We start from the raw sequence: 265,201 nt of genomic DNA on the forward strand, positions 1-265,201 counted from the left end.
GGAATCTGGTGGGACTGGTCTTTAGATAGTTGGATGTTTTTATGAATAGATTTTATTATCTCAATCCTTGCATCTCCTCCCATCTAGAGAAGCGCTAAATATTTCCCTTCCTGGTGACATCAGATCCTCATGACTAACAAAAAACCTTTTGTGAAATGAGTGCTTCATGGTATTGGACTCCCCCCTTCGCCAAAACCTTATATATTGACTTTCCCCCACTGCCACTTTGGAGCAGTTTCTCAGAGCTGAGATGCTGCCTCCTGGGCTGCAGTCCTCATTTTGATCCAAATAAAACTTAACTCACAGCTCTTAAGTTGTACATGGTTTGTTTGTTTTTTTTTAAGTCAACAGACTGCATCCCTGCTTCCCTGTCCATCACCAACTCCCAGAGTTTACTCAAACTCATGTCCATTGAGTTGGTGATGCCATCCAACCATCTCATCCTCCGTCGTCTCCTTCTCCAACCACCTTCAATCTTTCCCAGCATTAGGGTCTTTTCCGATGAGTCAGTCCATCGCATCAGGTGGCCAAAGTATTGGAATTTCAGCTTCAGATGAATATTCAGGACTGATTTCCTTTAGGATGGACTGGTTGGATCTCTTTGCAGTCCAAGGAACTCTCAAGAGTCTTCTCCAAAACCACAGTTCAAAAGCATCAATTCGGCGCTCAGCTTTCTTTGTAGTCCAACTCTCACATCCATACATGACTACTGGAAAAACCATAGCTTTGACTAAATGGACCTTTGTTGGCAAAGTAATGTCTCTGCTTTTTAATATCCTGTCTAGTTTGGTCATAACTTCTTCCAAGGACTAAGTGTCTTAATTTCATGGCTGCAGTCACCATCTGCAGTGATTTTGGAGTCCAAAAAAATAGTCTGCCACTGAAATAAAGTCTGTGACTGTTTCCCCATCTGTTTGCCATGAAGAGATGGGACCGGATGCTATGATCTTACTTTGAGTAACTGTTGAGCTTTAAGCCAACTTTTTCACTGTCCTCTTTGACTTTCATCAAGAGGCTCTTTAGTTCTTCACTTTCTGCCATAAGGGCAGTGTTATCTGCATATCTGAGGTTATTGATATTTCTCCCAGCAATCTTGATTCCAGCTTGTGCTTCCTCCAGCCCAGCGTTTCTCATGATGTACTCCATATAAGTTAAACAAGCAGGGTGTCAATAGACAGCCATGACGTACTGCTTTTCCTATTTGGAACCAGTCTGTTGTTCCATGTCCAGTTCTAACTGTTGCTTCCTGACCTGCATACAGATTTCTCAAGAGGCAGGTCAGGTGGTCTGGTATTCCCATCTCTTTCAGACTTTTCCACAGTTTGTTGTGCTCCACACAGTCAAAGGCTTTGGCATAGTCAATAAAGCAGAAGTAGATGTTTTTCTGGAACTCTCTTGCTTTTTCAATGATTCAGCAGATGTTAGCAATCTGATCTCCAGTTCCTCTACATTTTCTAAATCCAGCTTGAACATCTGGAAGTTCATGGTTCACATATTGTTGAAGCCTGGCTTGGAGAATTTTGAACATTACTTTACTAGGGTGTGAGATGAGTGCAATTGTGCAGTAGTTTGAGCATTCTTTGGAGAAGGGAAAGGCAACCGACTCCAGTATTCTGGCCTGCAGAATTCCATGGACTGTATAGTCGGGGTTGCAAAGAGTCGGACACGACCGAGCAACTTTCACTCACTCACTCACTTGAGCATTCTTTGGCATTACCTTTCTTTGGGAATGGAATGAAAACTGACCTTTTCCAGTCCTGTGGCCACTGCTGAGTTTTCCAAATTTGCTGGCATATTAAGTGCAGCACTTTCACAGCATCATCTTTCAGGATTTGAAACAGCTCAACTGGAGTTCCATCACCTCCACTAGCTTTGTTCATAGTGAAGCCTCCTAAGGCCCACTTGACTTCACATTCCAGGATGTCTGGCTCTGGATCACACCATCATGATTATCTGGGTCATGAAGATCTTTTTTGTGTAGTAGTTCTGTGTATTCTTGCCACCTCTTCTTAATGTTTTCTGCTACTGTTAGGTCCATAGCATTTCTGTCCTTTATTGAGCCCATCTTTGCATGAAATGTTCCCTTGGTATCTCTAATTTTCTTGAAGAAATCTCTAGTCTTTCCCATTCTATTGTTTTCCTCTACTTCTTTGCACTGGTCACTGAGGAAGGCTTTCTTTTTTCACCTTGCTGTTCTTTGGAACTCTGCATGCAAATGGGTATATCTATCCTTTTCTCCTTTACTTTTTGCTTCTCTTCTTTTCACAGATATTTTTAAGGCCTCCTCAGACAGCCATTTTGCTATTTTGCATTTCTTTTTCTTGGGGATGGTCTTGATCCCTCTCTCCTGTACAATGTCACGAACCTCCGTCCATAGTTCATCAGGCACTCTATCAGATCTAGTCCCTTAAATCTACTTCTCACTTCCACTGTAAAATCATAAGGGATTTGATTTAGGTCATACCTGCATTGTCTAGTGGTTTTCCCCAGTTTCTTCATTTTAAGTCTGAATTTGACAATAAGGAGTTGATGATCTGAGCCACAGTCAGCTCCTGGTCTTGTTAACATAGGAACCTGGAATGTTAGGTCCATGAATCATGCAAATTGGAAGTGCTCAAATGAGATGGCAAGAGTGAACGTTGACATTTTAGGAAGCAGCGAACTAAAATGCACTGGAATGGGTGAATTTAACTCAGATGACCATTAGATCTACTACTGTGGGCAAGAATCCCTTAGAAGAAATGGAGTAGCCATCATAGTCAATTGAAGATTCCAAAATGCAGTACTTGGATGCAATCTCAAAAATGACAGAATGCTCTGTTTCCAAGGAAAACCATTCAATATCACAGTAATCCAAGTCTATGCCCTGACCAATAATGCTGAAGAAGCTGAAGTTGAACAGTTCTATGAAGATCTACAAGACCTTTTAGAACTAACACCCCCAAAAGATGTCCTTTTCATTATTGGGGTCTGGAATGCAAAAGTAGGAAGTCAAGAAACACCTGGAGTAACAGGCAAATTTGGCTTTGGAGTACAGAAAGAAGCAGGGCAAAGGCTAATAAAGTTTTGCCAAAAGAACGCACTGGTCATAACAAACACCCTCTTCCAACAACACAAGGGAAGGCTCCACACATGGACATCACTAGATGGTCAACACTGAAATCAGATTGATTATATTCTTTGCAGCCAAAAATGGAGAATGATGATCCAGACCACATTTTAAAAATGTCTAGAGCCATTTTACCTCCATCCAGGGATGGGCTCTAGGGCTGCTGTGAATATCATGCAGTGAACAACGGCATCTGGTGCTTTCTGGATGGGCTGATGCAGGAGGGATCTGGGGGTCTGCCCAGCACTGGGGGTGGACAGGCACGTGTGCAGGGAAGCTGCTGACATGCTCTGGCAGAACTGGGCTAGGAAGGCAGGGCTGGAGCAAACATGAAGCAGGGAAACGTGGGCCCACACAGAGGGGCGCTGAGACCCGGGGGCCTGCCAGTGGGGTCAGGCCTGCACACCGGACCTGGGGGGCTGACCAGACGTCTGCGCTGAGACCTCTTCCCTGAAGCTCTCCAGGCCCGAAGAGTGCAGGATGAGGTGGCTCAGCTCCGGCCGGCCCAATGGCCGTGGCAAGGTGGGATAGGAAAAGGGATAGTTTGACCCATGGACTTCACAACTGTGTGAGGGGGCCCTGAATCTTTCCAGCTTCCTTCCTAATTGACCCAGGGGTCCAGGAATCCTCAGGCTCTTTCCAAGTCCGCCACTTCCCCATACCCCATCAAAGCCCACCAAGGTCACAGTGCAGTGAGGGAGGGGCAGGACTGCGCCTGAACTCAGCCCATGGCTCCTGCTTGGCCAGGTGCCCTGCCCCGGGCAGCAGGGGACGCTGGGACGGAGTCCCGAGGCCTGGGCTCCCAGCTCTTAGAGCTTCTCCTCCCCTACCCCAACCACACCCCACAGAGGGGTCTGTCCAATCAGGTATGCAAGGGGCCACCTAAACACTCCCTCTAGAAGGCAAGGCTGCCCTGAGACCTGCCTGGGCGGAGGCGACTGGCTCCCCGCGGTCTGCCCCTTTCCCCAGATTGCCAACTAGGCAGAGATAAGGCCTAGGGGTTCAAAGGCCAGAGTGAGAGCCCGCAGGGAGGGGCAGGGCTGGGAGCCACACTTCTCCCCACCCCCAAGCCCCTTCCCAGGTGGAGTGACCAGTGCTCAGGGCAGAAGCCTGGCTCCTGCTCCCTTCTGTTTATGTGGCACTTTGGCCATTTCCCGGGGATTTTCCCTGGAGGCCGGAGAGGGAGTATGACTCAGCACCTCATCTCAGTTCCCCCTGATTCTGTTGTGGAATCCGGAGTCAAAAACACACCTCGGAGGACACTCAAGACAGTGGAGTACAGTTTATTACGCCAGCGGGTCCAACGGGGATCTGTTCCCAACAAGGACTGTGATGTTTCTGAGAGGCCCCGTTTCATATCCCCCACTACGCGACTGGTTACATGTTAGCAACCTCTATGTTGCGTATGATTGAGTTTCACAACAAGTAGGTGCTAGGAGAACAAACAATTAAGACTAAAGGGGGGAACAATGATTATATATCAAGGGGGGATGTCTCCATGGTTAACCTAACAGGCAGCCTGGCCTCAACTACAATCTCCGTTTGTCACTTGTACGGAAGCAGTGAAGTGAAGTCGCTCAGTCCTGTCTTTGCAACCCCAGGGACTGTAGCCTACCAGGCTCCTCTCTCCATGGGATTCTCCAGGCAAGAGTACTGGAGTGGGTTGCCGTTTCCTTCTCCAGGGGATCTTCCTGACCCAGGGATCGAACCCGGGCCTCCCAGACGCTTTAACCTCTGAGCCACCAGGGAAGCCTCCAGGAAACCTGGTTTTCACTAGCAACGGTTTCCTCACTCTCGGGCAGGGCTCAGGCCCAGGTCACATCCTCTCTTTAAAATGGATGACAGGCTTCAGGATGCAGTCTCTCCTGCTTTCCGCACATGGGCCCCAGCAAGTCCACACTGAGAATTTCAACACAGCTCAGGACCCACACCCCACCCCCAGGTAGGGCTCTGCGCGGTGTCTGAGCTGCCTTGAGGGGCAAGATGCTGCGGCGGTGGGGGGGGTGGGGGTGGGGAGGGGGGCCGAGCTGCGCTGGAGCTCTCCGGTGGGGTGGGGGACAGCCCCGGTGGCCTCCTGGAACCTGTGCCCCAGATGCCCTTGGCTTGGAGGCAGCCCCTAGCGAGAGGGCCACAGGAAGCCAACCCGGACAGAAACCGAGGCCCCGTAAAAGCAAGTTCCTCTGCCAAGTCTACGCTTAACCTCTGTACACAAAATGTCATTCCTTTTTTGTCCAACACTTGTTCTCAAGATTGAGAAGTTAAAAAGGGGGCCGGGGCACGGAGATGGAAAATGAACTGCACCCTGTAGGGCCCTTCCCAGTAAAATCCTTTCCAGGTCCTCCATTTCTCCTTGTAGGAAACAGGCTTCCTTCAGTCCCCTAAGACCTCTCCTGAATTCCAAAGGTCAGGTTCAAATAGTTGCTAATCTGGGAAGGGCGGGACACAGAAACCAAGGAGGGGCAGTTGAGAAACTACAGCTTTGGGGCAGGGTCTCTTGAGCTTTTCTGCCAGGACTAAGGTCCCAGCCTAGCAAGGGAGCCCAGGGCACCACCGCTACCTCTCCACCAACCAATTATGAGAAAGCCCTCTTCCCAAATTCTGCCTATTGCAGACTCCCCCCAAAGCCATCCAGAGATTTAAGGGATTTTGAACATGAGTCACCTGTTCTTGCTCGGCACCACAATAAACCTTTCTCTGCTGCAAGCTTCAACCTCACCGTGTGTCGTGCACACAGACTTGCGTTCAGTAACAAGACCTTTGAAGAAGCAGAGGGGTGAGCCAAGCCCATCCACACAGGGACCCCGGCCTCACCCTGGGGCAGCAGCACCGGACTCAGGGAGGACTCCCACTGGAATGGTTAACCTGCGGCAACGCCTTGGCAGCCAATCACAGGGCCCCGCAGGAAATACCTGGAGAGCCTCGCCGGGCGGGCCATCCCGGCCCAACCCCAGTCTAGCATCAGGCAGCCCCTGTGGCCCGCAGCCACACAGGAGAGCACGGCCTACCCTGAGCTCAAGGCACTGGGCTGCTGCAGCATGGCGCTCCTGGGCCGGCCCGGACTGGGGCCATTGCTGGTTGTGCTGGCCGCGCTGGCAGCGTCGGGGATGACGAACCCCCCTGCTCGTCTGTTGACCCTGCTGTCCTCAGGCCAGGGCGCTCTGGACCGCGTGGGGCTGGGCGGCCTGTTAAATACACTGGCGGCCCGTGTGCACTGTGCCGACGGGCCGTGTGGAAAGGTAACACCCCCAACCGACGGGTCCTCCGGCCCGGCCCCAGCCCAAGCCCGCCGCTCCACCCCGAGGCCGAGGCCGGCTGCAAAGGGCCCCGGGCAAACTCCAGAAGGCGGGCCGCGCAGTGGCCTGATGCCGGGCCCTGCCCGCAGGCCCAAGCCCACTCTCCTCTGCTCCCTTTCAGAGCCCTCTGAGCTCCCTGGGGGTGGGGGGGTACAGCTCTAGGATCCTACGGCTGCCCTCCCACCCCTTCAGCAGCCCCCTCTCCCCACCCCCAAATTTAAAATGGTTCCACGCAGAAACCTCCCTGGGATGGGGGACCCTCCGTGGGTGTGCCTGACTGTCACGGGGGAGGGCAGGGGTCTGTGAACGAGCCAACGGTGGAGGGCACCAGCGTGAGGGACAGGAGGGTGGCAGCCCTCATGTATGGCCCCCACCCACCCGTCTGTGCCAACAGTGCCTGTCTGTGGACGACGCCCTGGCTCTGGGCAGGCCTGAGCAGCCCGAGGCCCCCTTGGGCCCGGCCCTGGAGCCTAGGCACATCGCCCGCCTCAGTGCCGCCGCCGCCCTTTACCTCAGCGACCCGGTGGGCACCTGCGCCGAGGTCCGGGCTGGCCGCTGGGCTGCCCGCGCCGACCAGCTCCTGGTCCTGCTCAAGAGCCCTCAGGCCCTGAGCCCGGCCCTGACCAGGCTGCTGCAGCGGATCCAAGCCCGCGCCGCTGGCCAGCCCGCTTCTCAGCAGGTGGGCGCCTGGGCCAGCTGCCCAGGGGCACTAGGGGAAGAGGGTCCGAGAGGGACTGAGAGAAGGGGGACCACTTGGGTGGCGCTGGGCTCAGCACCTTTCTGAGTGCTCAGGGAAGCCTGGGCTGGGGGGTCACAAGTGGACACTCACCGCTGAGCCGGGCAGGGCTGCCGGCATCCCGAGACGGGGCTGAGAAAGCTCCCGGGGCTCCAAGGAAGAGCCCGGACAAGGCGGGGCCGGGAAGGGGACAGCTGCGGTGCCTGGGGTTCAGCGGAGTCCGGGGGCACCGGGGCACTGCGGAGCGAGAGGCCAGTGTGGCCGCGCTGCTTGAGACACTGAGGCCGGCTCCTCCCCAGGCCTGTGTGGACCTGCCTCAGCTGCTGGGGGAGGCGGCGGGGGTGGGGGCTCCCGGCAGCCCCGGCCCGGTGCTGGCTGCCCTGCTGGACCATGTCAGGAGCGGCGCCTGCTTCCATGCCCTGCCGACCCCCCAGTATTTCGTGGACTTCGTGTTCCGGCAGCACAGCAGCGAGAACCCCAACATCACCCTGGACGGTGAGGCCTGAGCTGGGCTACAGGGCAGGGAGTGCCCTGAACCCCAGCATCCGCCCCCCTGGGGAGTGCAAGGCTGGAACGGATTTTCACCCTCTGCCAGAGCTGGCGGCCTTGATGGAGCGCCTGGGGCTGGGCGGAGCGGCAGAGCCCCACGACGGCCACAGTGATGACAGTCCTCTGGGAAAGGGTCAGGGCCCCGTGCCCCTTGCCACCACCAACAGCAGCGCCAGCGCGTGGGACACGGTGAGCCGTCCATGTGCCCGAGTCCTGGAAAGAGGTGGGGGCCCATGGACCGCTCAGGGCCCTGAACACCAGATCTGTCACCCCCACCCCAGCTGTGCCTGAGTGCTCAAGACATCATGGCTGTGTACGGAATGTCTGAGCAGGCTGGGGTGACGCCGGACGACTGGGCCCGACTGAGCCCGGCTCTGCTCCAGCAGCAACTGAGCGGGGCCTGCAGCCCCCAGCCCACGCTCCCCACCCAGGATCAGCTCAGCCAGGCTGAGAGTGAGTCTCCACCCTACTCCCTAGAAGCGCCAGCCCGGCAGTGCCCAAGGGGCTGGCACCAAGGAGATGGAACCAAACAGGGAGGAGAAAGTAGCCGCTGGGCTGCGGAGAGCCGGGGCCAGGGCTGGCAGACCGGGCAGCAGGGTGGAGAGGCAACAGGGAAGGGGGTGCTGCGAGGGAAGAGGATGGGGGCTTGAGGCCAGGGGCCAGCAGGAAGCCGAGGCCAGGACTGCACCCAACTGCCTGCAACCTTGGGGGGCTCCTGCTCTTCCCAGACTTGGTCTGGACGCCCTTCCCGGGAAAGCAAGGGGCCATGGCTGGGAGGGAGGCGCTCACTGTCCTCCCTGCCCAGGGTACCTGTACGGCTCCCTGGCCACGCTGCTGATCTGCCTGTGCTCCGTCCTCGGGCTCCTGCTCCTCGTCTGTGCCAGCTGTAGGATCACCTCCCACTACGTCATCCAGGCCTTCCTGAGCATGGCTGTGGGCGCGCTCACCGGCGACGCCCTCCTGCACTTGATGCCTAAGGTTGCCCCAGCCTGCCACAGCCCTTCCTGACCCCTAACCTCTATCTGCCTGTCTGGGAGAAGGAGGTCCCAAGGCACCGGGTCCAGTGTCCTCTGCCCACCCCCCCACCAGGTACTGGGGCTGCACGCCCATGACGGGGAGGACCCTGGGTTCCAGACCACCTGGCACCTCCTAGCTGTGCTGGGCGGGCTGTATGCCTTCTTCCTGTTCGAGAGCCTCTTCAACCTCTTGCTGCCCCTGGACCCCGAGGTCAGGTGCTTGGGGGCTAGGCGTGGTGTGGGCAGGGGTGGCGGAGGTACGGTGGATCCTGAGCCTCCGTCCCCGCAGGACCCAAAGGATGGGGCCTGCAGCCACGGCCACAGTCACGGCGGCCACAGCCATGGCGTGTCCCTGCAGCTGGCGCCCAGCGACCGCCGGCAGCCCAAGCAGCTCCATGAGGGCTCTCGCGCAGACCTGGTGAGCCCGCCCTGCCCGGCGTCACCCGCCCTGGCGGAGCCCTGTCTGCGCTCCCAGTCACCCATCCAGGGCTTCAGCCCTGGCCTGATCTGGGAACTTGGCTCCGCATGCCTCCTCACCTTCCTGCCCTGAGCCTAATCTACACGGCCCGCCCACCAACCCCGTCTCCCCTCCAGGTGGCGGAGGAGGGCCCCGAGCTGCTGAGCCCGGAGCCCCGGAGGCTGAGCCCAGGTGAGCCCTGAGGGAGGCCCCGGAGCGTTGGGGGTCAGGGTCTCGGTGCGCGGCGCAGGTACGGGGATGGGGAGGGGGACGGAGGAACGGGCCGGGGCAAACGCGCACCCACGCCCGCCGCGCCCGCAGAGCTGAGACTGCTGCCCTGGGTGATCACGCTGGGTGACGCCGTGCACAACTTCGCCGACGGGTTGGCCGTGGGAGCCGCCTTTCTGTCCTCCTGGAAGACGGGGCTGGCCACCTCGCTGGCCGTGTTCTGCCACGAGGTGCCGCACGAGCTGGGTGAGCCTTGAGGGGTTCCCGCCGGCCGTGGGCGGGGTGCTGGGGGGGGGGGGGGGTCTGCCCGCAGCGGGGGGTCTGGGTGTGGCTGGTCGGCCGCGCTGTTGGGCGGGACTGTCCGGGAGTGGGCGCGGCCCTCGACCTGACCCCAGCCCCACCGGCGACTCATGGCTCAGATAGTGAAGAATCCGCCTGCAGTGCAGGAGACCCGGGTTCGATCCCTGGGTCGGGAAGATCCCCTGGAGAAGGGAATGGCAACCCACTCCAGTACTCTTGCTTGGAGAATCCCACGGACAGAGCGGCCTGGGGGGCTACGATCCATGGGGTCTCAAGAATCGGACACGACGGAGCGACTTAACCACCCCCACCTCCCGCTCCAGGGGACTTCGCGGCCCTGCTGCACGCGGGGCTGTCGGTGCGCCGCGCGCTGCTCCTGAACTTGGCCTCGGGGCTCACGGCCTTCATCGGCCTCTATGTTGCGCTCGCGGCCGGCGTAGGCGAAGACGGCGAGACGTGGATCCTGGCGGTGGCCGCCGGCCTCTTCCTCTACGTGGCGCTCTGCGACATGGTCAGAGCCGGGCGGGCGGGGGCTGCCCCGGGCGGGGGCTGCCCCGGGCGGGCACTGGGCGGGCGCTCTGAGCCGGTCCTGACTCAGGCCCCGTCCTCAGCTCCCGGCCATGCTGAACGTCCGCGACCGGCGGCCCTGGCTCCTCTTCCTGCTCCACAACGTTGGCCTGCTGGGCGGCTGGACCGTCCTGCTGCTGCTGTCGCTGTATGAGGATAACATCGCCTTCTGAGAGCTTCTGCCCCCGCCCCCGCCCTCCTCCCCTTGGCTCTGGCTCCTGACCCTGGGCTCTCGCAGCCCTTCAGACGCACCGTCTCCGGAGCGCCCAGCCCTTCCCCCGCGCCCTGCTTCCCAGCTTCAATAAATGCTCTTGTCCTTGGAGCCCAGCCTGCTCGCCTCATCTCGCCTCCCCAGGAGAGGACGTTTCCCACCGAGAAACGTCGACAGGTGGGGCATCCTCTCCCCACAGCAGTGCCTGGTGCCTGATGGGGAGTCAGGACAGTTGAACTCAGGGCCCTCCAAGAAACCAGCCTCAGACCCGCGTCTGTGATGCATGTGAAGCGAAGCCCAGAGAAGTGGGTCTGGGGCTCGGGCAGCGGTAGGACCTGGTGTCCAATCAGGACTGCAACCTCCCGCCCCTGCCCTCCTCCCGCGCTTCCTGCCGGCCTTCTGCGGCTCTTCCCAGGGCGGAGCTGCTTCAGTGCCTCTGGCTCTCTCCAGGCTGGGCCCCTTTGTCCCGCAGACACATCGCACAGTAAGGGCGTGTACCACGTGCCAGGCTTGAGTCTGAGGGTTCTGTGGTCACTGAGCTGTTTAGCCGTCACAGTTGCCCTGTGATGTGAGTGCTGTGACTGCCCGTCTGACTCAGACGGGGAGGGCCCGTGGCCTGGCCACGGCCCCTGCTTTGCCCACTCCCTCCTCTAGCACGTCCTCCGGGTGGCTCTGGCTAGTTGATTTGGGTTTTTTACGATTTTCCTTAGTTTTGCTGCGCTGGGTCTTCGCTGCTGCTCAGGCTTGCTCTAGTTGTGGGGCTCGTGGGTCACACCCCAGTTGCAGTGTGTGGGCTTCTCATTGTGGTGGATTCTCTTGTTGAGAAGTATGGGCTCTAGGACACTTGAGCTTCAGTATTTGCAGCACGTGGGCTCAGCCTTTGCGGCTCCCAGGCTCTAGAGCACAGGCTTAATAGTTGTGGCGCACGGGCTTAGTAGCTCTGCAGCATGTGGGATCTTCCTGGATTGGGGATCCAGCCCATGTCTCCTGCGTTGGCAGGCAGATTCTTTGCCACTGAGCCACCAGGGAAGCCCTGTCTCCAGTTCTTTTTTGTTTTTTGAATGACTTTTTCTTCATGCTCTCAGAACTTTATAAGTGGAGTTTGGGCAAAGGAGAGAGAAAAGCTCTGAGACAGTCGCCCACCTGGTTCAGCACAAGTAGAACAGAGAAACCTTTGGTTGGAGATGTGCTCTCACTGGGATGAAAATATCTCTGATTTTTAAACGGAGAGATGACTGGCTGAATATCTCTGGACACAAATTCAGATTATTTTAAATATTTAACAAATATTTTAAAACTTTTCCACCAAGAAAAGGCAAGTCTCTTAGGACAAGACCGGACCAGAAGCAGGAGCCCCAGCTCCATATGGAGACAAACCAGCGCCACTTTTATGTTGGGTGAGAGGCAGGGGGTATACCTCTGCTACTCCCAGATCAAGATTTGGAGGGAGGAGTGTTGTAGCCAGGCGTTCCGGGAAACAAACTCACTCAGAAGGACAATGCTGATAGTGGAGGGCAGTTTATTACACCGGCGGCCCCACGGCAGAGTCTCCTCTTAGCCAAGGACCCCGACCAGCATTTGTGAAAATCTTTTATGCCCCATGTGTACGTGTCTGAACCCACCACTCCAAATTCCTTGAGACTTACATAAACCAAGGAAAATACAATCCCAATAAGCCCATCATTCACGTGCTATGTGCTCATGTGCTCAAACAGTCAAACAATTAGCCAATAATCAATAAACCCGAGGTTACCCTCCGATTGATACAGAAAAATTTATGGCCTGTCTGGAGGAAGGGGTGATTAGTGTATGTTTTCTCTTAGGCGATGAGTAACCTAGATACGATCTTCAAGGTTGCCCTGTCTGGAGGGGGTCGCATCCTTCTGTTGTTGTTTTCATAGGCACTAAACTCGGAGTTCAGAGTCCATTCGAAAGGTGGCTGAGCGTGATCAGCATGAACAGGCCTAAGATGGAGTCCAGGCCCGATGAATCCCTTCTTCATTCCCCCCTCTTGATGCTCTCAACTCATATTATGAGCTTCATTCATAGGGATATATTGCACCCTGGCTCTCCGACTGCCAATTTGGGACAATGACATCAACCTTCGGGTTACAGAGTTCATAATACATTGTAAAATTCAGGGTCCACAAAGCAGAACTATCAAGACAACTACAACAGTGGTAAATACAGTTTTCCACCAATCGCTCTTCACCCAAGATAGGACCGAAGTCCAGAAAGGAACGTTTTCATTTAACATTGCTTTTACCTGGTTTTTCACGTCATCTAAAGCAGTCGATACATTGCCAGATAAGTCAGGAATGTGTGCAGAACGTTCAACCTTAATTATAGCACAGGTCCCTCCTTGAGCAGCTGTGAGTATGTCCAAAGCCATTCTATTATGAATTCCCACTTTTCTCATTTGGATTTGCTCTTCATTTAAGGCTTGGATGGCTTTTGTTCTATCTAGGAGGGACTGTTGTGTGAAATTAGTCAAGGCCTCTACTTTAATCGTGATATCTGTTGTCCCTGTAGAGGATACGAATAAGGCAGCAATATACTCATACCGTACTCACACGGATCTTGTCCGCCTAGCATGTACGTAAGGTAGATTTACCGGGGCTCCCGGGGTAGATTTCCAACAAGTAGGTTTGGCTTTTGTTACACTGGCATTTATATCAAATGTAACCCCATGCCCCGAGTCTATTGACTGTAGGTCTTACAACAAGAGAGCAAGGAGAGGTTATGATTGGCAAGAGAGAGGAAGGTCTCTTTTTGTCATCCCAGAAAAGAGCAGAGTGGTTTAAAATCTCCTTGGCAAAAAAAAAATAAAATAAAATAAAAAATAAAAAAAATAAAAATAAAAATAAATAAAATCTCCTTGGCAGAGTGGTGACACCCACCAAGGAAGTCCATCCGACAGAGGCACAGCCCTGCATACCCAGCAGCTGGAAGTGCTGTGGAAGTCTGCGTAGGAAGGGGCCCATGAGATGAAAACATTGTCCTGAGTTGAAACGGAAGTTAAATTCAAAATCACGTTGATGAGGGCAAGCAGCAGGAGTTGATTGTGCGGCTTCATCCTGAAGGGGCTCGTCCAGGACCTTCTTTTCCTCCTTCTTAAGGATGGTCTTAGTCTCTCAAGGGTCAGCGGGGTCCCTCTGTGCAGTCCACTCAGCTTTTTTTGGGTCTGCGTGGTATGTTCTCTTCACTCTCCTATGATGGATCCAAGGGGCAATATCTGCCACTTTAACTGCAGTGGGGTAGTTAGAATAACATAAGGGCCCTTTCACCAAGGGGCTAGCAAGTCAAGTTTCCAATCTTTGACCCATACTTGGTCACCAAGTGTAATCTCATGAATCTGTTCCTCAAGGGAGAATGGCACCCTTTTCTTGTACAAACGTAGTTACCCGATTTATTACCTTACCCAGTTCCATCTGCTGTGAAACCCTATCCCCTCTTACCTGAGGCAAATTTGTTGACACCTGTTTTATTATGGGAGGGGGCCTCCCATACACAGTTTCCTATGGAGAATAGTCTTGGGACTGTGGGGTCATCCTGAGTCTGAGCAGAGCCGTCGGAAGCAAGTCCACCCAGGAGAAGTCAGTCTCTATGATCCTCTTGGAGAGTCTCTTTAAGTATCCAGTTGGTTCATTCCACCATCTCAGAACTCTGGGCCTATATGCAGCGTGAAGTTTTCATTTGATGTTTAAAGTTTTGCTTACTTGTTGTACTAAATCAGCAACAAAAGCCGGGTCATTGTCTGAACCAATGCTGGTAGGAAGTCCACATCTGGGAACTACTTTCCTGAGCAGGCACCGGGCTACTTCTGATGCTCTTTCAGTCCAGGTAGGAAAAGCTTCTACCCATCCCAAGAACGTACATACCATGACCAGCAGGTAATGGTAGTGTCAGTGAAGTTTCATTTCAGTGAAGTCCACTCCCAGGTGTTCAAAGAGCAGCGTGCCTTTCAGCTGAGTACCCGGAGGTTTTTGTCTAAATACCCGAGACGCAGCATTAACCTGTGAGCAGGCAGCATGGCCTAGGTGGGTCGTTTGGTGTGTTTGGCTTACCAGAGTGTGTGCCAGCTCCTCCGGTACCAATAATTTGCCACTTGGAAATTCCCACCACCCCTTTTCAGTCTTGATGACCCCTTCCGCTTTGGCTAACCTGACAGCCGTCGTCCTTGTTTTATCAGGCTAGTGCCATCAGTATATAGGACCCAACTAGGGTCTGGAACCTTGTGTCCTTCTTTAAAACAAACCCCAGATACCTTACCTCCTCCTTGCAGATCTGTGCCTTCTTCTTCGACACCCAGCAACCTGCTTCCATCAGCAGCTGGAGCAGTGCTTTTGTCCCTTCCCAGCATTTTTCCTTGGTCTCGGCAGCCAGCAGCAGGTCATCCCCATATTGTAGGAGCCAACATCCATACTCTTCCAGATGGAATGAGTCCCAGTCAGAAGCCAAGGCTTCCCCCAAAGATGGCTGGGGAGTTCTTAAACCCTTGTGGGGGAGTCCAGGTGAGCTGTTGCTTGGTGCCCCCGACTGGATCTTCCCATTCAAAGGCAAAGGTGGGCTGTGACGCTGGGGTGAGGCGTACGCAGAAGACGGCACCCTTGAGATCTAGGTGAGTATAAACTTTAGTCCTCGGTGGGAGGAGGCTAAGTGAGGTATAGGGGTTTGGAACAGTGGGGTGTAAAGTCACAGTAGCCTGGCTGACTAGCCTGAGATCCTGTACAGGCCTATGGTCCTGTCCTCCTTCCTTTTTGACTGGCAGGATCGGCATATTCCAAGCCGACTGGCACTCTACTAGAATGCCCGCTTGTTTAAATCTATTGATGTGGGGCAGTATGCCGGCCCAGGCCTCTATTGGTAGCAGGTACTGGTGCTTTCTAACCAGGATGGTGCCTGGTTTGAGTTCTATTATCACTGGGGCTTGATGTTTAGCCAACCTGGGGGGAGAGGGGGTTGTCTATTGCCCAGACCTCAGGGAATAATTGAGTTAGCTCTCTCTCATGCTCTTCCGGCCCATTCGGTTCTTCCTTGGGCGGCTCATGCAACCTCCCCTCATCTTGGGGTGGTATTGAGAGAGAGAGCAAATAAGTCATAGTGCCCATCTGGAAGGTGGGCCTCTCCTCAGGGGAGGAAGTCACTTGTGCTCCTAGTTTGGAGAGCAAGTCTCTTCCCAACAGGGGTACTGGGCACTCAGGAATGTAGAGGAATTCATGAATCACTTGGTGCCCCCCCATCTGACATTTTCTGGGCTGGCAAAATGATTTAATCATGCCTTCTCCCGATACCTCAGTTACAGCAGTAGTCTTTTTGGACAGTGGTGCCACAGGTTTTGTTACTACTGACAGTTCTGCTCCTGTATCCACCATGAAGTCAATGATTTGGTCCCCCACTTCTAAGGTTACCATGGGCTCTCAGGGACCTGATATCTCTGAGCCCTGGCAGCCCTATTTAATTTCCAAGTCAGCAAGCCCCACAACTGTGGGAGCTTCCTCTTCCTTCCTTGGCTTAGGGCATTCATTCTTCTAGTGGCCAAAAGCTCAGCACCTGGCACATTGGTTTGGCTGTAACGGGGCCTGGGGCCTCCATTGAGACTGGTTGAAGGACTGTCCTTCCAGAGGGCCCAAGATAGACTTTCCCAGAGCAGCAGCTAGCATTGCAAATCTCTTGTCTGTTCTCTTTCGTTCCCTCCTGCTCTCTGGCAGAGCACAGTTTCTGCTTAATCCCAACCTCTCCCTCCCCTTCTTGTCAGTACTCACCGGAGAGGCGGATATAGCTTGGGCGGTTCACTGGAGCCGGATCCTGGAAGTGTTGGCCAAAGGCTTCTGTCACCGGGATCGAAGCCTGCCGAGGTGGCGGCTCTACGACCTCAGGAAGAGCTGGCAGAGGAGCAGCGGCTGCTGCAGGACTTCACCTGGCCCTGGATCGGGCATTAAGGCGGCCTCGAGTCCTGGTGGAGCACTGAGGCAGGCGTGTCATTATCCTGTATGGGGGAGGGGTCAGGTCATCCCCGTCCAAATCCTGTAGAATTTCCTTTTTTATCATCAGTCAATTTTTGTGCCATTAATATTTTTCCCTTTCCCTTCTGGATGCAGAAGTAGGAGGGTCTTGAGCTAACCCAGCCATAAGTCAATATGCGGATATTGATCCAGGTGTCCCGGCTCTCCTACTGTATAGACTGCTTCCACTCTTTTTAGGTTCATGGTGTTCTCTGGTGGCCATCCTACTCCCACAGGGGACCATTCAACCTCACAGAGTATGTGGAGGTGGTGAGACTTCATCTTCACCCCATAGTCTCCTCCAAATCCCTTCTTTAAACTTTTAATCATGCACTCCAATACAGTTGCCTTAGATTAACTTCCTTCCATCTTGCTTACCTTCTTGGACCTTCTTCTACTTTTCCTTTTCGTTCTGTCTACGAAGTTCTCAGTACCCTATGTACTTCAGATATTTCCACTCAGTGAAACACTTAAATTGCCATTCTGCCTCCTTCCTAATTGGGGTGAGAAGAGCCTTACCTGCCAGATCCTAGAGGGAGAAGGGGGATCGGCATGCCTTCACCTGAAGGTCAGCACAGCCGAACCTGAAACCACGTGGTCCAAGACTGTTTCTCCCTTAAAGTCCGTTCTGCCTTGGTGGGCTTGATCAGGTGCAGATGAAAACACAGATGGGTTAAATATACCATGTCTCAGGCCATCTCTGGGAAAGCCAATTCATACTCACTTATGTATCTCCTTCCTTCTAGCCTGACAATTCCGAGGGGGTCAAGAATTTCACAGCAGACGGGACACCTCCTGGGGGAGGGCAGAATACGAGCATACAAGGACCAGTTTCCTAACCTAAAAATGTCCTGGCAATCGCTGGTAATAATTTTCCCTGAGATGGCGTGGACACACCTCCTAAATGACCTTCACAAATTTCCTTCCTAAGCCCTAACACACTCATTGACCTGTGTGCCAAGCAATCGCTGCCGCCTGCCTATTCCAGGCCCCTGTGGGTCCGTGCCCCTTCTAGTTCCTCCCAGGGGTGTGATCAGGCCCCCTCTTTCACCCTGCCATGTGGGTTCCTCCTCACCTGAGCGCTCAGTTCCCTTGCTGCCATTCACTACCTGCCAAAGCAAAGAAACCGGGCATTGAAAGGCTGAAGTCTTCCAGAGGGGCGAGGCGCCTTCCCCCTGCTAGGAGATTCAAGCCACAAAGCCTCGGGGTGGCCTTAAATGAGACCTGTCTCCTCAAAGTGAGGAGTTTCCCTGCCAATGCACCAAATGTTGTAGCCACCCGTTCCGGGAAACAAACTCACTCAGAAGGACAATGCTGATAGTGGAGGGCAGTTTATTACACTGGAGGGGCCCAAGGCAGAGTCTCCTCTTAGCCAAGGACCCCGACCAGCATTTGTGAAAATCTGTTATACCCCATGTGTGTGTGTCTGAACCCACCACTCCAAATTCCTTGAGACTTACATAAACCAAGGAAAATACAATGCCAATAACCCCCTCATTCACGTGCTATGTGCTCATGTGCTCAAACAATTAGCCAATAATCAATAAACCCGAGGTTACCCTCCGATTGATACAGAAAAATTTATGGCCTGTCTGGAGGAAGGGGTGATTAGTGTATGTTTTCTCTTAGGCGATGAGTAACCTAGATAGGATCTTCAAGGCTGCCCTGTCTGGAGGGGGTAGCATCCTTCTGTTGTTGTTTTCATAGGCACTAAGCATGGAGTTCAGAGTCCATTGGAAAGGTGGCCGAGCGTGATCAGCCTGAACAAGCCTAAGATGGAGTCCAGGCCCCATGAATTCCTTCTTCAGGAGAATATGACGAATGACAAAAGGACCAGTTTCTCAAAAAGAGAGGGATAATGACACAGGGATGAAACTCAGATGCTGCTTTTGCAAGGAAGCAAGATAAGTGAAGAGGAACTAAAAAGCCTCTTGATGAAACTGAAAGAGGAGAGTGAAAAAGTTGGCTTCAGGCTCAACATTCAGAAAACTAAGATCATGGCATCTGGTCCCATCACTTCATGGGAAACAGTGAAAACAGTGTCAGACTTTATTTTTGGGGGGGCTCCAAAATCACTGAAGATGGTGACTGCAGCCATGAAATTAAGAGACGCTTAGTCCTTGGAAGGAAAGTTATGACCAACCTAGACAGCATATTCAAAAGCAGAGACATTACTTTGCCAACAAAGGTCTGTCTAGTCAAGGCTATGGTTTTCCCAGTGGTCATGTATGGATGTGAGAGTTGGACTGTGAAGAAAGCTGAGCGCGGAAGAATCGATGCTTTTGAACTGTGGTGTTGGAGAAGACTCTTGAGAGTCCCTTGGACTGCAAGGAGATCCAACCAGTCCATCCTAAAGCAGATCAGTCCTGGGTGTTCACTGGAAGGACTGATGCTGAAGCTGAAACTCCAATACTTTGGTTTGGCCACCTCATGCGAAGAGTTAACTCATTGGAAAAGACCTTGATGCTGGGAGGGATTGGGGGCAGGAGGAGAAGGGGACGACAGAGGATGAGACGGCTGGATGGCATCACCGACTTGATGAACATGAGTTTGGGTAAACTCTGGGAGGTGGTGATGGACAGGGAGACCTGGTGTGCTGCGATTCATGGGGTCGCAAAGAGTCAGACACGACTGAGTGACTGAACTGAACTGAACTGACTGAAGATAAGTAGTGACTCTTCACTGCTGTCTGACCCCAATACCCAAACTACTTTAAAGCAGCCTCTTCAGACATAGCCCTCCAGGGTGCCATGTAGGGCTGAGGGGGAGGGGGGCTTATTTTGCTACAAGAGAAGGGGGTTGAGTGGGGAGAGTAGCAGCTACTCCTCACTCCCCCATGACTTCTGTCACAAAAAAACACGTGTAAATGCAGGACATACAATAGTGAGTCTGGGAGGCAGGCTCCCCACGGAGGGCCTGCTGACATGTGGACACAGTTACAGGCCTCAGTAATTCTAGGAAGGGCTGCTTGTGTTCTCCCAGGCCCATGAGAAGCTCTGCCCCAGTCCACCCCTCTCTTCAGGGTTCAATTCTGTTATGACTTTTAAAGGCGCTGGTGTGGTTCAGGGGTCACACACCTGCCCAGGCACCCAAGTGACCCCTTGGTCCACAGCTCAAGTCTTGTCACTGACATGACTAAGTGGGCAGCTCTGGATGCAACAAACACATACTTTGCTACTTCTTGGCTTTGCCTATATTTTCTTACTTGTTTTATTTCTTAAGATTCCATTTCTTGGAATTCCCTGACAGTCCAGTGGTTAGGGCTCCGAGCTTCCCCTCTGCACTGCAGAGGGCACAGATTCCATCCCTTCATTCAGTTCAGTCGCTCAGTCATGTCTGACTCTTTGCGGCCCCATGGACTGCAGTACGCCCGGCTTCCCTGCCCAAGGAGCTTGCTCAAACTCATGTCCTTCATGTTGGTGACGCCATTCAACCATCTCATCCTCTGTTGGCCCCTTTTCCCGCCTTCAGTCCTTCCCAGCATCAGGGTCTTTTCAAACGAGTCTGTTCTTCGCATCAGGTGGCCAAAGGATTGGAGTTTCAGCTTCAGCATCAGTCCTTCCAATGAATATTCAGGACTGATTTCCTTTAGGATAGGTTGGTTTGATCTTGCAGTCCAAGGGACTCTCAAGAATCTTCTCCAACACCACTGTTCAAAAGCATCAATTCTTCCGCGCTCAGCTTTCTCTATTCGATCCCTAGGCAGGGAAATAAGATCCCGCAAGTCACAGGGTGGCCTGCCGAGCCGAGCCGAGCCGAGCCCAGTGAAGAGAGGTCTGCCTAGCTGCCCGTGGTGGTCCTGGCTCATGGGCCCTTGAAGCGGACAACTACCAGGCCTGGGGAGAGAGCAGTGGGCAAAACGGGCGAAAAGGTGTCCTCAGGGGAGGGGCTCGTAGAGGGGCACTCCAGGGCCCCGCGTCGTGAGCTCGTCTTCTGGTGCTGGTGTCGGGGGTCGTCCTGCGGGGGCAACGCTGACCAGGGACAGGACAAGACGCCTCCAGGAAGCTCTCCTGACCCCTGTGCTAGTCGGGCTCCGCCACGCTTGCGGCAGCCCCCGGGGCCTAATTCGGCACGTGTTTGCGCCCGGGGGGGGTCTCTGCTCCCCCGGCCTCCACACTGCTGCCAGCATCCAGCAGGGCGCCTGAGACCTCGCCTCTTCCTGCGGGAAAGACCCTCTGCAGTGACCCCATTCTGGGATCCGGGGGGCGCGCAGGTCCTGACCAGCCAGCCTTGAGCCGCCCAGCCACCGTCTGGCTTCCAGCCGGCTCTGCATCCTCCGCAGTGAGACCCTGGATCTCCCGCGAGCTGGGTTTTCGGGGCGCTGGATGCGGAACCCGGGAGCGGAGCCGCGAGGCTGCCCCTGGCCGCCAGGGGCCGCTGCGTCCCCCGCGGCCGCCGCGCCTCTGCAGCGCTGCGCAGGCGCAGTACCCGGAACCGTGGCGCGCGGCTTCCGCGTCCGGGCGGGCGGTGTTCGGCGCCGTACAGGTCCCCCATCAGCCGGCTCCAACTGCCAGGTGGGCGGCGGGTGGGCGCGAGCGGGCCCGGGGTCGCGCGTGGGCTTTCCTGCTCACCCTGTCGCCTTCCTGTGCAGCCCGAGCGCAGCGCCATGTACGCCGTGTACAAGCAGGCGCATCCGCCCACCGGCCTGGAGTTCTCCATGTACTGCAACTTCTTTAACAACAGCGAGCGCAACCTCGTGGTAGCCGGGACCTCGCAGCTCTATGTATACCGCCTCAACCGGGACTCCGAGGTAGGCAGGCCCGCTGGGGCCGCTGCGCCCCGCGGCGAGGGGTGCCCGGGACCGAGGCGGAGCGGGCCGACGGCGCCGCGCTTGGTCGTGCCCAGGAACCACGTTCCTCGACCTAGTCACTCTCTGTTGGGCTCGGCGGCCCACCCTGGGCGTCTCATTTGCTCTTTAGTTTTTTTCAACAAATCGCATGAACATGTACCGTGTGCTCGGTTTTAGCGATACGGTAGAGAACAAAACCTGCACACACCTGGAGCAGGAGGACACCTACTGACTAAATACACGCGTGAGAACACACACCTGTGGACACCCTGCAGGAACAGCGAAGGAAATAGATGAGGGCTGAGGGATCAGAGGAGCCTCCTTTAGACAGACTAGGCATTCGTTGGGGGAAGAACATTCATGGCAAAGGGAACAAGGCTGGGTGTAGGGTGGGTTGGAGGTCAGTAAAGTGTGATGAATCCCTCGGTGGGGGAAACACCGGGGGTGCTCTGATTACCCGAGGTGTGAGGGTTTTGGTGGTGAGGGATGGCTTCTTGCAAGAAGCATCTTCACATCTGTTCTTGAAAGGGGAGTAAGAGCCAGATGCAAGGATGGGGAGGGGTGGGTTCCAGGCAGATGCAAGGCCAGTGTGCCGGCCAGAAGCATCTGAGGGCCGGCAGGGTTGGACTGGGGTGCAGAGTGGAAGTGGGGCTGGAAGGGTTGTCCTCCGCAGGGCAGGGTTCTGAGTAAGGGATGGGGCAGCAGGGAGGAGGCCCCCTTCCCGAGCACTTACTTCAGGACACTAGTGTTTGTTTTGTGTTAAATGTGTGTACTGCTGTACTGATCCACACGTGGTGAAGCAAGCAAGATACAGAAGAATGTATGAGAGGTTAGTGACTGTGTCAGTAGTCTTAGTTTAAGCTTTTGTGATACAGCAGTTTTGAGATCAGCATTTGGCTTTTGCGAACATTTCAGTCCAAACGGAAAACGAATTTTTGCAAATAAATACATGTGTCTCTACATTGAATGAGAGCATCTTTGTCATACCGTATCTGACACTGGCTTTCAGTCAACTTTGAGGGACAAATGGAATGGTTTTACATCTGTATATGTTTTACACGTGGATTCACAGCCCCTTAGCGATCACTCACTTGTCTTTCTAGGGGTCATCTGTTAAGAGCCTGTTTTGTGTGGGCATCTTGGGAGGGGTTGGTGAGCTGCCCCCATGGCTGTGGTTCTGTGGGTGGGGGGCCACACGCTGCCAGTGCAGCACATGCTGGAGGCCACAGTGCCCATGCACACCACCAGGACGGGATGGGGAGTGGGGAGCCAGGCGAGGTCTAAAGTCACCTCCTTGGAAAGGTGAGATTTGAGTGGGTGAGGAGGAGCTGATGGGGAGAGCCTTGTAGGTGTTGGGAGAAGAGCTTTGAGGCGGAGTGAAGGTGTCAGGGCAGTAGGGAGGGAAGAGTGGCTGGTCAGGGGGCTCGCAAGGCTGGATCGGGGCATCAGCAGGGCAGCCGTGAGGGCAGTCTTGGGAGCTGAGTGTTGACCTGAGGTCAATGGTGAGTTAAGGTTTGGGCAGAGGAGTGAGCTGATCTGACCCTTGTGTCCTGGGGTTACTGTGGCTGCGACAAGTCGAAGGCGACTGGGCTGGGTGGTCGTTGGTGGGGCAAGCAGTCAGGATAGACAGGATGTGGGGCGTGCAAGGGAGCGGAGCTGTGGGCTGTGTGGAGGCTTTGCCAGAGTTGGGTTTCGGGCCAGACTAACCCTGCAAGTGAAGTTGCTGGCACCTGCCGGGGAGATGGTTGCGGGGTGGGGGGCGTGGGGGCAGGAGTGCACTTTGGACGTTGTCAGAGTATGTGTTGCTGTTAGCAGCTTGAAGCAGCTGTCGGCGCCTCAGTGTCTGTGGTCAGGAAGCCGGGAGCTCCGCCGTCTGCAGGCCCCACAGGGGTATGGTTTCTGCCCTCTCTCGATGCATGCATGCAGCTACTGCAGAAAGCATCCGTCCTTGCGTTGCGGCCTCCCCCAGGACAAGGGCTGAGAGACCCGCCAGACTGGAAGCCATGGAGTCTTTCGTGACCCAATCTGGATGCTGGGCCCCGTGTTTCTGAGCCTCAGATAGGTCCCGAGACCTGGACGCGCTTGGCAACCCTGACATGGAAGCCTGGCGTCAGGCGGGATGTGGGCTGGTGAGGCCAGGAGCCCAGAGCAGGAGAGTTAGCACCAGTGGACAGAGACAACTCCATGGGGGAGATCTGTGCAAAGGGAAGGGAAGGAATGGAGCAGGAACTGGTAGGAAAAGCAGGGTTTTGTGAAGTGAGTGAGGGCGCATTAATGCTCTGAAGGAAAGGAGCACTGGGAAGCCCCCACGTGGAGCCCACCGAGACCCTCAGAGGCTCTGCACACCTTTCAAGAGCTGTGAAGAATCCCACAGAAGGCCCTTGGCAGACCGGATGCGGCTGCTGGGCCTGAGTCAGGTGTTTGCTCTGCAGCCTTTCAGTGTAGGGCAGCCTCCAGCTCCTGGACAGAGCGCGGAGTGTAGTGGCGGGAGGGAGCGTGGCGCCTGGGTGGAGGCCTCGGTGGCTGAGCCCATCGGGGACCAGCCTAGTCACTGCTGCGGGACAGCTTGCCTGGAGCCCCAGCCACGCTGTCACCAGGGTGGCGCAGTCCTGAGGGCAGCCAGGAGCCAGGACAGCGCCACAGGGACCATGCGGACGGATGCCCAGCCTGGGCCCCGTCTGCGTGACGAGAAGGGCCTGTCTCCTCTCTCTCCACAGGGCTAGCCTGGTGTCTGACCGGCGGCCTCGCTGTGGCTTAGCTTCCTGGGTGGTGAGACGAGGCCGGGGCCAGACCACTCGGGGGGCTCTTCTTCCCTTTCGAGGCTCCTGTCCTTCAGAGCAGCCCCCAGCTGGGGTGAAGAGAGGATGGTGAGCCCCACGGGGCCATGTGCAGTCTCCGCCAGGGAGCCAGGTGCACGGGCAGGGTCTGCAGGGTGGCGGCAGGGGAGGGAGAGGGTCCCGAGCAGGTGGTGGGCCTGGCGCTGGGTGTGCGCCTGGCTCGGGTCCTGGGCCGGCAGAGCCCGGACAGCGGCCGGGGCAGGGAAGCTGTGTGTGGGAAGCGGGTGAGTGCTGGCCTGGGGCAGCTGTGACCTTTGAGAGGAAAAGAAATGTAGGAAATGTAGGGCACTTCCCTAAAATTAATGACGGTCCCAAGTAAACAGAAGAGGCGTCACGGACGGGAAGCCTCAACATTGTAGAGATGTCACCCCCACCCCCACCCGCGCAAGTTAATCCAAAATTGTGTCCTTTTTCTCAGAGTTGCAATAAAGTTTCTCAACAGTTTTATTTATCTTGATTCTCAGATTTACATGGAGGAGCCAAAAATCAAGAATGTATAATCGTAGAGATGAACAAGGTGGAGCACTTGCCCTAGAGGGTTGTCAGGAATCGTGTGTGTGTGTGTGTGTGTGTGTGTGTGTGCTGAATTATTAGGCACAGAAAGACAAATTTAAAAGTCCCTCTGGGGGACTTCCATGGTGGTTCCACTGCATCGAGTGCAGGTTCCATCGTGTGTGTGTGTGTGTCTGTGTGTGTGTGTGTGTGTATGTGTGTGTGTCTGTGTGCTGAATTATTAGGCACAGAAAGACAAATTTAAAAGTCCCTCTGGGGGACTTCCATGGTGGTTCCACTGCATCGAGTGCAGGTTCCATCGTGTGTGTGTGTGTGTGTGTGTGTGTGCTGAATTATTAGGCACAGAAAGACAAATTTAAAAGTCCCTCTGGGGGACTTCCATGGTGGTTCCACTGCATCGAGTGCAGGTTCCATCGTGTGTGTGTGTGTGTGTGTGTGTGTGTGTGTGTGTGTGTGTGTGTGTGTGTGTCTGTGTGCTGAATTATTAGGCACAGAAAGACAAATTTAAAAGTCCCTCTGGGGGACTTCCATGGTGGTTCCACTGCATCGAGTGCAGGTTCCATCGTGTGTGTGTGTGTGTGTGTGTGTGTCTGTGTGTGTCTGTGTGTCTGTCTGTGTGCTGAATTATTAGGCACAGAAAGACAAATTTAAAAGTCCCTCTGGGGGACTTCCATGGTGGTTCCACTGCATCGAGTGCAGGTTCCATCGTGTGTGTGTGTGTGTGTGTGTGTGTGTGTGTGTGTGTGTGTGTGTCTGTGTGCTGAATTATTAGGCACAGAAAGACAAATTTAAAAGTCCCTCTAGGGGACTTCCATGGTGGTTCCACTGCATCGAGTGCAGGTTCCATCGTGTGTGTGTGTGTGTGTGTGTGTGTGTGTGTGTGTCTGTTTGTGTGTGTGTCTGTGTCTGTGTGTCTGTCTGTGTGTCTGTCTGTGTGCTGAATTACTAGGCACAGAAAGACAAATTTAAAAGTCCCTCTGGGGGACTTCCATGGTGGTTCCACTGCATCGAGTGCAGGTTCCACCCCTGGTTGGGGAACCGTCTCCACCTGCTGTGTGGCCGAAAAAGAGTCACTTTTGAACTGACCTTGTTGTCGTGAAACGTCCCTCTTTAATACTTTTTGCCTTAAGATCTACTTTGTCTAGTAGTAAGTTGGCTACCCCAGTCTTTTGTTTGTTTGTTTTCTTAAGTCTGTGTTGTTATGTTTAAAGTGAATCAATAGCAAATAGTTGGGTGGTGTTTATTATTCTGACGGTTTTTGTTGTCTTTTGGCCTGAGTGTTTGGTATTTATTCTGTCATGAATGGCTCTGATCTGGTCCAGTTATTTGAGGTATTTTCTTGTGTAGTTGGGTTGGTATCACCATCTTGCATCTTGCTATTCTTTTATTTGTTGTTTTGGATTGATTGGCTGTTTTATTTCATTTGATCTCTTCAGGAAATATTTTATTTGTTCACTTATTTTTAGTTTTATTTATTTGGGTATGCTGGGTCTCAGTTGTGGCATGTGGGACCAGGATCAAATCTGGCCCTCGGGCATTGGAAGCATGGGGTCTTAGCTACTTACTGGGTCACCAGGGGAGTCCCTGATTGCATCTTGACTTCTGGTTGTGCATTTTGTCTTACTCTCTAATGGGTCACATTTGAGGTCACAGCAGTCTCTGGCTGGAGGGAGCCTCCCCAGACAGCCTAGAATCCTTGAAACCCTTCACCGTCTTTCCCTGCTCACTGCGTTCTGTTGTCACAGGCTTGCTCCTGCAGAATGTTATACTGTTGTTAGCATTTTGGTTTTACATAAATTCAGACTCTCAGAAAAGGTGCATAAGCACCAGAATTTCCTGCATACCCTCGTCTACAGTCCTGAACATGTTGCTGTATCTCTGGCTTTTTCCCTGGGCCTGGAGGATCCCCTTGGCTTTTCCCAGAGGTCACCACATCTGTGCATCCAGGCAACACCGCAGTCCCTGCTGGGACCACAGGCCCGTGCGAGTCCAGGCCTGGTCAGATCCTTGGTGTGGTCCTGGGCGCTGGTGTCGGTGGCTTGGAGAGGTGGGTGGCCAGCCAGCCTCCCCACTGTGACACGGACTCGAGGTGGAAGGTGCCGTCTGGTGCTCAGACCTTCCTCTGCGCTCGGCGTCTGTAGGGTGGCGGGGCGGCTGGGGCGCACCTCGCTCACCCTCTCCCCACCTCCAGGTACACCTGCCTCCCTCCCCCCAGGCCTTCCTTCATCATCACACAGTTCAGCAGTTCACACTCTGTGCAGGACCCTGTCGTCTTTTTTTGTCATCTGGGGTCTTCAGCCCGAAGAGCTTCCTTTGGTAATTGTTGAAGAGTGTTTCTGATGTTGATGATTTCGGTCTACTTTGGTTTGTCTGAAAATGTTTTTATTTCCACTTCCTTCCTGAGGGATGTTTTCATTGGGTTTACAATTCTAAGCTGACTGTTTTCTTCTTTCATCATTTTAAAGACCGCCTCTGGCTCCTATAGTCAATTGTAATGAAGGTAGCATCTCTGTTCTCCTCAGACTGCTTCTATGGTACTTGTCTCTGTCTTTGATTTTCTGTCTTTCAACTGCGACGTGCTTGGCTGTAGTTTTGTTTGTGTTTGTCCTGCTTTGGGACTTGCTGTCCTTGAGTCTGTAGGCTGACGCTTCTCATCAGGATATTTTGGTTATGTCTTCAGTTCGAGGTTCTGTCCTTTTCCTCCCTCTACCTTCTAAATTGCCAGTGGTGTGTTAGACTATTTAATTATGTCCACATGTGTCTTAAAATTAGTTATATTTTCCCTCTGTGTCTTGTTATTGCCCAGAGTGGCAGTCAGTCTGCATCTTGGCCCTGTGTCTGGCCAAGGGGGATGGTGTCCTGGGCTGGACCCATTGCTGAGGGCGACTTTCATGTCCAGTTCAAGTGCGACCCTGCTAGAGACCTGCCGGGGATGACTTTTCCTGGATTAAGGAAGTTGTATTCTGGGTCAGCAAGGGGTTTCTCTCATGAATGGGTCTCGTCTGTTATCAAGTGCTCAAGATAGTCACTGAAAACAGTAGATGGTTTTTCTCCCTGCTTGAGAGCGGTGGGCTGTAGCGAGGGGCGTTCCTGGGATGCAGCTCAGTGGTGGTGTGGCCACCTCCCCTCACCAGGGTCCTGCGCCCCGGGCCCGCCTGGAGGACGCAGATGGGGTGAGGCCACGGCCCCGCTAGGGTCACTGGCACAACCAGCTGTGCTCAGCAGAGCTGGGGTTCCTTCTTCCCAGCAAGCACGTGTCATCGCTGGCTGGCCCAGGGTGAGTCTGAGTGGTTGTTTTAGGGGGCACACACAGTGCTGTCCAGCCTTCGACCCTGAGAGCCCCAGTGTTGGGAGAGCTGGGGGCGCTTCCTGCGGGCTGGTCCCCTGCTCCCCGTTGAGGGCTCTTGGCTACAGGGCCAGTTGTGGGTAAGGTGGGCCCCTCACAGTTCTTTTCTTCTTCCTCCCTCCTCCAGGCACCGACCAAAAATGACAGGAGCACAGGTGAGTGATGAGCTCAGGGTGGCTGCCCAGCTGTGAGCCCTGGGGTGGGGGCTGGACGTGGGCCCCAGGCCCTGTCCACTTTCTCTCCGCAGACGGGAAGGCCCACCGGGAGCACCGGGAAAAGCTGGAGCTGGTGGCTTCCTTCTCCTTCTTTGGCAATGTCATGTCCATGGCCAGTGTGCAGCTGGCTGGTGCCAAGCGGGATGCCCTGCTCTTGAGCTTCAAGGATGCCAAGGTGGGGCGGGGACAGGGTGGGCAGGGGTGGGATCTGGGGGCTCTAGCGGGCGGGCCCCATTCTGACCTGCTACCCCCAGCTGTCGGTGGTGGAGTACGACCCGGGCACCCACGACCTCAAGACCCTGTCTCTGCACTACTTCGAGGAGCCTGAGCTGCGGGTAGGGCTCACCTCCCTACCCCCAACCCAGCCCCATGTTTCAGGGTGGGGGGGGCGCTCCTGCCTGACGCCCCTCTCCTGCAGGATGGCTTCGTGCAGAACGTGCACACGCCCCGGGTGCGTGTGGACCCCGACGGGCGCTGTGCGGCCATGCTCATCTACGGCACACGGCTGGTGGTCCTGCCCTTCCGCAGGGAGAGCCTGGCTGAGGAGCATGAGGGGCTCGTGGGGGAGGGGTGAGTGCGGGGGCAGGGTGGAGGCCCCAAGTAGCCCAGCTCCGCTGCCCCATGCTGCCCCCACTGACGCCTGCTGCCCCCAGGCAGAGGTCCAGCTTCCTGCCCAGCTACATCATCGACGTGCGGGCCCTGGACGAGAAGCTTCTCAACATCGTCGACCTGCAGTTCCTGCACGGCTACTATGAGCCCACCCTGCTCATCCTGTTTGAGCCCAACCAGACGTGGCCTGGGTGAGGGCCTGCAGCCTGGCTGTGCACAGGGCTTGCTGCGGGGGAGGAGCCTGGCTGGCCTCCAGGGGAGCGGGCCTGCTGTGCCATCCCGCGCTGACTCCTCTTGGCCCCCAGGCGGGTAGCTGTGCGGCAGGACACATGCTCCATCGTGGCCATCTCCCTGAACATCATGCAGAAGGTGCACCCCGTCATCTGGTCCCTCACCAGCCTGCCCTTTGACTGCACCCAGGCCCTGGCGGTGCCCAAGCCCATAGGTGAGGGGGGCCTGGGCCGGGTTGGGGTGGGGTGTGTAGAGCATGCTGGGCCCTCCCACCAGCGTGTCTGTTCCAGGCGGGGTGGTGATCTTCGCGGTCAACTCGCTGCTGTACCTGAACCAGAGCGTCCCTCCCTACGGTGTGGCTCTCAACAGCCTCACCACCGGCACCACTGCCTTTCCCCTGCGTGAGTGCTGGGGAGCAGGGCCCGGGGTGGCAGGGGCTGCTGCTGGGCCTGGCTGACCACCCCTGCCCACAGGCACCCAGGAAGGTGTGCGGATCACCCTGGACTGTGCTCAGGCGGCCTTCATCTCCTATGACAAGATGGTCATCTCCCTCAAGGGCGGTGAGATGTGAGTCCCCGCTCCGGGGCCCGTCCTCCCTGGTGGGGGAGTGGTGCCCTCGCACCAGCTGAGTGTCCCCCCCACCCTCCCGCCCCGGCAGCTACGTGCTGACGCTTATCACGGATGGCATGCGCAGTGTCCGGGCCTTCCACTTCGACAAGGCTGCCGCCAGCGTCCTCACCACCAGCGTGAGTGGGGTCTCGGAGGGCGGCCCCGGGCCCTGGGCCCCAGGCCGGGCCAGCCACACCCTCACCCGTCCCGCCCCCAGATGGTCACCATGGAGCCTGGGTATCTGTTCCTCGGCTCTCGTCTTGGCAACTCGCTGCTCCTCAAGTACACGGAGAAGCTGCAGGAGCCCCCAGCCAGTACCCCCCGTGAGGCTGCCGACAAGGTGAGTGCGGGCCCGTGGGGATGCAAGCCCCTGCAGGCGGCCTCCGGGGTGCTCAGTCCCTACTCCTCCCACCTCACAGGAAGAGCCGCCCTCCAAGAAGAAGCGTGTGGACGCCACCACGGGCTGGTCAGGTGAGGGCTGGTCGGGTGCGGGCTGGTCAGGTGAGGGACTGGTCGAGTTTGGGAGGGCTGAGCTTCAGGCTGGTTGGGTGTGGGCTGGTTGGTTGAGGGGCTGGTCGGGTGCAGGAGGGCTGAGCGTCAGGCTGGTCGGGTGAGGGGCTGGTCGGGGACAGGGCTGGTCGTGTGTGGGAGGGCTGAGCGTCAGGCTGGTCAGGTGTGGGCTGGTCGGGTGCAGGAGGGCTGACTGTCGGGCTGGTCGGGTGCGGGCTGGTCGTCAGGCTGGTCAGGTGTGGGCCAGCAGGTGGGCTCAGGTGGGCTCTTGTCATGCTCCAGGGGGCAAGTCAGTGCCGCAGGACGAGGTGGACGAGATTGAAGTGTACGGCAGCGAGGCACAGTCAGGCACACAGCTGGCCACGTACTCTTTTGAGGTGAGGTGGGGCTCAGAGTGTTTGCCCGGTCCTGGCCAGCCTGCCGCCTGACCACTGCCATGCCCACAGGTGTGTGACAGCATCCTCAACATCGGACCTTGTGCCAACGCCGCCATGGGCGAGCCCGCCTTCCTCTCTGAAGAGGTGCCCACCGGGGGCTGGGGGCGCAGGGCAGGGTGGGGCGGGCTGCACAGCAGAGGTCCGGCCTTCACCCCCGTCCCTGCCCCCTGTAGTTTCAGAACAGTCCGGAGCCAGACCTGGAGATCGTGGTGTGCTCTGGCTATGGCAAGAACGGGGCCCTGTCGGTGCTGCAGGTGAGGGGCGGCGAGGGGGTGCCTCCTGGTGGGGCCTGGGTGGGCTGCTGACCCCCGCCTGTCCTTCCAGAAGAGCATCCGGCCCCAGGTGGTGACGACCTTTGAGCTCCCTGGCTGCTATGACATGTGGACAGTCATTGCCCCCGTGCGTAAGGAGCAGGTGTGTGTGCCCAGGTTGGCGACATCCAGCTGGCAATGCGGGCCTGCGCCTGGCCTGTTGCGGGTGCCCACGGGCCACGGGGCCCGGGATCCAGCTCTGTGCTGCTCAGGCTTGCTGCTCAGGCGGCATGGGCTGGGCCAGGAATCCCTGCCCTCTTCTGCCTTCACAGGAGGAGACCCTCAAGGGGGAGGGCACGGAGCCAGAGCCTGGTGCTCCTGAGGCCGAGGATGACGGGCGGAGACACGGGTTCCTCATTCTTAGCCGGGAAGACTCTACCATGGTGAGGCGCCCGGAGCCCGGGTTGGGGCCCTTCTGTGAGCAGGGCCCCTCACCCACCGCTGCCCACAGATCCTGCAGACGGGGCAGGAGATCATGGAGCTGGACGCCAGCGGCTTTGCCACGCAGGGCCCCACGGTCTTCGCTGGCAACATCGGGGACAATCGTTACATCGTGCAGGTGTCACCACTCGGCATCCGCCTGCTGGAAGGAGGTGGGCCAGGCCTCGGGCGGGTGGACCCGGGCCCGGGGCCGGCGCACGCCCTTGCCCGGGGCTGACTGGCCTGTGTCCGCAGTGAACCAGCTGCACTTCATCCCCGTGGACCTGGGTTCCCCCATCGTGCAGTGTGCCGTGGCCGACCCCTACGTGGTCATCATGAGCGCTGAGGGCCATGTCACCATGTTCCTGCTCAAGAACGACTCGTACGGGGGCCGCCATCACCGCCTGGCGCTGCACAAGCCGCCCCTGCACCATGTAGGCGCCCTGCTCTGTCCCAGGGCCTGCTGACCCCTGCCCACGTGCCCCCACCCCAGCTGAGTGCTCTCCCTCCCCGCAGCAGTCCAAGGTGATCACACTGTGCGTGTACCGGGACGTCAGCGGCATGTTCACCACTGAGAGCCGTCTGGGTGGAGTCCGCGATGAGCTGGGGGGCCGCGGCGGCCCTGAGGCCGAGGGCCAGGGCGCAGAGACCAGGTGTGTGAGGGCGGGCTGGGTGCAAAGACCAGGTGTGTGAGGGCGGGGCCTGGTGCAGAGATCAGGTGTGCGAGAGTGTGCGAGGGCGGTGGGGCGGGGAGGGCAGGCCGCGCCCCTGTGCCTGTGACCTGTGACGCCCGCCCGCCCGCCGCAGCCCCACGGTGGATGACGAGGAGGAGATGCTCTACGGGGACTCCGGCTCCCTCTTCAGCCCCAGCAAGGAGGAGGCGCGCAGGAGCAGTCAGCCACCCGCCGACCGGGACCCCACACCCTTCCGGGCCGAGCCCACCCACTGGTGCCTGCTGGTGCGGGAGAACGGAGCCATGGAGGTGGGTGGCGCCCTGTGCCTGCGCCCCCCAGGCCTGCTGGGCGCCCGACCCCCCGCTGACTGCGCTGCCCCACAGATCTACCAGCTCCCCGACTGGCGGCTCGTGTTCCTGGTGAAGAACTTCCCTGTTGGCCAGCGCGTCCTGGTGGACAGCTCCTTTGGCCAGCCCACCACCCAGGGTGAGGCCCGGAAGGAGGAGGCCACGCGCCAGGGCGAGCTGCCCCTGGTCAAGGAGGTGCTGCTGGTGGCGTTGGGCAGTCGCCAGCGCAGGCCCTACTTGCTGGTGAGTGCGCCTGCCTGCCCTCCCCGACCCAGCCTGCCCGTGGGCCCTGTCCCCTGACGTCCCCTGTCCCCAGGTGCACGTGGACCAGGAGCTCCTCATTTATGAGGCCTTCCCCCATGACTCACAGCTCGGCCAGGGGAACCTCAAAGTTCGCTTCAAGAAGGTGCAGTGACTGGCAGGGCTGGGTGTGGGGGCGGTGAGGCAGGGCTGGGGGCCCCGGCCCTTAACTGCAGCACCCTCAGGTCCCCCACAACATCAACTTCCGGGAGAAGAAGCCAAAGCCATCCAAGAAGAAGGCAGAAGGGGGTAGCACGGAGGAGGGCACGGGGCCCCGAGGCCGCGTGGCGCGGTTCCGCTACTTCGAGGACATTTACGGCTACTCCGGGGTAGGCCGGCCGCTCTGCAGAGCAGGGTTGGCGAGCATGGGGCCTCCCCCAGTGTGAGGGGCTTCCTCACACTGTCCACCCCCAGGTGTTCATCTGCGGTCCCTCGCCCCACTGGCTCCTGGTGACTGGCCGGGGGGCCCTGCGGCTGCACCCCATGGGCATCGACGGCCCCATCGACTCCTTTGCCCCGTTCCACAACATCAACTGCCCCCGAGGGTTCCTGTACTTCAACAGACAGGTAGGGAGGCCCCACGAGGCCCGGCCAGGCGTGCCAACCCCCTCCAAGGACAGCTGGGCAGGATCAGGTGCTGGGGCCCAAGAAAGAGGGCCTTAACCCATGGCTGGGAATTGGGGGGCCGTGGCGTGGAGAGTCGGGCTGTCCGGCGGGGGGTGGGAGCCAAGGTCAAGGAGGTGGTGTGGGGCTGATGCTGGGAGGCTTGGGGGGTGGGGAGATCGGCAGTGCAGGCTGTGGCCCACAAGGGCACCAGCCGGGTTCAGTCACTGGTCTGCCCACTGGGCGCCCAGCTCTGCTCAAGGCGCCGGCTGACTGGCTGGGATGCTCAGGTACCCTGAGCCTGAGCTTCGTGTCACAAAGATGACAGCAGCGGCCCCATGGGCCACCAAGAATTCGGTATGCACCAGTGCACTTAGGCCTGGGCTGGAGGGGAGCCGCTGGGCCCTGTGCCTGTGTGCAGGTGCTGGCGTGGCGTGCGTGTGGGTGTCCCACCCTGTGCCTGCAGCCTCCAGCACCCCCTGAGCCTGGCCTCAGGCGACACCCATGGCCAGCCCTGGACAAACCTGGGTGAAGGGACAGGAAGCCCCTGAAGAGCAGGACAGTGGGCCATAGCCTCTGTTGCTGCCCCTGTTCCAGCGGAGCCGAGGGCTGACCTGAGGGAGCCCTCGAGGCCTGGGTTCATCAGCTCGGCCTTCAGTGGGCGCCAGGCCTCCCTCACCCCTGTGCCCACCCAGGGTGAGCTGAGGATCAGCGTTCTGCCCGCCTACTTGTCCTACGACGCCCCGTGGCCTGTTCGGAAGATCCCGCTGCGCTGCACCGCCCACTATGTGGCTTACCATGTGGAGTCCAAGGTCTGTCCCCACTTGGCTAGTGACCCTCGGGGCTGGGGTGGGCTCTGGCTCCTGACACCCTGCTCTCCCCAAGGTGTACGCCGTCGCCACCAGCACCAGCACACCTTGCACACGTGTTCCACGCATGACGGGCGAGGAGAAGGAGTTTGAGACCATCGAGAGAGGTGCGTGGGGCTCCGCGTGGGGCCTGTCCCGGGGGCCACTCCTCTCTGATGGTCCTCTTCTGTCCTCACAGACGAGCGGTACGTCCACCCTCAGCAGGAGGCCTTCTGCATCCAGCTCATCTCCCCCGTCAGCTGGGAGGCCATCCCCAATGCCAGGTGAGGCTGTGCCTGGGTGGGGCGGGCTGGGGTGGGGTGGGGCGGGCCGGGACTGGCCCTGACCGGGGCTCCGCCCGCAGAATCGAGCTGGAGGAGTGGGAGCACGTGACCTGCATGAAGACTGTGTCGCTGCGCAGCGAGGAGACCGTATCGGGCCTCAAGGGCTACGTGGCCGCCGGGACCTGCCTCATGCAAGGGGAGGAGGTCACGTGCCGAGGGCGGGTAGGTGGCCAGCGGGGCTTTCGAGGCAGGCAGTGCCCAGCACCCTGACTCAGCCACCCATCTCCCTGGCAGATCCTGATCATGGATGTGATTGAGGTGGTGCCTGAGCCTGGCCAGCCCCTGACCAAGAACAAGTTTAAGGTCCTGTACGAGAAGGAGCAGAAGGGCCCTGTGACCGCCCTGTGCCACTGCAATGGCCACCTGGTGTCGGCCATCGGTCAGAAGGTGTGCGCCCACGCCCCAGCATCCCCCCTTGCCCCCCCGCCCCCGGCACCCCCAGCCACTCACTCCCCGCCCACCCCCAGATCTTCCTGTGGAGCCTGCGGGCCAGCGAGCTGACGGGCATGGCCTTCATCGACACGCAGCTCTACATACACCAGATGATCAGCGTCAAGAACTTCATCCTGGCCGCGGACGTCATGAAGAGCATCTCGCTGCTGCGCTACCAGGAGGAGAGCAAGACACTGAGCCTCGTGTCCCGGGTGCGGAGAGAGCTGTGCCGTGCCACGGGGGCTGGGGGCTGGCGGCTGGCCCAGGCCATCCTGATGCCCGCCTTCCCCGGCCCTCCTGTCGTTAGGATGCCAAGCCCCTGGAAGTGTACAGCGTGGACTTCATGGTGGACAACGCGCAGCTGGGCTTCCTGGGTGAGTTTGGGGGCTGGGGTCCCTGAGATCCCGGGTGTGCACAGGGGCTGACTCGGCTCTGATCCCCAGTGTCCGACCGTGACCGCAACCTCATGGTCTACATGTACCTGCCGGAAGGTGAGTGCTCCCTCCCTCCTCTGCTGGGTGGGGTCAGGCGGGGGCCAGGCGGGCAGTGACCTGAGGTCCCCTGTGGCCTAGCCAAGGAGAGCTTTGGGGGCATGAGGCTGCTGCGCCGGGCGGACTTCCACGTGGGTGCCCACGTGAACACGTTCTGGAGGACCCCGTGCCGGGGGGCCGCTGAGGGGCCCAGCAAGAAGTCCGTCGTGTGGGAGAACAAGCACATCACGTGGTTCGGTGAGCGTGGGGCCGGGGCGGGGGCAGCGGGCCGGGGCGGGTCCACTGTGCTCATTCCCTGTCCCCTCAGCCACACTGGACGGTGGCATCGGGCTGCTGCTGCCCATGCAGGAGAAGACCTACCGGCGGCTGCTGATGCTGCAGAATGCGCTGACCACCATGCTGCCCCACCACGCTGGCCTCAACCCCCGCGCCTTCCGGTGAGCCCACCGCCCGGCCTGCCCAGGCCCCCCGGGTCCGCCTAGACCCCTCACGGCCTGTGCCCTCCGCGCCCCCAGGATGCTGCACGTGGACAGGCGCGCCCTGCAGAACGCTGTGCGCAACGTGCTGGACGGGGAGCTGCTCAGCCGCTACCTGTACCTGAGCGCCATGGAGCGCGGGGAGCTGGCCAAGAAGATCGGCACCACCCCCGACACCGTAAGCCGCCCCACCCAGCCCCGCCTGCGCCCCGCCAGCTCCCTGCCCTCACCCAGCCCTCTCTCCGCAGATCCTGGACGACCTGTTGGAGACGGACCGAGTCACTGCCCACTTCTAGACCCCTGGATACTGCCACTCACCTCACCCGCTTTTTGTACGAAATAAAAACACTTGTTTTCAGAAGAGCGTTGTAATTATTTTGGGGCCCCAGAGCATCCCCTACTCCAACAAATCACAGTCACTTGGCCCTGGCCGGGCATGTGGTGGGACGAGCTCTGTGGCTCTGCCCAGGATGCCTAGGTCTCCAGGTACTTGGACAGCCCCTTGGTGTCAGGCACGATGCCTAGGTAGACCAGAACTCGAACCAGGAGGGCAGTGAGCCGCATCGACAGGGTCTCCAGCCTGTGTGGGGGTATCGGGGGAGGCAGGTAGGTGGGGAGTGGGCCCTGGCTCCCCGTCCTCCGACCCCCACACGCCAGCTCACCTCAGGGCCACTTCAAACTTGAATGTCTCCCAGATGACCCTGATGTGGCGCAGGATGCTGGCACCGTAGATGCTCTGGTACATGGCACCTGCCAGGCGGCTCCAGCCCCGGACCGCGCTGCACAGGAGACAGCGTGTGAGGGAGGCCGGTGCGGCCGCCCACCCCCACCGCCCCAGGCTGCGCAGCCTTACCTCTTGGCCATGAGGAAGTAGCGGTCCACCGGGGCGCCCAGGGCGTTGTTGATGGCGCGCACGGTGTTGACGTTGCGCAGCACGAGCAGCATGGAGCGCGGCAGGGCCTTGAGCACGGCCATAACCTCCTCGAAGTGCTCGCGGGCCATGTCCTGCATGTAGGCCGCCTCCTCACGGCTCAGCAGGCGCGAGCGCCACAGCTGCCCCAGGCGCACGGGCCGCTGCATGAGCACCTCGGAGAACAGGAGGTAGTCTGGGGGGGCCTGAGCCAGGCTGTGCCCCCTCTGGGCCGCACACCCACCCCCCGGCCTCACCTTGCACTCCCAGCTCGGCTGCGTGCACCTTCATGGCCGCCTCGTCCCTCAGGATGATGGCCCGCCACAACTGGCACAGTGCGAGCCTGTCCCTGCAGGCCCAGCAATGAGCAGGTGGGCGGCGGGGGGGTGGCCAGTCAGGGGGCGTGCCCACCCAGCCCACAGGCCCAGCTTACTTCTTGTCCAGGAACTGGTAGAGCCCATGGTCCAGCAGCACCAGCTGGGCCTTCCCGTCCGGGCCTTTCCGCACCAGAACTGGGGAGGGGCAGGCTCTAGTTCCCTGGTTCTGGGGTGCAGCCCCCAGCACCCCACCCTCAGCCCTGGGGCTCTCCTTACCATTACCGGGGTGGGGGTCAGAGTGGATGAAACCCGTGTAAAAGATCTGTTCAGCAAAAGCCTTGATCAGCTTCTCTGCAATCTGGGCCAAGGACAGGTGGGGGTGGGGATGGGGTCAGACCACACGCCATCACCCCAGACCCGGGCCACACCCTCCAGTCCAGCCCCACAGCCCAGGACACACAGCACTCACATCCTGCACCGCCAGCCCCATGCTCTGGATGGCCTCCACGTCATTGACCTTGCAGCCCTCGTAGAACTCCGCCGTCAGCACGCGCTGGGAGAGAACAGGCGTCAGAGCTCCCCTACCCAGGGGCCCCAGCCCACCTTACTGGACGTGCCCCAGTGTAGGCAGGCACCACCCGGGGGGGCCCAGCCCACCTTACTGGACGTGCCCCAGTGTACGCGGGCACCACCTGGGGGGGCCCAGCCCACCTTACTGGACGTGCCCCAGTGCACGCGGGGCACCACAACATGGTCGAAGTGTTGCAGCTCCCGTGCACAGCGCTCAGCGTTGCGGCCCTCGTTTTCAAAGTCCAGCTCCTGGGCCAGGGTCCCCTTGAGGTCCTGGGGACCATACGGGCAGTTGGGGGTCCAGCCTGGGAGCCGGCCCACCCCAGCCCCCTGCCCTGTGGTACCTGGAGGACCCAGCTGAAGCCAAAGCTGGGGTGCATGAGCTCCACGAGGTGCAGCAGGAGCTCCAGGGTGTGGATGTCGCCGTCAAAACGGTCCCGCAGATCAATGTACTGCACCTGCACGGGAGGCTTCAGGGAGGGCCGGCCGCCAGCACCCCGCGCCCCCCACGTGCCCTGGGGACCCCTCGTACCTTCACGGCCACCACGGTGCCATCGTGCAGCCTGGCACGGTGCACCTGGGCCAGGCTCGCTGCAGCAATGGGCTGGTAGTCAAACTCCTGGAAGAGCTCATGGGGCGGGGCCTGGAAGTCTTCAAGGAACAGCTCGTCCACCTGGAAGAACGGGCCTTGAGCAGCGTGGGGGACGCCGTGGGGCCATACTACCCGCCTCGCGACCCGGGGGGCAGGCTCACCTCCCGGAAGCCCCGCGTGAGGGCCCTGTCCTCCAGCACCCGCAGCGTCCTGATGTACTCGGGGGGCAGCAGGTGGTTGAAGGAGCAGAGCCCCTGGCCCAGCTTCACGTACAGGCCCCCGTTGCTGATGGCCCCCGCCACCAGGGCGTCAGCCGCCCGCTGATGACATGCAGACATCACCTCCAAGTACCTCGGGCTGTTCTGACCACAGGCAGAGAGGACAGGGATGGGGGCAGGCAGGCCCCTGCTCCCCCCAGGCATGCCCACCCCACAGGCACAGGACGGGCCGGCCAGGACGCAGGTACAAACCTCCTCCACCCCACGTAGGATGATGTTCGTGCACCACCAGTAGTCCAGCGAGATCTGCAGGCCAACCCGCAGAGACCTGCGGGCAGAGTACGCCCTCAGCCCCAGCTGGCCCATGCAGCAGGCACCCCACCAGCGCCTCGGAGGGCTGTGAGCACCTAGGGGACGCCGCGGGGCTCTCGGGACTGCGCGGCCAGCAGGTCCGTCTCAGCTCCTGGGCTGGGCACTGGGCAGCCTGCATGCATGCCACCCCTCGGTCCCTGCAAGCAGATGAGGGGTGCCCAAGACAGCAGGGGGCGCAGTCCCTAACGAGCAGACGTGTTCCTTCATTCTTTGATAGCACTTGTTACATAGGAAAGCCCACCCTTGAGCAAAGCCGCTCCGTCTGTGGACACGCTCGCTCAGCCTGTGCACAGCGGCCCGGCCTCCTCTGCACTTGGCTGCGCTCTGAGGACTGGAGCCCCGGGTCGAACCCCAGAGCCGCGGGTGCTCCCCGAGCAGTCTCACAGGCCCCGGCCTTCTGGTGTGGTCTGGGGTCATCGGTCCCTTCTGCAACCCAGGCTGTGGACACGGAAGCCCCGGATCTGGAGAGGGGAGGATCCAAAACCAGGTTCCAGGCCCTCACTGAGCACCACAAACCAGGTCCACCCAGCCACTCCAGCAAAAAGGACTGTCTGAGCACGGCAGGGTGACCAACGACACAGGTTTCTCTAAACTCCTGGGACCCGAGGGAGCTGCCCTCCTTCCTGAGTACTCTGTCCAAAAGCCAACGCAAGGTCTGCACAGAGGCTGACAGTGAGGTGCGGCCAGTGGGGTGAGGTCTATACTCGGGGGGTGACCTAATAAGTCACTAATTTAGGGACAAGGGCAGCTGGGTGTCTCCCAGGTAGAGATAAGGTTACAGACACAGAAAAGAGCGGAAACCCGGAGGACTTGTGTTGAAAATGGAACGGCACATTTACCAATGACAACGGCAAACAGCTGGACTGCACGCGCAGCCCGGAGCAGCAAGCACACTGGCGCCGCGCCAGGGCCCCTGCCCGTCCTGAGGGTGGATGGTTGCAAGGCTGAGCCTGGAGTGACTGTGGTGCCAGCAGGAGTAAAATGCTCAAAGGATGGATCACGTCGGAAGGATTCAAAAATGTCAGAAATAAAATGCTGAACGTTTGAAATGATTTACAATAAAACTGTAGAGATTAAAATAGAGGGTCACAAGTCAGGTGCGGGGGCTCCTACAAACCAAGCCTGAAGAGTTGCAGCAACAAGCCAGCAGTGACGCCATGTGTCCAGTACAGGCTGATGCAACCAGGGTTGGGGGAGACACACTGGAGGACAGAGCTCCCTGACGGTGGAACAGCCCTTGGGGGTGGATGGGACGGCTGAGCCAGGAGGACGAGCTCACAGGACAAGCACCAGAAGGGAAGGCGCTAAACCAGCAGCAATGAGAGAGGGCAGGGCACTGGTGTCAAAGTATGAGGGAAGCTGAAGGCCAAACGTGGGACAAACCATGAGCACACATCAGACGTACACAGGTCGGGGCTTGGCAAAGCTTGTTTTGTAAAGGTTAGACAGTGAACACTGGGCCTCAGGGGCAGCCTCAGCAGGGGCGGGGGGCGGGGCTGTTCTCCAAGGAGCTCGCTCTACAGCGCAGGCAGCATCTCGGACCTTGCATATGGCACAGGGCCAGGGTGCTAACCCGATAGCGTCATAAGGCCTATCGGCCCGCAGACATATCAAAGTCATCATATGAGGCAGAATTAACGTGAGCCTGCTCCTGGAGGTTTCCTAAGTGAGGCAGCTGATGCCGGCCAGAAAGGACAACCGCAGCATTAGAGTTCAGGGTCTTCGTTCAGTCAGGCCTATGGAGCGCAGCCCCAGCAGAGATTCTGGACACCACAGTCAGGGGCCAGAGGCAAGGGTGTGGGACGCCTCCTGGGCACCCCGTTCTCGTGCTGAGTCTAGCTTCACCTTCTTGTAGTAAAAACACCAAAATCAATATGGTATTTTCTGAGCCATCCTAGGAAACTATCAAAACTGAGGGAGGGTGGGGACCACCCCATGTGTAGCCCGTGGTTTGAGGGGAGGGAACCCATGGGGACGCTGGGACTCACAGCTGCTGTCAGACGCCCTGGGCAAGGCGGGGTCTGGGGACCGTGCCCTGAGCCTGAGTTTAGCCACGAGAGCCGAGGAGACTCTGAGAGCTGTTCCAGGCTGAGGGAGGCTAGACTCGGGCCCAGATGGATCCTCATGTAGAAAAGGCTGTTACTGGAGAGCCTGGTGACACAGGACGGGGTCTGAGGGTTAGAAGGTCACAATGTGTCTGAAGGCTCCCTGATTGTGGCTGTGGAGGAGAATGTCCTTGTTTAGGAAATACTCAAGGTTTCAGGAATGATGGAGCATGTTGATACTTGTCGATGTTTCAAAAAGAAAAAAGTTGTATTATTAGTCCAACTTCTTTGGACATTTAAAATTGTGTCCCAAAAAAACAAAAACAAAACCCCACAGGGTTTGTAAAGTTAAAATTAAGTAAGAGGTGGGGTCAGAAACCACCCTCAAGCACCCCGGACCCGTGAGTGGGCCTGGCGCGTGCTGTGTCCCAGTCTTCCTGCCACAGCAGGACGAGCCTGCCATCCTCAGGCGAGCCAGGCCTGACTTCCTGGGCTCCTGCCAGCATGCTGCAGGCTCCTGGGTCTCCAGGGGCCCCGTGGTTGCCCTGCACCCACCAGGGCTTGGCCAGGCCCACCCGTTCTGGCAACTGTCAGGGCTGAGAGCTGAGGAGGCCGCGCAGCTGGTGGGGAAGGTAACCTCTCTAGTGCCACTCCACTCAGTCCCAGCTCGGCTTCTGAAAATTGGCTGTGAAAGCCCCCTGAAGGAGGGAAGAGGAGCAGGCGGGTGCGCCAAGCCTGCATGCAGGGGACAGCAGCATGTTCGAGCTGGAAGGGGAAATGGCCCGGACCCGCTGAGGCCACGGGACGGGACCCGCCATGCTGCAGGCCGCAAGGGGAGAGCTGGCCCTGCCCACCCCTGGGCTGTGGAGCCTGAACCCTGCAGGACACAGAGGCCGCTGCCTGGAACCTGCTCAGGAGGGCAGCCAGGAGTTCCAGGCAGACCCACAGGTGGGAGGAGGTGAGGTGCTTGCCTGTCCGCCCACCCGCAGCTGCCGCTGGGGTAAATCTCAACGAAGCGGCAGCCAAACACCCTTGTCCTAGGCATCCTGATTCTCCACTGGGCCCCAAACTGGGCCGCCCAAGGGCGGGGGGCTCAGAGCTAGCGGAGCAGGACAGCCGCAGCGGCCTCCTCACACAAGGCCACGCAGGTGCCGCCTCCGGCCATCGCCTCCCGGCCCCTCGGCAGGGCGGGGTGGGCTGAGGTCTCCCACTATGGGAGCTGGCTCTCAGGCCTCTGTGTGCAGCAGGCTCGGACCTAGCTGGAGCAGGATGCCTGCCCAGGCTTCTCAGAAGGAAGACTGCCTGCACCGCCCCCAGAACCCTGCCTGGGAGATGCAAGAACTCCAGTGACCAGCACAGCATGGTGCTGGTCCAGGCGACTGCTAGTGGAGGCAAGAAGGAAGCTCCCTGCGACCCCGAGCTCTCCTTGGGAGAGCAGGGGCGGCCAGAAGGAAGACAAGGCAACGGCCAGAGGGGGGTCTGTGGGGGCCACACCCTGTGCAGACAGCTTGGTCCCGTGGTACTCAGTCGTCCCCAGGGCAGTACAGCGCCCCGGGGAGGCAGCGTCAAAGAGCGCCCAGCAGAACCCTGCAGCCCCAGCCCCCGACGCAGCCGTGCCCGCCCTACCTGCTGAAACGCCCAACGCCGTCCACCACCAGCCGCATCCGCCTTCTCTCCTGGGCTCCCGCCGTCAGGTACCGCACCCCGAACAGCAGGGGTGCCCCCAGGGCCGCAGCCAACAGTGCCTTCCTCCACAGGGGCTGGGGCCTCGGAGGCCTGCAGGGACACGGGCACACGGCCCAGTCACCCAGGCGGCTCCGCCCTGGCCAAGGCCGCAGGCGCTGCAGCTGCACTAGGACCTCGGCAGGCGGCACCGACTTTGGGCGCTTGACCTGCGGGTCCAGGTCACCCCACTGAGGCCCCCAGACGCCCGGACCCCATGTGGGCTCCATCCTGCCACTGTCCACCCAGGCCTTGGACCCTCCAGCCCCCACCCTCGCTGCCCCCTGGTCTCCAACAGGCGTGCCCCCCAACCACTCTTAGCCCACAGCCCCCACCAGGTCCCAGACCAGGGCCCTGGCGGTGGGGGGCCAGCACAGCCTGTTGTGGGAAGGCGCGCAGAGAAGGTCCAGCCTTATGGCCCCCAATGGAGAACACACTGTATGGTGAGGGGCACGTGCCAGAGGGTCCCTGTAGCGAGCTCCCCACCTTGCCGGCGGGGCTGCGAGGTTCCTCCTGAAGAAGGTGGCAGGCGACGGCCAGGGCTTGGGCCTGCCCTGCAGCAGGGCCGAGTGGAAGCGGCAGAGCTGTGCCTGCAAAGAGTAGAGGGCACATGGCTGGTGGCAGGAATCCCCCCTGCCCCCCATCACTGCAGAGCGTCAGTGCTTCCTGGGCCCATGTGTCTGACTCAGGAGCAGCAATGCGGGCAAGGGCCAAGTGTCACGTGAGGTAAGCAAGGCCGCATCTGCACCAGGAGGCTGCCCCCCACAGGCCCTGCCCCGAGCTCCCTGCAGGGTCCTGGGCGCCCTCACTGCCTATTTCCCATCTGAGACCAGCAGCTTCCCAGGGAAGGGTCAGGATCATAAAGGAGGCAGGGCCCCAGGGGCTGGCGCTGGGCAAGTAAACAGACACAAGAACTTGTGTCTCTGAGCCCCCACGGCAAGACTTGGGGTAGGGGGCTGGGGAGGCACAGCCAGGGGCAGGCAGAGAAGTCAAGGCCCCATGAGCTGCCCTGGCTGAGGGGCACGGAAGAAACCACGCCACGCTCACAGGCAGCCTCAGTCTCCCGATCTTACTGGAGTAAGACCTGAAGGGCTCTCAGCCTCAGGTTCCCCAACTGTAAACAGTCTCAGTTTGGGGGACAAAAAAAGATTTTGCCAACTAAATCATAGCCCACAGCACAGATGTTAACATTACTATGAAATCTGAGCCAAACAAGGAACTGACTTTCCAATCACTTTCTGGCCAAAGCACGCAGCCCTGGAGACAATTTCAAGGATACAAAACATCACAAAAGTCAAAGGAAAAGGTCCATGACCTACCGTCCTCAGAGGAGGCCAGGGGCTGACAGAGAGCTCTGCTCCCCAGGGCCACCTGCAGTGAGTGCAGATCCTCAAGGAAAACCCCGCAGGGGCCAGAGGCAGCCTCGGGCAGATGGGCAGTGAGGGCCAGCCGCCACAGACAGTGCCCACCCTTTCCTATCCCCCACCCCCAGCCCGGTGACAGCACGAGCCTGTCTCCTCCCCAGCAGCGCCCTCTGCGCCGTGTCTGCTGGAGATACACTGGCTACAGGCTCCCCTGGGCCCCCTCACCACTGCCGTCCTGCAGCAGGAGGCGCGTTGCCCCCATGTGCTGCGCTGGCCCAGCCATGAGGCCTGGTCCTGGGACCCTGGAGCTGCAGCCAGGTGGGGTGTCCCAAGGGACCGCAGGGGATTCATGCAGGAAGGCCGCAGGAGCAGGCAAGGCCAGGTGCCCAGCAAGACCGGCTGCAGCGCAAGGCAGAGCTGGGCCTCTGAGGCGATCAGGGAGGCGGCATGAGGAGCCAGCACGAGGGCTGAGGCCGGTGCCTGAGTCGAGAGGCCGCCATTCCCCTCATACCAGTGGTCTGATGCGGCTTGGTCTTCTCAGAGAGACCACAAACCCACAGAAAAAGCAATGACAGCAGCCGGCAGCCCTGGGGCTTCTGGTTCGTTATCTGTGACCCGGAGGATTCCTGAGCGTGGGGTACTCTTTACACAGCAGTCTGGCCTCTCCAAAACCTGTTCAGATCCATGCGTTGAGAACTACTGGCACCCAGTACAAGCACTTATCAATTCTCTCTCCTTCTTGTACATGTTGCCTAGTTTTCATTAGAAGTACTAAAAAAGAGTCGGAAGAAAAAACCTGGGAGGACTTGCACCAAATGCAAAGCATGAACCCTGACAACCTCAGTCTGAAAGATAACACCTATGAGACACTCGTGGGACCACAGACAGCAGACCACAGTCAGGATTTTGAGGTGAGATGGTTCCGATGGTCACATCAGAGGATACCCTCCTCCTTTAGGGGTGCACAATGAAGTGTCAGATTATGCGTCAAGAAGTCTGTGACTTTCAAAATGGGTATGGTTTCAAACAGACACAGATCAGCTGGAGCCAGATGTTAACTCTGGGTAGACCCAGGCGGCAGCTCCTGGGTAAGTACCTCTCAGGGACTCCACGCTTGACGGTTTTCGCAGTCAGGAGTAGCACATCTGCCGCACTCTCCAGCCCGACCGGGGAGGCGAAGCAGCTGAGTGGGTCCAGGCAGACCTGGCACTGCCCGGAGACGCTGAGTGGTCACGACCCGGGGCAGAGGCGCTCCCGGCATCGAGGGGACCACTCGCCACCAGCTACTGGATGGGCTCCCCAGAGCCTCAGGCTGAGCCCAGGGCGGAGTCTGGAGCCACGCAGCTGGGGCTGGAATCTGGGCTGAAGAACTTGCCAGCCATGCTGTTTTAAGTTCCGTCCCTCTGTGCCTCAGTTTCCCTGTCTGCGGGGTGGGGACCACTGCACTGCTGCAGTGCAGGTGAGTGAACTGACATCTGGAAAGCCCTTGGGCAGTGCCCAGTGTGGGAGCAGGTGAAGCACCGCCAAGGCCAGCCTGTGGTCAAGCAGTGGGCAGGCCCTTCCAGGCGCTCCTTGCTGTGCCAAACTGCCCGCTGGTCCCCAGTGCCCCCCTGGGCACCCTCCTCCCAGCAACCCTGCCCTCCCAGCTCCACAGGCCACCCCACCTAACACAAACAAGGACTTATTTGCTGGGTTGAACTAAGCTGAGAAAACAGACTACAGATCTTCTTTGATTTACCATGGGGTTAGGGTTAAATCCATTAGTTGAGAATTTCAGAAGTCGAAAATGCATTTAATACACTGAACCTACCGAAGTTTAGCCTGGTCTTCCTGAAACCTGCTCAGAACACTCACAAGTGGGCAAAACCATCTAGCACAAAGCCTGCTTTGCACCAAAGCATGGACCAGCTTCTGCAGCTGACTGCACACGGCACCGACAGTGGACACAGGACACGGTCAGGGCGCCCGAGTGCAGCCTGGTGACTGCAGGCTGACGGGGCGCGGCTGCAGCCGCCGCCCAACCTCAAAGAGAGCATCCACTTCCCGCCGCTGGTCCAGAAAAAGGTCAAACTCAAAGCTGGAAGTACTCTCTACTGAATGTGTACCACTTCCGCACCATCATGAGTCAGGGATCAACAGGTAGAAAGTGTGGAGCAGATTACACACGCTGATAAGGAAACCCTCAGCTCTGGAGTGGATGGGCCACTGCCAAGTCCCAGTGGGGATGCCCCCAAGACAGCGAAGGAAAACGGCCAAAGCTGACAGGTAACGATTACCCCGAGACGCTACCGTCCAGAGGGAAGGAAAGGGCAGATCCACAAGTGATTCTCGCCAGCATGCCAACGGCCTGCAGATCCAAGGCTGCCGGCGCCAAGGCTGAGGTGAGGCACGAAGGGGCTGCCACACCAAAGGGCAGGCACGGCGGCTCCAAGACCACGGCTGAGCCCAGGGTCACACCTCCTCCGCCAGGGACCCTGCACACGTGCTCCGGGTGTGTTTCAGGGGCGGCAGGAGACTGCGGGTGAGGAGGGTGCCCTGAGAGGGCACTGCCATCAAGGCCCCCACCTGGGGAAGGCCCAGAGTCCATCAGGGAGACTCGGCAGGGCACATGGCGAGGACACTGCCAGAGGAGAAGCATGCGCAGCCCCAGTGGGTCCTCCTCCAGGGGAACGGCACCCCGGGCCGACAGGGGCTGCAGAGCGGGGCAGAGTGCCCATGGGCTGAGCCCTGCACCGCGCCACGGGCCTGCCCAGGAGCCTCGCCGACCGCACTCTGTGCCTGGGGGGTGGCTCCCTGCTGTGCCCTGCCAAGCTGGAAAGGTGGAAGATGGCAGAAATAAAGCGCCTTGCTCAGGGCCTGGCACCTAACAGGTGCTCAGTAAAAGGCGCGCATTTCTGAGGCGGGGCTTATTTCCTCACGTGGCCCACAGCACTGCAGAGATGCCAGAAGCTGGGAAATCGAACCAGTTCCCCAGCCCACACCCTTCCCATGCCCAAACCAGCCACCGGGTGGAGCACACTGTCCCTGGAGTCATTAGTAGGAGAGTTCAGTGAGAAAAAGGCAAGTCACCTAACAAGTAAGTTTACATATCATGTTCGTACTAAACACACGGTTCTTTTCACAGAAGGCCGAACCTGAATTACTGACTCTAAAGCTCGGGGCCCTGGCTGCTCCCACAGCCTCCTGACCACTGTCCACCACCGGCTGGGGGTCTGGAAGGGAAGCTGAAGACCAGCGTCCACAGCCTCTGGACACATGGCCGATGCCAAGGGGCACAGCCAGAAAAGTAATGGTCCCTGACCACGGCCCCCAGAGCAGCTTTCTGTCATTTCCTGAGGAATCAGCACCACAGCAGGCGCTCTGGCTGCACTGTCTCATTCCCAGCCCTGACCCCTCACTCAATCGCCCGGGACGACCATCCCTCTGGCAGACCCCGCACAGCCGCGAGGAGCCTGGCCCAGGCCTGCTCTCCAGGCTGCTGTTCTGCCTGAAGCCTGCCCCCATTCACCAGGGTTCCTTGTCCCCCCACCCCACCCCACCCCACTGTCCTTATCACAGGAGCACAGGTTAGCCTGCAGGCTTTCTCCCCATCAGGCTGGGCAGGGCCATCTCTTAATCATCTCCAAGATACAGCAGAAATTCTTTATCACAAACACTTGCTGACCTGAGATAAACGGCTAAGTGGAGAAAAATCCAGGACCGCACGTGGCCCAGGCCATGCTGCTGGGCAACAGGTGCACGGCCACGGTCAGGAGAGAGCGAGCAGCAGCTCCCCGGGGGAGAGAGGCCTCTGCCGACAGCACCAGAGCCCCCACGGGGCGCTGCGGGCTCATGCCAGCTGGATGCCGGTGACTCCCCAAATATCCCCACCACCCAGGAGACACCCGAGCGTAACGGAGCTGTGAATGCGGCAGAGCGAGCGGCCAGTACTCCCAGGAACCAGTCCAGGGCAATATCCACACATCACATGTAACCCGTACCACACCCAGAGCGGCAGCAAACAGGTGCAGAGAGGGCGCCTCCTCAGCAGCATGAACACACACGCAGCCTTCCTGGGGTGGCCCTCTCACTCCCGAAGCCTCCCACTTTGGGCCAAGATGAGAGGGGTCTTTTCTCAGCCCAGGTGCACCATGCTCGTCTGGAACTCAGCTAACAATCTATCCAGCAGCGTCACTCAGACAGACACCACAGAGCTCACAAACTCAGTGTGAACATCAACACAGAGCCACGAGCACCTGCACTCATGTTTTAGGCACAAGCTGAGCTGTTGGATTTTCTAACACCCTGTAGATGAGACACAGCAGATTTGAAAAGTCACTGCAGATAAGCCAGGCCCCAGGAGAAAGAAGCAACTGCTGAATCTCACGAGACCTGAAACTACAAAGAGGTGACAAGAATATGGGCGGTGTAAGGGCAGGTCAACAGCCCTGCGGACATAGCTGGAGAGTAAGCCAAGCACTGAGCCCGAACTGTTCTTAAGGTCAGGAAGAGAAACTGGGCGTCTGGGCCCAGGAAAGGGAATGGAGACGACCTTGAACACCGTGTCCTTTGCCTTTCTAGGGTCTCTGACCCTCTCAGCGCCAGTCTGGACTCAGAAGCCCCTAGTGGGCCGCGCTCTACTTACTGGTCATGAGCACTCCTGCTCAAGGGCCAAAGCCCGCCTGCCACTCCCGAGGGCTGCGTAGAGGACTCAGTGACCTGAATGAGTGAAGCAGCTTTATAAACTATAAAAGACCAACTCACTGTCTCTACCTGATTCTCAGACTAACACTGCTTCATCATCTCACCCACAAAACACCCCTGTGTAATGGAGCCACTCTACAAGCCACAGAAGCTAATGGACATTCATTTGTATTGACACCTAAACCCACAGGCTAGGCTTATTAGAAAACTACCAGGTCTACAGAAAATTCCATGTTGAAAATGGTAATAAGCCCCCCTCAGTCTCCTCACCTCTAAACCAACCACACAAGAAAAGGGCTAGGTTTTTGGGGAGTGGCTAAGACCTGGGTCAACAACTATGACACCCTGTTTGAAAGGTGTGGAGATGCAATAAAACGGGGGGTCCCACGCGGGGTGGGGGGGTGGGAGAGACTGGAAAGGCAGGTGCCATGTCCAGGACCAAAAGAAGCTGAGTTAGGAGGGCAGCCCAGGGCCAGGCAGAAACCTAGGAAGGCCTGAGAGGAGGGGTGACCCCGAGACAGAGCCGGGCCGCAGCAGCTGTCAGCCCACCTGCCGCCCCCACAAGTCCTGTCTCCCCAGAGTCGGGGGGCAGCAGTCAGCCCGGGATGACCCGGGCTGGGCTGGTGACAAGGAGAAAAGGGTGCCCAAGGGAGCAGGTGAAGAAAAGGCGGGGGGTCCGCTCTGCGATTCGGTCAGAGCCTGCAGCAGCGAGGGGTCTGAGGCAGACACGGGGCAGGCGGAGGCGATGGGCGCCAGGCAGTCGCCTCGGGAAAGGGAGTCTCCCTGGGGAGGGTCGTCCGTAAAGGACGAGAGGGTCGTCCCTCGCGGGGAAGGAGGCTTGGAGAGTCGCCTCTGAGACAAGACTCCCGCACCAAGAAGCAGCCTCGGAGAAGCGGAGCTGCGGCGTGCGGCAGGGAAGGCCCGACGTCTCCCCCACAGGGCCTGGGGGCTGAAGCAGGGACCCGAGGACAGGCTGCCTGAGGGCTGTGACGGGCTCCGGCCAGCCGGGGGGATCCCTGGGGAGCGAGTCTTGGGCCCTGCGGGTCCCGGCCGGGCGGCCCGAGCCGCGGCAGGGGCGCGAGCGCGCGGGGTCTCACAGGTCTCCACATTTTCGGTCCGCAGCTCAGCTCCCGCTCTCCGCACGCGCCACACCCGCCGCCGGCCCAGCAGGCCCTGCGGGAGGGGCGCAGTGCGCACGCTCATGCCGTCCGACGGGCGGGCGGGGACTGGAGGCCACGCCCCCGAGTAGTCCCGCGGCCGCAGTGGAGCAGCGCCCCCTGGCGGCTCCCGGCCCACTAGCTTTAGGGCCAGTACCTGCGCTCCGTCAACGCACGCGGTCAGGCACCGCTCAGCTTAGTTCAGTTGCTCAGTCGTGTGCGTCTTTGCGACCACATGGACTGCAGCACGCCAGGCTTCCCTGTCTATCTCCAACTCCAAGAGCTCGCTCAAACTCACGTCCATCGAGTCGGTGATGCCATCAACCATCTCCTCTGTCGTCCCCAGACCCTGCTGCTGGGGTCTTTTCCGACCCCCAGTGGAAGCTGAGGCTTGGGGAGGTCAGGTCACCTGTTCCCCAAGGAGTTCACAGCAAGGGCGGAAGCTGGGAGGGAGAATAGACCCCACTAGGGAGTCAGCGCGGACAGCTGAAGTTGAACCCAGGGTGGGGACTTCCAAGTGATGGATTAGGGGGACTAATTGCTCAAGCCTAGCTTTTCTTGCTGTAATATGAGGCCCTGGCTCTCAAGTTAAGGATGCTAAGATACCACGCAGGCCACCTTAAGTTTGCTCTCAGTTCAGTTCAGTTCAGTCGCTCAGTCATGTCCGACTCTTTGCAACCCTATGAATCACAGCACGCCAGGCCTCCCTGTTCGTCACCATCTCCCGGAGTTCACTCAGACTCACGTCCATCGAGTCCGTGATGCCTAGAAGTTATTATAAAACTCTCAGATTGGACTTTCAAAGGCCTCCATTATTTGTTATCCCAGGTGAGAAACATAATGTATATTTTACCAGCGAATTTCTGTTTGTGAGCCTGCTAGGAAGAGGCCTTCCTGACTGCCTATAAGGCATGGAGTGCGAAACCCTGGGAGTGTTCTGTAAGCATTCGCTCCAGAAGGTCGACCCACGTTCCCTAGAAGTGACTCGGGCCTGTTAATGAACCACCCTCTTGGTGTGGCCATTTACAAGGCCTCTTGCACACAGCAAATTTCTCCAATTCTGTCTTGGTAAAAAGGAAGATAGACTCTAACTGAACTTGTGCATACATATTTATGCTGCTGCGAAGAGTAAGACTCAGTAAAAGTCTCAGTGTCAGAATCAGGGAGGTGAGTTGGTGAGTTGGTGAGAAGCAAGTGTTATGTATCGATTGATTCCATTTTTTGGCTGAGTCGGGTCTTCATTGCAGCCGGAGGGTTTCCATTGCCCTGTGGCATGTGGGATCTTAGTTCCCCAGCCAGGGATTGAACCTGCGCCCCTTGCTTGGAAGCACAGTGTTAACCACTGGACCATCAGGGAAGGCTCTCCTAGTATAACTTCGTAGTAAGTTTTGTAATTGGGAAGTGTGAGAGATTCCTGGATTCCTGCAACTTTATTCTTTTTTTAGCACTTTTAAAATGTTATTGCGTCTATATATATGAAATATATGACTACATATTTTTACATTATCTTGTAAATCCCGACCAAGGGATCGAGCCCCAGTCTCCTACATTGCAGGCATATTCTTTACTATCTGAGCCACCAGGGAAGCCCATATATATATACATACATACATATATAAATGCTTTTGAAATAAAATGCTTTTTTTCCTTCTAGTTTTATTGAGATGTAACGGATGCTGCACTGTGTAAGTTTAAGGTGTGCAGCATTAGACTCACATCCATCATGAAATGGTCACTACAATACATTCACTGAACATCTTGTATAAACAAAAAATAAAAGATAAACGAATTTTTTCCTTATGTTGCAGTCTCTTAGGATTTACTCTGACAAACTTTCATATGTAACATTCAGCAGTTAATTAATCATGCTGTACATTACATCCCTAGTATTAATACTTACCTTTTTTTGGCTGTGCCACTTGGCATGCATGCATGTTAAGTCACTTCACTTGTGTCTAACTCTTTGCGACGCTATGGACTATAGCCCACCAAGCTCCTCTGTTGATGGGATTCTCCAGGCAAGAATGCTGGAGTGGGTTGCCATGCCCTTCTCCAGGGGATCCTCCTGACTCAGGGATCAAACCCATGTCTCTTAGATCTCCTGCATTGGCAGGAGGGTTCTTAACCAGTAGTGCCACCTGGGAAGCCTGCCGCTGGGCATGCAAGATCTTAATTCAGGATCGAACCCATACCCCCTGCAGTCACGCATGGTGCCCTGACCACTGGACTGCCAGGGAAGCCCCCCTAGTACTTGTCTTATAACTGGAAATTTGTACCTTTTACCCATCTTTATTCAATTCTGCCTCCCCCCACCCCTTGCTTCTGGTAACCACAAATCAGATCTCTTTTTCTATGAGTTTATTCTCGATGTATAATTGACCTACAACACCAGTAGTTCCAGGTGAACAATGTAGTGATTCAATATTTCTGTACATTATAAAATGATCCCCAGGGTAAGTCTAGTTACCATCTGTCACTGCACAAATTTGCTACTATATTATTGACTATATTCCCCACTGTACATTTCATACCTGTTGACTCACATCCCACATACCTCTCCCCTCTGGCAACTACCTGTTCTCTGCATCTATGAGTCTGTTTTCATATGTTTGTTCACTTGTTATGCTTTTTGTTCCACTTCTAAGTGAAATAATACAGTATTTCTTTCACTGTCTTACTCCACTCAGCAAAATACCCTCTAAGTCCATCCATGTTGTCAAAATGGCAAGATTCCATTCTGTTCTATGGCTAATCGAGCTCAGTTCCTCAGCTGTGCCCGACTCCTGTGACCCCATGGATTGTAGCCGGCCAAGCTCCTCTGTCTATGGGATTTTCCATGCAAAAATACTGGAGTGGAAAAAAAAAAAGAATACCGGAGTGGGTTGGCATTTCCTACTCCAGAGGATCTTCCCGACCCAGGGATCAAACCTGCGTCTCGTGTCTCCTCCATCAGTAGGTGGGTTCCTTACCACTCTGCTACCAGGGAAGCCCAGGGACAGGGTTCTGTGGCCAATACTCCATTGTGTGTGTGTGTGTATATATATATAATATACGTGGCACATCTTCTTTATCCATGTATCTGTCAATCGGCAATTAGATTGTTTCTGTATCTTGGCTATCGTAAATAATGCTGCAATTAACATAGGGACTCATGTATGTTTTCTAATGAGTGTTTCTTCAGATAAATACTCAGAAGTGAAATTGATAGATCATATAGTAACTCTATTTTTAACTTTTCGAGGCAACTCCATCCTGTTGTCCACAGTGGCTGCACCAGTTTACATCAACACAAACAGCACACAAGGGTTCACTTTCCTACACACCCTCTCCAACACTTATTTGTTGTCTTGTTGATAATGACCATTCTGATGAGGGTGAGGTTAGATCTCATTGTGGCTTTGATTTTTCTCATGACTGATGATGCTGAGCACCTTTTCATGTGCCTGCTCTCCATATGTATGTCTTCTTTTGTCTATTTTGGTCTTCTGCCCATTTTTAAACTGCTTTGTTTGTTTTACTGAGGTTGCATCATGTGAGTTCTTTGAATGTTTTGGATATTAATCTCTTGTTGGATGTAACCATTGCTAATATCTTTGTCCATTCAGTAGGCTGCTTTTTCATTTTGTTGATAGTTTCCTTTACTGTACAAACACTTTTTAGGTTGATGTGGTCTCATTTGTTTATTTTTACCTTTGTTTCTCTTGCTTGAGGAGACATATTCAAAAAAATTGCCAAGGCCGATGACAATGTTTTCTTCTAAGAGATTAATGGTTTCAGATCTTACATGAAGTCTTTAATCCATTTTTGGTTTATTTTGTATCTGGAATGGGAAAGTACTCCAGTTTGAGTTTTAATGTTTGTAGCATCCAGTCTTCCCAACACCATGCATTGAAGAGGTTTGTCTTTTCCCCTTTGTATATTCTCCTGCACTGGCTGGCAGATTCTTTACCACTATTGCAACCTAGGAAGCCCCTCCCCCCACCTCCTTTGAATATTCTTGTTTCTTTTGCTTGTAGATTAATTGATTGTAAGTGTGCAGGTTTATTTCTGGGCTCTCTGTTTCACTGACCTATGTGTCTATCTTGATTACTGTAGTTTTGTAGCCAACTATATTCTTTTAAAGATTGTTTTGGGGAATTCCCTGGCGGTCCAGTGGTTAAAACTCAGCACTTTTACTGCCAAAGATCCAGGTTCAATCTCTGGTCAGGGAACTAAGACCCTGCAAACCATGTGGCATGGCACACACACAAAAAGGATTGTTTTGGCTATTCTGTGTCTCCTCCATTTTGTTTTGTTATCAATATTAGGATTAGGGTTTTTTGGGGTTTTTTTTTTGTTTTTTCAAAAAAAGCCAGATGGGATTTTGATAGGGATTACTTGAATCTGTAGATCAGTATTGCCAAGTTAACAACAGAAGTCTTCTGATCTATGAATATTTACTCACATTTTTCATTGCGGTCAACATTTTGTAGTTTTCCATGTACAAGTTTAGCATTTCCTTTGTTAAATTCATTTTGAGGTACCTATTTTTTTGATGCTACTGTAAAAAAATGTTCCTTAATTTCACTTTCAGGTCATCGGCTGAACATGTATAAAGATACAACTGATTTCTGTATATTGATGTTGTATTCTGCAAATTTTGGTTGAATTTGTTTTGGGTCCTAACAAGTTCTTTGTGGACTCCTTATGATTTTGTATACATAGAACCATGTCATCTGAGGATAGTTTTACTTCTTTTCCCATCTGGATGCCTTTTCTTTCTTTTTCCTGTGTAACCACCATTGCCAGGACCTGCAGTGCAACGTTGAATAGAGACAGAGAGCAAACACCTTCGTCTGGGGATCTGCCTGCTTCTCCTCTGGACGCCTGAGCACCCTGGCCCTTGCATCTCTTCACATCCCTCTGACCTAAATCCGTGTGGGGTGGGGTGGGTGCTTGGTCGGGGGGGACATGGGTAGCAGGACGCCTGGGAGGGGTCAGGTAGGGGCTCTCTTGCAATCTGCTTTCTAACAAGCTCCGTTCTCCTGCCACACTTGCAAAAGGAGAGGAAACATGAAAACAGAAACCTCCTCCAGGGCTTTGTCTGGATAGTCCAGCTGAAGAAGGTCCTGCCTCCTTCCCCGCCTGGCCTGGCTCAAGGTGTTCTGAGAGGGTCCAACCTCCAGGAAACTCTCCTTTCCAGTGTGGAAGTGGTCAGCGAAGCATCCTGCTCAGGAGCTGGTTGGGGAGCCTAGGAAAGCCTAGGGCTCTTGATATGGGGAGTACGACGGGAGAGTCTGCAGGGCGTGACTGATCCTCCCCCAGGCACAGAAAGGTCAGCCAGTGCTGGGTGTGCGAACTTCTGGATGGTCCCAGATGCTTCAGAGATGAGAGAGGACCTCACATCTCTCGCAGCTGTGACAGATAGAAGCCAACTCAACTAAAATAAGCACAAAATTGTGGGCTGACATAACTTGTTAAGTTCAAGGGGTTTAGCTTCAGGTACAGCTGGACCCAAGCAACTGCAGGATGATGTCAGGGTCTGGCTTTCTCCACCCCTTGCTCTGTTCCCTCTGTGGTGTCTTCACCATCTGGTGTGCACCAAGTAGTTTGGGTAGTTTTTACAACTCTTGGAACAACTGACATGCCCAGTACCAATCTACTGGGTCCTCATTTGCTCCACAGGGCCACCTCTCCTCCCCCATTTCAATTGGTGTGGACACCACGGCTGGATCAGCTGGGTCACCCACCCAGCCACAGGGTGTGGGCCAGAGGAGTCTGTGATTAATAACCCACTAGAACTAGTTGCCTCTGAGACCCCTGGAAAGTGCAGTGGACAGACTGTCTGGGGTCTCCTTCAAAGTCTGAGACACCCTTTGGGCAGGGCTGGGAGGCCGAGTGGCTGGCCACATGCCATCCAGCTGGAGGCATGGTGCCCGCGTGCAGTCCTGGGGGACACTCTGCTCTGAGGGGCTGGCATGGTGGGCTGCCCCGCTTCTGGGCCTCATCCCCAGGTGGCCGAGAGCGGGAAGGGTGTGCCAAGCGAGTGACTCTCCAGGATTTGGCCCTGAGGCCTTTCCTCCCCTTGTCATCTGGGCCCCAACTTGTTTGCTTTGGAGACGCTGGCCGGAATGTCCTGGAGACTTCAAAGGGCGGTAGCTTCCTCAAACCCTCTCCAGTTCCCCTGCCCCCCCACCCCACCCACTTCCTCGGGAGATCATGCACGTTCCACGCAGCCTGGCATACCTGGCAGACACACAGGCAGGTAGAGGCTCCCTGGACTCCCAACGCGAGGGGAGAGGGGCAGGAAGGAACTGGGAGCCATCCCAGGGTGGGCAAGGGAGGGACAAGGGCAGTGTCAGGGGGTGCGGGGAGAGATACACCACCCATTTCATGCCCTCAGCCTCTGCTCGCTGCAACCAAAGGCAATGTCCCTAACTCACAGCTGCCTGTCACCTTGCTTCCCAAATGCAAGAGGCAAGTCAAGCTGCTGCTGCCCCCTCCCCAGTCCCGTCAAGTCAGGTGTCCTGGTGGTTAGCACCACTAGGGCCCGTCTTCAGGGCTGGGCTGTCTGAGCCCCGTGGGAGCGTGGCCCAGCTGAATGCTTGTTGGAGGGTCGAGGCCTGGAAATCCTTCCCTCCCACCAGGAAGTTCCTCCTGCTCAGCTGGTCCGGCCAAGGCCGGGGCAGAAGACCTTGAGAAGCCCACGTGCTCCCCGAGTCAAGGACAGCTGGCCTCTGAAGTTAAGAAAGGGCATCCGGAGAGGGCTGGATGGCAAGGCAGGCACCACTGCCCCGAGTCCACACCCTGGGCCTCAGGGCCCCCTGTGAAAGCAGGTGCCTGTTCTGTGAGAACAGTGTCTCCATACCAGGCCAGTCCCACTGGACCACAGCTCAGTGCCCCGCTGGGAGCCTGTCCTCCACAGGCCTCTCTCTGCTCCCCACCTGCCCAGGAGGCACAGAGGAGACAGAGGAAGCCCAGGCCCAGCCCCGCCTCCCAGCCCCTCCCGGCTTGGGGCTCTCCGTAGGCTGCGGCAGCCCTGAGTGGGGGAGCCTGCAAGTCCAGGACAGCCTGGCTCCCTACAGACACCAACAAGCAGAGGTCCGGACCACCGTCACGTGTGGGTTGTGCAAAGCCATCTGCCAGCAGCCCAGAGAGAAGGCAGCCGCGGTCATGTCCACCTGAATAACAGTTTGGGGCTTGGCAGCTTTGATCACAGGAGCTAAAAATGGGACGGGTGGCTTGAGGGAGGGGGTCACATCCTTGGGCAGAGGGATCCCGAGACTGGCTAGACCCTCACACTCCAGTCTTCTGATTCCCGCTCAGAGCCCTTTCCAAGCAGGGACCGGGCAACAAGCCCCTGGTGTAAATCCCCCCCCAGGATCCTCCATAAAGTAGCAGGGAAACGCTGCCACACCTGGGCTACAGACCCAGCAACCAGCAGGCAGCCCATGTGATTGGGCCCTTGTGCCTGGCTGGCCTGGCCCACCACACAACCTCTGGCTGCTGTAATCTGTGTGGGTCCTTAGCCCAGACCCCAGGCCCCGGGAGCAGGCCTTCTCTGTCCCTCTGGGCACTTCTCTGTGTTTAGAGGACAGAGTTCCACAAACCTGGGATCTCCAGACACTGCCCCAGGGAGCGGCAGCCCCTCCTGAATAGGTCAGACTACGGCTCCAGATCAGAGGAGGTCTATCTGCACAACAGAAGTTGTTCCCGGGATCGACTCCAACTCATGGAATAAAAATGCTTTATTGTACAAATCCCACACAGATCCCGGGCCAAGTCCGAGTCCCCAACTGGGCCCTGGCTCTGAGCCTGCTGTGTCCCCCACCTGCCTGCAGTGCCAGGTTCGCCTGTGGAGTGTGCAACTGTCTGTGAGCAGGCCGCACGTGAGGCGGGCCTCCCCAAGCAGTGGGCAGGCAGTCTCTGTGGCAGCCGCACCCTGAATACAGGCTGGGGGAGCAGAGTCCCCCCCAACACGAGGCTTAGGGGCCACAGGGGTCCACGCAGTCCTTCCCGCTGCGGAACACTTGGTAGATGCTGGTGGGAGGGAACATGGCCACAGCGCCGAGCAGGGAGCCCACCTGGATGGCCACGCCAGCGGCCAGCAACGCCGGCTGGCCCCCACCATGCAGGAGCGAGCTGGCAGCCACCTTCACGTACGAAAACACGCCCAGACACAGAATCCACGACACCACCTGGGAGGGTGAACACAGTAGCAGGCTGAGTGGAGATGCCCTGCTCTAAGGCAAACCCCTCCTGATGGCCACCCTTTTTGTTGCCCTGTCCCCAGACTACTCACCACAAGGACCACCCCTGCGGAGGTGCCCACCAGGGGTGGGCAGGGGCTCAGGACTGCCAGTGCCATCAGGTAGGCCCCAAAGAGCATTCCCAGCAGAGAAAGACTGCCCAGCCCTGCCAGGGACCTGCCAAGGGTGAGTCAAAATTCAGAGCTGGCTGTGCCTGGCCCAGGGCCTCACCCCTAAATCCCACCCCGAGGGGCCTGGGCTCCCTGTGTACCTGCACAGAACACCCATGGCTAGAAAGCAGGCAAGTGGGTTGGCAGCACTGCCCAGCACCACAGCCAAGTGGTAGGCGAGGCGCCCGTAAGGCAAGCAGGAGTAGCTCTGTGCAGCAGGCAGCACGCCGTTGGTCAGAGCATTGGTGACAGCCAGGAGGCCCAGCAGGAAGGCGCCGTGGGTGGAGAGTAGCCTGGGGACCACAGGTTCTGGGCTGGGGGTGGCGTCTGCCACCGGGCTGGGGGGTTCCTGCAGGGGCGAGGCCTCTTCCTCTTCCTCCTTCTCCACTCCTGGGGTTCCCACCCGCAGGCCAGGCCCTGGGCCGCCCGTGGGTACAGACGGCGGCAATGGCAACAGCAGCAGGAGACCCTGAAAGGCGGCAGCTGAAATGACCAACAGGGTGGACAAGATCCCAAAGAAGGTGCTGGCAGGAAAACGCTCTGGGAAGTAGAGGGGGGGCCCAGGGGTGCCATTGGTGGGGGTTGGTGGGCACTCGAGGCGGCCCACACCCTGCACTAGAGCCAGGACACAGGGCAGCAAAGCACTGAGGCCTTGGCCCAGAAAGAAAGACCTCAAGAAGGGAGGTGGCAGGCGGCTCAGAAAGGGCAGGAAAGTGACGTTAGAGGCACAGCAGGCCAGCGCCAGCACGAAGGCCAGGGCCAGGAAGGCCACGGAGTGCTCCTGCCCCGCCACTGTGGTCACCTGCCGCCACAGGGGGGCCAGCAGGGCCGTGCCCACCACGCCCAGCGCCTGCACCACCTGGATGGGGACCCGCTCGCCCTTGCCCGGGGCCAGCCGCCTCCACACGGTCACCACCAGGAGACCCAGGTTCCCCAGAGCCACAAGCACACAGAGGTAGGAGGGGAGACTCCAACCTGCAAGGAAAGAAAGGAGGCAGCTGTGTCAGGGGCAGGACACCCAAGGAAGGAGAGCAGCTTCAGCGTCAGCACCCCCCAACCCACCCCGGCCCCCACTCACCCTCAGGTAGGTTTTTCACTACCACAGGGAGCTCCACCCAGATACCATTGACTGCAGCCCATGAGCCCATGCCAAAGAGGGCTACCAGCAGGTGGGTCAACACCAGGCGGCCCAGCGGGGGTGCTGCCATTCAGGTCAAGGCTGGAGCCTCCAGGACAGGGCAAAGGTCACAGCCAGCTCTTCTTTTCCCCACCTAGGTCCAAAGAAAATGCTTCGGCCCTGGGAACTGAAAACCTGGTCTGGCTTGAAGGGAAGAGACTCGCATGCAGGATCACGACAGAACAACACAAAACCGGAGTAAGGAGAGGACCAAGCAGCCAGAGATACTGAGTGGGGTGCCAGGGGTGGGGTGTAGGAGGTAGGAGGGGCCAAGCAAACCCGGGACACGACACCAGGATACACATACCCCCGGGCTGGCAGAATAGCGGGAAGCGCCGGAGCCAGGGCAGAATGAGTAAAAGAGGGAGATGACCTTCGGGTCTGAGTGGCCGAGACCGCCGCCACCACACTCGCACCTATGGACACGGAACAAGAACTCCGGGACAGGGCGCCGCACACTGCTGCGGCTTCTGCGAGCCACGGGAGAGTCGGAGCCGAGTCGGGGCTAGGGGTGTGACCGCGGCGGGCACCGCCCCGCCCTACGTCGGGGAGCCGCGGAGTGCCGACCGGTGCGCCCAGGTCCCGCGCCTCCCGGTCCTGAACCTGCGCGCTGCCAGGTCCGGCGGCGGTCCGTCCAGCCACACTCTGAGGGCGCCGCCTCCGCCCAGGGCCACTACAGTAGAGCTAAGACGCAGCTGAGCCGTAGCGAGAGCCGCAACTCACCCTCCCGGACTAGGCGAAAGCGCTCTCCAGACCGGCCCCAGCGCCGGAAGCCCCGCCCCGGAAGTTAGGTGCAGAGCCCGAGCGAGGGGCCGGCCCGAGGGCCAGACCCCGCCCTGGTCACGCCCTTCCGCCGCAGGACCCGCCCCTTCCGTTCCCGGGCGGAATCTGGAGCGGGGCGGGTGGTTATGGCTTCGGGGGCTGCAGGGCGGGCCCGCAGGGCCCGGCGCAGAGTCCGGGTCGTGCACCCGGCCGCGGCGCGGACCCGCTCGGCGGAAGACTGGTGGTGGGATCGACTTGCTCCGAGCGGCTCAGGATACCACCTGCTGCAGTCAGACAGCATGCTGCTGGTGCTGCCAGGCCCGCGGCCCGCCCGCCCCCGCGCGCAGAGGCGCGCCGCCCGCAGAGCTCAGCGGCTGCGGTCCCCAGGGTCCCGTGCGGCCGAGGCCAAGCCCAGGACCGCGCCAGCGCCCACGGCGCTGCAGGAGCCCGACCCGGGCTGGGGCTACCGCGTTCCCCTGGAAATCCTGCTGCAAATTTTCGGGTTGCTGGTGGCGGCTGATGGGCCTATACCCTTTCTCGGCAGGTACCCTAAGCCCTTTGCGCGCAGCGCCCTAGCTCAGGCCGACCGAATAGGCACGCAGCGGGGGCCCGAGAGCCCACACACGTGTCCACGGCAGCAGTCTCTCAGGGTCTAGTTGGAAAACCCGGGGCCGCGCTTTGAACTGACCGCGGCGCTGTGAGAGTTGGGGGGGGGAGGGGGCAGGTCCCTCTTAGGAAACCCCACAGCGGCAGCCAATGAGGGCGAGCGTCGGCCACAGAAGGCCCGGCTCCTCACCAAATCCTTTCTCCCAGGGCTGCGCGCGTGTGCCGCCTCTGGAACGAGGCCGCCTCCCAGCCTGCACTCTGGCACACCCTGACCCTGTCTCCCCCGCTGGCTGGCCGCCCCACCAAGAGTGGGGCCAAGGCTGAGAAAAAGCTTCTTTCTTCCCTGGAGTGGCTTATGCCCAATCGGTGAGGAATTCCATCTTTTTCTTACTCCCTCACATCACTTTTGTGTCGTGTGAAAGCCCCAGGCCCCTTCTGCATCCCTGCACCAGGGGGAGGGGCGGGGAGAACGCTGGCAGAAGGGAAGCAAGGAAACAGCCTGCAGCTCTGCCTCTGCTGTCGGCCCAGGTTCTCGCAGCTCCAGAGGCTGACTCTCATCCACTGGAAGTCCCAGGTACACCCTGTGTTGAAGGTGAGAGCGCGAGGCTGCCCTACACACCAGCCATGACACTCTAGGGTTGCCCAGTACTTCCAGGAAGTGAGTCAGGTACCGTGGGGGCCCAGTGGTGCCCCATGAGGACGCCTGCTTGGTTTTCTTTTCCTGGCATCTCCTCCAGGAGGGAGGAGTGAGAAGTGGGAGCACCCAGGTAGGCCTGGCATGGCCAGAAAGGAGCTCATTGCTGAGACAGTGAAGTGGTGTTGGCACCAGCCATTGGTCTCTTTCCGTTCTCCAACTCCCACCTGGCCCTCGGTCTTCCACAGCTGGTTAGCGAGTCCTGTCCTCGGCTCACCTTTCTCAAGCTTTCTGACTGTCATGGTGTGACCCCTGACGCTCTGATCATGCTAGCCAAAGCCTGCCCTCAGCTCCACAGCCTGGACATACAGCACTCAATGGTGAGCCCTATGTCCCCAGAGGCCCCAAGGAAGCCTGGGCTGAGGTGGCAGGTACTCCTGTGCTGGGTCCCTAGGTGGAGTCCACGGCTGTGGTAAGCTTCTTGGAGGAAGCTGGACCCCGAATGCAGAAGCTGTGGCTGACCTACAACTCCCAGACAACAGCCATCTTGGGTGCACTGCTGGTAGGTTGGTGACAGCCAGGAGCAGAGTTGGGTGCCAAGCCAGGGACTGCCAGATGCCCGACCTTGTGTTCTCCCCACCTCTACAGGGCAGCTGCTGCCCACAGCTCCAGGTCCTGGAGGTGAGCACTGGCCTCAACCACAACATCACTCCCCTCCAGCTGCCTGTAGAGGCCCTGCAGAAAGGCTGCCCCCAGCTGCAGGTACCTGACGCCCCACCTCTTGCACCTGTCACCCCCCTCCCCATCTGCAGCCTGGGCCTCGCTCCCAGGTGCTGCGGCTGTTGAACCTGATGTGGCTGCCCAAGCCTTCCGGGCGAGCGATGACTCCTGGCCCAGGTTTCCCCAGCCTTGAGGAGCTCTGCCTTGCTAGCTCCACCTGTAACTTCGTGAGCAACGAGGTCCTGGGCCGCCTGCTCCACGGATCCCCTCACCTGCGCCTGCTGGATCTGCGCGGCTGTGCTCGGATTACGCCTGCTGGCCTGCACAATCTGCCATGTCAGGGTCAGTGCTTCCTGGGTGGCAGGCGGGATGCAGGGATCCTTGCCCACCCAAAGCTCATGCCCACTTCTCTCACCTCCAGAGCTGGAGCAGCTTCACCTGGGCCTGTATGGCATGTCAGACCGGCTGACGCTAGCCAAGGAAGGCAGCCCTCTGCTCACCCAGAAGTGGTGTCACAGTCTGCGGGAACTGGACTTGAGTGGCCAGGGCTTCAGTGAGAAGGACCTGGAGCAGGCCTTAGCTGCCTTTTCAGGCACCCCTGGGGGCTCCCACCTGGCCCTATGCTCCCTCAACCTCAGGGGCACTCGGGTCACACCGGGCACAGTCAGGTTAGCAACCCACTAGTTCCTTGGAGCCAGTATAGCTTAGCCTCCATCCTGTGTGGCTTGCCAGTTCCAGGGGTCAGAAAAGGGAGCCCATACTGGCCAAGCCCCTGCTTGGGGTTGTCCTTAGGGACACCCAGGGTACTGAGGGTGGGTCTTGATGGATGTAGGGGGCATAGCCAGCTGTGGAACAAGAGCAGCGAGGGCTCCCTAGACTGGCCCAGCCCTGCTGGTGCTTAACCTGCCATGGCCTGCCCTGCTCCCACAGCTCTGTGATAAGCAGCTGCCCAGGTCTGCAGTACCTCAACCTGGAGTCCTGCCGCTGCCTTCCCCGGGGCCTCAAGCGGGCCTACAGGGGCCCAGAGGAAGTCCAATGGTGCCTGGAGCAGCTGCTCACCAGCCTCCCCTCCCCCAGCTAGCCAGCTCCAGCCCCTCTGCCAGCCAGCCCTGCTCTGCCTCTTTTCCCAGTTTTGGATATTTGAGTGTTTTGTTATAATAAAACCCTTTTTGGAACTCGTTGTGTAGTCTTTGGGATCAGAGTGAGGGGACAGGGGTTGTCCCTGAGGGAACTACTTGGGGGTAGCCCCTTGAGTTTGCCTGTTGCTGTGCCTTGCCAGCTCACTCCTGGACTGAGTGCCTGTGCTTGTGTGCCCCATCCTAGGGCACTAAGGTGAGCTGCCTCATAGTATGTGAGGCTGTCTAGGACAGAGCTGGCAATGAAGAGAGGGTGACCACGCCCAGTCATGGGCTCCTTGTGGGCACCTGCCTGCTGATTTCTCTCCAACTTAGGCCTAGGGTGTCTCACTGTTAAGGCTGACCTACCCGAGTCAGGGACTAAAAGGCCGGGATGCGGGGCGGGGACTGGAATCCGACTGGGGTGGGGGCGGGGCCGAAGCGAGGGGCCAGGCCAGAGATGTGGCTGGATTTGGCGTTGGAATCGCAGGCTGGACCCGCACGTAGGCGGCCCGGGCCGGGCCCGAGCCCTGAGGGAGCACAGGCTAGGTGGAAGCCCCCAGGGGTGCCTGAGAAGGTAGCTAAGGTCTGCTCCAGGTCCTTCTCACTGAAGCCCTGGCCACTCAAGTCCAGTTCCCGCAGACTGTGACACCGCTTCTGGGTGAGCAGAGGGCTGCCTTCCTTGGCTAGCGTCAGCCGGTCTGACATGCCATACAGGCCCAGGTGAAGCTGCTCCAGCTCTGGAGGTGAGAGGAGTGGGCATGAGCTTTGGGTGGGCAAGGATCCCTGCATCCCGCCTGCCCACCTGCCACCCAGGAAGCACTGACCCTGACATGGCACATTGTGCAGGCTGGCAGGAGTGATCCGAGCACGTGATGTGAGCCAGGCTGTATAGGGGGCCTCCAGTGGGGCAGGGGCTAGCCGGCAAGTTCACGCCCACCACAACAGAATGGTCCCTTCTAGAACCCATTGACCAGAGCTTCTAGAACCCGGCGCCGCGCAGCCTAGAACGCCACCTGGTGTCGCTCCCCTGTCTTCTCAGAGCTCCTGCTCCTTCCTGACCGCAGCCCTGGAGGCATTATTCTCCCAGGTATGAGCGTAGCTGTGGGCAGTGGGTAGTGGCAACAGACGAGCCGCCCAGCTGACCATCCGTACCCGACCCAGGCCCCCAAGGGCCGGATCAGCGGACTGCCTACGACCTCTAGCGGTAAGCCCTTCCAGCTCTGGGCCCAAGGACTCTTCTGCACCGAGCGCAGCCTCGCCAGGCGCCTCAAGAACAACAGTTTCTACCCGTTCATGCAGCAGCAGCCCAACGGTGCGCGCGGACCGAAGTTAGGGACCGGGACTCCAACGCTCATGCAGGGGAACGCAGGGCAGGGACCGGAATCAGAGTAGGGAGGGGAGGGGAGGGGCAGGGCCAGAGGGCGAGGCGGGGCTGACTCGAGGGGCGGGCCCAGAGGGCGGGGCGGGGCCGAAGCGGGGGCGGGGCATTAGAGCCCCGGGCCTGGGCCGGGCCTGCTGGGGCACGATTAGGCGCTGGAACCGCAGGCTGGATCCTATCCGAGGCCCTGGGCCCTACGTGGGGCGGGCTGTTCCGGGCCCGAGCCCTGGCGCTGCCACCTCAGGCAGCAAGCAGGAGCCCGGTGTTCTCACGCGTCCTCGGCGCGCCGCCCCTAGTGTTCGTGCTCGAGTACTACCTGGACACGCTGTGGAAGGGGACGCTGCTCTTCATAGTATGCATCTTGCTCATCAGCTTCGGTCTCGTGAGCGAGGTCTGGGCTCCCGGGCCCGCCCACACGACCTTCCTACCCCAGGGACCCGGCCCCGCCTTGCCACCGGCCCGCGGCGGCTCAGGGAGTTCCCGCGGCGCCCGCAGGTGCAGAAGCAGGAGACCTGGGGCTTCCCTGCCTACGGCGTGGGCGTGGGCCTGTGGCTTATGATCTCGTCGCTGCCGCGGCGCCGCCTGGTGCTGAACCACGCGCTTGGCGTGTACCACTTCTCCATCCAGGGCCGCACCGTGTGTCAGGGCCCCATGCACCTGGTCTACGTGCGCCTGGCGCTCAACTCGGACGGTGATGCGAGGGAAGGGCCGCGGACTAGGGCAGGGCGTGCAAGGGACGGGAAGCCACATGGAGTGGGGAGGGGCGGACACACGCGGGCCCACGCCCCGTCCCCGGAGCCCCGCCCCTGCTCCCCAGAGTCTGGGAGCTGAGCAACTTGCCCCTTACTAGCCTATCGAAGGTGCTTCTTCCAGCTGGTTCTGTGCGGCCACAAGCTAGAGCCACTAGTGCTGGTGCAGCTGTCGGAGCGCTATGAGGTGCGTCCGACAGACACTCTTGTTTCCCTTCTCGGTCCAACGGGATGCCGACCACTGTTTAGGCTCTTAAGATGGGGACATTTCGCAGGTGGATGGTGCATACAATGGGCGCCTGGCCCGGGCCCTCAAGCTGGTAGCTGGCAGAGAGGGTGCCAGGGCTGACGGTCAGGGCTGGAGGTGTGGTTTGGCAAAGGGAGGGACTAGCAAGAGCTGACCTGACCGCCACTCGCCACCCGCTCACACAGCAAATGGAATACCTGGGCCGGTACATTGCCCGGAAGCTCAACATTAACTACTTTGACTGCCTGGCCACGTCGTACAGGCATGTGGTCCGCCACTGGCCGCTGGGGACCACCTACAGCCCAGGCATCGTGCTGCGCAAGACCGGTGCCTACGACGAGGGGAACCCTCAGTGGGACCCGGACGTGTGATGCTGCCAGCAGGCACCCACCCTTCTCCCACCTCACGAGGCATTCTGCCTTCCCCTCCAGTCCCCCGCCTCCACCCCACCACGGGCCTTCTCAATAAAGTGACCTCTTGCTTCAAGCCAGGGGGTTTTCTTTGTGCGAGTTGGGGCTGCTTCTCCGGGATCTTCCCCTCCTGCCCAGCTCACAGGGCCTCAGGAGGTCTGGCAGGAAGCAACGGGGAGTTTGGGTTGGAAGATGGTAGTAGTGGGACTGAGCCTGACAAGCAGCCAGGCATCTAGGACATGTGTGGGACATACTGCCTTTCACGGTCAGTAGAAGTGCTGACCAATGAGCAGAATCCATGGGTCAGAATCTGATTGGTCCAGTCTGGGCCAGATGCCTTTTCTAGTCCAATCAGAAATGAGACAAGGACACAGCCAAAGGTCAAGCCCTGTGTCTTCTGGTGGACTCTACTCCCCAGAGTTACTGCTGCTGCGCCCTGGGCCAGAGCTCAAGGCCTGCTGGGGGACAGACCCATGGTACCCCTAGAGCATGCTCCTGCCTGACTTGTGGGGCCCCAGTTCCACATTCTCTGAGCGGCAGGTGTTTTTGCTTCCTGGGTGCTGGAGGCTGCTGTGGGAGCAGAGAAGTCACTTTAGTTTCCTGTCAGGGTTTAGCGTCTGTCTACAATGCGGGAGACCTGGGTTCGATCCCTGGATCGGGAAGATCCCCTGGAGAAGGAAATGGCGATCCACTCCAGTATTACTGCTTGGAAAATCCCATGGACAGAGGAGCCTGGTAGGCTATAGTCCATGGGGTCGCAAAGAGTCAGACACGACTGAGCAACTTCACACATTCACATGCTCATGACCCCGGTCTGGTCTTTGTGCTTCATGCCAGCTTAGTGTCCCTGGAACCAGGACCACCTGCATAATTTGCAGGGCCCCATGGAAAATGAAAATGCAGAAGTCCTTGTTAAAAAGTTATCAGTTTCCAGATGGCAGCACTAGAGCATTAAAGCAAGCACTGGCTCCCGGACCTCATGTCACATGCTCGTGACACTGGCCCTGCCTGGAACCCTGGCTCAGCGTTGCTCACCTTTTGGCTGCCAGCATCTGTGGCCATCTCTGGAGTGGAGTCCAGAAGCTAGGTGAATGGCTTTAGGCAATCCCAGGGAGCAATTGTTGTTCATGGCTCAAGGCTAGGAACCCCTACTTCTCAGGAGGGGTTCTACCAGGAGATGGGCTCAAGAGGTTGGGCAGAACCCAGCTGTGGAGGTACTGGGATAGGTTGGGGGTCAGTGCAGCAAGGGAGGTATGGAGTGTGGAATGTGAGCCAGGGGCTCGGCTGCCTGGATGAGTGCCTGTGACCAAGCCAGGCCTGGGATGGCCAGGCTGTCTGTCAGATGTGGACAGGGGCTAGAAAGGCATGCCAGCTGCCTGGGTTCCCGAAGCTTGGGCTCCACTCAGTCAGTCAGTGAGACTTTAGGGTGGGCTTTGTTTCTACCCAGTGACCCAAAGCCTCTGCCCACTTGGAGCTGATGACCTAAGGGTGACCCAGGTTGAAGCGCCTACTTCTTTGCTGGCAAAGTGGCTGGTGGAGGGTGGCGTTCCTTCAGCTAGGGGATCAGGGCTTTGCAAGGATTCAGCATTTGAGCTGATATGAGAAGTTGTGATCGTGTGGCGCTCTGGGGGAGAGACTTCTGGGAAAAGGGGGTGTGAGGTGCAATGCAGGGTGGAACTGGACGTGTAGGAGAAGCCATGAGGAAGGGGACTGGGGCCTCGGGAAATCACTGGGGAGTTGTAAGCACTGCCATCTGAGGAGATTGTGGGGAAGGAATTGTGCAGGGAGAGAAGGGCACAGGGGAACGGAGAGGATCATGGGCAGGTCTGAGCCCCATTGAGGCCATAGCAGACAGGATTTGTGGGCGGGCTGGATGCAGGTTGGAAAGGAATCCAGGGTGGGACTTGAGCTGGGCAGGCAGAACAGTGAAGGAAGGACTCACGGGTGGAGGACAAGTGGATACAAACAAGCACCCTGATCTCCGGTGCTTCAAACAGCAGTGATGTACTTGTCATGGTTTTGTGGGCTGGCTGGGCTCAGCTGTGTGGTTCCACTCCATAGGTGTAGCAGCAATTGCTCATATGGCTGCATCAGCTGGGATCTCAGCTGGGGCCAGAATGTCCAAGATGACCCTCATCCTCCAGGGCCTCTTTTCAAGTGGTATCTCAATATTCAGCAGACTATCTTGCTGCTGGTTTGCAAGAGGGAGTGTTATAAGAGGACAAGACCCAGTGGGCCATAGTGCATACCATCTGCATGCATTATTCATACCACATCCCAATGGAGAAGCAAGTCATGTGGCCAAACCCAGAGCCAGAATGGGAAGAGTCTACCAAATGTGTGAACACCAGCAGGATCCTGGGATCCACAAATGTAAGTAGCCCACCACAGTCCACCATCTGGCTCCTCCCAAGACCTCCAGCATCTCCTCCCATTGCAGAACTCAGCTCAGCCTGCAAGTCCGGGATCTTGCATCTAAGTCAAGTCCACATACAGATGAGGTTTCTCAGGTGTCCTTTCTTGGGTATGGCCCTCTCAGGGGTCACTGTCCTTCGCTGCCCAGTACCAATGTCTTCAGGCCCATTGTTTCATCTATTTTGTCCAGTTTTGAACAAATACTTATTTTTGGCTGCGTTGGGTCTTTGTTGCTGTGTGCAGGCTTTCTTTAGTTGTGGAGAGCAGGGGCTACTCTCTAGTTGTGGTGCTCAGGCTTCTCATTGCAGTGCCTTCTCTTGTTGCAGAGTATGGGCTCTAGGGTGCCAGACTTCAGTAGTTGTGGCTTGTGAGCTACAGAGCACAGGCTCAGTGGCTGTGTTGCATGGACTTAGTTGCTCTGTGGCGCGTGAGATCCTTTGGGACCAGGGATAGAACCCGTGTCCCCTGCAAGGCAGATTCCTCACCACTGGACCACCAGGGAAGCCCTATTTTGTCCAATTCTCTAGTTGTTCCAGGTAGGGTGGTAAATCTGCTTCCTGTAACTGCACTCTGTGCTGGAAGTGGCAGCCACCTTAGTTTCTCTGGAGCTCAACTAGTCTGATGCTTAAGTCAAGGCCTGACCCTCACCACCCTCTGCACTTTGGCTGCAGAGCTGGGAGCCTGCCTCAGTGCAGGGGATCAAGGGGCTGGGCCTTCAGTGGCTAGACAAAGCTCTCCGCCCCTTGCTGTCCTCCCTTTGGGGCGTCAGTAGAGCTGAACCACAGCCATCCCACCCCCAGCCCCTTCGGTGATTGCTGCTCCTGCACTTCCCGAACACCAGGTCCTGGGCCCGCTGCCACGTTTCCTCCCTGCTGTGTGATCCCTGCTCACCACTGGCCGAAGGTCTAACCATCGGACCTCGGCCTTCTGCTTTGGCCTGTCTGAGTTCCGCCTGCACTGCAGACGGGTCCTCACTGCCAGCCAGGCAGTGGGTGAGCCTGCCCAAGTTCCTGCTGCCTGCCTTCTTGGACTCTTCTTTCCTGACGCCTGTCTGGGTTCTCCAAGAGGGAGCCACTGAGGCAGCAGTGTGAGGACATGCGCCTTGGTCAGCCCCGAGGAGGAAAGAGAGGAAGCAGGAGGGCCGAGGCCAGCCCAGCACCCTGCGAGGGCTGCAGTGTCAGAATGGCTCACCAGAGACGTCACACATCAGGCTGAGATGCCAGGCCTTTGCCTCCTGCATTGATCAGCCGTTGGGTGCTGGCCACCACTAGAAGGCTGGGATGTGGGGCAAGGGGCAACCCCTGGAGCCTCTGACAGCTGAAGGTGTCCTCTGTAGGCAATGGAGCCAGAGTCCTTCCCAGGAGGACCATAGAGGCCATGTGTCATGTGTGCACCCCAAAGAAAAGTCCCAGGAGTGGCAATGGGGGGTGGGACGTAGGCCAGCAAGTGTTCAGAAGACTGACCAGTGCCCTTGGTGAGGAAGTGTGGTCTCAGGTTCCTGTGAGAGTGAGAAGGTAAACGGGCAGCAGAGAGAAGGCCGTAAGCCTGGTCCTCGGTCTGTGGAGAGCGGGGGAGGAGCCTACTCCAGGTCATGGGCACCAAGTTCCAGAGCAGATGTTGAGTGAAAGTGGCAACCCTGTGGCAAGGTCAGGGAAGTGAGCGTATGGGGCCCACACTGTATCAGGAAGTACAGGCTGCCAGGCCACCACCCACCAAGCCTCTCTGCAGTGCAGGCGGGATGTCACCCGGCTGCCCACTGCCAGAGCCAACCTCGGTGGCCCCGGTGCTGGCCTTCCTCTGGTCACCGTCTCCCTCCTCCCCAGGGCTCACTCTGCCCCTGCTCTGGAGTCTCCTCTAAAACTCTGCAAAGAACACTCCTGGACTCAAGTGCCCGGTGACTTGATCGGGCAGACACTGTGTTAACACGTGGAACTCGGGCACAGAGGTGTTTCAGTTCTCTGGGAGTTACAGCTCAGGCTGAGGATGAGAGGCAGAGACTGTGAGCAGTTCTGGCAGCTGGATCCCTTGGACTGAGGAGGGTCCTGGGCCACGTTGGGAAGGCTGGCCTCTCCAATAGCCAGCTGGAGACCCTGGACACAGCAGGCTAAGGGGATGTTCCTGCCCAAAAAGGTCTGGTGGGACTTCCTGGAATCCCCAGGCAGGGCTAGATTGACTCACAGCAGGAGGCAGGGGGTCTCTGATACAACAACCAGACCCACCTGCTCTCATGTCTTTATTTCCTAAGAGAGAAGTGGCATTTTGTGATGGGGGGAGGGACAAAAAGGAGCCCAGATTGGCTGTGAACTGGTCTTAGGTGATAGTGGTGACAGGCACACAGTCTGATGCTCAACACTTTTGTGCATATCTGATATTTTCTATAATGAAATGTAAAAAAAAAAGAAAACCCCAAACCTGAATTTGCATATTTGTTGTTTAATGTCTTTTCTGGTGAAGCCTCATTTCTTGCGTAGTAAAATACCTATGAGTCTTCCCCTAAAGTCTGACTTTTTGGCTACCTGGGACCTGCCAGGTCTCACACACCTAGAAGCAGAGGCAGGCAGAGGAACACAGAACCAACACCAAATCCTTCCCATCTGACATGGATGAGGAGCTGCTGCAGCAATGTGAAGCAGGGCAGGGCAGCTGAGACCTTCAGGATGAGAGGCTCCTCGGGGTGCAGCATATGCATACACCTGGGGTGCTGGAGTGCGCCGAACCACGGAACCACTGGGTCCGCCACTGATACCCCAGTCTCTTCTGTAGCAAGGCCCCTTATACCTCCAGCTCCCAGTGGAAGACTCATGGTGGCCCGAGGGGAAGGGGCTGCAACTTTCCAAAAGCGTTAGTGTCTCCAACTGTCCTTTCCCAGCCTCTCCCTGGTGGGCTGGACCCCATTGTGGGGCAGTGACCTCGACCTCAGGGTGCCTGAAAGGAGGCAGGCGAGGAGGACTAAGTAATTGCTCACGGGCCCCATGTGTGCTCCACACCCTGGCTGTTCTGGACTGATGGCCAGGGCCTAGGCCCAGCTGCCCCTCCCTGCTGGGCGCCCCAGGGGCTGCAGGCTCTATCCACACGAGGGCAAGCAAGGGCGGCCCAGACGATCCCCTTGGGAGTGCCTGGCCGAGGGACACATGTGTCAGTGCTCCGACACCGCCCTGTCATCAAGAACGTTGAGAGCCAGGGGATGGGAAATTTACAGAGAGGCAGGAACTGGCACCAGGAGCCGGGGAAGGAGAAACAGAGAAGTTGGCTGAAGGAAGACAGAAATGAGGGAAAAGTGGAGGGCGATGGAGGAATGGGACTGAGGAAAGAGGTCCGGAGTGGGGCCAAAGGGTGGGCCAGGGGAGTGAAAGAGGACGAGGTGGAGGAACAAAAGCGCACGACAGACGACGGGGCGATGGGACCAACGGAGGGGGACAGGGACGCGGTCCGACCGCAGTGTTGGGGCGGACTTTGAGGGAGGTGGGGAGCTCCGGCTGAAGGGACTGCGCTTGGCACCTCCCGCTGGCGCCCCGAGGGTCCGCCCGGTAATTAGGCCTCGGTCCAGATGGGCCCCCAGTCCCGCAATCAAAATGCTAATCGGCCCCGCGCCTCCGGCTGCGCCTCCGCCGGGCCCCCCGGGAAGGGGCAGGGATGAGCCGCTCGGCCGAGGGGGATCCCTGCCCCCGCCCCCACTACGGGCCCCGCCGGCTGCGGCTCGGCGATAAGGGGGCGGCCGCGTCCCGCCCCCGCCCCTCGGGAGCACCAGCCACACAAGATGAATATCCCGCCGCCGCCACAAAGCGGGCCTGCGGTCCCTGCCGCGCCCGGCGCGGGGCCGGTTCGCTTACAGCCACGCTCGCTCGGCTCCTGTGTTGCGACGCTAGGTGAAGCCGAGAGATCCGCGGGCGGCGGCAAGCCGCCGAAAGCGCGCCACCGGAGCGGCCCTCCTGCCGCGCGCCCGGCCGGGTCCGCGGGCCCGACCACCAGCCCGGCACAAGGTCACCGCGCGCCGCGACGGGTGCGCGCGCCCCCGCCTCGCACGCGCTCCCGGCCGGAGCGCACCCGCACACTCCCGGGGCCGCCCCTGCGACCTTGGTCCCCAGAGACAGCGGGCCGCGTGGGGGCGCGCTCGGAGCAGGGAGACCCGAGCCACGGGCGGGGGCGCGTGAGGGGACAATGGCGACGCCGAGCCCTAATTGGGGACATATGTCCCCGCGCGCGGCCATTGTGCGGCCCGGAACTCCCCGCACCCCCGCGCCAGCCATTGGTCGCTGGGCCTGACGTCATGGGGGCTGCAAACTCTGGGCGGGCGGCCAGGGGAAGGGTTATCCGCCTGGTTGCGGGGCCGCGTGGGGGAGCTGCAGGCGCGCGGGAGGGCGGAAAACCACCAGTGAAACCGAATTTCTGGAGCAAGGGCACAGCAGCCCCTCTCCGTCTTCACACTCCGCTCGCTGCGTCGCCGCTGCGCTCGACCTCCGCCCCTTGGGGGAAGGGCGTGGGTGCAGAAGGCCTCTCCAGCGGGCACGGGGTCAGCCCGGGTGACCGAGCGGCAGGGACACACTGCGGCACGGGGTGCGCGCAGCACTTCCACACGGCGCTTTCGCTGCCTCAGCATTCGCTGCTTCTCCGGTCGCCTCCCCCACCTGCCCCCGCAGATCCCTCGCCTCCACACCCGACAGCTGGGCTGGGCGGACCGACCATTCTGGGGTCCACCCTGTGTTCTTCCCTCAAAGATCCCGAGTCCGGGCTCGTGGGCCCCAGGCCTGCTCCCACCTCTCCTCCCACGCCGCACAATGCTGCGGACGTCTGGGCCTCCATTCCCGGAGCCTATCGGGGGAACTCCACACGAGCTGGGGCCGCGGCATCCCCAAGACCCCTCCCAGGAGACCCTGGCGGGGGCCAGGCCCCGCGCAGCCATTTCCGCCGTCCTCTCCCCCATTCCTCCCTCCCCCTGCCGTCGCTCCTGGGCTTTAAAAGCTGGAGGCTGGGCCGGGCCGCAGGCAGAGGCGGCCGCGGGCGCAGGAGGCTGGGCCCGGGAGCTGTCCAAGCGCCGAGCCCCGCCCCCGGAGCCCCCATCCCTCCCTCCCACCTTCCCTCGGCCCGCCCTCCCCGAGCACCCCTCCCCCCCAGGACCCCCGCCCCCCGCCCGCCGCCGCCGTCGCCGCCGCCGCTCGCTCCGGCTGCAGAACAATAAAGCAAGGCTCCCAGAGACCCCCGCAGAGGACCCCCGCCCGGCGGCCGAGCCCCCGCGGCCCGCCCCTCGCCGCTCCCTCCGGCTGTGCGCGCCCGGTCGCTGGCCGAGGTGCTGGCCGGGCCGGCGCTGGCCGCGGTGCTGAAGCTGCCGGCGCTACCGCCGCCGCCGCCTTCTCCAGGCCCCGCGCCGCTACCTCCGGGGGCATGGGGGGTCGCTGACTGAAGCTCCGCCGCGGCGGCGGGGGGGAGGGGAAGGGGGCCGCGGAGCCGGGCCAGCCCTGCACCCACTCGCAGCCTCCGGGCCCGGGACGGAGCCGCTCCCCCCCTCCCCGCCCCCCCAGCCTCCTCCCCCGCCTGTCCAGGGGCGGCACTGCGGGCTGGGAAGCCGGGACCAGAGGAGGAAAGGAAGGAAGGAAGGAAGAGAAGAGAGAAGAGAAGAGCAGTGAAGAATAGAAGAAGAGAAGGAAGGAAGGAGAAAAAGAGGGGTCCGGAGCAGCAGAGGAGGAAACGCAGGACGGGCAGGCAGGAGAGGACGGCACCGCGCGGCAGCATCCAGAGGCCAGAGTGAGGACCCGTGCTGCCTCAGCCGCTCCTCGGATGGTGACGGGGCCCCGCCGCGGCCGCAGCCCCCCCGCGTCCCGGCTCCGCAGGCCCACAGCGCCGGAGCCCCGCAGGAATCATGCCCAGATCCTTCTTGGTCAAGAAGGTCAAACTTGACACATTCTCCTCGGCAGACCTCGAGAGCTCCTACGGGCGCGCCCGGAGCGACCTCGGCGTGCGACTGCAGGAGAAAGGTGCGAGTTGGGATGGGGCTGGGGGGCGGCGGGCGAGGGGCTCAGTGCTTGAAGGGGTAGAGTGTCAGAGACTGGGGCTGGAGGGACCAGGAACCCCAGGCAATAGGCTCGGAGGAACCAGAACCAGCAGGAGGCAGTGGCTGAAGCGGACTTGGGAGGGGATGGAGATGGGGGTGGGGAGAGGGGAACGCAGAGGTAGGCCAGAACGGAGCCAAGGCTGGGCAGGGAGAGCGTGGATGCAGGAGAGAATGTGGGGAACAGGGGTCAGGAACAGGAGGAACACACTGACCCGCGCCCTGACCAACACAGAATGGACCCTGCTGACATGACAGGAACCAGCAATGTATGCAAACCACACTCAGAAAACAGCCTGCCTCAGAACCCTTTTCTTTGGCTGCACCTTTAGCCCCCCTTCTAGGGCCAGCAGGGAAGTGCTAGGAGCTCCAGGGAGTAGCCATGTGGTCCAGTGGGGGCCGCCCACCTGTCGGGGCAGAGGCAGTAGCAGTGCCCCCGTCCCTGGGGCAGGGTCAGGGAGAAGGGTGTGGGCAGGTGGGCTGTGGGCAGGGAAGTCCAAGTGCTGGAGGCAGGAGGAGGCTCTTTGTGTTAGGGCGCCCAAATTCAAGGACAATTGCTAGCAAGTGGGCAAGGGGGCTGGGAGTGCCAGCAGCCTGGGGTGGTAAAACAAGTGTGACCTGCAGGAGCATAAGCCTGTGTGCACCCATGTGACTGCGTGTGGCCATGTGACTATGTGCACTTGTGTGTGACCCTGTATGAGTGTGTGCCTGTCTGTGTGCCACTACATGGGACCATGTGACTCTGAGGCCGCTATGTGCCCATGTGACTGGCAACCCCAGCTGAGAGTGTGTCTGGTTGGCTACATGTCTGACCCTGCGTGAGTAGGTGGTGCAGGCCTGGCTCAGGGTGCGGCCCACCCTGAGGGGACTCTAGAATTGACAGAGTCTTAGAGGCTGAGGGTAACTCTGAAGAAGCCAGACTCTGCTTCACACTCGTGCGGGGTGTGTATTTGTGACTTTGAGGTTGTGAGATCCATCTCATGCTTTGAGAACAACCGCAGTTGCAGGCATGAATAATGCTGCCACCTGCAACTTGTCCCTGTGAAGGTGTCCGCTGGTGCATGCCCTGGCACTGCCTCCAACACAGTGTCTTCCTGATCACATTTCCTGGGGTTCAGGAAGGCCCCACAAAGGATTAGGGCCTGGGGAGAGGGGGTAATGTGGAACAAGGTGGTACCCAACGGTGCAGGATGACGGAAAGGAGTGGAGTGGGGAGAAACAGTGGATGGAGGGAGACAGGGCTGAACGGAAGATGGTCAAATCTAGTGAGTAGTGGGAGACCTGGAAGATCAAAGGGAGGTAGAATTCTCCAGGGCTTGTTGGGGAACAGGTGAGCATCGAGGCTGGACACGGGCTCTGGGCACGGTGGATGAGCCAGTGGGAACCGTGAGGGCAGGAGCGACGGGGTCCCTGGACAGGCGGTCCTGGCTTTGTGCGCTGCGGTTCTGCAGTGTGTTGCATAATCAAGGAAAACTGCTGAAGTGGGGAGAACCCGAGGGGGAGGGAGAGGGGGAGGGGAGGAGGGGAAGGAGGGCGAGGGAAGCGCCGCCCCTCCCCCCTGACCTTGAAGCTCCGCGGAAGGTGGGGGGGGGGGGCAGCCGCGCCCGAAGATGCGAGTCTTTCCCTCCTCCAGCGAGGGCGGGGTGCAGCCCGGCCGGGCCCTGGCTCATCTCTCCTCTTTCTCCTCCCTTCCCTGCCGTCGCCATCCTCCCTGCCCCTCTCTCCCTCGGCCCCTTATCCTTTGTCCTCCTCGCTCCCTTCTCGCCGGCCCCGGTGTCTCTCGCCACCCTCCTGTGTGTCTTGCCTGCTGCCCGGTTCCCCTCCCGCTGTCTGCCTGTCTGTCCGCCTCGGCCCTTAGGATACCTCAACGACTACGCGGGGCCCGCCTCCGTCTACGATGGCGATGCCGAGGCGGCCTTGCTCAAAGGGCCATCCCCGGAGCCCATGTACGCTGCGGCCGTGCGGGGAGAGCTGGGCCCGGCGGCCGCGGGCTCGGCGCCGCCGCCCACCCCGCGCCCGGAGCTGGCCACAGCCGCGGGTGGCTACATCAACGGCGACGCGGCGGTCAGCGAGGGCTACGCAGCTGACGCCTTCTTCATCACCGACGGGCGCTCCCGTCGTAAGGCAGCCAACGCCAGCGCCGCTGCCGCCCCCTCCGCAGCTTCGGCGGCGGCCCCCGACGGCGACGGCGGAGGCGGGGTCGGGGCGGGCACTCGTGGTGCAGGGTCGGGGGCTGGGGGTCGGGGCGGCGCGCGCGCGGGGGCGGGCACCGAGGCCCGTGCGGCGCCTGGGGCCGGCAGCTCAGGAGGCCGGCACGCGTGCGGCGAGTGCGGCAAAACGTATGCCACGTCGTCTAACCTGAGCCGCCACAAGCAGACGCACCGCAGCCTGGACAGCCAGCTGGCGCGGCGCTGCCCGACGTGCGGCAAGGTGTACGTGTCCATGCCGGCCATGGCCATGCACCTGCTCACGCACGACCTGCGCCACAAGTGCGGCGTGTGCGGTAAAGCCTTCTCGCGGCCCTGGCTGCTCCAGGGCCACATGCGTTCCCACACCGGCGAGAAGCCCTTCGGCTGCGCGCACTGCGGCAAGGCCTTCGCCGACCGCTCCAACCTGCGCGCGCATATGCAGACGCATTCCGCCTTCAAGCACTTCCAGTGCAAGCGCTGCAAGAAGAGCTTCGCGCTCAAGTCCTATCTCAACAAGCACTACGAGTCGGCCTGCTTCAAGGGCGCCGCCGGCGGCGGTCCCCCGGCCCCTGCGCCCACCGCGCCGCCGCAGCTCAGCCCTGTGCAGGCCTAGGGCGGCGGTACCTCCGCCAGCCTGGTTGGCTCTCAGCAATATGGGCCCCCAGGGAGGTCTCCGCCGGCGACCAGGCGGAGGGGCCGGAAGGCGGGCCCCTCCTCACAGCAATAGGGGGAGGGGGCCCGGCCCCGCCCCGCCCGCCAGGGGCCTTCCCGGCCCCTTCAAGCAATAGGGTCCCGAGGGGAGACCCACCCCGAGCCCCCTCCCTTCCCCTCCAGGGTGCCCCAGGCTTTTTCCCAGCAATAGGGTCGAGGAGACCCAGAACCGAACCTCATCTCCGAGTTAGGTCTCTGAGACCGGGGTGGGGTGAGGTAGGGAGCGCCCCCTCCTCCCTCTTCTGCGCCCCTGGATCGCGTGGCAGAGACTCAGGTCTTCCCCACCCCTTCCCAAGCCTTCCAGAGCCCGGCCTGCGGCCTAGACGTCGGGGAGCAGCAACGGGGGAGGAGCAGGGTGAGGGGCGCAGAGGCTACCTGCGCCTCCTTCTCGGTGTCCGCTGAGCCCCAGGAGTGTTAGACGCGTGCGGATCGGGGACTGGGGCGGACGGCGGCACCTCTCTCCCTTGGGTTCCTTCCGGGGCCTCAGTCCGAGCCGCTTTCCTACCCTTGCCTCGCATCCTCTGCCAAATCCGAATTCTTCCAGCCCAGCTTCCCGGGCTCTGTCCTCCATAACGAATAATAATGACGCATATCAAACCGCATGGACTTATCCGACCTCCTCAGACCCCGCTCCCCTTCCCTGGGGCCCCCCTCCCTCGTACCCGGGCATTCGGTGTTGGAGGACGGATTCCTGGGGCCCGGTAGGCAGGCCTGGGCACGGCCCTCTACACACCTCTCTGTATTTGCTTTGCGGGTAAAGCCCCCTAGGGGGGTTGCGGATGCGTCGGGTTTTCTTTCTGTATTTGTACGTTTTATTTATGAACGGATTGCACTCGGGTCCGGGAAGGGGCGCAGAGGCCCCTACCCTTCCCGCCGACGCCGGGGGCTTGGGATGTCCAGGATCACTTTCCCCGCCCCGAACCCCGCCCACCTGGGCTCCGCCTCTCGGGAGCCGCAGGCCCCGCCTCTCAGAGGCCGGCCCCCTCCCGGAGCCCCAGACCCCGCCCTCATTCTGTTGCCAATTTACACCCGTCTAAGCCAAAGCCTCGGCGGCGACCCCGCCCCAAGGGCCCGCCCCATTGGCCGCCGCCTTTGTGACGTCACTGCATGCAGCCCCTGCCCCCGTCCCTTCCTTTCCCGGAGCTGCCCGCTCCCAGTCCCTCTTAGTTAGTCCGAAGCCGACTATAGAGCAATAATGCGCACTGCATGCGAAGCTGCCGCCGCCTCTAGAGTTACTGAGAATCAGGTATCCCCCTGCCCTACCCACCCCATAGGCCCCTAGATCAGGGACGCTGCGCGGGGCCGGACGCGCAGACTTTCTCCCCACCTCTCCTGCTCTTCCCTCCCTCCCCTCCCCCCCCCGCGGCAGAGGCCGGCGGGTGTAATGGTTTCAGGGGCGGGGCGGGGTGTTTGTCCTCAAGACCCCTCCTTCAGTCGTCCATCACCCACTCATCCTTCATTAGGCACCTACTATGTGCCAGGCCCACTGCTGAGTCCGCCAGGGGTGTGGCGACCTGCGGGAAGGTGCATGTTGGTGAGGGATCCAACCGGCTTGGGTGGGCCAGGGATGGTCACACGTGCAGAGAGAGCCGCGGTCCCTAGACCCAAGCGTGGGCCCCTCACTCCTCCCCACCCCAGCGTGGGGCCAGTGCTAGGCACAGGGGGCTCTGCTTTGACTTGGGCCCGGGTCCTCAGCTCAGGTGGCACAGAGCCGGGCCCAAAGGCCCAGCGCCACCAGGGCCACCCATACCGAATCCCATTCTTTCCATTCCCTGGCAATGGCAGCTTTGTCACGTCAGGCCAGGGTCCCAGGTCAGAGGACAAGGTGCATGCTGGAGCATTTGACCTGGCCAGCCCTATCCCAGTGGGTACCAGGCCCAGCGGCTCCCACAGGGGTGGACCCGGGCCTCAGAGCCCAGCATAGCAGGGCTCATGTCCAAGACCCCTCCATCCCAGCTCAGTGTTCACACAGCTCCCAGGCCGGGGCCTGCCCACCTGTGCTGGGCACAACCGCATGCACAGGCGCCCACAGGTGCCCCACCCTACCCTACACGCCTATCTACCTACCTACCTAAGGAGAAGGCCGGAGGGCCGTGGGCCGGCCAGGGTCTCCCGCTTCTCCCCACACCCCGCCGCCGTGGAAAGCCATGGGCCCCCTCCCGCCCCCGTAACTAAGCAGCACAATAACCGACTTAGCAAATTCAGGTAGAAGGAACGTTTAGGTAGCACCTATTTTGTACTGATTCTATAAGTAGGGCCCGAGATGCGGGGGCCCTCGGGTGGGGGCTGCGGCCGCCGGCCCGCCTTGCCCTCACCCCCGCCTGCACCCCGCCGCCTTGTACATACTCCCACCCGGAACAGGCCGGGATTTTTACTCGGGCTGCGCCCCTCTTCCGCCCCCGTTTGGGGCCGGGCCGGCCGGACAGACGGACGGACGGACAGACCTCCTTCCTAAGCACAATAGCACCAGCTCCCCGGAGCGCCGCACCTCCTCGAGGAGAATAAATGCCACTCTTGATAGAACTTGGAGTGTCGGGCTGATGTATACAAGGCTGGGCCCGCGCCGCAGGAGACGCTGAGGAGTCTGGGGGGCATCTTTCTGGGCCTGCAGCATCTCAGAGGCCAGGCAGGTGCAGGCCTTGCGCTGGGAGTGGCAGTCTACCCACGCAGCCCTGGAGTCATACCGCTGCCTTTTGGGCCTGTGTTTTCTTCGGCAAGAGGACAGTCTTCCACCCTAGAGGCAGACCAAATGCAAGAGGACACTCCTGAACGCAAAGCAGTTGGCTTTCCTCCCATGGCAGGTGAATCTTCTCTGTGCCAGGAAGTGGGGAGCCTAAGTCAAGTCTAACCCAGGACTGATCTAGAACGGCCACAGTGGGTATAGCAGGGCCTGTAAATCCTGTGGCCTGGGGTATCCCCACTCTGGTAGGAACTCCTGCTGCCCCGACAGGCCTGACAGCCAACAAGCCTTCCTCAATGCCACTGGAGAAATGGGAACTGCAGACCCCTTTCTGAAGCCTGCTCTCTACATCCTGACTTCCAGATTCAGGGGACATGTCCCCACACTGAGGAGGCCTTCCTTGGTAGCTGGACCAGGTTGGTTGTGGGGAGGAGACACCCAAGGAATAAGAACCTCCCACGGCCACCCCCAGCCCTTGGGCTCTAGACAGGGTGAGTCAAGTTCAGAAGATGAATGGCAGGGGTGTGCTGGGCTCAGACAACCAAGGAACATAGACCCCTGCCCCAGCAAATGCCCTTGGCAACCAGGTAGGTAGGCATGAGCTTAGAGGCTCCAAATCTTTGCAGACATGTGGTCAAACTGGATCAGCCCAGGGCCAGCACAGCTGTCTGCACCCTGGCAGGGGACAGGCCCACCAGACTCCACTGGTGTGGACAGCAGGAGAGCCTGACCTGCAGTAGACCTGCTCAGGGTGGGATCACCTGAGGTGGGCACCCCCTTCTGGGGAGCACTGTCAGTCTTAATAACCTCAGGATGAAAGCCCCCGGTATTGGTAGAGCTTAGGTAGGCATCATTGCCCAATCTGCATATGAAGAGTCTGAGCCTCAGGAAGAGAAGCAGCTTGCCAAGGGCTGCCTTTGACTTAAGCCCTGCCCCAGTTGGGTTTCCCTGGTGGCTCAGACCTTAAAGAATCTGCCTGCAATGTGAGAGACCTAGGTTCAGTCCCTGGGATGGGAAGATCCCCTGGAGAAGGGATGGCAACCCACTCCAGTGTTCTTGCCTGAGAATCCCACGGACAGAGGAGCCTGGCGTGCTACAGTCCATGGGGTCGCAAAGGGTTGGACACGACTGAGTGACTAACACTTTCACTTTCTGCCCCGATACCCCACCCGTCTGATCCTGAATACCTGAGTGAGTCCCACTGGCAGGAAGAGAGGCTCCTAGAGGCCCACTCCTCCCCAAGGCTCCTCGGCTTTGGGGCCTGGATTGACTGTTCCAGGACTCTGATGGGCGGCTGGGGTGCACGACAGATAGAGGCTGCCTCCTCAGTGCCTGGGACAGGCCTAGCCTTGTCTCCACAGGTGTCCATGGACAGGACTTTGCAATCCAGAGGATGGGTGGTGTGGTGCAGGCTGCTGACCATTGTGTCCAGGGTCTTCTCTCACGGGCCCAAGGTGTCTCCAACCTGGAGTCAGCCCAAGGCTCTTTCTAAATCCCCAAACCCTTCCAGCCCTTCATTCTGCCAGCCTGCAGATTCCTCGTCCCAAGCCAGATGTTGCTTCCACCAGGGGGAGATTCCTCATTGGGCTTTCTTTCTTCAACAACTCCTCACGCACACATTTGTCCCCAAAAGACCCCACCTGCCTTGACCTTTTCCCTCGTGCCTCTTCGCTGGGGCCCTGCAGCACCTCACCCAGGATCTAGAGGTGCCAGAGCTGTAGGCCCCACCCCCCAGGAGGCCCCGCCCTATATCAACCGTGGGCCCAGTCTTCCTCAAACAGGCCCCGCCCCGCCTTGGTACAGAGGCCCTTCCCGATTTGTGCCTTCACAGTCCGTGCCTTCCCATTGGCTTGAGGCCCTGCTCTCTCTCTCAACTCCAGTGGTGGAACCCTTGGTTCCCTCACGTCCCCGATCAGATCGGTTCTCTTTGATGACCCTCGGCCCACCCCGGTCTCCTCACTCCAGCTGCTTCATGTTAGCCGAAGGCAAAGGAGCCTGGACGCGGACACAGGGAACCGCCCCCAACACGTACCTTCTCTCGTCATTGGCTACTGTGCTCAGCCTCTCCAGGCCAACAAGCAGCCTGAGCCGTCAGTCTTCTCCTCTGCCAATCAGCGCGCCAGCCAGTTCAGGCCCTCTAGTCACGGCTCTGTACTGAAGGATGGCAAGTCCCGAAGGCGCCCAGGGACGCGTGCGCGCGGGTTTGGGGGCTTCCCACCAGCTGCCTGGGAGAGGGAATAGGGAGGGAAGGAGAGAGCTCCCGGGACTTCAGCCCTGCTGCGGGTTCCTGAGAGGACTCTCTCCTCCTTCCATTCTCCCTTGGGAGCTATACTGAGAGTCCTAGCACTGAGTGGCCCAACTCTGCCTATGAATAGATGAAGGTGCTTGGACACTGGCTAAGGGGATACTCCCGATCCACCGAGGCCGGGCCTGTGGGCAGGCAAGAGGGGTTCTCCAGCCTCATGAGGGCTGATCCTTCCACACGCTACTCCAAGACAAGGGCCAGCTAGCCCCAGCCTGCCAGGTAAGGATGTCAGGCTGGCCTCAAGCCGCAAATGGTCCAGTGGGAGAACATGTCACCAGGGTCCCAGATGCCTGTTGGTTGAGGTGAGGGGGTCAGGAGCGAGTCCGGCAGGAAGGAGGCTTGATCTCAGGCTCAGCCTCTTGGTTTATTTGCTTTCAGGGAGGCGGTCTTCCCAGCTTTGCTTATCCCACGGGAGTGAACGGAGTGGGCTCTGTGGCTAGGGGTGTTTCTTGGGTAAACCAGGCCTAAACTCCCGGTGAACCCTCGCATCTGGAGATCCAGGATGCTCACATTCCATGCTCTTTGCCAAATGCTTGTGAAACCAAGTAAGATCGGTCTTGCCCGCGCACGGGCCTCACTGTGCAGTTGTTTTGGTGTATTGGTTGCTTCATTCAACGACTGGATGACTGCCGACTGTGCAATGAAACAGAAACCTCTGGGTCCTTGCGAATCAACACCCCAGGATCCTAAAGCCCTGGCAAAACTGGCCCAAGTGGGAAAGGCGGGAAGTTCTGCAAGTCTGCGGATGAAGGCAGAAGCGGGGCGGGTGGAGAGGCGGGCTGGCGTGTCTATTGTGGGGGCCTGGGCAGGGGAGAGGTGGCCACCCTGGGAATTGGTGGGCATGGCACAAGTCCCGGGATGCGAGGACTAAGGGCTTTCTCCCCCTTCATCCTCTGACCTGGCGCGTGTGTGAACAGCCTAAGCGGAGGAAAAGTGGGTGCCTACGGTGGTAATTAGTGGGTTCACAGAGCACAACCGCGCCGCGTGATGCACGTTCGGTAGACGCGTTGAGTGTCAGCCTGACGTTAACGCACTAGGCATTTCATAAATAACTACAATCCCACCGCGCCTGAGCTGAGAAATGACGAAATCCTGTGTTTATAGAGCGGGACAAGGGGCAGGCAGCGGTCAGGAGAGGCTTGCAGCTGCCAGGAAGCCCCGCGTGTTCCTCGTCAGTTCGGGGTTACATTCGCCAAGAGACTACAACTCCCAGGGTGCATCGCGCCCGCGGCGACCACAACTCCCAGGGTGCACCGCGCGCCAACGGACTACAAAGGTATGCGCGCCGCGGCCCTGGGCCAGTTAGCGGCTCTGGGAGCTACGCTTCCCAGGACTCCGGGAGGAGCTTGCGGGCCCGGATTTGCACGCACTGATTGGTGGCGCGGACCACGGCAGTGGCGTAGTAGGGGCGGTGGCGGCAGTTGGCCAAGGGTCCGGAGGCGGGGCCACAGGCCTCGGGTGCTGCCAGCCCGGCGAGCTACTACTTGGCCGCGGCGGGGTGCGGGCTGAGGCCATGGGCGACCGCGGCGGCGCGGGCGGCTCCCGGCGCCGGAGGACAGGGTCGCGGCCTTCGATCCAGGGCGGCAGTAGGCCAGCGGCAGCGGAAGAGGAGGTGCGGGATGTGGGAGCCGGAGGGGACGCGCCGGTCCGGGACACAGACAAGGACGGAGACGTAGACGTGGGCAGCGGCCACTGGGACCTGAGGTAGCGGTGCGCGTGACCCCTAACCTTTGACCCCTGATACGGGGCCACTGCGACCCAACCTGGTGCCCCAGGCCTGTCGGCGGCTGCTCGGATTCGAGTCCGAGAGTCTGGCGCCGGGACCTTGCGTGCACAGCTGTGCCCCTCTGGCCTCCGCGGGGAAACTTAGCGGGAGGTTGGGGGCGGAGGGTCTCCTGCCGGGGACACCCAGGTACGGGGGCCGAGGGGAGGGCAGCGGCTCAGCTTCTAGACGCCCTCCCTCTGCTTTCCTTAGGTGGGTTCTGAAGCTTTCCCAGGGTGATCCCACCACGCACAGTGTCCTCTACCTGGAAGGAGATAAGGGGGTCCCTCCTGAGGGCTATGAGGGGTGCCTTGTGGGTTGATAAAGCTCCCGGAGGAGGAGGGTGGACCGGCGGAGAACAGGGGCAGGGGCAGTGCGATATTTCTCATCCCTTGCAGACCCTCCAGAGAATGGTCTTCACAAAGGTCCCTCATCCGTCACCCAGCGATTGACTGGCCTAGGGTCCTGCTTATTACCAGCACAAATGCCTGCTCTAGGGTCAAAGTGGGTCCTGTAATTGGACCCTCACCCCTGGTTGGGGTGCAGGGGAGGAGTTGGAAGTGTGCACACCCACAGGTGGGCGCCCTGCTTAGCTGAAGGACTGATGGGAAGGAGTTGGGGGAGCAAGCTGTGGCTGAAAGGGAGGATCTGACCTACGTGGGCATCGGCTAAGTCCTGCTGGCTGCCTCCAGGCGCCCCCTTTGCCATCCTTCACGCCCCTCCCCCCAGCCCTGACCTTCATCCTGGTCAAGGGCTCTCAGGGGCTCTGGCTTTGGGATCAGCTCCAGAGCTAGAGGTTATCAAGGAGGAAGTGGGCAACAGGTCAGTCAGCAAGGATTTGCTATCTTCTTCACTGGGTGCTGTGGGGAGTGGAGGGACAAGGGCAGCTGGGGTGCAGGTACTGTCTCTGCCCTTGGGGGGCACACAGTTCACCTGAGAGATAAGATAGCCTCAGCCCTGAAGAGTGAGAGCAAAGGTCGGGCGCAGAGTTCAGGAAGACACCATGGGGAAGGTGGCTCTGTGAGGGGTGCTGGCTTCCTACAGTCCCTGGGTGGTCCTGAGGGGGCGGCTGCAAAGGCCAGGAGGCCCACAGGCCCCTCTGCCCACTCCTGGGGAACTGGATTTGGGGTCACTTTGTATGAGGTGGGGGCGGGTACCAGCTTTGGGCCAAGCTGTCACCCTGGATGGGCCGTCACTTGCCTGCTCTACACAGGCCAGATGGGCAGAAGCCGCTCCTGTCCTCTTGGTGGCCCACCTTCGAGGTCTGGGCCCTCGGGAAGAGGAGCAGTTGGTGGCGAGGATGGGCCACCGGAGCCCCTCCTGATTTCCAGAACACGCAGCTGTGTGTGCCTGTCCCCAGGCCACATGCCACAGGGCTGGGGGCCTCCTGGGGCAGGACTGGCCCTTGGTCTTTCTACTCTTGGTACCGCCTCTGCCTCCCCGCCTCCCAGTCACCCTCCTCCCACCTCTGCCTCCCTGCCTGTTACTCTCTTCCTCCTCGGGCTCTTCCGGACACTTCCTGCTCACCTAGGTCTGGGCAGGCGGGGTCAGGCACCGGGTGTGAGTTCACTCCTTCCGGCAGTGAGGTGCAGCTGTGTGCCAAAAGGAGGGCCGCTGCTGTTGCCTTGCCTCTGAGCTCGTCCCTTTCAGGTCCTCCACACTCCCCTGTGCCCGGACGCCTGGTGCGTCCTCCAGCCATTGGTTCATGGGCCCTCCAGGCACGGCTTTCTAGTCCATAGCCTCTAGGCTGGGTGCAGGAAGTGCTGAGGAGGTGGCAGCAGGGAGGCGAGCTGGCACCCTGTCCCTCCTTGTTCTCTCTGGCCCTGGAGCTGGACCGTATGGCCCCGCACGTTGGGGCTGTGCCTCTGGGCAAGTTGGGAAGATCGATGAGCCTCAGTTTCCCCATGTGCCCGCCTCCCAGTGCTGATGTGCAGGTTGAATGAGGTGCTGACTATGATGAATTAGAATGGCCGTGCTGGCTGGGTGGGACTGGGGAGCAGGTGGGGGCTGCTGGGGGGCACAGAGGCACAGCCAACACCTCAGTCAGGGAGAGGGTGACAGAGAAGCTCTGGGTGAGGCCCCACCTCCATGCTGGCCATGCCTGCTGCCCTTTGGTCCACTGCAGTGAATTGTGCCATGGGGCTGGACCTCTGTGGGGATTGGTGGGCGGTGGGCTTCCTTCCCACTTGGGGCCTCTGACCTCTGGGGGCAGGGCGCTGCCCGGGTGGGATGATCGGAAGGCTGGTAGAGGGACCTGAGGGGTCTGTGTGGTGGCTGGGGGCAGGCCTCAGGAATTTGACAGCAGGGATCTGGAAAAGCTTGAATAATATTACTTGTTGTCAGGATTGGGAACTGCTTCCCTCCTCCCTCCCCCACTTTCATCTTAGAGACTGCTGCACATCCGGTCAGTTTGGTTGTCTTGGTGGCCTCCAAGGTGGCAGGGGTCACACTGTTGTGAAACCGTTCCCTGGGTGTTTGGTGCAGACATGGACATGCAGATGGTGATTGGCAGGTTGTAGCATGAGGCGGCTTTGGGACGGTTCCAGTGACAGTGAGTGGGCTGGATCGGGGGGTTCTGGGCAGGTCCATCAAGCGGATACCCCCCTAGACTGTCCTCTTGGGGTAGTTGGGCCTGGGAGCCCTGCTTGCCTCGCCAAAATGCAGGCGCAGAGAGTCACGAAGAAGAGGGCCTGGGGGCTCAGAGCCCCACTGCGTGTGCAGCCTAGGACAGACCTGGAGGGGGTGCGTGGGCAGGCCAGGCCGGGGCCTGGGGCGGGGGGTGGGGGGGGCCCGGTGTGGCGGCAGGCAGGGGCAGACTGTCAGCGCTGTCCGGCTGAGGATGCTGGCACCTCGTCCTCCCCAGCCGTCCGAGTGCTGACCCCAGCCACCCCCGGAGGCTGGCTGTTCTCCGGTGCCCCACTCCTGGGGACATGTGTCCACAGGAGGGAAAGGGAAGCTCTGGCCTCTCCCCTTACAAAACTGGAGGCCTTGCTCAATGCCCTGGACAGCCTCCTCGTGGCAGGGCGGTTGGTGGGAGGTGGGGCTGCTGCTTAGAACCCACCAGCGGGGCTGGGCCTGGGCTGAGCTTCGACCCTCCACCTCTGCCTCCAGCTGAGGGTTGGCTTCCATCTCCCCTCGGCCCAGCACTGGGCGCAGGGCTCTCAGAGGTGGGCTCTGAAAGTCCCCTGCTGGCTTCTGCAGTGGACTCCAGGCGCCGAGCCCCCAAGGGGCTCGTGTGGCCCTCTGCCCAGGCAGAAACGTGGCGCTCACCCTGCGAGGCCACGTGAAGCCTGGGTCCTCCCCTCCGGAAGGGCCAAATGGAGGTCATGGGTGGTTTGAATGGCGGCCCCTGGGCTCCCAGGATACCAGGAGGGACCAGCTGCTGTGGGGAGGTCTGCCCCCTCCCCACTTCCGTCTTGCATCACCAGCTCCTGTGGTGCTCCCCCCACGCCCCTTCCCCCAGTGGGAGCAGCAGGCCCTCGGTGGCCCTGCCGGAGGAGGGGAATGTGTGGGCAGCGGGGCGGCCTTGCTGCCATATGCTCTGCTCCGAGTGTCCATCTCCGCTCTCCAGGTGTCACCGCCTGCAGGACTCCCTGTTCAGTTCTGACAGTGGCTTCAGCAACTACCGCGGCATCCTGAATTGGTGTGTGGTGATGCTGGTACGTAGAGTGGCACCTTGGAGCAGGGGTCCTGACGGCCTGGACTGGCACACGGCCCCTACCGGGGTGGGTGTCTGTGCTCGTGTAGCTGGGGTGAATGGAGCTCTGGGCTGGCGGTGGGGGTCCCTGGAGCAGCTGTATCCCGGGACCCCACGGGGAGCGTGCTCACTCCATCCCTGCTGAATCCCAGTAGACGCCTGCTGGATTCCCAGGGAAGCCTGGGAGCCTCTGAGCCGGGGTCTGTGCCCTAGGGGGCACTGGAGTCTCCCCAGGGGGCGAGAGAGAGTAGGCAGGGATGGCCCGGTGGCCTTGGGTGGGGGATGGCTACTCTGTGGGCCCAGGCCCTCCCTGACAGCACAGGTGAGTGGTCTTGGGGGTCCACGAAGAACTTCCTCTTCTGTTCCAAATTGCCCTTGTGGGTGTGGCATGCCTGGGTGGTCGTGAACCTGGGGGAGCAGGGTGAGGATGCGTTTCTCAGCCCAGCCCACAGCTCCAGGCCGCACTCTGTGGGACTCTGGCCCCTCCCTCAGCCCTGGAGGGAGCAGGACTGGAGTCCTGTGTCCGCCTCACTCTGACCTGGCTGAGGCCACTGCTGCGGGGCCCCAGCAGGCCTGCCCAGCAGCAGCTGGAGTGCAGGAACCCCAGGGGCAGCCTTCAGGGCGGGGCGGGGCGGGGTGAGGCCCATCTGGGCCCAGCCCCACCTCTCAGGGCTGATGTGGCTCGAGGCCTTCGCCCCTCCAGCTGACGTGTCTGCCTGCCCTGGGTGTGGCTCTGGAGGCTGTGTACCAGGGGCCCCCACGCTTCTGTTTGTGGTCCCAGGCGGTCCCCTGGGGAGTGGTAGGGGCCGTGTGCCAGTCCAGACCCAATAGTCCACGCGTCCTGGTTTCGAGGCCACGGCTGGTTCAGGACTGTGGCAAGGCGGTCGTGCAGGGCAGGCCCTCAGCAGCCTGTCTGTTCTCCTGCAGCCCCCCGGCCTCCTGGCCCTTTGGTGCACCCACAAAGCTCCCCCCACCCAAGGAGCTGGGGCCGCCTGCTGCGTCCTCTCGGCAGCCTGGGCTTCCAGGTGGGTGGGCCTCTTAGCAGCTCCAACTCTTGCCTGCGGTGGGCTCTCAGGACAGGCAACTGCCAGTGGGCGGACATTGCAGGACCACGTGTGTCCTGGTAAGCTGGCTGGTTAGGCATTTAGCTGGGGGACGGTGTGGCAGGTGGCCCCTGCATTTCTGAGCCTGTCATCTCCTTGGGAAGCCTTCCGGGTAGGGGACTCCATCCATGTCGCCTAGAGAAGCATCACTTTTCCACAGAGCCTTCTGCAACCCCCGTGGGGCCTGAACCTTGAGGGTGGAGGCGGTGGCCCCTGCCCCTGCAGAGGGCAGCCAGGCATCTGGCCCCAGGCCACTGGCAAGAGCTCGTTGTGATGGAGGATCCATCGTTTGCTGCTGCTGTAGGAGTGGCCGAGGCGGGTGGGGGTGTGAGTAGGGGTGGAGACCCAGGCCCAGCTTCCCCGGCCCTCAGGACAGGCCTGCTCTTTCCCACCACCCCACCAAGGGCGTGGGCACACCCCGCCTGTGGGGATGGGCCTGGTTGGTAGGGCGGAGCCCTGGGCCGGTGGCAGCGTGCAGGCAGGCTTGGACTTCGCTGGGGCTTGGGGCTGTCACTGTGGCCAGGGGCACTGACCCGCTCGGTGGGACGGAGGATGGCTGCTGGGCAGCGGGTTTCTTCTGCTGTGGTGGCACAGGCACCTGGGGTTGCAGTTGGCTCTAGACGGGCGGGGGCTGCGTGCCCCTGTGCAGGCACACAGGCCATAGGTGGGGAGTCTCAGAGCTTGGTGTGAGGTCCCGCAGGGCTGGGCCTGCAGGATGGAGGCTGCTGTCCTGAGCTGTGGGTGCTGGCAGGAGCTGGGGTGGGTGTTCTGGGGCCGCGGCTGACAGCATTGTGTCCCTCTCTCTCTATCGCAGATCTTAAGCAACGCACGGTTATTTCTAGAGAACCTCATCAAGTGAGTGGGCCCCGGCCCGCCCCAGCCCCTGCCACCTCACCCCTCGCCCACGCAGACCCTCACCCACCTGCGTCTGCAGGTACGGCATCCTGGTGGACCCCATCCAGGTGGTGTCTCTGTTCCTGAAGGACCCCTACAGCTGGCCAGCTCTGTGCCTGGTCATTGGTGAGCTGGGTGCCCAGGAGGCCTCAGGCCAGTGGTGGGCGGGACAGGGCTGACCTGGGCCTGAACCTGCCCTGGGTTGCTTCTGTCCTCAGTGGCCAATATTTTTGCCGTGGCTGCATTCCAGGTGGAGAAGCACCTGGCTGTGGTAAGCAGTGCCCTCACACCCGCCCCTGACCTGCCTCAAGGTCCTTACTAGTCAGGCTTAGGGCGGGCCACCAGCCGGTCCCACTGTGCTTCAGGGTGTCGGGCCTTGCGTGGCCTTCCTGGGAGGGGCTGCACCTCAGGCCTGGCGGCCCTTCCCCAGGGAGGTCCTCTGAAGGGAGGGGGTCCCTGGCTGAGTGCTCTGCCCCTCACCCCAGGGAGCCCTGACGGAGCAGGCGGGGCTGCTGCTGCACGGGGTCAACCTGGCCACCATTCTCTGCTTCCCAGCGGCCGTGGCCTTCCTCCTAGAGTCCATCACTCCAGGTGGGCCCCACCCCCGCCCCCCGCCCCGGCCCACGCTGTCTCGGCCGCGGGGGGCGTGGCCTGAGCTTGCCTCTCCCACAGTGGGTTCCGTGCTGGCCCTGATGGTCTACACCATCCTCTTCCTCAAGCTGTTTTCCTACCGGGACGTCAACCTCTGGTGCCGAGAGCGCAGGGCTGGGGCCAAGGCCAAGGCTGGTGAGGGCTGCCTCGGGCTGGGGCCACTGGGCTGCCACCTGCCGCGGGACCGGCAGGGGCTCGGCTCACCCCCGCCCCGCCCCCTGCCGCTTGCTCGTAGCTTTGGCAGGGAAGAAGGCCAACGGGGGAGCTGCCCAGCGCACCGTGAGCTACCCCGACAACCTGACCTACCGCGGTGAGGATCCTGCCTGGGGCTGGGGGGGCTGCCCGGCGGCCTGGCCTGCTAGCCCCGCCCTCCCTTCCAGATTTCTACTACTTCCTCTTCGCCCCAACCCTGTGCTACGAGCTCAACTTCCCCCGCTCCCCCCGCATCCGAAAGCGCTTCCTGCTGCGGCGACTCCTGGAGATGGTGAGGCGGGGCCTCGCTGGCCAGGGTGGGCGGGCCTGCCGGCACCCGGGGCCCAACTCACTGTCCGCTTGCTTCCTCCCCCAGCTGTTCCTCACCCAGCTCCAGGTGGGGCTAATTCAGCAGGTGCGCGGCCCGGGCTGGGAGGGGGCCGGCGGGGGGGCGGGGGCGGGGCCTGGGGCCGTGGGCGAGCTGACACTGCGCTTTTTGCAGTGGATGGTCCCGGCCATCCAGAACTCCATGAAGCCCTTCAAGGTAAGCAGGCAGGCCTGGCAGGGTGGGTTCCGGGGTCAGGGCTGAGGGAGCCAGCTGTGCCCTGTGCCCACAGGACATGGACTACTCCCGCATCGTGGAGCGCCTCCTGAAGCTGGCGGTGAGTGGCCTTCTGGGTGGGGGCGCGTGGGGGCGGGTGGGGCTGTCCTGGCACCTGGCACCCGCTCCCCACAGGTCCCCAACCACCTCATCTGGCTCATCTTCTTCTACTGGCTCTTCCACTCCTGCCTGAACGCCGTGGCCGAGCTCATGCAGTTTGGAGACCGCGAGTTCTACCGGGACTGGTGGTGGGTGGCCCCGCCGGGGCAGAGGTGGTGGGGGCCCCACTGGGGCTGGAGCCTGAGCCCCTGCCCACTCTGCCCTGCCCTTGCAGGAACTCCGAGTCCATCACCTACTTCTGGCAGAACTGGAACATCCCTGTTCACAAGTGGTGCCTCAGGTAGGTGTGCACCTGGGGGTGGGGCGGGGGTGCGTGTCCCGGGCACCCGGCCCACTGCCGCTTCCCCCCCAGACACTTCTACAAGCCCATGCTCCGGCGGGGCAGCAGCAAGTGGGCAGCTAGGACGGGGGTGTTCCTGGCCTCTGCCTTCTTCCATGAGGTCAGTGCACTGAGGGTGCGCCCTGCCCTTGGGGGTGGGGTGGGGCAGGGGCTCGGCTGACGCCCCTCTCCCCCCAGTACCTGGTGAGCATCCCCCTGCGCATGTTCCGCCTCTGGGCCTTCACCGGCATGATGGCACAGGTGAGCAGCCCTGGACCCCCACCTGCGAGCCCACCCCGTGGGCGTAGAGGCTCACTCCCGTCCCATGTCCCCAGATCCCGCTGGCCTGGATAGTGGGCCGCTTCTTCCGTGGCAACTATGGCAACGCGGCTGTGTGGCTGTCACTCATCATTGGGCAGCCAGTGGCCGTCCTGATGTACGTCCACGACTACTACGTGCTCAACCGCGAGGCCCCAACAGCTGGCACCTGAGCCCCTCCAAGCTGGTTCCCTCAGGGGTGCTGGACTGCTTTGCCTCACCACTTGCCGCTGGACTGGAGCCTGCCCCCAACCTGGGTGCAGGGGAGGGGCCTGGCTGGTGGAAGCTGCCTCCTGGCCCCCACCAGGCTTCTCTGCCCCTGAGGAGCTTCCTCCTGCCAGGGGATGGCAGGCCCAGTGCAGCTCTGGGAGGTGCCCATGCTCTGGAAACCCTACAGATCTCTCCCGAGGGTCTGAATGTGTCAATAAAGTGCTGTGCACAGTGAGCTCCCTCAGCCTCCAGGGCACAGGGCTGGCAGGGGAGGGCAGCCCTCCCACATGGGGCCATGCTGTGGGAAGGGGGCCCCAGCGCCTGGAGCGGAGCTGGGGCTGGGGTGACCCTCCCTGCCTCACAGGGCTCTGCGGTCAGATGTCTTGCCCTGTGAGGTGGAGCCTCCATGCTCTGAGGCCCCGTGCCTGAGGTCTGCACACAAGTGGATTCAACTTGGGCCAGGCCAGACCAAGGTGTGAAGAGGGTCAAGAACAGGCCAACTTGAGGGGCAGCAGACTCCAAGGCAAGGCTGTACACACAGGCCCCTGCGCACAGACTAGTGCTGGGCTGCTTGGACGAGGCAAGTGGCCAGCTCTGGGCTGCTTGGACAAGGCAAGTGGCCTGGCCCAGTCCTCATGGAGGGCCTCAGGGCAGAGGTTGGCCTGACGCCGGGGGCTCCCCACTTTTCTATGCCCTCACCAGGTAGTTGGGTGTGACCCTCGGGAGAGCTTGGTCCCAGAGCTTGCCATTCAAGAGCTTGGCAGCAAGGCAGGGGCAACCCTGGGCTGTTCCCCCCATCTACTGGCTCTGCTGCCTGGGTTGGAAACCCTGAGGCTGTGCCAGGCAGGTGTGCCCTGACAGCCAGCCATGGCCCAGTAAGATGGGTGCCCGAGGTGGTGCCTGGGCAGCGGACCCAGCTGTGCTGCCCCTGCCCCAACTAGAAGCCGCTCCAGCCCATGGTGGTCATCTGGGCGAGAGGCTGGTTGACTAGGGACTGTTTGGTCTACAGCAGGTGTAGGCAGCGTCTTCCTGACCCCTGCTTCCCAGGAAGCCACCACCCTGGGCCCTAGTCATCAGCAAGGACGGGGAGCAGGGCTGAGCTGGGGGTGCAGGGCACCACGTGGGCTGCTCCGGCCCACCGCCTCCATCACATGCACCTCTGCACCCCCCCCCACTGCCTGACTCGGGGGCGGGAGGGCGCCTGTGCTTCCTTCACTCCAGACCCATGGTGCTGACCCGGTGCACCCACCTGGTTCTCTAGCATGGACCTGGCCACAAGGGCTCCTGTGGGCCTGCGCTGATCCCGCCCTGGTCCCTTCATAAAGAACTCTTGAGAACATGCGGCCCAGGGGAGCCAGCAGGCTCCAGACTGCTGTGTCTGTCTGCCTCCCTCCAGCCCCTTCCGAGACATTGCGCATCGTGGCTCCCCCACCCTGCCCACACAGGCAGGAGGAACAGACAGGGAGACCACACACAGAGCTCGTTGTTTATAAATCTCTGCCTGGCTCATCGGTCTGTTCGTCCATGTATATATCTGTATATCTCTATGGAAGGGGAAAGGGGTACTCGTGTAAAAATCCAAAATACAATTCTATGAACACCTGCGTCCTGGTCAGTCTGAGTGTGGCCGTGAAGCCCAGGCGAGCTGTGGCTCACAGGGCTAGGCCCTCGGTGCTGGCCGGGGGCCACGACCCCCCGCCAGCCAGGGGACCAGGCTCCCCGACAACCAGGCCCGCCCAAGGCTGGCTCTCCTCCTGGGGCTTCTAGGAGACAGTGGGGTCCTTGGCTTTGGGGGGCTCTGAGCCCGTCAGCAGGGAGATGGTGGGGTCATCCGAGTAGTCGTCTCCCTCGGAGAAGTAGGAGCCCTCCCCCAGCTCGAAGAGCACCGGCAGGTCACTGCTCCCCACGTCCACGGAGCCTGGGTCCAGCAGCAGCAGGGGCTGGGCGGTGTAGTGCACCAGCTGCTTCCCTAGGGGTGGGACTGGGTCAGGGTGCCAGTGGGGCGGGGGGGCGGGGGGGCGGGGGGCTCAGCTCACCTGAGTCTGGGCTGCTTTTCTCTGCCTCCAGAGGTCTGGGGGGCTCCTGGGGAGAGAGGAGCTCCTGGATCTGCCGGGGCAGCAGGAGGGAGCAAGGTAAGGGCTCCCGTTCGGCGCCCCCCCCGGCCCCCCAGCACGCCCCCCCCCCCCCCCCCCCCGCCGGCCTACGCACGCTGGCCAGGCTGCTGTCCAGGTCCGGCAGGCTCATGTCGGGAACCGTCACTGAGGGGCTGAACAGCTGCAGGGAAGGGGGGGGGGGGCGGTCAGACTGCCCTGGGAGCGGGGCGGGCTGGGCGTGGGGCAGGCAGGGCTGGGACTCACATCCAGCAGGGTGCTGGTGTCCACGCTGAAGCCATGGGTTGTCAGCATGGTCTGCAGGTTGTCCAGGTTGGAGTCCATGGCATCCAAGTGGTCACTGAGCTCGGTCCTGGTGAGGGAGGGGACCGGGTGACGTGGCATCCAGGCACCCCCAGGTGACTCCTGCCAGCCCTTGTGCCCAGCTGCCAGCCTGCCCTGCGCAGGCTCACGGGAGGCCCTGAGGTGGGGCCGGGACACTTGGCCATTACAGTGGTGGCTCAGGCTCCCTCATCACCGTGAGGCCCCGTAAGGCCTCTGGCAGCACGTCAGGCTGGGTCAGCCAAGATGCCAGGGGGCTGAGGAGTTCAGAGCTCAGAGGGGCCAGGGCCCCAGCTTCTCAGGTTCAGCAACACCTGCCCTTAGCACTGGAGGACAGCAGGAGGGTGGAGCTGTGCTCGGCCGGGTTGAGCCAGCCTCACCCAGCACACGCCAGGAGAGAGACTCGGCCTGCCCCCGCAAGGAGGTCAGGCAGCACCTCGGGGCGCTGCCTCAGGCCCCAAAGGTTGGGGGGAGCCTGTTCACAGGCCGGGCGGGGGTCTGCTCCGAGGCTGGGGAGGGGCCCGAGCTCTGGCGGAGCCCTCCTCCCTCCCCAGTAGGACAGCGCTAACCCTGGCTGGACTCGGCCATGCAGAAAGGAGGAGGGGCAGGGGAAGAGGCGGGCGACCCCAGACATCTTTGGAGTGCGAGCCAAACTGCAAGATAGAAAGACAAGAGCCCCCCACTGCCGGTGGGGGCCAGGCGGACTCCGAGCCCCCACCCCGCTCGTCCACCTCTGGGGCGGCAGGATACACAGACCAGGCGGCCTGGGGAGGGCAGCTCAGGGGGCAGGGGCGTCCACCATGCGCCTGGTTCCCACAATGCAGGGGCTGTGGGACCCCCCGGCTGGCATGTCTCCCTCCCCAGCTCTGTGCTCTGGGCCAGGTTGGCCAGCTCCCCCCGGTAAGTCCCGTGCTGCGGGCCTGAGGGCCACGCGTGTCCGGCCCTGCACTGTCTTCGTCGGAGGCCCCTGTGCTTCCAGAGACTGCAGGGTGCCTGGAAGGCACTCACTTGTCCAGGCAGGCGACGCTGAGGCACTTCTCGGGAGCTGAGGCGGGCAGGGGCGAGGCGGGGCGGCCCCCAGTGTCCACGAGGGGTGTGGTGGAGGCGGCGGGCATGGGCTCGCTCTCCCGGAGGATGGAGTCAATGAGGGTGGTCGGGGACAGAGGCGTCTCCACCATGGAGGACGGTCGGCTGGGACTGGCACCCTCTGCCCGGGGGCTCTGTGGTGGGCTTGGGGGCTCCTCCTTGACGCGAACCAGGGGACTGCTGGACAGGGGCCTGTCCATGGGGCACAGGCGTCAGCGGGTGCCTCTGCCAGCCCCACCCGCTCCTGCCTGCGGGGAAGGCGCTGGGCCGCACCTCTCATCTACACTCCTGCCTGCAGAGGCCACGGGGCTGCCGGGGGCCAGTTCAGTGATGTCGGAGATGATGGGTCCGGAGCTGGTGACAGCGTCTGGGGAGTAGAGGCTGGAGCCGCTGTAGGCTGGGGAAGCGGCCTGCCACCGAAGGGAGGTGAGCACGGTGGTGCGCGCTACGCCCCTGCCCCCGCCCCCACCCCCACCCCGGGCGCCCGCAGCTCACCGGGTAGGAGCCTGGGCCGTGGATGTGCTCCAGCGAGTACTGCCGGCCGTACTTGGGCATGGGGTGTGCGGGGCTGCCGTCGTTCAGCATCAGGGGGCTGTGGGGAGGGGTGGGTGAGCGGCGGCCTGGCCTCGTGGCCCCCAGGTCGCAGCCCACGGGAGACGGGTGTGCCCCGTGCCTCACATCTTTCTCTTCACCCCTAGGATCCGGTTTGACTGCACCAGCGAGATGAGGAACTGGATGAGCTGCAGGGGGAGAGGCAGTCAGCCCGGTGCGGACAGGGGCCCCCTCCCCGCCGGCCCGGTGCACACCTTGTTGACGACTTTCTGTTGCTGGGCGTGCTTCTGCCGCAGGCTGGCCACCTCTCGCCACAGCGCCTCGTTCTCACTGCAGCAGACCGGGCGTGGTCAGCGGGCGGCGGGAGCCCCGGGACATCCTGCTCCACCGTGCGCCCACCCACTGGCCCATCCCTGCCCGCTGCTGAGCACGGGCCAGGGGCCAGGCTGAGACCCCAGGGCCCTCTCTGTCAAGATGGCAGAGCCTCCAGGCTCTCTGCCTGGACCGAGGATGGGGCTCCAGGGGACGGAGGCAGTGCAGCTCTCAGGCCACAGGGCTGCAAGTGCAGGTTCCCCTGTGCTTTTAGGGGGTCAGAAGTGGCCTTAAAGAGCGCAAGGGGCCGCCGCAGCAGCCCATGCCCTGCTCAGCACCAGTATGTCTTCTTGACAGGCGGCAGACCCTCCTATGCTCACTCTAAGAGGCGTCCCTGTCCTGTAGGCCAAGGCCACCTGATCCCACCTCTGAATTCCAGCCAGCCAGGTGCTCCTGATGGGGTCTGACATGAGTAGTTAGGCAGGGGCCAGGAGCCTCCTCCGCGGTCTGGGGGTGTGACGGCCTGCCCCGAGTGGCTTTGAGGCCACCCCGGCCTGGGGTGCTTGAGGGCCCCAAGTACATAGGAGGAGATCTAAACTGGCCGCTATGGGGGTACTGGCAGTGGGGGGCTCGGGGTCTAAAACTGGTTCTGTGGCGACCAGACGTGCCCCAGGGAGAGGGGGTCTAGAAAAAACCTGCAGTGCCTCCTGCGCCAGGCCCGATGAGAGGCGACACACACTGACTGGTGCCAGGCGCATGCGTGGGCAGCATGAGGGGCCCGCTGGTGCTTGGGCCCAGCTCTGCGGGCTACCACGGGACCACACCTGACCCCACCTCCCAGGAAACGAGTCCAGCCCGGCAAGGGCCAGGAGGCCGTGCAAGTCCAGACGTGGCCCTGGCCCGAGAGTGGAAGGCCCGGAGCCCGTGTGGGACCAGGGCTGGGGAGCGGCCTCACCAGCACCGCCTCCTGCATGTCACTGTGCAGGAGGCCTCTCACGCCCCCACCCCATCACTCCGCACGAAGTTCTTTCCGGAACCTTTTGCCTGGGGCAGGTCTGGTCACAACAGAACCAGCTTTAGGCTCCCCCCAGGCTGGGCCCCCCACGGTAACCCCAGTATCCCAGAGGAGGCACACCCTGCTCCCACGGCGTCCCAGAACCTACTGCTTCATGGCCAGCAGCTTGGAGTCCATGCTCTCCTGCTTCCCCTTCATCAGCTGCACATCGGTCAGCAGCTTGGTAACGCTGTCCTGGCGAATCTTTATGTCCTCGCTCCGCAGAGTGGACACCTGGGTCCCCGGGGGAGCAGTCACTGAGGTGGCCTGGGGGCAGGGCGGGATACAGCAGAAAGGGCCGAGGGGCTGCTGGGGTGGAGGGGCCTTCGCTGGGGTGGCCGACGGGGGATGGGCAGCCGGCAGGAAGCAGGCTTGGCACAGCTAGGTCAAGGCAGGCCAGCGAGTGGAAGCCGCTGTTGCCGGCAGCCTGGGCGGAGATCCGAGACCGTGGGGGGAGAACGGCTACTCACGCTGGTCACTTTCCTCTTGATGTTCTCGAGGAGCTGCTCCTGGCCTCGCAGGAAGCACGGGTGCTGGAACTCGGTGTCGTCCCTCTCTGGCTTAACCAGGCCACCCTGCTCGATGTGGACCACCTTCCGGAAGCCATCTGCACACAATGGAGTCAGGGCACTGCTGCCTCAGGGCTGGGGTCTCACTCCTCACTCCAGTGAGGCCCCTGCCCCAGGGAGGACGGAGGGAGGCCCCGGCGGGCAGGGCCTGGCTCAGGGAATGCCCAGCACTGCCCTCCCAGAAGCCCTGCCTGTGGTGGCTGGGTGGTCTTAGTCTCAGGGAGACTCCCTGAGACACCCCTTCCCCTTCAGCTGCATGGGCTCTGGGCGGCGCGGGGCTCTATGCAGGGCCAAGGCAGTACACTCACACATGTTGAGCTGCCGCACGAAGCTAGCCATGTTGCTGTGCTTGAAGTACTTGGGCAGCACCTCCTTGGCAAACTGGCCCTGGTCCAGCACGTGGAAGCTGTTCCCGCTCTGCCAGGAGACATGGGGGTCACCACAGCCTCCCCGTGCAGGGGCTGCACCCCAACCATGGGCTGGGTGACAGTTTTCACCTGGGATCCCACATCCCTGCTGGAGGCCTGCCAGGTCACATCTCAGCACTGCGGGCCCTTCCCTGAGGGGCCCCGTGTCAGCGCTAATCTGCAGTTTTCCCCTACCAACAGCTAAGATCCCAAACGGAGGCAGCCAAGGAGACGGGACCTAACTTCAAGTCCTCGGGAGGAAGACAACACAATTGTGCTCAGAACTGAAGTTTTGTGGTTCTTCTTCTGGGAACAGAGATGAGAACAAGATGAAAAAACCGCTACGCTGCTCTTTCATGTCCATCCAGACCTCGGTCCAGAAGCTCCCAGGGGGGCCGAGGCTGGGTGGGCTGGGCACGAGCCCCGCTGGGGTGCGGGAAGGGGTTGGCGGGGAGCAGGATGGGCCCCATGGTGTCAACATGGACGCATGCATGAAAAGACACAATGCAAGTGTGTGAGCTGAGGGGAAGGGTGGAAAAGGGACCTTCTACAGCTTTTCTCCTCCACAGACACAGTAAGAACACCAGCAAAAAATGTCAGAATCAACTTCTTCAGAACTCTGAAAATGACCCATGAGGAGAATTTATTCAAGAAATAGTTGAATCTCAGTAAGATCTGAGAACTGTGGCATTCTAACTTGCCTTGTCCCTCCTCCTCTCCTGTAACTGAGAAAGCCAACAGCTCAAATCATGGTGGAATAAACGTTCTGGCATCCATGGAGCTAGGGCTCATTCAAGGCCTGCAGTGTCTCCCTGGAAGGCTCCACCTCCAAGGCTGTTTTTGATCTGACCTTTTATGCTGAAGCTCTTAGCAGAAAAAGCCTTTTCCCTAGAGATGTTTGCTGAAAGCATCAAGAAGGAATTTTAAACTCATGATGAAAAAAAAAAACCTAACTCATCACGCCAAACACAGTGGACCACAGATGAAGAAAACTGGCTAGCCAGGAAACGTAAAAGAGCTAAGGAACGAGATATCAAGAAGAGCTTTGAAAAGCTCCAGGATATCCCTAGGATCCAGAAGTCACATGTGCATATATAGCTGTGTGCACGTCCGGGAGAGGTCCAAGGGGGCTCTGTGTAAGCAGGAAGCTGAGGAGAAAGTCAGGGTGCCAACGATGTGGCTGGGAGCTGAAGCCACACCCAGCACACACAGAGTTTACCGCAGAGACTGGGAGATTTATTGCTTCCAGGCATAAAGGAACACGCCTGCTCCCCTCGCTGAATAACCACTGAGCTCACTGCGTAGGCACCTCAGTGATCACACACAGCAAAGAACACAAGTTGCCTAGAATTAATTCAGAAAAGCCACTAAACAAACAAACAGCAACAACAGGAAATTGCAACAAATCCTGGTGGGCGGGGAAAATATGATACTGAGTTTAACAAATGCCATACTATATTAATGGAAAACCTTTCAACAAAACATTCTGAGACACGCAAAGAGACAAAGTATGACCCACACACAGGGAAACAAGCAGCCGGAAGAGACCGTCCTCAAGGAGGCTCAGATACTGGACTTACTAGATGAAGACTTCAAATTCAAGTATTTGAAATATGTTCAAAGAACAAAATAAAACGGTATCTAAAGAAATAAAGAAACACATAAGAATGATACCTCTTAGAAGAAAGTATAAGACAGAAATTACAAATATGAAAAGTCCTGGAGTTGAAAAGTGTAACAAATTGGATTTAAAATTCCCTGAGGGGCTCAAGAGCAGATCTCAGCAGGAATAAGGTGGAACCAGCAAATGTGAAGGAGTATCGTCAACTGAGATTTCCTGACTGAGGAACAGAAAGAGAAGTGAATGAAGACAGTGACACACGGGACACCAGCAGAGACCAACACACACATAAAGGAGAGGGGTGGAAAGAATATCTACAGAAATAACGACCCCAAATTCCCCAAATTTGATGAAAAATATCTGAGAAGCTAAACAAATTCCAAGAAGGATAAACTCACAGAGATTCACATCTAGATATCCATAATCAAAAGACCAAGGAAAACTCTTTACAGCAGTTAGAACCAATTCATCACACATACGGAATCCCTAATAACAGTTCCTGAATATTCACTGAAGGACTGATGCTGAAGCTGAAGTTCCAATACTATGGTCACCTGATGCAAAGAACCGACTCATTAGAAAAGACCCTGATGCTGGGAAAGATTGAGGACAGGAGGAGAAGGGGACGACAGAGGCTGAGATGGTTGGATGGCATCACCGACTTGATGGACATCAGTTTAAGCAAGCTCTGGGAGTTAGTGATGGACAGGGAGGCCTGGCGTGTGCACTCCATGGAGTCACAAAGAGTCGGACATGACCTAGCGACTGAACTGAACTGAATAGCAGCTCATTTGCCATGAGAAACCATGCAGGCCAGAAGCCAGTGGGATGACATGCCAAAAGTGCTGAAAGAAAAAAGCCTTTTTCTTTTGGCCAAGAATTCTATATCCAGCAAAACTATCCTCTGAAGATGCCTGGGAAGGCAGCTACGGAGATCCTGTGAACCACTCTAAGGATAAACAAAGCATAAGTCACCTAGTCTCTGGAAATTGTCTTGAAGGCATTTAACAAATGAAGAAACATTTATTCAAGAAAATCTAAAACTCAACAAAAACAGTGAACTATGGCATTTTTGGCCACAACCTGCTTCCTCCTCCTCCTCAGAGTTCACCTGGATTGATGGCACACTCTGGGGGGACTTTGGCCTAGAAGGTGGGGATTTCTTACCCCTCAGTTTACAATCAGCACTTTCTGTATCCTCCTGAGAGGGTGAGGGGGCAGGCCACCAGCATCTCTCATCTTGCCCAACTCAAAGGCTGAGGGTCCCCTTCTCCATTCTGCCCCCATTTACAGAATGGAGTCTCTACCCAGGCATGACAGGCTCAGAATACTGGGGCTTCAATCACCCTCACCCCAGTTAGCCTTAATTTCTTTTTCTTGTCTTAAGGTACTGGGTAGGACTTCCAATACAAAATCAGCTAGCACTGGTGAAAACAGATTTTATGCCTTGTTCTGATCTTATGGGGAAAACATTTGGGAGCTTACCAACAAGTATGATGTTAGGTGTACAGTTTTTGTTTTTTGTATCAGGCTGAAGAAGGTCCCTGCTATCTCTAGTTTCCTGAGTGATTTTTAATATCACAAACATCAAATTTTGTCAAATGTTTTTTCTGAAACAAATAATATGATTGTGTGCTTTTTCTTTAGATTGTCAACATGCTGGTTATATTGATTTAAAAATCCTGAGCCATCCATACATTCCTGAGATAAATCCCATTTGTTTTGACATTAGTCTTTTTATGTACTACCAAATTTGATTTGCTAAAGTTTAATTCTTGCCTTGAGAACCCTATGAACAGTATGAAAAGGCAAAAAGATATGACACTGAAAGATGTCGGAAGGTGCCCAATATGCTAATAAAGAAGAGTGGAGAAATAACTCCAGAGAATGAAGAGATAGAGCCAAAGCAAAAACAATGCCCAGATGTGGACATGGTGATGGAAATAAAGTCCAATGCTATAAAGAACAATACTGCATAGGAACCTGGAATGTTAGGGCCATGAATCAAGGCAAATTGTAAGTGGTCAAACAGGAGATAGCAAGACTGAACACTGACATTTTAGGAATAAGTGAACCAGAATGGACTGAATGGGTGAATTTAATTTCAGATGACCACTGTATCTACTACTGTGGGCAAGAATCACTTAGAAGAAATGGAGCAGCCCTCATAGCCAGCAAGAGTCTGAAATCCAGTACTTGGGTGCAGTCTCAAAAATTACAGAATGATGTCTGTTCATTTCCAAGGCAAACTTCAATATCACAGAAATCCAAGTCTATGCCCCAGCCACTAATGCTGAACAAACTCAAGTTGAAGAGTTCTATGATGAGCTACAAGACCTTTTAGAACTAATATCAAAAAAAGATGTCCTGGTGGGGGGGGGGGGGGTTCATGTTTGGGATCGCATGTACACCCGTGGTGGATTCATGTCAATGTATGGCAAAACCAATACAGTATTATAAAGTAAAATAAAGTAAAAATAAAAAGTTAAAAAAAAAAAAAAAGATGTCCTTTTCATCATAGGGGATTGGAATGCAAAAGTAGGAAATCAAGAGATACCTGGAGTAATGGGCAAATTTGGCCCTGGAGTACAAAATGAAGCAGGGCAAAGGCTAACAGAGTTTTGCCAAAAGAATGCACTGGTCATAGCAAACACCCTCTTCCAACAATATAAGAGATGACTCATGGACATCATGAGACGGTCAATATCGAAATCAAGTTGATTATAGTCTTTGCAGCCAAAGATGGAGAGGCTCTATACAGTCAGCAAAAACAAGACCTGGAGCTGACTGAGGCTCAGATCATGAACTGCTTATAGCTAAATTCAGACTTCAATTGAAGAAAGTAGGAAAAACCACTAGACCATTCAGATATGACTTAAATCAAATCCCTTAAGATTATACAGTGGAAGGGACAAATAACTTCAAGAGATTAGATCTGACAGACAGAGGAACTGTGGACAGTTTCATGATATTGCACAGAGGCAGTGATCAAGACCATCCCCAAGAAAAAGAAATGTAAAAAGGCAAGATGGTTGTCTGAGGAGGCCTTCCAAATACCTGAGAAAAGAAAAGTAAAAGGCAAAGGAGAAAAGGAAAGATATACCCATCTGAATGCAGAGTTCCAAAGAATAGCAAGGAGAGATGAGAAACACTTCCTCAGTGGTCAATGCAAAGAAATAGAGGAAAACAACAGAATGGGAAAGACTAAGAGATCTCTTCAAGAGAATGAAGAGATACCAAGGGAACATTTCATGCAAAGATGGGCACAATAAAGAACAGAAATGGTATGGACCTGACAGAAGCAGAAGATATTAAGAAGAGGTGGCAAGAATTCACAGAACTATACAAAAAGGATAATCACGATGGTGTGATCACTCACCTAGAGCCAGACATCCTGGAATGTAAAGTCAAGCGGGCGTTAGCATCACTATGAACAACGCTAGTGGAGGAGATGGAATTCCAGTGGAGCTATTTCAAATCCTGAAAGATGAGGCTGTGAAAGTGCTGCACTCAATATGCCAGCAAATTTGGAAAACTCAGTAGTGGCCATAGGACTGGAAAAGTCCCGCCTTTCATTCCAATCCCAAAGAAAGGCAATGCAAAGGAATGTTTAAACTATTGCACACAATTGCACTCATCTCACATGCTAGCAAAGTAATGCTCAAAATTCGTCAAGCTAAGTTCAACAGTATCTGAACCGAGCACTTCCAGATGTTCAAGCTGGATTTAGAAAAGGCAAGGGAACCAGAGATCAAATTGTCAACATCTGTTGGATCATAGAAAAAGCAAGAGAATTCCAGAAAAACATCTACTACTGCTTCACTGACTAGGCTAAGCCTTTGACTATGTGGATCCAAACAAACTGGAAAATTCTTAAAGAGATGGGACTACCAGACCACCTGACCTGCCTCCTGAGAAATCTGTATGCAGGTCAAGAAGCAACAGCTGGAATGGGACATGGAACAACAGAGTGGTTCCAAATTGGGAAAGAAGTATGTCAAGGCTGTATACTGTCAGTCTGCTTATTTAACTTCTATGAAGAGTACATTATCCAAAATGCCAGGCTGCATGAAGCACAAGCTGGAATCATGACTGCTGGGAGAAAGATCAACAACCTCAGATATGCAGATGACACTACCCTTATGGCAGAAAGCGAAGAGGAACTAATGAGCCTCTTGATGAAAGTGAAAGAGGAGAGTGAAAAAGCTGGCTTAAAATTCAACATTCAAAAAACTAAGATCATGGCATTTGGTCCCATCAGTTCATGGCAAATAGATGGGGAAACAATGTTAACAGTGACAGACTTCATTTTCTTGGGTTCTAAAATCACTGCAGATGGTGACTGCAGCCATGAAATTAAAAGACCCTTGCTTCTTGGAAGAAAAGTTATGACCAACCAAGACAGCATATTAAAAAGCAGAGACATTACTTTGCCATCAAAGGTCTGTCTCGTCAAAGCTATGGTTTTTTCAGTAGTCACAGTCACATATGGATGTGAGCTGGACCATAAAGAAAGCTGAGCATGGAAGAATTGATGCTTTTGAACTGTGGTGTTGGAGAAGACTCTTGAGAGTCCCTTGGACTGTAAGAGCCAACCAGTAAATCCTAAAGGAAATCAGTCCTAAATATTCATTGAAAGGACTGATGCTGAAGCTGAAACTCCAATACTTTGGCCACCTGATGTGAGGAACTGACTCACTGGAAAAGACCCTGATTCTGGGGAAGGTTGAAGGCAGGAGGACAAGGGGACGATAAAGGATGAGATAGTTGGATGGCATCACCGACTTGATGGACAGGAATTTGAGCAAGCTTCGGGAGTTGGTGATGGGCAGGGAAGCCTGGCGTGCTGCCGTTCATGGGATCAAGAGTCGGACACAACTGAGTGACTGAAATGAACTGAACTGAGTGACTGAACTGAAAGTTTCATGAACATTATGAAGGATATTGGTCTGTAATTTTCTTGTGACAGTTTCATTCTAGGCATTTTGATCTTAAGATTTTTTAGCAAGGTTCATAATTTCTCACCCTAGGTGAGTTTTGATAGTTTGTGCTTTTCAAGGAATTGGTTCATTTTATTAAATTCACATGCATAGAGTTGTCTATTGTACTTTTCTATTACCCTCTTACTGCCTGAGTTGTCTGCTGTGATATACCCTCTGATGGTCATCATGTTGGGAATTTATGTCTTTTCTTCGTCATGCTACAAGTTACCAACCTTTTCAAAGATTCAGCTATGAATTCATTTATCACGTTTTACTGTTTTCAGTTCCACTGGTTCTTCTTGTATTATTCTCTTCTTTCTGCCTGCTTTGGTTTTACTCTGCTCTTTTAACTTTCACGTGGAAGCTTAGAAGCAGTTCTTATTTCCCTTTAGGCACTACTTTAGGTGGATCTTTCAGAAAGGAAGCGTCTGGTGGACGGATGGGGAATGCTGGCACAGCAGATGGAGATCCTCAGATGGAAGAGGAGGAAGAAAGCAAGGCTCCTGTGGAGGCTGCCCTCTCATGAGTCATGATGGTGGTGGCAGGTGCCACTGAGCCTCAGCTGTTTTAGGAAGTTAGTTTGGAGGTGCCTGGTTACACAGCTGTAGATGATATAACCAGTACATATTCTGCAGTGTTTAGAGCACTGTATTTCCATTGTCAACAGCTCGTTACTAGTATGTGGAATCCGAATTCATTTCTGTATACTGGCGTTGAAGCCTGTGACCTCAGTAAATTCACTCATTAGTTTTAATAAGGTTTTTGTAGATTCTTTGGGATTTTCTAAGTAAATAATGATGCTTTCTATGTATATATTTTTAATTCTTACTTTCCAATCTTGATGTCTTTATGTATTTGCCATATTGCCTGACCAGGGCACCCAATACACCATTATCCTTCTTCTGCCTCCACTGAGAAAACTGTCAATGTGGTGAGTTACACCAGGTCTTGAGTGTTGACCAGACTTCCGCTTACAAGGTCCCTTCCAGCCCAGGCCTCACGCCGACTCTGCAGGGAAGTCAGTCTCCTTCTTGTCCTGTTCTTCCACAAGGAATTTCCTTTCTTTTCCATGCTGCCTTTAAGATTTTCTCTCCAACATTTGTTTTCAACACTTTGATAGTGACATGCATTGGTATATTTTGTGTTTTTATCTTCTTTGGGAGTCAATGCAGTTCTTGGATCTGTGGGTTTACAGTTTTAAAAAAAAATTCAGGAAAATGTCTAGCTTTTTCTAAAAATAAAGAAATAAACCAGTTATTTCCAAAATTTTCCTCCATGCTTTACTCTGGAACTGTGTGTCAGCCCATGTGGTATTAACCCTGTAAGGCTCTGCTCACTTTTTTCACATTCTTCCTCTCTGTGATCACTGGATAGTTTCTTTTGCTAGCGTACTGTTCAGTGATCTTTTTTTTTCTGTAGTTTCTAGTCTGCTGTTTAATCCCCTTCAATGACTTAATAAAGACAAGCTTTTTATGTTAGAATGTCAGATTTACCGAAAAGCTGAGACAGTAGAGTTCCTGTTATGTCCCTCACCCGCTCTGTCATTAACAGCATGCACTAGCGCATCTGCCCCAAGTGTCACAGCGATATGCTTCATCCTTAACCAAGGCCCTCATTTTTCTCAGATTTCCTTAGTTTTTACCAAACATCCTACTGTTCCAGGACATCATCCAAGACAGTATGTGACATTCATGTTTGCTTACGTCATGCTTGACTAACAATCTCTCAGACTTCCCTGGTTTCTGACGACCTTGATGGTTTTGAGGACTGGGCTGGTATTGTGTAGAATGTTGCTCAATTTGGATCTGTCTGATGTTTTTCTCTCATGATGAGTTGAGGTTACATAAGTTTCTGGAGAGGAAGACCACAGAGGTGGTGTGCCCGGCCCATCACGGCATGTCAGGGCACAGCCGTCAACGTGATTCATCACTGCTGGCAGAGGCCTGCCTGTCCGGCGCCTCCACTGTGCAGCCCCCCGCCTCTCGGGACTTCTCGGCAGGAAGGCGCTGTGTGCACGGGCCACCTCTTTGAAGGGGAAGTGAACACAGAGGTAACCAGCAGCGATTCTTCTGCAGCGGACACTTGTTCCCAACACATTCTGCTTATCTGCCTTCCCTCTCATATCTACTTCTCAGTCTTAAGATTTTCGCTCTACATTCTCTAGCACACAGAGCATTTTAGTAACTGTTTTAAGTTGCTGCTAGTCAGTCCCACCACAGCTGGTCTGTTACTGTACCTCCTCCTGCCAAGTGGCCCATCTATTAGTTTCAACTGGATCCCAGACACGAGGAATGTTACCACATTGTGTCTGAGTTCAGTCGTCCAGTCGTCCAGTCGTCGTCCTTTCAAGAGGGCTGCACCCTCAGTTCTGAAGGAAGGGATCAGCCTGATCCTTTCAGGCTTGTCTTTAAGTTCGTTCACACCGTGTCGGGGCAGCTTTTTCTCTGGGGCCAATACAGCTGCACCCTCAAGCCTCGGCTGTTCTGAGGCGCAGGGCAGGCTCTCCTCTCAGAGCAGACTCTACGCCCCAGCTGTGAGGACTGGGACGGCTCGGCTGGTCCCGGGTGGGCCTAGGGTGCCCAGCACACAGCTCCTAGTGCCTGTTCTTTCCCTGGAAGGTTCTTGGGCAGTTGCCCAGGTCTCACGCCACCAGCAGGTGAAGCAGCACTTAGCCAAGACCTGTGGGACCTCTCGCATAGCTCCTTCTTGCTAGTACCAGGTTCTGCCAATTCTGGCTGCCTCAGCTTCACCAAAGGCCAGGCTCTCAGGGTTTGAACATTGCCTCAACAGAAAGCAAGGGCTCGCCTGTCCTTTCGTGTAACAGACCTGAACACTGTCGGAGGGTGAGTCCATATTGGGTGCGTCCTGCCAGCCCAACCTTAAGGGCTGTTAGAAGCCTGGGAGGCCTGCTGGTGAGTCCCTCACAGGACCCAACGCCTCTTCCCTCTTGCCTCAGGAGTTCAAGGCCCCTCCTTCTCTGCTGACCCCATGTCTTTCCTGAAGGTCTTGGCTTACCCTCAGACACAAGAGGGACTAGTGATGGGACATACGGCAGGGGAAGGGAGAAGCTGATGCCCAGCTGCTAGCTGGCGAGCAATGCCTTTGCCTCTGAAATGCAGGGCTTAGTGAATATCCAGTCTTGCTGTAAATTTGGAGCCTGTGGCCCTATTTCCTACAGAACTGTGAACACCCTGAAATGTATACAAAGTTCTGCATATGTGCACATCTTTATAGAGGGAGGGTCTGTCTGTGAGCAGATTCTCCAAGAGCTCCACATCAACAGGATTAACCACCACGGTGACTCCAGTGGTCCACCTGCACCTTTCAAGAGTCTGCCCAGAACAGAAGGCACGTCCTAGTCCTCCAGCCAAAGAGATGGGTCTGCGTGACGTGTCCTGGGAGTCACAGGCATGCAGCGGGCACCCGCGTGCAGTGAGAGCGCCAGTGCTGTGTGGATGCGGCTGCAGAGCAGCTTGGTGTCCTTCCCGGCCTGTCTCCTCGGCCAAGAAGGAGCCCACTTGCACCACCCTCAAGTCCCTGTCCTATTTGTGCTCAGGGTCGAGCTCTCCGGCCGCCGCCCCACACTCAGGTCTCCAGGCCCAGCTGAACGCAGGGGCCTCTGCTGACTCAGTCACCGCTGGGCCCAGGGCCAGGGGCTCTGGGGCAGCTCCCAGCGCTCCCAGATCGGGAATCCCTGCAGTCAGAGGTGCAGACGTGGGTACATAGCCTGTGATACCCGACGAGGCTGACTGCTCTGCCCAGGGTGGGTCCTGTGGGCCCCCTGATCCCTCTGAGCACACGCGGCCTGTGGAGCCAGGCGGGCTCACATCCACTGTGTCCATCTCCCTCCCTCCAGCCTCTTCTGAGTCTCTGTGCCCCTCCTCCCCACACCTCCACCCCCCCCTGCTCCCCACACCCCCACCCCCCCCTCCTCCCCACACCTCCACCCCCCCACCTCAGCAGGAGGGACAGACAGGGAGCCCGTCCTGTATAGATCTCTGCCTGGCTCATCCGTTTCTCTGTCTGTCCATGTATATATCTGTGTACCTCTACGGAAGGTGAAATGGGGACTCTCTTGTAAAAACTCAATACAATTCTATGAACAACTGAGTACTGATCAGTCCAAGTATGGCCAGGGTCCAGCTAAGAAAGCAGGTGGGGTGGAACCAGAGCCTGGACCCAACCGGCGTGGGCCTTGCGCTGCCCTCTACCCAGGAGACGCGGCATGCAGCGAGGGCAGGCGTGAGCCACAACTGTACACCAGTGAGCGACCGTGGACTCTGGGTCTGGTTCAGCCGTCCTCCTGCTTTTCATCTGTGTTTCCTAGTGTCTCTGGGACTCAGTTCCCGTGTCTGTAAAAGGCCAGCTGCCACCTCTGCGTGGTGCCGTGGGAGGAGGTGAACTGATGCCCTAGGGCTGGGCCTCCTGCTATGTGGAGGGCCGGAAAGGGCTGGCCGGGTCCTGGGTGGCAAGTTCAGGGGGCACCAGGAGCCTCCAAGGCTTCAGTGGCCCTTGCAGCCTGTGCTGCGTGCTGGGTGCTCCTCCAGCCTTTCTTGGCCACTGCCAACCCCCGAGGGCAGGGCGGAGGGCCTGCTGGGGCCCACCTGGCTCCTGGCTAGGAGGAGGAGCGGCCTGCCTGTTGTGGGAGCCCCGGGAACAATCCTCAGCCACCTCGGAGTGGTCAGGTGTGACTGGGGCCCTCGAGGAGTCCCACAGAGAGCTGGCAACCTGACTGCAGGCTGCTCTGCAGCCAGGGCCTCCAGAGCGACCCTCTAACTGCAGGCACTCACAGTGGCCACCTGGGATGGGGCCTGGTTTGGCGACACCCAGCTCCTAGGCAAAGGAGGCCCTTGCTCTTAGGGCCTCATGGTGCCCACAGCCTAACAAGAGCCTCCTTCAGCAATGCACCCACCCTCCTACCACTGTTAATGTTGTCTTGAGGCCAAACAGGCCTGATTCACGGAGCATCCCATGGATGCAGCTGCCACGCTCACCAGGTTCCTTCCCAAGGTTGTGGGGCCTTTGGTCCCACAGGGCTGTCTGAGGGGCAGCCCTGGCCTATTCTGTGGTGGCCCCACACCGAGCATGGTAACTGACCGGGGGTCTGGGAGGGAAAGGAAACCAACATGACTCTCCAGGTAGGGCCTCAGACTGTGCGGAGGATGCACAGCACTGCTGGGGCTGGAAAACCCTCCACCCCACCCCCTTTTCCTGTCTCTGGGGCCAAACACAGGGTCCTCGGGGCAGAATGGGGAGAAAAGTTCCAGCGGGAAGGGAGGCACCAAGAGAACAGATGCCAGAACATTCCAAGGCCTCGAAGCCAACTCCGGGCTTCAAGACCACAGAAGTCTCCCCCAGCAGACTTTCTGCCAGAGGCCTGGGGCTTGTGTGGGCATCGCGGAGGACTCAGAGAGAGGGCCATATTCTTTCTCAGGGCCAGGCAGCTCCACAGCCCCTGCCCAGCCTGGAAAAGGGCTTCCCTCCACAGCTGAACCAGTGCTCAGGTTCTGTCCTGCCTGGCACCACTAGCCCCCTGCCCACTGCACCCCGCGCCAAGCACCTGGTTGGCCTAAGGACAGAGGGGAGGGGGGTTAAATGCACGGGCTCCAGCCAGCTGCTCCCACCCCTTCCAGTTTAAGTTCCAGCAGGGCTGGTGGGCGGTGCAGCCACTGTATGCAAGGCTGTGGCAGGCTTGATCCGTCCTGGTTTCCAGCTCTAAGGCCTTGCTGGGAACACAGGAAGTGGGACCTGGAGAGCTCGCTGGCAGGGCTTTGGCTGCTGCCTCACAATCTTTAAGCAGAAACATCAAGCAGATCAAGAGGCGATTATCCCAGTAGATTAAGCTCAGACTATCCCAAAGGATCTCCGATGCCCCTCCCCAACCTGGGTAAGAGTATTTCCTGGGAGTTTAGGGGACAGGAAAAGAAGAGAAAGAAAGAATAAAGACAGAAACCTGGGGTCATTTCCTTGGGTCAGCAAAGCTTAGGGCCTTGAACAAGGGGATGGTGGTAACAGGACAGGCTGTGGGGAAGGAAGTACAGCCTCCTCTTGGGGAACGCTGCGCAGTTACAGAAGCAGGCAATAGGGATGGAGCGTGGCACACAGGTGTGTCACTGGGACCAACACGAAGTGTTCCCTACAAGGACGCAGTATGATTCTGACTCTCTTTACCAGCTTTGAGACAGAGCTTCAGCAAACAGCCCAGGAACCAGAGGACCTGGCCTCCTGCTCTGGGCTCGCCTCAGCTCAGGCTGCTCCTCCTTTCTAACGGCTTAACAGTGCGAAAGAGAAGTACTTAGAAGAGTCTGGGAGAGCCAGCGCCCTCAGGAGAGCAAGTGTGCCCGGAGGCACCCAGAGGTTCCGCAAACCAGGGCAGCCCAGGCCGCACACCTGCGGGCCGCGAGCTATGGCTCGGGCCTTTCCCGGACGCAACGTCACAGCCCGGACGCAGATTCTCAGCCGCAACTCCAGATAGTCTCTGCTTTACCTCTGCAAGCGGGGGAGCTGTCTGGCCGGCAGGGTCAGACCATGGAGACGAGCCTGCTGCCAGGCAACTGGAGGCAGGGGCGTGGATAGAGAGGCCCCGAAAGGAACGAAATAAACAGTGGCTCTGGGGGAACCCAGCTGTGGTATCCGGACATGAGTTCGAGACCCACCACAACTTTATGACGTTTTGCTTTGTTTTTCGGTCCCTTTCCTTTTCAGTAGAGCAGCGCCCTCCAATACCTGCGCCAAATCCTCATTTCCTCGCAACAGCTGCCGACCCCACCACCCTGGTAACTCATCTGAGAAGCTGTGGGGTCACCTGGCCACCACACTCGCTACGAAACTGGGCGCTGCCCTCAAGCCAGGCGCGCTTCCGCCGTCGTCTCACAATTACTCGGCGAGAGACCGAGGAGAAGAGGCCCTTCCTGCCCAGACCCGGGCAGCGCGCACCGAGGGGAGGCCTCGGACGCTCTCTCCTGAACCCCCTGCTGTCCGCCCCCACAGGCCCCGAGGCCGGCGCGCCCAGCCCCTCACCGGGCTCCAGCAGATGAGCGCGTCCGTGTCCGGGTCGCTCACGAGGGTCCACAGCTTGGTCAGGAAGGCCGGGACGTTGCTGGGCCCCGCCGCGCCCGGGCCCACGGGCAGATCCATACCGGGCGAGACGGGAGAGGAGGAGATAGCAACCGCAAAGAGAGGCCGAGGGACGGGCTAGCGCAGCCGCCGCGCCTGCTGCCTGGGCCGCGCTGCCGCCGCCCGCTGCGCACACACGGCCCCGGGGCCTGGCATGGCCGCCGCCATCTTGCGACGGGCGCGCTCCCGCCGGCGCCGCCCGCCCACGTCCCCACGGCGCGCGCGCGCGCGCCGGCCCAGCCCATTTGGGCCCGCCTCTCGCCCTCTGACCCCTCGGGCCCCGCCCCCGGGCCCACGCGGTCTGTTAGCTGCCGGAAGTGGCGGCGCGGGTCCGGGCGGTCAGGGAGCATGGCTTTCGCGCGGAGTGGCGCAGTGGCGGCGGCGACAGTGGCGCGGCCCGGGAAGCGGCCGCCGGAGCCGGAGCCGGAGCTGGAGGAGGTGACCACGGGCTGCTCGAGCGGGACGGGGTGGCGCGGCTGGGCCGCACATGGCGGCTCCGGGGCGGCCAGCGCCGGGGAGCAGGGCCCAGGAGTGCGAGGAGGCGGTTTACCAGCTCTCTGCTGGCGGTGGCCTCGTGGGGGCGTCCTGGGCAGGGGGCTCCCGTAGTGTGGTTGGAGAAGTGTGGGCCGGAGCGAACTAGCAAGAGGGGCTGGCATCGTGAGCGAGGCCTCCCTAGCCCTTTGAATTGTGGTTCCTGCATTAAAGAGGTTTGAACCTGTTAGTACGTTAGTGATACGTCGGATACGTTGTAAAAGGGCACGAGAATAGGAAGGCCGTGCCTGCTGTATTGGCCGCATCCTTTTTTTAACTGCACCTAAAGCCATTCCATTCAGACATGCAGCGGAACCCCAGCTGGGTTTGGGGTGTCATCAGCCCTCCAAAGATTGTCCAGCCGCGCCTGCCTAAGGGAGCACTCCACGTTGCTGGGTTGTCAGGCAGCCGCTTTACCCTGACCAATCCTGCTGCTCTCCTGCTAGCAGGCATTCTGGGCACCAGGCTCAGCAGCCATATGTGTTTGTGCCCAAGCCATTTGTGCCATTTTTATTTGCTGTTGTAATTGTGTAGCTTACTAAGCGTTGAAGTAGTGTGTATCAGAGTTATTTCTGTGGAAGTTCAGTTGAATGCTGCTAATTGGTGAGTGCAGGCTTTCCTGTTAGCTGAGAGAATTAGTAGCTATTAAAAAGCAGAAATCTAGGGTTCTCCATTCAGGTAAGTGCTTGCTGAAAGTCTAAGTTCTTGTTTCCCCTCTCTAAGTGCATGGGTCTTGTGAACTTAGGGATTGGGTGGTGTCTGGTCAGCAGACCTCTGCTCATAGGACGCTCTAGTCCTATCCCATGGGGTGGTGAACCAGAACACTTGCTTTTAAGTAAAGTTTGCATCATTTTTATGTCTCTTCAACCAGTCTTTACCATTTACTGATAAATTGTCAGTCCCTATCTGGTTGAATAGAGTCCTCTTCTGGCTGGAAAAGCGCCTCAGGTTGTCCTCTCTGCCTGTCCCAGACCCCACTCCAGTGCCCTGGTGGCTCTGGAGATGTGAATGCCAGATGTGGCTTTCAGGTGTGGAGGGTGGAGGGCTGGTGCAGGTGATGTGATGGGAACTGAGCTCCTTGGAAAGTCCTTCTCTTGTGAGACTCTAACTGAATGTCTCCTCCAAGGGCAGGAGGCCTGCTGGCGGTGGAGGTGGGTGGTGAGGGAGGCCTGGGTTGGGTGGATGGTTTTGGTGGAGCTGGAGGCTTGTGGCCTGAGGGCCGTGACCAAGGAGGCTGGCCACACAGGCTGTGGGTCCGCGCTTGGTGCCTGGTGGGTGGGCTTGGGGTCATCAGTGCCATGCCTCTTGCAGCCCTCTCTCCTCAGCGATCCGGCTCCCAGCGGCAGGCTTGGCAGTGATCCTGGCCTTAGCGACAGCGACAGCGAGGAGAGTGTGTTCTCAGGCCTGGAAGATTCCGGCAGCGACAGCACTGAGGATGCCACTGCCTCGGAGGAGGAGGGGGCGGGGACCAGCGAGCAGCGCAGCAGGATGGACAGGAGCCCTGGGCAGCAGGTGGGTGAGCCAGGAGTCTCCCGAGGGCTCCCCGCACCCCAGATGACCATGGCCAAGATAGCGCCTGCTGGGCATCGGGCTCTCTGAGGGCCCCCGGCACTGATCTCTCCCACTCCGTGGACCCCAGGGCCTCCTTCCTCCTCCCTTGGGCACAATAAGGACGGGGCAGAATGCCGCTTAGAGCCGAGGAGCCCTGTGCTCTGTTCACGGTAACCCAGGAACCCTGACATTACTTCTCCAGGGTCTCAGGCTGCCTGCTAGACTTAGCTGTCAGCTGGCTTCCTCGGGGCGAAGCCCAAGGTGGGATTTCTGTGCAGTGACCTAAGGTGGGCCCTTCCTCCGCCTCCTTGACAAAGAGTGACACCTTCAAGCGGCACCATTTGGGAGAGGAGGTGTTCCTGTCCACTCCCTTCACGCTCCTGGTGGCTGCAATTCATGGCTGGACAGTCTTGCCTCTGTGACAGCCCTGTCGTGTTCTGCGTTAGCCTGCTTCTCGCATCCTGAAGCCAATGCAGCACTGCTCGCCTATGAAACCTTCCCACCACAAGGGCTGTTCTCTGGCTCAGGGCCCTCTCAAGGGTCTGCTGACCACCTTCCCCTGTCACAGCCTGTGGCCGCCCTGTGTCACGAGGCCCTGCCGTGTGGGTCCTCGTGCAGCCTCGGCAGGGAGCATCCCCACCCCATAGCTTCAGGATCCATGTGGCGGTGACGCTCCGGCGGCCACCAGCCCCTCCACCGAGCGGCCCAACTCTGGAATGGCAGCCTCGAGCTCCTGTGATGCTGGCCACAGCCACGGGCTTGGTGTGGTTTAGACGACGTGTGGACTTAGGTGACTTGCCCACCACCCCCCCGCCCTCTCCGCCAGTTCTTAGCAGGGCTGCCTGAGCGGCCCCGCCTTAGTGGGGCTCCTGGGTGGCATTTCACCAGCTCTACTCACTGCACTCTCCGCAACCCTTGGCAGGACTGCATCGCTGCAGCTTGTCTCGAGGCTTTTGCTGTCCCTTGCTAAGGATTGGGGGCAGCCCCTGCGGTGTTCAGGGGCATGCTGGGGAGATGTCAAAGACCTGGGTGCAGGCTGGCGAGGGGCCCCAGCTGGGAGTGTGCTTCTCCAGGCCTCTGCCTGGAGTGGGAAGTGCCTGGTCCAGACACTTACCTGGGGACAAAGGTGGCCAATGGCAGACACAGGAGGGAGCCTGTTCTCTCTCTTCCGCTAAGAGTTCCATGATGGAAGGGTCACTCTTCAGGGGAGCCCTGTCCCCTGATTCTGTGGGTTCCAGGTGTGTGGGCCACGGGCCGTTCGAAGCAGGAAGCCTCTCCGGCCTCACCCTCATCTTTGGCGCATCCTCCACCGGCCTGCCTCTCCCCACACCTCACCTCCGCTGGCCCCGCTCCCCTCCTGCACCTGGCCCCACCCTCCTGTCTCCTCCTTGGGCCTGGCCTCTCCCGAGCACCTGGCCTTGCCCTGCACCCCCAGCAGCGCTCCCAGCAGCGCTCGGGGGCACTTTGGGCAGCTTCTCTGTCAGGAGTGACGTTTGGCTCTTGTCATGGAGCGTATCAGGTGCTTTTTGCTGTTCTTTCCCTGTCATGCTTGTTTAAATCTCTTTTTTTCTAGTTCTTGTGTTTGGTCTGGTCCTTTCAGTAACACTTGTGTGGGTTTTCTCCTATTTTGTTTTCATACTCTTTCATACAGAAGTTCCCATTTCTGTTAGTTCAGTCTGCTTGCCACATTCAAGAATGTAACCAAAGACTCACTGCTGCTGCTAAGTCACTTCAATCATGTCCGACTCTGTGCGACCCCATAGACGGCAGCCCACCAGACTCCCCCCGTCCCTGGGATTCTCCAGGCAATAACACTGGAGTGGATTGCCATTCCCTTCTCCAATGCATGAAAGTGAAAAGTGAAAGTGAAGTCGTATCCGATTCTTAGCGACCCCATGGTCTGCAGCCTACCAGGCTCCTCCATCCATGGGATTCTCCAGGCAAGAGTACTGGAGTGGGGTGCGATTGCCTTCTCTGAAAGACTCACTAAGGGTGCCCATTACCTTGGGCAAAGAATGGTAAGGAATTACCATTTCCTAGGTAACCTACGTTGAGTTCTGCCCAAACTGTGCCTGGAGTTTAGGAGCTTACTGCAACCCCTTGGGCAGGAGGCGCTCTTCTAGAAGCAGGGGGCAGGGTGCTAGGCGGGTCTGGTGCCTGGGGAGGGAGTAGGCCATGTCTCACAGGTTGCTTAGTGAGGCCACCTGAGGCAGGGCCCTTTGGGGCGGGGGCCCCCATGGAGGAGCTATGCCCTGCCTGGCCCAGCAATGGACTCTTGTTTCTGGTGATGAGAGTTCAGGCGGAGAGTGGTGGTGTCAGTCTGGGTTGACATGAGTGGGTTTGAGGGGTCCCATGGCACCCCTCAGTTGCTCAGAAGCATGTCAACTTCTGTGCTCCCCAGAGCTGTGGTAGCTCTGCCCTCAGAGCCTTAACACATCCTATTTAGGGGTCCAGGTGAGGTAACCTGCGTGGGACTCTCATGTACAGCAGGGCAGCTCTTCACAGCAGTCCTGGTGAAAACCTGGTGCAGAGGGCAGCAAGAGGGGTGCCCTTAGGCAGCAGAGTAGCCCGCCTAAGACCCCCGCTGTGGGCTGCTCCCCCGGGGCTGGCCCCCCAGATCAGGGTGGGAACACACAGACGCTGCCTTTCCTCAGGAAGAAACTCAAACCTTTGTAGCCGAAGTTAAAAACCGCCTCAGCCGTGCGACGCTGCAGCCCCTCCTGGGAGAGGCCTGTCATGGTCACCTGGCCCCCTTGGCTCAGACACTTGCCTTCAGAATCTCACTTCCCTCTGGTCTCGCCCGCGGGCCCCCAGCCATCCACGTGGACTCATCAGGGCACCCACACGTGGCCTTGAGCCCGTCTGGGGGTGGGTGTGGGTGGCTCGTGTGCCGGGTGGCTCGTGTGCCGAGTGGCTCTGGGCAGACCCCACCATCTGGTGTCTGCGTCTGAGGATGTGGGGGCCGGGGCTGGACTGTTTGAGGAAGAGGAGGAAGAGGACGCTGGCCGCCCCCCTGTCTCCAGGCTTTGGAGGGCTGCAGGTGCACAGTCGGCCTGGTCCCTGCACCGCTGGGCCCCGCGTCGCGGCTGCCCCCTGGCGGCGGCCGGCGGCACTGCCGGCGCCTCTGGAGAGCGGCTGTCCGGTGCCCTGAGCAGGCCCTTGCCGGCAGCTCTGGCAGGAGCCTGGAGCCCCACTGCTGGGTGTCCCTCCGGCCGAGCCCCTGCCTGTGTCTGGCTCTGGATGGCACTGGGACTGCCATGCTTGTGGTTCCTGCCAGGGCCCGGGACCGCGGCCTGTGGTGCAGGTGGTGCAGGCCTCCCAGGGCCTGAGCGGCTGGGGTCCAGAGCAGGGTGGCCCACGCGGGTCCTGGTGGCCGCGGGCTGGCCTCAGGGTCTCGGAGACTCACAGCAGCTCTGCGCAGGGTCTTCCCGGCCTGGGCCCTTGGCAGGTGTGTCTGCTGGATGCTCCAGGCAGGGTGGGTGGGGAGCTTGGGCCAGGCTGGCCCTTGTGCCCCCTCCCTGAGGGCCGCCCGCCTGGTAGGGCTGACCCACTTTCAGCGGGCAGAGCTCCCGCAGCGCACAGCCTGGGGAGCAAGGGTGGGAGAGACGTGGAAACCGAATCTCGCCTTTTCCTGGCCTGGAAAAAAACTTACTGTCCCAGCCTCCTCACACGGAGGGAGAAGCTGGCGGGCGGGAGGAAGAGCTGCTAGGCGGATTCTGGCTCCTGCCCGGGCAGGGGAGCGGGGCTCCTGCTCCCGACGCTTTACTGCCCCCGCGGGGCGGGGGGAGATACGGGCTGTTTTCCCCATCAGTCCCAGTTCCGGTACACCAGATTCCCACCCCGCCAGGGGAGGATCTGTTTTCCAGGTTGGGGTGTCAATGCCCAGTGGCACCCACTCACTGGCCTGGTGGGCGGTGTCAGCCCGGGGCCAGTCCTCCCAGTGCTCCGAGGGTGTGGGTGCCTCTCCGGGCCCTTGGCCAGCTGGGCTGAATGTGCCCTCCTCAGGCTGAGGGTCTGGCCCTATGATGGGCCAGGGTGGCCCCTGTGCTGGTGGCTGACATCGAGAGCTTGGCCTCCCCTGGATGGACTGGCCCAGTTGGGGGTGACCCCAGCCTTTATCTGTTGCTGCCAAGAGGCCACCCCTGCTCTGTCCTCTGACCCCGGGCTGGCTCTGGGCTCAGCTGGGCCTTTGAGCCAGGAGCCCTGCAGCTGTTTTTTTCCTTAAGGGGTGTGGGGGTGGCTCACCTGGTGTCAGCCCCTCCCTGGGGTCTTCCCTCTGAGCTTGGATATTGTGATGGCCCTTGACAGAGGCTTACCCTGGGTGGAACCCCCCTCTCCAAGAGACCCACTTAGATTGGGGGTATCCACACTCGTTTCCTGGCAGTGGGACCAGGTCAGAGCTGCTTAGAGATTGCGGTGCAGGACCTTGGCCCCAGTGTGGGCAGGAGGGGCAGGGTGCCCTGGCCCACGGTCTGCCCCGGATCCTGAAGTAACTTTCCCCCCTCTTCCCTTCCCAGGCCAGGACCCCCTGCTCAAGGACTGAGGTGGCAAACGTGCAGGGCGAGAACGAGTATGCGGAGGACAGCTCCGATGAGGAGGTAGGCTGGGCCACAGCTGCCCCCTTGCAGGGTGGGCTGTGTGGCCACCGCAGGGCCTGAGTGGGCATCCTGGCGTGGCCCCAAGCTTGTCTGGAAGAGCAGTTTCAGGGTCGGGGACACATGACTGCAGGAGTGTGTGTGTCATCGCGGGCAGGGCGGCTGGGGGCGGCGCGGCCACCCTGTGCCCATGTCCTGGCCCTAGGCTGTGGGGGTGCCTCTGGCAGGCAGGAGGCACCGTATCTTCTGTGGGGGCTGTGCTTCCACTCCAGGTGGGCGTGGACAGGCGCTGTTGCCCGGGTGGAGGTGGGGGTGGGGGTCAGGCCTGACCAGCATCCGCGCTGGACCCCAGGGACAGGAGGCAGGTGCCCCGTGCTCTGCCCCCTCCTCCCCGGTGTCCCAGAGGCCCGGCTGCCACGGTTCTGGGTGAATCTGGTCCTCCCGGTTTACGTCTCACGGGGAAAGCCTGCTGACAGGCTGGGGTGCCCCAGCTGGCCAGAGGTGGCTGCGACTCGGCTGCCCTGGGCTGCCCATGGGCTCTTGGGGGGTCTGAGGCTCAGGGGCTCCCTGCTGGAGGTGATGGATGCTCCCCTGCCCACCCCCTCACTGGTGTGTCCCTGCCCCCTGGGGGGGTGGGGCCTGAGGCCCCTCTGCCCAGTGCCCTGGCATCAGCCCCCCGGATGTGAGCCTCCTTGGGTTGGGGGACCTGCAGAGACCGTGGTCCCCACCCCTAGCAGCTCTTCCTGCTGCCTGTCAGGGGCTGTCCCCGGCCGGGAGACACGCGCCCCCTCCCCTGCACGGCTTCTACCCCCATCCTCCGCTCTTTTGGCAGCGGCTGCAGGAGCCTTGGCCGCCGGCCCGATCCAGTCTCTGTGCGTTCAGAGAACAGAGACAAAACAAAATAAATTGGTTTCCTGGCCGGAGCAGCGGGCGCACTCCGCGAAGGGGGGCCGTGCAGCACAGCTCCCGGCCTGTCTCCCCCTCCCAGGGGCTCTGGCTGTCGGCAGCCACATCCTGTCGGCTACTTTTTTATATTCGGTATTTTGAGAAATCGATGATGATTGTAAATGGAGTGCAGAGGCCGGGGGAGGGGCTTCGGCCCGCCCGCGGGGAGGTGCTCCTCCTGGCCTGCCCCATTCTGGAGCCGCCGCGGGGGCTGGTGGGGGGGCCGCTTCCTCCGGCGATGACTATCCCATATGTGGGCCTGAGTGACAGCAGGAGCCGACTTCTGCCAGTGCAGCCGGCCTCGGCCCCCGGCAGGGCTTGGCTCTCGGGGTAGGCTGGCCTGGCTGAGGCTCTCCTCCCTGAGAAGTGCCCCCCACCCCATCACGGCGTCTCTGCAGGGTGGGCTTCAGGAAGAGGCTTGGGAGGCTGGGGTGGCGAGAGAACAGGAGGGGTGCAGGGACCCCCACCCCGGGCTCTGGTTGGCACCTGTGAGGGCCCGTAGCCCCAGAACATTGGTCGTGGGGTGTCGGGCAGCTCCTTCTCTGTAGCATCCTTGGAGGTGGTCCATGGTGCCAGGACCCCACTCCGGCCCTGGCCGGCCTCCAGCAGTGGGCGAGGGCGTCCGGACAAGGTGTGTTCCTGGGGGAGGACCTGAGGGGTGGCAGTGCCTGGCCTTCTCTTCCCCGGGCCTTGTCTGAACTTAAGGCCTGGGCTGGGGAACCCTGGGGCTTCTAGGTGCTCTGACTGCTGGCCCAGCTTTGGGGTCCCGTGCCCTGGGGCACTGGCCGGTGAGTGAGGGTTCCCCTTCTCGGCGGGACACCCGTGTCCTGCGTCCTAGCTCGGCCTCGACGGTGCCATCCTCCCGGTTCTCACCCTGGGCAGCGCCTGGCCTGCGGCCTCTGGCCGAGCCGCCAGCCTGGCGAGGGTCTTTGCGGCCGCGAGTGGGGGAGCCCTTCCCCCATCCGCCCGCGCCCCTCCCCCACAGACGTGATCTCATCCGGCCGCAGGGGGCGGGGGCGGGGGCCCTCGCAGGCGGTCCCGCCTCCAGCCTGGGAGAAGGCTCCAGCCTGGGAAAAGCCGGAGAAACTGAGGCTGGGGGGTGGCAGGCCGAGAGCACGGGCGGTGGGCGGCCCCCTCCGCTCTCCCGCAGGCGCCGCTGACGGCCTCCCGCTACCGAGCGGCAGCAGCATCGCTGGGCCCGCCCCGGCGCGGCGCTCGGCGCGCTCGCTGCTGGCGGCGCGGTGGCGGCTCGGGTTTCGAGCTGTTGTGCAGAGCGTGCCTCTCGGCTCTGCTGGGCCTCGTGGGCTGCCGGCCTCCCTGGCCGCCCCTACCCCCACGACTGGGCTCCGGCTGCCCCTGCAGTATCCCCACCGCCTCGCCTGAGAGGAGCCTGTGGCCCGGGGCCTCGCAGGTGGCCTTGCGGGGTGGGTGTGGTGGCCGTGACCTCGGGGTGCCCCGGGTCCCTTTGCCAAGTGCCACCTCTGAGCCAGGCCCACTGTGATCGGTGTGCGGGGTGCCCTCCTCCCTCCAAGACCAGCCAGCTGGGTCCAGTGGTCCCGGTCAGGAGACAGGGTTCCCCTGGGGGGGCGGGGCAGGGCAGGTGAGGGTGGGGCGCCTTCCCAGCACACCCTTCTCTGGCTTGGGTACACTGGCGATAGAGGCCTGGCCTGCCATGTGCCCATCGGGAGTCAGTTTTCTGGGTGGCAGGAGCCCAAGCTGGGGGTCCCTGCAGGGATACAAGGGGGTGGGGATGCCCTCAGACTGGAGGCGTGGCCCCAGGAGCTGGGGCCTGGCAGCCAGGTGTATGGGGGCCAAGTCCTGTCTGAAAGGTGGTTGACGGCCTGGCTGCGGAGTGGGGCCCAGGCGGGGCTGGCATTGGAGGCTCTGGGCGAGTCCCCGCAGTGGGATCTTGGAGGTGGCCGCAGTATCATGGGGCTCAGTATGGGCGTTTGGCACTCTGTGGGGGCCATGCCCGTTTCCAGTGATCTGAGGCGTTTCTAGGAGCTACCGCTGCTGGCTGCACGTGGGGACGCCCACGCTCCCTGGACGATGGAGCGGGTGGGGGTGTTTTGGGTATCTGAGGACCCAGGAGCAGGGGGCCTCCCCCCACCCCTGGGACCCTTGGTGGGGGCAGACTTGCTTCTTTGCCCTTCAACAGCCCTGAGGCACTGATAGGGGCCAAGGAGTGGGTCGGAGGGTCCCGAGGCCCACACGTGTCCAGAGGTTCAGCAGTGGGCTTGGCTGGGAGCGCTTCTGTGAGGATCATGTGCAGCAGGGGCAGTCTGACAGGGGAGGTTTGGGAAGGGGGCTCCAAGTCCGCGTTCCCGGCGCCTCCACCCCCACGGTACAGCGGGTGGGCTCCACTCAGCCAAGCCCTGCATGGCCCCTCTGCTGGCTTTGGCCTTTGGGACGGGAGGAGGCCAGAGGGACCTGGTCTTCTGCCTCAGGGCTGTCGCCCAGGGCTCCTCGTGTGGGCACCTTGTGGAGGTCCAGCTGCAGCAGGTGGCCTGGGGCACGCGGCCGGGCCACCCCCCACCACAGAGGGCGCTTCGCGGTAAGGGGGGGAGTGGAGGGAACACTGCCGGCATTGTAATCGGAGCGGGGCAAGGGGAAGAGCGCGCCAGAGTGAGGGCGGCTGACCCCGCACTCCCGGGGGACAGGTGGGAGAGGCGAACGAGGAGAGAGTGAAGGATTCCAGAGGTGGGCCGGCTTCCTCTCCCTCAGACAGACACGGGAGGGAGGCGGGCAGCGGGCCAGCGCCGTACCTGCAGTTCCAATCTGCGGTCCTGACAGCTGCAGCCACTTTGGGGAGGGGGAAGGGGAGGGGGAGGGGGCTCTTCGAGAGCGGAAAAATCCCAGCCGACACATCAGCGGTGGCCGCGGGTGTCCGGAGCTGCCGGGGGCGGGGCGCCGCACGGATGCCTCCGTGTCCCCCTCCCCGCTCCCTGGAGAGTGCGGGCCGGGGCGTCTGGGCCCTGGAGGGGTCGGCGGGCGCGGCCCCCGTGGGGTCACATGTGCTTCCTGGCAGCCGCAGGTGCTGTGCAGGGTGGGGGCGGGCCAGCCCAGGGCGGGCGGCCTGGTGACGGGTCACGTGGTACCGCCAGCAGCTCATTCCCCGGGCTGGGGACAGGGAGCTGACAGCCTGGCCCTGATGGCCATCGGAGCGTTTCCAGGCCTGCTTGGCCTCAGGAGTGGCTGCTGGCCCAGGGTGCGGGCCGTGCCCTCTTTTCACGCTGCCGCCCGGGGCACGCGTGGGGCGCTGGGTCCTGGGCAGGGAGTGGGGCTCTGGCGCACGGGGGGCCTGGCTGCTGGAGTGGACGGCCGAGTGGACTCGCGCCCGCTGGGGCTCGGCCGGCCCACCACCCCCAGTCTGGTTTGAATTTCTGGAGCGGTGGAGGGTGACGGGCGTGCTCCTCCCCGCCCCCGCCCCTCCTCTCCTGCTGGCTGGCGGGCCAGGCCCTCGGCCTCTGCTGCTACCGGTGCAGCTCAGGGAGCGACCGGGCCCACTGCCCAGGCCTGAGGCCGGCCAAGCTGCAGCCGCTGTCGAGTCCCAGGCCCGGCAGCTGAGGGCCTGGCTGCACGTCCTGTGCCAGGACCTGCTCCCCCCGGGGACCGTCCCAGCGGCCTGTCCTCTCCTACTGACTTGGCACCCCCGAGACACCCTCCAGCCTCACCCTGCCTGTCCTTGTGCTCCATGGGGAGTCCCCTGTGCCCACCCCCACCTTTGTGCGAGGCATGCTTCCCACCCCTCCCCCATCTGCCCAGCTGTGAGGTGGGCACCTGACTATGCCTGACTACCTGTTTGTCGTCTCTGGAGGATCTGTGAGGGGGTCTGGGCTCTCACCCGGCCCAGGTATGCATGGGCCAGGTGGGTGGTTGAGTACAGGTAGGCCCCAGACTGTCCCCACAGGACTGCTGGTGCCCAGTGGAGCAGGGGCGGCAAGCTTGGAGGCCCTCGGGGGCGCCCTTCCCAGGTTGGTTCTCCAAGTGTCTTCAGTGCCCAGGAGAAGAAGAGGTACCTTTCTCGGCCCTTAGCGGGACCCCCACGTTCTGCCTGAGAGTCCTGGCTCTCTAGGCAGGCGGGGGCGGGGGGCTTCTGCAGTGACCGAGCGTGCCCTCTCCCCCTCCTGCTGGCCAGCTGTAGGCTCCTGCAGGATTAAGGAGAGGAAATTTGGGGTTGGGTTTCTTTCTGAGTGGAACCTGCCGTTGTGACTTTTTATCCTGTTATATTTCTATCAGATTGGACATAGCCCCCCCCCAACCCTTAATGGCTCTGGCTTTGAGAATTTCCTCCAAAATTACACCACTGCTTCCTGCTTCTTGGTTCCCTGGAGCCCGTCTGTTAAGAGGAGGGGGCAGCTCTGGGCCTGCCCTGTTGGGGTGCCCATGTGGGCCTCAGCACCTGGCCTCTCCTGGGGCCCCGGGTCGGCCCCTGGCACTCTCAGCCCGGCTGCTGGAAGTCAGGCTGCTGGCCAGTGTGGGGGGGGGGGGGTGCCGCAAGGTGCTGCCCCCAGCTTGCTTCTCTGCTGTGCCTGTGAGCTTACACCACTAAGCCGTAATTGTCACCTGCAAGATTTTAATGGTCAGCCAGCTGTGCACAGCTCCAAGAGGCCTGAACTGCCCTCCTCATGGGCAGGTGGGGCCTTCGGGTTAGCTGGGTGGGTGCAGGGGCGGGCGCCCGGGGTCCTCCGCCTTGAGCAGGACTTCTGGGGCCAGGGCAGCCCAGGGTGGGCACCTGCCACCTGGTCCACACTCTCAGGCCTGCACAGACTGGGAGCTCCTTCTGCCAGACAGTGCCCCGCCCCCCACTTCTGGGGCTCTGCGGGCAGGGGCTGAGGTGCCAAGGCCCAGGAGACCAGCACGTTGCACGCTGCACGCACTGCCCTTGCCTGCAGGGCGCCCGGACCCCTGGTAGCCCTTGGAGCGGGGGTGGGGCAGGAGTGCTCCCTGGCTTCGGCCTGTCCCGCTTTGTCCCTTGCCAAGTGCGCGGGGGCTGTTGTCTTTCCTCGCCCTCTCCCCTCGCTGGTCTCCAGACCCCGTTCTGCAGTTCCCTGGCAGCGGGGGCTGACCCTGAGCCCTGGAAAGTGGGGGCTTTCCCCAGGAACCAGGCGCCTTGGCCCAGGGTGGCCGGGACATGAACAACCACAGCCCTGAGGGCAGGAGTGTGGGCTCAGCTCTGCTCAGGGCTGGTTCTGGGCTGCTCCAGAGGACAGCGTGCATCTGCATTTGGAAGATACTGTTTTGTTTTTAATTATACAAAATTTCCAGACTTTATATTATCATATCAAAGACACAGAATGCTAGCACATAGTGGCCAGAGGAGGGCCATGTAGCGAGCCAGCACGGAAAGTTCCGGTGGGGCTGGGCAAGTGCTGCGGCGGCCGCGCGTCCCACCGCCTGTCTGTCCATCAGCCCCACTCGCAGCCAGGGCCAGGTGGGCCTGGGGGTGCCCTCAGCGAGGCCTGTGCCTGAGTCAGGTCTGGGGCTCTCCGCGGATGGCCCGGCGTCGCCTCTAACTCCGGATCGCCGTCTTTCTGTCCCGGTCCTTGCTCTGCGGAGGGGAGGGCAGTGTCAGGGCCCAAGCGGAGGCCAGCGCCAGCCTGTGCCTCTGGACTTCCCCATGGGGTGCGCTGAAAGCACCCCCCTTCCACGCTCACCCCGGCTTCCCCAAGCAGTTTGGGGAGGAGAGTGCGCTGCTGCATAGCCGAAATTGTAAAATTAAATCTCCCAGATGTTCAGGCCCCAGGAGCTCACGCGTGCTGTCTGGAGAGGAAATGGGGATTGGGGAGAGCCGCGCCGTATTTTCTCCCTGCTCACCCTGCTCTTCCGGTGCCACCACGCGCAGCAGGCGCCGTAAATCAGAGCCGGCCAGCGTCTCCGGCAGCGGGGCCCTCTCCCCCAGCCCCCGAGTCTCCTGCCAGCCTCCTGCCAGTGGATCCCACAGCCACACTGGCATCAGTGGGCAGCCGGGTCCAGGGAAGGCAGGCAGGTGCCCAGTAAGCCTTAGGCCACTGGTAGAGCAAGCAGACCTCAGCAGGATTTCCTCACTGCCCCCAAGTCCCCTTCCCTTGATGGCAGGGTAGGTGGCCAGAGTTGCTTGATCAACCCTGGTCTGGTCCCCTAGCTTCCTCCTCGTTGGTGCAGGTCCTGCCTGGGCCTCTTCCCTCTCTGTCCCCACAGGAGCCTGTCCTGGGGACCCGCTGGTTCAGGCCGGGCCCTCCTCTTCTTTTCTCTCCCTGGACCTGGGGCTGCGGGTGTCACAGGTGCTGCTGGGGGTTCTGCCTGCTTCTGGCCCTGCCCTCTCTGCCCAGCAGGTGTGGGCTGCAGGGGTGGTTTGGAGGTGGGGGACACCCCATCCTCCTAGCCTCCCTTTCCGTGGACACCCCGCGGGCAACACTCACCAACTTTCTCTGGTTGCTGAGGCAGAAGGTGCAGATCTGTTTGGGCTGGGCGTTCTCGCCGTCACGGGCGGGGGGTGGGGGAGGCGGGGGGCTGCCGGCACGCGAAGCGTGGAAGAAGGCGGGCCCCGAGTGGCAGGGCTGCCCGTCGCCGCAGGCCTCGCCCACCAGCAGCACGTTGCCCAGGTGCGAGATATAGCTGGAGGCCAGGCGCAGGGTCTCGATCTTGGAGAGCTTGCGGTCAGCGGGCTCGGTGGGGATGAGCGTGCGTAGCGCTGTGAAAGCCGTGTTCACGCTGTTGGTGCGGTCCCGCTCCCGCGCGTTCGCCGTGTGCCGCTGCCGGGGCTCGCGGCCCGGCCGCCCTCCGGGCCCCAGGCCACTGCCCCCCGCCCGCCGGCCCCCGGCTCGTCTCCGGGCGCCCTGGAGGCCGCAGCGTGCTGCGTGCACACGGCAGGGTTTCTCGTCTGAACCGGAGCTCTCGCTGCCTCGGTCCTCGTCCTCCGACAGCGGGCTCACTTCAGGGTACAGGTAGCGGCCGGGCGGCGCCGAACGCAGCATTGCGAAGGACATGGGGCCGGCGGCCGCCGTCAGCTCCGTTGCGCGCCGCACATGCCGCCGCCACTGCCACCCGGCCCAGGGGCACGCGGGTCTCGGGGCTCCCGCGGTGGCGGCTGCGCCGCGCGCACGTGTGCGTCCCGGGCTGGAGCGGGGCCGCGGGCCGGGCCTTTATAGCCGCGGCGGCCCCTCCCCCGCGCCGGCCCGCCCTCCTCCCCGCCTCCCAGCCCCTGGAGGCCGCTTGGAGCAGGGGCCCTCCGTCCCTCTGCCTTCTCGCGCAGTGGTGAAGGGGCCTGGAGCATCCTGCTGTCTTTGCGGGGTGGGGAGAGTGGGCGCCCCTCCGAGAGGTGCGAGGTCCTGCTGCCCCCCCTTCTCCCTCTTAGCAGGGGGCAGGAGGGAGGGTCAAGCAGGATCCGTGACCCCAGCCTTCTCACTTGGCATGACCGCCTTAACCCAGATGCCCTGGCCCCAGCGCCTGGCCACACCCTGTCTGTCTCTCCCTCTCATGTACACTTGGGCCTTCTGTGCCCAAAAGAGGGCACGGAGGCGCTCTGAGCAGCTGGAGTCCAGCCCAGGCCCCCTCAGCTGCCCCCTTAGGTTGTCGTGGGGCTCACCTGAGGGCACAACCTGTCTTTCCTGCACCTGCCCCTCCAGGCACCACCCTCCAGGTCTGGCTCCTGCCTGCACTCCTGCCTGGAGAACCCCCCACCCGCACCCTGTTCCCCTGCTAAATGCCCCATGGGTCTTTTCTGCCCGCCCCCCCCGGTCTGTCCAGTCCAGGGATGGCTGTGTGGACTTGGGGAGCACAGGAGGATGGGCATTCCCAGCAGTGGGCAGGGACCTGGGCACATCTGGAGGCGGGTGAGCGGGGAGGACTCAGGTCAGCAGGCTGGGGGCTGGGCAGGTGCAGAGGGGCCACGCCCAGAGGGTCCTGTCCTGTCGGGGTTCCCAGGTTGCCGGCTGTTCAGTCTCATCTGGGCCCCTCCCCCTGTGGCTACTGTTGCAGGAAGCGGCTGCCTGGGCAGCAGTCTCCGCACTGGGTGGAGGGAGGGTGGCGGCTGGCAGGGGCCTCGACCAGGAATGTGTGTCCAGGAATGTGACTGCTCTGCCCACTGAGAGTGGGGTGGGGGCAGGGGTGGGAGGCTGGGGGAGCCCCTGAAAGTGTGCCGGGCTCAGTGCAGTGGACTTTGTCTCCTCTTGGAGTGGACTGGTGGGGTCTTCCCTGAGTCCCTGCCCATGGCTACCCAGTTTTGCCTAAGGCCCCAGCCAGGGGAGGGAGCCCACGGGCGATGAGGTCACCCTTGCCTGTGGCTGCCCAGAGCCCTGGCCAAGGAATCCAGAGGGGAGGCTCTGGGGTTGGCACCACTTCAGTGGAAAATGTGAAGGTACAGCTCCGGCGCCTCTGAGGGTCTGGGTGGGGGGGCGGATAGTGCTGGCCGTCCTGCCACGTCACACCCCGGGGAGAAGCTCAAGTCAGGGTGCCTGGGTGCTGCTCCTGCAGCCTGGAGGCCAGCCCCTTTGCTCTGCCTTTCCCCTTCCTGGTCTGTGTCTTTCTGAGGGGCTTGGAGGGAGGGGTGGCACGGTGGGTATCTGCTGCTTACTCGTGGGCGTCCTGCCCCAGGACATCCGGAACACGGTGGGCAATGTGCCCTTGGAGTGGTACGATGACTTTCCCCATGTGGGCTATGACCTGGACGGCCGGCGCATTTATAAGCCCCTGCGCACTCGGGACGAGCTGGACCAGTTTCTGGACAAGATGGACGACCCTGACTACTGGTGGGTGGGCATGGGGCGGAGCCTGCGGGTGGGCGGGGTGGGCCTGCGGGGCGGGGCCAGGGCCTGGGCTCTGACTGGGTCCCTCCAGGCGCACCGTGCGGGACCGGATGACTGGACACAGCATGCGGCTGACGGATGAGCAGGTGGCCCTGGTGCAGCGGCTGCAGAGGGGCCAGTTCGGGGACGTGAGCTTCGATCCCTACGAGGTAGGCGGCAGCTGCTGGCCCTGGGGTTGGGGACACCTGCAGGGCCCAGGCCCACCTTCCTCTGCTTGCCCCCAGCCAGCTGTGGACTTCTTCAGTGGGGACCTCATGATCCACCCAGTGACCAACCGGCCTGCAGACAAGCGCAGCTTCATACCTTCCCTGGTGGAGAAGGAGAAGGTGGGTGTGGGCCATCCTGGGGGCGCGTCTGCCCGCCCCACCCCTGCCCCGGCCCCCCTCACCCCGCCGTCTCTGCAGGTCTCCCGCATGGTGCATGCCATCAAGATGGGCTGGATCCAGCCTCGCCGGCCTCGGGACCACAGTCCCAACTTCTACGACCTGTGGGCCCAGGAGGACCCCAACGCGGTGCTGGGTCGCCATAAGATGCACGTGCCTGCTCCCAAGCTGGCCCTGCCCGGCCACTCGGAGTCCTACAACCCGCCTCCCGAGTACCTGCCCAGCGAGGAGGAGGTGGGCCTGGTGCACAGTGGGGTCTGGGCTGGCCCCTGACCCGGTGCGGCTCCTGGCTCACTCCTGCCTCCACAGCGCCTGGCCTGGGAGCAGCAGGAGCCTGAGGAGAGGAAGCTCAGCTTCTTGCCGCGCCGGTTCCCGAGCCTGCGGGCCGTGCCTGCTTATGGCCGCTTCATCCAGGAGCGCTTTGAGCGCTGCCTGGACCTCTACCTGTGTCCACGGCAGCGCAAGATGAGGGTATGCGGGGGCACCCGGGCAGGGGCGGGGAGTGGGGGTGGGTGCAGCTGACCCTGCATCCTCTTCTCAGGTGAACGTGGACCCTGAAGACCTCATCCCCAAGCTGCCCCGGCCACGGGACCTGCAGCCTTTCCCCACGTGCCAGGCCCTGGTGAGCAGACAGTGTGGGTGGTGGGGAGCAAAGGCCTCCGAGGGTCTGGCCTTTACTGCCCTGCCCTTTCTCTGCAGGTCTACAGGGGCCACAATGACCTTGTCCGCTGCCTCAGTGTCTCCCCAGATGGCCAGTGGCTGGCATCAGGTGGGCGCGCGGTGGGGCAGCTCCCCGGGGGGAGTGGGGTGGGCTGGCCTAGAGGGCCAGGTACTGAGGGCCTGTCTGTGTGTCCAGGTTCAGATGATGGCTCAGTGCGACTCTGGGAGGTAGCCACTGCCCGCTGCATGAGGACTGTGCCCGTGGATGGTGTGGTGAAGAGTGTCGCCTGGAACCCTCACCCCACCATCTGCCTGGTGGCCGTGGCAGTGTGCGTGAGGCCCAGGGTGCCCGGGGTCAGGCAGGGGGACAGACCTATGCCTGAGGACCTCCATCTGACTCTGACTGTAGGGAGGACACGGTGCTGCTGCTGAACCCAGCCCTGGGAGACCGGCTGGTGGTGGGCAGCACGGACCAGCTGCTGAGCGCCTTCACCCCACCCCCGGAGCCCACCTCACAGCCTGCGCACTGGCTGGAAGCCTCCCAAGAGGAGCGCCAGGGCGGCCTGCGGCTGCGCATCCACCACGGGAAGGTAGGCGGGGTGCGGGGCAGAGGGCAGAGCCCCGGGGAGGGGCCGCATCTCACCCAGCCTCACCTCCCTGCAGCCAGTAGCGCAGGTGGCCTGGCACGGGCGCGGGGACTACCTGGCCGTGGTGCTGGCCACTCCGGGGCACACCCAGGTGCTGATCCACCAGCTGAGCCGGCGCCGCAGCCAGAGCCCCTTCCGCCGCAGCCATGGCCAGGTGCAGCGCGTAGCCTTCCACCCCACGCGGCCCTTCCTGCTCGTGGCTTCCCAGCGCTGCGTCCGCCTTTACCACCTGCTGCGCCAGGAGCTCACAAAAAAGCTGATGCCCAACTGCAAGTGGGTGTCTAGCCTGGCGGTGCACCCGGCAGGTAAGGGGGTGTCTTGGTTGGGGGGTGGCACTTGGAGGGCCACCAAGTCCCCACCACCAAATTTGCCCCCAGGTGACAACGTCATCTGCGGCAGCTATGACAGCAAGCTTGTGTGGTTTGACATGGACCTCTCCACCAAGCCATACAGAGTGCTAAGGTGAGATGCTGGTGGGTGACCAGTCACTTCTTGCCCTGACCCCTGCCTCACCGAGCCTGGTTCTCCCCACCCCAGACATCACAAGAAGGCCCTCCGGGCCGTGGCCTTCCACCCCCGGTATCCACTCTTCGCGTCTGGCTCCGACGATGGCAGTGTCATCGTCTGCCACGGGATGGTGTACAAGTGAGTGTCAATGCCCCCGCCTCCCCGTGCGTGCCCCTTGGGGACGGTTCCGGCCAGGTCCTGAGTCTCTCCCTCCCCCACAGCGACCTGCTGCAGAACCCACTGCTGGTGCCCGTGAAGGTGCTCAAGGGGCACGCCCTAACCAGAGACCTGGGGGTGCTCGACGTGGCCTTCCACCCCACCCAGCCTTGGGTCTTCTCCTCTGGAGCTGACGGCACTCTCCGCCTCTTCACTTAGACGCCCTGCTTCTGGGGCGGGGCAGGTGGGGGTGGGCAGCACGTGTGCCCTGGACTCTCAATACAGGAATTTGCTGGGTAACCTTGAGTCAGCTTCCTAACGGGGGAGGGGGCTGCTGGCCTGCCCACAAGCCAGGTCACATCACCACGTCACCTGCTGAGCAGCAAATGGCTTTATTGGGAAGACGGGGGTCGGCGACTTGACCACCCTTGTGTTCCAGCCCTCCCTTGCTGTGTGGGCCCAAGGCTTCCCCACTCTGCCTGTGGGCAGGGGACTCCTTAGGACCTTGTCTTGGACCCTCAGGCCGGCCAGGCCGGTATTGGGTGTTGGGGCAGACTCAGGCGAACTTCACCAGGCGGCCCAGAGTCTCCGCAGCCTTCGCACGCACCTCGGGGGCTGGGTCCTTGAGCAGCAGCTGGAGTGCTGGGGGACAAGGAGCCGCTGCTGGGGGCTCCACCACAGCCCTTGGAGAACTGACTGAGCCCAAGATCCCGCCCACACCCCGCTAACAGCTGCGACTGAGGCTGCCCCCCCTTCCAGGCGCGCGGAGCCTGGGGGCCAGGACCCTGAGGCTGACACCCCACCCTGTGCGTGGGGCCACCCGCCCACCGCCCTCCTAAGACAGGCCTCTGCCGGGAGGGCTCAGGAGCCAACGGAAAGATAGTTTTTCCTTTTTTAGTGTTTTTTAAGCTCTTTTGGAACAGTTAAGAAGTTTCCGTGAATTACTAGAGACGATGAGGTCACCAGTGACAGGGAAAAAATCCTTGAAATCCAGGAAAATCACTTAGTCCCCCCTGGTGCCCACAGGGTCAGTGCAGCCCAGCATGTTGGGGGGGGCGGGGGCCCTCTGGGTTCCTGGCTGTGTGGGGCAGGGTTGGCAGGACTGGGGCTTACCCGCGAGGAGCTGCTCCAGGTCCACCTGTGGCCGCTGCTCAGCCTCCACGTGCAGCACCAAGAACCCTGTGGGGGTGGGGCCGCAGTCAGGGGCCAGTGGGGGGACTTGGGGGCCAGGGGTGGGACCAAGGTCAGGGGCCAGGTTGGTGTGGGGAGGCTGCCCGGGGCACCCTCACCTGTGAGCATGGGGGCAGCAGCACGGACATCCTCCCAGCTGCTCTTGAAGTAGAACAGACTGGTGCTCAGCAAGCGGCCCAGCAGGTCGGGGAAGTGGCGCATCTGCAGAGAGGCGGTCAGGCTGGCCCTGCCCCGCCGCCCGGCCCCGCCCCGCCGCCCGGCCCTGCCCCGCACCAGGTGCTTGCAGGTGGTATTGAGAAACTCTCCAAAGTGCAGGCCGCGGCCTTCCTGCAGGTGCTTCTGGAAGACAGCTGCCAGCTCCTCACACTCCAGGTTGGGGCCGCACATGCGCAAGGCGAACCTGCAGGCCTGCAGGGCACACGCTGAGCCCCAAGTCCCTGAGCTGGCCAGGCCTACCCATCCCCCGCACTGCTCACCGCGACCACGGGGGCCTGGGGGTCCTGCAGGTGCAGCAGAAGGGGCGCCAGGCCGCCCACAACCTGCTCCAGAAAGACATCCTCGCAGTCCCCACGGCAGGCCTTGTTGAGGTGCCCAAAGAGGCGGATGGACGCTGAGCGGAACTCCATCCTTTCCTGCGCAACAGCGAGTGTCACATGGCCCTCCCAGCCCAGCTTCCCGGGCAACCGCAGGGCAGTGAAAGGGGAGCAAGGAGCAGAGTGGACCAGGCTGCAACAGCCGGGGCGGGGGGCCTACACTGTCAAAGAAGGGCCGAATGCGGACAGCAATGTGTAGCAGCACCGCACGCAGGTCCCAGGCGTCCACCAGGTCCATCAGTCTTGCCAGGCCCACCATGGCCTCCAGCGCCACCAGGCTGTGTGGGTCGTCCCCATCATCCAGCCCACCAATCATGGCCGTCAGGAGTTGGGGGCCGTGGGTCCGTACCTGGGGAGGCCATACACACCTGTGTGCCCAGGCCATGCCACGCCCAGCTGCCCACCCTCCGAGCCTGTGGCTGCTGGGTCCCCCCGGGTCTCCTCACCAGCTGTGGCTCTGCTCTCCCTCCCTTGCCCAGGAGCAGGGCCCCAGAGGGCTGCCCAACGGTCACCTTATCTGGGGAGCCCAAGGCAACGTTGGCCAGGCCGCGGAGCACCAGCCTCCGTACGCGGGCGCTCGTGTCCTTCTGCCGTGCCATCAGGTTGTCCAGCAGCGACTCCAGGAGCATCAGGTCATTCACCACGTTGCTGCTGAGCAGCTGGGGGCAGAGGCGCGCTGACCCCCACCCCAAATGCACCGGGCAGCACCAGTCCCCAGTCACTGAGGGGACATGGCTGAGGCCAGCAGGCCAAGCTGGGCTCCTGGCCTTGCCTCAGCCTCCCCTGACTCCTGACCCCAGCCCCTCCCTGGCCCCCACTGCCTTGGTCTGGGGTGGGTTTTCAATGTCACTCCCCTGCCCCACCCAGGCCTGCCTGTGGGGGGACTTCACACTGCCCCCCTCCCCCCTCCACTCATGGTCCAAAGCAAGTGCTCCTACCTCAGCCAGGAAGGCTGTGGAGGTGATCCTCTGGACCTCATACACGCTGCTCTGTGTGGCGAAGAGCACCTTCATCACCAGGGGCAGCCGGGGGCCTGCAAACTTGGCCATGGCACTGGGAAGGAGGCATGCGGGCAGGAGCTGGGGCCTCAGGCTGCCCTGAGCACACCAGGCCCGGGGGCCTGGGGAGCACACCTGCCTCCCACCCTGCACCGTCTGGCCTGCTAGCCCTGCCCCTCAGCTGCCCCCGCACATCCTCCACTCAGACGCGCTGCCTCCCCCAACCAGAGGCCTTCCCCCTGCTCCCGGTCCACCTCACCTACAGAACCTGCTGCCCTCATGGACTCCCCACTGCCCCACGCACTGCTTGCTCACCTGGCCAGCCGGGTGACGCCCTCCTCGTGCCCAGCTGAGGTCTTGAGCAGCTGCCAGCCCCCGTCCAGCTCCATGCGCTGCACCACGTCCTCGTTGCCGCTGCGGATAAGCACGGCCTGCAGCGCATCCACCGCAGAGCTGCGGAGACGTGGGTGCAGCTTGGCTGGCGCAGGCAGGGCACAGCTCTGCTTGCACACACGGCACAGCTCTGCTCCTTGCACGCACACCCTCCTGTGCTCTTAGAAAACGTGCCCAGGGACCCCCCAGCCTGCTCCCTGCTAGCAGTGTCCCTTCCCCTGGGCAGCACTGTGGACCCTCTGCTCTTGCAGGAGCTGAAGGGGCCCCAGCCTGTCCCCAGACCCCCCAACTGAGAGCCAAGGGGAAGGCACGGGCACAGCCAGTGGCACCAGGCCCGGCTCCAAACCAGCAGAACCTCACCCATGTGGCAGCTGCGACCCTACAGGGCTGGGGCCAGAGCCGTGGCCAACTGCAGGTGGGGGCCCGGTCAGTGTGGCTGACTGAGGCTGCACTCAGGGTGGGCCGGTTTGGAACCTGCCGACCCCAAGCACTCCCCAGGGAAGGCACAGCTCAGGGTCAGCTGGTGCCCAGCCCCCCACCCCCCACCCCTGGGAAGCTACTTCCGGTAGCTGACTGTCATGGCCTGGAGGTGCTAGGCCAGGCCCCCTCACCTGCAAGGCTCGAGGCTCCGTGAGGCCAGGCCCGAGCTGGCGCTCCTCCTCTCCTTGGCCTGCAGGTGCCGGGGCGGCTGGACACCCATGGTGCAGCTGACCCGCAGCAGCAGTGCCACAAACAGCTGGGGGTAGAGCTCCAGCACCGCTGGCCCTGACGCTGGGGCAGATGCGACCTCGTGCAGTGCACAGGTGGCCTGCAGATGGGCCACCTCAGCCTCTGCCCCTACCCTCAGGGCAGCTCAGCGAACGCTGGACCCTGCACCCGGGACAAAACCCAGCCCGCAGCCCCTCTTCCTTTGCAGGCACCCCGCATCCCCCGAGGTCTTGGGCCCTGGGAGGGGTAGCCGTGGGGGTGAGATGAGGAGCCCAGCCCTGTCCAGGTTGGCCCATGGGGCAGAAGGCAGGCCCAGGGCAGCATGGCCACCTTGGGGACCAGCTCCCAGCATCTGCTCTCGGCTCCTCAGCAGGAGGAGGAAATTCTTGCAGCTGCTTCACTGTGGAAATGCTGCCAAGCCGGGTTTATTTTTTTCCCCGTAGGATGAAATAGAGTGGGCTCCCTTGGGGGCCTACACCTGTGGGGACTTTACGAGCCTGGGCTCACAGCTCGCCGGCTCCAGGGTTCCCATCAGCCGCCAGGTGCCAGCAAGGCGCAACCCAGGCTCCCCATGGGGCCCTCTGGCAGCGGCCACGTGGCCCCCCATCGCCTCCTGGGCCCGCGGGGGAGGGCAGAGGGGGGCGGTGCGTGGCGGCTCAGCCCCCACTCACCGCGAGGGGCAGCAGGGTAGCCACGCGGTCCGGGGTGCTGCTCAGCAGGAAGGCCCGGCTCTCCTTGAATGGGACGTCCCTGCTTATCTTCTCCAGGAGCAGCCCCAAGACCTGTGCAGCGAGGCCGGGCTCCAAGGCCAGTGCTTGCCACAGGGTGCAGGTGTGGCTGGAGGGGCGGGAGAATGACCCCTCTGAGGCCCTGACTCCACAGCCCGGCATGCCCACTGGCCTCGGCTCCAGCCAGGCCACAAACAGCACCCTGACTCCAGGCCCTGAGTAACCCCTTCCTCCAACCCAGGGTCCTAACCAGGCAGCCTGATGGTAAGCAGAGACCCAGTGGTGGGGAGGTGTCCCCTGGAGCTGCCAGAAGCAGACACTGGGTTCCCTAGAGGAGACACTGTCACCCCAGCCCTGAGCACGCCTGTGAGTCACTTCTCCTGAGCAAAGAGCAGCACGTGGCCAAAGAGGCATGCAGGTGAGGTCAGGCAGAGGCTGCAGGAGGCTCGAGCAGCCCCAGCCCCAGCATTTACACAGGCTGTGGCTGCATGGTACATTTACAGGGAGAAGCGACAGACATCAGAGATCTAACCAGAACCAGAAACTCTAAACAGAGAGTGCATTTGGAAGCGAACCAACAGCCCTTTAGAAATGAGACACGCAGCGCTGTGCTCAGTGATGTACTTGGCATCAGCCTGGACATGGCAGGAGAGAGAAATGGTGAACTGGAAGACGAGTGGAGGAAGTTGCCCAGAACCCTGCAGGGAAGGGTCATCGGATGTTCAGAAGCAGAGGTATCAGGGGCAGGGCAATGGGGGTGAGTGGCATCTCACAAGCAGAGGGGAGACGGTGTCTGAAGAGACAGGCTGAAAGTTGGGAGAGTTGACGACAGACACTAACTCATAGGCTCGAGAAGCCAGGGATCCCCCTGGCAGGACTAAGAACGGAAAGCCTCAGACTCCTCTCTGCCAGAAGGTGCAGAGCGCCATCAACAAGGGACACCCAGTGCGTGTCCCTCGGCCTCAGCCCCAGCTGGGCTCAAAGGAACCAGAAAGGACACGTTCTCTTACTCAAACTAAAGGGAAGCGTGTGCCGAGCTCGAGCTCCAAACGCGGCAACAGCCCTGGAGAGGGACGGTTGAGTAAACGTGGCCCAGATACACGGGTGCAACTTCCAAACTAACCGAGTGAAAAGTGAACCTGCAGCAAGACCCTGTCAATCTAAAAAGACAGTGAGGAAGATAAAAAAGACCAAGGGAAGAAAAATAGGCAGTTGCTTTAGTCCCAAACATACCAGCAATCGAGGGCTGTTTATTCTGGGAAAGGGACCCCTAGAGCACAAGGGGAAAAAGGCCAACAGTGATGGCAGGAGGGGCAGTGGCAAACGGGACCGCCGTGTCTGGGGAGCGGTGCCCACTGTCTAAGTGAGAGCCAAGCAGGCCATGCGAGCCCCGATCTGGGGCAGGTGCAGGCGCTTCAGGCCGCAGCCACAGGGAAGGATGCGCTGCCTCCCTGTCCCCTGGCACGGGGGTCTCCAGATCACGGGTGCTGCCTCCATCCACCACGTGGACCCAAAGAAAGGCATGCCCAGCGGGCCCTGAGCTCTGGAAGCACTGGGAGCAGCGCAAAGGCTGCCTGGAGGCCTTAGTGCAGAAGCAAGGGCCCCGGGGACTGGGGACCCGCAGGGTCCAGCACAGGCCCAGGTGTGGACACGCCTTGCCCTGAGAAGCCCAGGACGGCAACTGGAGTGTCACTGATGGGCCAGTGGTGTCCTTGGGAGCCAGGGGTGTCTGTGGCAGATGGAGACCCTTCCTGGCTCAAGGAGGGCCCTGGCCCAGGGTCCTGCTCACAGATGATGGTGGAAGCCCAGCAGAGCACCAGCCCCAGAGAACTGGCTAGCACTGCCCATGAGAGCAAGCCATCTCCACCCAGCTCAGTGCCAGGGCCTCCAGGCTCCCACACACAGGATTAGGGGGCCCAGAAATACTTGGTCAGGTGGGGGGGACACCAGAGCATGGAGCCCCATCCATCCCTGCAGGTGGGTGGGCACCAGGTACCTGTCAAAGGGCAGGGGGCTGCCCAGAAGGCTGGACACCACCGCGGCGCAGTGGTGGGCGGCCAGGACAAACACGCTGTGCTGTGCAGCCTGTAGGACGTGCTCCTCTCGGGTCTCCTGCATCTTCGAGCGCAGCACGCTCACGATCTCGGGCACCTGTGGGCAGGCGGCGGTCAGGCCAGCGGCAGGACATGCCCCCGTGGGCGCCAATCCCTGGGGCTAGGGAGGCCAGCACCACGCCCCGCCAAGGAACGCTGGGACTCCTTGCTGCCAGCCCTGATGAAGGAGGACAGGAGCCAGAGCCCTCAGGGCTGAGGGAGTTGATTCACGGCCCCAGAGTCCATGCGGAAAGGGAGAGGAACCCAAGAGGGGCCTGCTGGCGGGAGGTGCCAGGACAGAGACACACACACACAACCTGAGGGGGCAGAGTGGGAGGGCAAGGCCACGGGGGTGAGTGCTGAGGCTCACAGGGTGACCCTGCCTCGACCCCTGCAGGCAAGACACAGCTGCCCACTGCTCACCAGAAAGTGCTCCGTCCCTCCTCCCAGGCCGTGGGCTTGGCTGGGAGGGGCGGGCTTTCCAGCCGTGGCAGCTGAGCAGCAGCAGATGGGCAGCAAGGGCACCCACCGGCCTGAGCCAACAAGGTGCCGCCCCGCACCATCCAGGCTGGACAGCTAGGAAGCGCCCTGGTGTGAGGCAAAAGTTGAGGACAGAGCGCTGGCCACAGCCCCAGGGACAGGGCCCCCTGGTTCGGGGCAGCTGGCAGTCGTGGGCTCCACCCCAGGGCAGGGCTGGCTGAGGACCTGCCAGGGGCCCCGGGCCCAGGAGCAGAGGGAAGGGCCCGCCAAGCTCTGACGGGACCCACATCCACACCGGGAACAGGGGCAGCGGGGAAATCCAGGCACATGTGTGGCCAGCCTGAGGGAGGGGCTCTGTCACCACAGTTCTCAAAGGATTTGTAAACATAACCAAGTCCTTCTCTTTCTATGACTGTGAGTCCAGAAGGCTGACAACCTTATAAGGACCTAGACCTCTTTGCTGTGGCTCTGCCCATCGGCCCTGACCCTGGGCCCGTCCAGCTGCACCTCCCTGACCAGCCGGCTGCTGCCACACTGAGCCTGCTTAGGGTGCCTGGCAGGAGGGTGGACACCTGGACAGTCGGACTTGAGTTTCTTTGACACCAAATCAGAAAAAGGGGTCCAAGTCGGTGACCCATGACTGGGCTGACCCCTGCCCCAACACACCAGGATGGTCAGGTGGGCGCAGACGGAACTGGGGGTCAAGGGCAGAGGGACGTGGCAGGAACGAACAGCTGCCTCCCAACGTGCGGGAGTGGGAAGCAGTCGGCCATTGGCGTGGGCGCAGTGACATTTACGGGTAGACGGGCTGTGATCGTCCCATTCCACAGTGCCACTGGAGCGGGCCACACCGTCTCTGGGGCAAGGAGCATGGCTCACTCCAGTCTCCTGGACTCTTTCCCGGCCGTAAGGGGCAGGGCTCCCCAGAAGACCCCAGGCCTGACTGGCTGGCACTGGTGCAGTTTTTGTGGGTGCGCCCTGCGGAGGCCTGTCCCTCACTCCAGGTTCTCAAAGTCCACTGAAAAATAACTGCCTATATGTATATTTTACTGCATTTCAAATTTCTGCATGTAATTTTTTCCCTGTTTCATTTTGCTCCCTTGGGTGTCGGTCTGAGACACTGCCTCAGCTCATCTGTCTCTGTTGTCTTTGCTTCTGCAGACTTTCTCAGCAGCGATACCCATGAGCACCAAGAGCAGCTTGGACCTGACTCTCTGGAGCTGTAATGGCACTCCAGCGCTCAGGTGTGGCGGCTCTGGCTGCGTCCACACCGGGTTCTCGGCTTCCTGGGACTGGTGAGCGGGGCCCACCCTGCCCACCACACCTCAGGCCTGCTGGGCTGCTCCACATTCGCCCTTAGCAGCCCACACCCGCAGCTCCAGACTGGGAACCCCCTTCATGGGGACCCCTTTCTTAACCTGCACAGGTTCTTGTGGACACGGCTGCCTCACCCAGGCACATGCCCAGGAGGAACCACTGGGCTGGGGCACCCTCTGCCTCAGGTCTGCCGGCCATCTCTGTGGAGCGGCACTGCTTCCCACGCCCGCATGTTGGGAGGCAGCTGTTCGCTCCTGCCACGTCCCTCTGCCCTTGACCCCCAGTTCCGTCTGCGCCCACCTGACCATCCTGGTGTGTTGAGGCAGGGGTCAGCCCGGTCATGGGTCACCGACTTGGACCCCTTTTTCTGATTTGGTGTCAGAGAAACTCAAGTCCAACTGTCTAGGTGTCTTTGGGGGTCCCCCAGCAGGCTCTCAGGGCAAGAAAGGAAATGGTACCAATGGCGCCAATGCCAGTGTCCCTGCCACGTGAGCTGGAGAGGGCCTGCTGCAGACAGGTTGGAAGTGTGAAGCAGGGACACCGCCCTGGGGTGGGTGTGCTGAGCGGGTCTCCAGGCTGAGCTGGAGGAGACAGCCTGGCAGCTCTGGAGGCCGGCAGCCGGCTCAGCACATGGGCCCCGGGAGAGGCACCCTGATTTATCCAGGATGGGCAGGACTCAAAACTACTTTTAGTAAACTCCTAGAGAAAAACAGAAATCTTCGGGACACTAGATTTGGTAATGACTCCTTGGAAATGAGCCTCAAAGCACCGCATATGGAGCTGCAGCGAAAGACGCGACTGAGGGAGAAGACAACCTACGCAAAAACACCTGCCAGTCATGTATCTGGTAGTGTGCTAATTTCAGAGTACAAGCAGCTCCTACAGTTGGCTCAGACAGTAAAAGCATCTGTCTACAATGTGGGAGACCAGGGTTCGATCCCTGGGTCGGGAAGATCTGCTGGAGAAGGAAATGGCAATCCACTCCAGTTCTATTGCCTGGAGAATCCCATGGACAGAGGAGCCTGGGAGGCTACAGTCCATGGGATCACAAAGAGTCGGACACGACTGAGCGACTTCACTTCACTTCTTCACAGTTCCAAAATGATATCGAATCCAATAACCTGATCTGGAAATGGGCAGGGATGTGGACTTCTCTGAAGAAGACAAACAAATGGCCGGCAAGCATATCCACATCACACTGCAGAGGAAGTGCAAGTTGAAACCAGTATGACACGCTGCTTCACACACATCAGGGTGGCCACTATTAAAAACATAGGCATTGACAAACACTGGCCAGAACCCCCGTGCCCTGCTGGTGGGAACGTAAACTGGTGCAGTCACTAGGAAAACAGTACAGCAGTTCCTCTGAAAATTCAAAATAGAATCACCATCAGTTCAGTTCAGTCGCTCAGTCGTGTCTGACTCTTTGCGACCCCATGAATCGCAGCACACGAGGCCTCCCTGTCCATCACCAAATCCCGGAGTTCACTCAGATTCGCGTCCATTGAGTCAGTGATGCCATCCAGCCATCTCATCCTTGGTCGTCCCCTTCTCCTCCTGCCCCCAATCCCTCCCAGCATCACAGTCTTTTCCAATCAGTCAACTCTTTGCATGAGGTGGCCAAAGTACTGGAGTTTCAGCTTTAGCATCAGTCCTTCCAAAGAAATCCCAGGGCTGATCTCAGTCAGAATGGACTGGTTGGATTTCCTTGCAGTCCAAGGGACTCTCAAGAGTCTTCTCCAACACCACAGTTCAAAAGCATCCATTCTTCGGTGCTCAGCCTTCTCCACAGTCCAACTCTCACATCCATACACGACCACTGGAAAAACCATAGCCTTGACTAGACGGACCTTAGTCGGCAAAGTAATGTCCCTGCTTTTGAATATACTATCTAGGTTGCTCATAACCTGCCATTCCACTTCCAGATATTTACCTAAAACAAAATAGGATCCTGAAGAGATATGCCTTTCACCCATGTTTACAGCAGCATGGCTCACAACAGCCAAGAGAAGGAAGCACACCAAGTGTCCACCGACAAAGGTACGAATCAACAAAACGTGTGCATATATATACAGACACCAGGACCACCAGTGGCCACAGCCTGCAGTCCGGCCTGTCCTCCTCCCCCCACACAGAGCCACCAGGCTACCTTTCTACCACTCAGAGCTGACCCAGGAGCCCCACTCAGTGCAAAACCCGAACCTTGGCCCATCAACCCCTGACCATCGCTTGCAGTCACACCCTCCTCTATCCTCCTTCCACTCCCCGCCCCACACCCTCAGGCCCTGGCTGGGGTCCCACGGTGGCACACGTTTCCCTCCAGCGCCACACTACACACACCCCCACCCCCGCCTCGGCGGGTGGCCCCTCTACACAGGGCTTTTCCACTGGCAGCTCCTGCTCCACCTCCCCCCAGAAAACACCTGTGAGGGACCCATCCAATACAGGACTTGTACCCAGAACATACAAAGTACTTCTGCAAACCAGTAAGAAAAGCACAGACCACCCAAAAGAAAATGGCCAAGATCACTCTCCTCATGGAGGAGATCTGAGCAGCCAGGAAACGTGCGAGTGTTCCAGTTCATAAGCCACCGAGAAACGTGCACGAAGGAGCTGGGACAGCTCCCCATCAGAGCTGTCAGCCCCTGTCTGACAGCCCTGGGACAGCAGCACAAAGGCCTCTCCTGTGGCCCCAGTCACTTTCCTGTGCATGTCTCCAACCGAAATGCACCCTCAGGTCCAAAGAAGCGCGACTCCAGCAGCACTCGTGTTCAGACTGGGAACTGCCCAGTGCTCGCTGATGTGGGCAGGTGAGGGAGTGATGGGGCGACCCACATGGCCAGGCCTGGAAGACACACGCTGTCCCACGATGGCCATGCAGGCCAGACGTGAGGCGCCTGCTACACAAGGTGCACCCCAAGCCCTGCTCTGTGCTGCAGAGAGCTTGTGGCACCCTGTGGGGCCAGCTGGGGTGCCAGGGGCTCTGGGGTTGGTGGGGTCTCTGCTCCTGTCTATGAACCCCAAGGCTGTACACTTAGCACAACCCCCCTTTCCTGTTGCTATGCTTCACTTTAATAGGGAGCTTAAATCTTTGTCCAAGCATATGGGACCCCACCTGCTGGGTCATCTAGTTCATAGGATTCATGGGCCACCGTGAATCTAGCAATAATCTAGCAGTCACCTGAGCTTTGGAGCCTGTTCAGGCCTCAGGACCTGAGCACATCTGTCAGGGTGGCTGGCAACCATGTTTGGGGACCATGTGGGCCACCACGTGAGCTCATGGCCAGAAGGCCTCAAAGGTGATGATGGGATGGTGGATAGGGCAGAATCTGAGTGTCCCGGGCACCTCTGCTCTGGGCTGGACCTGCCGCGGAAGCCTCTGTGCCAGCACCCGGTGACCCTGTGGACCCCTGTCCTCACCAGCAATGTGAGCAGGGCACTCAGCCCATGCCGGCTCAGGGCCCAATCACAGAACCTAGCATTGGCCTTTCCCTTTCAATTGCCTTTTCTACCTTTACATTCTGAGCAGTTACCTTCGCTTAGTTCCGTCTTCAAAGAAAAGAGGAAGATTTATCCCATCAGGCCCACAGGGAGAAGCGCAGAGTGCTGAGGGCCAAAGGTCCACAGAGCAGGGAGTTGGGTGGAGAGCCCCAGGTTACCAGGCCTGCCCACCGGCACTCCTGGCAGACCCTCTGGACATGACCACGCCCACACCATGCCCGCAGGGAGCTCTAGACCAGGCCCTGCCCACCCAGCCTCTTGCCTGGGCCCAGGCGGCCCCACCCTGCCCAAGCCTGGCCCCGCCCCCAGGCCCCACCTTCTCCTGCAGCATGTTGCCCCGCTCCTTCAGCAAGCAGTTGATCATGACAGTGGCAGCTCGTGAGCAGTTCTTGTCGGGATCTCCCAGGCCCTCAAACAAGGTTAGCAAGAGGCTGATGAGCTGATCTGGTGGGAGGCGCTTGGCGATAATCTAGGAGGACAGTTGTGTCAGGAAGACAGAGAGGAGGGCGTCAGCACACCTTCGGGGGGTGGCATCCCAGGGACTCAGCTTCTCAGGGAAGGGCTGGCCCCTCTCAAACCCCTGCTCCAGCCTTTCCCACCCTCTTCTAGGCCCTTAAAGCCTTTAGAGCTTCTGCCAGTGCCAGGTGGGGTGGCCCACACCCAGGACCCCTCCCCAGACTAAAGCCAGGTCTAGGTGCCGCCCATGGCCTCCAGGCCCCTGGAAGGGGGTCACTGGGCATCTGCAGGGCCCAGGTCAGCACCCTCTCGGAGGATCCTCCTGACCAACAGGGTAGGCTAGGAGTGTCCTGGTGTGCAGCCTCTCTAGAGTACAGAGTCAAGGGCAGATGGAGGCATGCTCTACCCTGGACTGCCCAGCCTTGGAGGCTCCAAAGCACCCTCAGCTCCTCCCAGCAACAGAGGAGGGTCCCTGGCCTCCCTCCACATAACAGACAGCAACCAGAAGTTAGGGCAGATAAACTCTGTACAGAGAAGAAATAAAATCACAGAAGTGGATGAATATTTAGAAAGTCTGACCCCAAACATGAAGTTCTCGCTCCCCCTGGACTCCTCTTGGTCTGTCTTTGTTTCTCAATGTCTGAGCCCCCCTGACCCCCACAAAGGGACCTGTTGACCCCCTTCCCTTTCATCTTCAGCAGGAGAGAAAGCCTCCAGACCCCTGAGGGCCATTTCCAGTCACCAAGTGGAACAGAAGCACTGCCCTGGCTTGGGAGTCACTGGGTGGGCTAGGGCAGCTTTCTCAACCTCATGGAGCCAGAAGCTGAGCTCCTGCCACCCTCTACTGGGCCCCGGAGGGTGGGCCCAGCAAGTGCAGGAAGGGCGGGCTGGTGCTGGACATGAAACTCTGATAAGACCTGCCTGCCTGCCCAGCTGGCACCCACAGAGCCCACACGTGCAAGGAGCTGCTGCAGCAGCCACTGGCAGGTACCTGGGCGATGCTGTGGCAGGTGTGGAAGAGAACGGCAGGGTCAGGGTGCACCAGGCCATCCTTGAGGCTGAGGAGCTGCTCAGCCACGTCATCCCGGTAGTCTCTCGAGAAGCCTGAAAGGTGGAAGGGCACGTGGGGTGGGCGCAGGCCTTCCCTGGCCACCAGAGGCCCAGCCTCTGCTCCCTCATCCCCCCAACACACACACACTGCTGCCCAGCCAGGGGGGCTCACCCTCATAGCCCAGCTGCAGGTACAGCAGGGAGTGGACGCAGCTCACAGCCTCTCGGCGAGTGGCAGGCCAGAGGTCGGCGCACCGTGGGGAGAAGAGGCCAACGAGGAGGCCCAGGTTGTGGAAGGGCACCAGGGCCTGGAGAGGCAGATGCAGGGGTGCTGTGGGGACGCTGGGGGCAGATAGCCAGAGATGGCACTGGGGCTCAGGAGTCACTGGGGTGGGCAGCTACCTGCACCCCCTGGACCCAGATATGGGCAGGCCTGTGACCAGAGGGCAGCCCTCCCCCACCCCAGGGTGGGTCCCAAGAGGGACGAGAGTTGGGCAAGCAGGGGTGTGGACAGGGCATGGCCAGCTTCTGATCACTCCTCAGATACACGGGAATTCCTGTCCCAAAAGCCAAGGGGTGCTACACAAGCCCTTTCATCCCCATGGGGACTGGGCCTGCTCTTCAGAGACTTTCCTGCTCTCCTCGAATACAGAGCCTCTCAACCATACTCTGAGCAAAGGGCCTTGCTTCCTACACCCCAAATCGGGGGACATCAACTACCTACCCCCAACACACAGCCCACACACAAGTGGCCTCCCTGGAAGGTGCCACCACGCACCCTGCCCGACACGGGCTCTTGAGGGTGTGGGGCTCCAGGCTACTACTCCTCCCGAAACCAGGGGGAGGCTAGATGGGGGTTGGGGGCCACCAGCTGCATTCCTCTCCACAAGAGCAGAGCCCTGTCTCGTCACGAACAAAAAGTGAACTCTGGTTGGACCAGGGTTATGTGAAAAACAGGCCATGGAGAACGTGGGTGGGAAAAGCTGTCTAAGCCAGCCAACAGACGATGCTTGAACACAACAAAAAAATAAACACTGCCAACCAACGAGCATCTCGCTTGAGTTAACAGCTTGGGGCCACCACCAGTATCCACCTTCCTGCGGTCAGCAGCACAAGCCAGCAGGTGTTGAAATGGTGAGAAAGGCCGAACTCATGGCCTTTGTGGATGGCTGTGGCTGTGTGTCTGAAGAGCAGAGAATTAACTAAACACTCATTCAGAGTCACAGAGGGATCTTATTCCTTTTAAACTACCCAGTTCCTACCAGTTCCTAAGTATCCAGAAGTCCAGTTCTCCTGCCTACCACAGTAAGTAAATGATTATGTACAGTGGAGACAGCAGTGACAGACCGTGCCTCTGCTAGGGCCGGGGGCTGGGGTGGCCAGGTCCACCGTTATCAGCACAGGAGCCCTTGGTACACTCCTGTCAAGGCCACGCGGGAGCATGGGAGGACCACACCAGTCTACCCTAAAGACAGCAGAGTGACGGCCTTGTAAGAACAAATGTGAAGTTCTAACAAGGGAAGAGGAGCTGCTGAACCCCAACAAATACTAAAATGCAAAGTAACCGTGCAGCTCTGGGAGGCGCTCTTTCCCACCGCTCCAACTAATAGTGCTGTCTTCAGGAGTTCACAAGTCCCTACCTTGGCCCAAGCTGCGGCTTCTGCCTCCAACACCCTCTGCTCCTCCTCTCACATGGGGGTCCCCATCACCCTTCCCTGCGTTGGGCGGGCTCCCAAGGATGAGGCTGCCCATCGGGTTCGATGCTGAGTGGCCAGCCCTGAGGACACTTGCTGACCCTTGTGGTCCTCTGTCCACAGCCCAGGAGAGGACAGTGCCGCTCGCAGCACTGGGCAGTGGGAGATGCGAGGGCCCCACGGTGTGGCCCCGGGCCAAGGGAAGGGCATGCGGCTGAGGAGGGACCGCGCAGGCCGCCCTGGGGCACTCACGCTGATCTGCAGGTGTTCTAGGAAGAACTGCAGCAGGCAGGCACTCAGGCCAAGCGCCCGCACCCGCTCGTGGCCCTTTGGGGACTTGATCCACGGGCTCAGGTGCTGAGGAAGAAGGGGCTTCAATAGGTGCAGCTTGGGGCAGCCTCCCTGCCAGGCCACCCTCTGGGCACGGGGGCCAGTGCGCCAGGTCAGAGTGGGCCCCCTGGGCAGCGCCTTCCCCACCCTCTCATTCTGTCCTGCTGGCCTGGCTCACAGCCATGGCCACCCCTGGTGGAATCTCTAGGCATGCCCATGCAAGGACATGGTGTTCCCAGACATGGGTCGGTCCTGCCCCAGCCCACAGCCACCCACCCACCAACATGATGGCCTCAGAGGGTCAGGAGCGCCCATTTGGGGCACCTCAGAGTCTCTCTGTCCGGACCCCACGATGGGGGAGCAGAGAGATCGAGCTCCGAGCCCCGTCTGCTCAGACTGCACCCGTCTGCATACCCCCCAGGCCAGAGGGGCCCCTGCCCACTGGCTCACAGGCCACCCCCAACTTGCACAGAGCGCCACGGCCCGCCACACACCTCCACCATGACCTGCAGACCCTGGGGCGTCATGTTCCGCTGAAGGAGGCTCGTCAGCAAGTCCTTGAGGGCCTGCATGGTGTCCAGGTACAGGGACTGGAAGAAGAGAAGCTGCCAGTCCTGCTGTGACCCCCCATCCCTGGACAGGGCCACCGTGGGGGCCACTGATAGCTCCTGGAGGCTGTCCCCCTCCTCTGGTTCAGGCAGCACGGCCATGACACTGTGCAGGCAGCTGTGAATCAGGTCCGCCTGCACCTGCTCCTCCAGGGCCGGCTCCAGGGTACTGAGCCACCAGTTAAGGCCCAGCGCTCATGTAGAGGGCCCCCTACAGCCGCACCCCACCCCCCCCTGCAAGGAAAGGATACACCAGGTACATGCAGGCTAGCATGGCCTTCTTCCGAATGGGCGTCCTCAGCGAGTCTGGGGGCTCCGCTTTGATGAACTCCTGGGAGAGCAGCCGCAGGGCAGCCCTTGGCCGAAGCTCCAGCTTGCCCCCAGGTCAGGCCCCACAACCCGGGGGCTCGGTCCTCCCCAGCCCGCCCACACTCACCACCATCTGCGCCACCAGCTCCGCCTTCCTCAAGAGGTGGAAGGAGCCGCCGTGGGCGCTGCTGCAGATGGCCTGGGTGGCCATGCACACACTCTGCACCAGGCTCAGTCTCAGGGCCGGGTCCTGCAAGGACAACTGGGCTGCGGGAGCCGCCAAGGCCCGAGGCTCGCGGGCTGAGCCTGGTGGGAGGGGGCCACCCAGCGCGGCAAGGCCAGGCCGCCGGCCACTCTCCTGCAAGCCAGACATGGACTCCCCTCCAGTCTATAGGCTCTCAGCCAGTCCTCCACGTGGGCCAAGGTGGGTCTGCGAAGGAAGGCTCTTGGCTGTGGGCCCGACCTGGGGGTCCCAGGGTCACAACCCCGGGCAGATGACTGCAGGCTCACCACGCACCATCCAGCTGCCTCCCCCAGGTGGAGGGGATGCTGCTGCCCTGGGAGAGCCCCAGCAGAGGGCTGGCCCCCAGCTCTAAAGGACTGAGTCAGAGAGAGAGGTCACAGAACAGCCCTGGCCCAGAGGCCCCAAGAGACCCAGGGTGTTGGGGGTCTGCTCTTCAAGCGGACAGTCCGGCCGCTCCCAGAGAAGGTTCCCAGGTTAGTGCCAGAGTCCACAAGGGAGGTGTGTTAGTGAGGCAGAGGCTGCCGTCTTGGCTGCAGAACTCCCCCGACCAGGCGCTCACAGAGATGGAGTGGAGGCAGGAGAGGGGCACGCTGAGGACCCCGCCTGGCCTGGGAGCCACCACCTCCCCTCCGTCGCCCCCACCTCCGGGGCCTGGGCCAGGGCAGGAGCTCCTAGGCCCTAGAGGGCCATCCTGCAGGCCTTGCCTGAACTGAGACTAGGACGCCCCAGGAGCACCCCGCTGCCACCCCGGCCAGCCCAGACAGAGGAGAGAGCTTAGGCCCCGCACACTGTACCTTGGTCTCTACCTTTATCCCCAGAACCTGGACGACAGAAGTGAGACACGTTACACAAGAGGCTTCTGAGGCAGCACCCCGTCCCAAGCCTCTGAGACACCCAGACGCCCACCTTGGTGCTGAAGCACTGGGACATGTTCCGAAACACGTCTGCCTCCACCCTGGCCAGCAGCAGCTCGCGCGGGGCCCGGGCCGCCACGTGCCCGTAGCACAGAATCAGCGCGCTCCTCACTCTGTCGGCCTCACTCTCGCTCCGATCCTGAGAAGTCAGAGCTCTGTGACAATCACACCCCCAGCAGGAGCCGCGCCCTGCGACCCCAGGTGCCAAAGAACGGCAGAGCCAGTCTGGAGGAAGATGCCACTTGACTGAGGAGTCTGGGGCCTGTTGGGGACCAAGGGTCAGAGGGGAAAGGATGCAGGGGGGACCACAGTGGGAGGGGCAAGCAGGAGGAGGGGCTGGGGGCTGAGAGCAACCAAAGGGCCAGGTGGGGTCCCCGTCTTCGCTTGGGTGGCTGCCCAGGGCCCCTCTGTCCTAGGGCCCTGTTCACGCTACACCAGCCCGAGACCCCGGCACTGGTAACCCTGGTCCAGGGAGACGGGCTAGGGGAGGAGCAGACAGCGCAGGTGCTCCCCCACAACCGGCTTCAGCCTAAATGCAGCCCCCACTGGCCACCAGGGGGCAGACGACACACAAACCAGTGGTGGGACAGGAAGGGGCTGCTCCCATCCTGCTGCCCAGAGCCGGTTCATTGCCCCCAACCCCAATGTGGGAGAGAGCCCACACACGGCAGCCCCACCCATGAAGAAGCAGAGACTGGAAGCCAGCTCCCTGCCCCACCCCCGGCCTGCAGGGCACAGAGCCCAGGAAGCTCTAGGACCAACACCATCTGCCCTACCGAACTTCAGCATGCTGGCACTGCAGCTAAGACAAAACCCCGGGCCAGCCCACCCCAGGCCTCCCACTCAGCTGTCAGCCTGACCTTGCTACCTTAAAAATGCTGAAAATGCCGGCAGATTTTCTGAGCACGTCTGACTTCACAAAGTCTTCCAGCTGGGCCAGGGTGTCATCCAGGTGGGAGATGGCACAGATCCCAAAGCAACAGGCAAGGCCCTAGGGAGGCACAGGTGCACTCACACCTGGGCAAGGTGGGATGGGGAGGCGTGCGCACACACACACACGCTGGGGGGGCAGCCACCTCACGCTCCCTCTCCTCCTGGTATCTGGCCGTCTCCAGCAGCTCCTGCAGGTGCTTCCTCACCACCTCCTTACTTGAAGCGGCACCCAGGGTGGTCCCGACACATTTGTACAGGAAGTTCTGCAACGAAGCCAGACAAGGGGTGGTGCCAGCTCTCCAGTGGAGGGATGCCCCTAGTGGGGCACTCTGAGTGCCTGCACCACGGAACAGACACACCACTGCAAGGGCCAGACGCGCTCTGCGCACTGTCTGAGGAGCAGCAGGTGGGCGCGGAGCCCTGCGTCTCCAGCCGCCAGCCCACAGCCTTCTGTTCCAGGTCCTGCCAGGACCACAGTGGCCATCAGACAGGCTCAGGGAGCAAGAGACGGAATCAGGGGACAGGATCGAGGGCCGTGCCCATGGCACTGCTGGCGGTGTGTCCTCCTGCACCTCCTCCTGGGGGAGCTCCTCCTGGGGCTTCCCTTCCCCCTCCCTTCCTCCTGGGGTTCCCCTTCCGGTGCACCTTCTCCAGGGGCATCCCGTTGTAGTTGGGTAGCTGCTTGCACATTTCCAGGGTCAGCTGGCAGACCCAGGTGTTGTCAGACACGACAGCCAGGGAATCCCGGAGAAACTGCGGGCAGGAACTCTACCAATGAGGGCGGGCTCGGCCTCTCACTGGCCAGACTAGGGGAGAACCCAAAGCCCCAGGTGCCACAGGCGGTGACCACAGGTCCTGTGCCATAGCTCTGAATGGCCGTAGGTAACTTTGAAGCTGAGACAGAAATTCTGGGTGGTCAGGCGTGCAGCACATGGGGCACTGGGGCCTCAACCAAGCAGGGGACAGGACAGAGGGCTCTCTGGCCAGAGCAGCCCCTGTGATATGACCCCATCGCAGCACGCAGTCCTCACCCCAGAGACACCCGCCTGTCCCTCCGCCCCTCCCCCCCACCACCAGGTCAAGGCAAGCACTACCACTCTGGGAGGTACAGTGCCCCCAGCACCCACTGTCCCAGCCCTCCCAACCCAGGCCAGAAAAGGGCCTGTGCCCAAAGCAGGCTAACTCTAGTCTCCTCCTCTTCTCTTACCATCAGCAGCTTTTCTTCCCACTCCTCCTGTGGCAGGGTTTCTTCACTGTATTCTGAAATGACCAGTCACTCGCTCAGCCTGGCGGACAGCAGTGGAGAGCTCAGAGTCCCCTCCACCAGGCCCAGGCTCCTTCGGCTCCAGGATAGAGGAAGAAAGGGCCCACATCCAGTGAGCTCGCGGTTGACACCAGACAAGGAGCATCTTTCCAGCCCACTCTCCAGGCCCTTTCCTGAACAACAGCAAAGGCAATTTCTTCCAACTTTTAAAACCCTGGTCTCCAGTGGCCAGCCTTGATGCCAACAGGCAACAGTCGGGGTCAGAGGAGGAGCAGCAGCGACCACCCCTGGGCCTCACCGTCCAGGTGCTCCAGCAGCAGGGGGATGGCAGTCGCCCACCGCTGACCCAGGGCCGGGTGGATATCCTGATGCAAGACACTCAGGAGGCGCAGCGAGGCTGCTCCGCGACCGTCCCCCACATAGGGATTGGAAGACACGACCTGCAGAAGGCAGAGTTGGGGTCTCCACCAGCGTCCTGGGCCACAGTGCTCCACCTGAGGCCGAGCATGGACATCCAGGTTGGGGCAAGGAGGCCCCAGAGACACAGCTCCCCAAATCCGTCCCGGAGTGCCTGATGGTCCTTCCCGGGGCAGTGACAGCATGAGGGTGGGGCAACAGGGACTAGGGGAGTGTCCACCCCCCACCGACACCCCTCAGAGTGGACACTGAGGCCACCTGGCTGGGAGGAGAAGCCACTGAGGCCTGAGCAGCTGCTTACCAGGAGTCTGGTGGTGATGGCGTAGGGAGACGGGAGGTGCACTGCAGGGAGACAGACCACAGCACTCAGGGCTGCCCCCTTGGGGGGCAAGGGGGAAGGGCTGGGCTGGGGCAGGGGCACACCATTGCCGTTGTACTGGATGAGGGGGGCATGGGCCCCCGCCTCCTGCCTCTTCTGGGCCAAGTGCACAAGGCTCCTGCAGAGCGGGCTCAGCGCCCCGGTGAAGCGAATGGGGACCAGGAACTCAAGCAGGTACGGCCAGAGGACCTGGGGGCAGTGCAGGGTGTGTAGGAGCCCGGACCCGCAGCGCAGCCTCCCTGCACTGCAGCCTCCTCGTACCCACGGCCTCCCCACACCTGCTCCCAGACACCAAGGGGTCAGGAGCAGGCTGGCGGGTCCCCCAGGGCAGGGGTGCTCACCTCGCCCATCCTGTCCACGGTGGTGCTGACCAGGTAGAGGGTGCTGACGCTGATGGCCCGCACGCTGTCGGCCGCCAGGGCCTCACTGTCCGCACCAGGCTTCTGAGTCTGGGGGCGGGAGGGCAGGATGCTGTGCACTCTGCTCTGCAGGTCACCAGTTGCGGGCTCTGGCCCTGAGGACACGGCCTGAACAGAAGCATGACAGGCCCTGCCCAACCCCTAGGGAGGGGACCATCTCCGGCCACTGGCTGGACACTCGCTCTCCACTAAAATCGTCCCAAAAAGCCAGCTCCCCGGGCCAACCTTCAGCGTCCAGACTAGAAAAACCGTCAGCATTTCCTGAGAGCCACTAACCGCATCCTCACAGGTGGTATTCTGTCCTTGTGGACGCGGTCACTGCCTGAGAAAGTGCCATTCCCACCAAGAACACAGACGAGCCCTGCTGCCCCATGGGCCAGTGGTTTCTCTCAAACCCAAGGAGTCAGTGCTCCAGAGCCCAGCTCCCTGGAGTCTTCTAGGCAAAAAAGGACTCTACTGTCTAAATGCTGAGTCTTCAATTCATGTTTTGAAATACCGAAAAGCAAACACTGAAAACAAAGCAAAAGTGGGAAAACCGTAATGACTGTTGGAGACATTTGGCACCTCTCACCAAGAAATTAAAGATCGAGAAGAAAAAAATAGAGATGTTTAGGGCCTGAATAGCAAGTTTTAGAGCATGCTCTAAAAATATAGAGAAAACTTTATACCAGATACACACAAAGGACGTTGAACGCCTGACTGCCTATTAGGCCAAATAGAAAATCTCAAGAAACACTTAGAAGCAGAAATATACCTGGCCAGATTCAATGCAATAAAATTACAAGCCCACAATAGCCACAAAAGGCTAATCACCTAGAAAATTATAAACATCCAAGCCACTGGGTTCTTGACATCCAGGCAAAGGCAGCTGGTCCATGTGGGGAGAAGCGTCTTTACAGTGAGCGGTGCTGGGACAGCAGGATACCCACACGCAAAGTACGGAGCCTGAACCCACACCTCACGGTGAACAAAAGGAATGCAAGATGGAACACAGACCTTGTGTAAAACTTCTAGAAGCAGACATAGGGGAACACCTTTGTGACTTTGGGTAAAGAAAGGATTTACTAGTTACAACCCCAGAAGCAAGAGCTATAAATAAAAGCCCAATAACGTGGACTTCTAAAATATTAGCACTTTTGCTTTTTGAAATACAGTGTTAAGAAAATAAATACCTACGATGCAACAGATTTGTCAGAAAATATTTGTAAACCATAAATCTGATAAGGGACTTGCATCTAAAATATATGAAGAGCACTTCTGTCCTGAAGAAGAAGAAAGGGAACAGCCCAACTCCAAAGCAGGTAAAAGCTGTGAGCAGGCACATAGACACGCGGATGCCAATATCACTGGTCACAGGCATGATGCTAGCCTATCACAGTAGCTAGAAAAGGAGACACACAGCACTGACCTAACCTCACGTACCAACAGAGCTGCTGCTGGGGCCGCAAGATGGCACAGCTATTTTCAAAAACCACCTGGAAGCTTCTTATGAAATCAAACATCTCAGCGTCTCACAGCAGCTGCTTACACAGGGGGACAAACGCAAGCCCTGCAGAAACCTGCACTCTCTCTTTCACGGATGCTTTATTCACACCTGCCACGCAGCTAGCAGACTAGCACACCCCCAGAGCGCCACTCAGCAGTCAGACAACAAACCACAGGTCCAGAGACAACACGCAATGATGGAGCAGAGGGACGGCGTGCCTTACCTCAGCCTCGGGGGGCAGAGCACACTGCTGCACGATGTATTCGATCATGGCCTTGCCGCCAGGCTGCTCCAGGTAGCCGTGGTGGGCCATGGCGCTGACCACCTGCACCACTGCCCGCTTCACCTGCCCAGAGCAGGGGGCACAGGAAGGGGCTTCAGAGGAGTGCTGGCCGCAGCACGACAGCCAGCAGGGGCCGGCATCTCACCCACCCTCTGCCCACACCTCCCGCCTTCCCCCAGCCCAGCACCCCTCTCTGGGACCCTCCCCCTGTCCTGGTCACACCTCTCCTCTCCAGATCCCAGGTCGCACATGTGTCCCGAGTGACCATGAGCTGATGGGTCTGGAGGGACTGAGCCATGTGGCAGCCTGAGGCCCTTAGGCTGGGTGCTTCTGGCCACCGACACAGCGGGCAGGCATTGGGCCCCTCTGAGGGTGGCACAGGGCACAGGAGCCCTGAAACAGATGCAGCCTCAGTAGTTTGGGCTCCATTCCAGTAGCTTCTGGGACTCTCACAGATGGTCCCCAAGAACAGGGTGCAGGATGAGCACAAAGGCTGGGGCAGCTGCAGGAAGGGGACCCGCTGCTGCTGAGCCCAAGCAGGGAGGGCCCTCGGCTCTGGGGTCACCACCAAGCTATGGATATCCTGCTGGAGTCCAAGCTCCTGTTCCCTGGGGCTTCTGCTGCACCAAGTCGTCTAGCCCTGTGACTCGGGTGGGACATCAGGCCACCCGAAGGGCTGGATGCCGAGATCTGCATGATGGAGGTCTGACAGAGACCCCCGACACAAGGCTGGGGCTTCCCTGGGCAGCCCTCCATGTGAGCCAGCACAGCGCTGCCCACGGCTCCACAGGGCCAGGACGGGGGCTCCAAGTGAGAGCCCAGGCCGCCCCATGAGCGTCTCTGTGGCTGATGCTCACGTAGGTCTTTTTGGTATAACGGCTCTTGAGTTCTGGGAGTTCTTCTATAGAACGATCAAGCCCCAGGGTGGTCTTGAGGACTGCTTCCTAGCTTCACACCTGGTTAACGCATCAGGAGGAAGCCGGGGGCCCAGACAAGCAGCTCAGCAGACACCCAGGCCTGCACGCGCCTGCCGAGGCCTGGTGTGCTGAGGCGGCAGCTGCCTGTCAGCGGTGGCCGTACCGCCTGCCGCTGTGCGCTGCCCACTGACCCACCTTGTTGTTGGTGTCCAGAAGAGGGAGCTTCATGGAGGAAAGAATGAAGGGTTTCTTAACTTCCATCTGAGCAGCTGCAAGAAACCAACAGGGGGCTCAGCCTGTCTGCCGGTGGGCAGAGGCCGGGCAGCATGTGCTGCGGGGCTCTGGCCTCAGTGCGGCCCTCTGCGTGGGGGGAGGAGAAGACCACCTAAGCACAGGCCCACCTATCTCTCTCTGAGGGAAAAATGACTTTTTTCAGCAAATGACATTATTTTATCCAATTAAGAAGTGAGGAAGTTAGAAGTTCAGGGCAGCAGAGCTGAGTCAGGGGTCCCAGGTTCATGTGGGGTGAGGGCACCTCCAGGGTCATCAGAATCTTAGCACCACTCCCTGCTCCTGGCTCCAACCTGAAGGCCTGATGTGGTCACGGCCACTGTTAAGCAACCAAGACTCACACACACACACACACAAATTCAGGTGTGAAAACCATTCAGGCTTATTGCTGATTAAAACTACTTAAAAGCAAGAAACCTGAACTCTCCTATCCAGTTGTGAGGAAATCTTCAGACACATGGAAACCAAGGACTTTCCACAGAACTGGCCTCCACTCTTCCCAAGGTCCATGTCTAAGAAACAGCGGAGTGAGCTGTGCCCATGGCCAGGCCTCCACACTGAGGGACCGCTGCCGCGGATGGCTGCAGGTGGGGGGGGGTCGGCAGGACTCAGCCACCAGCCTCCCACGCCGAGGCGCCACGGCCCGCCGACTACAGCCCCTGCCGAGGGCAAACATCAGACGGACAACCTGCTGGCAGGCAGGCGAGCACCACTGCTGCAACTCTTCAAAAAGCAGGGAATTTTGTGAAATAGAAAGTTGGGGAAAGTATTTCAAGAACTCAAAGCAAAATGCTCTTCATCCCAAAAATGGACAAGGCAGGCCTATCCCATCTCCGTTCCACAAGGCACTCACCCGCCGCGTTGATGATGTGCCTCAGGACCTGCAGGGTGCCCACACGGGTCCTCTCGTTGCTGGTGTCCAGCTTGGGCAGCAGGAAGGCCAGCAGGCGGTCCGGCGAGTAGCAGGCTGCGGGCAAGTGCTCATCAAGACTGTCTTGCTCCCTGCTGGTTGCCTGCACCCCCCCAGGCCCAGCGAGGAGGACAGATGCTCAGGGCGGTGAGCCCCCTGATGAGACCAAGGGCTCCGCCTGCATACCCAGCACCGTGAAGCAGCGCAGCACCTCCTTCTGGTTGCTCATCACCAGCGGGCTGGATGACTCCACAGGCACGCAGATCTGTCCAGGACAGAAGACAGTTAGCAGCTGGTGGGGCTGGAGAGGGACATCTCAAGCTTCCAGGAAGCTGCAGGTCCTTGGGCGCGCTCACCTGGGTGAGGAACCCCTGCCTGTGCCCAGACATGCTCTCAGGCCCTGAGTGATGCACAGCTGGCCCTCCTCCTATACCCCACCCCACCCACTGGCAGCCAGGTGAACAAACTCCCCAGACACACTTCCTGATGAGGAAGGGGACAGCTCCCCACTTTCTCCGGCAGCACACGTGAGCACAGAAAGTGCTGGAGTCTGTCCATTCAAACTGAGAAAGAAAGGGAGCTGCCCTGGCAGGGGTGCAGGCAGAGGTTGCATGCAGCTGTGCCCCTGGGCCCCACTGCACCTCTGTGGGCAACACTCTGGGGCTGAGCTTTGGGTGGCGTCCCCGTCCCCACTCGGCCCCCAAGGTCACAAGAAAGGACCTGCAGGGCTCTGAGGGGACCCTTGGGAAAGCCCAGCATCCCAACCAGGAGGGAGACATGGTGCAGGGGCCACAGGCGCCACCTCAGCCTGGCCCTGCCAGTTCCCAGGGGACCGGAGCAGGTGGAGCAGATGCGGGCAGAGCCACCAGGCTGGCTCCAGGTCCCCAGGGCCCTGCTGCCTGCTCCCGGGGTCACTCAGTGACCCACGGAGCACCTCCCACCAGGGCCTGGGGCCAGCGAGGGAGCAGCTTGGAAGCAGACACTCTGGCCCACCCCAGGGAGCCTGCGGAAGATGCGTGAGGTGCTCAGAACTCCACAGTGACTGGAGCACAAACCGCTGCTGCGTCCAGGTGCTAAGGTTTGCAGTGATCGATTAAAAGGTGATAGATCAGAGAGATAACTAGTGACGAGGGCAGTCACCTTGAGAAAAGATAAAACTAGCTTTTCACTCTTCCTCTAAAATACACTCCAGATGATTAAACAGTATAGGGGAAACGCTGCTGCTGCTGCTAAGTCACTTCAGTCGTGTCCGACTCTGTGTGACCATAGACGGCAGCCCACCAGGCTCCCCCGTCCCTGGGATTCTCCAGGCTAGAACATTGGAGTGGGTTGCCATTTCCTTCTCCAATGCATGAAAGTGAAAAGTGAAAGTGAAGTTGCTCAGTCCTATCCGACTCTTAGCGACCCCATGGACTGCGGCCTACCAGGCTCCTCCATCCATGGGATTTTCCAGGCAAGAGTACTGCAGTGGGGTGCCATTGCCTTCTCCATAGAGGAAGTGAGAGAACCTAAAAACTCACTGCAGAATAGGAAGTATACTTTTATAAGTACAGCAAAACCTGGACTGTATAAAGAAAGATAAATGATGGCTTTAAAAACTTAACTAATGTTCCATGGCAAAAAAAATCTTAAACAGAGCCACAGATAACAACAAAACAGAAACAAATATCTACATACATGACACAAGACTGTAAATAACTGCTACAGACCAATATGAAAAAAAAACACCCTAAAATCAACAGAAAAACAAGATGTGAATGGAAAGCACTAAGAAAAGGAAAGAGCACACTTTTCTAGCTTCTCAGCTTTTCCACAAATATTCCCCTTTTAAACCCCGCCCCCCTCCCCACAGATTACAGTTTTTAGTTTCAGGCCATCAATTTGTATTAAGTAAATAATACTCCATCTCTCTTTTTTTCCTCACTTTTTTCCCAAGTTGTAAACTTTTTCTCCACAGAGATCTTAGGCATTCTTCGCTAGGTTAATTCCCAGATACTTTACAATTAAGTTTCTGTTGTTATTGTAAACACCTTTTTTTTTGGTACTTTCTAGCTGGTCACCACTGATGGGGAGAAACACTCTTGATTTTTACAGGTTGGTCTTGTAACTGGCAGCCTTGCTGAACAGAGTTCTAGGACTTGTAAATAGATTTAGTTCTTGTATGAATGAGCTTCTAAATGAGTGCTTTGACTATCCAGAACAAATACCTGCTAGGAGCAGACATGGCAGGGCCCACAACAGGCAGCCCTGCCCAAAGGGCTGTGCCACCTCGCTGAGCATGGGGAGCAGCGGCCCGCTAGGACGAAGGGTGGGCAGGCGGCCGGGCGAAGGCAAACCACAGGTCTGTCCTGGATCCTTCCTTTCTGCTTCTCTCCTCACAGAATTCACCCCAACCCCTGCTGACAAGTGACTGGGGCCCCTTCCTGCTCTGGACGCTAAGGGAAGGTGGTCACTTCTATCCATTGTGATGCAAACTGTATCCATCACATGTATGATGCATGCTGATGGGTCAGGTATTTAAAATTTACCAAGTAAGAGAAGTTCCTTTCCCATCCTGGTTGCTAAGAGTTTCAATGACAAATAGGTGCTGAACTTCTTCAAAAGCTTTTTCTGCATCGCTGAGATCAGAGAGAACCTTCCCACAGCCCCTCCCACTGGGCCCTGTGTGCAGCGAGTACAGGGTGGGCAGCCAACTCTCCTCCGCACAGATCCTCATGCCAGCTCACCCGCGGGCGCCCAGACTTCTCTGTGTGGTCCTGACTTGGAGTCAAGACCAGCCCCACAGAACCTGTCAGGCAGCTCCAGATCCTTTTCTCATTTCCAAGCCCACCTGTGTGAGGTGGAAATGGGCTATCCCTCAAAAGTCTGGAAGAGGCAACCTGAACAGCACTGGGTCCCGGGTTTGCTGTCAGAAAGGAAGGGCCTGGAATGTAGTCTCCATTTCTTTACTGGTTTAGTCAAATTTTCTATTTCTCTTCTACCAATTGTGACATTTTTAAGATTTTTCTAGGCATCTATCCACTTCATAATTTTTCAGGCTCATTACGGCTGAGGAGCCCCCTGAGGCCCTTTCTCCAGCAGAAGCTTTGGGCTCTCCCCTTGCCGGCCTCAGCTGCCAAGGCGGCTCCTTTGCTCCGCCTGAGCCCTGACCCTCGGGGACCTGCAGGCAGCACAGACGCTCCCCCTGCCCTGCTGGCCGCCTCCCCCCCTCCTGCCCCTGCATGTAGGGCTGTCCGGTGCCCCACTGCCCGAGTCAGTGTACCCCCACAGGCCGCACCCAGATGACTCGGGAAGCCCGCAGAGGTCCACCTGGCTGGATCCCCGCCCTGAGTCTTGCTCCCTGGGCCCCTCAGCAGGCACCCCCATAGCAGGAGCACAGCGCCTGGCCCCAGCCTGCTCACAACCCCCTCCACCAGCCCACCTGAGTGTGCAGAGCGGCAAGGAGAGAGTCAAGCTGGACGTCCAGAGTGCGGCTGCCCACGCTCACGGCTGCCTCCAGGATCTGGCCGAGGCTCTGCAGGGAGGAGCGGCCTGTCAGGATCTCCTTGCCCCCAGCCCCATCCCACCTGGCTAGGAGAGCCTCCCAGCAGGACACCACCCTGGGGCTGGAGCGAGGAGGGAGCGGTGCCAGGAAGGGGGCCCCGTGAGGCCAGGGGCCTGGCTCTCCAGCTCTGCCTGCAGTCCTCGCTGAGGCCGACAGCCCACCAAGGCCTCAGCCACGGAGGCCCGCAGCCACACTGTGCACACCTTGGACACGTGGACGGTCTCGGCGTGCTTCTTGTAGAGGGCGAGCACGCCGGGCAGCAGCTTGGGGAGCTGCTCCTCCAGCTTCTCACTGGGGAGCAGGTGGCTCATGGGCCCCAGGGCCTCCACCACTGCGAGCCGCAGCTAGAGGGGGCAGGGACACCGGTCAGTGGTGGGGGCACAAGGGCAAGGAATCCTCCACCACGGACCTAGAGCAGAGGCTCCTACGAGGCGGAGGGAGTGGGCCTGGGGAGAAGTAGGAGCAGCCAGGCACCTCCCTAATGCGTGGAGGCCCCAAGGTGGGGGTGGGGCCTCAGCAAAGCAGCCCAACGCTGCGAGGACCTGCAGGGGAGACCCACAACACAAGGCTTGGCGTGGGCGGATGGACACAAATCTCTACCGAGATCCTGCGGGATGGCAGAGGGCCCAGGGGTCTGTGGCAGGACCTCCAGGCTGGGGAGGGAGAGGGTGGCCAGCAGGTGCGGCCACCAGTCCCCACCCACAGAGCGTACCTTCGCTTCCCGGCTCTGTAGCCACTGGTGGAAAAGGATGTCGTAAGCACCAGAGATGTCTGAGGCAAAGGCGTCCTTTCTGACTGTGGGGTCTGGGGCCTGATCCAGGTTGGCCAGGTACTCCAGGGTGCTCTCACTGAAGCGCTGCAGAGCTGCGGTGACCCCAGCGGTGAAGCAGCAGGCATGGTCACGCTGGCTCTCACGCAACCCCTCTAACATCCCATGCCCGCCTGTGAGACACCCTCCTGAGCACCCCGGCCAGGCTCAGGACTACTGGGTGGGGCGGGAGTGAAGGGTTCCCTGACTCTTGCCCTTCCCAGAACCTGGAACATGACTTTTCTAGAAATTCAGTCTCTGCAGATACACTAAGTTAAGACAAGGTCACGGCGGGGTGGGGTGGGGTGGGGTGGGGTGGGGTGGGGTGGTGTGGGCCCTGACCCACCAGGACCCTTTCCTCATAAGTAGACAGACATATTGATGACGGAGGCAGACAGCGCAGTAATGTGGCCTCAAGCCCAGATTGAGAGGCACCTCCAGACACCAGGGGAGCCTGGAAGGACTCTGTCCAGAGTCACAGAAGGTGAGCGGCCCTGCCAACAGTCTGCTCTCAGACACTGGCCTTCTAAGCTGTAGAAGACAGCCCCATTGTCTTAATCCCGATTTGTGGCCCTGTGTCACAGTGGATATCAATACATGACCAACCTCTCCCAAATGCCACCAGGCCACCACACCTGCCTGCTCTGGTCTGTGGTGCCCACCTCTCCCCTCACGGACACACATACCACATGCTTTCAAGGGCTGCTGTCCAAGATGGCATAGGACCCCCAGGACACATGCAGGAAGACCCGGTATGTGAGCCTGGGTGGGGGTGCGGTGCTGAAGGTGGGGAACACCAGCCTGGGCGGGGCTCTATCCATGCAAGGGACAGTGCTGTGGATGCCCAGGCAGGGAAGCCGGGGGACCCACTTAGGTGTAGACCTGTGAGTGGTCAGCAGGGCCTAGACTGTGGGTCAAGGGAGACAATGGGACCACAAAGAGTCAGAGGCCAGGACCTGGCCACGCAGCCCCACTGAGGCCTGTGCAGTGGAGCAGATGAGAACCAGATGGCTGGCAGCGGTGTTGGCTCACAGCTGGCCCCAAGGCCAGAGCCCACCCCCAGGATCTTGACTGACAGGACCACTTGCAAGGCTACTTTCTCAGCTTAGGCTTTGCAGCCCAGCCCTCTGCCTACAGGAAGGCAGCTACGATCACAAGCAATCAGAGAGCATATAGGACCCCCCTACCCCCGGGGCCCACAGCGGGAGGCCTGCGTCTGGTTGTCCTCCCACTGAGGGTGCCTTCGGGGGAGGGGGTCCGCTTAGGTGGGCCCTGGTCCCTGCCTGCCACCCCAACCCCTGCATCCCCCTACTCTTGCTCCTTGAGTTGCTCAGACTGCTTGGTCAAGCTGACCAGGGCTTCGAGGTACCCTGTGTGGGAAGGGCTTTCAGGATAACAGGACATTACATGGTCAGAAATAGAACCACCCCCGCCCTGAGTTTCTTATCAGGTTTGTGATTTTAATCAAGGACACACGTGCCTCAGGTAAACGAGCCACTCAGGCCCCTCCCCAGTCTGCTTTTCCTTATTCCAGAAGCAAACACCAGGTTTGGGCCTCTCTCTCCACACACGTGCGCAGTGTTCCCCACGTACCCCAGGCCGGGGCCAGCCTGTTCCATCCACCCCTCCAGACCCTCGTGGCTCCGAGCCCACCACTCCCTCCATGACCAGCTGTGTTCTGAGTTAAGGACCGTCTGGGGTTGGAGTCCCCTCGTTCTCCAGGCCCAAGTCACTGTGGCAACCTCCACACTTCTTGCCACACATCCTGAAGCTCCCCCAGCCTTACCACACAGGCCACACACTTCCGGATCCTGGCTTCTCAAGGAGCCTCTCTACACCTTCCTGCTCAGTGAGCCTCGGGGCAGGGAGCTGACTCTCAGTGGTGCCTTCCGCTGGAAATTTCTAGCACTCTCCCTCAAGCAGAAGGCAAGCCCTCGGCCTTCTCCTGACCACCTGCCCTGCGGAAGCTTCCCGAAGTGGGTGCGGGGAGGGCCTCTCCATCTGGGGCAGCTCCCACCTCACCGCCCCCTCCTCCGCTTTCTCTGTTCCTTCCATCCAGGGTGATCATCCAAGACTGGCTTCACAGCTTCACTCGCTAAGTCTTTTCTTTCTCTTCTGTTTTCCGCATACTTGCATTTTTGGCTCTATTTCCTAGAGGATTTCCTCAACACTTCCATTTCTACCTTTCATCTTCATCATGTTGGTAATTCCCAAAAGCTTTATTGCATTGTCCAAACGTAGCTTCTTCAGAGCAAAGTGCTTCTGTTTCATGAATGCATCTTCTCTCGTTTCAGTGAAATGTCAACCAGATCTCCTCTCCTGCCTGTTTCCCCTCCCTCAGCTGCCTGCTTCCCCGTCTCCCTTTCTGTTTATTTCCTGCCTGTTCCCCCTCCCTCAGCTGCCTGCTTCCCCGTCTCCCTTCCTGTTTATTTCCTGCCTGTTCCCCCTCCCTCAGCTGCCTGCTTCCCCGTCTCCCTCCCTCCCTCAGCTGCCTGCTTCCCCGTCTCCCTTCCTGTTTATTTCCTGCCTGTTTCCCCTCCCTCAGCTGCCTGCTTCCCCGTCTCCCTCCCTCCCTCAGCTGCCTGCTTCCCCGTCTCCCTTCCTGTTTATTTCCTGCCTGTTCCCCCTCCCTCAGCTGCCTGCTTCCCCGTCTCCCCCCCTCCCTCAGCTGCCTGCTTCCCCGTCTCCCCCCCCCCTCAGCTGCCTGCTTCCCCGTCTCCCCCCCTCCCTCAGCTGCCTGCTTCCCCGTCTCCCTTCCTGTTTCTTTCCTGCCTGTTCCCCCTCCCTCAGCTGCCTGCTTCCCCGTCTCCCTTCCTGTTTCTTTTGCTGCTGCCTCTCTCATCGGACCTGCCTGGTGGGCGGTGAGCTGTGGCTGCCTGCCGGCGCTGGCAGTGTGTGCAGGCCAGCTGAGCACCTGTTGTCTGGGCCCTGTCCACCCACCTCTGGGGCCCTCCTCCCCGCCCTCCCCCTGCCTGGCTGCAGCATCCTGCGAGCTGGACAAGAACCTCTTAGTGCACACACGCTCCTGTTCTGGGTCCCATGGCCCACCTGGGCCACCTTCCTGCACAATGAACACAATCCACCCAGAATCGGAGACTGCCTGGAAGAACAAGAGGTCCCAGTCTTCTTGTGGCCCAACCAGGCCACGGATGGGCTGACGTGGACCCTCCTGGCCTGACTGAGGCCGCTCCAGTGAGTAGGACCATGCTTCCCTCAACTGCAGACCTGAAGCACTGTCTGTGGCGAGGAGCACACACCTCAGCCAGAGGGTGGCTGCAGGCATTGTCTGCTGCCCCAACCAGCCCTTCACACACGACATGGCAGCCAGGTGAACACTATAGGCCTGCAGCCTGTGAGGGGCAGGGCCTCCTGCACAGGGCTCTGCAAGTCCTGGAGCGATGCCAGCACTTCCAAGGGCAGCTGCCGGGCCAGGGACTAGCCCTCAGCTCCAACACAGGCTCTCCTTCTCCCTCCCGGCCAGGATGAGTGCTGTCCTTGGTGCTCTTTTCCCCCAGCCCCCACAGCTCTCCCCAGTCCCTCCTGTGCCCGCAGCTGGGATGAGTGCTGTCCTTGGCACTCTTTTCCCCCAGCCCCCACAGCTCTCCCCAGTCCCTCCTGTGCCCCCAGCCGGGATGAGTACTGTCCTTGGCGCTCTTCGCCCCCCGCCCCCCAGCTCTGCCTCGGTCCTCTCTGTGTCCTGCCCCTGCACTCTGAGCTCAGCAGTGATTCCCACTCAGCTGCTCAGGGATCCTGTTCCAAGTTCCCTTTTCAGCAGAAACCAGGTCAAAGAGGGTTTCAGTCCAACAGCCTGCTATCACCCACATGTGGGAGGGGCCCTCAAGAGGAAGGCGTGGAACAGAGAGAACGGGAACGCGGGGGCTCTGAGGGGCTAGAGCTCTTCCTGGAGTCCCTGAGAGCTGGGGAACCTGAACCCAAAGCCACCATTAACAGGTGGGCTGCAGCCCAAAGCCCTAGGCCCCAGATAGGAAAGTGCCCTGGTGTGCACAGAACAGGCAGCTTCACTGGGACTCCTCTGCAAACACCAACTCTCTGCTCAGCTACCAGCCTCTCAACCCCTGTCTCAGTGTGGCCACAGCCTAACCACATCCCTCTAGCCTGGCCATGGGGGTGGAAGCCCAGGACCTCTAACAGCCTGGGCTGGGGATTATAAAGGGTCCTTAGGGCTTCCCTGGTGCTCCAGTGGTTCAGAATCCGTGTTCCAATGCAGGGGACTTGGGTTTGATCCCTGGTCCAGAAAGATACCACATGTCTCGGGGGAACTAAGCCTGTGTGCCACAACTACTGAAGCTGGGGTGCCTAGAGTCCATGTTCGACAATAAGAGAAGCCACCGTAACAGAGTAGCCCCTACTCTGCACAACTAGAGGAAGCCCTCGCCAGCAACAAAGACCCAGCAAAACCAAAAATGCATGCATGCATGCATGCTAAGTTGCTCAGTCATGTCTGACTTTTTGTGACCCTATGGACTGTAGCCCACCAGGCTCCTCTGGCCATGAGATTCTCCAGGCAAGAATGCTAGAGTAGGTTGCCGTACCCTCCTCCAGGGGATTTTCTCAACCCAGGGATCAAACCCACAGTTACAGGTGGGTTCTTTACCACTAATGCCACCTGGGAAGCCCACAACCAAAAATAAACTATTTTAAAAAGGGGATCCTGTCTTCATGGGGCCTCATGGGCCTAGGTGTTCCCTCTCCCTCCCCTCAGTAGCAGCTGTCTTCCTGAGACTGGAGGGGACACTAGGGACACCAGGAAGCCGAGGGACAAGAACTGTGTGCAGGCCACTAGAAGAGGCCAGGCTCCCTCAGGCCCCATCTTTCAAGACCCTCTGCTCCCCCCTACAGGAGTGCCCTCCTGCCCATCAGGAGTCATGCCATGAGGCGCTGCCCATGGCACACAGAGGGTGGGAGAGTGACCACTCCCAGGATACCCAGGGAAATGTCACTCTGCCAGCGCAAGCAGGAAGAGAAGTGGGAAGGAGCTGCAGCTCTGGTCAGTCTCCTCCTGCCCCCCATCAGGTGTCCAGGGCTCAGGGAAATACAGCGTAAGGTTCTGGTGGGGGGGTCCCCAGCAGCAGAGAAAAGCCGCCAGACAGCAGAGGTCAGGTCTCTACCTGCAGCAGTACCCGCTTAGCCCCCACCTGCATCACCCTTCCTCTAATCGTCCCACCATCCTCCTGCAGCCTGAAGGTCCCCCAGCCCCCCACAAAGGAGCACTGGCAACAAAGAACCCCCCAGCTGTGGGCAGGCCACACCCACCCATCACCCCACAGAGGCCCTGTCTTACCACAGCAGAACACCACTTTCATTGAGTCGTGCTTGGCTGCGCCCAGCATGGGCAGCATGGTGCTGAGGATGGACGTCAGGAAGGGCACCATGCCAAACACTGCAAGAAGGGGCACGTCACAGAGGCCCAGGGCCATCCCCACCCCGCCACACACCTTGAGCTCTCTCTGCACAGCCTGGGGCACATGGTGGAGCAACTGGGACCCAAGGAACCGAGGTGCCATCCTCAGAACCTCTGAGCATGTGGGCGGAGGGGTGGGGCCGCCACCTACCATTGGAGACGGAGAGGCTGGCGAGCGTGTGCATGGTGCAGGGGTGCGGCAGGAGCCCGGGCTGGAACTTGCTCAGCAGCTCCTCCATCACGCTGCTGATGAACCGCCTCCCCACCGCCACCAGGACGCTGCTGGCGGCTTGCTGCCAATCAGAGACCAGCTCCTGTCCCCAAAGACCTCAACTGACACGCTGACCAAAGGAGGCAAACCTCACCCATCCTGAAGGTGCCTAGGAGGAAAACTGGACACTCTGCCTTCAGTTCCATTGGAGGACCGGCCGCCAGCGTTCAGGACGCTCTGGGGCTGCTGTGAGCAGGGCCCCAGGCTGAGCCCCGAGCCCATGCATACCCTGGTGCTCCTACATTCGCCTTGAGAGCTTGGGAGCACTGCCTTCCACTTTGGTTTCCATCTGAGATGGTGGGGTGACCCGCCCCACCCCACAAGGGCAGTCAGTACATAGGACCAATGGGCCAGACCTGAGGCAGACAGACACAAGCCCATGTTCTCAATGCACGGGGGAAGAAAACAGCTCCCTGCCCCAACCAGGGGCAGGTCAGCCAGGCCAGGGCAGGTATCCCCCACACCTTCACTTTGGTCATCTCATTGGAGGCCAGGAGGATGATGGCCCTGGCCATGTCCTTGTCCAGCTCGCCGATGTGATTGCTCACGACTATCTCCATGGCCCTTAGGATCATCGTCCGGTATGGATGAGCTAGCTGTAGAGAGAGATGGTGGAGGAAGGACCGGGACTCACTTGTCTCTCATGGCTCCTCCCCAAGCTCAGGAATGAGCCCTGGTCTCTTTAAACTGGGACAGTGGTGGGGGTGGGGGCGGGGTGGGGGCAAGGGCGGGAAGGGGCCCTGCTGGAGAAGAGGGGTCATCAAACTGGCTCAGGAGCCCAGGGCCCCCGTCAGGACTCAGCTGTCCAACCCTGAAATGGCAGCTGACAGATGAGAGCCCAACACTCAAATAAAAATGGTCTTTTGAGGCTTCAAGTCTAACTCCTAGGAATGAGCCTAAATTATGCACTGTGGAAACTGAAATTATGTCCCACTACAGAGAGATAGGAGTGTCACAGAACCCTGCAGCTGGGACCAAGAGAGGCGGAGCTGGCACAGCCTTTGGTGCAGTCTCAGCAGGGCCCGACCAGTGGAGTCTATGGTTGGGCAGGAAGCAGAGGCCAGGGCCTGCTGGGCGACGCCCTGTCCCAGATGCGAGCACGTATTCTGCTTACCACGGGGACCCAGGCCCTCTCTCACTAGCTGGTAGATGAGAGGAACGGTGGACTGGGCCTGCGCAAGGGCAACTGGACACTACAATGCCGACCACTCGGTCCCCCACAACGGGACCAACCCACAGGACAGAGTGGGTCACCTATACTGGACTTGCCGCCTCAAGGGGGCCTGGACTTGCCAGTGCGACTTTCCACCTACAGCAGCCTGGCTGCATACTTCAGACCCACCTGGGCCACTGCCCTGCAGGCCCCACCCCTCATCAAAGGCCCCGCCCCACCACAGACCCCGCCTCTCACCACGAACCCCGCCCACAGGTCCCACCCCTCACCACAGGCCCCTCCCCGCAGGCCTCACCCCATCCGCGAGGAGCGAGGAGCAATACCTTTTCGTGCAGCCGCAGGTGCTCCTCACAGGCGCTAAGCACCTCCACTGGCTGTGACTCTCCGAGGGCGCACAGGGCGCCACATACCTGCTCCTGCACCCGAGGGTCCTTGTCAGTGATGGCGTCCAGCAGGATGGTGGACAGCCCTACAGTGACAAAGTCCGATGGCAGGGTCAGGCCCGGCCCCGGCCCACCGCCTGGCTCAGCCTCTGAGGACTCAGCCTCACCGGCCCGGCCTCTGCAGCCTCAGGCGCACACACCGCCCCCTCCATCCACCGTGCTGGCCGAGGCCTCTGGGACCCACTGGCTGCCTGCTCTGAGGTCACTCTGGCCACTTTTACCCTGACTTCCAACCCAGGCCGCGTTTTCTCCGCCTCTCCAGCCCGGCTGGATCCGAGCTCCTATAAAAAGCAGGCAGTGTGGGCTCAGCCCCATGAAGCCACTCCAGGAGGACCTCTGGCCCACACTCCGCCCTGGACCATGCCCTAGGCAAAGAGCTGGCCCTGGCGGCAGGTAGAGAGGCCAGTCAGAGTGAACACTGGTCCTGGGGCTTTTGTAGGCAAGGAGGAAGGCACAGCAACTGTCCCCCACGGAGCACAAAGCCACTGTGTCAGGCAAATGCTGCCCCCCCAGACTGAGCCAGCGTCGGCAGAGACAAGAGCTTCCTTTTCTTTTCTAGTGAAACCTTAAAGAAAGTGTGTTCAAGCAGCCGTCACTCCTCCCAAGTGCATTTACTCAGAAATCCGCAGCATGCTGCGGAGGCCAGCCAAGGGGCCACACTCACTCTTCACGTAGGTCTCACTCATCACTGTGGCTCCGGCTTCTTTTCGCCTCCTGGTGTGAACATGGACGCCTCTCTTCAGACCTGGAGTCACCAGACGTGCAACAATTAATTCACTGGCCTCCTCAGTTTACGAGCAGTTAGTGTATTTGCGTAAAATACAAGATCAGAAGGGGTTCGTCTGGGAAAGGGTCTCTGCCACAGTCTGGCTGGGTGGTGTGCAGAGGACAGGCGGTACCTGCTCCACCCCAGCAGCCGGCAGCCCCGCCGCCATGTGCTTGGCCCGCAGGGGCTCGTCCAGGCTGGCCTGCAGAGGGGGCCAGGCCAAGCGCGATCACCACCTCCACTGACAGCATCTTCCTTCACTCTGTGCACATAAGGCCTTGTGCTGCTGACGGACTGTGCAGAGAGGGACACCCCTCCCCGAGGGCCAAGAACAACCGCCTCGGTCACTGCGTGGCCAGGACCCCCCACTTCCTGCTGGCTGAACAAGAATGGATAGGCAGCTCAGGGATCTGGTGGGCTCTCTGGCGTCTGAAACCAACCATCCAAACAGCTCACGGGATTTGAGAGTTGCAACTTTCAAACATCATGTGTCTCAAAACACCACTTGCAACAGATGGTCCCAAAGAATAAAGCCCATGGAATATGCAAGTGCCTCTGCACTTCCCCCATGTGGTCACAGGCTCCGACAACCGGTTCGGGACTGCTTTCTCACACTGGGGTCCTCTATTTTCTGGGCACCACCTTCATTCCTGGGCACCGCCCATCCGAAAAAGGGTGCAGGAAGAGGAAGCAAAGGAGACAGGCCTCCAACTGCTCCTGAGCAGGAGGACACACTCACTTGGCTGCAGCCACATGGGAAGGAGCAGTGAGAGGTGTCTGATGAGTGCGGGGATTACAACAAGTGAGAACTCTAGATGGAGAAGGCACCCTGGTCCGAGGCATTCACCCATCCCACCAAAACCTCAGTGCAATGACAGAAAAAATGCATGTTTTAAAAGAACAAGCCCACAAGGGCGCTAGAACACAAGAACAGATAAAATTAGCAGACCAGACACTTCCAGGAATCCCAGGCAGACAGAAAGCAGATGGAGAAGACTGGTTTGAAGCTGGTGGCATCAGCAAGGTGTTTCCCCTCTTTTCCTGGAAAGCATCTAAAGATAACAAGGAAAACAAGAAATAAAAACACATATTCCATTAGCAGCAGAGAAAGGAGGTGGCACCACACACACACACACACACATACACACACACACACACACACACGTGAAGGGCTGGAAATGCCATAACTGTCAGGCAGGTATGAAGGTGCTGGCCGCAGGCTCCACAGAGAGTCATCAGGACTCTTCTCAGAGGCAGGCACCCCTGCGCATGGAATCCGCTTCCTGAGATCCTTGGGCCAGTCTGGGTTATGAGCACGCAGCCCGCTCCTGGCACAGGGGCTTTGCCTGTAAAAAGCCACAGCCACCCATCTCCATGGCCTCAGAGAAGATGGGTTGAACAGCTCCAGCTCCACAGTTTGGAGCATCCTTCATACAAATGCAGACAGCTATGCACACCCTGGTGGCTCAGAGGTTAAAGCGTCTGCCTCCAATGCGGGAGACCCGGGTTCGATCCCTGGGTTGGAAAGATCCCCTGGAGAAGGAAATGGTAACCCACTCCAGTATTCTTGCCTGGAGAATCCCATGGACGGAGAAGGCTGGTAGGCTACAGTCCATGGGGTCACAAAGAGTCGGACACGACTGAGCAAATTCACCTCACCTCACCTCATGCACACCCAATGGCACCCCACTCCAGTACTCTTGCCTGAAAAATCCCATGGACGGAGGAGCCTGGTAGGCTGCAGTCCATGGGGTCGCTAAGAGTCAGACATGACTGAGCGACTTCTCTTTCACTTTTCACTTTCATGCATTGGAGAAGGAAATGGCAACCCACTCCAGTGTTCTTGACTGGAGAATCCCAGGGACGGGGTCCTGGTGGGCTGCCATCTATGGGGTCGCACAGAGTCGGACACGACTGAAGCAACTTAGCAGCAGCAGCAGCAGCATGCACACCCAACTCGAGCAGGAGCAAACACAAACATAAGGGACATCAGCTCCCAGCCTGCCTGGGAGGAATGGACCTATTTGCCGCCTCAACCCAAACAACTAAAAAACTGAATGAAACACATGGAACCAGAGTTCTCAAGCTGATGGGCATCAGGAACAAAGAGTGGGAAAGCCTGTGATCATGCCAGCTCATCACCTGAAGGGCATGTCCAGCTGAGGACACCCAGAGCAGGCCCAGGAACAACTCGGGAGGCCTGGGTCTTGCTTGAGTCCACAGGGTCCAGTACCAGGGAGACCCTCAGAGGCCTGCAGAGGGTCCCCAGTCACTCAGCTGATTTACTGGCCAGCACAGGGGCAGCAAAATCATGTCCCCAAGGATGCCCATGTCCGCATCCTCAGCACATGAGTATGTTACTTAGCTGGCAAAAGGGACTTAGCAGATGGGGTCAAGGGCACAGACCTTAAGGCAAGGAAGTCAAGATTATGTGAGCGAGACCTGCCTTAATTCTTAAGAGCAAAGAACCTCTCTCAGCTGCATCACAGACAAGAGATGAAGAAGAAGGGAGGAAAAAGACAAAGCATGGGAAGAACACCCACTGTGGCTGGCTGCACAGATGGAGGCAGGAGGCCAGAAATGACCCAAGGCCAGGGGGAGGAACTGCCCAAAATGATTAGCAGAAACAATCCGTGGGGCTCACAATGAGCCAGGAACGGGCCTCTCCTGGCAGCAGGGGAATACCACAACTCTCAGCACGCTGGGAAGGGCACTCAGGAGGGTTTCAACTCAGTAAAGAAGTAAAACTAGGGCGTTCCCTAGGGGCCCAGTGGTGAGGATCCCAGGTTCACACTGCCATGGCCCAGGTTCAATATCTGGTTGGGGAACTGAGATCGTGCAAGCCAAGCCATGCGGGCAAAAAAGGAAAAAGAAGAAAAAAGTAAAATGCCATTCTGGTTTCACCTACCAAAGCTAAAAGCAAGACCTGAAAGGATCAAACCATTCCCACGTAACTTAGACCAGCCCAGCACAAAGCCTGAGAATAACAAGAGGAAAACAAAACACCACGCACCAACAAACAAATAAAAGAAAGAAAAATAACAGTGTCTGGCATCCAATCAAAAATGACCAGGCATGCAAAGAGGCAAGAAAACACAACCCAAATTTGCTATATGGCTAAGAAACTCAAATAGGGGCTGTGTATCAACCTAGAGGGGTGGGATGGGGAGGGAGATGAGAGGGAGGTTCAAAAGGGAGGGGATATGTGTACACCTATGGCTCACTCAGGTTGAGGTTTGACAGAAAACAGTGAAATTCTGTAAAGCAATTATCCATCAATAAAAAAATAAATTAAAAACAACAACAACACACAACCCATAATGAGGATGAATCAGTCAATAGACACTGACCTGGAAATGGTGCAGAGGAAAGAATTACTATATAAGACATTTAGATTACAACTGTACTTCATATATTCTAGAAACCACAGGAAACACTAAGTATGTTAACATAAAGAGGCTAAAGTAAAAGAATGGGAGAGAAAAAATGAGGCTGATAATAATCACAAAAAAGCTGGAGGGGCTTCCCTGGTAGTCCACTGGTTAAGAATCCACCTGCCAATGCAGGGGACATAGGTTCGATCCCTGGTCTGGGAAGACCCCACATGCCTCAGGGCACTTAAGCCTGTGCAACACGACTCCTGAGCCTGCGTGCTGCAGCGACCGAAGCGCTCGTATCCTAGAGTCCAAGCTCTGCAAAAAGAGAAGCTACTACAGTGAGAAGCCTGCACACCACAGCTGGAGAGTAGCGTGCCTGCTCGCAGCAACTCAAGAAGGCCCATGCACAACAGCGGAGACCCAATGCAGCCAAAAATACATGAATAAATAATTTTTCTAAAGCTGGAGTGACTATATTAATATTAGATAAAGTAGACTTCAGAGACATAGCAATTATTTGTTTTAAGATAAATCGCTTTTTATTTGGAAAAGTGTATGTTTAATAATTGACTTCCTACTGGTTCAATCAACATTATGCAAGCACTTGTACACATCCAATAAAATATTTCTGAAGCCTGTGCTTGGTCATCAGTCTGCTCTTCTCATTCTCCAGAATGATTTAAAATCTTAACTCATTTTAAGAGTTTTAAATGGCTCCCACACTGGCAGCTGCCCAGAATGATTCACCATGATGCAGCATTCTGCAAATGAGACTATGCTGGTATCCCGACACGGAGGCTTGGCCACCAGAAGCAGTCCTGGACCTTCTGAAACCTGTATTACAGGAAAGGTCCTCTCCACTTTCCTAACCAACTTTTCCAGTTGGCAGTCACCTTCCTGTCAACTAGATTAAGATCCTCATGGGTTCCCTAAGTCTTTCTTCACCCTTACTCATCTCTGTATTTACTACTCCTATTTTCTACAGTGAGACAATGGAAACTGTATCATTGCTGTTGGTAGATAACTAAGTCTTAAATTCATTTTGCAAACAAGACCTGTTCTATCTACCTTTTCATTTAGGAGACTAAAAGCAGAGTCAGCTTGACTTCAAGGACTCTATTTTCTTAGCAGACACATAACAATTCTAAACATTTATGCACCTAATAACAAAGCTTTAAAATACACAAACTCAAAACTAAAAAAATGCAAGGAGAAATAAACAAATGCAAAATACAACAGAAATTCCAACAGCCCTCTATTTGTAATTGTTATAACAAGTATACAGAAAATCACTGCAGGTACAGAAGACTTGAACAATACCATCAATCAACTTGGTTCCAGCAGTGTTTTTATAACATTTCATTCATTAACAGAAGAATATATATTTCTTCAAAAAGTTCATGAAACATTTACCAAGACTGACTATATTCTGAGCAATAAAACAAATCTCAATAAACCTAAAAGTATTCAAGTCATACAAAGTATGTTTTCTGCGCTGCCAGGTCGCTCAGTCATGTCCAGCTGTTTGTGATTCTATGGACTGTAGCCCGCCAGGCTCCTCTGTCCATGAGATTCTCCAGGCAAAAATACTGGAGTGGGGTGCCATGCCCTCCTCCAGGGGATCTTCCCACCCAGGGATCAAACCTGCATTTCCTAAGTCTCCTGTATTGCCCAGCAGGTTCTTTATCACTAGTGCCACCTGGAAAGCCCCTGTTCTCTGACCACATGGGATTAAATTTGAAATCAATAAAGAGAAAGCTATCTGAGAAATCTGAGTATTTATCAACCACTGAATATGCTTTAAAATAATTCATGAGTCAAAAAAAAAATGCAAAAAATGAAATTGAAGTGAATGAAAATGAACACATATTAAAATGTGTGGGAGAAATTTTTTAAAAAATTAAAAATTGTGTGGGAAATAAATAGCATTAAAAGGTTATATTAGAAAAGAATGACATTGTGTATCTGAACAACAGCAACCTCATTTAGCAGGGGAAGCCAGAGGGGGCGATCCCACACACACCACTTCAAGTGAATCACAAAGCCAACAAGAAGAGCCATGACTTGCATTCCCAGCAGGAAGACATCTCTTCTTTGGGACAGGCCACAGGCCCAGCAGATGGGAACCTTCTCAGCTCAGAGAGTGGGAAGCCACCACCATCCTAAACACCCTTCCCTCCAATAGACTTTCCTTCAGAGCAACCCCTCCTTTTCTCTGCAAAGTAACTTCCTCTCCTTTGTTTGCTGGACTTGCCTATTACTGTTGTTGTTCAGTCGTTCGGCTGTGTCCGACTCTTTGCAACTCCATGGACTGCAGCATACCAGGCTTCCCTGTCCTTGACCATCTCCCAGAGCTTGCTCCAACTCATGTCCATCAAGTCAGTGATGCCATCCAACAATCTCATCCTCCGTCATCCCCCTCTCCTCCTGCCTTCAATCTTTCCCAGCATCAAGGTCTTTTCTAATGAGTCAGCTCTTCACATCAGGTGGCAAAAGTATTGGAGTTTCAGCTTTAGCATCAGTCCTTCCAATGAATATTCAGGATTGATTTCCTTTATGATGGACTGGTTTGATCTCCTTGCAGTCCAAGGGACTCAAGAATTTTCTCCAACACCACAGTTCAAAAGCATCAGTCCTTTAGCACTCAATTTGCTTTATGGTCCAACTCTCACATCCATACATGAATACTGGAAAAACAACAGCTTTGAATATTTGCAAATTTGTTGGCAAAGTAATATCTCTGCTTTTTAATATGCTGTTTAGGTTGGTCATAGCTTTTCTTCCAAGGAGCAAGTGTCTTTTAATTTCATGGCTGCAGTCACCATCTGCAGTGATTTTGGAGCCCAAAAAAATAATCTGTCACTGTTTCTATTGTTTCCCCATCTATTTGCCATGAAGTGATGGGACAGGATGCCATAATCTTCATTTTTTGAATGTTGAGTTTTAAGCCAACTTTTGCACTCTCCTCTTTCACTTTCATCAAGAAGTTTTTTAGTTCCTCTTTGCTTTCTGCCATACGGGTGGTATCACCTGCATGTCTGAGGTTATTGATATTTCTCCTGGCAATCTTGATTCCAGCTTCTGTTTCATCCAGCCCAGCATCTTGCATGATGTACTCTGCATAGAAGTTAAATAAGCAGAGTGACAAAATAAAGCCTTGATGTACTCCTTTGCTAATATGAAACCAGTCCATTGTTCCATGTCCAGTTCTAACTGTTGTTTTTTGACCTGCATACAAGTTTCTCAGGAGGCTAGTAACATAATCTGATATTCCCATCTCTTTAAGGATGTTCCACAGTTTATTGTGATCCACACAGTCAAAGGCTTTGGTATAGCCAATGAAGCAGAAGTAGATATTTTTCTGGAATTCTCTTGCTTTTTCTTCCAATGGATGTTGGCAATCTGATCTCCAGTTCCTTTGCCTTTTCTAAATCCAGCTTGAACATGTGGAAGTTTTTGGTTCACATACTATTGAAGCCCAGCTTGGCGAATTTTGAGCATTACTTACTTTGCTAGGGTGTGAAATGAGTACAATTGTGCAGTAGTTTGAACATTCTTTCACACTGCCTTTCTTTGGGATTGGAATGAAAACTGACCTTTCCAGTCCTGTGTACCTTTCCAGTCCTGTGGCCACTGTTATGTTTTCCAAATTTGTTGGCATGTTGACTGCCACTTTCACAGCATCATCTTTTAGGATTTGAAATAGCTCAGCTGGAATTAGTTTTATACAGTTTTTGCTATAGTATGGCTGTCTTGAGTTGCAATTCTCTGCTATTCCCAGAAAAACACATTTTGCTGGTAAAATAATTAGCTCTTTTAGTTTTAAGGTCAACAATGTTAAATCCTACCTTAAGAAATTACACACTCAAAAGAAGCAAAAGAATTAAAATAATAAATATCAGTACATAAAGAAATAAGAAAAAAAATCAAAGTGCCAAAGGCTAGTTATTTAAGAAGATCAATAAATTTGATAACCATCCTGCCTGACTGATCAGGAAGAGAGGGACAACACAAATTACCAATCTTAAGAATGAGAACAAATAGGTTCTACACATATTAAAAGGATAATAAGAATATATCTAACTTGTTGAAGGTAAACTGGACAATTTAAAAGAAACAGATGAGTCAACTATACGTCAATGAAAAAATATTACAATTAAAAAACAAAAGAAATAGGCAAATTCCTCGAAACACAAACTATCAAAGCTCACTCAAGAAAAAATAGATTTACAAAAAAAAAGAAAAAATAGATAATCTAGGACTACCCTAGTGGTCCAGTGGTTAAAACTCCACACTTCCACTGCAGGGTCCACAGGTTTGATTCCCGGTCAGCGAACTAAGATACCCCGTACCATGTGGCACAGTCAAAAACAAAAAAAAACACAGAAAAAGGAAAAGAAAGAAAAAATAGCCCTATATTTAACAAAGAATTGAAGTTGTAGTTAAAAGCCTTCACACAGAGAAAACTCTAGGCCTAGATGACTTCCCTGGGGAATTCTACCAAACATTTAAGGAAGAAACAATTCCAACTCTACACACATTCTTCCAGAAAAATTGAACCTAAAAAGCACTTACCAATTGATTCTCTGAGGTTAGCATTACTCTGATAGCAAAACTAGACACAGATATCACAAACAATGAAAACTATAGATCAATATCCTTCGTAGATGCAAAATTTCTTAACAATATTTTATCAAATCATATCCAACAACATGTAAAAATGATAATACCTCATGACCAAATTGGGTCATTCCATGAATGCAAGGTTGGTTGGGTATTTTTAACTCCAGCCACTGTAAATCACAATAACAGACCAAAAAATAAAAACCACATAATCATCTCAATAAATGCAGAAAAAGCATTTGTCAGAATCCAACATCCACTTATAATAAAAATTATCAACAAATAGGAACAGAAGAAAACTTCTACAATCTGATAAACAGCACCAAAGGGAAATCTATAGGAACATTATACTTAACAGTAAAAGACTAAATGCAATCCCTATAGGATGGGGAACAAGGCAAGGATGCCTGCTCTCACTAGTTCTATTCACTTTCAGCTGGAGGTTTTAGTCTGTGTGATAAGGTAAGAAAAGATATAAGATATCCAAATTGAAAAAGAAGTAAAACTATTTTTATTCACAGGTGATGTGATCATTTATGCAGAAAATGCTACAGAATCTACAGGTAGAACCAGATCAATAAGTCATCTAGCAAGATCACAAAATATAAAGTTAATATTAAATTTTTTTAAATATTAATATTAAAATCAACTGTATTTCCATACACTAACAATAAACAATCAAAAATTCAAAAAGCCACAACATCTGCCATTGAGCAAAAATTATATTAAATATTTAGGGACAAATTTGACAAAAGATGGACAATGCAGTAAAATTATCAAACACTGCTGAGATATAAAAGAAAAGTTAAATAAATGGAGAGAAATACTGTACAAGGAAATCAATTCTTTGCAAATGGATCTACAGATTGAATGCATTCCCAATCAAAATCCCAGCATGTTTTTTGTAGAAACTGACAGACTGATTCTAAAATTCATATAGAAATGCAGAGGACCTAAAATAGCCAAGACAACTCTGAAAAAAAAAAAAAGAAGAAGCTATACTATGTGACTTCAAGAGTTATATGGCACATCACATCACTTGGTAGCAGACACACTTCACACCACTCAGTGACAGCCATACTGTGATCAACATTAGCCACCCCCTCCTCACCCTGCTCCAACCCTTCATATCGGGCAGCAGGTGCCCTGCTCCCCCTTTGAGAGCCCATCTCTGATGACTGCCTCTCCTAATGCTGCCTTGGCCACTTCCTCCACCCTGAGAGTGCTGGTCTTCATCAAACACAGGCCATATCATGCCACACCACTGCTCAGTGGTCTTCACTGCTGCTCACAGAATCAAAGCAATACCTTTGACAAAGACTTTTGCAACCCAGACCCAAGTCCCTCTCTGCTCCTCTCTCATCCCTCATGCTGCAGGAATCCTGAATGCCCTGGGCCAGGGCTTGAGCTCTTGTACCTCTGCTTCTGCTGATCCCTACAAACACCCGACCCTGTCCTCTTCACCCCACAGAACACATTCATTCCTCAGAGGTCAATCACTTACCTCCCCCAGGACACTGTCACCCCTCCAGCAGGTGACTCAGGGTTACCCCAGTCCTGGCTCCTACAGGGATAGTGGCATCCTTTCTGAACAGCAGATGTGCATGCTGATCTGCCTTCAGCCCACCATGCACACAGAGAAAGCTTTGGTTTATATTCTTAGTACACACACAATTTCAAAAAACAAACAAAACACTGTTCATTGAAGGAAAAGACTCAAAGTCCTCACCTAAGACTCAATATTATAAAACTGTCAATTCTCTTTCATCTATAAAAATGTCAATCAGGCTACTGGAGGGTTCTGCTTGATAAAATGGTTCCAAATTCATATGGAAGAATCAACATACAACAGTAGCCAACTAAATTCTGAAAAGTCTGTGAACAGCGGGATTTGTCCTATGTTATGTTCAGTTCAGTTCATTTGCTCAGTCGTGTCTGACTCTGCAACCCGATGGAATCCAGCGTACCAGGCTTCCCTGTCCATCACCAACTCCCAGAGCTTGATCAAACTCAAGTCCATCAAGTCAGTGATGCCATCCAAACATCTTATCCACTGCAGTCCCCTTCTCTTCCTGCCTTCAATCTTTCCCAGCATCAGGGTCTTTTCTAATTCAGTTCTTCGAATCATGTGACCAAACTATTGGAGCTTCAGCTTCAGTATCAATCCTTCCAATGAATATTCAGGACTGATTTCCTTTAGGATTGACTGGTTTGACGTCCTTGCTGTCCAAGGGACTCTTAAGAGTCTTCTCCAACACCATAGTTCAAAAGCATCAATTCTTCGGTGCTCAGCTTTCTTTATAGTGAAACTCTCACATCCATACATGAATACTGGAAAAACCATAGCTTTAACTAGACTGGCTTTTGTCAGCAGAGTAATGTCTGCTTTTTAATATGCAGTCTAGGTTGGTCATAGCCTTTCTTCCAAGGAGTAAGTGTCTTTTAATTTCATGGCTGCAGTCACCATCTGCAGTGATTTTGGAGCCCAAAAAAATAAAGTCTGTCACTGTTTGCATTGTTTCCGTAATTATTTGCCATGCAGTGATGGGACAGGAAGCCATGATCTTCATTTTTTGAATGTTGAGTTTTAAGCCAACTTTTTCACTTTCCTCTTTCACTTTCATCAAGAGGCTCTTCAGTTCTTCATCATTTTCTGCCATAAAGGCGGTGTCATCTGCATATCTGAGGTTATTGATATTTCTCTCAGCAATCCTGATTCCAGCTTGTGCTTCATCCAGCCTGGCATTTGGCATGGTGTACTCTGCATATAAGTTAAATAAGCAGAGTGAAAATATACAGCCTTGACATAATCCTTTCCCAATTTGGAACCAGTCTGTTGTTTCATGTCCAGTTCTAACTGTTGCTTCTTGACCTGCATACAGATTTCTCAGGAGGCAGATCAGGTGGTCTGGTATTCCCATCTCTTCCAGAATTTTCCACAGTTTGTTGTGATCCACATAGTCAAAGGCTTTGGTATAGTCAATAAACCAGAAGTAGATGTTTTTCTGGAACTCTCTTGCTTTTTCAATGATACTACAGATTTTGGCAATTTGATCTCTGGTTCCTTGCCTTTTCTAAATCCAGCTTGAACATCTGGAAGTTCTCAGTTCACGTACTGTTGAAGGCTGGCTTGGAGAATTTTGAGTATTACTTTGCTAGCGTGTGAGATGGGTGTAACTGTGTGGTAGTTTGAACACTCTTTGCCATTGTCTTTCTTTGGGACTGGAATGAAAACTGACCTTTTCCAGTCCTGCGGCCACTGCTGTGTTGTTGCCCAATAGTAGATATAATGGTTATCTGAATTAAATTTTCCCATCCCAGTCCATTTTATGTTATGTTAAAATGTACTAAAATGCTGCCATAATTAAAACTATGCCTTTGTTGTAAGAGGCACACAAATCAACAGAACTGTAGGGAGAATCCAGAAAGAAATACCAATAAGGAATAAAAAGGGAAAATTTTAAATAATAAAGACATTAGCCAACAAATAGTGTAGGAACAGCCTGGTAGGCACTCAGGGGGAAAAATCAGTTTTCCCTACATCTTTCCTTACCCCAAAATAAGTGCTAGATGGATATAAGCATCATGTGTAAAAAGTAAATGTAGTCCTAAGTAGAAAATACAAGAACATATCTTACAGTCTTAGAGTAAGAAAGGACTTTCTAAGCCAGACACAAAACTCCACACACCTTAATGAAAGCTTTCAGTTGGACTATATGAAATTTTTTAATTTCTGAAAATCAGAAGCATACATAAACTTAAGACCACATCCATACATACACCTATGTCCACAACTGTACATTCTCAGATCTCACCCCATCCTCAATAGAGCATTAAGTAAATGAAAGACAAAATGGGTCAAATCATTCATTATAGGTATGACAACAGCCTAATCTATCTAACATTAACATGCACAGAAGTGCACCCACATCAGTAAGAAAAACAGGAAGACAGGCAGCACAAAGAAGACCACCAGCCCAGGACTCCGCTTCCCATGCACCGCCACTTCCCCCCACTGCCCCACAGGACTGAGGGGCGGGAAGCGAGGCCTGCAGTGGCCACACATAGGTGGGGACAGCCAGCAGAGCCTGTGGAGTGTTCCCTACAAGCCTGAATGGTCGCACTCTGTGATGGGATTGTCCACCTTCCAATACCCGTCTATAGAAGCCCACAGAGTGTCATAAAAACACATATGTCAATCACAGATCTGGTTAGATTTGAAAAAACAAGCACTGGAGAAAAGTGGGAGCCAGCTAAGTATAGATTACCTGGGCTTGACTGGTTTTGAAGGTCTCCACCTGCGGCCCCTGCCCCATGCCAGGAGGTCTGTGGAGCTGACTGACCTGTGAGCACAGTGCTGATGGCAAAGCCAGATGAAACCGCCACAGAGGAAGGGGGCACACAGAGAGGGGAGGGACCAGGAGGCCGCCTGCGTCCCGTGGGAAGCACCTTAGAGGCACCATCTCCTCAATCTGCATGGCCAAGTAGGTCCAAGAGGGGCACGCTGTGAGCAGCTGGTCAGCGGTGGGGCAGGACTCCACCAGGACTGGTTCCCACACTCCCCTCCACGCCTGCCCACTTTCCCACCCTGATGCTCCTGGCACATGGCACAGGACAGAGCCATCAGGGCCTTCCCTCCCTGCATTGGACACACTGTAGGCCAGTGAAGAAGCAGCTATCCCCTCCCCCATGCTCACCAGTAGTGAGCATTGATTCAATGACATTTAGTAACAGCCCACCAGGTACTGCCCCTGTTCACAGAGCCCCTGGCCTGAAAGATGTCTACTTGTATTTCGACTGCCACCTGAGCTGACAAACCTAACAGTGGTACAGGACCACTGCACTGAGCTGGGTGGGGTTCAGAATGGGGTGTGAGAGGCCAAGGAGGGTCACAAACCTCCCAGCCCAGAGGCAACAGGAGCTGGTATGGAAGGTAGGTGTGTGAGGGGAGACTAGGAAGTCAGGAGGCCTGGGAGGGGTCACAGGATCGCCATACCAGGCCCAGGGTCTTTCCCTCCCAGCACAGGAGCCAGAGCAAGAACCAGCTTCCAGAGTCACCAACAAGAACCAGGGCAGATGACCTGGAAACAGTCCACAGCTCACTCCTCACAGCTCCTGGAGAGCACTGCTTCTCAATGTAAGCCATGCCAGCAGTGTCACCCCCCCAGAAGTGGTTGACTCTCCGGCTTAGTGAGGAAAGCATGCATCTCAAGACGCCCAGCGGCCAGCATTCCTTGAACAACAGCAGGGACTCTCCTGGAGCGCCTGCCCCAAGAAGGTCAAGTAACTTGGCTCCATGAAAGGGCTCACGCAATCTAGGCTGCTCACTGGTGCTTCGGTGGACCCTGAGTCTGAACTAAGCACAGATACCTGCCTCCAGGCACAGGCGGCAGCTATGAGCTCCAGGGAGCAAGCAAGCACTCCAGGGAGCAAGCAAGCACCCCAGGGTTCCACCTCTGACCTACTGGGATGGTCAGCAGGCAGTCGTGGTGGAGTAAGACTCAGCAACAACAATCCACGTCAGCCTGGACATTGATTTCAAGGTAACCAAGACAGCTCAACTTGGTCGTTCCACTGTGGCAACAAAGAGAGACTTGAGGCACGTGCTCACTTGAGTCGTGGCGGCCAAAAGCCTTGTTGACACCCGCATTCCCAGGCCCTCTGGCTGTCAGGACGAAAGAGGTGACCACATCACAATCCTGCCACCACTCAAGTGTCCCATCAGATGATTCCCACATAGGTCTCCTGGGGCCCAGGGCCTGCTGGCCATCTCCACCTGGACCATCATCGCCACAAACCCAACAGCTCCAACATGATTGTCACCCAATCCCTCCCCGGCCTACAGCTCCGTTGCCTCTTCTGTGTCATCATGCACTTAGCTCTCAGGTGAGAAGCAGCATCACCCCTTCCTGTTCCTCCACCTCCATCCCCCACACTCTACAGTGACTCACCTTCTCCACCTCTACCACCTCCCTTTCCAAAGTGGTCCCCTCAAGCCAGCCTCCACCCCAACCCCACCTGGCCCCACAGCAGACAGCCACTCCAGCTAACATTGCCACAACAGTCCCCTCTGCCCCCTACACCCCTTTGTGCCTCATCGCCCTTGAGCTTTCCAGTCAGCCCCTCCCCTACCCCGCTGGGCTGGCAAAGGAGAACCTCTGTAAAGTGTGCAAATGGGAACCGCCATGCACACAGAGCCCTCTTATCAGGCCCTACGGCCGCACTGCAGCTCAGCTGGCACTACAGAAAACCGGAACCCAAAATTGGGCCTAAGAGTCCAGGGACTGGGGGCCAGCCGTGGCCGAGCACCTCCGAGCTCTCACCCGGATTTAGAGCGGAATTTCCTGCAGCCTCTCCAGCTTCACGCCTACAGGGCATGACCAATAACCCTCAGGGTTGAGGACACATTACCTCCAGGCTCTGGACCGCCTCCTCCTCTCACGCCAGAGAGAAAGTAGAAAGAATATAATGGTCCCCGCGCTTTGGGACCCTCGGGTTTTGGGTGAGTTTCCCACAGAGGACTCCCGTTCTTCCCCTGGGGAAGCAAGGAGGTGGACCACACGCCTCCGAAAAGTGACAGACTGAACGCCCCCCCCGGGGGGTGGGCAGGCACGGGGGCCGAGTATCCAGAGTCCCACCCTGGGAGGGGCCGGGCACGGGGTACGCGCTCCGCACGCCGGGCGAGGAAGAAAGTGAGCGGCTGGACTTCCAGGCCGCTCTTCCGGGTTGTGACGCGGCAAATCCGTCTCCGCGCCGGGCTGGTAGCACCTGAGCCAGAGGAAGGGGGCGGGCTCGGCCCCGCGAAGCCCCGGGACCGTCCCTGCGCTCGCCTGTTGACTTTGGAGCGGCGCCCTCTGACTCAGTTTCCCGCCGCGGCCGGGCCAAGGGGGCGACCCGAAGGTCTGCGGCCTAGGCTTTCCCGAGGGGCACCTCCCCGAGTGACCGCGGCCGGCCCTGACCCCTGGGACCTGTCCGCCCTTTACCTGAGGAGCCGCCGCAGCCGCGGCCGGGGCGCCGCCCTCCCGGCAACCGCTGACCGGAGTGGGCGGGGCCACGCGACGAGCCCGCCCCCTGCCAACTGCGGCCGGGCGCGCGGTAACTTGGCCCCGCCCCCACGCGATCTCTGCGCTTATTGGTCGAGAGAGAGAGCGAGAGAAAGAGAGTGTCTCTCTCTCTCTCTCTCTCTCTGCGCTAATTGGTCGAGGGTGTGTCTGTCTGTCTGTCTGTCTCTCGGCCCCGCCCCCAGCCGGCTTGTGACCACCACATCTGACTGTTGGGTTCCAGTCTGGCCGTCCTGTGGGCCTCAAGGGGTGCGGCAGGTTACTGCGTAGGTGAAGGACCGGGCCTGCTTGCCACTCTGCTCTGTGACCCCTCCCGACACACCACGGTGATCCTGTCACACAGACAGAGACCCACATACCCTGAGATACCTGGGGCACCGATGTACCCAAACCCAGTCCCTCTGCAAACACATACCCGTCCAGGAACACATGCCAGGTGGGCTAGACCTGGACACAGGCAGGAACTGTCATGCCCTATATCTCTCACACACGAACACTCAACAAATACCCCAGAGAGCCCAGGGCCACAGGCCCCTCTACACACAGGTACACACCTGCACACACGAGGCACATATCTAGTCTGCCAATAGACCCTGGGAATCAAAATGTGAAGGCACCGATAAAACTGGAGCAGAACACAGGGAAAAGGTTCTCTGACATAAATGGTACCTATGTTTTCTTAGGTCACTCTTCTGAGGCAGTAGAAGTAAAACCAACACTAGACAAATGGGACTTAATCAAACTCACAAGGTTTTGCACAGCAGAGGAAACCATAAACAAAACAAAGTGACAACCTAAAGAATGGGAGAAAATACTTGCAAATGATGTGACCAACAAGACTTTTATTTCCAAAATACACAAACAGGCGGTAGAACTCAATGTGTATATATACATATATATATATATACACACATATATACAATGTATATATATATATATGTATATAAATGGGCAAAGGCACTACGGAGAACAGTATGGAGGTTCCTTTAAAAACTAAAACTAGAGCTACCACATGACCCTGCAATCCCACTCCGGAGCATATATCCAGAGAAAAACATGATCTAAAAGGCTACATGTTTATTGCAGCACTGTTTGCAATAACCAAGACATGGATGCAATCTAAATATCCATCGAAAGGGAATGGAAAAAGAAGATATGGTACATATATACAGTGGAATATTACTCATATATACAGTAGAATATTACCATTAAAAAGAATGAAATAATGCCATTCAGCAACGTAGATGGCTCTAGAGAGGGTCATACTGAGTGAAGTAAGTCAGACAAAGAAGGGGAAATATTGTATGACATCCCTTATATGTGGAATCTAAGAAGAAATGATACAAATAAACTTGCAAAACAGAAAGAGACTCACAGACTTAGAAAACGAACTTACGGTTGCCAGTGGAGAAGGGAGAGTTAGGGACTTTGGGAAGGTCATGTATACACTGCTATATTTAAAATGGATAACCAACAAGAACCTATTGTAGAGCACATGGAACTTTGCTCAATATTATATGTCACCCTGCATGGGAGGTGGGTTTGGGGGACAATGTATGTGTATGGCTGAGTCTCTTCTCTGGTCACCTGAAACTCAGTGCAGTTCAGTTGCTCAGTCATGTCTGACTCTTTGAGATCCCATGGACTGCAGCACGCCAGGCTTCCTTGTCCATCACCAACTCCTGGAACTTGCTCAAATTCATGTCCATTGAGTCGGTGATGCCATGCAACCATCTTATCCTCTGTTGTCCTCTTCTCCTGCCGTCAATCTTTCCCAGCATCAGGGTCTTTTCCAATGAGTCAGTTCTTCCCATCAAGTGGCCCAAGTATTGGAGTTTCAACTTCAGCATCAGTCCTTCCAATGAGTATTCAGGACTGATTTCTTTTACGATGGACTGGTTGAGTTTGCTTGCAGTCCCAGCGACTCTCAAGAGTCTTCTCCAACACCACAGTTCAGAAGCATCAATTCTTCGGTGCTCAGTTTTCTTTATAGTCCAACTCTCACATCCATACATGACTACTGGAAAAGCCATAGCTTTGATTAGACGGGCTTTTGTTGGCAAAGTAATGTCTCTGCTTTTTATTTTATTTTTCTACTTTTTAATATGCTGTCTAGGTCATAGCATTTCTTCCAAGGAGCAAGCATCTTTTTAATTTCATGGCTGCAGTCACCATCTGCAGTGATTTTGGAGCCCCCCAAAATGAAAGTCTCTCACTGTTTCCATTGTTTCCCCATCTATTTGCCATGAAGTGATGGGACTAGATGTCAAGATCTTAGTTTTTTGAATGTTAAGTTTTAAGCCAACTTTTTCACTCTCCTCTTTCACTTTCATCAAGAGACTCTTCAGTTCATCGCTTTCTGCCATAAGGGTGATGTCATCTACATATCTGAGGTTATTGATATTTCTCCCAGCAATCTTGATTCCAGCTTGTGCTTGATCCAGACTGGCATTTCACATGATATTAAGAAGAGGTGGCAAGAATACACAGAAGAACTATACAACAAAGATCTTCATGACCCGGATAACCACGATGGTGCGATCACTTACCTAGAGCCAGACATCCTGGAATGTGAAGTCAAGTGGGCCTTAAGAAGCATCACTATGAACAAAGCTAGTGGAGGTGATGGAATTCCAGTTGAGCTGTTTCAAATCCTAAAAGATAATGCGGTGAAAGTGCTGCACTCAATATGCCAGCAAATTTGGAAAACTCAGCAGTGGCCACAGGACTGGAAAAGGTCAGTTTTCATTCCAATCCCAAAGAAAGACAATGCCAAAGAACGTTCAAACTACCGCACAATTGCACTCATCTCACGCACTTGCAAAGTAATGCTCAAAATTCTCCAAGCTAGACTTCAACACTACGTGAACTGTAAACTTCCAGATGTTCAAGCTGGATTTAGAAGAGGCAGAGGAACCAGAGATCAAATTGCCAACATTTGCTGGATCATTGAAAAAGCAAGAGAGTTCCAGAAATATATCTACTTCTGCTTTATTGACTACACCAAAGCCTTTGACTATGTGGATCACAACAAACTGTGGAAAAATTCTGAAGAGATGGGAATACCAGACCACCTGATCTGCCTCCTGAGAAATCTGTATGCAGGTCAAGAAGCAACAGTTAGAACTGGACTTGGAACAACAGACTGGTTCCAAATCAGGAGAGGAGTACATTAAGACTGTATATTGTCACTCTGCTTACTTAACTTATATGCAGAATACACCTGAAACTATCACAACATTAATTGGCTATACACCAATACAAAATAAAAAGTTTAAAGTCTGGGGGGAAAATGGGCAGAAGACCTAAACAGACATTTCTCCAAAGAAGATAAACAGATGGCCAATAGGCACATGAAAAGATGCTCAACATCACTAAAATAATTAGAGAAATGCAAATCAAAAGTTCAATAAGGTACCACACCACTCAGGATAGGCATCATTAAAAACTCTAGGGACTTCCCTGGTGGTCAAGTGGTTAAGGACCTGTCTTGAAATGCAAGAAACATGGGTTCAGTCCCTGGTTGGGGAACTAAGATCCCACATGCTGCAGAGCTACAGAGCTCACAATGAAGATCCCACATGCTGCAACCAAGACCCAACCCAGCCAAAGGAATAAATTTTAAAAAAAAAGTCTACAAATAACAAATGCTGGAGAGGGTGTGGAGAAAAGGGAACTCTCCTCCACTGTTAGTGGGAATGCAAATTGGTGCAGCCAGTATGGACAACAGTAAGGAGGTTCCTCAAAAAACTAAAAATAGAGTTTTATGATCCAGCAATCCCATTCTAGGGCATATATCTGGAGAAAACTATAATTTGAAGAGATACATGTACCCCAGGACTATTTCCAACACCCAATACATGGAAACAGCATAAATATCCATTGACAGATGAATGGATAAAGATGTGGTACATACGTACAATGGAATACTACTGAGCAATAAAAAAACAACGAAATTACGTCATTTGCAGTAACATGGATGGACCTAGAGATTAATACTAAGTGAAGTAAGTCAGAAAGATAGAAAGTAAGTCATAAATACCATATGACATCACTATATGTGGAACCTAAGATATGAAATAAATGAACTTATTTATGAAAGAGAAACAAACTCACAGACATGGAGAACAGACATGAGGCTCCCAAAGGCGGGGGCTGCTGCACGTTGCGGGTTAATATGCAAACGAGTATGTACAGAGTGGGCAAGCAGCAAGATGCTACTGCATAGCACAGGAAGCTCCATTCAATAGCATGTAATAAACTGCAATGGAAAAGAATATAAATACACATGCATAACTAATCACAGTGCTATACACCAGAAACTAATACAATATTGTAAATCAACTATACTTCAATAAAAAGCAAAACACTTTAAAAAATTAAAAATCTTTTCTTAATCTTTAATAAAAGATTTTTTTTAAAGCAAGTATATGCATTTGGGACCTTGGGATCTGGAGAGGGAGGCAGACAACAAGCGAGTCAATGATTCGTACGTTGCACAAAGTGCTGTGAAGAACTGCAGCTGGGGGCTGAGAAAGAGAGAAGCCGGGAGAGGAGCCCAGGTTCTGGACAGACACAATGGCCCTCGCAGAGCCCCGGAGGCTGAAATCACCTGAGTGTGCCCACAGACCAAAATGAAAGGAGCAAGTGGTGTTCCAGAAGCTCAGGAAAGGAAAAGCGATTGAAGAAGAAAGGGCCAGTCAGCAACAGTACATCCACGGCATTAACAACATGTCTGCATCTCACTGGGTCCGCAGGGATCTGTGGCAGGGGTGCGAGGAGGCAAAGTGGCCTCAGTTTAAACATGGGGGCAGGTTGGTCACTGGACAGTACAGCAGGGATGGGGGGATTCTTTTTTCACAGAGAGAAGGGCTGCAGCCTGCTTCTATCTTAGAGATAGAGTGCGGAGAGCGGGACAGAACTCTTGTAGATGACTGATACAGCATGCTCCTCTGCAGATGGGGCCTGGCCCCTGAGAAAGAGATCCCACCCCCCAGGTACTGCATAGGCAGGAAGGGGGGTGTTACCCAAGGGAGGCTCATACCTGGATGGCTCACTCTCCCGTCGATGTCCCCATGGCCAGGGTTCAGGACACCCCACTGGTCCTGCCCTCCCCAGGCTCAGCTGAACTTTTTCACTCCCAAGCATGCACACACACTGCCCTGGCACAGATTACAGCATCATTCAACTTTTATTAAATTATTAAGGCCAGGGACTTCCCTGGGCGTCCAGTGATTAAGACTCTGTTTCCACTGCAGGGGGCGTGAATTTGATCCCTGGTTGGGGAACTAACACCCTGCATGCCGCGAGCCGCCCCCCCCCCCACCTCAAAAAAGAGTATTAAGGGCAGTCTCTCTTCTGTGACAGTAAGCTCTGTGAGAAAGGCCCGTGCCTGTGACTGGCTTCCGAGGGCTTGGCATCAAGCCCAGCCCAAGGAGGTACTCAGCAATGCTCTGAAATAGATGGATGACCCGAGGTGCAGAGAAAGAGGAGGGTGAGCAGAGCTCTGGACCCTGCCTGTCACCTCTCTGAGCAACAGTCACTGGCTTCCAGTTGTGTTCTGGAATGAGGGGGAGCCAGGGAGGCGGTGTAGGCTCCCCCCATCTCCAGCCCACGTAACATCTTCGTAACCATCACGAGTTAAATCCCCTCCCCTTGAAACACCCAGTTTCTCTCTTCCTAACCCCCATGGAGCAACAAACCAGCTAAACTGTCTGTATTTTATATCCTCCAGGCAACTTGCCAGACAAGGGCTGTGGGTGAGCCAGGGGATATCAGACACAAGCCTTGCCCTCCAGCGGCCCACAGTCCGATGGGAGGAGAAAATGTCTCCATAGTTCACTTCCAGGCTTTCCAAGACATTCCCTGCAAAGGGAGTGCTGCATGCACCATGGATCCTGTGGGGACAAATCTGGTCCGCAGACACTACGCTGTCCAGCTCACAGAAGAGAGACTATGAACTTGGCCCTTACTTGTTTCGTCTGTAAAGGAGGCATCACTTGGTGATGTTCACATTTGAAATCCTGGGTGTGGACTGCCTACCATGGGACAGGCACTTCGGTGTGCACAGAAACAGGATTGTGGGAGGTAGTAGTTGCAGCTTCGAACAGCGCCCGCAGGCAACACAGCTCCACAGGCAACACACCGCTCACAGAACACTGCAGGGGCCAGGAGAAAGGAGGGGCATGCTGGCTCACCTCTTTGAGGTGGGCTAGGGCTTTTCATTTGCTTGGGGATGTGTCATTGAATGTGTAGAGCGCTCTGGGGGAATGGCCTCTCGCAGCAGGCCTCAGCAGAGGAATGTTGGCTGGCTTCGGGAATTCCCTGGCGGTCCAGTGCTTAGGACTCGTGCTTTCACTGCTGGGTCCGAGTTCAGTTCCTGGTTGGAGAACTAGGATCCCCCATGCTGCGCCGCACAGCCAAAACCAAAAAAGGGCTGTCTGTGGCCCTTGGGGTTCTCACCCCATGGAGTGGGCCTCACACAGGGCAGGGCTGGTTCCAGCAAGATGTTCTCAGGGCAAGCAACGCCTGGGGAATAGAAGGACACCCCTTTGAGGGCACAATGCAAACACAGCTCTAGAACCTTCCATTCTAGAATCTGCCCCTGCTTTCCCAGAGCCTGTCCAACCCCGTGCCAGTCCATGGTTGTGTGGCTGTGTTAGCCTCCCTCCCCATCTCTGGTCCTGTCCCAGAGAGGCTTCAGAAACTTGGCTGCAGCCTTGAGGGCCTGCAGGCCCCAGCTGGCCTCCTGCAGTACAGCACCCCATCACTCCACAGCGCATTGCTCCATCCGTCTACAACCCATCACTCCATTCCTCTAACACAAATCAGGCCTCAGCTAAACCTCCCAGAGTCCCTCCCCACGGCCCTGCGGGGTGCTGGGTAGCCCCAGCTCTCCCACAGAGCCCTGATTTTTATGAAGGCTGCCAGCAGGCAGAAGCTGGACCAGAGAGCATTTCTGGAGCAGGTGCATGAATGCAGGGACAATGGCTACCTGCTGTCCTCCAAGAAGATTGGTTCTGGGGCCTTCTCCAAAGTCTACCTCGCCTACGCCACACAGGAGCGCATGCGGCACAACTGCAAGCTGGCCTCTGACCTGCGGGGCAAGCGCCACACCATGGTGAGGCAGGCTCGCCTCCTTCCCACAGGGTGGGGGTTCCATAGTCCACCCTCCAGCCCAGCCCCAGTGGCCCCTCTCCTAACTCCACTCAGGCACCTCCCAGGTGCTCTGGCTTCCTCCAAGTCCCACATCTTCCAGAAGGCTCAGGCTCTGGCAGTCTGATCCCTCCCAGTTCCTGGACCCATTGAACACATAGGTAACCAGGACAGGATGGGGGGGAAGGTGAGTGCTGCCTCCCAAGGCTGCTGCTCACCAAACCTTGCCCTGGTCAATTTTGGCCACATGTGCAAAGGCCATGGGGCCTGTTCTACCACATCCTGTCCCCAGGGGGGTTGTGGCCTTTGCACAGTGGCCACCCTCCACACCTGCAGGTAGCTATCAAGATCGTCCCCACTGCGGAGGCCCCTGCAGAGTTCTTCTGCAAGTTCCTGCCTCGTGAGATTTCATCACTCAATGCTACCTACAAGCACCTGAACGTGGTGGGCAGAGACCCCAGGCAGCCTGGCCCTTCCTACCTACCTCGGGCCCACCCTTTCCCCTCCTGGGACCCTTATACTTGGGCCGGCCCCATTCCGAGACCCCTGCCCTGTGCACCCAAGGGCCCTGGTTGGGGGTAACAGCGGGAGGGGGCCGCCGGCAGGTGCAGCTGTATGAGACCTTCGCGAACAGCCGGCGCACCTACTTGGTATTGGAGCTGGCGGCCCGCGGCAACCTGCTGGAGCACATCAATGCCATGTCTGCTCACCACCGCTGCCCGGGACTGGAGGAGGAGGAGGCCCGCAGGCTGTTGTGGCAGCTCGTCAGTGCCGTGGCGCACTGCCACAACTTAGGCATCGTGCACCGGTGAGGGCGCCACCCGGCCCGCTGCCCAGCGCGTGAAGACCTGCCTGAGCTCAGGTCCAGCCCCATCTCCCCTTCCCCACGCAGGGACTTGAAGTGTGAGAACATCCTGCTAGATGACAGAGGCTGCCTAAAGCTGAGTGGTGAGCCTGCGGCCCAGCCCCCAACCAGGCTCCCAGCCTGGGCCAGCTCTGATCACCCTCAACTTCCGCGGGTCACACATACCCCACTCTTGCCCCAAGCCCAGGGCTCCAGCCTCTACACTGGTTTGCTCCAGACTTCTGACCCCAGTCTACCTTGTCCTTCAAGCCTCCAATGAGGCCTGCACCCAACAGTTGCCCACAGCCACACTTATAGTCACCCACACGTCCCGTGCCCACACTCCCCTCAGGAACCGTCTCTCTAGCAACCCGTCCTGCCCTCCCTGCACGTCCCTTGCAGACTTTGGCTTTGCCAATTGGTCCGGGCTCAAGAACTCATTGCTGAGCACCTTCTGCGGGTCTGTGGCCTACACAGCCCCAGAGATCCTCATGAGCAAGAAGTACAACGGGAAGCAGGCCGACCTATGGAGCCTGTGAGTACCACCCCAGGGACTCCAGGACCCTGGTGGGGAAGAGGGTCAGGGGCCGGGGAGGAGGAGCAGGCCCTGAGAAGCCCATGCCCCCAGAGGTGTCACCCTCTATGCCATGGTGACTGGGAAGCTGCCCTTCAAGGAGTGCCAGCCCCACCGAATGCTGTACCTGATGCGCCGGGGCCCCACCTTCCGGCCAGGCCTGTCCCCAGGTGAGCACCTCCACCACGTGTCCCTCCCAAGTCCCAGCCATGCCTGGAGAGGGGGCAGCAAGAGAGACCCAAGTCCAGAGAAGGGCCACATGCACCGTGGCATGGAGGATGCTGACCTGGCCTCTTCCCCAGCCCAGGCTGGGGGATGGACTGTGGTGACGGGGGAAACTGGGGTTGGTGGCCCCATTAAGCTTGAACCCTGCACTGGCCCTAGGTCAGGCTGCCTCACCTCTCTCTGCCTGTCCGCCCACATGCGAAACAGGGACACCCTCTAGCCATTTGGGAAGACTGCATGGGGCAACCCCACCAAGTGGTCAGCATTGTTGGCTGTGAGGGCCGTGGGCTAGGGGCACGAGAGGTGGCGGGCGGGGTCCGCTATCGTGAGGCTGCAGCCTTGAGTCCTCCCCCGCAGAGTGCCAGGACCTGATCCGAGGCCTACTCCAGCTGCACCCACGAGCTCGCCTGGGCCTGCAGCAGGTGGCCACCCACCCCTGGATGCTGCCTGCTGCACACGCGCTCTTCTGTACCACACTCTGCGCTATACCAGGTGTGGCAGGCCTACCTGGGTGGGTAGCTGGGAGGCTCCTTAGGGCCCCTCCTGACCCTCCCACTGCAATCCGTTGCAGAAAAAACAGAGAAGCCCCAGCTCCGAACATCACTGGACAATGTGAAGCCCAACGCGGACTCTGATCCCCCAAGGTCGCTCCTGCAACTGTGGCGGCCCCAGCTACAGGGCACCTCTCATGAGAGTGCTTCTGGTCCGGCGCCTGAGCCCCCAGGGGCTTGCCCGAGACAAGGTGTAGACTCTGCCGGGCTTGAGCTCTGGAGCACGGAGACGGCCGGTCGCACGGTGGGTCACTCCAGGCATCCACTGTTGCTATGCTCCATCCGGAGTGTGCCTGGGCACTACCTGGTTAGCTGAGGGTGGGCGGGAGGCCCCTCAGGACTGAGAACTGAGGACCAGGACTGAGGACAAGAGGGCTGGGGATGGGTGGGGGGGTGCTCTGCGGAGAGAAGCCTGGAAGGGCGGGGAAACAGGGATCCAGGGCAGAAGATGGCACTTGCTTTGGTGGAAGGTCCAGGAAGGGAATACAGGAGCCGAGGCCAGATAAAGCGTTTATTCTATAGAGCCAAGGGTGTGGACTTCTCAATGCAGGAAGAGGGATGTTGGGGCATCTGGAAAACAGTCCACATACCTTCAGGCCAGAGCTTTAATTTAACTGGGGGGAGGGAGAATGAAGAGGGGACCACAGAAGAGGAAGGCACCTGGTATCCACGAAGAACTCGGCTTTGATCTGAGCTCCAGTAGAGCTGGCCCCAGCTCTGGAGGTGGTACCAGGACTGAGGACAAGAGGGCTGGGGGTGGGTGGGGGGTGCTCTGTGGCGAGAAGCCTGGAAGGGCGGGGAAACAGGGATCCAGGGTGAAAGATGGCCCTAGCTTTGGTGGGAGGCCCAGGAAGGGAATACAGTGGGGTGAGGGACAGCCTGCTGGGCTTGGGGCCGTGGATTTGAAGGCACCACACATGGGGCCAACGGGCTCCAAAGGGGCAGAGCGTGGTCCAGGGGAAGACTTGGGCCAGAGGCAAGGCTTATTAGCTTGGTGGGCATGGGATCTGGGGGGCTAAGGCTCAGGGGAATTGAACAGGGAGAGAGCCTAGCTAGACAGGGAAGGTGGGAGCATCAGGTCGGTCCAGGACTGGGAAATAGCACTTGAAGTGCTCACAAAGGCCCAAGGGCTGGGGCTGGGCACAGGGAAGGTGCTGAGGGTGAAGAGGAGGCAGCACCAGCAAGCACTCCAAGGACAGGCCAGGGGGATGCAGCCCTGGGAGACCCTGACAGGCTGTGGCTGGTGAAACTCTCAACAGGTCAGCCCTGTGAGGCCAGGTCTCAGGCAGGGCCAGCCGAGGGCCCCCAGGACGGAGGGACTTGGGTTGGAACTGGCAGCAAGGGGCACTGCAAGCACCCAGACCCCTAGATCACCCCTGAGACTCATTGGGAAGCTCTAGCTAGCCCTTCAGGTCTGCCGCGTTTTTCTGTCCAGCCCTGCCAGCCCTCCGCCTGGAGACACCTGAGCGAGTCAGAGGTCTGGGCCAGCCCTGGCTGAACAGTCCTCCTCTGAGCAGCCAGCATTCTTGCTGGAAGCAACAGGACACATGGAGGTGCCCTCAATCCTCAGCAAAGACCTGGAGCTTAAGGGCAGCTCTGCATCTCAGCCAGATACACTCTCAGAAGGAGGGGATAGCAGGCAGGCCTGGTCTGGGAGGCCTGGACGGACTGTGAAGAGAAGTGGGCCTGGAGATGCTGGCAGGCCTCAGGGGCCTCACGTGGATGCACCTTCCTCTGCTTGTGGCCCTGGGCCTAGCTCCAGCTCCTGCTGCTCCCGCTCACACTGCTCCCGCTCCTGGTGATCCTGCTGCTGCAGCTGCCGCTCAACCTCCTCAGGCACCTGCACCTCCAGCAGGTTCTCCAGGCCGCGCTCTGGCTCGTCCCCAATAAGTACCTGCCAGCAGGGGAGGCATGTGGGGAGCTGACTGGCATACCTTGGATGTCCACCCCTCCCCCAACCCTGCACCCACCTGGATGAGTTTCTCACAAGTCACCCGCACATCAGGCTCAGGCTCCCAGCTGTGCAGCTCTCGCAGGATCAAGTAGGCTCCCTGGTCCCTCACCTGCTTCCGACCAGGTGCCGTGGCTGTCAGCTGGAAGAGGGCAGAGGGTACCCAGGCGTCAGTGTGCTAATGTGTGTGTGGGGGGGGGTGGTGGTGACATTAATGAAGCAGGACCCCTGCTCACCAGCATGATGGTCTCAATTAGCATCTTGCGGATGTCAGCGTCAGGCTCTCGCTGCTTGTCTGGTGGCAGGTACTGCAGATCAATAGGCAGCCCTAGGGGTGAATTTATGAGTCAGTGGGTCTCCATGCTGGCCCCTGGGCCACTAGGCAGGACCCTGCCATTGTAAGGCTCATCTGTGCTCAGCAACTCTCTGCTGGAAGTTTTCAGAAGGGCCCTGATCTGGACACCTCCTTCTGCCTCTCCCCTACCAGCCCCCTCTCCTGTTAAACCAACCCTGAGGCTCGACCCTAGCCACTCACGCTCCATCTCTTCCTCAGAGAAGTCTCCAGGCCCAGCCAGGGGCAGTAGCAAGAAGGGGAGAATGTCCACCTCGGGCCCAAGCAACCATTCATGATGTCCTGGGGAGAAACAGGAATGCAGGCCTGTCCAGAGGGGCCCCAGAGAACAGCCTATTCCCCCCATAAGGCAGCATCCCCACCACGACTCACGGTGCTCGAAGCAGCAATTTCGCAGTGTTCCCACCACCCCGCCCCTGCGCACCGAGGAGTCCGGGTATTGGGTAAGGGTCAGCAGCCGCTGGACCACGCACCTGGAGGGAAGGCCCACTCAGTGCCGTCCCTGCGCACTTCCAACCCCTCCCCGCGAGCGCCCGGGGCTTCACCTGTTGCGATCCAGCAGAAAAGCGCGGGTCGCGGGATGTTGGCTGAGGTTGGAGAGCACTGGTCCCAAGTAGTGCAAGGGCGCGCGAGCGTTGTAGCCCGGAGTGCACAGCGCGCGCACCAGCCGCTCCAGGCCCGACTCTCCCGGTTCTGTGGCCGCCAGAGCCTCTGTCAGCACAGCGCACGGCACCGGCTCGCGGCTGAGGTTAGCCAGCGCGGCGGCCGCTTCCTCGGCCCAGGGCCAGTGTGGGTCCAACGCGCAGCCCAGCAGGCGGACAGGCAGTCTGGGCTCGGCCGCCAGCAGCGGCTTGTGCAGGCCGGGGTCGGCAGCCAGGTTGACTAGCGCGCGAGCGGCGTCTCGGGCTGGGGCAGGAGGAGGGGCCACCGCCAGCTCGACCAGCGCCCGCAGCAGTGCCGCCTGGCCGGCCAGCAGCGTGCGCCCCGGCCCCGAGCCAGTCAGCGCCAGCACATGCTGCGCCGCCGCCGCCTGCAGGTCAACCCGCTCCCCGAGCGCCAGGAAAGGCAGCAGCTTCGCCGCCTCCGCCTTCGGGCTGGTCTCCGACATCGGCAACCCTACCGGAGCTAGGCCGTCGGCCGACGAACCCCTGTCCCCCGCGTCCTCCCCCATGCAGGTCGGTGAGCTCGGGGAAGCACACTCAGCCAGGCCGGGAACCTACAGGTGGTCAGCGGCCCCGCCCACCAGGTAGCGGCAGCTGCAGTAACCATTCCGAGGCCACGACTCTACCCAAGGGGCGGGACCTGCGCGCAGAGGCGGGGCCACGTCTAGGCGCGGGGGGTTGTGGGATTGGATGCCGCCCGGAAGCCGGCTCGGGCCCTCGGTGAGCATGACAGTCGCTGGAGGAATAACAGCGGCCTTTTGGGGGCTCCTGCCGGCCCCCTCATAGCGTACGTTGGCTCTCTTCCTTCGTGGGATTGGCAGAGATCTGTTTTCTCTGGAAGAAAAGCATGATCAGTTACAGTGATTGACTTTCTAGTGCATCCCTGACATAATCTCCGTTTGGTCACGATATATATTTTCGTTTTTGTTTATGGTTGTATTCAATTTGCCGAAGTTTTGTTTAGAATTTTTGCATCTCTGCCCATGAGGAATATTGGTTTGTAGTTTTATTTTCTCGTGATGTCTTCACCTCGTGTTGCGTAATGCTGGCCTCAGAAGGATTGGAGAAAATATTCTTTCCTTATGAATTTTACGTTTGAGTTTGTCAACCTAACATTGCGTGCGTAGGTGCTAGTCGCCCAGTCGTATCCCATGCTTTGTTGACCCCATGGACTGCCAGGTTCCTTTGTCCGTGGAATTTTCCAGGCGAGAATACTGGAGTGAATTGCCGTTTCCTTCTCCAGAGGATCTTCTTGACGGAGGGATTGAGCCAATGTCTCTTTCATCTCCTGCATTAGAAGACGGATTCATTACCACTGTGCCACCTGGGAATTAACCTAATGTTACTTCTCCATAAATGTTCAGTGAAGCCTGAAATTTTCTTTTTGGGAAGGTTTTTTAACTACTAACTCAATTCATTTAATAGAAATATGGCCATTCAAGTTGTCCTTTTCTTCTTGGGTTACTTTTGGTAGTTTGTGTGTTTTAATTAATTAGTCCATTTCATCTAAATTGTTAATTGTCATAAGGTTTTTCATAACACTTCCTTATCCTTTTACTGTGTGTATGCTCTGTCATGGTGCCACCTCTCTCATCCTTTATATTGATAATTTGTGTCTCCTTTCTCCTTTTGTCTTGCCAGGGGTTTATCTGTTTTGTTGATCTTAAAGAACTGCCTTTTGGATTAATTTTATTGTTTTCTTTTTCAAGTTTATTAATTTCTACTTTGGCCTTTTTCCTTTCTTCTGCTTACTTCAGGCTTAATTTGCTGTTCTTTTTCTATTGTCTTAAGGTAGAAGCTGGGGTCACTAATTGGAGACCTTACTTTTCTCATGTAGGGGTTCCCCCCCGGCCCCCGCCATTTGTTACCTGACTCTTGAGTTATTTGTTATGTGCATTACTTTTCCACAGGTATATGCCCCTTAATAGGTGGATATTACTTTTGTTTCATACTAAGGGCTAGGATGAAGCCTCAAGGGGCCGTAGTGCCCAAGACAGCCAGTTGCAGGGAACAGTGTGCCCCTCAAGTCAGCAGGTCAGAAGGTGCAGGAGCCTTAGACCAATAGGAAGAGACTTCATAGCCTCAGTCCCAACCTCAACTTTCGTGAACGTCCCTTGGAAACTGAGGAAGAGGGTGGACGAGTCCAAGGAAGAGCTGCCTCTCAAAGGCAACCACACAGATCCTAGGCAGAAGAGTTGAAATTTTCTTAAGATGTGGAATTAAAATATCATGGATAATCTAGATAAATGATGCCCTCTGGTGGGTACTTTTGACTGAGGCAAAAATGTGCACCTTCAGGACCCGTGCTTTGAATGATTCAAGGAAGACTTTACAGAAATCACCAGGTTCAGTCGCTAAGTCGTGTCTGACTCTGTCACTCCATGGACTGTAGCACGCCAGGCTTCCCTGTTCTCCACCGTCTCCTGGAGTTTGCTCAAACTCCTGTCCACTGACTCAGTGTTACTATCTAACCATCTCATCCTCTGTTGCCCCCTTCTCCTGCCCTCAATCTTTCCCAGCATCAGGGTATTTTCCAGCGAGTTGGCTCCCTGCTTCAGGTGGTCAAAGTATTGGAGCTTCAGCTTCAGTATCAGTCCTTCCAATGAATATTCAGGGTTGATTTCCTTTAGAATTCACCAGTAGGGAGCCTTAACTATTCCTAAGATGAATTAAAAGATCCGAAGTCTTTAGAAGTGATTTAAAGTTAAAGGAAACCCCATATAGCATTGACCCATAGACCTCAGTCGGATTCCCAGATAACCCGTTACCCCAGTACCTGTGTGTCACCTCTTGTGCCCTTCAGGCAGGAACAGCTCTTCAAGCCCTTGACACAGACCCCGAGCCAGCCGTTGTGGAGCACCTTCCTTGATCTACATGTGTCTGGTTGCCTCCTGACTAGACTCAGGTTGTATCTTTCTGGCAGGACTGCTCTGGAGGAGATGCTGGGTTCTTTTCTTGTCCAATCGGGTAGCATGGCTTTGGTCTGTTGGAGAGGCTTGTCTTGATCACTTAATTAAGGTGGAGTGGCCCAAGCTTCTTCCCTGTCAAGTTACTCTTTTCTTTTGGTATATAATAAGTATATTATGGGAGGATACTTTGAGGCTGTGTGAACACGCTGTTTTTCAAACAACTTTCGCTCCTTAGTTTTTGCATGTACTGTTTTTTTCTCTGAATTATTTATTACCATGATGGTTGCCAAGTGGCTGTTTTCCAATTTTATCATTTATTGTAGGGAAAAAACTTTCTCTTTACCTATTTATATCAAAGAAGACACATGTATTCCTAGTTTATTCAAAGAAATATAATACTTTTACTGTCATTATTTTGATCCTCAAGTTGTCCTCATTTTGGTCAGTGGAAGCCCCTTCAAGGAGGTTTCTGTGTTTTTTAAAATAGCTTTATTTGAAATCAAACAGGACCCTGTAGGGCCTTCCTAGGGGGAGAGACCCCCTCCCCCACTGGAATGTCCCCCACCTCTGTAGAAGAGCTTTAGCCTCCTAGGCCTTCCCCAGGTTCCAGTGAGCAAAATTATCAGAGAAGTGAGAAAATGCAAAGACAAAAGCAGTCAAGCAAGACAAAGTAGTAATAGTTTAGCCATAAAACAAAGGCAAGGACTTCTACACAAAGGCTGGAAGTAATAACCTGAGCAATAGCCATGGAGTGGTTTTGCAGATACCGAAACCCCCTGCTGGTGGGAGAAGTTAACTGCATGCTGACCACCAGCACTTAGTCCCCAGACCAACTGGAACCTGAAAATTGATAAGGCTGCCTGCAGTGACCCCACCCGGTTACCTCACTATCAACCAGTCAAAGAACCGTGCGCGAGGTAATCATGAAATCCATGACGTTCTTCCTCACACTGTCTTTAAAACCTTCGCCTGAAAGCCTAGGGGAGCTCGGATCTTTTGAACGTGAGCTGCCTGTTCTCCCTGATGGGTACCTGCCCGAACACTACACCCTCCTCGCCACAACCCAGTGTTCGCAGGTGGCTTCCTGTGCATCAGGGGGCAGAACTAGTTCCATCTGGTTATGTGTTGAGATATAATTCAACATGTAATTCCATGGACAGAGAGAGGAGCCTAGTGAGCTATGGTCCATGGAGTGGCAGAGTCAGACAAGACTGTGTCCTACTGAGTGACTAACACATGTGAGATAAAATCAACATTCCATAACATCATACATTTAAATTCCATGGTTTGTGGTGTATTAACTTTTGTAAATAGTTGTAATACACATATCACAAAATTGACATTTATTTTTATTTTGGGCCGTACCGCACGGCTTGTGGGATCTTAGTTCCTTTAACAGGGATTGAGCCCATTTACCCTTGGCAGTGAGAGAGCAGAGTCCTAGACAGCGGACCACCAGAATTCCCATTTTCTAAAGCATTTATTGCCTCTCTAGTTTGAACCATAGAGACACCAGTAGAAGCAGACTATCAAGGGCTTCCCGATCCTTGTTTTAGGGGGCACAGTTCCTCTTTATAAAAACATCGTGTGTGTCTATGTTTTTCAGTTGTGTATGACTCTTTGCAACCCAATGGACTGTAGCCTGCCAGGCTCTTCTGCCTATGGAATTCTCCAGGCAAGAATACTGGAGTGAGTTGCCACTCCCTTCTTCAGGGGATCTTCCCAACACTGTAATCTCCCACACTGTGGGCAGATTCTTTCCCATCTGAGCCACTAGGGAAGCCCCAAAATGAAAGTGTTAGTCACTCAGTTGTGTCTGAGTCTTTTTGATCCCATGGATTGTAGCCTGCTAGGCTCCTCTGTCCATGGAATTCTCTAGGCAAGTGTACTGGAGTGGATAGCCATTCCTTTCTCCAGAGGATCTTCCCAATCCAGGAACTGAACCGGGGTCTCCTGCATTGCAGGCAGATTCTTTGCCATCTGAGCCCCTAAGTAACATCACGTACTGAAAAACATCAAGAGCTGCCCACCGGAAGCCCCATAACAAGATCCCACACAGGTAGGGGTTTGTGGGGAAGGTGTGAGCAACCAATTTTAACCACAAAACCATTGAGAAGGAACGTCCAAAGTCAGAGGCTGATGGTGCAGGAAAGAAGTCATTGCTCAGGCCTCCCAGCAGCAGGATGTGCGCACTGGCCCTTCACACAAGCTGTCCCGACAGCCAGTGCACACATGGGCCCAGCGGGGGGCTAGGGCAGGGCCCTGTGAGGTCATGGCAGTGCAGGAGAAAGCTGAGGCCCTCTGAGACCTGCACCTTCCAGACGAGGTCCATCTCCTGGTGACTGAGGGGAAAGATCCAGAGGACACACTGCCCCTTTACTGCTTTGTGGGTAAAGCATGCGGGGCCCCTTCATCAATCTTCTCCTTTCCAACCTAGAGGTAGCAAAGCTCCGACCACTCCTGGTTTCATCTGCATCGAACGACTACAGGTTCCCCCATACACATCTGCCACCACCCAGACCTTCCCCTCTCCCCAGCCTACCTATTGGTATCTCCTGCCCATCCTGACCCCAGTAACTAAGGTTGCTGAGTGCCTGAGCAGGGACATGCCTGTGCTATGGGTTCCTTCTCTGGGCAGACAAATGCACCCCCACCAGGAACACTGTTCAACAGGAACCCAGCCCAGATCCTGTCCCACCCCAGACCCCACCAGGCCCCTACACATGCCTCACACGTGCAACTGGCCACCAGCAGGTTCACCACACACCAGACCCCCTGCCCACCTCAGTGGCCCCCAAAAGTGAAGGTGGCATCCAGTGTGTGGGTTGTGGCCTCTGGACTTTATTCCAGCCCTGAGCCTTAGCTGGGGCAAACATCCAGCTGGAGAGCTGTGTCTTGACTCCACGCTAGAGGGAAGGGGGAGGCAGGGCCAGGCCAAGGCCACTCGCTGGGTCAGCGGTAGCTGTCAGGGTCGGTGTCATCTGGCAGAAAGTAGCGCTGCAGGGCAGGCTGCAGGAGCCGAGGGGGCAGCGGACGGGCAGACCTGGGCCAGTTTGGGGGGAAAGGCTGCAGTTCCACCCGAGGCAGTGGCAGCTTCAGTATGCGGATGGTGCCGTCCAGGGAGCGGTCCACCCAGAGCCGGGACAGCATTCGGCCTGGGGGGCCGGCAGGATGGTGAGACCGTGGTATGGGGTGGATGCTCGGTGGGAACTGGGCTGGGCCGGGGTCCGATTTCCATCCCTGACCCCACTCACCCCTCAGTCTCATGGGAGGCCTCTGGACCCTGGCCTCCTGAAGCCGGAGGATACGGTCGTGCCTGTCGGGTGGGGAGGTGGGCTTGGCTGAGCTAGTGCCTCAGCCACCCTACACAGGCTCTGCCCCAGCCTCACCCTGGAGCCCATGGCCTGCTCACCGGGGATCCAGGGACTGTGGAACCACCATGCCACAGACCTGCGGGGGCGGGGCAGGGCCTGGGGGTGGGCTGTAGGGCTCCTCGGGCAGGGGCCCCTGCTGCCGAATGCGCTGCTGCTCACAAAAGAAGTTGAGTGCATCAATGGGCCCCAGGTCCAGCATTTTGGACTGTGACCAGACCATCTGCGCCAGGGGCAGCATCTCATGGGGTGGCATCTCACGCGGCGGCATCTCATGGGGCAGTATGGCAGGTGCAGAGGACCGCAAGACCTCAGGCTGGAGGCAGAAGCGCATCAGGGTCTCCGACAGCGCACGCTGGGTCCGCGCAAAGTGCAGCTGTGCCAGTGTCTGGTGGGCTTGGGGCTCCAGGGTGGTCAAGTCTGATACCCCCGGTGAGACCACCAGAGAGGGTGTCTGGGAGATGTTGGAGGATGTCACAGAGACGTGACCAGCTGCCCCAGAGAGCATCGAGATCTGCGACAGGGCCTCTTTAGAAGGGGGGTGAAGTCCTGAGGTCTCTGAGACCTTGGGCAGCACCTCTGACAACTTGGCTACAGACAGCTGCAAGGTCTCCTTCTGCAGGAGAGACAGCTAGGGGAGGGTGCACCAGGGTCCAAGGCAGAGACCCCACCTTCCCCTCCTCCTGGGGAGGTACAGGAAGATCCTGGGAGACAGGGACAGGGTAGGGGAGGACGGAGGAGGCACAGAGTGGGAGTAGGGAGAGGAGCCCGCTGGCCTCACCTGGTTCCCTCCTCCGCCCCCCCGGACTTGGGGAAAGCCTGGGGAGAAGACAAGAGGCTCCATGGGCAGGCTGCCCAGCCCTGCCCCCACCTGGCCCACCCAGACCTGCAGCTGCTGTATCATTTCCTCCAGCTTCTGGCAGCAGCGCCTGCGCAGTGTGGCCTTGGACTCGGGGTCCGGGCCCTGGACCCAGGTCATCATTTCCTTGAACAGGAAGCCCTGCGGGTCCTGAAGGCCGAGTCCGTCCAGCAGTTTCCTGAGCTCCGGCCTGCAGCAGGTGTGGGAGGTTTGTGGGTGGCCTCCCACAGCGGAGAGGGCCAGCGGGAGCAGGACTCACCGGCAGGGGGCTGGCGAGTAGAGGAAGTAGGACATCAGCTCCAGCACCACCTCGCGGGACTCCAGGGAGCACGCCAGGAGCAGCTGCAGCGCCAGCATCACAAACTGCTTCTGGACCGGGTCCTGAGCGCAGGTGGAGAGCGAGATCAGTGCCCTGTGCCCAGGGCAGGGTGGGGCCGGCTGGGGGCAAGGCACTCACCTGCAGGCTGGGGGGCTGCTCCAGGTTGAGCAAGTGCAGGAGAGTGCCCTGCAGCCGGCTACAGAACTCCCTGCTGAGGTCCGGCAGCAGCCGCAGCAGCGCGCGCAGTACATGCACGCGGTCGGCCCAGGAGGCCTCCTCTAGCAGGTCCATGAACGCCGAGGCCAGGCCCTCCACCGTGCCCATCTTGGGGTAGGCCTGCGGAGCCCCACCCCCTGCTGTCACCCTGGTTGCTCCAGCCTCCCCGCTCCCACCCCTGAGTCCGTGCTTCCGAGACCCCCCCGAACCTGCAGGGTGAAGATGGGGAAGAGCTTTTTAAACCAGTTTTGCTCAACGAAGAACTGCAGGAACTTCGGCAGATGCCCATAGCGCTGCTCCCAGAGCAACTGTGCGTGGTGGAACTGGGGGTGGTGAAGGTAGGTCTCAGTCCTGGCGGTGTCCTCATGGGTGCCCTTGAGGCTCAGGATAGGGTCCTTGGCACTCTAGGGGCAGCAGCAGCAGCAGTTGCAGACACTGGGTCCCTAGGCCACCCCTGAGCCACCACTGGCCCAGCCCCCAATGCCCACCTGTGCCGGCAGCCTCATGGGCACCAGCAGTGGGTCAGAGGGCAGCCTGTGCGGGGAACTCGGGGACTCCGAGCCCCAGTCCAGTTCGAGCTCCTCCTCGTCCTCGTCCTCCTCGTCCCTCAGCCACTGGATCAGCTTCTGCTGCTTCTTGGTGTGGCGCCGCCCGATGCCCCGCAACAGCCACAGGTCCTCCTGGTCCCCACGCTGCTGCAGAGGCAAGAGCCAGGCCTTGGCCATGGGCTGGGGACTGGGGAGGGGCTGGCCCTCCCGCAGACCCCGCCCTGCCGCCTGCCTCACCTTGCTCTCGCGGCTGCCTGAGAACCCACGGAGGGCTCCGAGGCCGCTGACCTCCTCAGGTGGCCACATCTGCTGCAGCACCACCGAGTTGGGCACGCAGCCCGGGAAGCGGATGGGCCACCGCCAGTACTGCAGGGAGGGCACAGCGGGCCGAGCTGAGGGCCTGAACTCTGCCTACCCCAGAGACCACCCTAGCGGGCACCGGCCCCATGTCCAGGAGCTAAGCCAGGCTCACAGCCCTTTTCACGACCCCAGTCAGGAAGAGAGAACCTCCCAGAGTCAGGCAGAAGGACAGGCAGAGTGCGGTCCACTGTGGTGGCCGAGAAGGGAAGTCCAGGTGAGGCTAGCCTTTGGGAGCCCTAACACCCACACGCTCTGCACCGGCTCAGCCTCAGGCCATAGAAGGGACTTCCCTCTCACTGCCCAGGGCCAGGGTTCAATCTCTGGTCAGGGAACTAAGATTCCACAAGCTATGCACAGCAGCCAAGAAGAAAAAAGGGAAGGGGGCAGTAGCAGCCCCCGGGGGCGTACTGGAGGCTTGGGTAGATAGAGTAGCAGCTGGAAGGTTCAGTGGGGAGTGCCAGATGCGAGCGCTGGGGAGGAGTTAGGTCTGTCTGGGCATCAGGGGGCAGAGGGGGGCAGAGTGGAGAGGTGGCTCCCAGTGACCACTCCCCTTGGGGCGGGACAACGGTCTCCCATGCACAGTCCAGAGGCCCCGCCCCTGACACTCGCTGGGAGCGGCTGCAGGTAGGGCAGGCAGCAGAGGCTCTGGCCTCCTGAGTCTGCTCCGGGGTCCTGGCCCTCTGGCAGCTGGTTCCCAGAGTGCGAGCAGCAGCTGTGAAACTGGGCTGGGGGTGGGGGGTGCAGGTGGGTCTGGCCCTCAGGGCAGAGTTGGCACAAAGGTGTGCAGCCAAGGGAAGATGGGGTCCTCAAGAAGGGTGCCCTGCGGAGGAAGGCGCCTCTAGCTTAGCCTGGGGCTCTCACCTTGTAAGGATGGATGGTGGCAGGGAAGAAGCCACTGAGGTTGGAGAGAAGCTCTTGGGGCCGCCTCTGCAGCAGCAGGGAGGTCTGGGAGGGGACAGGACAGAGGCCTGGGGCTCCAGTGTTCCTGCAGCTCTGCCCCTGGTGGCAGCCTCCTCCCACCAGGCCCTCACCCTGCTCTGCCCCAGGTCGGGAGATGGTAGATCCCAGGCCAGAGGCTTCTCGCTGAGCCGGTCCCACTGCAGCTGCAGGTCCAGACCAAGGCCCAGCTCGCAGCTCAGGGAGGAGCGGGCCAGTAGCTGGGGCAGAAGGAGGAGTCAGAGGGTGTGGGGCAGGAATTATGAGGTGAGGGCAGGGGTGGGAATAGCAGGAGGCCTCACCTGGGATGCTCTGCTGTGCACCCTCCGGTAGGTGGGTGGGAGAGGCAAGGGGACTCGGGGCAGGCGGGCAAAGCGCCTGCCCAGGGTCCCCACGTCCTGCAGTGGTGGGGCTTCAGTGCCCCTGAGAGCAGGGCCATCTCTGGGCTGGGCACTTCGGTCCCAGGTCTCTTTCTCCACTGTGAGGGCCACCGTGCCCCACTGCTGCTGGGGCTCTGCTTCAGAATCCAGACCCTGGGGGGTGGACGGGGCACACAGGCAGGTCAGAGGCCCAGGGCACAGCGAGGTCCGGGGAGGCCCCATGCTCACCAGCATGCCTGGGCCGTAGATCAGATGTAGATAGTTATCAAAGGCCTGCTGGCGCTGCTGCCAAGTCAGCTGGGGCCGGGCTGCTGGGTTCTCCAGCCCCAGTCTCAATTGCTGAAGGTCTTGGTTCCGGGCAACCAGGACTTCCAAGTCCTGGGGTAGGGGTCAGGAGTCAGCTCACTCTTCCTTGAGACTTGTCGTGTGCCACCCAGAGAAGTGCAGGGATCCCAGGCCTGCCCCAGGGACTGAAGGGGAGGGCCCTGAGCTCGGGGACTGGGGGGGCACTGGGAGCCACCCCACCTCCTCCAACACTGGCTGCTGAGGAGCTGTTGTCCGGCGATGGATGAAACACAAGGCTGTGCTGCAGACAGGGAGGGGCATGTGGGACACGGATGGCACTGCCAGTGGGGTAGGGCAGAGGCTGGGCTGGGGCCCTGGGGTGGGTGGCTAGGCCCTTGGTGGGGAACCACGAACGGTCAGGACTGGCATGGGCTTGCAGTGAGTGGCTGAGGGGCCTGGGAGCTCTGGGGTCTCCTGTGGGGGCATGTGGCCAGGCCCTGACCCAGGGGAGCTGGGTGGGGGCTTCTGTGACAGTTCAGCCAGGACTCTCAGCAGACCTGAGGCTGGCCACCCCACGCAGGTTGGCAAGCCTCTGTAGCTGGGCTGCAGTCAGTGACTCCTGGCTGGTCAGCGGCAGTGGAGGATCATTCACCCCATCAGGGTCCTCTTGGCACAGCTTCTGAACGGGGAAAGGAGCCTAGAGCCCTGACCTCGGCGGCTCGTCTGCCCACAGCAGCCCCACCCCGCCCACCTGTGCTCACTGCACACCTTAAGTAGGTAAGATGTGGGCAGGTAGAGTCTGTGGTCCACCAGGCAGAGGCGGGAGCCCAGTGCCAGGACAAGGTCCCCATTGTTGCTGCAGAAGGTTAGGGCCTGAGGGGCACCGTTCAGATGTAGGAGCCTGGAAGGGGGTTCAGGGTGAGAGTCCAGCAGCCCTGCTTCTCTGAGTAGAACACCAAGGCAGGAACAGAGGCAAGGCCCCGGCCACCCCTGCACCCTCTCCAGCTGCCGGGCTCCAGTAGGGTGAAGGCGGGAAACCCAGGCAGCTGCTCCCCGCCCCCACCCCTCCCCAGCCCACCGCAGCAGCTTGTTCTCCGCTGTCCAGATGCGGATGGTGCAGTCCAGGCTGGAACAGGCATACAGCTTGAGCGTGGGACAGCAGCACAGGCCTGGGGGCCAGAACTCAGCTTTAGGGGCCGGATCCATCTGGAGGCCTGGGCTTCCCCTTGGCCCTGCCCCCTCACCGGTGATGCGGTCCGTGGGGTCATCCTGGGGCCGGTGATCATAGCGAGGGCTGCTGCCCAGGCCAAACTGCACCAGGCCATAGGTGGCGCTGTTCAGGTCCTCGAAGCCCACCGTGACGCGCTTGCCAAGGGCGCAGAGCACCACTGCCGGGTGGCAGCAGCAGAAGGTGCGCAGGGGGCTCAGGCTCTCCTCGGCGTAGGGGAAGACGCGCCACATCTTCACAGTCAGGTCTCCCCCTGTGCGGGCAGGAGCCACGGTGGCGCCTCTGGGGAGGGAAGGAGTCCCCTGCCGGCGTGGGGGGAGGGGAGGGGGGAAAGTTACCGACCAGAGGACACGATGCTGTTCCAGGTGGACGCGATGGCAGTGACAGGGCCCGGGCTGTGTGCCTCCGTTCGGAAGACCGTCTTGGAGGAGCGCAACTCGAGTACGGACAAGGTGCCATCAGTGTGCCCCACCACGGGCAGGTACCTATTGGTGACCACAGCCCATTGGCATGGGCCTGCATGTCTTGCCCAGCCCCGGCTGGCTGCGGCACCCACCGGTTCTTGTCCTTCCAGGCCCAGGCCACATCGCTGCGGCACAGCTCGCCCTTGTACTGGCACACTATCTCCCAGTTAGTGAACGCGCTGGTGGGGTCCGTGAGGTGGCTGTAGAGGTGCAGGCAGCAGGGCTGGGGCGTGGGCGGCGGCGGTGGGCACAGGCGGTGCAGCACCCGCATTGGGGAGCGTGCTGCATTGGCACACAGCAGGTGTCCGGCGCGTGTCAGCACCCACAGCGCCTCACGAGGCAGGCAGTAGGCCACGGCGGCCGCGCAGTCCTCGGGCTCCAGCAGAAGCGCGCTCACGGTGTGTCCGCCAGTGACCGACACCAGGTACACTGAGCCGTCGGCACAGGCGCACACGAGGCGGGTGGGCAGCGCCGCGTGCGGGGCGGTGGGCTTGGGCAGCGCTGGCGCCAACTGCAGGTGGAGCACCGGCGCAGACAGCTGCGCCAACGGCGAGTAGAGCTCCCGCGCACACCACAGCCCCACACTGCGGGCCCCCAAGGAGAGCAAGGGCCAGCCCGGGCCTGCGGGGGCCAGCAGACGGCTCACACTCTCCGATGGCACGCCGCGGCCCCAGCAAGTGAGCGCCACCTCACCCACCTGCGCCGCTGCCTGCAGGTCCCACGTGCGCAGCGTCCCGTCCTGTGAAGCCGACAACACCAGGGCTGTGTTCGGGAGCACGGCCACCGCGGTCACCGGGCCTGCGGGAGGGGCGCATATCACTCGTGCGTCCCAGGGACCAAGGAAGGGGGAGCCTTCGGTCAGGGTCGCAGCCAGGATGGAGAAGCTTGGCAAGGAAGCAGCAGACATTGTGTGCCAGGGGCTCTTGAAGGCAGAGGGCCGTGCCCAGGGTGGAGGGAGACCAGGCTTCAGGAGCCACCGTGGCCCAGCGCACCTCTGTGTCCCACGAACACCATCCGGATCTGCCAGTCAGCCTCCCACACTTTCACCGTGCTGTCCCGGGAAGCTGTCACCATAGCCTCTACCTCTTTACAGTACGCCAGGTCGAAGATGGTGCTGAGGAGTGAGAGGGAGGCCGGGTGGACTCAGAACTGCCGTGTGTGCGTGTGGACTGCGGCGTGCACACACGCGCATGCGCCCACCTGCACCTCTGACGACCGGATTTCCGTCGCAGCCTCGCCTCATGGTTTCCGCCCTCCCTCACCCGTCCCTGGGCCCCCCTCACGTTTTGTGCAGATTCCGACGCACATCTATGAGAGCCCAGGTTTGCAGATCAAAGGTGAGCACGGCTGAGCCATAGGCTGCGAAGCAGCATGGGTCATGATGGGGAGGCCGAGGCCCCAGAGCCAGACGGGCAAGCGCACCCGAGATGCTTGGCGGTAGCTGAAGAGGTAACCCGTGGGGAACCAGGCAGCGGCCCCCTGCACGGAACTTCCAGAGCACCAGGCTTCCGCCTGCCTCCGCCACCACCAGCAGCCCAGGATCTGGCACCGGCAGGCAGCAGATGGGCTCACGGCCTGGCACCCCGTGCTTCCCTGGCTTACTCAGCCACAGTAGGCTAAGGTCGGACTTTAGTATGGCCAGCCCCACTGGGCCCCAGCCCACAAAGCGGCCCACAGTGCCCAGAGGGCCCAGCACCGCCACTAGCCCTGTAAGTGCAACTGGAGCCAGCAGCTTCTCTTGTGCCCAGCCATCCTCTCTGTGCAGGTGCAGGCGGCCTGCACCGTCCAGCACCACGAAGCGTCTGCCCACGGGGTCCTGTGCCACCGAACACAGCCCGGCTGCCACCTCCAGGTGCCGCAGGGGTTCCAGCCCGTGCGTCAAGCGCGCCACATGCAGCTCAGCTCGCTTTTCCTATGGGCCAGAATCAACAAGACTGCAGTGAACTTGGCAGGGGCCAGGGGTTGGGGGTAGGCAGGGCACCTGCCTAGGGATGCCAAGAGGACCCCGGCTGGGATCCTACGGGGGACCCCTAGGGTAAGAGCCAGATCAGGAAAGAGGCCTTGACACAGATGCCATGGCCAAGCCGCACCTTTTCCACAAAGGTCTGGAGGCCTGTACGCAGGAGCAGCCACAGCTGGCGGGCACGGGCACTCAGAGCCATGTTCTGCCACCGCGAGTTGTTGGTAATAAGCTGTGGGGCCCGCTCCGAAAATGACGACTCTGCGAACCGGCAGTGGAAGCCGTCAGTGTGATCTTGGGCCCCTAACTCTGGAGGTCGTGGGCAGCCAAGGGCCCTCCTGGGAGCCCTGCCCAGTTAGAAGACTGCCCAGGGAGCGCTGTGTTCCCTGAGGACAGAACCTGTGCCTCAGTGAGCCCAGGCCACCTCACCCCTCTCTTCCTTGAGGAACCCCGGGTCCGGGACGTCATAGATGTCGGTCTCATATGGGTCTTGGTCTAGAATCAGGTGGTCGCCTTCTACTATAAAGGGGTTGCTTGCATCCAACACTTCCGACTCCATTTCAAAACCGGCGGGTCCAGGCGGCTCAACAGCCCCTTAAGACCGTTGCTAGGATACCAGCCGCAGCAGGCCCCGCCCTCGACGCAGGCCCCGCCCTGAAGCCTCCTGAGTCTAGGTCCACGCTAATTCACAGAAACTTTTATTGGAAACAAACCAGCTGCAGCAAAGTGACACTCAGTGCACGCTGCCCAGTGGGCAAGGTGGGGGGTACAAGTGGGCAGATGACCCCTGGGACCACTTGCTGGGTCTCCGGCCCTTTAGGCTGGAGTGTGAAGGCCCAGGCCTGAGCCCACACAAAATACAAAAATAAACTCTGCGGTCCAGCTGCCCCTGCCTGTGTCAGTTCGTGTGAGCAGGGCAGTGGCTCTTCCCACCAGGCCCTGTGCTGTCTAGTCCAGCCACAGTGTGGGCAGCAGCAGCCTGTGGGGGTGAGTGGACAGCCACAGGCTAGGCAGGCATGGCCTGGGGTGGGCTGGTGCTGTGGCAGCGCCGGGACCTGGGCCCTCAGGTGGGCAGGTCCAGGCACTGTTCGAAGCTGGGTGAAGCTAGGGCCTCTGTTTCTCCTCTTCACATACAGATCACCGGGACCCTGCACAAAGGGTGGTGTGCAGTGAGCTTTGAGGAGCCCACACACACGAGCCCAGGCAGAGGGGGCCCTGCCCTGCCCACCCCAGGGTTCATGGAGGGAGGCTGCTGGGGTGGTCTCACACCTGTCCTCTTCCATGGTTCCAGGCTCCTCAGGCCCACCCTCGCTACCTCCACCTCCACTCTCTTCCTCCTCCTCCTCTTCTTCCTCCCCGAGCTCCATGTCCAGTTCGTTGCCTGCCTCCGAGGGAGTGTAGGTGGATCCACTGGGGGGAGAGGAGACCAGTCTTAAAATCGTCTGCCCCCAGCCTACTGCTGACTCCAGGGAGGATGTCCGAGAAGGAGAAAGTTAGGAATGAGGTGGGGAAAAGGTGTGTGGGACAAACAGGGAGGTAGGGGAGGGAGGGAGACAGGTGCCAGCCAACCTGATAGAGCGGCAGCTGAAGAAAACAATCCGTTTCAGCCGCTTGTTGTAGAAGAAGTAATTGAAGGACCAGAGGCTGCCATCTTCCCCAAAAGGGTCTGAGTCCAAGTCTGGGTTGTAGCTGGGGGGGTGGGGGGGTGAGACGTGAGGTCCCAGTGCCACGAAGACCTAGGACCCCCACCTCGTGCAGGGACGCTGGCCCACCTGTAGATGTCGCATTCAGCCAGGCAAATCTCCTCATCCACCGCGTTCCACAGTTGTGGCTTCAGGGCCTTGAAGTCCTCCCGGACAGCTGAGAACAGGCTGCAGTTGACCGCGTTCACCACCTAGGATGGTCACAGTCGGGGCTGACGAGGAGCCCGGCAGCAGGAATGAAGCAGGCTGAGCACGGTCAGTTAGGGAGGACACCTGGGATGGCTGTGGGCCTGCAGGTCCCTTTCCCAACCCCACCCTCACCCAGCTGAGGCTGGGCTCCCGGCTGAACTCATGGCTGCGGGCAGTGCTGAAGTCGTAGTCCGGCCGGAAGGACTCGTTGAGCGTAGCGATCAGGTAGAAGAGGGTCTTGCGGCTGCACTTGTCGCTGAGGGGGCCCTCATCCTCGCCACCTTGGCTCTTACTCAGTCTGCACAGAGACAAGTGTCAGCCCAGTGCTGGCCCACTCGCCAGTCCCCCATCGGCAGGCTCTGCCCCCACTCACCTGCTGGGGCTGAGGCCCGAGGTCTGGGGTGGGGACAGAGCCTCCAGCACGTGTGGCTGGCCCTCCTGGCAGAACTGCTTGAACATGTGCTTGTCGTCACCCGCCATCTTACACGAGTAGCTCTCAATCCTAGAGATGCAGGCAGGACCGTGGAGCATGCCACCTCCCATGCTCAACCAGAACCAGTGCAGAGTGGCCTCTAAGAGGCCAGCCCCCAGAGCCCCAACCTCACCTGCCAATGATGTGTGCATCTCCCGTCTCCACGGTCAGCTGCGAGTTGATGGCCTCGAAGCTGGAGTTCTCCAGCAGCTTCATGTCCTCGGGGAGGGGTCTGTGCTCCAGGGGTTAGTGCTGCCTGAGGACGGAGATCAGTCCATGGGAACCTGGCCCGTGGGGTTCCACTTTCAGCCCTCCTCGCAGTAAAAGGTGCTGCTGTAAACAACTTGGGTCTCTCCTGCAGCCTGCTTCCAGCCCTTCAGCACTGGCGGGATAAACGGTAAGATCGGCAAGTCCAGGCCCAGTTCAGCTACACCTCCTGCACCTCACACGAATTCTTTGGCCAGGCTGGGGGACCCACCGGGGATCTTGCTAACCCCGATGACGCTGGGTTAGTCTCTCCCTCAACACTCTCCATCCCACCAAGGAACCAGGACATCTGGGGCTCGGCTCTGCCGTCACCTGGACGCGGCGCTCTTCCCTGTTCTACAGACGGCTTTCTAGTGAGGGAGAGAGGAAACCTATGAACTCCGTTTTCCTTCAAAAGTATGAGAGAGGGCGGAGAGAAGCCCTGAGGCGCCCCGAGTGTCGGCCAGACAGGCCGCTAGGGCGCCCCAGCGTCCGCCGGGTCTCGGGGGAAACCCCAGCCGGGGCGCAGGAACTACGCGTCCCAGGCAGCCGTGCGCCTCGGGGTGCGCGCGTGCGCGCCGGCACGAAGCCCGCTGGGCACTGTAGTCCGGACAGCCCGGGTCGCCGCCGGGCACAGGGCGTACACCTACCTGCTCGCGCCGCGCTCAATCGGGCCGGGCCAGACTCGGCAGGGTCAGGTCGATGGGCGTCGGTGCGGCTGAGAAGGCGGGGTGGGCCTTGCGCGGCGCGGGCTCCTCAAGAACGGGCGGAGGCGCCGCGGCCTCCGCTTGGGCCGCGCTGTATCCGGGGGAAGAAGCTCCGCGGCGACGTCCCGTTACTCCCGGCCCTGCCGGCCCCTGCGGATTGCCACCGCGACATAGCCTCGCCCCGGCACGGCGCCCTACTATCGCGACCGACCTGTCCGCCGACCGCCACAGAGGGCCCGAGCAAGCGAGCGAACGACCTCTGCCTCCCCAAGCCGGACAACAACAAGCGTCTGCCAGGTCCGGCCCCACGCGTCTGAATGGCCCGCTCCAGCCGTCGGAACCGGGAGCTCGCACAGTCATTGGGGGTGGCATCCGCCGCTCAGTCCCGATGTCCGCTTCTACTGGGTACGACCCCTGTCCGTCATCTTCTCGGCCGTGCGAACCGCCTCCCACCCTAGCGCTCATTGGCCGCGGCCCTCAAGGCCCCGCCCCAGTGGCTTCCCAGTTCCCCGGAGGGCCTAGTGGACTAGTGAGGTGTAGGTGGGACGCGGCAGGCGCGGGAGCGTCGGGAGGTGGGCTGCGGCCCGAAAGAGGCTCTCGAGTAGCGTTCGGCTTGGGAGCCAGATAACTGAGTTCAGAAGGACCGCCGAGCTCAGCCCCAACCCGAGCCTCTAGGGCCTTCCATTCGTGGCCGGTGCTGGCGTCTCTGACGCTCTGCCTGGAGTACAGGCCTCAAAGCCTAGCCTCACCCGCTTTTGTTGGGAGACCTTCGGGCCAAGCGCCATCGTGGGCGAAGCGGGAGCAGGAGACGGCTCCGACGCTCGGGCAGCGCCCGGAACCCCAGGCTCGTGGTTACAGTTTCCGGTCGGTGTAGGCGTTCAACGACCCAAGACCACGGAAGCGGGCTCGGGGGGGCAGTGCGGGGAGAGGACCGGAGATGGCGCCGCCGGCGGGCGGCACAGCCGCTGGCTCGGACCCCGGCTCTGCCGCGGTGCTCCTGGCCGTGCATGCCGCGGTGAGGCCGCTGGGCGCCGGCCTGGACGTGGAGGCCCAGCTGCGGAGGCTGCAGCTGAGTGCGGACCCGGAGCGACCAGGGCGCTTCCGGCTGGAGATGCTGGGCGCGGGCCCCGGGGCGGTGAGTGGGGCCGGCGGGGGCGTGCGGCCTGGCCTCTGGGCCTGGTCGCTGAACCTGAAGCCAGGCTCTTCCGTTTGCTAGCCACGTACCATTATCTTTTCCTTGCTTCTGTTTCCTTGTCTGTAAAATGGGGATAATGCTGGTACTTCCCTTTGTAGGATTACTGTGAGGGTTTCATAAAATAACACAAGTAAAAAGGCTTAGGACGTTGTAAGTAGTCGACAGACGTTACCTTGTATTCCTTTGATTATCATGCGGTATGTGCTGGGGGAGGCACTGAGCCTGGACTCTCCCTCTCCTCAGGTCAGTTTGGAGTGGCCCTTGGAGTCAGTCTCCTACACAGTCCGAGGCCCCTGCCAGCATGAGCTGCAGCCTCCACCGGGAGGGCCTGGGACTCTCAGTCTGCACTTCGCCAACCCTCAGGAAGCTCAGCGGTGGGCAGCCCTAGTCCGAGATGCTACCGTGGAAGGACAGAGTGGTCAGTGCCCTGGAGTGAAGATTCACCAGGCCAGGGCCAGTGTTCTGCAAGAGGGCAGGAGTAGCCCCAACCCCCCAAGCTTGGATGGGGGTAGTAATGGGGAAAGCTGAGCCCCTCTTGTCCACTGCTGGGGTTCAGGGAGCACTCTCAGGAGTGAGGAAATAGAGACAAGGAACAGAGACCGAAGGCAGTGCCAGACAGGTGTGGAGGGGCAGCGTATGCAGACCCTCAGGACCGGGGTGAGAAGACAGACAATCAGAAGCGTGGAAGATAGTGGGAGAGTGACAGGCTCAGATTCAAGTTTCTGAAGACTGGTGGACCCTTGTATTCGTGTGGGTGATGCAGACAGGGCTGGAGGGAGGATGTTTCCAGAGATGCTTAGGAGAGGAATTGGCTGGATTTCCTGGAGGTTTGAATGGAAAAGTTAATGTTTGAGAAGCTGGAAGGAACAGACACTGCAGAGGGCCTGTTTGGGAGGGCATAGAAGTTGTCAGGTTCTTAAAACATGGAGGGAAAGGAGGTAGGAGGAGCTTGGGTTCTGAAGAGGAAAAGTTGGGGGTAGAAAAGGTCAACCAAGGTCACTAGAAGACAGAAGCAAGGAGAGGGTCCGGCAGGCAGCCAGTGCATCAGGGAAGGAGTTCACAGATGCTACAGGTGAGCTGGTGAGCAAAAAGCACACAGTGAGATGGAAGAGAGGTCCAGACAGCAGCATCTGCGGAGGGAGAAAGGCACTTTTCTTTCATGCATACATTGGTTGGTTGGTTCACTACATGTGTATTCTGCACCTGTAGCAAGCACTCCTTCAAGGCGTTAGAGATTCCAGGCAGGCCTGGTGCTGGGTGCTCGGGAGCCCTGCTTATCTGAGTGGGCAGATGGCTCAGAATATTGAGGCAAAGGAGCTGCATCTGCCCCACATGGGCAGGGCGTCAAGTGGGAGGTAAGAAAGGGAGCTGGTGGCACGCTCAGGGCAAGCAGCAGCTGGAGAGGGGTTGTTTGGAATGGGATCAGCCCAGAGTGCTCTGTGCTGATGGCAGAGCCAGAAGAGACGTCAGAGTTCCCTGGGAGGCGGCCACCTTGACTGCAGGACTCCTGGAGACTTCCGCTGGTTCTGCTGTGAGGCCCAGGGAGCTTCCTGGCTGGCCGAGAGGGCTTGTACAGGCCAAGAGAGGTGGCCCAGCCCCTGTTGGGGAGGGCTGCAGGTGGGACTGGGAAGCAAAGGAGGCCAGAAGGACTCCAGAGCCCAAGAAAGAGCCAAGTGCAACTCTGAGTGGAGTCAGCAGGGACCTCTGGGGTGTGCAAGGGCCAAGACTGGGCCAAGGTCTGGCTTGAAATGTGGCCAAGGCAGGGCCCCGGCATGGGCTGAAGTGAGGAGGGAGGAGACAAAGGTACTGGAAGCCTGAGGTGAGAGAACAGGCCTGGGTGTGTACTCCGTGGGGGGCCAGATCTCAAAGAGACCACCAGCCCAGCCCATATCTTTCCTCCTAGGCAGTGACAGCTTGCCCCCAGCCCTAGGCCCAGAAATGTGCCCTGTCTCCCCGCCCAGTCCCCTTGAAGTGCCCACACCCAAGGCCCCCCAACCCAAGGTGGATCTTCCTTGGAGCCCTGGAGACTTGGAGAAAGGTAAAGGCAGGCGGCCGGAGGGGCTGGGGGAAGCAGCCAGTGTGGGATTGTGATGGCTCTCTCTTCCCCTGCAGAAGAGCTGGCAGGGCGCCTGACCCAAGCCGTAGAGGGTGGGGATGAGAAGGGAGCAGCCCAAGCAGCAGCCATCCTGGCACAGCGTCATGTGGCCCTCAGGGTCCAGCTCCAGGAGGCCTACTTTCCTCCTGGCCCCATCAGGTAAGGCCTGGGACCTCTTTCTCACCTGGACCCTCAGGCCTCTCAGGTCCCCCATCCTTAACCTGTGGCCTCCATTCTGGTCCAGGCTCCAGATCACAGTTGAAGACGCTGCGTCCTCTGCCCATGTCTCGCTGCAGGTTCACCCCCACTGCACCATCAGGGCCCTCCAGGAGCAGGCGAGCATGTGGTCTGGGGAACCCGGGTTGGGGGTGGCGGGAGGCGCCCTGGGTGACACTCTTGACACTCTGGCCCCAGGTGTTCTCAGAGTTCGGCTTCCCACCAGCTGTGCAGCGCTGGGTCATCGGGAGGTGCCTGTGTGTCCCTGAACACAGCCTCGCTTTCTATGGGGTCCGGCGGGATGGAGACCCTGCTTTCCTCTACCTGCTCTCAGCTCCCCGAGAAGCCCCAGGTCAGTCCTTGATTGGGGCGGGATGAGGAAGGTGGAGTACAGCCCGCCCGCCACGGTCCCCAGTCTCACTCCCTCTGTCGCAGGACGCAGTCCTCAGCGTCCCCAGAAGGTGGATGGGGAACTAGGCCGCCTGTTCCCACAGTCATTGGGGCTGCCCCCAACCCCTCAGCCAGCCAGCTCCAGCCTGCTCAGCCCCCTTCAGGTGAGCAGGGACTGGGCTGGGTGGCCTTAGCACTGTGGGCATTGAAAGCGGGTGAGCAGCAACTGTGTGCTCACCTCCCTAGCCCGGCTGGCCCTGCCCATCGTGCACCTTCATCAACGCCCCAGGCCGCCCCGGCTGTGAGATGTGCAGCACCCAGAGGCCCTGTGCTTGGGACCCCCTTCCCACAGCCTCCACCCAGCAGCTCCCAAAGGTACTAGGAGCAGAGGCGGGGAGGGGACGGGACAGAACAAGCAGAATGACCCATCTTCCCGTCCTTCCAGGTCACGCGGAGAGAGGATGGCCCTTCCCTTCCAGGCCCAAGGTCCTTGGACCCCCTCCTGAACCTCTCAGGGAACCTCTGCTGATTGCTCACTGGAGTCATTAAAGACACTTCTGAGCCAGCCACGTGCTCTTTCACTGTGCCTTCCTGCAGCCTGGGAGGATGGAAGGCAGACAGCCCTCTGAGAGGAACCCTGGCAGTCTTGGGTGGGTGGGCCCTTCCCAGTGGAGCCCAGGAGGCTACTGAAGAGCACACTTGGAATGCAGGTCCCAGTCCCAAGGCGTCGGGGCCTGGCACCCATTCCCCAGGTGCCAAGGGTGGGTAGGGCGCCCCCCATCTGCTGACCCCTGGGCTGGCCCTTCAGACACACACCCTGCCCTCTTCTCGGCGCTCACCCTCCCCACCCCAGCTGCCTCTCCTCTAGGCTGCTCCCACCCTGCTGCCCCTCACACTCCCTGCTTGGGGACAAGAAAAGCTCTGAAGCAAAGAGCCCTGGGCCAGGGCCACAGGCCACTGCCAAGAAGCACCGCCCTGGCCCTCCACCCACTGACAGGTCCATGGCTGTGTAAACCTGGCCACTCCCAGCCACCCTGTGGACTGCCAGGAGGGGCTATCCCCTCAGAGATGAGGACCATTCTCAAGTTTACAGCAAGCACCTCCAGCTGCCCAGCCAAGAGACCAGGAGCTCCTTCCACTGGCCTCTGCCTGCCTCTCTGCTTCCTTGGCAGGGCTGAGAGCCTCTCCCAGCCGCCTCCAGTCCTAGGATCAATCCTGCAGCCTCTCCCTGGTTGATACGCACCAGGGCTCCCTGCTGCTCTCAGGATGAAAATCAAGTGGTTTCACTTGACTTCAGTTACTGCAGCAGGGCTCAGGGCCCCCCTCTTCACCTGTGACCAAATACTGGCCACTCTAATTAATGTTGCTATTTTCCAGTTCTCTGTTTCCTGCCCTACATTCGGTGCTGACTGGACTCTCAGCCAACAGCCCGTGCAGGGCAATCCTGACCACACTACACTGGACACCCCCGGGAGCTCTCAGGGCAAGGGTCCCAGTCCCATCGTGTGTGTGTGTGTGTCTGCACGCGCGTGCTAAGTTGCTTCAGTTGTGTCTGATTCTTCTGGCCCCATAGACTGTAGCCCGCCAGGGTCCTCTGTCCATGGGATTCTCCAGGCAAGAACACTAGAGTGGGTTGCCATGCCCTCCTCCAGGGGATCTCCCCGACTCGGACTGAACCCTCATCTGGTGGGTCCTTTACCACTACCACCACCTGAGAAGCCCAGAGTCCCATGCAAAACTATACTCCTATCACATGATAGTTCAGGTCAGTGTGTTGAGAAACTTAATTTATTTCCACCGTGGGCGCTGAATGATCTGGAACTAAAGCCCCAGCTCCTGCCCTTCCCCCTCTTGTCCCAGAGGAAGAGGGGCTTGGCCAGGAGGGCCACCTGAGACCTCAACAGGCCCAGTGTGGCTCCCGGGCTTGAGGACCCTGAAGCTCAGGACAGCAAACAGACACTGGGTAGGGTCACTTGGGCGGCCGATAGGCCAGCTTTCGGCTCTTGAGGACTGACCACTTATGCCGCTTCATGGCGTAGACCAGGGGCAGAAGCAAGCCCATCATCAGCAGCATCTGGGGATGAGGCAGGCTCAGAGGAGGGAGGCAGAAAGAACCCCTGCTCAGCTCCCAGCCTATCCCCAGGCCCACCGTGCCCCTCAGCCCAGTCCCTTCACCTTGAGCCCCATGCGTTTGCGATGGTCGTGTTCTGGTTCAGCTGCCCAGCGCAGGAAGGTACACACATCCTTGGCTACCTGGGACATGGTAGCTGGGGTGCCTGAGTCAAGGACAAGTGGTCTAAGGGCTGTCTGTGGGGGTCCCTGCCCAAAGCTTCAAGAGGGATGGAACCCAGCCTCCACCCTCAGTACATGGATGGCATGAATATGACCCATGCTTCTTACACATACATAGTGCCCCAAACCAAGGAAGGTGCAAGACCTCTTGGGGCAAGAAAACAGGACCCAACTTGCCCATCCCCAGGGTGGGGGCCTCTCACCATCATCGAACTCCAAGACCTCATTGTAGATTGGAGGAGCCATGCCAATGGCCTGGCCAGGAAAATAAGGGTTGAAGTAGAGGCCTTCTCGCAGCGACACCCCAGTGGGCGGCTCACAGTAGCCGGTGAGCAAGGAAAAGACGTAGTCCTCACCACCGTGCCTGGGACCAGATCGGGGTGTCCTCAGCCTCTGCCATGAGGTGGGCCTTCCCCACTCCCCACACCATCCTGCAGGCAGCCCCTTACCTAGCTCGCACGATGTAGCTGAGGTCAGGGGGCAGTGCTCCATTGTTGGCTGCCCGCGCAGCCTCGGGGTTGGGGTACGGTTTGGGGAAGTAGTCAGACAGCTTCCCTGGGCGCATGAACATCTCCCCATCTTCATTGGGGCCGTCCTGAACCTCCACCTGCCACGGAGAGCCCCATCACAAACCTGCTGTCCAGCACAGGAGGAGCCCCAATCCTTGGGTCCTCTGCATGCCTGGTGCCCACCTCCTCAGCCAGCGCCTTGGCCTCATCCTCTGTGTAGCACACGCCCACCAGATGGCGGTAGGCCACGTAGTCCATGCTGTGGCAGGAAGAGCACACCTGCTTGTACACCTGGAAACCCCTCCGGATGCTGGAGAGAGAGACAGGGTTAGGGGCGCCAAGGATTCCACCCCACCCGGTCCACCCATAAACTCCCCCAGCCAGCCACACACCTGGTGTGGTCCAGGGAGGAGAGGAGGCCACGGTGGGACCACGGATAGCTGGGAGGGTGCAGCTCCAGGTCACTAGCACTCACGGCAGAATGCAGAGCCACTGCCAGCCCTGCACCCCCTGCCGCCAGCATGCCCAGCGCTGACAGAATCACTTTCCGGCCCCGGGACAGGCCAGACTTCGACGACAAGGACACTGCCTGCAAGAGTCCCGCTCAGCGCCTTTCAGAACACCACCCAGCCCTACCTAGGGATCTGACTCTCATGCACCCAACACCGGCCACCTAGCGCGCCGCTGCCCTCCCCGCCGCGGACCCCTCGACCCGCTCCGTCCCCGAGGAGGAGATGTGAGGCGTGCTCTTGGATCCTGGGCCGGGAATCAGGCCGAAGTGAGCAAGGGTGCGGGGACAGGCCAAGGTCACAAGCAGCTGCCGAGGTCAGGCTGGGGTCAGTTCAGGACGCGGGCCCATTCTGGGAGGCCCGGGCCGGAGCGAGCCTCGGCGCGACCCCCGGGGAAGCCCCCGGTCCCGAGCCGGCGGCGATCCCGCCCCGCCGCCCCCCACGCTCGGCACCAGGCCCTTGTGATGCTCGGAGGAGTAGAGGCCAGCCCTGCTCCCAGGCGCCCAAGGTCAGCAGGCGGCGGGGGTCCGGCCGAGGCGGGGGCCCGGGTGCAGAGGCCGCTCCCGCGCTGCCAAGCCCGCGCCGGGAGCCTCCCCGCGGTGACCTTCAGCGGGATGCGGGGCCGCGCGGCGGCCAGTTTCAGGGCCAGAGCTCACCTGGGGTGTCCGTAGTGGGAGCTGCCCAGGCCGCGCGCCACACAGCAGACCTCGGGCCCGCGCTCCCGGCAGCCCCGCGCCCCGCGGGCCCACCATCGCCCCGCGAAGCGTAGCCGCCGCAGCCGCCATCTTGGCCCTCTTCAGCGCGGCCACCGCTCCCGTCGGCCTCTGCGACGGCAGAGGATGTTAAACCTCGCGATAGCCGGGAGGCGTGTGAGGGGGCGGGGCGGGAGCGGGCTCTGTCCTTCAGGGCCGCGCACCGCGTCGGGGTGCTACTCCAGTCGTCTTGGAAACCGGCGGTTGTGCAAGTTGGTTTTGCGTCTCTCTGTTGCCGTGACAACGCCCAACTACCAGGTTACCCTAGTCCCGCAGCTGGTCTCTCCAGGCTCAGCTGTGCTGCGTGCCTACGCCTAGACGTCCCTAACCTGGAATCCACCGCTTTATTGCATGCTTTCGTCCAACAATATTTCCAGACTTGGAGCGGTGGAAGAACACCTTCATTGCAAAGAATTGCCATTATTTAACCAGTCTGATGGCCCCCTGTAAACCCCACTTGCCAAGCCTAATCAGCTTGTCCAGGGCTGTTAGCCTAACCCCTAAGACTGTTAAAGGCAATTCTGGCAAGTGTAATTTCAAAGTTGTAATTTCCCGGAAGCAATGGAGAACAACTGGCTCAAGTAATAGACTAACCAAAAAGCTTGAAATGAAGAAAAGGGAATACAATGTCCACAGGGTGCCCAGACGGTGAAGAATCTGCCTGCAATGCAAGAGACCTGGGTTTCATCCCTGGGTTGAGAAAATCCCCTGGAGGAGGGCATGGCAACCCACTCCGGTATTCTTGCCTGGAGAATCCCCATGGACAGAGGATACTGGCGGGCTCTACATTCTATGGGGGTCGCAAAGAATTGGACACAACTGAGCGACTAAGTACAGCACAGCACGTATTTCCAGAATATAGAAAATCCCAAACATAAGTAGGACAGTGTATACACTCATGAAAGACCAGAAAAAGCCCTAAGTGCTCACTTCTGGCTAACCTTGAGGCTCTGTGCACAGTTGAAGCCTAAAGCAGAGTTGCAAACTGCCTGGCTGAATTCTGAAGCATGTCCCACATGCACCCAGAGCCACTTAGAAAAGATGGAGATTTATTGGTTATGAAATTAAAAGACACTTGCTCCTTGGAAGAAAAGCTATGACAAACCTGGACAGTGTATTGAAAAGCAGAGACATCAGTTGGCCAGCAAAGTTCTCTCTAGTAAAAGCTATGGTTTTTCCAGTAGTCATGTATGGATGTGAGAGTGGAACCATAAAAAAGGCTGAGCTCTGAAGTATCAATGCTTTCAAACTGTGGTACTGGAGAAGACTCTTGAGAGTCCTTTGGACAGCAGGGAGATTGAACCAGTCAATCCTAAAGGAAATCAGTCCTGAATATTCATTGGAAAGACTGATGCTGAAGCTGAAGCACCAGTACTTTGGCCGCCTGATGCGAACAGTCAACTAATTGGCAAAGACCCTGATGCTTTGAAAGATTTGAAGGCAGGAGAAGAAGGGGACAACAGAGGATAAAGTGGTTGGATGGCATCACGAATTCAATGGACATGAGTTTCAGCAAACTCTAAGAGACTGTGAAGGACAGGGAACCCTGGTATGCTGCAGTCCATGGGGTCAAAAAGAGTCAGACATGACTGAGCAACTGAACAATTATTGGTCCCAGACACTTAAGGAAATTTCTGTCCAGTCATTTATCTGACCACTGAGCTAACCAGGTAGAGACTTCGCTGGCTACCTATGACAAAGAGTAGACTTACTTGATAGAATTAGTTGAGAAATGTCACTATACAAATGCAACTACCACAGCAGCAACAGTAACAAAACTTGGAATCTAATGTCCAGAATTTCCACTTTGTATCATTAAATCCAGTCGGTCCTAAAGGAAATCAACCCTGAATATTCATTGGAAGGACTGATGCTGAAGCTGAAGCCCCAGTACTCTGGCCATCTGATGCAAACAGCCAACTCACTGGAAAAGACCCTGATGCTGGGAAAGATTGAGGGCAGGAGGAGAAGGGGGCGACATAGGATGAGATGGTTGTATGGCATCACCAACTCAGTGGATATGAGTTTGAGCAAACTCCAGGAGATAGTGAAAGACAGGGAAGCCTGGCATGCTGCAGTCCATGGGATCTCAAAGAGTTGGACGTGACTGAGTGACTGAACAACCACAACAAATCATTTAAAATGCCTAGTTTTCAACAAAAAAATTATGTGACATCTAAAGAAAGGAGAGGGTCTGGCCTATAAATGGGAATAAAAAGAACCAATCAATAGGAACTACTCCTGGGGAAACTTAGCTAAATATATTTAAAGAAAGGGGGGCTAAATATGATATATACATGCTACTACATATAAAAGAGATAACTAATGAGGACTTTCTGTATAGCACAGGTAGCTCTACTCAGTACTCTGTAATGAGTCACATGGGAAAAGAATCTAAAAGAGAGGATGTATGTGTATGTGTAACTGTTTCACTTTGCTGTCTAGCAGAAACTAACACACAACATTGTCAATAAACTATACTCCACTAAAAGTAAAAAAAATTTAATAAAAAATTGAATTAAAAAGTATGTTCAATGAGCCATAATATCTAAAAAACTAGAGGAAAGTATAATAATGTCTCATGAAATAGAGAATGTCAATACAAAGAAATTACAAAGAGAATCCAAATAGAAATTATGGAGTTGAAATGTACAACAATGGAAATGAAACATTTTACTGAAGGGCTCTACTGCAGGTTTGAGTAAGTAGATGAAAGAATTAGCAAACTTGAAGTTATGTCAATTGAGATCGTCTGATCTGTAAAACAGACCAAAAAAAAAGGGGTAAAAATTAACATAGCCTCAGTGACCTGTGGGACATCACTAAGCATACCAATCTATACAAAATTCTCAGGAGCAAAGGAGAAAGAAAGTGAGGGACAAAAACAATATTTAAAGAAATTGTGACTGAAAACTTTCCAAATTTGACTGAAACAAACAAACAAACATGTATGTATTCTACACATACAGGAAGTTAAAGAACCCCAAGTAGGATGAAGTTCACCTGTACACATCATACATTTTTAAAAAGAAAGAAAAAAAAAAAACCTCGAAAAAAAACAGCAAGAGAGAAGTGACTCATCGAATATAAGTAGTCCTCAATAAAATTAACAGAAAATCTCATACCAGAAACCATGGAGGCCAGAAGGTGGTGGTATGGCCTGGTTCAAATGCTGAAAGAATAAACCAGGTAAATCTGCCAACCAAGAATTCTATATCTGGCAAAACCATCTCTCAAAAAAAAAAAAAAAGGAGGCAATTAAGACGTTTCCAGATAAACGGAGAGTTTCTCACAAACACCCTGCCCTCCAAGAAATACCAAATGGAGTCCTTAGGCTGAAATGAAAGAACACTGGACGATAACTCAAATCCACATGAGCAAATAAAAGCACCAGCACAGGCAACTACACAGACAAGTACAAATGCTTTTCGTAACTTTTGTTCTATCTGATTTAAAAACTCCTGCGGAGAAGGCAATGGCACCCCACTCCAGTACTCTTGCCTGGCAAATCCCATGGACGGAGAAGCCTGGTGGGCTGTGGTGGTTTAGTCACTAAGTCATGTTTGACTCTTGCAACACCAGGGACTGCAGCCCGCCAGGCTCCTCTGTCCATGGGATTCTCCAGGCAAGAATACTGGAGTGGGTTGCCATTTCCTTCTCCAGGGGATCTTCCCAACCAGAAATCGAACCCAGGTCTCCTGCAATGCAGGCAGATTCTTTACCGACTGAGCTATGAGGGAAGCCCAAATATCAAGACAGCAGATACAATTGTACTATATCATTAATTACATTAAATGTAAATAGATTAAAGTCACCAATTAAAGGGCAGAGCTTAGAATAATGGATTTTTAAAAAGTCATGATCCAACTATACAATACCTATAAGAAACACATTTTATATTCAAAGACACAAATAGTAAAAATTTGGAAAAATATATACCACACCAACAGTAACCAAAAGTAACCAAAAGAGTTAGAGGGGCTATACTCATATCAAACAATATAAACTTAAAGACAGATGTTGATACTAGCGTTAAAGAAGGACATTTTATAATGGAAAAAAAAAATCAGTTCATCAAGATGACAGTTATAAAGATATATTAGACTAGCAGAGCCCCAAAATACACGAAGCAAAACTGTACAGAATTGAAGGGAGAAAAATAACATTTAACATAACAGTTGGGAGACATCAGTACCCCACTCCCAGTAATGGATAGAACAAATAGACAGACCATCAGCAAAGAAAAGAAAGACTTGAGCAACACAGCAAGCCAACCAGACCTAAAGACATCCGTGTAACACCCCACCCAACAGGAGAGTACATATTCCTCCCAAGTGCACATGGAATGTTCTTTAGGATAGATAAATATTTTCAATAAACTTAAGAGTAGTAAAATTATAAAGTATGTTCTCTGACCACAACAGAATGAAATTAAAAATCAGTAACAGAAGGAGAGTAGGGAAATTCACAATTATGTGAAAATTAAATAACATACTCTTAAAAAAAAAATCCAAAGAAGAAATCACAGAAAAAATTAGAAAATACTTTGAGATGAATGAAAATGAAAACACAACATATCAAAACTCTCATCAAGAGAGATGCTAAGAGGGAAATTTAGAATTCTAAATTACTGTTATTAGACTTCCCCAGTGGTACAATGGATAAGAATTCACCTGCCAGTGCAAGGAACACGAGTTCTATCTCTGGTCTGGAGAGATTCCACATGCTTTGGGGCATCTAAGCCCATGCACCACAATTACTGAGCCAGTGCTTTAGAGCCCACAAGCCACAAATATGGAAGCCTGTTAACCCTAACCTTAAGTGCTTGGTTACAATGGAAAAGGCATTAAATTTGTGGGTGGAAGACAGGAACAGAAAGTCAGACTCAGTGCTATCCAGAGTTTCAAGCATCCACTGGGTGTCCTGGAATGGATGCCCTGCAGATAAGGGATCCTATTCATTCTTACCAAAGTCCAGTTTCCGGAAACCTAGAGACAGAAAATAGGGTAAGGATGAAAGGGGAGTGGGTGTACAGTGTTACTTTTGTGCACAATAAAAATGTTCTGAAGGCAGGAGTTGGTTGTGCAGATCTTGGAGAGCAAGGTGAGGAGGCTTAATTTTATCCTGGATGCAAGGGGCATCCCTGGAAGAGAGGTAAAGTGGACCCCAGGTCCAGAATTGGGTGAAGGCACAGGGAGGAGGTGCATGCAGAGTAGGTATTCAGGTTGGGAAGAGATGACTTAAAGGGGACCGTGGCACATCCAGGAGGCAGAGGTGACCGATGTGGCCTCAGAAGAGGGACCTAGACAGGAGGCAGGACTTGAGTGTGGGCATGAAGGCAGCTGGAACCTGGAAAGAAACCTAAGGCAGCCCAGAGCCCCCACCTTGAAGCCCCAGGTGGAATGGGGTGACTTGGCAAAGGGTCTGAGAAGAGCACAGAGCTAACCTGGGACAGCGAGCCAACTGCAGAGCGTCTGCAGAAGGCCTGGGTGTGGGGAAGCTGCTGTGTGTCCTGAGGCGGGTCCTGCACCCTCGACCTCACAGTCCTCACCCCGTATCCCCAGCCCTGAGCCCCGAGGATGGCGGCGGGCCTGAACCCAGTTTCCTCCTGGACCTCCAGAAGGGCTCCCTCTGATTCTTTTCTTTCATTCAACAAACACAGGTGTATAGTCTACCTTTCCAGTCCTTGGCTCTGCTGGAAAAGAGGCAGAAAGTAAGACAGAGGCCCTGCCCCACAGAGCCCCTGTTCTGGGGTGTGGGAGGCAAGCTGCAAAGGAATATTGAATACTTATTACTAAGATTGGTGATCAACACAACAGATTCGCACAGTTGTAGACGCTTCCAGCTGGCAACTGCCTGAGAATTTCTGGGTAGCTCAGCAACAGTCCCCCTTGTAGGAACTGGACTGAAGTGTCAGAAAACTCCAAATAATGACCCAAACATGATAGAGATTTGTTTCTCTTTCTTGTAAATGAAGCCTAGTTTAGCAGCCCAGGGTCTTGGAGGTCCTGGGAGGCACCCTCTTGTCTCCTCCAACCCACAGGGTGGGCTGAAGCTTACATCTCTGACGTGCTTCATTCCACATCCCCGAGAATGGGAAAGAAGCAGCTGTTTGATGTCTGCATGGATTCACCCTAGGGATGGGCACAATAAGGACAGAAATAGTAGGGACCTAACAGAAGCAGAAGATATTAAAAAGAGGTGGCAAGAATACACAGAAGAACTATACAAAAAAGATCTTCATGACCCAGATAATCACGATGCTGTGATCACCAACCTAGAGCCGGACATCCTGGAATGTGAAGTCAAATGGGCCTTAGGAAGCACCATCACAAACAAAGCTAGTGGAGGTGATGGAATTCCAGTTGAGCTATTTCAAATCCTAAGAAATGATGCTGTGAAAGTGCTGCATTCAATATGCCAGCAAATTTGGAAAACTCAGCAGTGGCCACAGGACTGGAAAAGGTCAGTTCTCATTTCAAGCCCAAAGAAAGGCAATGCCAAAGAATGCTCAAACTACCGCACAATTGTACTCATCTCACACGCTAGCAAAGTAATGCTCAAAATTATCCAAGCCAGGCTTCAACAGTATGTGAACTGTGAACTTCCAGCAAACTCTGGAAAATTCTTCAAGAGATGGGAATAGCAGACCACATGACCTGCCGCTTGAGAAATCTATACGCAGGTCAGGAAGCAACAGTTAGAACAGTTAGAAGGAGGACGTCAAGGCTGTGTATTGTCACCCTGCTTATTTAATGTATATGCAGAGTACATCATGTGAAATTCCGGGCTGGGAGAAGTACAAGCTGGAATCAAGCTTGCCAGGAGAAATATCAATAACCTTGGATATGCAGATGACACCACCCGTATGGCAGAAAGTGAAGAACTAAAGAGCCCCTTGATGAAACTGAAAGAAGGGAGTGAAAAAGTTGGCTTAAAACTCAACATTCAGAAAAGATCATGGCATCTGGTCCCATCACTTCATGGCAAATAGATGGCAAATAGATGGGACTTTATGGGGCTCCAAAATCACTGCAGATGGTGACTGCAGCTATGAAATTAAAAGATGCTTACTCCTTGGAAGAAAAGTTATGACCAACCTGGACAGCATATTAAAAAGCAGACATTACTTTGTCAACAAAGGTCCATCTAGTCAAAGCTATGGTTTTTCCAGTAGTCTTGTATGGATGTGAGAGTTGGATTATAAAGAAAGCTGAGCACTGAAGAACTGATGCTTTTGAACTGTGGTGACTCCTGAGAGTCCCTTGGACTGCAAGGAGATCCAATCAGTCCATCCTAAAGGAAATCAGTCCTGAATAGTCATTGGAAGGACTGATGCTGAAGCTGAAACTCCAATTCTTTGGCCACCTGATGCGAAGAACTGACTCATTTGAAAAGACCCTGCAGCTGGGAAAGGTTGAAGGCATGTGGAGAAGGGCATGAAAAAGGATGAAATGGTTGCATGGCATCACCAACTCAATGTACATGAGTTTGAGTAAACTCAGAGAGTTGGTGATGGACAGGGAGGCCTGGTGTGCTGCAGTCCATGGGGTCCCAAAGAGTCAGACATGATTGAGTGACTGAACTGAACTGGACTCACCCTTGAAGCTTCTGCTCAGGTCTAGAGGCCTCTGTAGTCACACGACCTCACCTAGCTGCACGTAGTCTAGGAGCATCTTTACACAGGGTGGCCTGTGCTCATGCCAAAATGAGGGTTCCGTAACTGAGGGAGAGGGATACCTTCAGAGTAAACCCTGTAGGAACTCATGCTCAGCCTTTGTACATCTCATCTGTATCTTGAGAGCCTGACATTTTCTTTCTTTATAAAATGTACAGCACAAGTGACATTAATGAAAATCAGTGCCAAAATCCAGTTCTGCAAAGCTAAGCTCAAACAGCTAACAGTGGTTTCATGAGGTAACATATTTCCACAATTTGTGTTTTAAGTGACTGCCGAAGTCTAGTTTAAAATGGCTGATCAAGGCCGAAGCCCAGGTAGAATGCCTGGAAGGGGTTTTGTATTCGATGCTGGTCTGCAGTCAACAGGGAGACCACAGCAGAGCCGAGACCTCTTCTGCCTTGTAAGACGGGAGCCCGCAGACCGGTGGTGCCTGACTCACCAGGGGAGAGTCCCGAGAGAGGCTAGCCTGGAGGCATTTCTGGGGGTGCCGGGGTGGGGGGTGGGCTGCAAGTTTTGCCCAGCCTCAGGATCTGGAGTTTTTTCAAAAGGGCAAGTGACTAGAAGACATACAGGCCAAGGGCAGGCTGCAGTCACAGTGGTCTCCAGCACCCTTGCTCCAGCCCATCCCCAACAATCTGGACCCAGGGTGCCCATGCCCTTCAATGCTGAGAAGTCCCAGAGTAAAGCCCTCCAGGTGCTGGCCCTCTCCCACGGTGGAGTCAGGGACCCGTAGGTGTTGAGGGAAGTCTCGCACAAGAGGAGCCCCAACACAGAGGCAAGCCTGGGTAGGGGGTCTGGGGCCTGGAGCTTCCTCCTTGGGATGGTCCCAGATCACCCCACTTCAGGATGTGGTGCTGCGGGAGGGTGTCTGGAGCTGGTGAGCTCCTTTCAGCACTGAGGCTCGCAGGACTGTGCTGGGCTCGCTGCCCTGGCAGGGCACCTTGACTCTCAGCCTCATGCGGCCCTGGCATCACCAGACGGCCCACTTTGCTTTCCTCCCCTCCCCAACAGGCACTGGACATCCCAGTCCCTCTCAGGAGGCTTGGCCCAGCCTGAGGCCTCTGTGCAGCCCCGCGTCAGTGCCCTGCCCCTCGGTACTCAGGTCGCCCCTGTCCTGGGCTGTTGCTCTGGGTGGAGCTGGGTGGGCTCAGCAGCTCCATCTCTGTCCCATCTCTCGTGGTCACTCCCAGGAGGACGGGAGAGGGGCTCCTCCTGCTGCACCCCAAGCCCACATCAAAGTTCTGGCCGACATTCCCCATACCTGAGGCCTCCTGTGTCCCCTTAGTTCCAGCACCGGAGATGGCGCTGTGGGGGTCTCTGGGCACCTTAGCTCCCATCAGGCCCCCAAGCACTGCCTGCCGTGCTTCCTCCTGCTCAGCACTGGACCATGATGCACAGAGACCCCCGACGTTGGGAGTCCACTTGGGGCTGCAGTCAGGTCTGAGTGTCTACCCAGGCTCTCCTCCCAAGGCTGGCAATGGGGCCCTCACTCCTGCCACATGGTAAGTGGACCAGAAGCAGCAGAGCAGGGTGCCAGGCCCTGCAGGCAGTTTCTCGCGACAGGGCCTGTGGCCCCCCACACACACAGCAGACAGCGGGCCAGGAGCCCAAAGGACATCTGAAACAGAACTGTTTATTTCCTAGGAAGAAGAGAACGTGGGGAACTCCTAGCTGCCTCCGTCACTTCCAGAAGAGCACGTTCCAGAAGAGCAGCCAGCAGGGGTAGAGGCCCAGAGCCAGCAGCGGGAAGAGCAGGGAGCCGTAGGTGTGATGCTCCAGCACGCCTTGGGCCAGTGCGGCCAGGAAGAGCTGCCAGCCCTCGGCCAGGGAGAGTGGTGCTTCCTGCAGCTCCCGCCACAGGAACAAGCTGCCCAGGAGTGTAGCTGCTGGGCTCGTCAGCACCAGCAGGGCAGTGTAGAGTGGCCTGGGGCGGGGCAGAGGCACCAGGTGGGGAGGAGGAATGTGTGAGGTGGAACCCCTGGGGAGGGGTGCAGGCTCTGCAGCGGGGGCTGAGCAGCACGTACCGGGGCCCAGAGGGCTTGGTGACGGCAGCAGCAGGCACCATGCTGGCGGCCAGTAGGAAGCCCAGAGAGAAGTTGGTGAGGGTGATGCAGGCCAGCTGTAGTGCCAGGTAGATGAGGGCCACCAGTTTCAGCGCCATCCAGCCCCTGTCTGGGGCCTGTGTGCTCACCACCCTGCAAGGCAAGGGGCTCAGAGGCAGCCGCCTGCACATCCAGGGTGCACCTGCCCACAACGACCCAGCCCAGCTCCTCACCGGTGGGTGTTGTGTGGCAGCGCCAGGCCAGCTGCATAGATGGCCAGTAGCGTCAGCACTACAGCCTCGGCCTCAGCCACGGGGAAGTGCTGGGTGGCCACATGTTGACCCAGCACTGGTAGGACGTAGAGTGCCAGGCCCATGGCCTGGGAGACCAGCAAGGGTGCCACAAGCGAGGCCAGCCCCACACCCTGCAGGGCACACGGGCACTTGGAGACGGATCCTAGGACCAAGGAGTCCCAAGGACCCTCCCCATTCCTCTGCAGCTGACACTGAGCAGCAGCAGTAATTACCAGCTGGGACCCTAAAACCTCACCCCAATAGCAGGAGGGGGAACCATCACCTGTGTTGGAGGGTGGGGGGGACTGGACCCAGGGGTCTTCCCAGCCTCCTCAGGACCCACTCCAGCCTCATGCAGCTGCATCCACAGTTCCAGAGCGTGGATAAGTCAAGGACCCTGATGAGAGGTGTCATGGGCTCTGCCCAGTGGGGGACCCAGGGCTCACTCCTACTCCCCCACCCCAAGGATGGAGAGCTCTCCCCAGCCTAGAGTGGGGGGACCTGAAGCCAGCCACAAACAGACAGTGGAGGCAGAGGATATCTTGAGACCGAGGACCAGGAGCAAAAAACCGGCGGCCGGCATGTAGAGGCCGATGGAGACAAAGCGGGAGAGTGCAGGGAGCAGGTAGAAGAAGAAGGACTGGTGCAGGCGCTCCAGAAGATGGTTGAGCTTGCGGAACATGCCCTCCAGAGCCCTGTCGGGTGTGGGCCAGGGTCATAGACAGCCAGATCCCCAGGCACCCACTCACTACCCCGCCCCAAGCATGCAAAGGGGAGATCAGAAGCCACTTACTTGCCCACCGCCACCAGATCATACTTATACTGACGGAAGCTATTGATGCCACGGAGGGTCAAGGCCTCCACGCGGTAGCGCAGGAAGAGGCCATGGGCACCGTGGGGGCGGCCGGAGGCCTGCTGCAGAACCATGAGCAACAGCGTTTGTACACTCTGAAGTGGCCCATCTATTGAGGTCCAGTCCTGGGGTTGCAGCTTAGAAGATTTGGGGACAAAGTCAGATAGGCCCGACACACAGGTCCCATGCTACCCAGGCAGGTGGCCCTACCTTGCCTTGCAGCGTGCACAAGAGCCCCCCTTTCTGGCAGAAGGTCTGGAAGAGGTTGAGCAGGTCCAGGTTGGGCAGCTGTCCATTGAGCCCCTCCACAGCCACGTCGAGGCTAGTGACCACATCGCTGCTCAGCTCCAGGGCCACAGCTGCCTGGATGGCCCCAGCCCGGCCCTGCAGGGGCGATGACTGCATACCTGTGGAAGCAGGTGAGTGAGCTGCCAACAAGTGACCAGTGAGGACAGTGGCCCTGGGAGGGGCCAGGGCCAGGCAAGAGCACCCACCAGTGACATTGACGTCGTGGTAGGCTTCAAGCCAAGCCTCAGTGCCCAGCAGGTCGTGTTCTGTCACCAGGAAGATGATGTCTTTGGCCCAGTAAATCTGCCCTAGAGACCAGAAGCAGGTCAGCAGGGTCTGAGAGGGTGGCCAAACCCTCTCTTGCCAGTAGGAGCCCCTGAGCCTCACCCCGGAAGTGGGCAGCAAGAGCCAGCATCAACCCGACAGCCTGGCTGTTGGTTGAGTCAGGGCCACAGGGCACGGTGAGCACCAGGGACTCCGTGCTGGCAGCGCGAGGTGCCCGGAGGATGCCGTACACGTTGATGCCCGACACCATCTGCACGCAGTATTTGGGGGGGAGCCTCAGCACGACCGCACTCGAGGCGGCTGAGAGCCTCCCCTTCTAGTCCTAGAAATGCCCACCAGTGACTGCTCTGGCCCCAGGACATCCCCCCGCCCCCTCAAGGTGCTTCACGGTTGCAGGCACACCCCTCCCCCACAATACATAGCGCTCGTGTGTCTCATCTGGAAAGGGCAGTTTCCGGGAGAAACTCTGCGTGTAGACCTCCAGCCCCACTGACCGCATCGTCCGCTCCAGCCAGGCCACTGGCAGAGCCCTGGAGACACAAAGAGAGCTTCTGAGCAGAGTTCACTGGCCTTGACTGACATTGCTTCTCTGATAACCATAGCTCGGCCGCTCACCCCGACTTCCTGCGGTGGGCAGTGAAGTCCCGGGCAAGGCTCCGGGCACGGTCTCCGGCCGCAAACTGCTCCTCCACCATGGTGGAGCCCATGGCGTTCTCCGACATGTAAGTGCGCTGGGTCAGCGGCGGGAAAGCCAGCGCCAGGAACCAAGCGATGCCCGCCACATAGCTCAGCACGCTGCGGGGAGAGACGGAGGGACCACTGAAGCGTTAGAGGCCCTGCCTCTGTCTCTGCACTGGGAGTGGAGAGGGCATATCTGCGGGACCTGGACCGAGTCCCGGGACGCCTGACGGGAGAGCTGAGCCCCAAGCCTGAGGCCCCGACTGATCCCAGTGGGCGGGAGGGGACGGCGCGAGCGGTCTGAGGGGCCTCTGCCGCCGGGGCCCCGCCCTCACCAGAGCGGCGCGTTGAGGCGCAGCACGAGACGGGCGAGGGCGCGCCGGCGCACCGGGTCCGACAGGAGGCCCATGGCAGGGCCGGGCGGCTCCGGGACCGCGCTCCCACTGCTAGTTACGGCAGCCGACCCCGCGCGCCGCTCCTGTCAGACCCGGGCTCCGCGCCCGCCCGTACTTCCGGTCCCGACTGCCCTCGCGCCGCTGCGCATGCCCAGAGCAGAACCGCTGTGGAGGGAGCGAAGCCGGGTCTGGCTTCCCCAGCCCGTAGCCAGTCCAGAGAGAGCGGCCCCCAGGTAGGCTACCCGCAGTGTGCCGCACCGGAGGCAATGAAGACTACCAGCCGCCCGAGAAAGCTCGGCTCCAACTGGAATCAGAGAAGAGTGATGAATAGGGCAGCTGGGAGTAAAAGCGGAAGCGGCGATAAGAACATAGACGCCAGATCTCTGAAGGTGCTCCCACTGGCACTGACCGGTCTAACAGCCGTGGTAGGATGTGAGGGGGCTTCCGCAGAGAGGCCAAGGGGTTGGCGGGTCCATTCCTATGGATGTCAATAACCAAAACCAGCCGAGTGGAATCAACCATGTGTCCAGAACCAAGATCATTGGGGTCGGATGACCACAGCGAAGAAGGTGCATGAAACTACTGGCCAAAGGGTTTCAAAGGAGCTGGGGTGTGTTGAGTAGAAAGTGGGAAGCACCCCTCTCTGGGCCAGGAGGTGCCTGGGATATTAGAGAAGGAGCAGCCCCTTGGTTCAGGCTGCAGGGCCTGGTGGTGAGGGCTCAGTCAAGTCTGAGGTGGAAGAAGGGGGAGCCTGAAAGAGGAAGGTGCAGTGGTGGGGCAGCAGGCAGTGTCTGTCTTAGGGTCAGAACTGAGAAGACTCCAGGTGACATTATGTGTCTGTTGTACTTTTGGAGCCCAAGGGAAGTAGCAGGACAGGCCCAAAAGGCTTCTAGGGGGCAAGAGACCCTTCAGTCCAAGCCACAATCCAGAGGATGTGGGACACGGCCCCCACATGACCATGGTGAATACCCAAAGCCACCCCTCAGGACTTGTGCTCAGGACTCTGGATGTGTTGGGATGAGAATGACAGACTCCATAGTCGTGGGGCATGGCTCGTTATACCAGGCTGTGTCTCACTGCCCAGCAATCCCTTCTTGGCCCAGGCTGCTCACTTCATCCAGGGACATCCCCCTTCTTCAGGGTGCTCACCTGAAGCACCCTGATGAGCAGGGTGAGCAGCACTGAGGCTGCAAGGGGTGTGTAGTGCATGTCTGGGGGGCGGACCCTTAGTCATTGCTAGAGCCAGCATCAGGCCAGGATCCAAGGGCAAGGAAGTGCGGTGGGGAAGAGATCAAAGTACAGTGGAAGGTGCTTAGGTTTTATTCTGGGCTTGGGTGGCCATGTGCTCAGTCCCCCAGCAAGACAGAGGCCTCTTGTACATGCTGCCGGACCACACGGTCCAGTACGGTATGTACATCCCGGGAAGCCCGGGCAGCAGCCTCTAGCACTTGCTCCAGGTGGTCCTCATGCAGTCTGGCATCCATCTCAAGCAGTGCAATCTGGCCTGAGGCTGGTAGCAAGGCCAGGGCCAGCTGGGGGCCCCCAGCTGCTTCCTCCACATGGCTGAGGTCTGCCAAAGCTGTTCCATCCACAAAGCCAGCTGAGCAGGCACACACAAAGTCCCGCATGGGTATCCCCGCGTCCAACACTGCCAGTGTGGCTGCATTCACACAAGCTGCGTAGGTCCCGCCGTCTGCCTGCAGGACCTGCAGGAACCCCACAGTGGCATGAGTCTTTCAAGCTGCTGAACCCCAACCCCTCCTTTCTCTCTCCCCTCCACAGGCTGAGGGCTGCTGCCTGCTCACCTGCACGTAGATGTCAATCTGGGAGCGTGGGTGGAGCTGTGTAAGGATGGCTGCCTCGAAGGTCTGACGCAGGTGCAGACCCATCTCACAGGACTTGCGGTCCCCGTGTGGCCGCCGCTTGCGCTCCCCTGTGCTGAAGGTTGCAGAACTGTACTGACAGTTCACCAGGGCCCGGTCAGGCAGGGCTCGTGCCCGAGAGCCTCGGATCTGGGGTAGGGTGGGGGAGAACACATGAGCCAGGCCCCTCCTCCCTCTACCTCCAACATCCCAACAAGCAACCACTTTACCTGCAAAACAACACAGCCCGAGGGAGGGCCATTGGGCCAGGCTCTAAGCCACCATCGTCCCTGGATCTCTCTCCTGACAGGCCTCCCTGTTTCCCCTCTTGACTCGTCCTCTCTTGACCCATGCTTCCTTTGTATGAGAATCTGTTTACATATATCAAGTCTGATTCTACCTCGTCTGCACAATACATATACTGCTTACCTTATAAAGAGTTCCCATCACGCGTGAGATAAAAATCCTAAATCTTTTCCCTGTTTACAAAGGTCCTGAGTTCCTGCTTCCCTAGAAATCCCTCAGTCTCATTTGGAATTACCACCCCTCTTCCCCATCACCAGCCTTTCTGCTCTGCAAGAGTGCCATGCTTACTTCTACCTCTCTGGCCTTAAGTCTCCAGCGCTGGAGTGGTGATAAACCCAAGCGGTTTTATTAACCCTCTCTGTCTTCACGGAGTTTATGTTCCAGTGAGGAGACAAACAGTGAGAAATAAGTTAAACTGATGTCTGAGAAGGCGGGTGCGGGAAACCAGGTAAGGGTGTGGATGTAAAGGAGGGAACTTGACTTGTAAAGGGTAGGTAAGTTGGTCTGGGGTGGGATGGGGTGAGGTGTCACCCGGAGGTGACGTCGGAGTGGAGCTGAGAGGTGAGGGAGCGAGTGAGAGCGGCCCTGGCGGTTTTAGGAGTAACAAAGCGGAGTGGCGAGAGCTGGAGAAAGGCAGGGACCGTCGTGCAAGACACTGTTAGGACTTTGGCCGCGGCCCCACAAAGCGGCGCGCGCCAGCCTCACCCCCGAGGCCTCTACTCAGCCGGGTAGCCCCTCACAGCCGCAGTTGCCGCCCCCGGAGGAAGCCCGGCTCGCGCGCGCCCACTCGCCTCGTGAGGCCCGTAGACCACCGCCAGCGCCTTGGTATTGCCCTGTTCGATGTAGGCCGAACCGTCGGCCTGCGCGAATACACCCATCCGCGCCTGGATCTTGCGCAGCTCCCCAGCGCGCCGCCCGTCCACTCGGTAGCCCTGGTCCGATAGAAGCTCCAGCCCAGCCATGCCGCCCGGGCGCTAGCCAGGCTTGAGCGCCCGGCAGAACTACACTTCCCGGTAGAATTGACTCCCCACTTCCGATTCCCCAGGACTACGGTTTCCGGGGCACCGACTCCAACTTCCGGTTCTGGACCCCCCCTGCGATTCTCCCAGAGTTCCCGAGGGCACCACATCTCATTTCCGGTCCTTGCGGAACTGCGGCTGTCGGCGCGCGGAGGGACCTTTGCGGCCTTTTGGGGTACGCACTCGCGCCTGCAGGGCTGGAGGCATGCCGGACGTGGAGTCGCCGTGTCGTTTCTTCCCGGGTTGGTCATGGGGGCGGCTCCCTCTACCATCCGGGCCTGCCCGCCCCGCGCCGCCGCCTCTTCCTCTGCATCTCCACTGAGCCCCGCGCTCCCCGCGCCGCTGGCGCGCCTATACTTCTGCTTGACGCTTGGTATCTCCCTCGAGGTTTGTGGGCGATAGCCGCCACTGCTGGTCTTAAGTTCTCCCGCGGTCATAAATGGAGGCCTTCTCCCAAGCTGAGATACACTCTCTGTTCGCTGTTTTTTTTTTTTTTCTTTAAACCTTTTAGTTTTTACATTTGTCCGTTTAAAAAGCAGACACATTTATGTTGTACGTACACATGGTCAAATTTTTTAGTTTCAATTTTCCATGTTGCCTTGTTCCTCTGCACTCACCCCCCTATCTACTATAGCTTAAAAAATGGCTCCATGTTTTTCTTCACACTCATAATTACATCCAAGTCACACACAGACACATGTATATGCAGTTGTACATGTACAGCCATATAGTGGCCTTTGGAACTCTTATTTTTATAAATGGGATTGTTTCATACACTTTTGCATTTAACTCAAAAATATTTTATAAAATCTGTCCAAGTAATCCTGTGGAACTCATAGTTTTTTGGTTGATACGAGTATCAAGTAATAAGTAGAATGTACCCAGCAACCACCCCATTGTGGGCAGTGGATGTGTGTCCCGGGGTCTGGGGGATAGAACCCCAGTGCAGTGACTTTCTCAGTGAAGGCTGTGTGGGAGTTAGATTCTCCCTCCTCCCCCACCTGGAATAAATGTTGAAAGTTTTTTACATAATCCTTCCCCCTTCAGAGGGTTACTGCCATTCCTCTTGCATTTCCTGGCCTGATGTCAGTCAAATGCCCTGGAACAGCAGAGGGGCTCACAGGAGGAGGGATGAGATGTTTTCCTCCACAGCTGCCTCCTGTTTCCAGATACCTTTTGCTTGGTGGTCAAGGTCACCATCAGGGAGCTCATTACCCTCCTCATTTGCATTATTCGGGCTTCTCTGGTGGCTCAGCTGGTAAAGAATCTACCTGCAGTGGAGGAGACCTGGGTTGGGAAGATCCCCTGGAAAAGGAAATGGCAACCCACTCCAGTCTTCTTGCTTGGAGAATCTTATGGACAGAGGAGACTGGTGGGCTATAGCCCATGGGGTTGTAAGAGTCAGACACAACTTAGGGCATTATTCAGCCCCTCTGCAGTGCTTAGAAACCAGATCCCATGCTTCAGGTTTGAACGGGGAAGGATAAATCAGCAGGGCTGTGACATTGACCACAGGGAGGCGACATTCACAGGGGCTGAGGGCGGTGTGCACTTGGGGCTTTCCTGTCTGTGGTCATTGGTGACCGGCAGTGACTGGCATTGCCGTGAAGCCTTCCTCCTTCACGTCTTTGGTGGCAGGTGGTGGCTGTTGGCCAGGGCTCAACTGAGGCTCTGAGAGACAGCACATCTTCATGTGGCCTCTCCATCCAGCCTGGGCTTCCGCAAAGCACGGCACCAAGGTGGCCTCCCAAAACAAAGTGGGTATTTGTGGCGTTCTAAGACCTAGCCTCCAGAAGTCAGGTAGTGTCACTCTTGCCAGACTGTGGGTCAAGGCAGTCACCAAGGTCTGCCAGGCTCAAGGGGAGGTGACATGGTCCCCCCTCCCCGCCCACAGGAGCAGTTCAGTGTCAAGCTGTGGGAAGAGCAAGTGGAACAGACATGCTGTGGTGGGCTTGGGCCTAAGTCCCAGGCCCAGTGACCCCTCCAAGGTGGTCTGGAATACTGCCGCACGAGGCCTTGTCACTGCGCCTGGGCCATGGCCGTGATGGCCGTCATCCTCTGTTTGGCTCAGTGCCCTCACCCTCGGCTCTTCAGGTGGACTGAGCAGGTTATCGGTGGAGTCACACAGGCCTTATTCTCAGCACTGTGGACACTTCGTGTTTCTGTTCTTACTAGGTCAAGATTGCTGTAGTCCATTGACACAGGTGGAAGCCCCTGGGTGCCCCGCCTGTTGCATGGTTGGCCCTAGCAGCTCAGGATAATCAGAATAATGTTGGTTCTGGGCCTAAGAAGCCCAAAGTGACTGGGGGGTGGCTGTTCTTTTCATACTGCATGCCTTACTGTGCCCCTCATGGAAGTGTCCTCCCCCGCCCCCACCCCTAGTAGTATCTCTGGTTTAAGGTCTGGGCACTTCAGGAATGAGAACCCCTTGGTTCTCTGGCCTTTGTGTTCTAGTCACAGCATACACACCTGGGTGGATTCAGGTTTGAGGGGTATAAAGCTTATACAGATTTGGGAGCTGTGTTGAGGATCCCCAAGAGCAGCCGTGGCCCTGAATTCAGTTATTTACTAGAACTCACAGAATTCAGCACACAGAATTGTACTCATGACCAGGATTCAAGGGAAAGGATGTTAATGAAAATCAAAAGGAAAAGCCTGCTGGGGCAGAGTCAGAGGAAACCAGGTGCCTCCTTCCAGAGTCCTCTCCCTGAAGAATCTCAGGGGACACTCTCCATTCACTCAGCAACAAATTGCAACATGGTACATGACATGCTGGCCACTAGAGAAGCTCACTGGAGACTCAGGGCCCAGGGTGTTCATAGGGGCTGGTCACAGTCATAGGCCTCTGCCTGGATGTACCTGGACTCCTAAAGAAGAAAGGAGGGGTTCAGCATAAAGCACATTTGTTTGTACAAAGAGTTGAGGTTTGAGCCCCTCTCACTGGGGAATGGCAGGAACCCTCCTGAAACCTAGGTTCCCAGACACAGCAATTTTGCAACTATCTTCTGAAGGAGAGCCATCTCAGGGCCTTTTTAAGAAGGAGGACAAGATCATATATCCAAAATTAAGGGAACAGAGTGAGGAAAGAAGTCCCAACATGGAACACTAATATTTTTTTGGCTGCACTGGGTCTTTGCAGCCTGAGGGCTTAGTTGCCCTGCAGCACGTGGCACCTTAGTTCCCTGACCAGGGATTCAACCTGCATCCCTTGCACTGGAAGGTGGATTCTTAACCACTGGCTGTGCCACCAAAGAGGTCTCAACACAAATTTTTAAAGTTGACCGATATCACAAATACCACAAAACACAAAAAACAAACATAATGTCCTCAATTAACTTCCTGATATATTTTCTCTAACATGTTTCCACTGTGCTTTTTGGATACACCTCTTAAGATGGTGACACTTTCATGATGTCCCCTTCTATATAGAGAGAGGATAGTTTAGTCTCCCCTCTAACATGTTTAACCAAAGATTATTTTTATAACTTAACTAGCTTGGGAGTAAAGTTGTTTTCAGGTAACAGCCCCTTTAGCTTGTTCAGTTATTCAGTCATGTCCAACCCTGCAACCCCACAGACTGCAGCAGGCCAGGCTTCCCTGTCCTTCACCATCTGGAGTTGGCTCAGACGCATGTCCAGTGAGTCGATGTTGCCGTCCAATCATCTCCCCTTAGCTGTGTTTGTTAGTTGCTTACTTGTGTCCGACTCTGCAACGCCATGGGCTGTAGTCTGCAAGGCTCCTCTGCCTATGGAATTTTCCAGGCAAGAATACATGAAAATGAAAGTCATTCAGTTATGTTACATTCTTTGTGACCCCCATGGAATTCTCCAGGCCAGAATACTGGAGTGGGTAGCCTTTCCCTTCTCCAAGGGATCTTCCTGACCCAAGGATCGAACCCTGGCCTCCTGCGTTGCAGGCAGATTCTTTACGATCTGAGCTACCAGATGGTAGCTTTATCAATTACCTTTATCTAATATTGTGTACATTCTCAGAATTGTTAAATTTGAGAAAACCTCTATCAGATTTACATATGAGCCCTAGGATTTCAGGGTCTTTAGGGGTTACTTGTCACATTTTAGACGTTTTTTAAATTGAAGACATTAGCCAACTCCATCAGCCCTATGTTGGTGATGCGCAGCACAGAGAGGTGGCTGTGTTCCTGGGAGTCACTTCTGTACCAGAACGACAGCAATACCTGAACGACACCAGGGAGCGGCTGCTCCCACCTCAGCCTGCCTGAGCAGAGCCCGCCATGCCCCCACCTGTTCCCAACAGCAGGGGAAGAAATGACACAATGCCAGGTGCAGTGGGAAGAGACAGAATTAACCTCTCTGTGATGACATGCTTTTGGAAATTTTACGGAGTGTGCAGCCCTGTGAACACTGCTGAGGCCCTGACCTGGAGGGATCCTGAGCCTCCTGACTTCAGTGAATCTGGCCCTTGCCCCAGACCCCCCCAGGGCAGCACAGATGCATCTCAGCGGTGGCCTATCCCAAGAGCGCTCAGTGGCCAGTTGGCAGAGTTACTGATCTGTTGCAGGAACTCTGGGCTGTAACCAGCGGGCTCCTCCTTGGCCTTGTTGCCTTTGCTGTTAGTTCATGAGTTCTGGGGCTTGTCGAGAGCGGTTCTGTGGAGTATGTTCCTCCACGGTGAGCAGCTTGAGGTACTACTCAGCCCCCCGCCTCACCGCCCCCACCTCCACCCCCTTACAGTCAATCCCGGCTGCTGAGAAGTCGCATCTGAGTCAGCGGAGCATTCAGCCACCGGCTGGGCAAATGTTGGGCTTCAGCTCCCAAGCCAGTGGTGAGCTGTCCTTTGCTGATGAATCAGGGTACACCTGGGGAACACTTTCAAGTCTGCCCCACATCCAGCCGGCATAACAGGCTGAAGAATACCTGCAGAGATAGCTGGGTCTTGATTCCTGGAGACCATGAATGTCACCTTCTGTGGCAGAAGGAACTGCAGATGTGATTAAGCTAAGGGTCTTGAGAAGGAGTGCATGTGCTGCAGTATCCAGGGGGCCATGGGAACATGAGGGTCCTTTCAAGGTGGCAGCAAAGGGGTATTTGGGTGCAGAAGAGCAGGAGAGGTGACCTTGGAGGCAGAGTTGTGGAGTGAGGCAGCCTCAAGCCAGGGAGTGCTGGCCACTGGACACAGCGAGGAACAAACTCCCCAGGACCCTCCAGAAGGAACTGTTATTTTAGCCCATAGGTTCAGTTTGGACTTCTGGCCTTTAGAGCTGGAAGAGAATAAATGTCTGCTGTTTTAAGCCTTCACGTTGCTGGTAATGTATTTGAACTCTTAGGTAACTTCTCACTGAGACCTCCACTGTCCTGACTCCAAGCTTGGCGTCCAGAAGAGTCTGCCTGCTCCGCCGTGCTGTGGAGCTGCTAGTCCTTCCCCCTGGCCTCTCACCCTGAGCGGGGTCTGGGGGAGCTGGGCTGGTGGGAGCTTGCGCCTCCCAGAGTGACCCCCGGAACCATGGGTGGCTGTTGCGGGGGAGGCCTTGTCTTCTCATCTTATCTTTCCTAGGTTCCTCTGCACTACTGGCTAACAAGTGGAAACTGCAGTGAGCAGGCCTGCAAAATGCAAAAAACGACATGAAATAAATCATAATGGAAGAAATGACTCAAAATAATGGCAACTACACAGAACCATCCCATTAGAAAACAGGGGGAGAAGGAAGGAAGGCTTTCATATGTTCTCAAGTACAAACCCAGTCATTGCCTTTGAGGGGGCTCCCCTGCCCTCAGAAACTGCCGTCCTTGTCTGCTGGGGCCTCCCTGCTGCCTGCCCCACCCTGTTCCCTGAGGTTGTGGCCCTGAACGTGGTGCCTCGTCTGGGGTGCCTGTCCTTCATGGGACAATGACTCTCCCTGCCATCCGCACGGGAGGACCTCCTGTGCTTACCCTAAGGTGCTTGCGGGCTTACCAGGCACCCCCAAGCTCTGACCCACCAGAGTCTGAGGCCAGTCCAGCTCCTGCTGCTGCTGGGCCAGACACACCCCCTCCCTCAGGGCAGCTCAAACGTCCACCCTCCTGCCCCCTTCAGATGATGTGCTGGCCACCACCACCTCTGGGACTGTGCCCAGGGACCCAGCCCCACAACCTGGCATGAGCAGCGGTGGCCAGTGGGGAGGAGGGACACCTGAATCATTCAGCTCCTTTCCTGCAATACCACCATGATACGCTGGGACCCAGAACCTTCTGTCCACCAGGAGGGGCTTCCGGGAGGGACTCCCAAGTCTGGGGCAGATCTGGGCCCTACTCGTGAGCCAGAGGCCAGAGTTTGGGGGGTGCCCCGCTCAGGGTGCTTGGAACTGCTGGGTGCTGGCTCTGAAGCCCCGGAATGTGGCTGCGGTGGGGGGTAGGGAGCCGTTGACCTCACAATGGCGGGGTCCACTGCCCTCTGGCCAGCCTGCCTGCCGCCAGCAGCTGCTGCCCACCGCTGCCGGGCATGTCCCTCCTCAGCAGCTACGAGGGCCTGCGGCAGGAGATCCAGCGGCTGGCACAGGAGAACGAGGAGCTGCGGCGGCTGGTGCAGCTCATCCAGGAGAACCAGGAGCTGAAGCTGGTGCTCAGGAACCGGGGCAGCAGCCTGAGCTTCTGTGGCCCCGGGCTCCTGGCTGAGGTGGCCGCTGGCCCCCGGCTCCCCCGGCGCAGAACTATCAAGTTCAAGGATGTGGAGAGAGGTGCGTGCTGGGCCGGGGACTCTGCGGGGGCCGCAGTCTCCACCAGTTCAGCCGTGTAGCAAAGTGGGAGTCCCTTGAGTCCCTGGGCTGTGTCCTGTCAGGTGCTGACGGGCTGCGGAGGAAGGGGGGGGCTGGAGCGGGGGCTCTTTCAGGGGTGCAGCAGAGGCAGACCAAAGGGAGGGAGCCATGTGGCTGCCCTTCAACCCCCCCAACATATGGGGGACACTGAGGCGGCTAGAGGCCAGTCAGTGGGGAGCCCCGCCACAGGCAGGGTGCAGCCCGGAGCCTGCGCCCTTAAAGCAGCCCACTTCCCCCTCTCCTCCTGGGACCAGCTTCAAAGGCCAGCAAGGGTCAAGAGAGTGCAAAGCCGGGGGTGGGACGGGGGCCAGGGTGTGGACCATGTCCCTACCCGTCTGGCCCCCTGTCTGCCTAGTCCCTGAGGTAAGGGGCCCCCCTTCACCTGCTGCTGCGCTTGGGAAGCCCCCTATCCCCCACCGTTCCTTTTCTAGAGCCCTTCATAGCTTGAGCCCACCTCAGACCTGGGCAGGCAGCCAGGCGGCTTTCAGTCCACAGGGGAGCACGGAGGGGAGGGGCAGCCAACCTCCCCGTGGTCACGGGACTGACCTGCTGTCTGGCGACATCAGCCAGAGTGCCGCAGGGTCGGCCAGGGAGGGTGGTGTGGAGGGCCCCCTGCCCACAGCGCCTGTGGGGAGCGAAGGCTTTCTCCAGGGTTCGAAGTCCTGGCTGCCGGGGCCCTCAATTCCAGCCTCCCGCGTCGCTCCCCGATTCCCCCGCTCCCCCCCAACCGCGGCGCGCTGGGGCGCTCTCCGAGGTCGTCTGGGCAGCCTGCTCCCCTCTCCCGGGGCGCCTGGAAGAGGCTTCCCGGGGCGTCCATGCCCAGCGAGCTCCGAGCCGGCGGAGGGCCGGGCGGCCGCCGAGCCCAGGTGCCCGCGGGTCGGGCCGCGGGGTGGGGCCGCGCCTGCACAGTCCTTCCTCCGCGGGGATCGGCATGGAGACGCCCGCTGCCCTGCGGCCCAGCTCGGCCCCGCCCCGCCGTACTCGGGATGGCTCGCAGCCGAGGGAGGGGACGGCTCCTGGCCGCCCGATCTTGACGCAACCGGAGAGCCCGGAGCGCCGGGACCGGTCGTGCGGGGGGCGGGTCCCGCTTCCGGGCTGGGGGCGGGCGCGGGCAGGCTGCCGAACGGACGGCGAGCGACCCGGAGCCGACAGGCCAGGTGGGGACCCTCCCCGCTCCTCTCCGCACGCCTCGCCCCCGATCGCCCCCGCTGCGCGCTCCTCCTCGCCTCCCGGCCCCCGCCCCGGCCGGCCGTCTGCGCAGGCTCTGCCCGGTCCCCGTCCCCTCTTGCTCCAAGGTCGAGCCTTCGGGCAGTGGGCCTTCTCTCACCTGCCCCCAACGCACGTGCTTCTTCCTGCCTAAAGGGTCCAGAAACCCCAGCCCCAGGGCTCCTACTTCACCTCCTCCTCGGCAAGTCCTGCTCCAGGAGGCCCTGGGTTTCCGCGGCAGCCCTGGGCATTGGAACTGGGGAGTAGGCACAGGGGGCATTAGGCCCAGCCCGGACTTACCCAGCTCTGGCTCCACCCAGGGCCCCTTCTGGGCCCGGAATCCCGTCCTCTCCCCATCCCAGCTCTGCTCAGGGCTGCCCGCCTGTGGATGACCCACTGCCTCTGGCCAGTTCTCCCAGGACTGCCGGCTGAGGAGTCGCTGCTGGACTCCAGCCCCATCACCATGGGTGGCCCGGAGGGGCGCTTCCATTTTGCCATCGACCGTGGAGGCACCTTCACAGATGTCTTTGCCCAGTGCCCAGGGGGGCACGTGAGGGTCCTAAAGCTGCTTTCAGAAGACCCTGCCAACTATGCGGACGCCCCCACTGAGGGCATCCGCCGCGTCCTGGAGCAGGTGGGCAGGGCAGGGTGGCAGGTGGAGGGGTCTCTGGGCCAGAGGCCTGAAGGCTGACCACGTGGTTCCAGGAGGGGGGCGTGCTGCTGCCTCGGGACCGGCCGCTGGACACCAGTCGCATTGCCAGCATCCGCATGGGCACCACAGTGGCGACCAATGCGCTGTTGGAACGGCGGGGAGAGCGGGTGGCGCTGCTGGTGACGCGAGGGTTCCGAGACCTGCTGCACGTGGGCACCCAGGCCCGCTCGGACCTCTTTGACCTGGTGAGTTCATCCAAGTCAGCAGTGGCTGACTCCATAGAACACGTTTTCCCTGGGGTGCCTGGGCCCCTCAGGGAGGGCAGTCCTTGGAAGGGTCAGTGCTAGCCCAAGGCCACAGCTGATAGCAGATTCTGGACACTCATGATGGGATGCTGCGTCTCCCCAGCCCTGAGTGGCCATGTGTTGTTCTGGGCCTGTCCTCCACTCTGCCGCGTCCTGGATGCTGACCCTCACCCCTCTGCGGGGTTCTGGGATGGAGCAGCTCTATGAGGGCAGACAGCTGGCAGCACTCAGATGCCTGGGGGCAGAGAGCCACCCTGGGTGGGCCTTCCTTGGGCCACCCAGTCTGACTGTCTCCTGGGACCATCCTGTCTGACTGTGTCTCCTGGGGCTGTGGACTGGCCCGCTGAGACACATCCCCTAGCCTGCATCGACCCATCCACGCAGGACCCCAGCAAGGACCCTCAGGCCTGGGCCACCTCTGAGCTTCTGCCCGCCCTCAGGCCGTGCCCATGCCCGAGATGCTGTATGAGGAGGTGCTGGAAGTGGACGAACGGGTAGTGCTCTATCGAGGGGAGCCGGGTGCTGGGACACCCGTGAAAGGTACGGCGCAGCAGAGTGCTGGGGGCGGGGCAGCAGGCCCTGACAGCCTTTGACCCCGATCCCGCGGCTTCCTCCCAGGCTGCACAGGGGACCTGCTGGAAGTGCAGCAGCCTGTGGATCTGGGGGGCCTGCGAGGGAAGCTGGAAGGGCTCCTGTCCCGGGGCATCCGCAGCCTGGCCGTGGTGCTCATGCACTCGTACACGTGAGTGGGCTGTGGTGGGGCGGGGGCAGCGGGCCGGTCCGGAGTGCTGAGGGTGGGGGGCGGGACGGCGTGCAGGGCGCGGGCGGAGCGGGGCGGGGGGACGGGGATGCGGGGAGCGGGCCAGCGGGCGGGGTTGGGTCTCAGTGGCGCTCGGTTCTCCTAGGTGGGCCCAGCACGAGCAGCAGGTGGGCGCCCTGGCCCGGGAACTGGGCTTCACGCACGTGTCGCTGTCCTCTGAGGCCATGCCCATGGTGCGCATCGTGCCCCGGGGGCACACGGCCTGTGCCGACGCCTACCTCACGCCCACCATCCAGCGCTACGTGCAGGGCTTCCGCCGTGGCTTCCAGGGTCAGCTCAAGGTGAGACCCCCTCCCAGCCCGCCCCTGGCCCGCCCCACCCCGCCCCTCACCGCCCGCCTGCCCACAGGACGTGCAGGTGCTGTTCATGCGCTCCGACGGTGGGCTGGCGCCCATGGACTCCTTCAGCGGCTCCCGCGCTGTGCTCTCCGGACCTGCTGGGGGCGTGGTTGGTTACTCAGCCACCACCTACCGGGTGGAGGGCGGCCAGCCAGTCATCGGCTTTGACATGGGAGGTATGAGGGCCCGAGGGTGGGGTCCGGGGGCCTCAGTTGCTGGGCTGGGTAGCATCTGGGTCTCCTTGCTCCCCACCCCCACCAGGGACGTCTACCGATGTGAGCCGCTATGCTGGTGAGTTTGAGCATGTTTTCGAGGCCAGCACGGCTGGTGTCACCCTTCAGGCCCCCCAGCTGGATATCAACACGGTGGCAGCAGGTGGGGGCTCCCGCCTCTTCTTCAGGTCAGCACCATCCCGCACCTGTGCGGACACCCCCAGCCCCACCTCCCTAACCCGCCTCCCAGCACGCCTCCAACGCCAGTCCCCTCTCCAAAGGTCCGGCCTCTTCGTGGTGGGGCCAGAGTCTGCGGGAGCCCACCCTGGCCCCGCCTGCTACCGAAAAGGTAAGCGCTGGCATACTGGCCCTGAGACCCTTCCAGCACAGCCCAGCCCCTCCCCTAGCCCCAACCCCACTGGCCACGCCTGGCACCCACCTACAGCCCCAGCCCCCACACTGTGCACACCTCCCAGGGGGCCCTGTGACAGTGACGGACGCTAATCTGGTCCTGGGTCGCCTGTTGCCTGCCTCCTTCCCCTGCATTTTTGGGCCGGGAGAGGATCAGCCACTGTCCCCAGAGGCGTCCCGAAAGGCCCTGGAGGCTGTGGCCACGGAGGTCAACAGCTTCCTAACCAACGGGCCTTGCCCGGCCTCCCCACTGAGCCTGGAGGAGGTGGCCATGGGGTTTGTTCGTGTGGCCAACGAGGCCATGTGTCGGCCCATCCGTGCTCTCACGCAGGTACGCTCACCGCTGCCCTTGCCTGTGGGGGGAGTGGGGGGGGCCGGGTGGATGGGGGGGCCACTGATCCCCTTGTGGTTCCCCAGGCACGAGGCCATGACCCCTCGGCCCACGTGCTGGCCTGCTTTGGGGGAGCTGGTGGGCAGCATGCTTGTGCCATCGCCCGGGCCCTGGGCATGGACACTGTGCACATTCACAGGTGTGTCTGGGTGCAGTGCGTGGGTCCGGGGGGCGCCTACTTTGGGAGACACTGTACTCACTGCTCTGCCATCCTTGTCCTGTAGGCACAGTGGACTGCTGTCGGCGCTGGGGTTGGCCCTGGCCGATGTGGTGCATGAGGCACAGGAGCCCTGCTCCCTGCCCTATGCTCCCGAGACCTTTGCGCAGCTGGACCAGAGGCTGGGCCGCCTGGAGGAGCAGTGTGTGGAGGCCCTGCGGGCCCAGGGCTTCCCCAGGTGGGGCTCTGGGGGCTACCAGGCCACCTCACTTGGGGTCCGGTCAGCAGCAGTCGGGGAGGGCTGGGCTCTGAGAGCTGCAGGAGGCGCCCCCGCCCGGCCCCCCATGCGAGCACCCCGCCTGCCACCATCACAGGTCCCAGATCAGCACTGAGAGCTTCCTGCACCTGCGCTACCAGGGCACGGACTGCGCCCTGATGGTGTCTGCCCACCAGCACCCGGCCAGTGCCCGCTCGCCCCGAGCTGGTGACTTTGGGGCGGCCTTTGTGGAGAGGTATGTGACCTCCGCCTCCCAGGAGCCCGGGCGCACGGGTTGGCCTGGCTGCCACCCCTGACAGTCCCCTCTGGGCTCAGGTACATGAGGGAGTTCGGCTTCATTATTCCTGAGCGGCCGGTGGTGGTGGACGACGTGCGGGTCAGGGGCACGGGCAGCAGCAGCCTTTGCCTCGAGGATGTCCCAAAAGTCCATAGTGGGCCTCCCCGGGTAGATAAGGTTAGTAATCCTGCCTGTGCCCACCCACCCACCCACCCATAGCTACTGGGATACGAGGACAGAAGTGGAGGGGGAGACGCAGGGAGAGCTCCGGGCCTGGAACCCTGCTCACCTCGCACCCTCCTCAGATGACCCAGTGCTACTTTGAGGGGGGCTACCAGGAGACCCCTGTGTACCTGTTGGGAGAGCTGGGCTGTGGGCACAAGCTTCAGGGGCCCTGCCTCATCATTGACAGCAACAGGTGGGCTGAGGCTTGGCTGGGGTGGGGGTGTGTGGGGTGAGGCCCAGTGTGAACTGTGGGGCCCTGGCTGGGGAGGGGGGTGGGCGGGGCAGTCCTCTGGCCCCAGCTGCAGGAGTGTGGAGGACTTTTGGGTCCCTTCATGGTTGGGACGTTCCTTGGCCTGGGCATGTGGGGAACCTGGTTGGGTGGGGGTCTGGCCTGGCTCCTCCAGCCCCTCTGCGCCCCTGCCCCCAGTACCATCCTGGTGGAGCCAGGCTGCCAGGCAGAGGTGACTGAGACTGGGGACATCCGCATCTCTGTGGGGGCCGAGACAGCCAGCATGGTGGGCATGCAGCTTGACCCCATCCACCTGTCCATCTTCTCCCACCGCTTCATGAGCATCGCTGGTGAGTGGCTGCACAGTCCTGCTCCCTCACCTGCTCCCTGCAGTGCAGGGGGGGGGTTCTGCTTGCCGGGCAGTGTGTGCTGGGGTGCCTGGCAGGGGTGTGCAGGGAGAAAGTGCGATCGGGGGAAGGGCAGAAGCAGAGCCTCTGAGCAGTGGGGCAGGCAGTGTGGCCCCGGCCCCGGGATGGACCTGCTGCACCTGCAGGTCTGGGGCAGGAGGGTGCTTTTGCCCTCCCAGCACCGTGTGATCTGGGCTCTGCACAGGGAACCCAGGCTCAGGGTCAGGCTAGGTGCTTGCTGGGGCCACCAACATTAGGTTCTTACTGCAGGAGGCAGGGTGTGGGGTTGATGGGGGCATTGGGCAGGACTGAGAAGGGAAGGGCTGCCCTCGGCACAGAGCAAGATGTCTGGCCACGTCCTCATGTGTCTAGGTAGACCGTCACCTGCTTCGGGTCCTGGGTCTGGGACTCAGAGGCCTTGAAGGCAGTGGGCCCTGCCCTTCTGTGCCCAGGACGGGCTGTGGGCGGCATGGGGCCGGCAGGCATCTGGTCACTATGTGCCCCCAGAGCAGATGGGCCGCATCCTGCAGCGCACGGCCATCTCCACCAACATCAAGGAGCGTCTGGACTTCTCCTGCGCCCTCTTTGGGCCCGACGGGGGGCTGGTCTCCAACGCCCCTCACATCCCCGTGCACCTGGGTGCCATGCAGGAGACGGTGCAGTTCCAGGTTCGGGAGGCCCCTTCCCCTGATCCCTCTACCCCTCAGCCCTGCCCCCTCCCCACTCTGCACCTGTCTCCTGGCTTCAGATTCAGCAGTTGGGGGCTGATCTCCACCCCGGCGATGTGCTGCTGAGCAACCACCCCAGCGCAGGGGGCAGCCACCTGCCAGACCTGACTGTCATCACACCGGTGAGGGGCGCTGCCCAAGGACCCATGGAGGAGGGCCACCGGAGCCGCTGACCGTTGCTCTCACCCCTAGGTGTTTTGGCCGGGTCAGACGCGGCCTGTGTTCTATGTGGCCAGCCGTGGGCACCATGCAGACATTGGGGGCATCACACCAGGCTCCATGCCCCCCCACTCCACCAGCCTGCAGCAGGAGGGTGCGGTCTTCCTGTCCTTCAAACTTGTGCAGGGGGGAGTCTTCCAGGAAGAGGGTGAGTGGCACTGGGCTGGTACACCTGGCTGCTTCCCGCCTGCCCTCCCCCCAGGCTGGCCTCCAGGCTGGGGGAGCCAGGCGGTGACCCCGCAGAGTGGTTGCACAGTATCTCTCAGAGATAATCAGAGGTGCTGAGCTAAGTCGTGCCTGGGCCCAGGGAGGCCTCAGTGGTTTGTGGGTGGGGAGTTGGCCAGGACACCCAAGGGTGCAGGAGAGGGAGAAGCCTACTTCAAGGTGGGCAGCTGCTTCTGTTTATAATTCGCACTTTGGTTTGCACTGGGTCTGGGGGCTGCAGAGAAACAGGGGTGCCAGGGGCTGCAGGCTCCTGAAGAGCTTCCCTGGGCCTGGGTCAGGGCAGTGGGTGGCGGGGCAGCTGTGAAAGGCGTCAGCCGGGCCCGAGCTGGTCTGCTGGTGCACCTGCTGACATGCAGTACATAGAGGGTCCGTCCGAGGATGGCCTGCAGGCCAGGAAGGGGGGTGGGGCGAGGGCTCTACCTGCCTTGGGGGATGCTGAGCCTCAAGCTGGGGACAAGGGTGAAGGTGGTTTGGAGGTCAGGGTTGGTGTCTGGTGGGATTTGGGCATGGGGGAGGGAATGAAGTTTGGACAGCTGTAGGATGGAGGTTCTGGCTTTGTGGTTGCTGAGGAGGTGGGGCAGCAGCTTTGGTGGAACCTGGGGGCAGGACGGCCAGTGTGAGGCAGCCAGGGGTGAGAGCCCCGGGGGCATCTCAGGGTGAGACCAGGTGATGGGTGACCGGACCATGTGCTGCTGTGGGTGTGAGGACACAGATAAAGGGGCCGAGGCCTGGCTGCTGCCTTGGTCAGTGTGGGGTGGGGGCAGAGGGCAAGGACCCCTGAGGGACATGAGCAGGCAGAGGACCTGGTGGCCAGGGAGCCTCAGAGAGGATCCTGACCCAGACTCAGGAGAGGCGCTTTCCTGAGGCACGGAGTGGTCCTTGGGGTCAAACCTGTACTGCTTGCCATGGGTGGAGTCTTTGTCCAGGTCTGCTGGGGCCAGGGATGGGGGGACAGACAGCCATGCTGATGCTCTTTCAGTGATTGGCCGTGGCCGCGAGTGGTGGGCCCTGGGGGGGAGGGTTAGGTAAGGGAAGTGGTTGTTCCTCTTGGCGGGAGGCCTAGAAAAGGCTGGAGAGTGGGCCAGTGGGGAGGTAGGGCAGGAGGAATGGAGGTGGTAGGGAGAGTTTGCTCGGGGAACCTGCGCCCTGCCCCTGCCCTTACCTCCAGCCCATGTGTGGTCACAGCAAAGCTACCTGTCTATTCTAGGGTGCCCTGGGGGACTGGGGTGTGAGGAGAAGTTTCAGCCGATGGGGGAAGAGTCAGCAGAGTGGTAGGGAGCCAGTGCTGGGCCAACACGTGGAGCCTGCAGTGCCCTGGCAGAGGAGCAGGGCACCAGGTGGCCCTGGGACTCCCAGGTGGCTCAGTGGCGGTCCCATCCATTTAGCGGTGACTGAAGCCCTGCGGGCGCCAGGCAAGATTCCGGGCTGCAGCGGAACACGGAACCTGCACGACAACCTGTCGGATCTGCGTGCCCAGGTGGCGGCCAACCAGAAGGGCATCCAGCTGGTGGGCGAGCTCATCGGGCAGTATGGCCTGGACGTGGTGCAGGCCTACATGGGCCACATTCAGGTGGGCCAGGGGCAGCAGGGCAGGCAGCTTTGTGCTCGCCCCCAGGTGGGTGGGCAGAGGAGGAGGGGGCACCTGGCCCACCTGGAAGGGACATGGCTGATGCTGAACTCCCCACCAGGCAAACGCGGAGCTCGCTGTGAGGGACATGCTCCGGGCCTTTGGAACTGCCCGGCAGGCCCGGGGCCTGCCCCTGGAGGTGTCTGCAGAGGACCACATGGACGACGGCTCCCCCATACGACTCCGAGTGCAGATCAACCTGACTCAGGTCAGTCTTCGGAGGGGGTACCTCCTCGGGCATCACGGGCACGCCCGGCGGGCTGCTGACCTCTCCCCCACTCTGGTGGGCAGGGTAGCGCGGTGTTTGATTTCAGCGGCTCAGGGCCGGAGGTGTTCGGCAACCTCAACGCGCCGCGGGCCATCACGCTGTCTGCGCTCATCTACTGTCTTCGCTGTCTGGTCGGCCGCGACATTCCACTCAACCAGGTGCGAGGGGCTGTGCTGTGTGCAGGGACAGCGGCTCCACCCCTAGCCCACATCACCCTCAGTGAGCCCGGGCGAGGTCAGCTCAAGGTCGGCCTGATCCTAGGGAGCAGGTGGTGTACTTTCCTCCACAGCCCCCGACCCCCACCTCCCCCCATTGTTGAGAGCCGCCCTTTGCCCTCAGGGCTGCCTCGCTCCGGTGCGCGTGGTAATTCCTAAAGGCTCCATCCTAGACCCTTCCCCCGACGCGGCCGTGGTGGGCGGCAACGTGCTCACGTCGCAGCGCGTGGTGGACGTCATCCTGGGTGCCTTCGGGGCCTGCGCCGCTTCCCAGGTGCGGTAGGCCCAGGGGACGCTCTGTGCGGCCAGAGGCGGGGATGGGCTGCGGGCGGTAGGGAGGGGCTGCATTCACAGCCAGCGCAGCGACCCCTTGTCCCTGCCAGGGCTGCATGAACAACGTGACCTTGGGCAACGCCCACATGGGCTACTACGAGACGGTGGCGGGCGGCGCGGGCGCGGGTCCGGGTTGGCACGGGCGCAGCGGCGTGCACAGCCACATGACCAATACGCGCATCACCGACCCCGAGATCCTGGAGAGCAGGTGACGGCTCGGGGACCCCCCTTGGGGGTCGGGGGACGGGGCTGGGCAGCGGGGCCGGGCGGCGCGGGGGCGGGGCCGGCTGGGCTGAGCTGAGCCCGGGACCGTGCAGGTACCCGGTTATCCTGCGCCGCTTCGAGCTAAGACTGGGGTCCGGGGGTCGTGGCCACTTCCGGGGCGGCGATGGCATTATCCGTGAGCTGCTTTTCCGCGAGGAGGCGCTGCTGTCCGTGCTGACCGAGCGCCGGGCCTTCCAGCCGTACGGCCTGATGGGTAGGTGGTTCCCTCCCCCCCCCCCCCCCGCCCGGCCCAGCCCCAATCGCTGCGGGGAGTCTGTTCCCCACCCACCTCCTGTCCCATCTGTCCTCCCGTTTAAAACACCCCCCTCCCCCATCTCTCACTTTCTTGCCTCCTGGGCCACTCCCACCTTGCTTCTTCCTGAAGGGGGTGAGCCTGGTGCCCGGGGCCTAAACCTACTCATCCGGAAGGACGGCCGGACAGTGAACCTGGGTGGGAAGACCTCGGTGCCCGTGTACCCTGGGGTAAGGACTGCGGCCTGGCCTGTCCCATCCTCACTCCCCCACCCCCAGTGGCCCTCATCCCACAGAGGGTGAATGGAATTGCGGAGATAAGCGGAGACCGAGTTTAATTTGGCTCCTACAAGAATAGGGAGCCGGAAAAAAAAAATAGGGGCCCGAGAACCCGGGCTCCGGGGTCCAAGCTGGCCGATATGGACACGTTGCCCTGTGGGGATGGGCCTGTAGCAGGAGGCAGGGCAGCGCCAGGCCCAGGCTGATCCTGCCCCTCTGCTCCACAGGACGTGTTCTGTCTCCACACACCAGGCGGTGGGGGCTACGGGGACCCGGAGGACCCCGCCCCACTGCCAGGTTCGCCTTTGCAGCCCCTAGCCTTCCCCGAGCGGGGCAGCGTGTATGAGTACCGCAGGGCCCAGGAAGCTGTGTGAAGGAGGGCCCACACAATAAAGATCCCTGAAGTCGCTTTTCCCTCTGGCGACTGGCCAGGCTCACGTTCTGTGTCACCGTCCGTCTTTCCACCTGTTCTGGCACCTGTCTCCTGCAAGCTGGCCTTAGGAAGACGTGGACACTCGGAGCCGAAGTCCCACGGCCAGGTGGTCTGTGAGCCCGGCCAGGGCAGTGCTGAATGTCACCTGCTCCACCTCCTGGAGGGCGGGAGGCAGGTTGGAGAGTCGCCCCAGCGCGGCAGGCCCGCACCCTGAGCTCTGGCACTTACCGGGCTCAGAAGGCCTCCAGGCGTGCTGCGGTAGGTGATGTAGTCCAGGCGCCGGCCCCGCCAGGACTCAGCTGGGGGGCCTCCACGGGGAGGGCCTGCCAGGTAACGGCGGCGCCCTTTCTTCTGCTCCAGGGCCCTGAGGAGGGGCCGTGTCACCAGGGTCAGGGCAGCTCTGCTTCCCGACCTTGTCTGACCCCCCGGTAGCCACTCACCTACGCAGCATCTCCGGCGAGCAGGCCACGGAGCGGCGGAGCTCGGAGGGTCTCAGCAACGTCCCTGGGGTGGGCGGGGAAGGGCATTGTCAGTGGGTGCCTCCGCAGAGACCGCCTGAGGTCCCCACGCCCCCATCGGGGTGCCCCGCCCTGCGTACCCAGGGCCCAGGGCTGCTCCCGGCGCGTGCCCAGCCGGCAGGGGTCCCGGAAGCAGCTGAAAAACTGGTGCTCCTGCTCCTGCTGGTGGTCTGTGGAGAGGCGACATTCGGGGTGTGTGTGTATGTGGGTGTTTGCGTGTGTGTGTGTGCGCGTGCGCGCGCGCGGGGTTGGGGGAGGGGCGGGCCGTCTTACCTAGTGAGCAGTTGTCGAAGTTGAGGTCACCCAGGAGCACGCTGAAGGCCACGGCCTCGTCACTCTGGCGGCTCTCCGCCTCAAACTGCCCGGCCCAGTCCAGGAGCACCGTCAGCTGTTTGCAGCGCAGGAGCCCGTCCTCTGCGGAGCGGGGTGGAGGAGCCGGTGTCCGCATCCTGGACACCCAGCTTCGCGCCCCGTCCCACCCTATCCTGATCCGCTAGCCCACCTAGGGACTCGTGGCGGCTGGGGCAGTGAATAAACTTTGCAAGGAGGGGAGGTGCTGGCCAGGGTTGGGACTCGCTGCCGCCGCCGACACGCAGAGGGGCCTCCTGCTTACGAACCCGGCAGGGCTCACCGCTGGGCGCGTGCAAATGTGTGCAGTGCAGGAAGCCCACGACGCGGCGCCCGTCCAGGATGCCCAGCAGCGCCTGCAACACCACGGACCTTGGCGCTCCTTCGCGTGTTCCACTCCAAGCCCCGCCCCTCCCTGGTTCCGCAGCGCCACGGACAGGGGACAGGTACCTGCGCGGAAAGTAGTCCCTTGGAGGCCAGAGCATCCTCGCCACGTGCGTGGGGGAAGGACTGGAAGGCGGCACGCAGCAGCGGATAGCGCGAGGCTAGCAGCAGCCCACTGCCCAGCAACTTGAGGTGTAGGCCGTGCTGCAGGCCGAATGTGCCCACGTCGTACAACACCGGGCCCAGATTAGACGCCAGGAGGCTCACCAGGCGTCGTTCTGCGCGAAGATCGAACGCCTCCTGCAGGCACACGAAGTCCAGACTCGCTGGCATGGCTCCCGTCAGCACCCCGCACGGCATCGCCTGCACTGGCGAACCGCAGCCTGTAGCCCCATAGGGCGAACTCCGCAGGCCGGCGAGCAACACGGCGCCCACGGCTGCGGCCCGCCGCTGCGTGTGCGGCAAGTTGTTGAAGCGCGCCAGCCCGTCGGGGAGCAGGCACAGATTTGCGCTGAAGAAGCCGAAGCTGCGCGCGGGCTCAGTGCGGGGGCACCAGGGCGCAGGGGGCGCCCAGCACCGCGGAGGAGGCTGGTAGCAGAAGGGACGGCGCCAGGCCTGCAGCAGCAGCCAGAGCAGCAGCGCCGGGAGAGTCAGGGGCAGGGCCGCGAGCAGCAGCAGCAGCGCGCCCGCGGCGCCTGCGGCGGTTCTCAGCCAGCTCTGTTCGCTCCGGCTCTCGGCCGGCGCCCAGCAGCCCAGCAGCTGGTCCAGGGCCCAGTAGGCCGGGAAAAGCAGCGCGCGGGTCAGGCGGTGGAGAGCGTGCAGCACAGGGTGCGGGAAGGGCGAGGGTCGTAGGGCGCAGGGCGTCGGGGGCCAGTTGGGCGGGGATGGCATGGCGCACGAGGCTCCTCGGCAGTGTGTCTCCGACGACTCATTGGCTTCCAGCGTGCGAGTCGATCCGTGCGTTCGTCCGCGGGAGCTGCAGGGGAGTCGCAGGGGTCAAGGCTACGTGGCACAGCTTGTGCGCGGGGCAGGGAAGGCGCTGTGCCCCGCAAGCTTGGGGGTGCGGACGCTGGCAGAGCCGCCCGGGAAACCGCCGTCTGCTCACTCGCGCGGAGTGTCTGCGGCGGTTGGAGAGAACCAAAAGGAAAGCAGAAGGGACCCTGGTCCCGCCCCAGAAGCCCCTCGCCCCGCCCACCTCTAAAAGCCTCAAGGAGAACCCGCAGACCACGCGGACCGGCGCAGCTCCTGGGTGCAGCCACACCCAACGGAGGCCGACCCTTTTCCCGTGTCCGGCGGCCGGACGGGAGTGCGATGCGCGCTGCGTCCAGCTCTCTGCCTCCTCCCGCCAGTCAGGGTGAAGTGGCCCTTCGCTCCTGCTGCCCAGACTGCGGCGTATACCCCACCCCGACCTGTGCCCAGGTTCGTGACGTCTAGCACCTGAGTACGAAGACACGCCCGCAGATGGGCGGACTCGAGGCAGCCTAACCAGCCGCCAGCTCTGCGCCGGCTCTGTGGGCCTACCACGAGAAACTTCCAGTCTGGGGGAAGGACCGTTGGTTCGGCTCTGCGCGGCCGGCCTGGCCTGCCGGGGCACGTGAGCCAGATGGGAGCCACTCTGTTGGGTCCCAGGACCGAGCTGCCTGGCCTTGCTCAGATGCTGCCTTGCCCTCCCCTCTCTGGCCCTCATCTTTCTCATTCCAGCTGCGAAGCGGTTCCTAGAGCTCTTAAACGGTTGACTCCTAAATTGCGCTGAAGCTTGGACCAGGATTGCCCTTTCCGCCTGCAGACACAGAGAAGGGGCTCTGCTCCCCGCACCCCTCCCCCTCCTCCCCCCCGCCCCCGCTCAAATTTTCCAGAAATCCTGGATCCCCTGTAGAAAGCAAGGTCTGGTGCTGGGTGTGCTCGTTCCTACCATCCTGTCGTTCAGCCTTCTCAGCAGACAGAGCTAGGCACACCTAGGGCTCTCTGCCTGTCTGTACACAGGGGCTCTGCCTGCCTTTCCCAGGGGTCTGACTTATCTGCTGAAGTAGGCCTGGGGGGAGGGGAGTAAGGCTGCAGAGAGGCAGCAGCTCTGGGGCCAGAGACCCCAGCTTGCCCAAACCCCCTCTCCTCTGTACCCCCTTGCTGGTAGCTGACATGAACCCATGCCCAGTGGCTCCTCTGTCCCCTAGTGATCCTCGGGCTGGTGGGCGGCGGTGCTAGAGAAGCCTCCTGGCTGGGGTCCGAATCCCCACCACCACCTCTGGGCTCCTCTCCTTCTGCAGGAAGGCCCTCTCTGCTCCTCATGCAGGTCCTGAAGGGACAAGCGCCCTGGCCTACACTCAGGGAATCCTGCACTCCCCACCAGCCTTCCCTCTCCGAGTCTATAGGTTACCTCCTGTGTCCCCTCCTACCCCATCCCACTCCTGCTCTCCCCTTCTGCTCTCCTGTGGCCTGTGCTGCTCAGCCACACCCCTTCAGTAGTGGGGAGCTGTCTTCCCAGCTCTGACTCTCACAGTCTAGTCCCTTCCTACGGGAGCCTTTGGCCTTGCAGGGCCCCCACCTCCCTGGGCTACCCAGTGCCCAGGTGCGAGTGAGTCTCTTTCTCCTGGCTCCCGTCCCTTTAATGTCCCTCTGCCCTTGATGAGGGTCCAGAAAACATGTCCCCACCCTCCTTGTCCCTGCCTGGTGCAGAGGGAGGCGCTCCTGTGCCCACAGCCTCCTCTGGAGCCCACTCTGCCTTCTGCTCTGGGTCCAGGCCTCACCCGGCTGCCAGCAGGTGGCCAGGGCTGTGGGCACACCCACACACCCCCTGCTAGCTCGGCTCCTTCTCACTTCCTGCTCTGGACACTCCAGGCCTCAGGCCATGTGAGGGGAGATGTGGGGCCTCTGGAACACCCCCTCAGCATGACAGCTGCTCAGATCTGGTCTTGGGGCTCTCTCCAGGGGCCCTGAGGGGCAGGAGCCCTCAGGGCAGACAGGACAGAAGGGCACCAGAGGGGGCGGCACCACCCAGGAGTACCGGCCCGGGCCCAGCGGCCAGCAACCGAGGGAAGCTTTAATGGTGGGGTCACCAGATGAACATGGGCTTGCCGTCATCGTGGGCTAGCTGGCTGAGGCAGGAGAGCAGCAGCAGCGCGTCAGTGAGCATGCTGGGGTGCACGGTCTCCACCAGCACACGCTGCAGGAAGTCCACTGTGTAGGAGCCACCCTCGGACGCGGCCAGCTCCGGCCGCTCCCGCAGGATGCCGTAAGCGTTCACCAACTGCTCCGTCAGCGCTGGGTGCACCCGCCCGTTGTAGCCCAAGCTCTGCAGCCGGTTCATGATGCTCACGTAGCGCTGTGTGAGCGTCTGGCACAGCTCCTCGTCCAGCTTGTGGTCACTGGGGTTCAGGGAGGCCTGAAGGGACAGCAATGGTCAGGGACCCTTGGCTCCACCCTGGCCCAAGAGCAGGCAAGCACATGGGGGCAAAGGAGGTTGCGGGGGTGTGGTTCCACCAGGATCACGGTCGGAGGGAGGGACCTGCAGGGAGGTGTCCTGGAGGCCCTGGCTGAGGCGCCTCTAGGGATCCAGGGTGGGGGAACCCTGTGGGCTGAGCCTGAGCTCAGAGCTTCCAGCAGCCCCAGCACCAGCTCCATCCACCACCTGGAATCGGACTGAGCTGGGGCCACAAGCAGCAGAGGACAGAGGGCGTGGCTGCTGGTGATGAGACACCAGGGGACCTCCCCAAACCCTCAGGATTGCCTGACCGGGAAGACACCACCCAGGGTCTTTCCCAGGCCTCCTCCTGGGTCCGGCCCTCCTACTTCTCAGGCTTTTCTCTAGGCCCCCTGTCCCAACACCCCATCCTTAGCATCCTGTGTCCACACCCTGCGGGGGCCCCTTCGAGCCCTCACAGTGTGCTGACAACCCCGGGCCCAGAGCCAAGGCCCTTAGTCCCAGCACTGCTGTCCCTCGGGTGCCGGCTCCAGCGTCTGGGCCTGAGGTCGGTCTTCACCTACTTTGTCCCTGCCGGGCTGGGCCTGCACACCCCCTCTTTCCACTGCCTTCTGGTGCCCTCAGCTTGAAGTTCTGCTGAAGCAATCTCGAGGTTGTTAATTTTTGAACAAGGAGTGCTCTGTTTTCCTGTGCACTTGGTCCTGCAAATTCTGTACCTGTCGCTGGTACAGCTGCCCCCAGGCCCATGAAACAGTGGGTTGGCAGTGTGCGGAGTTAGTTGGGTGTTGCCCTACTCGAGCCCCTGTGTGGTTCCTGCTGCTCCAGCTCCAGGGCCAGGGCTGACCCTCAAGGCCCCCATCTGGGCCTGCTCACCCTCTGCCCGCGTTTCCCTAGACACCACCTGCTAGGGTCGCCCAGTCCGCTCAAGCATCACCTTCTACAGTTAGTTCCCTGTCTGCCCCTCCCTGGGTGGTCATGTGAGCGGAGCACCAGGCTCATGTTAGGGTTCAGCCAAAGTGACCTCTGACTTCTGGCAGGGGCAACCCTGAGCCACCTTGCAACACTGGGACAGGCCTGTCTTCCTGACCTGGGTTCCATCTGGCTCCATCTGCTGGAGGCCGGCAAGGTGGAGGCTGGAGGAACTACTGACTTTCTTAAACGCTGAAAAATTGCCTTAACAGACATTCTGCCTCCTCTTCTTGCCTCTTCTCTGGGGAGGTGCATTTAGGGCTGTGACTATTGCCCAGTATAAGCAGAAACATCAGGCAGGGCGAAGAGTGGTGGGGAAGGGGAGGACTTGCACAGCCCAGGCACTGAAAGGCCAAGCTTATTTCCATTTAAATGGGCAGTTTCAAGCAACTAAAAACCTCTTTCCACAGTTTGATGTCTAATCTACATGGGCAACTAGACTTTACCTTACAATTTAATGTAATCTTTGCCAACTAGATATCAGACACAGCATTTTAGAGACATAAATATTGTGCTTCTCTGTGTCATGTGCCCATTTTTGAATAGCCGCCACGTCTGCACCCAGGACATAGCAGGAGTGGTGGCTGTGGTCCAGGACAGGTCAGTTCAGTTCAGTTCAGTCGCTCAGTAGAGTCCCATTCTTTGCGACCCCATGGACTGCAGCACACCAGGCTTCCCTGTCCATCACCATCTCCCGGAGCTTGCTCAAACTCATGTCCCTCGAGTCAGGGATGCCATCCAACCATCTCATCCCCTGTTGTCCCCTTCTGCCTTCAATCTTTCCCAGCATCAAGGTCTTTTCCAGTGAGTCGGTTCTTTGAGTCAGGTGGCCCAAGTATTGGAGTTTCAGCTTCAGCATCAGTCCTTCCAGTGAATATTCAGGACTGATTTCCTTTAGGATTGACTGGTTTGACCTCCTTGCTGTCCAAGGGACTCTCAAGAGTCTTCTCCAACACCATAGTTCAAAAGCATCAATTCTTTGGCACTCAGCCTTCTTTATGGTCCAACTTTCACATCCATACATGACTACTGCAAAAACCATAGCTTTGATTATTCGCAAATTTGTCAGCAAAGTAATGTCTCTACTTTTTAATATGCTGTCTAGATTGGTCATAGCTTTTCTTCCAAGGAGCAAGTGTCTTTTAATTTCATGGCTCCAGGCACCATCTTCCATGACTTTGGAGCCCAAGAAAATAGTCTGTCACTGTTTCCATTGCTTCCCCATCTATTTGCCATGAAGTGATGCCATGATCTGTGTTTTTTGAGTGTGGAGTTTTAAGCCAGCTTTGAGCAAGCTCTGGGAGTTGGTGATGGACAGGGAAGCCTGGCATGCTGCACTCCATGGGGGTCCCAAAGAGTTGGACACAACTGAGCGAGTGAACTGAAGGCAGATTTTCCACTCTCCTGTTTCACTTTCATTAGGAAGCTCTTTAGTTCCTCTTTGCTTTCTGCCACAAGGGTGGTGTCATCTGCATATCTGAGGTTATTGATATTTCTCCCAACAATCTTGATTCCAGCTTGTGCTTCATCCAGCCCGGCATTTTGCATGATGTACTCTGCACATAAGTTAAAAGCAGGGTGACAATATATAGCCTTGACGTACTCCTTTCCCAATTTGGAACCAGTCCATTGTTCCATGTCCAGTTCTAACTGTTGCTTCTTGACCTGCATACAGATTTCTCAGGAGGCAGGTAAGGCAGACTGGTATTCTCATCTCTTTAATAATTTTCCACAGTTTGTTGTGATCCACACTGTCAAAGGCTTTAGCCTAGTCAATGAAGCAGAAGTAGATGTTTTTCTAGAACTCTCTTGCTTTTCCTATGATCCAGTGGATGTTGGCAATTTGATCTCTGGTTCTTCTGCCTTTTCTAAATCCAGCTTGAACATCTGGAAGTTCTTGGTTCTTGAGCTGTTGAAGCTGGCTTGGAGAATTTTAGCACTACTTTGCTAGCGTGTGAGATGCGTGCAATTGTGTGGTAGTTTGAGCATTCTTTGGCATTGCCTTTCTTTGGGACTGGAATGAAAACTGACCTGTTCCAGTCCTGTGGCCACTGCTGAGTTTTCCAAATTTGCTGGCATATTGAGTGCAGCACTTCCACAGCATCATCTTTGAGTATTTAAAATAGCTCAGCTGGAATTCTGTCACCTCCACAAGCTTTGTTCGTAGTGATGCTTCCTAAAGCCCACTTGACTTTGCACCCCAGAATGTCTGGCTCCAGGTGAGTGATCACACCATTGTGGTTATGAGTCATGAAGATCTTTTTTGTACAGTTCTTCTGTGTATTCTTGCCACCTCTTCCTCTTAACATCTTCTGCTTCTGTTAGGTTCATACTGTTTCTGTTCTTTATTGAGCCCATCTTTATATGAAATGTTCCCTTGGTATCTCTAATTTTCTTGAAGAGATCTCGTCTTTTCCATTCTATTTTCCTCTATTTCTTTGTATTGATCACCGAGGAAGGATTTCTCATCTTTCCTTGCTATTCTCTCGAACTCTGCATTCAGATGGGTATGTCTTTCCTTTTCTCCTTTGCCTTTTGCTTCTTTTCTCAGTTATTTGTAAGGCCTCCTCAGAACCATTTTGCCTTTTTGCATTTCTTTTTCTTGGGAATGGTCTTGGTCACTGCCTCCTGTACAGTGTTACGAACCTCCGTTCATAGTTCTTCAGGCACTCTATCTATCAGATCTAATCCCTTGAATCTATTTGTCACTGTTACTGTATAATCATAAGGGATTTGATTTAGGTCATACCTGAATGGCCTAGTGGTTTTCACTACTTTCTTCAATTTAAGTCTGAATTTTAGTTCCCAAGACAGGTCAAGGGTCGTCAAACCGGACGTTAGCAACGTGGGCCTTGCTGACACCAGCAACACAAGGATACCAACAGGGCAAAGATGGGAAATGTCCCCAGCTCAACCTGTAAACCAATGAAAACCTGAACACTTGAACTAGGTGTTTTTTAGAACTTGACAGACCTTGAAATTCTTATTGAAGAGCGAAGGGCCAAGAGGAGCTACTACAGTCTGGAAGAAGGATGCCCAGGCTCCCTCTGCTGCCGGATTAGGACATCAGCTTGTGGCAGGGCTGGAAGGGAGGACTGGAGCCCACACACGTGGACTGGAAGAGGGGACTGAGGCGGGGCTGGCAGCTTCAGTCTTAAGACTTGAAAAGCACAGATAAAGGAAAAGGCAGATAATTCTGGCCATGGTAAAATTAAAAACCTAAAAGGACACCTGAACCAACGGCTAAGGCAAATGCAACCCACGGAACCGATGAGCCCACTGTAACCGAACGTCATTTCTGCCCACTCAGACTCAGGCAGACAGCCCCTCCACGGAGGAGGAAGGCCCGAGGCAGAGGCTGCCACGCCCACCCTCGAGCCCCCTACTCCTGTGCCCGCATCGCCGCCGTCACCCGCAGGGCGTCAGTCAGGAAGGACGTGCCTTCGCTCATTCTGGGGGGCAGGGCTGCAAGGTGTCCAGCCCACGCCCTTCCACCCCCAGGCTCCTATTCGTCAGCGCCTAGTACACGGTGGCGGCAAGAAGCACCCAGACTCGTTTGGGAAGCACCGTCCTCCACGTCCCTCAGGGGTAGTGGACTCAGTGGACAGCAGGCTGAAAATGCACTGAATTTAGCCCAGCCTTAACGGCCACCAGGCTGCCAACTGCTCAGAGGCTCCGAAACTGGCCTTCCCGATGTCCACCTGTGACCCTTGAGGACTCAGACCCCGCGGGGAAGAAGGCTGAGGCCTCGGGCCTGCCAGCCTGGGGAAGGGCCCTTGGGAGCAGGGCTTGGAGATCCAGAGGCCACGGCAGTGAGGAGGCCGGGAGCACACATCTGACCCTGCGGGGGCCCTTGCTGCTCTGCTCTTTGGGAAGGCCTCCCATGCACGGGGCTGGGACACAGGCCCCTGCGGCCGGGCGCCCTGGACACCTGCTGGCCACTGGACTGAGCACTAGGCTTCCTGCATCCCTGGGTGCCCTCAGATTCTGCTGTGCTCTGCCTGGCTGACCCCCAGAAGCCCATCAAGAGCCAGCAAGCTCCCCGCCCTTGCAGTGGTGGGCAGGCCCTCCGGTGGCCAGTGGGGATGGGCAGGACACACCTGGATGATCTTCTCCGGAATGTTGGAGACTGTGAAGCCATAGAGCCTCACACGCTCGGGGAAGATGCTGGACAGGATCCTGCGGTCCAGCTGGAAGGCGATCTCCCCCACCAGCCTCTCCCAGGCCAGCTGCTTTGATTCTGGGGACAACAGGGGTGGACAGAGTGATCAGTGACTGTGGCCAGCAGCCCAGGGGGTGCCTGGGAGGTCTCCATGGGCAGCAGAGGGGACCCTAGCCTCGCGCTGACCTCGAGAGCTGTCGGGGAACTTGCCGCTCTTGCGGTGGGCTAGCTTCCGCTCCAACTCCAGGATGCTTTTCCGAGACTGCTCTGGGCCGCGTGGACCACGGGTGTCGGTGACTGAAGCCGGGGAGGATGAGGTTCTCGGTGGGGAGCGGGGGTTGCGTGGAGGGGAGTGGGGGGTGGGCGAAGGCCGGGATGGGGAGTGGTGCGTTCGGGCAGAGGGGTGCGGCGTGCTTGACGGCGTGTAGCTGGTGGTCACTGGGGGGGTGGGGGTGGGGGCAGAGGTGAGGATGGCCATGTTGGAGGCAGTCAAGACAGGGACAGAGGGAGGGACCACTTGTGTCTGGGGGCCGCCAGGCTGTGTCTGGGCATCTGAGGTGCCATAGGAGAAGGCTGTCACGGGGCCTGGAGTGCCCAGGGCACCAACAGGGGTGGAGGTCTGGATGGGTGCACCCACAAATGTCATGCCGAGGGGCTCCGGCTCCTGGGTTGGCTGGGGGTGCTCAGTGGAGAGTGGGACTAGTGATGTGCGGGAGGGGCAGAAAGGAGAGGAGGCAGATTAGAGCCAGGCAGGACCAGGGACTGGCCTGGGAGGGCCCACCAGGGCCCACCCACCATCCCCGCATCTGTTACCTTTGGAGGTGGCAGAAGGTCCCCTGTCAGCCGAGGGGTGGGGTCCCGAGGGATATCCTCGGAGCGGCTCTGCCAGCCGCACCCGTGGGGCCTCCGACAGCACCAGATTGTTCATGGGGTTGGCCAGAACGTTCTGAGAGACACCTAGAGGGGCAGCTGTGGAGGTGAGCAGGGGACCACTCAGGGAGAGGACCCCCGAGCCTGTCATAGGGGGCATTAGCGGGCTGTTCTGAGACACAGCTTGGGGGCCCGCCAGGGGGCTTCCTGGAGTCAGGGGGCCGGTGGAAGGCAGGCCCAGGGAGCTGGCTGGTGTGCCCCCTGGGGGCACTGCCCCAGGGCCTGCCAGGGGGCTGCTGGGCATCAGGGAGCCAGTGGAGGGCAGGCCCAGGGAGCTGGTTGGTGTGCCCACTTGGGGCACTACCAGGGGGCTGGCCAGGTGGCTGGTGAGTGGGCTGCCCTGGGAGATGGGCCCTGGGCCGGGCAGC

The 265,201-nt window shown here is 58.5% G+C and overlaps 23 protein-coding genes and 1 non-coding gene across 36 annotated transcripts in view; 10 read left to right on the top strand and 14 right to left on the bottom strand.

The window, feature by feature from the left end:
• Positions 1-6,144: 6,144 nt before the first annotated feature.
• SLC39A4 (solute carrier family 39 member 4) lies at positions 6,145-10,428 on the top strand. Its single transcript, XM_052651931.1, has 12 exons — positions 6,145-6,345; positions 6,797-7,081; positions 7,438-7,633; positions 7,734-7,876; positions 7,969-8,140; positions 8,493-8,665; positions 8,777-8,914; positions 8,993-9,121; positions 9,298-9,352; positions 9,482-9,634; positions 10,012-10,199; positions 10,300-10,428. The coding sequence occupies exons 1-12, from the start codon at positions 6,145-6,147 to the stop codon at positions 10,426-10,428; spliced, it is 1,962 nt and encodes a 653-aa protein (XP_052507891.1).
• A 10,503-nt stretch (positions 10,429-20,931) lies between these two features.
• Positions 20,932-36,172, top strand: CPSF1 (cleavage and polyadenylation specific factor 1). Of its 3 annotated transcripts, none has more exons than XM_052652064.1 (38): positions 20,932-20,985; positions 21,063-21,221; positions 28,084-28,111; positions 28,180-28,346; positions 28,426-28,506; positions 28,590-28,741; positions 28,825-28,971; positions 29,086-29,225; positions 29,302-29,412; positions 29,485-29,578; positions 29,670-29,757; positions 29,838-29,960; positions 30,040-30,091; positions 30,413-30,507; positions 30,577-30,651; positions 30,741-30,821; positions 30,892-30,981; positions 31,151-31,261; positions 31,330-31,471; positions 31,554-31,732; positions 31,815-31,951; positions 32,106-32,280; positions 32,356-32,562; positions 32,636-32,725; positions 32,805-32,948; positions 33,034-33,186; positions 33,918-34,034; positions 34,108-34,198; positions 34,270-34,354; positions 34,435-34,576; positions 34,649-34,801; positions 34,882-35,058; positions 35,154-35,220; positions 35,290-35,337; positions 35,419-35,574; positions 35,645-35,774; positions 35,853-35,991; positions 36,062-36,172. In XM_052652064.1, exons 2-38 carry the CDS (start codon positions 21,078-21,080, stop codon positions 36,107-36,109), a joined length of 4,359 nt encoding a protein of 1,452 aa, XP_052508024.1. In that variant the 5' UTR covers positions 20,932-20,985; positions 21,063-21,077; the 3' UTR covers positions 36,110-36,172. The 3 variants fall into 3 exon arrangements, with proteins under 3 accessions (XP_052508024.1, XP_052508025.1, XP_052508026.1); XM_052652065.1 differs by having other exon boundaries at positions 28,204-28,346; XM_052652066.1 differs by lacking the exons at positions 20,932-20,985; positions 21,063-21,221; positions 28,084-28,111; positions 28,590-28,741 and having other exon boundaries at positions 28,207-28,346.
• On the bottom strand, positions 36,169-49,759 carry ADCK5 (aarF domain containing kinase 5). 3 transcript variants are annotated; one of them, XM_052652068.1, is made up of 15 exons: positions 49,704-49,759; positions 43,046-43,149; positions 42,464-42,613; positions 38,673-38,748; positions 38,364-38,564; positions 38,143-38,283; positions 37,955-38,068; positions 37,752-37,883; positions 37,510-37,593; positions 37,317-37,398; positions 37,157-37,235; positions 36,981-37,072; positions 36,667-36,919; positions 36,476-36,592; positions 36,169-36,393 (listed from the first exon to the last, which is right to left on the bottom strand). In XM_052652068.1, the coding sequence occupies exons 1-15, from the start codon at positions 49,713-49,715 to the stop codon at positions 36,288-36,290; spliced, it is 1,743 nt and encodes a 580-aa protein (XP_052508028.1). In that variant the 5' UTR covers positions 49,716-49,759; the 3' UTR covers positions 36,169-36,287. The 3 variants fall into 3 exon arrangements, with proteins under 3 accessions (XP_052508028.1, XP_052508027.1, XP_052508029.1); XM_052652067.1 differs by having other exon boundaries at positions 49,479-49,715; XM_052652069.1 differs by lacking the exons at positions 43,046-43,149; positions 49,704-49,759 and adding an exon at positions 39,034-39,253 and having other exon boundaries at positions 42,464-42,584.
• Positions 49,760-57,594: 7,835 nt separating this feature from the next.
• On the bottom strand, positions 57,595-60,085 carry SLC52A2 (solute carrier family 52 member 2). Its single transcript, XM_052651783.1, has 5 exons — positions 59,646-60,085; positions 59,240-59,432; positions 58,263-59,136; positions 58,045-58,168; positions 57,595-57,940 (listed from the first exon to the last, which is right to left on the bottom strand). The coding sequence occupies exons 2-5, from the start codon at positions 59,367-59,369 to the stop codon at positions 57,728-57,730; spliced, it is 1,341 nt and encodes a 446-aa protein (XP_052507743.1). The 5' UTR covers positions 59,370-59,432; positions 59,646-60,085; the 3' UTR covers positions 57,595-57,727.
• A 139-nt stretch (positions 60,086-60,224) lies between these two features.
• FBXL6 (F-box and leucine rich repeat protein 6) lies at positions 60,225-63,180 on the top strand. Its single transcript, XM_052651763.1, has 9 exons — positions 60,225-60,644; positions 60,914-61,072; positions 61,235-61,298; positions 61,589-61,720; positions 61,795-61,902; positions 61,989-62,102; positions 62,171-62,402; positions 62,482-62,728; positions 62,991-63,180. Exons 1-9 carry the CDS (start codon positions 60,247-60,249, stop codon positions 63,139-63,141), a joined length of 1,605 nt encoding a protein of 534 aa, XP_052507723.1. The 5' UTR covers positions 60,225-60,246; the 3' UTR covers positions 63,142-63,180.
• Positions 63,181-63,936: 756 nt separating this feature from the next.
• On the top strand, positions 63,937-65,939 carry TMEM249 (transmembrane protein 249). The gene is made up of 6 exons (XM_052652034.1): positions 63,937-63,951; positions 64,295-64,490; positions 64,853-64,947; positions 65,052-65,247; positions 65,407-65,492; positions 65,738-65,939. Exons 1-6 carry the CDS (start codon positions 63,937-63,939, stop codon positions 65,921-65,923), a joined length of 774 nt encoding a protein of 257 aa, XP_052507994.1. The 3' UTR covers positions 65,924-65,939.
• Positions 65,940-74,231: 8,292 nt separating this feature from the next.
• On the top strand, positions 74,232-77,222 carry SCRT1 (scratch family transcriptional repressor 1). Its single transcript, XM_052651997.1, has 2 exons — positions 74,232-74,346; positions 76,279-77,222. The coding sequence occupies exons 1-2, from the start codon at positions 74,232-74,234 to the stop codon at positions 77,220-77,222; spliced, it is 1,059 nt and encodes a 352-aa protein (XP_052507957.1).
• A 6,432-nt stretch (positions 77,223-83,654) lies between these two features.
• DGAT1 (diacylglycerol O-acyltransferase 1) lies at positions 83,655-92,407 on the top strand. The gene is made up of 17 exons (XM_052651466.1): positions 83,655-84,009; positions 87,639-87,726; positions 89,682-89,722; positions 89,802-89,887; positions 89,980-90,032; positions 90,247-90,352; positions 90,434-90,547; positions 90,648-90,722; positions 90,793-90,896; positions 90,981-91,019; positions 91,107-91,148; positions 91,222-91,266; positions 91,341-91,453; positions 91,540-91,605; positions 91,678-91,765; positions 91,843-91,905; positions 91,980-92,407. Exons 1-17 carry the CDS (start codon positions 83,819-83,821, stop codon positions 92,133-92,135), a joined length of 1,470 nt encoding a protein of 489 aa, XP_052507426.1. The 5' UTR covers positions 83,655-83,818; the 3' UTR covers positions 92,136-92,407.
• Positions 92,408-93,637: 1,230 nt separating this feature from the next.
• HSF1 (heat shock transcription factor 1) lies at positions 93,638-112,468 on the bottom strand. 4 transcript variants are annotated; one of them, XM_052651462.1, is made up of 14 exons: positions 112,208-112,468; positions 98,486-98,594; positions 98,079-98,215; positions 97,718-97,842; positions 96,497-96,572; positions 96,369-96,430; positions 96,186-96,282; positions 95,964-96,100; positions 95,613-95,882; positions 95,174-95,257; positions 94,530-94,635; positions 94,381-94,446; positions 94,209-94,278; positions 93,638-94,141 (listed from the first exon to the last, which is right to left on the bottom strand). In XM_052651462.1, the coding sequence occupies exons 1-14, from the start codon at positions 112,322-112,324 to the stop codon at positions 93,936-93,938; spliced, it is 1,662 nt and encodes a 553-aa protein (XP_052507422.1). In that variant the 5' UTR covers positions 112,325-112,468; the 3' UTR covers positions 93,638-93,935. The 4 variants fall into 4 exon arrangements, with proteins under 4 accessions (XP_052507422.1, XP_052507421.1, XP_052507424.1 ...); XM_052651461.1 differs by having other exon boundaries at positions 97,718-97,875; XM_052651464.1 differs by lacking the exon at positions 95,174-95,257.
• A 157-nt stretch (positions 112,469-112,625) lies between these two features.
• On the top strand, positions 112,626-131,364 carry BOP1 (BOP1 ribosomal biogenesis factor). Its single transcript, XM_052651590.1, has 16 exons — positions 112,626-112,741; positions 114,146-114,346; positions 118,903-118,983; positions 128,500-128,654; positions 128,743-128,860; positions 128,936-129,037; positions 129,116-129,328; positions 129,404-129,565; positions 129,636-129,716; positions 129,794-129,863; positions 129,951-130,083; positions 130,164-130,344; positions 130,418-130,706; positions 130,779-130,863; positions 130,939-131,046; positions 131,130-131,364. Exons 1-16 carry the CDS (start codon positions 112,652-112,654, stop codon positions 131,281-131,283), a joined length of 2,223 nt encoding a protein of 740 aa, XP_052507550.1. The 5' UTR covers positions 112,626-112,651; the 3' UTR covers positions 131,284-131,364.
• On the bottom strand, positions 125,438-126,946 carry SCX (scleraxis bHLH transcription factor). The gene is made up of 2 exons (XM_052651591.1): positions 126,327-126,946; positions 125,438-125,476 (listed from the first exon to the last, which is right to left on the bottom strand). Exons 1-2 carry the CDS (start codon positions 126,891-126,893, stop codon positions 125,438-125,440), a joined length of 606 nt encoding a protein of 201 aa, XP_052507551.1. The 5' UTR covers positions 126,894-126,946.
• Positions 131,365-131,467: 103 nt separating the features above from the next.
• On the bottom strand, positions 131,468-183,477 carry MROH1 (maestro heat like repeat family member 1). 3 transcript variants are annotated; one of them, XM_052651508.1, is made up of 43 exons: positions 183,382-183,477; positions 169,348-169,450; positions 168,297-168,377; positions 167,513-167,605; positions 166,480-166,611; positions 165,896-166,058; positions 165,625-165,723; positions 160,227-160,378; positions 159,718-159,858; positions 159,392-159,484; positions 156,157-156,235; positions 155,914-156,027; positions 154,965-155,038; positions 153,793-153,915; positions 152,006-152,113; positions 151,709-151,853; positions 151,587-151,627; positions 151,167-151,308; positions 150,812-150,864; positions 150,250-150,357; positions 149,748-149,867; positions 149,540-149,662; positions 148,664-148,810; positions 148,552-148,578; positions 147,641-147,763; positions 147,456-147,535; positions 147,091-147,373; positions 146,519-146,623; positions 144,745-144,880; positions 144,514-144,626; positions 143,383-143,535; positions 137,672-137,826; positions 135,619-135,784; positions 134,851-135,047; positions 134,162-134,299; positions 133,787-133,901; positions 133,361-133,507; positions 133,009-133,197; positions 132,732-132,887; positions 132,529-132,663; positions 132,354-132,456; positions 132,178-132,243; positions 131,468-131,706 (listed from the first exon to the last, which is right to left on the bottom strand). In XM_052651508.1, the coding sequence occupies exons 5-43, from the start codon at positions 166,588-166,590 to the stop codon at positions 131,621-131,623; spliced, it is 4,809 nt and encodes a 1,602-aa protein (XP_052507468.1). In that variant the 5' UTR covers positions 166,591-166,611; positions 167,513-167,605; positions 168,297-168,377; positions 169,348-169,450; positions 183,382-183,477; the 3' UTR covers positions 131,468-131,620. The 3 variants fall into 3 exon arrangements, with proteins under 3 accessions (XP_052507468.1, XP_052507466.1, XP_052507467.1); XM_052651506.1 differs by having other exon boundaries at positions 167,513-167,658; XM_052651507.1 differs by lacking the exon at positions 148,552-148,578 and having other exon boundaries at positions 167,513-167,658.
• LOC128059715 (small Cajal body-specific RNA 15) lies at positions 172,784-172,906 on the bottom strand. Its single transcript, XR_008200638.1, has one exon. It is a non-coding gene; the product is annotated as a small Cajal body-specific RNA 15 (non-coding RNA).
• A 6,898-nt stretch (positions 183,478-190,375) lies between the features above and the next one.
• On the top strand, positions 190,376-193,124 carry LOC128059644 (testis-specific serine/threonine-protein kinase 5-like). The gene is made up of 8 exons (XM_052652047.1): positions 190,376-190,579; positions 190,951-191,058; positions 191,220-191,422; positions 191,507-191,562; positions 191,861-191,993; positions 192,087-192,202; positions 192,615-192,749; positions 192,829-193,124. Exons 1-8 carry the CDS (start codon positions 190,376-190,378, stop codon positions 193,122-193,124), a joined length of 1,251 nt encoding a protein of 416 aa, XP_052508007.1.
• A 182-nt stretch (positions 193,125-193,306) lies between these two features.
• HGH1 (HGH1 homolog) lies at positions 193,307-196,303 on the bottom strand. Its single transcript, XM_052651860.1, has 7 exons — positions 195,657-196,303; positions 195,484-195,584; positions 195,295-195,393; positions 194,996-195,087; positions 194,779-194,901; positions 194,537-194,702; positions 193,307-193,594 (listed from the first exon to the last, which is right to left on the bottom strand). The coding sequence occupies exons 1-7, from the start codon at positions 196,280-196,282 to the stop codon at positions 193,419-193,421; spliced, it is 1,383 nt and encodes a 460-aa protein (XP_052507820.1). The 5' UTR covers positions 196,283-196,303; the 3' UTR covers positions 193,307-193,418.
• Positions 196,304-201,508: 5,205 nt separating this feature from the next.
• Positions 201,509-210,218, bottom strand: WDR97 (WD repeat domain 97). Its single transcript, XM_052652035.1, has 23 exons — positions 210,038-210,218; positions 209,739-209,869; positions 208,932-209,560; positions 208,641-208,762; positions 207,741-208,446; positions 207,527-207,669; positions 207,201-207,437; positions 207,035-207,125; positions 206,725-206,857; positions 206,503-206,635; positions 206,197-206,294; positions 205,594-206,049; positions 205,387-205,512; positions 205,217-205,300; positions 204,233-204,361; positions 203,936-204,142; positions 203,657-203,851; positions 203,370-203,567; positions 203,172-203,293; positions 202,940-203,102; positions 202,095-202,669; positions 201,937-201,998; positions 201,509-201,837 (listed from the first exon to the last, which is right to left on the bottom strand). The coding sequence occupies exons 1-23, from the start codon at positions 210,165-210,167 to the stop codon at positions 201,635-201,637; spliced, it is 5,073 nt and encodes a 1,690-aa protein (XP_052507995.1). The 5' UTR covers positions 210,168-210,218; the 3' UTR covers positions 201,509-201,634.
• Positions 210,219-210,283: 65 nt separating this feature from the next.
• MAF1 (MAF1 homolog, negative regulator of RNA polymerase III) lies at positions 210,284-213,213 on the bottom strand. 3 transcript variants are annotated; one of them, XM_052651863.1, is made up of 9 exons: positions 212,869-213,213; positions 212,451-212,589; positions 212,106-212,354; positions 211,874-212,002; positions 211,633-211,798; positions 211,381-211,502; positions 211,178-211,297; positions 210,878-211,018; positions 210,284-210,756 (listed from the first exon to the last, which is right to left on the bottom strand). In XM_052651863.1, the coding sequence occupies exons 3-9, from the start codon at positions 212,186-212,188 to the stop codon at positions 210,735-210,737; spliced, it is 783 nt and encodes a 260-aa protein (XP_052507823.1). In that variant the 5' UTR covers positions 212,189-212,354; positions 212,451-212,589; positions 212,869-213,213; the 3' UTR covers positions 210,284-210,734. The 3 variants fall into 3 exon arrangements, with proteins under 3 accessions (XP_052507823.1, XP_052507822.1, XP_052507824.1); XM_052651862.1 differs by lacking the exon at positions 212,451-212,589 and having other exon boundaries at positions 212,106-212,228; XM_052651864.1 differs by lacking the exon at positions 212,451-212,589.
• Positions 213,214-213,416: 203 nt separating this feature from the next.
• On the top strand, positions 213,417-217,389 carry SHARPIN (SHANK associated RH domain interactor). The gene is made up of 9 exons (XM_052651861.1): positions 213,417-214,060; positions 214,364-214,538; positions 216,024-216,158; positions 216,233-216,374; positions 216,460-216,550; positions 216,630-216,783; positions 216,867-216,985; positions 217,068-217,196; positions 217,267-217,389. Exons 1-9 carry the CDS (start codon positions 213,863-213,865, stop codon positions 217,348-217,350), a joined length of 1,227 nt encoding a protein of 408 aa, XP_052507821.1. The 5' UTR covers positions 213,417-213,862; the 3' UTR covers positions 217,351-217,389.
• A 1,204-nt stretch (positions 217,390-218,593) lies between these two features.
• Positions 218,594-220,941, bottom strand: LOC128059285 (cytochrome c1, heme protein, mitochondrial). Its single transcript, XM_052651691.1, has 7 exons — positions 220,788-220,941; positions 220,015-220,211; positions 219,806-219,932; positions 219,563-219,720; positions 219,317-219,477; positions 218,997-219,097; positions 218,594-218,895 (listed from the first exon to the last, which is right to left on the bottom strand). The coding sequence occupies exons 1-7, from the start codon at positions 220,914-220,916 to the stop codon at positions 218,791-218,793; spliced, it is 978 nt and encodes a 325-aa protein (XP_052507651.1). The 5' UTR covers positions 220,917-220,941; the 3' UTR covers positions 218,594-218,790.
• Positions 220,942-230,183: 9,242 nt separating this feature from the next.
• Positions 230,184-233,507, bottom strand: GPAA1 (glycosylphosphatidylinositol anchor attachment 1). 2 transcript variants are annotated; one of them, XM_052651650.1, is made up of 12 exons: positions 233,339-233,507; positions 232,941-233,120; positions 232,744-232,855; positions 232,428-232,575; positions 232,247-232,348; positions 231,963-232,159; positions 231,693-231,814; positions 231,441-231,594; positions 231,183-231,278; positions 230,840-231,030; positions 230,589-230,759; positions 230,184-230,488 (listed from the first exon to the last, which is right to left on the bottom strand). In XM_052651650.1, exons 1-12 carry the CDS (start codon positions 233,410-233,412, stop codon positions 230,245-230,247), a joined length of 1,791 nt encoding a protein of 596 aa, XP_052507610.1. In that variant the 5' UTR covers positions 233,413-233,507; the 3' UTR covers positions 230,184-230,244. The 2 variants fall into 2 exon arrangements, with proteins under 2 accessions (XP_052507610.1, XP_052507609.1); XM_052651649.1 differs by having other exon boundaries at positions 231,693-231,889.
• Positions 233,508-234,702: 1,195 nt separating this feature from the next.
• EXOSC4 (exosome component 4) lies at positions 234,703-236,603 on the bottom strand. Its single transcript, XM_052651835.1, has 3 exons — positions 236,358-236,603; positions 235,204-235,410; positions 234,703-235,104 (listed from the first exon to the last, which is right to left on the bottom strand). Exons 1-3 carry the CDS (start codon positions 236,526-236,528, stop codon positions 234,745-234,747), a joined length of 738 nt encoding a protein of 245 aa, XP_052507795.1. The 5' UTR covers positions 236,529-236,603; the 3' UTR covers positions 234,703-234,744.
• A 7,682-nt stretch (positions 236,604-244,285) lies between these two features.
• OPLAH (5-oxoprolinase, ATP-hydrolysing) lies at positions 244,286-254,101 on the top strand. Its single transcript, XM_052651647.1, has 27 exons — positions 244,286-244,511; positions 244,971-245,194; positions 245,266-245,457; positions 245,958-246,057; positions 246,136-246,259; positions 246,423-246,618; positions 246,686-246,851; positions 246,937-247,075; positions 247,169-247,236; positions 247,364-247,629; positions 247,716-247,828; positions 247,914-248,084; positions 248,221-248,358; positions 248,439-248,577; positions 248,706-248,818; positions 249,053-249,204; positions 249,769-249,929; positions 250,010-250,111; positions 250,182-250,356; positions 251,819-252,003; positions 252,122-252,268; positions 252,352-252,486; positions 252,668-252,817; positions 252,927-253,084; positions 253,194-253,354; positions 253,526-253,623; positions 253,899-254,101. The coding sequence occupies exons 1-27, from the start codon at positions 244,286-244,288 to the stop codon at positions 254,043-254,045; spliced, it is 4,146 nt and encodes a 1,381-aa protein (XP_052507607.1). The 3' UTR covers positions 254,046-254,101.
• Positions 254,102-254,168: 67 nt separating this feature from the next.
• Positions 254,169-256,245, bottom strand: LOC128059661 (sphingomyelin phosphodiesterase 5-like). Its single transcript, XM_052652062.1, has 7 exons — positions 255,421-256,245; positions 255,254-255,326; positions 254,896-255,036; positions 254,703-254,792; positions 254,545-254,608; positions 254,333-254,468; positions 254,169-254,261 (listed from the first exon to the last, which is right to left on the bottom strand). Exons 1-7 carry the CDS (start codon positions 256,243-256,245, stop codon positions 254,169-254,171), a joined length of 1,422 nt encoding a protein of 473 aa, XP_052508022.1.
• Positions 256,246-258,403: 2,158 nt separating this feature from the next.
• Positions 258,404-265,201, bottom strand: part of SPATC1 (spermatogenesis and centriole associated 1) — a 27,942-nt gene continuing 21,144 nt past the window's right edge. The window contains exons 2-6 of the mRNA XM_052652012.1: positions 265,146-265,201; positions 264,717-265,055; positions 264,090-264,602; positions 263,842-263,981; positions 258,404-258,733 (exon numbers count right to left, since the gene is read on the bottom strand). The exon at positions 265,146-265,201 is cut by the window's right edge and continues 160 nt beyond it. Of these exons, the coding sequence (XP_052507972.1) occupies positions 258,404-258,733; positions 263,842-263,981; positions 264,090-264,602; positions 264,717-265,055; positions 265,146-265,201 (1,378 nt within the window). The remainder of the gene's footprint in view (positions 258,734-263,841; positions 263,982-264,089; positions 264,603-264,716; positions 265,056-265,145) is intronic.

This window comes from Budorcas taxicolor, chromosome 14 (assembly GCF_023091745.1).
Source record: "Budorcas taxicolor isolate Tak-1 chromosome 14, Takin1.1, whole genome shotgun sequence".
Classification (NCBI taxonomy): Eukaryota; Metazoa; Chordata; class Mammalia; order Artiodactyla; family Bovidae; genus Budorcas; species Budorcas taxicolor.

Excerpts from the sequence above, each read along its gene's own strand:
- SLC39A4 (XM_052651931.1), top strand. The coding sequence starts at position 6,145 with ATGGCGCTCCTGGGCCGGCCCGGACTGGGGCCATTGCTGGTTGTGCTG. Across the intron at positions 7,082-7,437 it reads GCCAGCCCGCTTCTCAGCAG|GCCTGTGTGGACCTGCCTCA; the intron begins GTGGGCGCCTGG and ends GCTCCTCCCCAG. Across the intron at positions 10,200-10,299 it reads ACGTGGCGCTCTGCGACATG|CTCCCGGCCATGCTGAACGT; the intron begins GTCAGAGCCGGG and ends CCCCGTCCTCAG.
- CPSF1 (XM_052652064.1), top strand. The coding sequence starts at position 21,078 with ATGTACGCCGTGTACAAGCAGGCGCATCCGCCCACCGGCCTGGAGTTC. Across the intron at positions 29,758-29,837 it reads CCAGCGTCCTCACCACCAGC|ATGGTCACCATGGAGCCTGG; the intron begins GTGAGTGGGGTC and ends TCCCGCCCCCAG. Across the intron at positions 30,652-30,740 it reads CCGCCTTCCTCTCTGAAGAG|TTTCAGAACAGTCCGGAGCC; the intron begins GTGCCCACCGGG and ends TGCCCCCTGTAG.
- ADCK5 (XM_052652067.1), bottom strand. The coding sequence starts at position 49,715 with ATGTGGAGACCTGTGAGACCCCGCGCGCTCGCGCCCCTGCCGCGGCTC. Across the intron at positions 37,236-37,316 it reads TGACCCCCACCCCGGTAATG|TTCTGGTGCGGAAAGGCCCG; the intron begins GTAAGGAGAGCC and ends GCCCCTCCCCAG. Across the intron at positions 36,593-36,666 it reads TACTTCCTCATGGCCAAGAG|CGCGGTCCGGGGCTGGAGCC; the intron begins GTAAGGCTGCGC and ends TCTCCTGTGCAG.
- SLC52A2 (XM_052651783.1), bottom strand. The coding sequence starts at position 59,369 with ATGGCAGCACCCCCGCTGGGCCGCCTGGTGTTGACCCACCTGCTGGTA. Across the intron at positions 59,137-59,239 it reads AGTGAAAAACCTACCTGAGG|GTTGGAGTCTCCCCTCCTAC; the intron begins GTGAGTGGGGGC and ends CTTTCCTTGCAG. Across the intron at positions 58,169-58,262 it reads GCCATGGGTGTTCTGTGCAG|GTCCCTGGCAGGGCTGGGCA; the intron begins GTACACAGGGAG and ends CACCCTTGGCAG.
- FBXL6 (XM_052651763.1), top strand. The coding sequence starts at position 60,247 with ATGGCTTCGGGGGCTGCAGGGCGGGCCCGCAGGGCCCGGCGCAGAGTC. Across the intron at positions 62,103-62,170 it reads AAGGCTGCCCCCAGCTGCAG|GTGCTGCGGCTGTTGAACCT; the intron begins GTACCTGACGCC and ends CCTCGCTCCCAG. Across the intron at positions 62,403-62,481 it reads GCACAATCTGCCATGTCAGG|AGCTGGAGCAGCTTCACCTG; the intron begins GTCAGTGCTTCC and ends TCTCACCTCCAG.
- TMEM249 (XM_052652034.1), top strand. Across the intron at positions 65,248-65,406 it reads CCTGGCGCTCAACTCGGACG|CCTATCGAAGGTGCTTCTTC; the intron begins GTGATGCGAGGG and ends GCCCCTTACTAG. Across the intron at positions 65,493-65,737 it reads AGCTGTCGGAGCGCTATGAG|CAAATGGAATACCTGGGCCG; the intron begins GTGCGTCCGACA and ends CCGCTCACACAG.
- SCRT1 (XM_052651997.1), top strand. The coding sequence starts at position 74,232 with ATGCCCAGATCCTTCTTGGTCAAGAAGGTCAAACTTGACACATTCTCC. Across the intron at positions 74,347-76,278 it reads CGTGCGACTGCAGGAGAAAG|GATACCTCAACGACTACGCG; the intron begins GTGCGAGTTGGG and ends CTCGGCCCTTAG.
- DGAT1 (XM_052651466.1), top strand. The coding sequence starts at position 83,819 with ATGGGCGACCGCGGCGGCGCGGGCGGCTCCCGGCGCCGGAGGACAGGG. Across the intron at positions 91,606-91,677 it reads GTTCACAAGTGGTGCCTCAG|ACACTTCTACAAGCCCATGC; the intron begins GTAGGTGTGCAC and ends CTTCCCCCCCAG. Across the intron at positions 91,906-91,979 it reads TCACCGGCATGATGGCACAG|ATCCCGCTGGCCTGGATAGT; the intron begins GTGAGCAGCCCT and ends CCATGTCCCCAG.
- HSF1 (XM_052651461.1), bottom strand. The coding sequence starts at position 112,324 with ATGGATCTGCCCGTGGGCCCGGGCGCGGCGGGGCCCAGCAACGTCCCG. Across the intron at positions 97,876-98,078 it reads TCAAGAGGAAAGTGACCAGC|GCCACCTCAGTGACTGCTCC; the intron begins GTGAGTAGCCGT and ends CCCTGCCCCCAG. Across the intron at positions 96,101-96,185 it reads ACGGCCCAGGCTCCTACCCG|GCCGCTTCCCCAGCCTACAG; the intron begins GTGAGCTGCGGG and ends CTTCGGTGGCAG.
- BOP1 (XM_052651590.1), top strand. The coding sequence starts at position 112,652 with ATGGCTTTCGCGCGGAGTGGCGCAGTGGCGGCGGCGACAGTGGCGCGG. Across the intron at positions 129,717-129,793 it reads TCCCCACGTGCCAGGCCCTG|GTCTACAGGGGCCACAATGA; the intron begins GTGAGCAGACAG and ends CTTTCTCTGCAG. Across the intron at positions 130,345-130,417 it reads TGCGCATCCACCACGGGAAG|CCAGTAGCGCAGGTGGCCTG; the intron begins GTAGGCGGGGTG and ends ACCTCCCTGCAG.
- SCX (XM_052651591.1), bottom strand. The coding sequence starts at position 126,893 with ATGTCCTTCGCAATGCTGCGTTCGGCGCCGCCCGGCCGCTACCTGTAC. Across the intron at positions 125,477-126,326 it reads TCAGCAACCAGAGAAAGTTG|AGCAAGGACCGGGACAGAAA; the intron begins GTGAGTGTTGCC and ends TCCCCTCCGCAG.
- MROH1 (XM_052651506.1), bottom strand. The coding sequence starts at position 168,318 with ATGAGTGAGACCTACGTGAAGA. Across the intron at positions 149,868-150,249 it reads ACGGGATGCCCCTGGAGAAG|AACTTCCTGTACAAATGTGT; the intron begins GTGCACCGGAAG and ends GCTTCGTTGCAG. Across the intron at positions 131,707-132,177 it reads CCTGGAGCAGCTCCTCGCGG|CACTCCAGCTGCTGCTCAAG; the intron begins GTAAGCCCCAGT and ends CTTGTCCCCCAG.
- LOC128059644 (XM_052652047.1), top strand. The coding sequence starts at position 190,376 with ATGAAGGCTGCCAGCAGGCAGAAGCTGGACCAGAGAGCATTTCTGGAG. Across the intron at positions 190,580-190,950 it reads GGGGCAAGCGCCACACCATG|GTAGCTATCAAGATCGTCCC; the intron begins GTGAGGCAGGCT and ends CCACACCTGCAG. Across the intron at positions 191,059-191,219 it reads CCTACAAGCACCTGAACGTG|GTGCAGCTGTATGAGACCTT; the intron begins GTGGGCAGAGAC and ends GGCCGCCGGCAG.
- HGH1 (XM_052651860.1), bottom strand. The coding sequence starts at position 196,282 with ATGGGGGAGGACGCGGGGGACAGGGGTTCGTCGGCCGACGGCCTAGCT. Across the intron at positions 195,394-195,483 it reads AAATTGCTGCTTCGAGCACC|GACATCATGAATGGTTGCTT; the intron begins GTGAGTCGTGGT and ends GTTTCTCCCCAG. Across the intron at positions 194,703-194,778 it reads CTTGTGAGAAACTCATCCAG|GTACTTATTGGGGACGAGCC; the intron begins GTGGGTGCAGGG and ends CCCTGCTGGCAG.
- WDR97 (XM_052652035.1), bottom strand. The coding sequence starts at position 210,167 with ATGGAGTCGGAAGTGTTGGATGCAAGCAACCCCTTTATAGTAGAAGGC. Across the intron at positions 206,050-206,196 it reads AGCAGCCAGTGTTGGAGGAG|GACTTGGAAGTCCTGGTTGC; the intron begins GTGGGGTGGCTC and ends CCCCTACCCCAG. Across the intron at positions 203,294-203,369 it reads AGCAGCCCCCCAGCCTGCAG|GACCCGGTCCAGAAGCAGTT; the intron begins GTGAGTGCCTTG and ends ACCTGCGCTCAG.
- MAF1 (XM_052651862.1), bottom strand. The coding sequence starts at position 212,188 with ATGAAGCTGCTGGAGAACTCCAGCTTCGAGGCCATCAACTCGCAGCTG. Across the intron at positions 212,003-212,105 it reads GATGCACACATCATTGGCAG|GATTGAGAGCTACTCGTGTA; the intron begins GTGAGGTTGGGG and ends CTGCATCTCTAG. Across the intron at positions 211,019-211,177 it reads TTCAGCTGCCGCTCTATCAG|TGGATCCACCTACACTCCCT; the intron begins GTTGGCTGGCAC and ends CTCTCCCCCCAG.
- SHARPIN (XM_052651861.1), top strand. The coding sequence starts at position 213,863 with ATGGCGCCGCCGGCGGGCGGCACAGCCGCTGGCTCGGACCCCGGCTCT. Across the intron at positions 214,539-216,023 it reads TACCGTGGAAGGACAGAGTG|GCAGTGACAGCTTGCCCCCA; the intron begins GTCAGTGCCCTG and ends CTTTCCTCCTAG. Across the intron at positions 216,784-216,866 it reads AGCTCCCCGAGAAGCCCCAG|GACGCAGTCCTCAGCGTCCC; the intron begins GTCAGTCCTTGA and ends CCTCTGTCGCAG.
- LOC128059285 (XM_052651691.1), bottom strand. The coding sequence starts at position 220,916 with ATGGCGGCTGCGGCGGCTACGCTTCGCGGGGCGATGGTGGGCCCGCGG. Across the intron at positions 219,721-219,805 it reads CCAAGGCGCTGGCTGAGGAG|GTGGAGGTTCAGGACGGCCC; the intron begins GTGGGCACCAGG and ends TCTCCGTGGCAG. Across the intron at positions 219,478-219,562 it reads AGCTACATCGTGCGAGCTAG|GCACGGTGGTGAGGACTACG; the intron begins GTAAGGGGCTGC and ends ATCTGGTCCCAG.
- GPAA1 (XM_052651649.1), bottom strand. The coding sequence starts at position 233,412 with ATGGGCCTCCTGTCGGACCCGGTGCGCCGGCGCGCCCTCGCCCGTCTC. Across the intron at positions 232,349-232,427 it reads TCTTGCTGCCCACTTCCGGG|GGCAGATTTACTGGGCCAAA; the intron begins GTGAGGCTCAGG and ends TCTGGTCTCTAG. Across the intron at positions 231,890-231,962 it reads TGTGCACGCTGCAAGGCAAG|CTGCAACCCCAGGACTGGAC; the intron begins GTAGGGCCACCT and ends AAATCTTCTAAG.
- EXOSC4 (XM_052651835.1), bottom strand. The coding sequence starts at position 236,528 with ATGGCTGGGCTGGAGCTTCTATCGGACCAGGGCTACCGAGTGGACGGG. Across the intron at positions 235,411-236,357 it reads TGGTCTACGGGCCTCACGAG|ATCCGAGGCTCTCGGGCACG; the intron begins GCGAGTGGGCGC and ends ACCCTACCCCAG. Across the intron at positions 235,105-235,203 it reads AGATTGACATCTACGTGCAG|GTCCTGCAGGCAGACGGCGG; the intron begins GTGAGCAGGCAG and ends GGGTTCCTGCAG.
- OPLAH (XM_052651647.1), top strand. The coding sequence starts at position 244,286 with ATGGAGACGCCCGCTGCCCTGCGGCCCAGCTCGGCCCCGCCCCGCCGT. Across the intron at positions 244,512-244,970 it reads ACCCGGAGCCGACAGGCCAG|TTCTCCCAGGACTGCCGGCT; the intron begins GTGGGGACCCTC and ends GCCTCTGGCCAG. Across the intron at positions 249,205-249,768 it reads CCGCTTCATGAGCATCGCTG|AGCAGATGGGCCGCATCCTG; the intron begins GTGAGTGGCTGC and ends ATGTGCCCCCAG.
- LOC128059661 (XM_052652062.1), bottom strand. The coding sequence starts at position 256,245 with ATGCCATCCCCGCCCAACTGGCCCCCGACGCCCTGCGCCCTACGACCC. Across the intron at positions 255,037-255,253 it reads ACATTTGCACGCGCCCAGCG|AGGACGGGCTCCTGCGCTGC; the intron begins GTGAGCCCTGCC and ends CCCGCTCCGCAG. Across the intron at positions 254,609-254,702 it reads GGAGCAGCCCTGGGCCCTGG|GGACGTTGCTGAGACCCTCC; the intron begins GTACGCAGGGCG and ends CGCCCACCCCAG.